This window comes from Somniosus microcephalus, chromosome 18 (genome assembly GCF_052327205.1).
Source record: "Somniosus microcephalus isolate GS21.2 chromosome 18, FLI_Smic_1.0, whole genome shotgun sequence".
NCBI lineage: Eukaryota > Metazoa > Chordata > Chondrichthyes > Squaliformes > Somniosidae > Somniosus > Somniosus microcephalus.
The window spans coordinates 12142922-12431279 of NC_141004.1; the positions used below are offsets into that span (position 1 = coordinate 12142922).

At 49.5% G+C, this 288358-nt stretch overlaps 1 pseudogene; it reads left to right on the forward strand.

The window, feature by feature from the left end:
- The first annotated feature begins 48479 nt into the window (after window positions 1–48479).
- Window positions 48480–218912, forward strand: LOC147105025 (uncharacterized; annotated as a pseudogene).
- The last annotated feature ends 69446 nt before the right edge of the window (window positions 218913–288358 follow it).

Sequence of the window (288358 nt, forward strand, 5' to 3'; positions counted from 1 at the left end):
GGGAAGTATGCGGTGTGCTTCCTGCAAGAAACCCAAACCGTTCCGGGAGATGAAGCCATGTGGCTCCTGGAGTGGCAAGGAGGGGTCAGCATGAGTCACCTCTCCAACAATTCCAGCGGGGTGGCTATCTTGCTGGCCCCGCATTTTCAGCCGGAGAGCTTGGGGGTCAAGGAGCACGTGCCGGGCTGCTTGCTCCAGGTCACTGTTCGCCTGGGGGGCGTGCCGCTCCATCTAGTGAACGTGTACGCCCCTCAGACCGGTGCGCAGCAAGTGCGCTTCTTCGAAGAAGTGTCCGCTCTTCTGGGCTCCGTCGACGTGGGCGAGTGCGTCATCCTCGGGGGGGGATTTTAACTGCACCCTCGAGGCGAGGGACCGTTCGGGTCCCCCGCGAAGCCCAGCGGCGATGGAGAAGTTGAGGGACCTGGTCGGGTCCTTCGACTTGGTGGACGTCTGGCGAAATCTCCACCCCGACTCCAGCGCCTTCACTAGCGTGAGGTCTGGGGGAGGAAGGTCCAGAATCGACTGCCTTTACATTTCCCGGGCGTACGTCTCCTGCGTTCTGGCGGCTTCCATGCGGCCGGTGCCATGTGTAATAATAATAAATAACTTCCGGATGAAGTTATGTGCACATCATTTCCTGTGAACTGTGAACTCTGTGCATACGTCACTTCCTGTGTTTGGACTAGTATAAATACTGAACTGCTCAGTATGGTAAAAGGGCTTCTCCTAGAGGCATGGTGAAGACTGCTCTTGTATATAGTATAATTATAAGTTGCTTAAAGCTCGCTTTAAAGTTCCTTGATGTGTGAGACTCCTTTTTACATCAATTTAAGCAACTTAGTATTTACACTCACAAATACTAGACCTTCGGACAAACTCGGAGTTAAGGATCCAGGGAACCACCCATCATGGAAAACATCCTTAAACCTACTCATCTGGACTTGGACCCAAACGCACCAGCAGCTGGCAGGGTATGGAAGCATTGGTACTGTCCTTTTGAGAATTTTCTTGATGAATGTAAAGCGAATGCTTCTACTAAACTGAGGATACTTATCAACTATGTGACCCCAACAGTGTTTGAATATGTTGATGAATGGGATAATTACGATGAGGTGATCCGGGCACTTAAAAAACTATATGCCAAGACCGCAAATGAGGTCTATGCTAGACATCTACTGGCCACAGCCCGACAAGGGCCAGGGGAATCGATTAACAAATTCCTTCAAGAACTTTGCAGGCTCAGCATAGATTGTAACTTTCAGGCAGCCACGGCTGAGCTGTACCGCGAAGAAATGATTCGTGATGCTTTCATCTGCGGGATTGCCTCTCCATTTATACGCCAGCGTCTACTAGAAAGTAAAACACTTGAGCTACAAAAGGCTTTTGACCTGGCTTGTTCTCTGGATTTGGCAAAGAAAAATGCAGACCTCTATCAGCTGCCCAGACTCGATCTGCTGCTGTAACTGCAACCAGACGATTCAAGTGGCCTCAGGTGAACCCTATCATGGAGGAATCTAATCCTGATGATAATTCTGATGAAGAAGAGAAGGATGACTCCACTTTAGCAGCCTCTTGGCAATCTAGGAAGGAATGCTTCTTTTGTGGAGATTCTTTTCACCCTAGGAAATTCTGCCCTGCTCGCAATGCGATCTGCAGTCATTGCGATAAAAAGGGACACTTTGCAAAAGTTTGCCAATCAAGAGCCTCTACGAGGGCCTATCCAGCTAAGGCCTACCGAACTGCCCCAATTAGGGCCTATCAAGATGCTTCGGCTAGGACCCATCAAGCTTCCTCTCGAGCTCTCTCCCGAAGAAACACACCTAGAGTTTCAGCCACTCTCTGTGCAACCACACCAATTACAGCTGCTTGCCCACAGAACCTGTTTCATGCAGCTACAAAAGTTTCAATTAATGGGCATACCTTAGATGCCTTAATTGACTCAGGAAGTACCGATAGTTTCATTAGAGAACAGATTGTTGCGAAATTGAAACTACATATCTTCCCATCGGACCAGGCAATTGCGATGGCTCAGTCATCACTTAATACCAGAATCTCCGGCTTTTGTATTATTGATATGACACTTAATGGTCGCATGTATCCCTCCACCCGACTTTCGGTGCTCAAGGACTTATGTAGTGATCTCATCCTAGGGCTGGATTTTCAAAAACAGCATAAGAAATTCACCATTGAGTTCGGCGGATCCAAACCTGGACTTACTATTTCTAATATACTGTCTAAATTACCGTTTTGTGCATTATCAGCAGCTTCACTTGATGAACCCTCATTATTTGCCAGTATTCCTCCTCGATGCAAACCAATAATAACGAAATCGCGGTGCTTTAGTCAGGAAGACCAATCTTTTATTGAGGCTGAAATCTCTCGACTTTTAGCAGAGGATATCATCGAACCATGTTCGTCGCCCTGGCGGGCTCAAGTCGTCATCGTCAAGAACACTCTAAAACCTCACAAACAACGACTATGCATTGATTATTCGCAAACCATCAATCAATACACTGACTTGGACACCTACCCATTGCCACGCATTGATGATATGGTTAATAAACTGGCCGAATACAAAGTGTTCTCAACTTACGATTTAAAAAGTGCCTATCATCAGGTACCCTTGAAGGTCTCAGATAAGCAGTACACGGCCTTTGAGGCTAATGGACGGCTGTACCAATTTCGTCGCCTCCCATTAGGGGTTACTAATGGAGTGGCTGTCTTCCAACGGGCAATGGATGGCCTGGTTAAGCAGGAAAACTTAAGGGACACTTTTCCCTATCTTGATAACATTACTATTGCAGGTCACGATCAACAGGAACACGACGCCAACCTCCAAAAATTTCGGGATGCCCTCCATCACCGTAACTTAACTTTGAATGAATCTAAATCTGTTGAGTCACAACCGACCATCAACATCCTTGGCTACTGCGAAGGCAATGGTATCATTAAGCCAGACCCAGAAAGACTTCACCCGCTCCAAGAGCTCCCGTCACCTAAGAATCCGACCTCTTTACGTCGGGCTCTCGGTCTGTTTGCATACTACGCTAAATGGATTCCTCATTTTTCAGACAAAATCCAACCCTTGCTGCATGCTAGATCATTTCCATTGGAAACAGCGGCTGTTGCAGCCTTTAACCTTCTCAAAAAACAGTTGGAGAAAGCAGCTCTTCACTCCATCGATGAGAATCTCCCTTTCATAGTCGAATGTGATGCCTCGGAGGTGGCGATCTCGGCTACTCTAAATCAGGAAGGTCGTCCTGTAGCATTTATGTCCAGGACCTTACAAGGTGCCGAGCTACATTATCCTCCAGTTGAGAAGGAAGCCACAGCCATCATAGAGGCGGTACGGAAGTGGAACCATTTCCTAGCTCGCCAGCACTTTACATTAATCACGGGCCAGCGATCAGTCGCCTTCATGCTCGATAATCGAAAACGAACCAAAATTAAGAATAATAAAATACAGCTTTGGAGGATGGAACTGGCCTCTTTTGGTTACACCATTCACTATCGACCTGGCAAGGAGAATGTGGCCCCGGATACCCTCACACGAGCATTCTGCTCCACTATGTCGTCCTCTACTCTCATAGATGTCCATAATGGATTGTGTCATCCTGGCGTTACGCGCATGCTACATTTCGTACGATCACGGAATCTCCCTTTTTCTACTGGAGATGTAAAGAAAATGTGCTCAGAATGCCGGCTTTGTGCAGAATTAAAACCTCAGTTCTTCCGCCCCTCAGATGGTATGCTCATACACGCAACCCAACCGATGCAACGACTTAGCATCGATTTTAAGGGCCCAGTGCCCTCTTCAACTCTGAACACATATTTGCTCAACATGATTGATGAATATTCACGTTTTCCATTTGCCTTCCCCTGCTCCAATATGCTGGCGTCCACAGTAATCTGCTGCCTTGAACAGGTATTTTCTCTCTGTGGCATGGCGGCTTACATTCACTCGGATCGGGGTCCATCCTTTATGCCAAGGGAACTCAAGGACTACCTCTCAGAACGGGGAATTGCTACAAGCAAAACGACGCCATATCATCCCATCGGAAATGGGCAGGTAGAGAGGTATAACGGTATCATCTGGAGTTCCGTACATCTTGCTTTAAGATCTCGGGGCCTACCAAACCAGCAATGGGAAGCAGTGCTTCCAGATGCATTGCACTCTATACGGTCCCTTCTTTCTACAGCCACAAATACTACACCTCATGAGCGGTTCTTTGGATTCCAGCGTCGCTCATCTTATGGGACATCCCTCCCGTCATGGCTAACTACTCCTGGACCTGTACTACTCTGAAGATACGTTCGGACGTCTAAAAATGACCCTCTCGTAGACGAGGTTGAACTAACCGATGCCAACCCCACCTATGCATACATACGATATCCCAACGGCCGAGAATCTACCGTATCATTACGGGATCTGGCTCCCTGCCCACCAGGACCTAGTGGGACATCGAGTGATGGTATTTTACCAGGAGCCTCTTGGAACCTGCCGGGTACCCCTCTCCAGGATCCTGATCTGACACCAACTAGCTTGGTGCCGGTAGAACCCCGTACTCAAAGTTGCGACCCTCCCAGTACCGCGCACCAAAGTACTGATCCGCCACAGACCAGCTCTGCACCTCCCTCTGAACAGAGACAGACCAACTCTGCACCTATTGGGGCTCGTACACGAAGCCATGATCTCCCCGACCCTTCACAGGGTAATCCAGGCCACACAGACTCTGACCAATGGCCAACAGCATGTAAGCGGACCAGAGACCCTCTACGACGGGAACCCAAACTGGTGCGACTCTTCCTCGTTCGGCGGCTGCGGAATAAAAGGAAGACCACAGCCTTCTAATCTCGCAGGAGGGAAGAATGTAATAATAATATATAACTTCCGGATGAAGTGATGTGCACATCACTTCCTGTGCATACGTCACTTCCTGTGTTTGGACTAGTATAAATACTGAACTGCTCAGTATGGTAAAAGGGCTTCTCCTAGAGGCATGGTGAAGACCACTCTTGTATGTAGTATAATTATAAGTTGCTTAAAGCTTACTTTAAAGTTCCTTGATGTGTGAGACTCCTTTTTACATCAGAGATGTTGTCTTGATGAAGGACAGTCAGGCAAAGAGGAATGAATGGCCTATGGCTATCATTGTCAAGTCCCTTCCCAGCCAGGACGGGAGAGTGAGAAAGGTGGACGTGAGAGTCATCAAAGAAGGAACAACCAAGGTCTTCTCTCGACCTGTCTGAGGTGGTCCTTCTTTTGTCGCCAGAGGACTCCAGTGACAAGTAGAGTTAGGATTACGTGGGGTCATTAACGACCCCAGACGGGGAGTGTTCTGGACTTATTACATGCAGGTAGCACCCTCTAGTGGTAGTTATTGTATAGCAGTGTTATTTGACCACCTTCCTGTCTGCCCCGGAAGTATTATTCCAGGGAGTGTTTGCCGAGTTGTGAAAAAAGCCCACGAGGCAGCCGTTCTCAATCCTCCTCCATCCTTCCTTATATGCTAGGCAAGACGCAATGTCTGTGAGTATCCTTGTTTAGTAACATAACAACCTTGTCGGTATAGCATTTTGACAATACTTTGTCCATAAGAAGTTTATTAGCTGTTAGCTACCGAGGTTTAGCTTCAGTGCTATTCACTTATACAGTTAGTCTATTCTGTTTTCATAAACATGTTTATCTTATATAACATCTAATGTATAGTACTTAGTTCTGTGTACAAAACATACTTTGTTTTTGTTTACAGTTTCACAATTTTATTCAAGTGAAGCTTCAAAACAGCACCCTGCTTCGAGGAGTTATTTGAATGAGTGTTTAGCTGACTGGATAACTGGATAGGAGTTACATCTAGCAAGACCAGTACAATGGTGTTCCCACAATATGGCAGCTGTGTTTTTCTTGGTGATAGAGGTTACAGGGGAGGTAGGTACTATTGAAGTAACCTTGGTGAATTGCTGCAGTGCATCCTGTAAATTGTACATACAACAACCAGTATGCCAGTGCTGAAGGGGTGGCTATTGAGTCCAGTAGCAGGGATACCAATCTACGGTGTTCTGGATGGTGTTAAGCTTGCAGTGTTGTTGGGCTGCACCCATCCAGGCAAGTGGTTGGGTGCATCACATACCTGACAAGTCTTGTAGCTTCTGAAGAGGCTTTGAGGGGTCAAGAGCGGGAACGGTAGCAGAGTGGTTATGTTACTGGACTAGTAATCCAGAGACCTGGACTAATAAACCGGAGTACAAGAGTTCAAATTCCACCATGGCAGCTGGGGAATTTAAATTTAGTTAAATAAATCTGGAATAAAAAGCTCGTATCAGTAATGGTGACCACGTAACTAACGGATTGTTGTAAAAACCCGTTCACTAATGTCCTTTTAGGGTAGGAAATCTGGCATCCCTACCCGGTCTGGCCGGGTATATGTGACTCCAGACCCACAGCAATGTGGCTGACTCTTAACTGCCCTCTGAAATGACCACGCAGCCATTTATGGGCAAAAAATGCTGGCCTTGCTAGCAATGCCCACATCCAGTGAATAAAGAAGTGAGCCACTCAGAGTATCCAGCCTCTGTCCTGCTCAGCTGCTCTTGATGTGAGACTAGAATCTGAACTGGACCAATCATGAGCTCCAAGTTGTTGATAGGTGAGGGACTTGGCAATTCTGGTGCCATTAAATAGGTAAAGGGGAGATGGCTCAGCTCTCATTTTGAAAGGGTAGTTACTTGTCCTAACCCCTTTGGGGTTACCCCAGATCAAGCATATTTCTCAGATGCTCACTTTCAACTAAAGGCTGGAGGTAGCCGAATTCTAAAGACGCTTAACTGGGCCTAAAGGTCTGGGGCAACCAGAGAATGTTACCGTCCTCCAGATAGCACTTTTAATAAGTTTAGCCAGACAGTAACATCCTGGATATTATAAGGGTCCAGAGATCTCCCCTCAGAAAATGTACCTTTTCACCAAAAAGTGTACAGAGATTGGGTTCTTAAGTTTTTGATACAGAAGACTTGAGACAATTCCAAAAATAGAGATTTATTAAAAGAACAGACATGCAATTTACAGTTGGTGAGTCAATCGCAAAGTTAACAGTTCTAAAAAGAGAAAAAATACAAATCTTATTTTTAACAGAGAATCTTACTTTTAAATCTTAGCAAGTTGTTGACCCTGAATAAGTAACCTTGGTGAAGCAGAAGAATGGGTGGCCCTGAATGCGTAACCTTATTAAAACAGAACAATGGTCAACCCTGGATAAATGATCTCGATTAAAACCTCGAGGTAAGGTACATCTGTCCTTTGCACATATATGGTAAACCCCTAATAGCTATTGATGTAGCAGTAAGAATTTCAGTAGGTCAACTAAAAGATGATTAGTGATAATTAACAGAAACCTTATGGAAAACAACTGAAAAAGGGTATAAATATTGGAGTCTCGAATGAGATAATCAGACTCTCTTTAAATCGGGCAAAGCGATTCCCGACTACAGGGGCGGCTCTGTGGTCTTCCACTCTTTTTTGTACCTCGGGGATTGAAGGTAACTGCTATTTGATATTGATGGATATCCTGTATAGAAAAGTTTAAGAACTGTAATACTGTAGCGAAGTTAAGATTTAAAAGTAAGATTCTGGCTGGCATCGACTCATCTCAGTGTAGCTTCAGGCATGAATAGCTATTGGGGTGAAAGTACCAGATGGCTCCCAGGATAGAACCACACTAGAGGTTGAGGAATGCCTCCAACTGAGAAATTCTGGGGTGGAGGAGAGGAGAACATTGGGGATGTCTAGGATATCACAGTTCAACTTTATTCCAACAGTTACTTGGAGTCGAGGCAGTAGCATAGTGGTTATGTCACTAGACTAGCAAGCCAGAGGCCCAGTCAAATGCTCTGAGGATATGGGTTCAAATCCCACCACGGCAGCTGGTGGAATTTAAATTCTGGAATTAAATGTTAATCTTAGTAATAGCAACCATGATACCATTGTCGATTGTTGCAAAAACCCATCTGGTTCACTAATGTCCTTTAGGGAAGGAAATCTGCCGTCCTTACCTGGTCTGGCCTACATGTGACTCCAGACCCACAGCAATGTGGTTGACTCTTAATGCCCTCTGAAGTTGTAAACAATCGCTACGAAAAACAATAAGAATAAAACCTGACGGACCACTCGGCATCGACCTTGGCACCGGAAACGACAACGGCAAACCCAGCCCTGTCGACCCTGCAAAGTCCTCCTTACCAACATCTGGGGGCTTGTGCCAAAATTGGGAGAGCTGTCCCACAGACTAGTCAAGCAACAGCCTGACAGTCATACTCACAGAATCATACCTTTCAGCCAATGTCCCAAACTCCTCCATCACCATCCCTGGGTATGTCCTGTCTCACCGGCAGGACAGACCCACCAGAGGTGGTGGCACCATGGTATACAGTCGGGAGTAGCCCTGGGAGTCCTCAACATTGACTCAGGACCCCATGAGGTCTCATGGCATCAAGTCAAACATGGGCAAGGAAACCTCCTGCTAATTACCACCTACCGCCCTCCCTCAGCTGATGAATCAGTACTCCTTCATGTTGAACACCAATTGGAAGAAGCACTGAGAGTAGCAAGGGCACAAAATGTCCTCTGGGTGGGGGACTTCAATGTCCATCACCAAGAGTGGCTCGGTAGCACCACAACTGACCGAGCTGGCAGAGTCCTAAAGGACATAGCTGCCAGACTGGGTCTGTGACAGGTGGTGAGAGAACCAAGAGGGAAAAACCTACTTGATCTCAACCTCACCAATCTACCTGTTGCAGATGCATCTGTCCATGACAGCATTGGTGGAAGTGACCACCGCACGGTCCTTGTGGAGACGAAGTCCCGCCTTCATGTTGAGGATGCCTTCCACCGTGCTAAATGGGACAGATTTCAAACAGATCTGGCAATTCAAAACTGGGCATCCATGAGGTGCTGTGGGCCATCAGCAGCAGCAGAATTGTATTCAACCACAATCTGTAACCTCATGGCCCAGCATATCCCTCACTCTGCCATTACCATCAAGCCGGGAGATCAACCCTGGCTTAACGAAGAGTGCAGGAGAGCATGCCGGGAACAGCACCAGGCATACCGAAAAATGAGGTGTCAACCTGGTGAGGCTACAACACAGGACTACTTGCATGCCAAACAACGGAAGCAACATGCGATAGACAGAGCTAAGCGATCTCACAACCATCGGATCAAATCAAAGCTCTGCAGTCCTGCCACATCCAGTCGTGAGTGGTGGTGGACAATTAAACAGTTAACAGGAGGAGAAGGCTCCAAAAATATCCCCATCCTCAATGATGGTGGAGCCCAGCACGTGAGTGCAAAAGACAAGGCTGAAGCATTTGCAACTATCTTCAGCCAGAAATGCCGAGTGGATGATCCATCTCTGCCTCCTGAGGTCCCCAGCATCACAGATGCCAGTCTTCAGCACATTCAATTCACTCCACGTGATGTCAAGAAACGGCTAAAGACACTGAATGTTGTCTATGTACCTTTAAGGGAATAACTGGTCTTAGACTGCAGTACCGGCAGTGACCACTCCTGTATAAAAGGCCCTAGCAGTCTTCTGTAGTTTCAGTTTCAAGCTGCCTCTTGTTCAGTAAAGTACCTGTTAAACTGTTCTCCCGAAGTCCGTGTATTATTGAGGCGCAGACTTTACAGTGGCGACGAGTAAGTTCGAACTCACCTGCAGTGTGGCATCATCTCACGGGGATCTCGCCTGAAAGGAAGGTGGTCCTGGAAGGTCGTAGTCTGAGCAACGGGCGTCGACCGAGGGCAACCGCCCAAAGAATTAATCGGTGTTTGGAGCATTGCGGGAGAGACTGTGGTTCCAGCGAATCGTGCTGGTAGCAGGTAGCGCGCTGACCCTTCCGGACTGCGGCGGGCTCAAGCTCGATCGAGCGGCTCTACTAAACGGGCCGCGCAGCGTCGCCGGGAAAAGAAAACAAGAGAGGGTGGAGCGCACAGGGCGCGGTCGGTGCTCAAGAAAAGGACAGTGGAGAGAAACCAAACCGGGGGGGGGGGGGAAGGAAAGCGAGACGCGCCGAAGCTGCGGGTCGCCGCCATTACCCCGTAGAACACTAGGAGCAGCGTGGCAGTAAGGGGAAGAAGCAAAAGCGCGGGAAGCGCCATTTTATCCCGTTGGGGAAGAAGCAAAAAAGCGCGGGAGGCGCCATTTTAAATCGCCCAAGTTGCCGAAAAGTGGCAGTATCACTGCTTTCGACAACGAGGTAGAAGACTGGACCACGTATGTAGAAAGAATCGAAGTGTACTGCAAGGCAAATGAGGTGGCCGATGGAAAGAGGGCGTCGGTATTATTAAATCTGATGGGCGCGAATACGTACGGCCTATTGCGGAATTTAATTACCCCAGCTAAACCAATGGAGAAAAGTTTTGAGGAGATTGTTCATATCTTACAGGAACACCTAAGCCCTACACCACTGCTGATAGCAGAAAGATTCAAGTTCCATAAAAGAAACCAGCACAAAGATGAGAGCAATGCTGACTATCTTACGGAACTACGCAAGTTATCGAAGCACTGCCAGTTCGGAGCAGGACTGGCAGACACCGTACGGGATAAGTTTGTCTGCAGGCTCCAGAGTGAAGGAACCCAGAAATGACTACTTTCAAAAAAGGACCTGACGCTAGAACAGGCTTTCAGCATGGCAGTATCCAACGAAGCAGCGGAAATACAACAGAAACCACAAGAATACAGCGCTAACGAAATGGCGTATGGAGCCGAAAAGTGCTATCGCTGCGGCAGAACAACCCATGAGCAGAAGGACTGCTGGTTTAAAGACAAAATATGCAGGCAATGCGGGAAAATGGGACATATAGCAACAGTCTGCAGGTCGGGAAAGAAGACCAACACGACAAGAACTACTAAGGAACAGTACAGGAAAGTAAAGAAACTGACAGGTAGTAAGTAGTTCAGAAGATCAGGAGCGTGATAAGGACTCCGGGAGCAGGCGACTAAGTTGTTTAAAATTACACAACGTGATCGCAAAAGAAGATCACCGAACCATTTGGGTCACCCTCATGATAGGGTCCCCAGTGAAGATGGAATTGGACATCGGATCAGCCCTAACTGTCATGAATCGACGAGACTATGAGCGGCTATTCTCACACATACCCTTAAAAGACACGTCCATTGTATTGAAGACATACACGGGGCAAAAGGTCTACCCCAGAGGAAGAATAAGGGTGCCATTTGAATATAACGGAAATAAAACACAGAAACCATACATGTATATACGACAAGATGGATGACCACCATTATTGGGACGTGAATGGATCCGAAGACGACAATTGGATTGGCATTCCATTCTGGCACTAACTGTGACTGACAAAAAAGATGATGACGTCGCACCTGGACGTCTGTCACAAATTCTATCTGACGCGGAAGAGGTGTTCCAACAAGGACTTGGGACTCTAAAACCATAAAGATTGAGGATAACGCAACCCCAAAATTTTTCAAGGCCAGACCGGTGCCATACGCGATACGCCCAGCTGTGGAAGCTGAACTGGAGAGTCTGCAGCGTTCGGGGGTGCTGTCTAAGGTGGACTGGAGCGAGTGGGCCACACCCATCATTCCTGTAATGAAGAAAGCAGTGAGCAGCACGCCTGGGGAGCCAAGGAAGGTTCGCATCTGTGGGGACTTCAAGGTGACTGAACCCAGTCCTGCACACAGTACAGTATCCGCGGATAGAAGATATTTTCGCCTCACTATCTGGAGGGAAGCGTTTTACAAAGATTGACCTGGCTCAAGCGTATCTACAAATGGAGGTGGAAGAAGCATCTAGGAAATACCTCACGATAAACACTCACAAAGGCTTTTACCAGTACAATCGACTGGTATTTGGGGTAGCATCGGCCCCGGCTATGTGGCAGAGGGCAATGGAACAAGTCCTGCAAGGGATCCCGGGGACCCAGTGTTATTTGGACGACATCCTGGTTACGGGCGAAAATGACAATGAACACCTTGCCAACCTGGAACAGGTGCTCACAAGATTGCAGGAATATGGGCTACGAGCCAACCGTCCCAAATGCAAGTTCTTCAGGAGACAAATCTCGCATTGTGGCCACATGATTGAAGAGGAGGGGTTGCATAAGTCGCCGGACAAGATTGAGGCTGTAGTCAAGGCTCCAGCACCAGAAAATGTGTCGCAACTGAGGTCGTTCCTTGGATTGGTGAACTACTACAATAAGTTCTTGCCAAATTTATCTACAATTCTGCACCCACTGAACGCCCTCCTTCAAACTGGTGTAACATGGAAATGGAGTGATGAGTGTAAGCGTGCCTTTCAGGAATGTAAATGCCAAATCACTTCAAAAGAAGTATTGGCCCACTACAACCCAACACTACCGATTCGGTTGGCATGTGATGCGACAGCACTGCTCCAATGCCGTAAGGTGTCACACAAATTCCGTGATGGTTCAGAGAGGCCAATAGCCTTTGCATCGCGCTCACTAACCTCAGCCGAGCGCAACTATGCCCAGGTTGACAGGGAGGCCCTCAGCCTGGTGTGGGGGGGGTGAAGAAGTTCAATCACTATCTGCACGGGCAGAAATTCACCCTACTGACTGATCATCAACCCCTGGTCTCAATTTTTAACCCAAAGAAGGGCGTTCCGGTGATGACGGCGCAACGGCTGCAAAGATAGTCACTTTTTCTAGGGGCACATCAGTATGACAGAGTACAAAAGTATGAAACAACATGGAAACGCTGATGGGCTGTCGCGCCTACCGTTGCCTACGGCAGAAGCAGCACCTGCAGTGGACCCGGTGGAGATATTCCATGCGACCATAGTCGAATGTTTGCCTGTTACAAATGCAAGTATTGAGAAGGAAACCCAAAATGACACGACACTCTTTCGGGTCTATGGTTTGACGGTGAAGGGATGGCCAGCATATGGCGACTCACTGTTGCCAGCATTCTCGCCAAGGAGGGAACAGCTGTCAGTGTGCCGGGGAACCTTGATGTGTGGATCCCGAGTGGTAATTCCACCCAAGTTGAGAGATAGAGTACTCAATGAGCTTCACGAGGGTCATCTGGGAGGGGTAAAATGAAGAGCCTAGCCAGGGCGTTTGTATGGTGGCCGGGAATCAATAAAGAAATCGAGGATATGACCAAGAGATGCACAGGATGCCAGAAGGTCCAAAACGCTCCACCACAGGCCCCGCTACATCCATGGGAGTGATCCTCATCTCCATGGCAACGGGTACACGTTGATTTTGCTGGTCCATTTATGGACTCAGAGGCCTAGAAATTCAGTTGGTTGCGCCAGCCGTTAGCGCCTTAAGAGAAGTGAATTTCGGGCGCCATGCATGTAGCGTCCGGGCGCAGCGCGATCTGCACCTCGCCCCAAATTAAGTAGACATTTAGCGCCGGCGCAAAGTCTTAGCGCGCGCAGAAAATGATGTCATATCCTCGTGCAACGCCCTTTGCGCGCCCCGATCCAGAACTTCAGTGGGACCGCCCCATTGTGCGGCCGGCGGCCCGAACGCTTGTTTAGTGGAACGCAACAGAGCCGACGCGGGCCCCGGGGAGCGCAAATTAAAGGGCACTTACCCTGCACTATAAAGGGCAGCCATTTTGCAGCAAACACTCTTGTGCAACGGATTTCTGGAGAGAGACCAAGGAATAGAGCTTTCTGGTTTGGGCCAACACTAGCTCAGGTATTTTTGGCTTCAGGCCAGAGCATTGCAAGTGGCCTCTTGGATATTTGACTGTTTGGCAGCATATTATGGGGGCTGCATGGGGTGCCAACGCTGAGTTTCAGCGTCATGTCCGTAGGGCTCGCAGACGCGGGGTGAGGGGGGCAGCCCTGGCTAGACGCAGAGGGGGCAACAGGCGTCGGCAACATAGGCCTTACCCGGTCAGGGCATACCGCCAGCAGCGCTCCTACCTCAACATGAGTGGCGCGCGATGTGTAAAAAGGCTGAGATTCCGAAAGCAGGTGGTTGCAGAGATCTGCCAGCTGCTTCGCAAAGATCTGCGTCCAAAGCTCAGGAGCAGGACGTCTCTGTCGGTGGAAGCGAAGGTGGCCTTGAACTTCTATGCCACCGGCTCCTTCCAATCCGCTGCTGGGGACATTGCTAACATATCCCAGTTCGCCGTGCATTGCTGCATCCGCCAGGTGACCGATGCCCTTTTCAGAAGGAGACGCCAATTCATCTCCTTCCCCATGGCCCTGGAGAGGCAGCATCAGCGTGCACTGGGATTTGCAAGATTCGCGGCCTTCCCCTTGGTGCAGGGCGCCATTGACTGTACGCATGTGGCTTTGCGGGCACCTGTGGAGCATGCCGAGGATTACCGCAACCGGAAGGGCTACCACTCCCTCAATGTGCAGCTGGTGTGTGACCACAAGCAGCGCATCCTAGCTGTCAATGCCAGCTTTCCAGGCAGCAGCCACGATGCCTTTATCCTGCGGCAGACAACTGTGCGTGACATGTTCGAGGCACAGCCTCCCCCAAGAGGATGGCTTCTCGGGGACAAAGGCTATCCTTTGTGTACCTGGCTCATGACCCCGCTCCGCGCACCCAGGACCCCTGCTGAAGAGGCATACAACGAGAGTCATCAAGCGAGCAGGAACATAATCGAGCAAACAATTGGCATCCTCAAGCAGCGGTTCCGCTGCCTGGATCGTTCCGGCGGATCTCTGCAGTATTCGCCGGACCGAGTCTCCCAATTCGTCGTAGTTTGCTGCATGCTGCACAACCTGACTCTCCGCAGGACTCAGGCACTGCCACCTCACGTTAGAGCACCACCTCAGGAGGAGGAGCAGGAGGAGTACCATCCCAGGAGGGAGCGAGAAGGTCCAAGGGCCGTCCGTCGGCGGCTTATAGAACGTCACTTCTAAGCCCCGTCAGGGAATGCCTTGTGGCCATGAAGGATCATGAACGCAGCCGCTCCGCAAGCCCTCAGCCGGCGAAGGCAACAAACACTTACAACAACAAACATGGACACTCTCTGAATAAAGAGAAATCTTTATTTTAGACAAATGAAACCCCTTCCCACATGAAACCCAGAAACATTCAACGGCCCCAAAAAACAGTACATCAAATGACTCACTCCCACAACCTGGGGAGGAATAACTGAACATTTGGACAAAAATGGCCTTCATCCTCGGCCTTAACCCAAAAAACACCCCCAGAAACAAAACAACCATCCCCAAAAGAAACATAGCCATCGCCATATAAAATAACACTTGGCCACACCGTCTACTTATTGGGCCGCGAGGGCGAGACCTTGTCGAGCCTTTTGGGGCCCCTGCCCGGCCTGCTGCTCCTCCGCAAGCTCTGCCCAGTGGCTGCTGCGAGGCTGGGGGAAGGCTCCTGAGGGTCAGATGTCCTTCCGGCAGATGCCCTTGGGGGGGCGGCCTAGACGGGGTTTGGCCCTCGAGGGGCTGGCTGGTGATTGGCGCAGCTGTGCCTGGCCAACATCATTCGCAGCCGCTTGCCGTTGAGGCTCCACTGGGGGAGTGGCGGTGATGGCTGGAGGAATGTGTGCAAGCTGGCGGATGGGAGGCGCTGGCTGGTGATGTGGCACGCTGGCACTCGCCCGGGCCCGCACTGCAGCATGCGCACCAATCTGCCGAAGGGCAGCCCGCTGTGCTGCTGCAGCGCGGCGGGTGTCCAGGCGATGCCTGGCTGACGCAGCGCGTGTGGCAGCAGTGAGTGCCCCTGTTGCCCTGGTCTGCGACCGCAACAGAGCAGCCACTGTCTGGACGGCATCACTGATCAGCCGGCCACTCGCGGCATGTGAGGCCCCAAACTCGCACACACTGCTAGCCAGGGACTCGGTCGCCTCAGGCATCCGTGCCACTACCCCCATCAGCTCGGTGTGCCGGCGATCCAAATCCTGGGCCATTTGATCGAGGTGGCGTGCCTCCTCTGAGTTGAACGTGCCCGGACTCGCCCGCTGGGGAGCAGGGGGCCGAGCTGCCCGACCCTTGCCACATTGCCGGCGGCGACTGGGCCCAGCAACTGCACTCCCCTCCGATCCTTCCCCCCCTCTGGGGGGGGGGGGAAGGCCGTGGACCAACCGCAGCCCTCCTGGGTTGCTGGACGCCACTGGTCCCAGCAGCTCCACTCCCCTCCGACACTTCCTCCAGGGAAGACGGGTCCACTACTTCGGCATCTGCAGCCGGACCTGAGTGCTGCCCTGATAGTCCGCCTTCCTCTTCCTCCTCCTCCTCCTCTTCGGAGGGGCTGTCACTGGCAGCTTCAGGGAGCTCCTCGTCACCAGCTGAAAGCAGGAAGGCACAAGAGTAGCTTTAGAGTGAGGATAGGGCATCAGCGAGGGAGGCATGACTGGTGGCATTCAGCGCATTGGTCGGACAGTGGCAAAGGAGGTAGATCGGATGCGCAAGTGCGACGAGAGAGGTCCAAAAGGTGATGTCCTTACCATTGTGGCCCAGAAGAGGGTCGGCATCTCCACAGGCGACGGGCCCAATCACCCGGGCTCCCATGAGGCGACTCACGCGCTCCTCCAGGGGAGTGAGCTCCCGGATCGGGGGGCGGCCTCCCCCGGTCTCCTCCTGGTGCCTTCGGTTGTTTGCAAGTTTTGCCTGCAAGAGAAAGGACGGCCTGTAAGTACGGTGTGTAGCCCTGATGTGGTGTGCACTGCCTCCCATGGTGGAATAGCTTGGCCAGTGTGTAGCCCTGATGTGGTGTGCACTGCCTCCCATGGTGTAAAGTGCAGAATGTGCAATTGATGTTCATGACTGTCCCATAGCTGCTGGCTGAGGGCTGGCCATTAGGGCTTTCAGGTCCCTTTGCCCATCATGTCAGGTGTACATGCAAGGATGAGGAGGAGACTGGAAAGGGTACTCACCCTGACAATCCTGGTCAGGTCATTGAACTTCTTCCGGCATTGGACATTGTCCCTGGGGGCATCGCCGGTGGCCGACACCCTGCGGGCGACCTCCCTCCAGGCTTTCCTATAGACGCTGGTGGGAGGCTTCCTGCCAGTGTCCGGGAACAAGATGTGCTGTCTCTTCTCCAAGGCCGTCACCATCACCTTCAAGTCATGGGCTGAGAAGCGCAGGGCACGCTCACGGGCCTTCTGTACTGTTGCCATGGCTCCTTCTGCTCACCAGCAGTGTTCAGGCCTAGCTGGAAGGCTGCAGTGTGCAGGCCGTTGCAGCAGACCAAGTCGACCCTTCCCCCTTTAAGAGCTGCCCAGCGCCACGGTGTCTGCTGTCAATCAAGAAATGACCGCACCTGCGCTGCGCCCGGCCTCGGCGCTATCCCTCAGCACCGCCGGCTTAGCGCCTAAAGATAGTCGTGCATCGCCAGTTTTAGCGCTCCAGCAACCTCTTAGGGCGAAGCTACTGAATATCGGCGAAGTGCCCTCGACTTTGCGCCGGGCGCAAACTTTAGCGCCCGCCCGACTTTACCGCCCCAAAACTGGCTATACTGAATTTCTAGGCCAATGTTTCTAATCGCTGTGGACGCCCATTCGAAATGGCCAGAGGTCATTAAAATGTCCTCCACCACCACGGAGAAAACTATTGCAGTCCTAAGGACCATCTTCGCCAGGAATGGGTTGCCAGAACAGATCTGTTCCGACAATGGCCCACAGTTTGTGTCTGAGGATTTCCGGAGGTTCCTGAAGAATAATGGGGTGAAACATTACACATCTGCCCCGTATCATCCAGCCACAAATGGATTGGCTGAAAGGTTTGTTCAGACCTTCAAAAAGGCCATAAAAGGCAATGTATAATGACGACATACCACTGTAACACAAGGTGGATAACTTCCTGTTTGCTTACCGGAATGCGACACATGCAGTAACCAACCAAACTCCAGCCGTACTGTTTTTCAACCGGAGACTAAGATGTCGCTAGGATTTGCTCAAACTAAACATAAGACGAGATGTGGAGGATAAGCAGTTCCAGCACATAAATGAGAAGCCAACCAGGAGCTTCAAGATAGGGCAACCAGTCTTGGCCCGCGACTACCGAACAGAAAAATGGCAGCCAGGCACGATATGCACACAGCAGGGACCACTAATGTACACAGTGGACGTTGGAGAGAGCATCGTGAGACGCCATGCTGACCAGATTCTAGAGTCACAGGAAGAAGCCAAACCTGTACCACAAGCATGTGCACCTGGTAATGAGCCCGAAGTACAGATTGCGTCTACCTCAGAAGCAGGGGTATTGGAAGCTGACGAACCAACCAATGACAATGAGTCAGAATTGACTCCACCGCCAGAACAGGATACTCGAGAAAGGCGCAATCCAGTCCGGATCAGGAAGCCTCCTCAAAGACTGAACTTATAAATGACTCTCTCAGTTGATGTATATATTAGAGAAAATTGTAATTGTAATTAGTTATTATTTAGTTGTTATATAAATGTTATGTACTGTTTATCTAAAAGGGGAGGCATTGTTGTGTATGTCCCTTTAAGGGAATAACTGGTCTTAGACTGCAGTACCGGCAGTGACCACCCCTGTATAAAAGGCCCTAGCAGGCTTCTGTAGTTTCAGTTTCAAGCTGCCTCTTGTTCAGTAAAGTACCTGTTACCTGTTCTCCCGAAGTCCGTGTATTATTGAGGCGCGGACTTTACACTGGATACTGCAAAGGCTATGGGCCCTGACAACATTCCGGCAATAGTACTGAAGAATTGTGCTCCAGAACTAGCTGCGCCCCTAGCTAATCTGTTCCAGTACAGCTACAACACTGGCATCTACCCGGCAATGTGGAAAATTGCCCAAGTATGTCCTGTCTACAAAAAGCAGGACAAATCCGTCCCATCAGTCTACTCTCAATCATCAGCAAAGTGATGGAAGGTGTCGTCGACAGTGCTATCAAGCAGCACTTACTCAGCAATAACCTGCTAACTGACGCCCAGTTTGGGTTCCGCCAGGGCCACTCAGCTCCTGACCTCATTACAGCCTTGGTCCAAACATGGACAAAAGAGCTGAACAAGAGGCGAGGTGAGAGTGACTGCCCTTGACATCAAGGCAGCATTTGATCGAGTGTGGCATCAAGGGGCCCTAGCAAAACTGAAGTCAATGGGAATCAAGGGGAAAACTCTCCATTGGTTGGAATCATACCTAGCACAAAGGAAGTTGGCTGTGGTTGTTGGAGGTCATTCATCTCAATCACATGACATCACTGCAGGAGTTCCTCAGGGCAGTGTCCTAGGCCCAACCATCTTCAGCTGTTTCATCAATGACCTTCCCTCCATCATAAGGTCAGAAGTGGGGATGTTCGCTGATGATTGCACACTATTCAGCACCATTCGAAACTCGTCAGATACCGACGCAGTCCGTGTCCATATGCAGCAAGACCTGGACAACATTCAGACTTGGGCTGACAAGTGGCAAGTAACATTCACACCACACAAGTGCCAGGCAATGACCATCTCCAACAAGCGAGACTCTAACCATCTCCCCTTGACAGTCAATGGCATTACCATCGCTGAATCCCCCACTATCAACATCCTGGGGGTTACCATTGATCAGAAACTGAACTGGACCAGCCATATGAATACTGTGGCTACAAGAGCAGGCCAGAGGCTGGGAATTCTGTGGCGAGTGGCTCACCTCCTGACTCCCCAAAGCCTTTCCACCATCTACAAGGCACAAGTCAGGAGTGTGATGGAATACTCTCCACTTGCCCGGATGAGTGCAGCTCCAACAACACTCAAGAAGCTCGACACCATTCAGGTTAAAGCAGCCCACTTGATTGGCACTCCATCCACCACCTTCAACATTCACTCCCTCCACCACCGGCACACTGTGGCGGCAGTGTGTACCATCTACAAGGTGCACTGCAGCAACTCGCCAAAGCTCCTTCAACAGCACCTTCCAAACCCGTGACCTCTACCACTTAGAAGGACAAGGGCAGCAGACGCATGGGAACATCACCACCTACAAGCCACACACCATCCTGACTTGGACCTGTATCGCCGTTCCTTCACTGTCGCTGGGCCAAAATCCTGGAACTCCCTTCGTAACGGCATTGTGGGTGTACCTACACCATATGGACTGCAGCGGTTCAAGGCGGCGGCTCACCACCATCTTCTCAAGGGCAATTAGGGATGGGCACTAAATGCAGGCCTAGCCAGCGACGCCCATGTCCCATCAATGAATAAAAAAAAAATTTTTAATTACTCATTATAAAAATGAGCAGAATCATGTTCACTACCGTTATTTGCAAGTAGTCATCAGTCAGTCTCGGCTCTTGGTTCTGAATGTTCCAACTACCTCACACTGCTGTATTCCACCAAGTGTCTCCTGCACCAACCATGTGGCCAATGCGATTTCCTGCATTTAAAATCAAGGAGCATGGTCGCTCCTGGTTTGTCTCTGCTCAGTATGAAATTGTGAAAGATCCTCGTTCACAAAAAAAAATGACCTGGCAAGTTGCGTTGAAGCAACAGAAGATACACAAGCTTATACCCTTTACTTTTCTGATGCTTTGGCTAGTTTAAAAAAAAAAAGAAATCAAGTCAAAAAAAACCTCTCCCATTTGCTGCACTCCATCAATTGCAGATCACAAGGCAACCAAGGCACTGCACCCAGGCAACCACCAAAGCCATTGTGAGCTTTTAATGCAGAGGTCATGCCTTTGGCTGCCGAGGCGCTAAGCTCTGGAATTCCCTCCCTAAACCTCTCCGCCTCTCTCTCCTCCTTCAAGATGCTCCTTAAAACCTCCCTCTTTGACCAAGCTTTTTAACATTTGTCCTAATATCTCCGCATGTGTTGTTTGATAAATCGCTCCGGTGAAGCACCTTGGGATGTTCAATGTGCTGTATAAATGCAAGTTGTTGTTTAGGTCTGAAAGTTCTGAGGAACAGTAGACTGGCTACACCAATCAAGGGCTTCGAGGGGCACTGGGTTTATCTACAGATATACCACACTCAAGTCAGAGATTAGAGGATTTGTTCCAAGCTATTCAGGTGTACTTGGGTATGTGTGGTAATCTGCATGCAATGATATTTTATAGCACAGCGGTAATGCTCATGGTGCCATATCCTGAAGACCGTCAGTCAGGATCAACATTAATTTTTGACCAATTTTAAAATCAAGTATTCGCCCTCCCTGGCAAGGGTATTAAGGGTTATGGAATTAAGGCGAGTAGTTGGAGTGAAGATACAGATCAGCCATCATCAAATTGAATGGCAGAACACGCTTGAGGGGCTGAATGGCCTCCTCCTGTTACTAGAGCAGACATTCTATCTGCCCAGTGCCACAGGAGTACGTACCAAAATACAACATCTTGACTGAATTTTTCCCTTCAAAATGTAGCAAAGCCCTTGAACTTGGCATCTACCCAAACAGCAGAACCAAGATCAGATACTTTGAAAAAGAATGACTGGCATAAGCCACGTGATCATTCTTATAACATTGAGTTTTAGAGTTCTTCACAACAGAGAGAGGATGGAAGGGAGGGAGGTAGGAAACAGGGAGCCAGCTACCAAAGCCTTGCCACCCCCAGAAGACCAGGTGCTCACTCTGTCGACCTCCGACGTAAGGGGTGTTCTATGCTGAGTGAACACACGAAAGGCTGCTGGACCAGATAGCATCCCTGGACGGGTACTCAAGGAATGTGCTGATCAGCTGGCTGATGTCTTCACCGCCATCTTCAATCTGTCATTGGCCCAGGCAGTAGTCCCTACATGCTTCAAGACCGCTACCATTATTCCTGTGCCAAAACAAACGGCTGTGACGTGCCTGAACGACTATCGACCTGTCGCACTCACACCCATCATAATGAAGTGTTGCGAGAGACTGGTCCTGGCTCACATCAAAGCCAGTGTTCCCACCTCTCTTGACCAACACCAGTTTGCCTATCGTGCAAACAGATCAACGGAGGATGCAATCACAACTGCTCTACACTCGGCATTGAATCACTTAGATGGTAAGGAGACCTACATCAGAATGCTGTTCATAGACTACAGCTCCGCATTCAACACTATCGTCCCCAACAAGCTGGCCACCAAACTCTTGGCCTGAACACTTCCCTCTGCAACTGGACCCTGGACTTCCTAACAAACAGACCCCAGTCTGTCAAATTAGGTAACCACACCTCCGCCCCCCCCCGACCCTGAACACAGGGGCCCCACAAGGATGAGTGCTGAGCCCCCCCACCTCTACTCCCTCTTCACCCACGACTGTGTGGCTGTTCATGGTTCCAACACCATCATCAAGTTTGCGGATGATACCACGGTAGTAGGCCAGATCACCAACAACGATGAGTCAGCCTACAGGGAGGAGGTCCAGCATCTCGTGAAGTGGTGCGCCGATAACAACCTGGCCCTTAACATCAAGAAAACCAAAGAAATCATTGTGGACTTCAGGAAGTCTAAAGGCGGAAGTCACACCCCCCCATCCACATCAATGGGGCTGTGGTGGAAAGGGTGGATAGCTTTAAGTTCCTCGGAGTCCACATCACGGAAGACCTCTCCTGGTCCCTCAATACCTCCTCTCTGGTGAAGAAAGCCCAGCAGCGCCTATATTTCCTAAGGAGGCTGAAGGGATGTAACCTGTCACCCCTGATCCTCTCTAACTTTTACCGCTGCACAATAGAGAGCATCCTGACAAATTGTATCACAGTATGGTATGGCAGCTGTAGTTACTATGACCGGAAAGCCCTGCAGCGGGTAGTCAAAACTGCCCAACGCATTACCGGCACCCGGCTACCGACCATAGAGCACATATACCAGAAACGCTGTCTACGGAGTTCACGGTCCATCATCAAAGACCCTACCCACCCCAGCCACAGTCTGTTCACCCTCCTGCCATCTGGGAGACGCTACAGATGCATTCGCACCCGTACAACCAGATTTAGGAACAGCTTCTTTCCCAGGGCTGTCATCCTACTGAACTCCACAAATAAACTCTAAAGCCTGCACATCTGCCAATGCACTTTATTATGGTTATGTTTATGTTAATGTATGTTGAATGTTTAAACGTCTTAATCTAAATGTACACTCTCGGGCGCCGCAAACCTACATTTCGTTGTACTGCACTTGTGCACTAACAATGACAATAAAAGTTGATTTGATTTGATTTTGATTTGAACTTATTTATACTGTTCCTTTCACAACCTCACGACATCCCCAGAGTCTTTTAGTGTCAATGAATTACTTTTGAAGTGCAGTCACTGCTCTTGTGTAGGTAAATGCAGCAGCTAATTTGCACATAGCAAGAACCCACAAACAAATTTGATTTTGGTGGTGTTGGAGGAGGAATAAACACTGGCCACAACACTGGGAGAACTCCAAGTAGGGCCATGGAATCTTACATTCATCTGAACAGACAGATGGAGCCTTGGTTTAACATCTCAAATGCAAGAAAGCACTTTTGACAATGCAACAATCCTCTGATATTGTATTGAAGGTTTAGAGGGGATTTGAGGGGAAATTTCTTCACCCAGAGGGTTGTGGGGGTCTGGAACTCACTGTCTGAAAGGGTGGTAGAGGCAGGAACCCTAACCACATTTTTAAAAGTACTTGGATGTGCAGTTGGGATGCTCTGACCTGCAGGGCTACAGACCAAGAGCTGGGAAGTGGGGTTAGGCTGGATAGCTCTTTGTTGGCCGGCGCGGACACGATGGGCCAAAATGGTTTCCTTCCGTGCTGTAACTTTCTATGAAGCATCAGGGGACACGAAGTGCAATTGGGTGGACTTGAGTCTTTCCAAGACGATGGTCAGTTAGCATGAAGTAGTTTGGGAGAGAGATGCAAAGGATGGTGCTGTAGTGATTGAAGTGCAGCATAACATACACTACACCACTTAAAATGGCAAAATCACACACAAATCATAAGAAATAATCTAATTGGAGTCTGACCATCAGGACCTCTCCAGTCTCATCGGGACCATTTTTTTTTTTAAATATAGAGAGAAAGAAAGAAACTTGCTTACCAATTTTTTTTTCTAAACTGTTGCAAAGGAAGTTTATTAACTTTACCTTGTTTCTAGGTTTTATCAAGTTTGGGTTTGTTAGATGCAATGTCCTGAATCCAAATTAGAGTCCAAGTCAAATTGTTGATTCTCCCTCAGGCATAAGAGCTTGTTGCTTTGTAGTGAAATCCCACGTTTGATTCCAGTTAATACCATTACAAATCAGTTTAGCAAAGACGAGAAAGATTTAAGCCGGGGGGGGGGGTTTAAGAGAAAAGGAGAGACAGAGAGAGACAGACAGAGAGACAGAGAGAGAGAGACAGAGAGACAGAGACAGAGAGAGAGAGACAGAGAGACAGAGACAGACAGAGAGACAGAGAGAGACAGAGAGAGCTAAACCCAGAAAAGAGTCCCCTGAGTCAGCTGCTACGGAAACTAAGTACTCAGCCGGACCCTGACCAGCCCCAGACCAACACAGCCGTCCAAACACCAATCCGAGTGAACCAAATCATTAAAAAATGCAAAGAAACCTACCTGGAACATTGGAACAAAATAACCGAAAGCCAAAGCAGATTAGAATGTTACCGGGCCCTAAAAAGAGAATATAAACTGGCAGACTACCTCACGACCATCAAAGACACAAAACAGAGACAGACCCTCACCAGGTACAGACTAAGCGACCACCAACTGGAAATTGAAAAAGGCAGATACAAGAAATCCTGGCAGCCTAGAGAGAATAGAATATGCGATCAATGTCTGGCTGGCGAGGTTGAAACAGAAATGCATTTCCTCCTAAAATGCGAAAAATTCAACACATCAAGAAACATATTATTCAACAAGCTAAGCCAAACAACCCCAGATTTCAAGGAATTGGATGATCTGTCAAAATTGAGATTAGTCCTAGGAGAAGGAGACAGACCATACCTTGGGGCCAGATATGTAACAACATGTCACAACCTGAGGACTGTTTAAAATTAAGACTGTTTAAAATTAATATTGAACGTACCAAATGAAGTACAAAGACTGTTTAAAATTAATATTGTTTAAAAGTAATATTGTATGTACCCAACAAATGTCAAATCGATTGACACCTACAGAATGTTGGAAAACTGTACCTTTTTGCTATGTAAGCTTTGGCAATATGGTTCTCTGTAAACTTTCATGCCAATAAAGCATTTTAATTGGAATTGGAATTGGAGAGACAGAGAGAGACAGAGCATAGGAAATATTCACACGTACAAGCCAACTGTCAACTTTTCAACTATAGAGTTTTATAGCACAGAAGGCAGCCATTCGGCCCATGACTATGAATTATCCATTTAGTCCCAATTCTCCATACCCTGCTAATTTTTTCTTTTTTCAAATAATTATCCACTTTCCACCACCGTCTCCAGTGGGAATTTCATATCCCAACAATCCTCTGCATAAATCTTCCAACCTCTCCCTTTATTCTCAACCAACTTGTTGACTAGTGGAAGCTGTTTCTCCCCCACCCCCACCCGCTCCCCCCCCACCAATCAGATCTCCTTAGCCTATGAAGGAATAGGCCATATTTCAGAAAATACACCATCCTATAAACAGAATTTGGATATTAATACATGACATACTGGGTTTAACAGTCTGGAAAGCCTCGGCGACACAAACTGTCAATACAGTTTCACGGAGATAATGATCTGTTAACACAAGCTGTAAAAACCACAAGCTTTTGAAATGGGAATTGGTTAAAACACTAAAACAATGGCCCTATTGAAATAGCAGTTTGGTGCTTCCAGAAGGTCTGGCATTTGGGAGAAACACAATGAAATGACCCAAGTAAAGTGTTAAAAACTAACACTTCAAACAGGAACACAGAATATTTAAAAAATGCGTCTTTAGAAAAGTAACATCAAAATGACTAATATAACCAACTAAGATGGCTAGGGAAACAAACTCTAGTTGAAGTGGTTTTGATTTACATATTGTAAAAAGTACCTACAGAACACTTCGAAAATATGACTTCAATAGATACACCAAGCAATTACATTGTGTCACGGGTGTGGGGAGCCACGGGGCCGTGCTCTCCGGGCAAGGTAGGTTCTGGACCCAAGTGCAGAAGCCAGGCTAGAGGCAGGTAGACAATCTTTAAGGTACTTTACTAGAGTCACACATAACTAGATTCATACAAGGAACACAACAACATACATAGAACTCGAGACAAGTTACAAAACGGCTAGTCAAGAATAGGAACTCAGGACAGCTTCCATGAGGCAACCTACTTGTCCATACTGAGCTGGGATAAGCTTACCACAAACGCAACCAGCTTGCCGAGACGAGACTCGAGACAAGCTATCACGAGGGGCTGCCACAGGGGTAACAGGCTTATCAATACAGAGCTCAAGACAAGCGCCAACATGGCAACACGCTAGTCCAGCCCAGCACCTTATCAAGACTAAGAACAACAAGAACACAGACTTAGATACATCTTAAATACAGAGCTCGAGAACCATGGCAGCCAGCTAGTCAAAGCCAGCAGCCACAGAGTGAAGGCTAGTCCCCGGTTAGGACTGAGCACAGAGGGAAGCAACCACAGAACTTATATACCAAGAAAACCAGGTGAAACCCATGAACAGCTAACAGGCCGTTAAGAATTAACACAGGAGGCTAGGAACAATTAACAAAGGGCTAGAAACAAACAAGTGAAGGTGCCATCTAGAGGTTACAGAAGGAACTGACTGGCACCATCACAGGAGTTCATTTGAGAACTTGCTTTCAGAGGAGCAGGTTGTGCTGCTGAGCTGCTGTTCCTGCTGCTGCTGTGAGCAACCCACATTCAACCATCTACAGAGGTGCCTGGAGAGGGAGGAGGAGAGGACAGAGGAGGAGGCCAGCATTCAACTAGAGGCCTTCCAGCACTGCCTCCCATTTGGCCTCCAGCCCGGGAGAGGGAGAGAGGGGAGAGAATACCACTCCACTACAACTTGGAAGGAGGGGAGGAGCTGCTGCATCTTCAATGTCTGCAGGTGGGTGTCTTTGTGCATTCCCCCTAAAGACTTTGCATTCTAGGTGGGGGGAGGAAAGAAGACGGGTCGGAAAGCCTGGCCTGGGTTGGCTGGAGCCTGCCCAGGTGAAGCTTGTTTCCTTCACATCGAGAAGACCTGGTGTGGGCTGAGCCTGGGCTTTTTCCAGCCTACCCAGGCGAAGACATCTTCTCCCCCTGCCCGAAGACCATCTTAAGACTTTGTTTTCCATCGGGGGCGTGCACCCTGCCGACACCCACCCACCGAATAACATCTCGAGTGGGGACCCTGCCTTTGCGGCCCCCCCTCCTTCCCACCCCCCCTCTCTCTCTCTCCTTGTCTTCTCTCTGCCTCTCCAAAAGGCACCTCCTTTCTTAATTACTAATTACCCATTGAGCAGAGGGAAGAAAGGGCCCCCCTCCCAATTAATACCATCAAGGGGAGAGGCGGGCCAGTTAATTTACACTCCCTCTGCTCAGGGGAAGACACCTGCACCAAGGCCATTAACACTTTCAGGCCTGTGACTTTGGGGATCCACCCCATTATGGCATCCACATCTGTGGCGGTGGCGGGGCCGGCGAGAACGTATGCAGCAGTGGCAACTAAAGCCGCGGCTGCTCCCGCTTCTGCTGCCCCGTCGCCGTTCCGCCTGATAACGAAGAAGCATGGGGTGAAGAGCGACACCCACCACAACATGACCATCGAGGCTTGTGTGAAGGCGATGGCTGGGGTTGTCGGCCCTTCAGCCATCCTCGCCGCCTCGAAGATGTATGGGAAGGCTGTGTTCTTCCTGGAGTCCGAGCGGGCGGTGGCTCTGGCCATCGCCCAGGGGCTCACCGTGGGCGGGACCTTCCTGCCGGTGGACCCTCTTGAGGCCACTGCGCAGAGGGTTGTACTATCAAACGTCCCGCCCTTTATCTCCGGTGATCTCCTCCTCCCCCACTTGCTCCAACTTGGGGAGGTGAGGTCGGGGATTTCGCCGATCCCGCTCGGATTCCGGGAGGCCAGCCTTCGCCATGTCTTCTCCTTCCGGCGCCAGGCTTTTGTCCAGCTGGCGCGGGAGGGGGAGACGGACAGGGCCTTTACAGTCCTCCACGAGGGGACCCCATACCGCGTCTTCTGGACGGCGTGCGGTGCCACACCTGTAAGGAGGTGGGGCACGTACGGAAAAACTGCCCCGCCTCCAAGGCCGCCAGGGTGACTGGCGTGGCCGAGGCTGGCGCCGCCGCCGCTCCTCCCCCCGGGTCTAGCCGTGCCCCCCCCCAAACAAATGCTACCGGGGTACGGTCGTCGTCAGAGGTCAACGCCATCCAGGCCTCCGGCGGGGGGGGGGGAGGAGGGGCGTCCGGTCGGGAAGAAGGCGTGGTTGAAAACCAAGAACCGTAGGGCAGGTCCCCCCGTGGAGGGCGTGCCCCATAATATGGAGCCCCTGATGCCCGAGAGCGTCGCCGCGTTAATCGTGGAGTGCGGCGGCGGGGGGGACCTCGTGCCCGAGCCTGTGGCCGCCGAGACGGTAGCGCCAGAACCTGCGGCCGGGCTTGGGCCCGGGGGACCCGAAGAACCCGCTCCACCGGAGGGAGCGGGGGAGGCCTCTGCAGAAATGGAGGTCTCCCTCTACCCCTCCGCACTTAAAAGAAGGCGCGACCCCCTGGATGAGGAGGAGGAAGGTCCCTCCAGTCGGGGGGAGTCGTCGCCCGCCGTGGGTACTGCGCCCCACTCCACCGCTAACACCATCACGTGTGAACGGCAGGGGTCGCCTGTCCCTAGGGAGGCTGAGGCAGAGGTGTCTGCCCAGCTCGTGCCTCCCGGGGATGGGGACGAGACCCTGCCCGTGGGGGGGGTCGCGGAACAACCCGCAGCGGAAATTGATCCCCTATCGGTGGCATTACCCCTCGACGGGTCGGGCGGCTTGGGGTCCGTGTCGGGCGGGCTCGCGGAGGATGAGCTCGCCCAGAGCGGCCCGGAACTTTCCCAGGTGCTGCTCGACTTGGTCGAGGTGTGTACAAAAATTACCCCATCTGCTGGGTCGGAGGCCGGTGGCGTATTAGAGGAGGTCCCTCTGTCTGTGTCTCTGGCGCCGGGCGACCTGGAGGGGATCGGTTTTACATATTCTCCGGTCTCTCCGGCACCTGGGGCGGAGGGGGTCTCCGATCCGCCGCTGTCTTCTGGCCCGGCCCCCCTTGAGGAGCCCAGGGAGGAATCCTCTGCTACCAATCCTGGGGGTGGGATCCGGGCGGAGGCGGGGCCGGCCGTCGCGGCCGAGCCGCTCGATGCGCACTGCGTGGTGGACGGTTCGGCCGCCGGTGGCGACCCCCCGGAGGAGGACGGGGACTCGGTGGTGGGGGCGGAGGAGGACTTGGATTCCATCGCCGATGAGGCGATGGATGACCTCGCGCCCCTCGCCGGGACCCCCCTCATTCTCATTCCCAGTAGGGAACTCCGGGACTTTGTGGCCACGTGCCAGGGTCGCCACAGCACCCGGCGGGCCCTCGACAGATGGTCGGGGCTGGCGCTGCTCATCAGGTCGGCCCGCGTCGCCTTCAAAACCATGGGCGCGGACGCGGGCGTGAGCCCGCCCGAGCTGCGTCAGTTCCGGCTATTCCTCACGGGGCTGCTAAGGGAGTGGCGGTCGACTAGCGGCCGCCCTCCCTTCCCCCGTTAGTCATAAGTAGGGGTTGGTTTATGCTTCTGAAATGAAGATAACCATAGCCAGCCTCAACATCAACGGCAGCAGGAAAGCTAGCCGCAGATTTAATAACTTTTCGGTCCTTCGGGACGGGAAGTATGCGGTGTGCTTCCTGCAAAAAACCCACACCGTTCCGGGAGATGAGGCCACGTGGCTCCTGGAGTGGCAAGGGGGGGTCAGCATGAGTCACCTCTCCAGTGTTTCCAGTGGGGTAGCTATCTTGCTGGCCCCGCATTTTCAGCCGGAGATCTTGGGGGTCAAGGAGCTCGTGCCGGGCCGCTTGCTCCAGGTCACTGTTCGCCTAGGGGGCGTGCCGCTCCATCTAGTGAACGTGTACGCCCCTGGGGCTGGTGCGCAGCAGGCGCGCTTCTTTGAAGAAGTGTCCACTCTTTTGGGCTCCATCGACGCGGGCGAGTGCGTTATCCTCGGGGGGGATTTTAATTGTACCCTCGAGGCGAGGGATCGTACGGGCCCCCTGCCATGCCTGGCGGCGACGGGGAAGTTGAGGGACCTGGTCGGGTCCCTCGACTTGGTGGACGTCTGGCGAAATCTCCATCCCGACTCCAGCGCCTTTCACTTGGGTGAGGTCTGGGGGAGGAGCGTCCAGGATCGACTGCCTCTACATTTCCCGGGCATACGTCTCCTGCGTTCCGGCGGCTTCCATGCGGCCGGTTTTGTGCACGGACCACCACCTGGTGTGGGCGGAGCTCGTTCTGCCGCGCGCACGGGGGGGGGGGGGGTTCGCGTATTGGCACTTTAACAATCTGCTGCTGGAGGACGCACGGTTCCGGGATTCGTTTAGTCGGTTCTGGGCCGGCTGGAGAAGGAAGCGGGGGGGGCTTCCCCTCCTTGAGGCTATGGTGGGATGTGGGCAAGGCTCACATCCATCTCTTCTGTCAGGAGTACGCGAAGGGGTCGACCAAGAGGCGGGAGGCCCGGGTCGGGCAGTTGGAGAAGGAGGTGCTCGACCTGGAGTCCCGTCTCGGTCAAGTCGTCGAGGACCCGGCCCTGCGGCTGGTGTACGAAGAGAAGAAGGGCGCGCTGAAGGACCTGCAGCTCGTCGGGTCCCGAGGCGCGTACGTGAGGTCACGGATCCAGTTCCTGCGGGACCTGGACCGCGGCTCCCCCTTCTTCTACTCGCTGGAAAAAAGACGGGGGGTCCGTAAGCAGCTCTTGGAGCTGCTGGCCGACGACGGATCTCTGGTCTCGGATCCGGAGGGAATCCGCGGGGAGACCCGCGCCTATTACGGGGCTCTGTTCTCTCCGGATCCGTCCAGCGAGGACGCGCGCAGAGTTTTGTGGGAGGACCTGCCGAAGGTCGGCCTGGAGGGCGCCGAAAAATTGGACGCTCCTGAGTTTGGAGGAGCTGTCCGGCGCCCTCCGCCAGCTCTCTAGGGGGAAGTCCCCGGGGCTGGACGGGCTGACCGTGGAGTTCCACAGGGCATCCTGGGGGGCGACTACGTGCGGGTCCTGGGGGAATGTTTGGCGACCGGGGAGATGCCCCTCTCTTGGCGCAGGGCGGTGATTGTCCTGCTGCCTAAGAGGGGTGATCTCCGCCTCCTTAAGAACTGGCGCCCGGTCTCCCTCAGCACGGATTACAAGATCTTTGCCAGGGCCATGTCTGTTCGCCTTGGCACCGTGCTGGCCCACATGATCCACCCCGACCAGTCCTACACGGTCCCGGGCCGGACCATCCATGATAACATCCATCTGGTCCGGGACCTGGTCCACCATTCCCAGAGGGCTGGTCTGTCGGTCGCCTTCCTTTCCCTGGATCAGGAGAAGGCGTTCGACAGGGTGGATCACGAGTATCTTTTCGGGACTCTGCGCGCATTCGGGTTCGGGACGCATTTTGTCGCCCGGATCCGACTTCTGTACGCTGCCGCAGAGTGTCTGATTAAAGTTAACGGGTCCTTGAAGGCGCCCCTTCGCTTCGGGAGGGGGGTGCGTCAGGGATGCCCCATGTCCGGCCAGTTATATGCCATTGGCGTAGAGCCTTTCCTGCGCCTCTTGCGGAAGAGGTTGGCGGGACTGGCTCTGCAAGGACCGGGCGTGGAGGTGGTCCTCTCGGCTTACGCCGATGACGTGCTCCTCACGGTCACGGATCCCGTTGACTTGCGGAGGATGCGGGAATGTCAGCAGATTTACTCGGACGCATCCTCCGCCAGGATCAACTGGGAGAAATGTTCCGGACTCCTGGTCGGTCAGTGGCGGGTGGACTCCCTGCCGGAGGAGTTCCGGCCCTTTGCCTGGAGCACTACGCACCTCCTCTACTTGGGAGTCTACCTCAGCCCTGCCGAGGACGCCTGGCCGGCGAACTGGCAAGAGTTGGAGGCCAAAGTCGCCGCACGCTTAGGACGCTGGACAGGATTGCTCCGAGTGTTGTCCTACAGGGGTCGAGCGATGGTCATAAACCAGCTGGTGGCCGCCATGTTGTGGTACCGGTTCGTCACTTTGATCCCTCCCCCTGCGTTTGTCGCCAAGATACAGAGGAAGCTCGTCGACTTCTTCTGGGACAAAAGGAAGCACTGGGTCTCTGCCACGGTTCTGAGTCTCCCGCTTAGGGAGGGCGGTCAGGCGCTGGTGTGCCTCCGCACCCAGGCTGCGACTTTCCGTCTTCAGACGCTGCAGAGATACCTGTACGTCGAGAATCCTCCGAGATGGTGTGCGCTGGCGACGTATTTTTTCCGCCAGCTGCACGGCCTCAATTACGACATGCAGCTCCTGTTTTTGGAAGTGAGCGGCAGGCATGACAGCCTGCGAGAGCTGCCTGTCTTCTACCAGGAACTACTATGGGTTTGGAACTACGTCGCCTCCAGGCGGAGCTCTCCCCCGTCAGGAATGGCGGCTGTCCTCCGGGAGCCGCTGTTCAGGAATCCGCACCTCCACGTCCGCGAGTTCGGGTGGCTGGCGGAACGCAGGGCTGTGCCTGGCAGGGTGACTAGAGTCGGGGACCTACTCGATGGCGGAGGAGCGGGCTGGATGGCGCCAGAGGAGTTGGCGCGACGCATGTCCTGGGACAACGTCCAGTTCGCGGTCGATGCCATCGGGGCGGTGAAAGCGATGCTGCCCCCCGGTGCCACGAGGTGTATCGAGGCGGCTCGGGCTTGTGGGGCGATCCCGCCTGAGCTTACCCCCGTCCGGACGGAATTCCTTATCGGCGCCCTGCCCCGAAACTCCCCTCGGGGATCGGCGCCTCACAACCTGAGCCGTCTCGAGGAAATACCCTCCGTGGCTTTTCATTCCGCACGGAGGGGTTTCCTGTACGGGCTGCTCCTGCACACCTTCCACTTTGCCATCTTCGCCTGCCGTCCGGACACGCCGTGGCGTGCCGTTTTACCTTCCGACGGAGGCGGAGGTCCCCAATGGGGGGCTCTCTATGCGGGAGTCCTCCCTTGTTCTATTGGGGACTTGGCCTGGAGGGTGTTGCACAGGGCAGTCCCGTGCAATAGATTCTTAAATAGGTTTACGGACTCCCAGACCGCCTGTTTGTTTTGCGGTCTGGAGGAGTCCGTATTTCATGCGTATATTGAGTGTGAGAGGTTGCAGCCCCTCTTCCATTATTTGAAGGAGCTGCTCCTCAAGTTTTGGTTGCACTTCAGTCCCACGCTCCTGATCTATGGTCACCCGGTGCGGAGGGGAGCGGGCAGGTTGGAGGACCTCCTCGTGGGTCTGCTCCTGGGCCTGGCAAAAAAAAACATTAATTGGTCCAGGCAGTGGGCGGTCGAGGGGGTCATCCAGCCAGATTGCCTCCCTCGCTTCCGCGGCCATGTTCGCGCCCGGGTGGCCCTGGAGATGGAGCACGCGGTGTCCGCCGGCGCGCTCAAGCAATTTCGTGACCGGTGGGCGCCACGGGGACTGGAGTGCATAATCGGTTTAAATGACCAAATTTTAATTTGATTGTTGAATTTTTATTTAAAAGTTTACTAGACTTTTAGTTACAGTTTTCTTGTTTAACTTGTTTTTTTTGGTCTTACAAAAAGAGGAACAAACAAGTGAAGGTGCCATCTAGAGGCTACAGAAGGAACTGACTGGCACCCTCACAACCTCATTGCAGACCTTGCTCTCTGTAGAGCAGGTTGTGCTGCTGCTGCTGTGTGGGAGGTGGTGGTCGCCTTGGCCTGGGAGTGGAGGGGAAGGAGTGACCCCAGGCCACCACTACCAGCAACCTACCATCTACATTCAACCATCCTCATCTACCGAGGTGCCTGGGGAGAGAGAAGGAGAGGACAGAGGAGGAGGCCAGCATTACAACTGGAGAGGCCTTCCATCACTGCCTCCCAATTTGGCCTCCAGTCCAGGAGAGGGAGAGGGGGGAGAGGAACACCACTCAGCTCCAACTTGGAAGGAGGGGAGGAGCTGCAACTTTCAACATCTGCAGGTGGGTGTCTTTTGTGCATTCCCCTAAAGACTTTGTATTCTAGGCGGGGGGAGGAAAGAAGACGGGCCGGAAAGCCTGGCCTGGGTTGGCTGGAGCTGCCCAGGTGAAGCTTTTCCCTTACATTGAGAAGACCTGGTGTGGGGCTGAGCCTGGGCTTTCTCCAGCCTACCCAGGCGAAGACATCTTCTCCCCCTGCCCGAAGACCATCTGCCTAAGACTTTGTTTTTCCATCGGGGAGTGCACCCTGCCGACACCCACCCACCGAATACCACCTTGAGTGGGGACCCTGCCTTTGCGGCCCCCCTCCTTCCCACCCACCCCCTCTCTCTTTGCCTCTCTGAAAAGGCACCTCCTTTTAAATCTACTAATTGCCACTTGAGCAGAGGGAAGGAAGGCCCCTCTCCCAATTAATTCCATCAAGGGGAGAGGCGGGCCAGTTACTTTAAACTCCCTCTGCTCAAGGGAAGACTTTTTATCTTACCAAGGCCATTAACACCGTAGGGCCTGTGACTTGGGGTGTGTGTAGCTCTTTAAAGAACCACCCCACTATGGCTTCCACATCTGCAGCGGTGACGGGGCCGGCAAGAACCTATGTGGCGGTGGCGACCAAAGCCACGGCTACTCCCGCTTCTGCTGCTGCCCCGTCGCCGTTCCGACTCATAACAAAGAAGCTTGGGGTGAAGAGCTACACCCACCCCAACATGACCATCGAGGCGTGCGTGAAGGCCATGGCTGGGGTTGTCGGCCCTCCAGCCATACTCGCCACCTCGAAAATGTATGGGAAGGCTGTGTTCTTCCTGGAGTCGGAGCGGGCGGTGGCCCTGGCCATCACCGTGGGCGGGACCTTCCTGCTGGTGGACCCCCTGGAGGCCACCGCGCAAAGGGTCGTATTATCGAACGTCCCGCCCTACATCTCGAGTGAGCTCCTCCTCCCCCACTTGCTCCAACTTGGGGAGGTGAGGTTGGGGATCACGCCGATCCCGCTCGGATTCCGGGAAGCCAGCCTTCGCCATGTCTTCTCCTTCCGGCGCCAGGCCTTCGTTCAGCTGGCGCGGGAGGGGGAGACTGACTGGGCTTTTTCGGTCCTCCACGAGGGGACCCTTCACCGCGTCTTCTGGATGACGGACGGCGTGCGGTGCCACGCCTGCAAGGAGGTGGGGCATATACCGCCGCTCCTCCCCCCGGGTCTGGCCGCGCCCCCCCCAAACAAATACTACCGGGGTGCGGCCGTCGTTGGAGGTCGATGCCATCCAGGCCTCCGGCGAGGGGGAGAAAGTGCGTCTGGTCGGGAAGAGGGCGCGGAAAAATAAACACCGTGGGGTGGGCCCCCCCAGGGAGGGCGTGCCCCTGGATTTGGTGCCCCTGACACCCGAGCGCGTGACCGCGTTAATCAGGGAGGGCGAGAGTGGGAGGGACCTCGTGCCCGAGCCTGTGGCCGCGACCGCCAAGGCGGGAGCGCCGGAACCTGCGGCCGGGCTCGGGCCCAAGGGACCTGAATAGCCTGCTCCACCGGAGGGAGCAGGGGAGGCCCCTGCAGAAATGGAGGTCTCCCCCTATCCCTCCACTTTAAAAAGAAGGCGCGACCCCCAGGAGGAGGGTGGTCCCTCCGGTCAGGGGGAGTCGTCGCCCGCCGCGGGTACTGCGCCCCACCCCACCGCTGTCACCATCATGAGCGATCGGCAGGAGTCGCCTGTCCCTGGGGAGGCTGAGGCAGAGGTGTCTGCCCAGCTCGTGCCTCCCGGGGATGGGGACGAGACCCTGCCCGTGGGGGGGGTCGCGGAACAACCCGCGGACGTAATCGATCCCCTTTCGGTGGCGTTACCCCTCGACGAGTCGGGCGGCCTGGAGTCTGGGTCGGGCGAGCTCGCGGAAGATGAGCTCGCCCAAAGCGGCCCGGACATTTCCCAGGTGCTGCTCGACCTCGTCGAGGATTTTGCAAAAAATACCCCTTCTGCTGGGTCGGAGGCCGGTGGCGCGGTAGCGGAAGGCCCTCTGTCTGTGTCTCTGGCGCCAGGCGACTTGGAGGAGGTCGCTTTTACATATTCTCCAATCTCCCCGGCGCCTGGGGCGGAGGGGGGCTCCGAACCGCCGCCGTCTTCTGGCCCGGCGCCCCTACAGGAGCCCAGGGAGGAATCCTCCGCCACCGATCCTGGGGGTGGGATCCGGGCGGAGGCGGGGCCGGCCGTTGCGGCCGAGCCGTTCACTGCGCTCTGCGTGACGGACGGGTCGGTGGTGGGGGCGGAGGACGACTGGGATTCCATCGCCGATGAGGCGATGGATGACCTCCCGTCCATCGCCGGGACCCCCCTCATTCCCATCGAGGAACTCCGGGACTTTGTGGCCACGTGCCAGGGTCATCACAGGACTCGGGTGGCCCTCGACAGATGGCCGGACCTGGCGCTGCTCATCGGGTCGGCCCGCACCGCCGTCAAAGCCATGGACGCGGGTGCGGGCGTGAGCCCACTCGGGCTGCGTCAGCTCCGGGCCTTCCTCACTGGGCTGCTAAGGGAGTGGTGGTCGACTAGCGGCCGCTCTCCCTTCCCCCATTCGATATAAGTAGAGGTTGATCTATGCTTCTGAGATGAAGATAACCATAGCCAGCCTCAAATTCAACGGCAGCAGGGAAGCTAGCCGCAGATTTAATAACTTTTCGGTCCTTCGGGACGGGAAGTATGCGGTGTGTTTCCTGCAAGAAACTCACACCATTCCGGGAGACGAGGCCACGTGGCTCCTGGAGTGGCAAGGAGGGGTCAGCATGAGTCACCTCTCCAGTGCTTCCAGTGGGGTGGCTATCTTGCTGGCCCCGCATTTTCAGCCGGAGATCTTGGGGGTCAAGGAGCTCGTGCCGGGCCGCTTGCTCCAGGCCACTGTTCGCCTGGGGGGTGTGCCACTCCATCTAGTGAACGTGTACGCCCCTGGGGCCGGTGCGCAGCAAGCGCGCTTCTTTGAAGAAGTCTCCACTCTTCTGGGCTCCATCGACGCGGGCGAGTGCGTCATCCTCGGGGGGGGATTTTAATTGTACCCTCGAGGCAAGGGACCGCACGGGCACCCTGCCATGCCCGGCAGCGATGGAGAAGTTGAGGGACCTGGTCGGGTCGCTCGACTTGGTGGACGTCTGGCGAAATCTCCATCCCGACTCCAGCGCCTTCACTTGCGTGAGGCCTGGGAGAGGAGCGTCCAGAATCGACCGCCTCTACATTTCCCGGGCATACGTCTCCTGCGTTCCGGCGGCTTCCATGCGGCCGGTGCCGTGCACGGACCACCACCTGGTGTGGGCGGAGCTCGTTCCGCTGCGTGCACGGGGGGCGGGTGGGGGGGGGTGGGTCCGCGTATTGGCACTTTAACAACCTGCTGCTGGAGGACGCACGGTTCCGGGATTCGTTTAGTCGGTTCTGGGTCGGCTGGAGAAGGAAGCAGGGGGGCTTCCCCTCCTTGAGGCTATGGTGGGACGTGGGCAAGGCTCACGTCCGTCTCTTCTGTCAGGAGTATGCGAGGAGGTCGACCAAGAGGCGGGAGGCCCGGGTCGGGCGGTTGGAGAAGGAGGTGCTCGACCTGGAATCCCGTCTCGGTCAAGTCGTCGAGGACCCGGCCCTGCGGAAGGTGTACGAAGAGAAGGGCGGCGTGCTGAAGGACCTGCAGCTTGTCGGGTCCCGAGGCGCGTACGTGAGGTCACGGATCCAGTTCCTGCGGGACCTGGACCACGGCTCCCCCCTTCTTCTACTCGCTGGAAAAAAGACGGGGGGTCCGTAAGCAGCTCTTGGGGCTGCTGGCCGACGACGGATCTCTGGTCTCGGATCCGGAGGGAATCCGTGCGGAGACCCACGCTTATTACGGGGCTCTGTTCTCTCCGGATCCGTTCAGCGAGGATGTGCGCAGAGTTTTGTGGGAGGACCTCCCGAAGGTCGGCCTGGAGGACGCCGATAAATTGGACGCTCCTCTGAGTCTGGAGGAGCTGACCGGCGCCCTCCGCCAGCTCTCCAGGGGAAAGTCCCCGGGGCTGGACGGGCTGACCGTGGAGTTCCACAGGGCGTTCTGGGACATCTTGGGGGGGCGACTACGCGCGGGTCCTGGGGGAAAGTTGGGCGACCGGGGAGATGCCCCTCTCTTGGCGCAGGGCGGTGATTGTCCTGCTGCCTAAGAAGGGCGATCTCCGCCTCCTTAAGAACTGGCGCCCGGTCTCCCTCCTCAGCACGGACTACAAAATTTTTGCCAGGGCCATGTCTGCTCGCCTTGGCGCCGTGCTTGCCCACATGATCCACCCTGACCAGTCCTACACGGTCCCGGGCCGGTCTATCCATGACAACGTCCATCTGGTCCGGGACCTGGTCCACCATTCCCAGAGGGCTGGTCTGTCGGTCGCCTTCCTTTCCCTGGATCAGGAGAAGGCATTCGACAGGGTGGATCACAAGTATCTCTTCGGGACCCTGCGTGCTTTCGGGTTCGGGACGCAGGCTGTCGCCCAGATCCGACTTCTGTACGCTGCCGCGGAGTGTCTGATTAAGGTTAACGGGTCCTTGACGGCGCCCCTTCGCTTCGGGAGGGGGGTGCGTCAGGGATGCCCCATGTCCGGCCAGTTATATGCCGTTTGCGTAGAGCCTTTCCTGCGCCTCTTGTGGAAGAGGTTGACGGGACTGGCTCTGCAAGGGCCGGGCATGGAGGTGGTCCTCTCGGCTTACGCCGATGACGTGCTCCTCATGGTCACAGATCCCGCCGACTTGCGGAGGATGCGGGAATGCCAGCAGATTTACACGGACGCATCCTCCGCCGAGATCAACTGGGAGAAATGTTCTGGACTCCTGGTGGGTCAGTGGTGGGTGGACTCCCTGCCGGAGTTCAGGCCCTTCGCCTGGAGCACCACGCACCTCCTCTACTTGGGAGTCTACCTCAGCCCTGCCGAGGACGCATGGCCGGCGAACTGGCAAGAGTTGGAGGCCAAATTCACCACTCGCTTAGGACGCTGGACAGGATTGCTCCGAGTGTTGTCCTACAGGGGTCGAGCGATGGTCATAAACCAACTGGTGGCCGCCATGTTGTGGTACCGGTTCGTCACTTTGATCCCTCCCCCTGCGTTTGTCGCCAAGATACAGAAGAAGCTCGTTGACTTCTTCTGGGACAAAAGGAAGCACTGGGTCTCTGCCGCGGTTCTGAGTCTCCCGCTTAGGGAGGGCGGTTAGGCATTGGTGTGCCTCCGCACCCAGGCTGTGACTTTCCGTCTTCAGACTCTGCAGAGATACCTGTACGTCGAGAATCCTCCGAGTTGGTGTGCGCTGGCGACGTACTTTTTCCGCCAGCTGCACGGCCTCAATTACGACATGCAGCTCCTGTTTTTGGAAGTGGGTGGCAGGCATGACAGCCTGCGGGAGCTGCCTGTCTTCTACCAGGAACTGCTATGGGTTTGGAACTACGCCGCCTCCAGGCGGAGCTCTCCCCCGTCAGGAATGGCGGCTGTCCTTCGGGAGCCGCTGTTCAGGAATCCGCACCTCCACGTCCGTGAGTTCGGGTGGCTGGCGGAACGCAGGGCTGTGCCTGGCAGGGTGACTAGAGCCGGGGACCTACTCGATGCCGGAGGAGCGGGCTGGATGGCGCCAGAGGAGTTGGCACGACGCATGTCCTGGGACAGCGTCCGGCTCGCGGTCAATGCCATCGAGGCGGTGAAAGCGACGCTGCACCCCGGCGCCACGAGGTGTATCGAGGCGGCTCAGGCACGTGGGGCGATCCCGTCCGAGCTTTCCCCCGTTCGGATGGAATTCCTTATCGGCGCCCTGCCCCGAAACCCCCCTCGGGGACCGGCGCCTCACAACTTGAGCCGTCTCGAGGAGATGCCCTCCGTGCCTTTTCATTCCGCACGGAGGGGTTTCCTGTACGGGCTGCTCCTGCACACCTTCCACTTTGTCATCTTCGCCTGCCGTCCGGACACGCCGTGGCGTGCCATTTTGCCTTCCGGCGGAGGCGGAGGTCCCCAATGGAGGGCTCTCTATGCGGGAGTCCTCCCTTGTTCTATTGGGGACTTGGCCTGGAGGGTATTGCACGGAGCATTCCCGTGCAATATATTGTTAAATAGATTCACGGACACCCAGACCGCCTGTTTGTTCTGCGGTCTGGAGGAGTCCGTTTTCCATGTTTATGTTCAATGTGTGAGGTTGCAGCCCCTCTTCCATTATTTGAAGGGGCTGCTCCTTGATCTTTGGTTGCACTTCAGTCCCACGCTCTTGATCTACGGTCACCCGGTGCGGAGGGGAGCGGGCAGGCTGGAGGACTTCCTCGTGGGTCTGCTCCTGGGCCTGGCAAAAAAAGCCATTAATTGGTCCAGGCAGCGGGCGGTCGAGGGGGTCATCCAGCCAGATTGCCTCCCTCTCTTCCACGGCCATGTTCGCGCCCGGGTGGCCCTGGAGATGGAGCACGCGGTGTCCGCCGGTGCGCTCGAGCACTTCCGTGACCGGTGGGCGCCGCGGGGACTGGAGTGCATAATTGGATTAAACGACCAAATTTTAATTTGATTTGTTAAGCTTTATTTAAAGATTTATTAGAGTTTTAGTTACAGTTTATTTGTTCAATTTATTTTGGCCCTACAAAAGAGGAACAAACAAGTGAAGGTGCCATCTAGAGGTTACAGAAAGAACTGACTGGCACCCTCACACATTGGGGTCGATCTTCCCGCAGGTGCGGGGAATTGTCGAGTTCCCCGAATGTCGGGGTTCCCACACGAATCTAAATGGGTCTGCCAGCTGGATGCAATTTTCCCTCAATTGGCCAATTCATTTCCAGCGTGTGGGCACCCTTGCTAATTGACTATTTCCAGTCAAAGCCCCACAGTGTGATGCAATCATTCGTGGTGCTTTTAAAGTTTATAGCAAGCATTGCAACCTCTGCAGGCTTCCCAATGAGCTGTTCAGTATGGCAGAGGAGCCTGCAGCAGCTGTGGCCAGTGCCAGACACCGAGCTGCCGTCAAATTCGACAAGTCGTCACTACAGACATTATTGGATAGTGTTAGGGCCCACAGGGAGGTCCTCTTCCCTAGGTCAGGGAGGAAGAGGCCTCCCACTGAGACCAATGCTGCATGGATTCAGGTGGCAGCAGATGTGAACTCTGAGTCACCAGAAGAACATGGATGCAGTGCAGGAAGCGATTCCATGACCTTCACCGTACAGGAAAAGTATGAAGTTTCCATCACCCTCAACCTGATCCCCATTGCCTTTCCCCATCAGCACTCAGCTTCAGCACTCTCTTCCTCCACATTCCACTTCACAATCACATCCATGCACCCTTACCCATTCCCTCTCTCTATGCTCACATTCACATAACTATTCCACCATGCAGCCCTCACACTGCCTCTCACTCTGATGCTTGGAACACAACCGACAACACACAGGGAGGGCCCTTGGTCTTGCAGCCTTACACCATCTTTGTCTCCTTCTAAGCATCTATGCTATGCAATCTCTACACTCACTCCTGCACTCTCACTCAAACTCCACTTGTCTCCCTCATTGCAGGAAAAGAGAGCTCACAACAATAGAGCGCGAGCCAGGACTGGAGGAGGACCACCCTCAATAGCCCACCTGACCCCCCTGGGAGGAAGGAGTGGAGATCATCGGGGCTGATGTGGCTGCGGAGGCTGGGGAAGGAGAGACAGGGGCAGGCCCGCAAGCTGGTGACAGAATAGTTTTCCATCTCTCATTGAGATAGCATGAGTCGCTGTTATGATTCTGAAGCTACATCATTTGGACTTGAGCATCTGCAAAATCCAATGTGCATGTAGCCTTGGCATCACATCTTAACTCTTTACTCCCCCACAGGACCATCCAGAGCCCCCGTCCCCACTGTCGAGGAGGAAGAGGCAGTGCATCCAGACTCCTCAAAGGAAGCTCCAATGTCCGAGGGCACAGCGTTAGCAGAAGTAAGCGCACGCAGACGCTCGCACCTCGGGGGGACCTTCGGGACATAAGAGTAGAGCAGTGTTGCCACCTGGTGTTTCACAGCTCACAAGTGAGCATCAGCAGATTGTGGAGACAGGGACAGCAGTGGAGAGTCCTCATCTGAGGGTGCAGGACTCTGCCAGCTCAGCTCAGCTGCATGTTGACCCTTTGCCTCTGGGTCCATCCGCAAGAGAAGAGGTGATGGATCTCCATGCACAGATGCAGGAGTCTCTGACAGGTTTTGTCTCCAGGGTCACTGCAAGCGTGGAGCCCATAGTGAACATGACCAGAGCCTTGGTGGAGTCATTGGCGCATGAACGCATCACCACGGAAAGGATGGCTACCTCCGTGGTAAGGCTGGCTGCGGCCGAGGAGAGGAGGGCTGTGGCCATGGAGGAGCTTAGTCACCAGGGAATGGAAAACATGGTGAGTGCTCAGAATAGAATGACGTCTCGAGGAGCGATGAGCAGCTATTGAGCACAGAAACCAGACCTTCATGGAAGTCCTTCAGAGCTGGACTTCCAGTGCAGATATGGGTCCCCATGGCACCCCTGATGTGCAGCAAGGTGCTCTCCAGCGCTGAGGGGGACCTGACCCATGAGAGGGAGGTTGTTGGCACACCTCAATGAAGTGGGGGCTCCGCTCCACGCGCTCACACTTCCATGCCACTGCAGAGCCCTGCCGGAGTCCACACCCAAGTGAGATTGGCGTCTCAACCCCTGCACAGCCGCAGGAGCAGCAGACTGCAGGCGAGCCCTCACAGGCTCGCCACTCCAGAGGACACCTGCCAAAGGTGTCGAGACAGGAGCAGCAGGAAAGTGAGCAAGGGGCCTCCACATCTGCTGAAGCCACAGGGGTACCACTACATAGGAGCACACGCAAGAGAAAATAAAGCACCACTAATTACAAGGGTAGTCACTTGGGTGATAAGTTTGGTATACAGTTTCAATGTCAACAGTATCTTGTGCATTAAAAATCTGATGGCAACTGCTGCAGTTGTGGCGTCTGTCATTTGGCAAATGAGGATTTCACAGAGGCCTTAGGATTACTTGCAGTTGTCAGCAAGCTGGTCAAATAGGTAGAAATGCGCAGGGATTGGCCATTGTCCATGTTCAGGTAAGAAGCAGCGAGGCTATAGTGTTTGATGTACCAGGCTAAGCAAATCTGGACAGGATGAGTGCGTTCCTTGCATTCCGGCCAGCAACGTTCTTGTGTAATGGTGCCACTGGTTGATGGGCCTCTGCAGGATGGTCGTTTTCACCCTCCTCCTCAGCATCATCTTCATCCGAGGCGGGTCTGTGACTTTGATGGCCACTAGTAAAGCGTGTCGACCTGGTGTTCTGGTCTCCAGGTCTTGCTGTAGCATTGCGCAGATGTCAGTCACTACCTCTCGCGAAAGTCAGAGCCAGCTTTGACACTGCTACTCAGTCATGTTGAGGTAGCTGACCATATCTGTAGACCCTGTTTGGGGGGTATCTCCTGTGTCGACGGCCTTCCATGCACTGGCCCCTTCTGGCCTGTGCTGCCTCAGGTGGGTGAGCTGCAGCTTGAGGGGCCGTATGGCCTACTCCTGTTTCTATTTATGTGGGACCTTCTACCATTATCAGTGTGGCTCAACAATGGGTTAAGATTTCTTTATTCTAAAGTCATTCATGACTAAAAGCAAGTGGAAAAGAAACAAGGAATACTGAAGCATGGGGGGGGGGGGGCGTCTTTTAATGCAGTGTTAGCCATGCAGGTACAAATACCTGCAATAGGAATTGGAGTGCATGATGCTGCAAAACAATAAAAAAATAAGCAAAACCTCTGGAATGTACTATGTGGTTAATATTCAATGTAGCAGACCGGTCTCTGTTGGATTCTAAGACCATTGGCATGAATATACATGTGTGTAAATTAGCTCCACTCCAGCGGGGAGCTTAGAGGGGGAAATGGAGCATTGCAGCGAGGAAGATCAAGAACAGCGTTGGTGCAATGAGACAGCCTTGCTTGACCCCGGTCCGTACGTGAATTAGGTCTGTGGTGAAACTGTTGGTCAGGATCACGGCTTGCATGTCGTTGTGAAGCAGGCGGAGGATGGTGACAAACTTGAGGGCAGCCGAATTTGAGGAGGACGCTCGATAATCTCTCATGGTTGACAGTGTCGAAGGCCTTTGTGAGATTAAAGACGGCCATGTACAGTGGTTGGTGCTGTTCCCTGCATTTCAACATATTGACACAGACATCAAGGCCTAGAAATTCAGTTGGGCGCGCCAGCCGTTAGCGCCTTAGGAGGAATAGATCTCGAGCGCTAGGCGCTTAGCGCCCGGGCGCAGCGCGATCTGCGCCTCGCCCCAACTTCAGTAGACATTTAGCGCCGGCGCAAAGTCTTAGCGCGCGCGCCCTGCTGCGCGCGCAGATCATGACGTCATTTCGTCGTGCAACGCCCTTTGTGCGCCCGGAACCGGAACTTCACTTGCGCCGCCCCATTGTGCGCCGGGCGGCCCTAACGACTGTGAAGTGGAACGGTACACAGCCGAGGCGGGCCACGGGGAGCGCAAATTAAAGGGCACTTACCCTGCACTATAAAGGCCAGCCATTTTGCAGCATTCACTCTTGTGCAACGGTTTTTTGGAGAGAGACCAAGGAGGAGAGCTTACTGCTTTGGCCCAACACTAGGACAGGTATTTTTGGCTCAGGCCAGAGCTTAGCAATTATCTTTGCCTTCATTGAGATCTCCGTGTTTGCCAGCATATAATGGGGGCTGCATTGGGTGCCAACGCTGAGTTTCAGCCTTATGCCGGAAGGGCTTACAGACGCTGTGAGAGAGTGGCAGCCCTGGCTAGACGCAGAGGGGGCAACAGGCGTCGCCAAGTGAGGCCTTACCCACCCAGGGTATACCGCCAGCAGTTCTCCTATCTGACCATGTCTGCCGTGCAGTGTGTTAGGAGGCTGCGATTCAGAAGGGAGGTGGTTGCAGACATCTGCCAGCTGCTGCACAGAGATCTGCGTCCACAGCTGATGCGCAGGACGTCTCTGTCGGTGGCAGTGAAGGTGACGGTGGCTCTCAACTTCTATGCCACCGGCTCCTTCCAATCCGCTGCTGGGGACATCGCTAACATCTCCCAGTTCGCCGTGCATTGCTGCATCCACCAGGTGACCAATGCCCTTTTCAGAAGGAGACGTCAATTCATCTCCTTCCCCATGACCCTGGAGGAGCAGCAGCAGCGTGCAGTGGGATTTGCAAGAATAGCGGGCTTCCCCATGGTGCAGGGCGCCATTGACTGCACGCATGTGGCTTTGCGGGCACCTCTGGAGCATGCCGAGGATTACCGCAACTGGAAGGGCTACCATTCCCTTAACGTACAGCTGGTGTGTGACCACAGGCAGCGCATCCTAGCTGTCAATGACCGCTTTCCAGGCAGCAGCCACGATGCCTTTATCCTGCGACAGACAACTGTGGCTGACATGTTCCAGGCACAGCCTCACCCAAGAGGATGGCTTATCGGGGGCAAAGGCTATCCTTTGTGTACCTGGCTCATGACCCCGCTCCGCGCGCCCACGACCCCTGCTGAAGAGGCATACAACAAGAGCCATCAAGCGACTAGGAACATCATAGAACAAACAATCGGGGTCCTCAAGCAATGGTTCCGCTGTCTGGATCGCTCCGGGGGAGCCCTCCAGTATTCGCAGGAGCGAGTCTCCCAATTCGTCGTCGTTTGCTGCATGCTGCACAACCTGGCTATCCGCAGGACTCAGGCACCACCACCTCAGGAGGACGAGGAGTACCAGCCCAGGAGGGAGGCAGAAGGCCCAAGGGCCGCCCATCGGCGGCTTATTGACCGTCACTTCTAGGCCCCCTGTCAGGGAATGGCTTGTGCCAATGAAAGAACATGATTGCAGCCGCTCCACAAACCGTCAGCCGGTTAAGGCAACAAACACTTCAAAGATCAAACATGGACAATGTGAATAAATAAAATGGTTTATTGTACAAACTCAGGGCCCTTCCCACATGAAAACCAAAAACAGACGAAACCCCCAAAAAAAACACACACATGACTCACTCCCACAACCTGGGGAGCATTAACAAAAGATGTAAACAAAAATGGCCTTCATCCTCGGCCTTCACAAAACACACATTCCAGAAAACACAACATTTGGACACACCCTCTACTTAGTGGCCTGCGAGGGCGATGCCTTCTGCAAACTTTGGCGGCCCCTGCACGCCCTGCTGCTCCTCCTCAAAGTGAGGCCATTGGCTGCTGCAAGGCCGGGGGCAGGCTCCTGAGGGGCACATGTCGTGACAGCAGATGCCCTTGGGGGTCGGCCTAGACGAGGTCTGGCCGTCGAGGGGCCGGCTGGTGAATGCTGCAGCTGTGGCTGGCCAACATCAGTCGCTGCAGCAGCTCCTGGCAGCTCCACTGGGGGAGTGGCAGTGGCGGCTGGAGGAATGGGGGCAAGCTGGCGGATGGCAGGCGCTCGCTGGTCGCCTGAGACACTGGCACTCGGCCGGGCCAGCACTGCAGCATGCGCACCAATCTGCCGAGGGACAGACCGCTGTGCTGCTGCAGCGCGCTGGGTGCCCTGGCGATGCCTGGCTGACACAGCGAGTGTGGCAGTGAGTGCCCGTGTTGACCTGTTCAGTGACCGCATCAGAGCACCCAGTGACTGCACGGCACCACTGATCACCTGGCCACTCGCTGCCTGAGCTGCCCCGAATTCCGCCCGACTGGTGGCCTGAGGCCCCGAACTCGGTCACACTCCGAGACAGGGACTCGATGGCCTCAGGCAACCGTGCCACTACCCCCATGAGCTCCGTGTGCCGGCGCTCCGAGTCCGCGGACAAGTCCTCGAGGCGGCGCATCTCCTCGGCGTTGGCCGTCTCCGGACTGGAGGCCGGACTCTCCCTCTGGGGAGAAGGCCGCCGAGCTGGCCGACCCTTCCTGCATTGCTGGACGCCGCTCGGCCCAGGAGCTACCCTCCCCTCCGACACTTCCCCCACGCTCCCCTCCAGGGAAGACGTGTCCCCTACATTGGCATGGGTTGCCGCGGCTGAGGGTTCCCCTGATGGGCCGCCTTCCTCTTGCTCCTCCTCCTCCTCTTCTGAGGGGCTGTCACTGGCAACTTCAGGGACCTCCTCCTCACCATCTGAAAGCAGGAAGGCACAAGAGTAGCTTTAGAGCGAGGAGAGGGCATCAGCGAGGGATGCATGAGTGGTGGCATTCAGCGCATTGGTCGGACAGTGGCAAAGGATGTAGATCTGATGCGCAAGTGGGACGAGAGAGGTCCAAAAGGTGATGTCCTTACCATTGGTGCCCAGAACAGGGTCGGCATCTCCAGATGCAATGGGGCCAATCACCCGGGCACCCATGATGCGCTCCACGTGATGTTGCAGCTCGGTGAGCGGCTGGATCTGGGGTCTGCCTCCCCCGGTCGTAGTCCGGCTCCTTTTATTATTGGCCAGCTTGGCCTGCAAAAGAAAGGACGGCCTCTAAGTACAGTGTGTAGCCCTGATCTTGTGTGCACTGCCTCCCATGGTCGAATAGCCTGGCCAGTGTGTAGCCCTGATCTTGTGTGCACTGCCTCCCATGGTCGAATAGCCTGGCCAGTGTGTTAAGTGCACAATGTGCAATTGATGTTCATGCCAGCCCCATAGCTGCTAATCTTCTCTGTATCGTGCATGAGGGCTGGCCATTAGGGCTTTCAGGTCCCTTTGCCCATAATGTGAGGTGCACATGCAAGGATGAGGAGGACACTGGAAAGGGTACTCACCCTGACAATCCTGGCGAGGTCATTTAGCTTTTTGCGGCATTGGACACCGCTCCTGGGGACCTCGCTGTTGGATGACACCTTGGTGGAGACATGCCTCCAGGCTCTCCGGTAGACGCGGGCCGGCGGCTTCCTGCCATTGTCCGGAAACAAAATATGGCGCCTCTTCTCCACAGCACCAACCAGCACCCTCAGATCAAGCTCTGAGAAGCGCTGCGATCGTTCACGGGCCTTCTCCATGGTTTCAGGCGCTATTTGGGTCCAGCAGCAGTGTTCAGGCCTAGCTGCAGGGCTCCACTATCCAGGGCGTGGCAGCAGACCAAGTCGACCCTTCCCCCTTAAGAGCTGGCCGGCGCCAGGGTGTCTGCTGTCAATCAAGAAATGGCCGCACCTGCGCTGCACCTGGCCTCGGCGCTCTCGCTCAGCACCTCCAGCTTAGCGCCTAAAGAGAGGCGTGCATCGCCAGTTTTAGCGCTCGAGCAAACTCTTAGGGCGAAGCTAATGAATATCGGAGAAGTGGCCTCGAATTTGCGCCAGGCGCAAACTTTAGCGGCCGCCCGACTTTACCGCCCCAAAAGTGGCTGTAATGAATTTCTAGGCCCAAGTTTCTACAGAGATGCAAGAAAGCAGACAAGATCCCGAAAGGACTACAGATCATGAACCCACTCAAGTCGACCTACAACACGGACTACGCTGAGAGACTGCCGTCGTACCTCTCGCACACTCCTCAACCATCTCGTACACCAGCTCTACAGCAGACGCCGCAACCTCGAAACCAAGAGAGTCCATGTTCTCAGCCTGTGCTCAGGACACAGCAGACCAGCTACGAGACACCGCCAAACAGACGAGGCAATGGAACTACGCTGCCTACATGCACACCAAGAACAGGAAGCTTGAGAAACTCTGCATCACCACCAGCAACCAAGCCTCCCCCGGTACCACGGTTGAAACCACAGGGAAGTTCATCATCAACTTGTCCGACTGCACCCTTCAACCAGATGAAATTGAAGTCCTCAGCCGAAGGCTCAATTGCTGCCCCACCAAAATGGACCCCATCGGTCTCGCGGCAGACACAGAGGAATTCATCAGGAGAATGAGGCTCCGGGAATTCTTCCACAAATCCCAAGATGTCAGCAGTGAACCCAATGAGACAATCAATGATCCGGAACAGCAGACAGAGGGATCCGCAGTGCAGCAACTGAAGAAAGAGTCAAACTGGACCCCTCCAGAGGGTCGCTGCCCTAAGCTTGATATGTATACTCAAGCTGTAAGGAGATGCATCAACACCAGATTCATCAGCCGCACTCACAAGACAGTGAGCACAACGCAACACCATCCACGCTCTCAAGACCAACCGCAACATCATCAAACCAGCAGACAAAGGAGGAGCCATCGTCACAGAACAGAACGGACTATTGCAAAGAAGCATACCGACAACCAGGAACATTACAGTTACCCACAGATCCAACCAAAGAACACACCCGCCAACTCAACAGACTTATCAAGACCTTCGATCCAGACCTTCAAAGCATCCTACGCGCTCTCATCCCACATACTCCCCGCATGGGAGACTTCTACTGCCTCCCAAAGATACACAAAGCCAACACACCCGGACATCCTATTGTATCAGGCAACGGAACCCTGTGTGAGAACTTCTCTGGATAAGTCGAGGGCATCCTGAAACCCATCCTACAGGGAACCCCCAGCTTCTGTCGCGACACTACAGCCTTCTTACAGAAACTCAGCACCCACGGATCAGTTGAACCAAGAACACTCCTTGCCATGATGTACGCCTCGGCACTCTACAAGAGTATCCCCCACGATGACAGCATCGCTGCGACAGCCTCAGTACTCAACACCAACAGCCAATCTCCAGATGCCATCCTATAACTCTTCCGCTTCATCCTTGACCACAATGTCTTCACCTTCGACAACCAGTTCTTTACCCAAACACACGGAACAGCCATGGGGACCAAATTTGCACCCCAATACGCCAACATCTCCATGCACAAGTTCGAGCAAGACTTCTTCACTGCACAGGACCTCCAACCAACGCTATACACCAGATACATAGACGACACTTTCTTCCTATGGACCCACGGCGAAGAATGAAAAGACTACACGATAACATCAACAAGTTCCATCCCACCATCAAACTCACAATAGACTATTCCTCAGAATCGGTTTCATTCTTGGACACACGAATCTCCATCAAAGACGGACACCTCAGCACTTCACTCTACCGCAAGCCCACGGACAACCTCACGATGCTCCACTTCTCCAGCTTCCACCCAAACCACATTAAAGAAGCCATCCCCTATGGACAAGCCCTGCGAATACACAGGATCTGCTCAGACGAGGAGGATCGCGATGGACACCTACAGACGCTGAAAGACGCCCTCGTAAGAACGGGATATGATGCTCGACTCGTCGATCGACAGTTCCGACGGGCCACAGCGAAAAATCGCATAGACCTCCTCAGAAGACAAACACGGGACACATCCAGCAGCGTACCCTTCGTCGTCCAGTACTTCCCCAGAGTGGAGAAACTATGCCATGTTCTTCGCCGCCTTCAACATGTCATCGATGACGACGAGCACCTCGCCAAGGCCAGCCCCACGCCTCCACTACTCGCCTTCAAACAGCCGCCTAACCTCAAACAGACCATCGTTCGCAGCAAATTACCCAGCTTTCAGGAGAACAGCGACCACGACACCACACAACCCTGCCACGGCAACCTCTGCAAGACATGCCAGATCATCAACACAGATACCATCATCACACGTGAGGACACCACCCACCAGGTACATGGTACACACTCATGTGACTCGGCCAACATTGTCGACCTCATACGTTGCAGGAAAGGATGCCCCGGAGCATGGTACATCGGCGAGACCATGCAGACACTGCGACAACGGACACCGTACAACAATCGCCAGGCAGGGGTGTTCCCTCCCAGTCGGGGAAATTCAGCCTCCGATCTTCGGGTAAGCATTCTCCAAGGCGGCCTTTGAGACACACGACAATGCAAAATCATCGAGCAGAAACTGATAGCCAAGTTCCGCACCCATGAGGACGGCCTCAACCGGGATCTTGAGTTCATGGCACGCTACTTGTAACCCCACCTGACATAGAGTCATCCAGATGCAGCCGGACCTGTGATTGCCAGCAAAAAAATTCTCTATTATTTTTGTTTGTTTTTTGTTTTTCATACAGACCCCAGTGTGATAAAAATAATAACTTCCGGGAAGTTATGTCATCACTTCCTGTGAACTATGAACTATGAACTGTGTACATACCTCACTTCCTGTTGGACTGGTATAAATACTGGTCTGTTCAGTATTGTAAGAGGCTTCTACCAGAGGCATGGTAAAGACCTCTCTTGTATATAGTGTGTTTATAAGTTACTTAAAGCTTACTTTAAAGTTACTTGATGGTAAGTCTCCTTTTTCTTACATCAATTTAAGTAACTTAATATTTACACTGACAAATACTAGACCTTCAGACAAACTCAGAAGTTAAGGATCCAGGGAACCACCCATCATGGAGAAAATCCTTAGACCTATTCGTCTGGACTTGGACCCGAATACACCAGCAGCTGGCAGGGTATGGAAGCATTGGTATCGTACTTTTGAGAATTTTCTGGATGAATGTAAAGCGGATGCTCCTGCTAAATTGAAGATACTTGTCAATTATGTGACCCCAAAAGTGTTCGAATATGTTGATGAATGGGATAATTACGAAGAGGTGATTCAGGCACTTAAGAAACTGTATGCGAAGACCCCAAATGAGGTCTATGCTAGACATCTACTGGCCACAGCCCGACAAGGGCCAGGGGAATCAATTGACGAATTCCTGCAAGAACGTCGCAGGCTCAGCGTAGATTGTAACTTTCAGGCAGCCTCAGCTGAGCTGTACCGCCAAGAAATGATTCGTGATGCTTTCATCTGCGGGATTGCCTCTCCATTTATACGCCAGCGTCTACTAGAAAGTAAAACACTTGAGCTACAAAAAGCTTTTGACCTAGCTTGTTCACTGGATTTGGCAAAGAGAAATGCAGACCTCTATCAGCTGCCCAGATCTCGATCTGCTGCTGTAGCTGCAACCAGACAATTCAAGCGGTCTCAGGTGAACCCTATCATGGGGGAATCTAATTCTGATAATTCTGATGAAGAGGAGGAGGACGACCCCACTTTAGCAGCCTCTTGGCAATCTAGGAAGGAATGCTTCTTTTGTGGAGATGCTTTTCACCCTAGGAAAACCTGCCCTGCTCGCAATGCAATCTGCAGTTATTGCGGGAAAAAAGGACACTTTGCTAAAGTTTGCCTATCAAGGGCCTCTACGAGGGCCAATCCAGCTAAGGCCTACCGAGCTGCCCCAATTAGGGCCTATCAAGATGCTCCAGCTAGAACCTATCAAGCTTCCTCTCGAGCTCTCTCCCGAAGAAGCACACCGAGAGTTTTAGCCACTCTCTGTGCAACGACACCAATTACAGCTGCTTGCCCACTGAACCTGTCTCATGCAGCCACAAAAATTTCAATTAAAGGGCATACCTTAGATGCCTTAAATTGACTCAGGAAGTACTGATAGTTTCATTAAGGAACAGATTGTTGCGAAATTGAAACTACATGTCTTCCCATCGGACCAGGCAATTGCGATGGCCCAGTCATCACTTAATACCAGAATCTCCGGGTTTGTGTTGTTGATATGACACTTCATGGTCGTATGTATCGCTCCACCCGACTTTCGGTGCTCAAGGACTTGTGTAGTGATCTCCTCTTAGGGCTGGACTTCCAAAAACAGCATAAGAAACTCACCATTGAGTTTGGTGGATCCAAACCCAGACTTACTATTTCTAATATACCGTCTAAATTACCATTTTGTGCATTATCAGCAGCTTCACTTGATGAACCCTCATTATTTGCCAGTATTCCGCCTCAATGCAAACCGATAATAACGAAATCGCGGCGCTTTAATCAGGAAGACCAATCTTATATTGCGGCTGAAATCTCTCGACTTCTAGCAGAGGATATCATTGAACCATGTTCGTCGCCCTGGCGGGCTCAAGTCGTCATTGTCAAGAACCCTCTAAAACCTCACAAACAGCGACTATGCATCGATTATTCGCAAACCATCAATCAATATACCGACTTGGACGCCTACCCATTGCCACGCATTGATGATATGGTTAATAAACTGGCCGAATACAAAGTGTTCTCAACTTACGATTTAAAAAGTGCCTATCATCAGTTACCCTTGAAGGTCTCAGATAAGCAGTACACCGCCTTTGAGGCTAATGGACGGCTGTACCAATTTCGTCACCTCCCATTCGGGGTTACTAATGGAGTGGCTGTCTTTCAACGGGCAATGGATGGCCTGGTTAAGCAGGAAAACCTAAGGGACATTTTTCCCCATCTTGATAACATTACCATTGCAGGTCACGATCAACAGGAACACGACTCCAACCTCCAAAAATTTCGGGATGCCCTCCATCGCCGTAATTTGACCCTGAATGAATCCAAATCTGTTGAGTCGCAACCGACCATCAACATCCTTGGCTACTGCGTAGGCAATGGTATCATTAAGCCAGACCCAGAAAGACTTCGCCCGCTCCAAGAGCTCCCGTCACCTAAGAATCCGGCTTCTTTACGTCGGGCTCTCGGTCTGTTTGCATACTACGCTAAATGGATTCCTCATTTTTCGGACAAAATCCAACCCTTGCTGCATGCTAGATCATTTCCACTGGGAACAGCGGCTGTTGCAGCCTTTAACCTTCTCAAAAAACAGTTGGAGAAAGCGGCTCTTCACTCCATTGATGAGAATCTCCCTTTCGTGGTTGAATGTGATGCCTCGGAGGTGGCGATCTCTGCTACTCTGAATCAGGAAGGTCGTCCTGTAGCATTTATGTCCAGGACCTTACAAGGTGCCGAGCTACATTATCCTCCGGTTGAGAAAGAAGCCACAGCCATCATAGAGGCAGTACGGAAGTGGAACCATTTTCTAGCTCGCCAGCACTTTACATTGATCATGGACCAACGATCAGTCGCCTTCATGCTCGATAATCGAAAACGAACCAAAATTAAGAATAAAATACAACTTTGGAGGATGGAACTGGCCTCTTTTGGTTATACCATTCTCTATCGGCCTGGCAAGGAGAATGTGGCCCCGGACACCCTCACACGGGCATTCTGCTCCACTATGTCATCCTCCACTCTCATGGATGTCCACAATGGTTTGTGTCATCCTGGCGTTACACGCATGTTACATTTCGTACGATCACGGAATCTCCCTTTTTCCACTGGAGATGTAAAGAAAATATGCTCAGAATGCCGGCTTTGTGCGGAATTAAAACCTCAGTTCTTCCGCCCCTCAGATGGTATACTCATACATGCAACCCAACCGATGCAACGACTTAGCATCGATTTTAAGGGCCCAGTGCCCTCTTCAACTCGGAACACATATTTGCTCACCATGATCGACGAATATTCACGTTTTCCGTTTGCCTTCCCCTGCTCCAATATGCTGGCGTCCACAGTAATCTGCTGCCTTGAGCAGGTATTTTCTCTCTGTGGCATGCCGGCTTATATTCACTCAGATCGGGGTCCATCCTTTATGTCAAGGGAACTCAAGGACTACCTCTCAGAACGGGGAATTGCTACAAGCAAAACAACTCCATACCATCCCATCGGAAATGGGCAGGTAGAGAGGTATAACGGTATCATCTGGAATTCCGTACGTCTCGCTTTAAGATCTCGGGGCCTACCAGACCAGCAATGGGAAACAGTGCTTCCAGATGCATTGCACTCTATACGGTCCCTGCTTTCTACAGCCACAAATACTACACCTCATGAGCGGTTCTTTGGATTCCAGCGTCGCTCATCTCATGGGACATCTCTCCAGTCATGGCTAACTACTCCTGGACCTGTATTACTCCGAAGATACGTTCGGACGTCTAAAAATGACCCTCTTGTAGACGAGGTCGAACTAGCCGATGCCAACCCCACCTATGCAAACATACGATATTCCGACGGCCGAGAATCTACCGTATCATTACGGGATCTGGCTCCCTGCCCACTGGGACATCGGGTGATGGCATTTCACCAGGAAACTCTTGGGACCTATCGGGTACCCCTCTCCAGGATCCTGATCGGACACCAACTAGCTTGGTGCCAGTAGAACCCCGTGCTCAAGGTTGCGACCCTCCCAGTACCGCGCATGAAAGTACTGATCCGCCACAGACCAGTCTGCACCTCCCTCTGAACAGAGGCAGTCCGACTTTGAACCTATTGGGGCTCGTACTCGAAGCCATGATCTCCCCGACCCTTCACAGGGCAATCCAGGCCACACAGACTCTGACCAATGGCCAACCGCATGTAAGCGGACCAGCGACCCTCTACGACGGGAATCCAAACGGGTGCGACTCTTCCTTGTTCGGCGGCTGCGGACCAAAAGGTAGACCACAGCCTCCTAATCCTGCAGGAGGGAAGAATGTGATAAAAATAATAACTTCCGAGAAGTTATGTCATCACTTCCTGTGAACTGTGAACTATGAACTGTGTACATACCTCACTTCCTGTTGGACTGGTATAAATACTGGTCTGTTCAGTATTGTAAGAGGCTTCTACCAGAGGCATGGTAAAGACCTCTTGTATATAGTGTGTTTATAAGTTACTTAAAGCTTACTTTAAAGTTACTTGATGGTAAGTCTCCTTTTTCTTACATCACCCAGCATCTGCAACATTTGACCCCTTGTGACCCCACCTCATTGTTCTTTGATGTAATGTTTTCCTGACTGACCTGTTTGGACACCATGCACTGCTGTGATTATCTCTCTGCTAAGGCATGATAAAGGGCAGTTAGAAAGATTACCTGTAATCATCTGGCAGTGTTCTGACTATATATGCTGTGCCTATATGCATCTCTTCCCTTCACCTGATGAAGGAGCAGCGCGCCGAAAGCTTGTAATATCATATAAAGCTGTTGGACTATAACCTGGTGTTGTGTGACTTCTCGCATTTCTCTTGTAATTGATGCGCGGTGAAGAATTTACAAAACAAAATGGGAAACTGTTCAACCTCCATCGCCTCCAGTCCAGATCCAAGGTCGTCCCATCCTCTGTCGTTGAATTACAGTATGCAGACAATGCTTGCGTCTGCGCTCACTCGGAGGTCGAACTCCAAACCATCGGCAACACCTTCACCGAAGCGTACGAGAGTATGAGCCTTACACTAAACATCCGTAAGACAAAGGTCCTCTACCAACCTGCCCGTCACACAGTACTGCCCCCCGATTATCAAAATCCATGACAAAGCCTTGGACAATGTGGACCACTTTCCATACCTCGAGAGCCTACTGTCAACAAGGGCAGACGTCGATGAAGTCCAACACCGCCTTTAATGTGCCAGTGCAGCCTTCGGTTGCCTGAGGAAGAGTGTTTGAAGACCAGGACCTCAAACCCGGCACTAAGCTCATGGTCTACAGTGCAGCAGTGATACCCGCCCTGCTGTATGCCTCAAAGAGATGGACAGTGTACAGCAGGCACCTCAAAGCACTGGAGAGGTACCACCAACTCTGCCTTTGCAAGATCCTGCAAATCCATTGGCAGGGTAGGCACACCGATGTCAGTGTTCTCACTCAAGCCAACATCCCCAGCATCGAAGCTTTGACCACGCTCGATCAGCTCCGATGGACGGGTCACATTATCCGCATGCCTGATACGAGACTCCCACAACAACCGCTCTACTCAGAGCTCCAACACGGCAAGAGAGCCCCAGATGGGCAGAGGAAACACTTCAAGGACACCCTCAAAGCTTCCTTGGAAAAAGTGCAACATCCCCACTGACACCCGAGAATCCCTTGGTCCCAAGACCGAACAAAGTGGAGGAGAAGCATCTGGGAAGGCGCCGAACACAGAGGGCTGGATTTTGCTACGGGGGCGGGTTGGGGTCGTGTTCCCCACACGAATCCTGAACGATGTGGGAAATTGATGCAATTTTGATTTTATAGCCCAATTGATTCCCCACGTGTGGGAACTCCTAGCCGGAGAGCTTTTCAGGTGGGAAGCTCGCCTCCGATGACATCATCACTGCTGCTTCATTTAAGGGCTTCCACAAGCCTTGCTCACTTCAGCAGACTGCCAAGCTTCTGGCCCTGGCAGCTGCTGCTACCATCATCAATCATGGCGACACATCGGAGTAAGGCATCCCCCAGATTGGACGAGGCAGCCCTCCAGGCATTGGTGGAGGGAGCGACAGAGAGCAGGGAGGTGCTATTCCCCTCCTCGGGGAGGAAGAAGCCACCCCAGCAAACCAAGGCTGTGTGGCTGAGGGTGGCAGAGCAGGTGAACGCCAGCTCGAATACCAGCAGAACATGGATCCAGTGTCGGAAACGCTTCCATGACCTTCTGCGCACTGGAAAAGTGAGTATGATGTTCCCATCCCTCTTAATCTGATCCCCATTGCCTTTCCTCACCAGCTCTCAGCTTTACCAATCTCTTCCTCCACATCCCACTTGACACTGACATCCATGCACCCTTTCACACTCCCTATCACTGTCATGCTATGAAAACAACTTACATCACATAGGGAGGGCCCTTGGTCTTGCCATCTCACTCCATCTTTCTCTCCTAAGCATCTATGCCATAGATTCTCTACACTCACTCCTTCATTCTCGCTCAAACTCCACTTGTCTCCCCCATTGCAGGAAAAGAGAGCTCACAGCCGAAGAGAGCAAGCCAGGACAGGGGGAGGGGCAGCCTCCTTAGCCCAGCTGACCCCATGGGAGGAGGCGATCCTGGAGATCGTTGGCATCCAGGACGACACAAGTGGGGGACGGAGAGACCGGTGCAGCAGAGCAAGCTGGTGACAGAAGAGTTTTCCAACTCTCTCAATTGCATTGCATGACTCGCTGATAATGACTTGGAAGCTCTAGCAGATGGACCTCTGATCATCTGCAATAAGCACTGTGCAGGTAACCCTGGCCTCTCATCTCTGACACTTTCCTTTACTCCCCCACAGGACCATCGCAAGCTCCCGTCTCCAGGACGCAGGAGGAGGTTCAGCCTCAGCATCCAGACTCCTCAGAGGAAGCTGCAACCTCTGAGGGTGCAACGTCAGCAGAAGGCAGTGCACCCAGCGTCAGCGCAGACACTCACACCTCGGTAGGACCTTCGGGACATAGAGTAGTGTTGTCACCTGGTGTATCACAGCTCACAAGTGAGCCTCAGATGGTGGAGACAGGGACAGCAGTGGAGAGTCCTAGTCGGAGGGCGCAGCACTCTCCCAGCTCGGCTCAGCTGCATGTCGACCCTCTGCCTCTGGGTCCATCCACAGTATCAGCGGTGATGGCACTCCAGGAAAATATGCAGGAGTCTCTGGCAGGTTTTGTCTCCAGGGTTGCTGCGAGTGTGGAGCGAATGGAGGAGTCCGTCGCTAACATGAGCAGAGCCTTTGTGGAGTCATTGGCGCATCAACGCATTACCACGGAAAGGATAGCAACCTCCGTGGAAAGGCTGGCTACGGCCATGGAGGAGATAAGTCGCGCGAGTGTTGAAAACATGGGGAGTGTTCAGACTAGACTGACATCTCTGGAGGAGCGATGGGCAGCTATTGAACAGAGAAACCAGACCTTCATGGCAGTCCCTCTGAGAAGGACTGCCAGTCCGGACACGGGTCCCCATGGCTCCCCTGATGTGCAGCAAGGTGCTCTCTCGCCACTTGCAAGCGCTGAGGGGGACCTGACCCATGAGAGGGATGATGGTGGCAGAGAACAAGGAGGTGGGGGCTCCTCTCCAAGCGCTCAAACTTCCATGCCACTGACAAGTCCTCGGTCAGAGCCCCACCTGAGTCAGCACCCAAGTGAGATCGGCGTCTCAACCCCTGCACAGCCGCAGGAGCAGCAGACTGTTGCCGAGCCCTTACAGGCTCGCAACCCCAGAGGACGCCCGCCAAAGGTGTCCAGACAGGAGCAGCAAGGAAGTGAGCAAGGGGCCTCCACATCTGCTGATGCCACTGGGGAACCACTACGTAGGAGCACGCGTAAGAGAAAGAAACTGCACAAATAGTCACAAGGGTAGTCACTTGGGTGGAATTTAATGTGTTATGGTTGAAAGCCATCAGAATAATGGTAATAAATCATCTGTTGGCTACTGCTGTAGTTGTGGCGTGTGTCATTTCGCGAATGGGACTTTCACTTTGAGGTCAGTATGGTGGTCGCATCGCTAGAAGTCAGCTGGTTCCTGGCTATTGTCAGTGCTCAGGTAAAAGGATGCGAGGCAATAGTCCCTCATGGGCGAGGCTCAGCAAATCTGCCCAATATGAGCGCGTTCCTTGCATGCCGGCCACCAATGTTCTCGCGCACTGCTGCCGCTGGTTGATGAGCCTCTGCAAGATGTTCGTCTTCGCTCTCCTCCTCCCCCTCCTCATCTGAGGAGGATATGTCAGGAGCCACTTGGTCCTCGGCCATCTGCAAGCCACGACTCTGTGCCATGTTGTGAAGCACACAGCAAACCACAACGATTCTGGAGACCCTGGCTGCTGAGTATTGCAGGGCTCCACCTGATCTATCCAGGCATCTGAAGCGCATCTTCAGCAGACCAATGGTCTGCTCGATCATGGCTCTGGTGGAAAGGTGGCTGGAGTTGTAGTTCTCCTCAGCTGCGTTAGCTGGCCTCCTCAGCGGCGTCAATAGCCACATCCTCAAGGGATAGCCCTTGTCTCCAAGTAGCCATCCGTTAAGTTGGTGTGGCGGACTGAATAGCGGAGGCACAGTAGGCTGGCGCAGTATGAAGGAGTCATGGCAACTGCCAGGGTACTTGGCACAAACATGCAAAATTTCCTTCTTGTGGTCACACACCAGCTGAACATTGAGGGAGTGGAAGCCCTTGCGGTTGACAAAAATACCAGGATTGCGATAGGGAGCCTTAAGGGCCACATGTGTGCAATCAACGATGCCCTGCACCCTTGGAAAGCCTGCAAGATTAGCAAATCCAACCGCTCTCGCCATGACACTTGCTCGATCCTTGGTGAAATGGATGTGATTGTGCGTGATTGGCAAAGAGGGCATCGGTTACCCGCTTGATGCAGGTGTGTGCGGCCGCCTGGGAGATGCCGCTGATGTCTGCCGCTGATCCCTGGAATGAGCCTGAGGCAAAAAAGTTGAGTGCGATGGTGACTTTGACGGCCACTGATAAGGGGTGTCCAGCTGCTCCTCTGGGCTCCAGGTCTTGCTGCAGCATTGCGCAGATGTCAGCCACTATCTCTCGCGAAAGTCGGAGCCGCCTTTGGCACTGCTGCTCAGACATGTTGAGGTAGCTGACCCTGCGTCTGTAGACCCTGTTTGGGGGGTATCTCCTGCGCCGATGGCCTTCCATGCGTTGGCCCCTTCTGGCCTGTGCATCCTCAGGTGGGGCAGCAGCAGCTTGGCGCAACTGTTGTTGCTGCTGCTGTTGGGCGGCCTCATGTAATATCCAGAAGGGCAGGACAAAAATGGCTCCCATGCTTCTGGTAGATGCCTCAGTTGAGGAAGCGCTCAGTGAAGGTGGCGAAAGGGGTTTCCCAGGAGGTCACACTGGAGATGGTTGTCAGGCTGAAAACTTCCAGAGCTGTGGGTATGCCTTCTGAAAGATCCCCCAGACCTGAGAGAGCAAAGTTATGCCACCTGCAATTAAAGCCTGTTCAAATCTGCCATTTAATGGTTGAGCTGCAGCTGCTACTCCGCAAGCCAGTTGTGCTCCCGCCACGTTTCAGATGTGTGTTTCCCACCAGGCGTGTTTCACGTGGGAAAACGATTAAACTTGCAACTGGTTAGGAAATTGGGATTATAGAGCCAATTGAGGGCTTGTTAAGGGCCTTAAGGGCCTATCCCGCCTCCTGGAGGCGGGACGGAGTCGGGACCAGCAGACACGAATTTAGGAAAATTGCGTGGAGGCGGGATGGAGGCGGGTTTGTGCCCGCACGCCAGTTTTGCGATTTTTATCCCCCACACGCCTCCAATCCCGCCTCCCCGGCCCTAGCAAAATCCAGCCCAGAGTCTCTTCGCCGGGAGCAAGCGGAAGCCAAGCGCAGGCAGCGCAATTTGATATAATTTTCGTTTAACACTGCAGTGGGAATATATTTATTTCTTCTTGATCATGTAAGGTTGGTAATGAAACCAAATAGAAGTAGTAGAGGCAGTCCATGGATGGCTCAGTGACTTATCCAGCTAGTACCTAAGCCACAAGGCCAGAAAAAAAAAGTGTCAAGTTTAATCTCTGATCTCAATTAGGGACCATAATTAGTAAACGTGCCAAGAGCTAAAAGGAGGACAAGTTTGGCTATGCTTTTTACTGCAGCTCACTGTCCAATGATCTCTTGCTGGGGAAATAAAAAGCATGTACAATGAGGAAAAGCTATAATGCACCCTGCAGTTAAATAGCCTACAGCCACTCATCATCAAGGTTCATAAATTAAGAACGAACTTGCATTTCTGTAGCGCTTTATGGCCTCAGGATATGCTTTACAGCCAATGAAGTACTTTTGAAATCTAGGCCGCGATTTCCCGAACCTGGATGGGTCAGTGGCGGGCGAGGTCAGTGCCTTCATCCTGCTGCAAGCAAAGATTTTTCCGTAATGGGGCTTGTTCAGCCCGTCCTGTGCGTTACCCAGGCCAATTAAAAAGGAGCTAGGGGGAGTGTTTGCTAGTGCTGTTGGGGAGAGTTTAAACTAAAATGGCAGGGGGTTGGGAACCTGTGCAGGGAGAGAGGAAAGGGAAGCAAGGATAGAAACAAAGGACAGGAAGGAGAAAAGCAAAAGTGGAAGGCAGATAAATCAAGGTTATAAATCAAACCGGGCCACAGTAAATAATAATTCTAAAAGGACTAAGTGTTAAAAAATCAAGCCTGAAGGCTTTAAAGGGCTAGAAATTCGGTATAGCCGCGTTTGGGGCACTAGCCCTGGCGATGCGCAAAGTTTAGCGCCAGGTGCACTTTCGCGCCACCTAGCATGATATTGGGTCGTTGCGCCCCTGAAGGTGATTGCGGCGCTAAATCAGGCGCTGCACGAGACTCCCAAAGCGCTAACCCGGCGGCGCAACCCAATTTCGTGGCGGCGGGGCGCAGCGCAGGTTCTGTCAATAATCACTTACCCAGAGACACACTGGCGCCGGACAGCTGAAAGGGGCAGGTCAATTAGGATCACCAGACACCGCACTTCGTGGCAGGCCTTAAATTCGGCGCTAACTTACCCGAGGCACTCCAGCCTGTCAAGACATGGAGAGGGTGAGGCAGAGGGTGGAGCACTTCACAGATCTGGCACTGGAAGCTTTGGTTGGCGCTGTGGAGCGCCGGCGTGATATTCTGTACCCTGAGGATGGGAGGAGGGCTCCACATGCTGATTACCGGCGAGCTTGGAGGGATGTGTCCACCAGAGTGACCTGCAGAAGCGTGGTGCCCAGGAGTGCAGTTCAATGCAGGAAGAAGTTCAACGACTTCACTCGGGTTGTCAGGGTGAGTGCCTTTTCCACGATCATCATCATCCCTCCATCTGCACCTGACTTTATGGCTAGAGGGTGCCCGAACCCCCAAAGGCCATCTGTCAGCCAGCACCCATGGCCCTTTCAGGAAACACACACGCATATGCTGCTCAGTGCATGATGCAAAGGCTATTCAACCATGGGGGGCAGGTGATGTCTGCTCAGGTTGGCAGACAGGAAGCAAAGAGTTGGAATAAACAGGTCTTTTTCTGAGTAGCAGGCAGTGACTAGTAGGGTACCACAGGAATTGATGCTAGGACCCCAGCTATTCACAAAATAAAAAAAATTATATTAAAAAAATAAATGATCTAGGCGAGGGAACTAGATGTAATATCTCAAAGTCTGCAGATGACACAAAGCTGGGTGGGCATGTGTGCTGTGAGGAGGATGCAGAGAAACTCCAGTATGATTTGGACAAGTTGGGTGATTAAACTGCATTTGCCATGCATCAGCCCAATGTGGATAAATGCGAGTTATCCACTTCGGTGGGAAGAACAGGAAGGCAGATTATCTGAACGGCAATAGATTGGGAAAAGGGGAAGTGCAACAAGACCTGGGTGTCTGTGCACCAGACGCTGAAGCTAAGCATGCAGGTGCAGCAGGCAGTATGTTGGTCTTCATAGCGAGAGGATTAGAGTACAGGAGCAAGGATGTCTTGCTCTAGTTGTACAGGGCCTTGGTGAGACCACATCTTGAGTATTGTGTGCAGTTTTGGTCACCTTATCTGAGGAAGTATGTTCTTGCCATGGAGAGAGTGCAGCGAAGATTCACCAGACTGATACCTGGGATGGCAGGAATGACGTATGAGGAGAGATTGAGTCGATTAAGCTTATATTCGCTAGAGTTTAGAAGAATGAGAGGGGATCTCATTGAAACTTACAAAATTCTAACAGGACTAGACAGACTGGATGCAAGAAGGATGTTCCCGATGGCAGGGGAGTCCAGAACCAGGGGTCACAGTCTAAGGATAAGGGTAAGAAGTCACACAACACCAGGTTATAGTCCAACAGCTTTATTTGAAATCACAAGCTTTCAGAGCGCTGCTCCTTCGTCAGGTGAAGTGGAGAGATGCATAAAAACACAGCTTATATAGTCAGAGAATAATGTCAGATGTTTACAGGTCATCAGGAGAATGAGGCTCCGGGAATTCTTCCACAAATCCCAAGATGTCAGCAGTGAACCCAATGAGACAATCAATGATCCAGACCAGCAGACACAGGGATCCGCAGTGCAGCAACCGAAGTCGTCAAATTGGACCCCTCCGGAGGGTCGCTGCCCGAAGCTTGACATGTATGCTCAAGCTGTCAGGAGATGCATCAACGCCAGATTCATCAGCCGCACTCACAAGACAGTCCAGAATGTCAGCCGAGCACAACGCAACACCATCCACGCTCTCAAGACCAACAGCAACATTGTCATCAAACCAGTAGACAAAGGAGGAGCCATCGTCATACAGAACAGAACGGACGATTGCAAAGAAGCATACCGACAACTGGACAACCAGGAACACTACAGACAGTTACCCGCAGATCCGACCAAAGAATACACCCGCCAACTCAACAGACTGATCAAGACCTTCGATCCAGACCTTCAAAGCATCCTACGCACTCTCATCCCACGTACTCCCCGCGTGGGAGACTTCTACTGCCTCCCAAAGATACACAAAGCCAACACACCCAGACGTCCTATCATATCAGGCAATGGAACCCTGTGTGAGAACCTCTCTGGATACGTCGAGGGCATCCTGAAACCCATCGTACAGGGAACCCCCAGCTTTTGTCGTGACACTACAGACTTCTTACAGAAACTCAGCACCCACGGACCAGTTGAACCAGGGACATTCCTCGCCATGATGGACGTCTCGGCACTCTACACCAGTATCCCCCACGATGACTGCATCGCTGCGACAGCCTCGGTACTCAACACCAACAACAGCCAATCTCCAGATGCCATCCTACAACTCATCCGCTTCATCCTTGACCACAATGTCTTCACCTTCGACAACCAGTTCTTTACCCAAACACACGGAACAGCCATGGGGACCAAATTTGCACCCCAATACACCAACATCTTCATGCACAAGTTCGAGCAAGACTTCTTCGCTGCACAGGACCTCCAACCAACGCTATACACCAGATACATAGACGACATTTTCTTCCTATGGACCCGTGGCAAAGAATCACTGAAAAGACTACACGATAACATCAACAAGTTCCATCCCACCATCAAACTCACCATGGACTACTCCTCAGAATCGGTTTCATTCTTGGACACACGAATCTCCATCAAAGACGGACACCTCAGCACTTCACTACCGCAAGCCCACGGACAACCTCACGATGCTCCAGTTCTCCAGCTTCCACCCAAACCACGTTAAAGAAGCCATCCCCTATGGACAAGCACTGCGAATACACAGGATCTGCTCAGACGAGGAGGAACATGATGGACACCTACAGACGCTGAAAGACGCCCTCGTAAGAACGGGATATGACGCTCGACTTGTCGATCGACAGTTCAGACGGGCCACAGCGAAAAATCGCATAGACCTCCTCAGAAGACAAACACGGGACACAACCAACAGAGTACCCTTCGTCGTCCAGTACTTCCCCAGAGCGGAGAAACTACACCATGTTCTTCGCCGCCTTCAACATGTCATCGATGGTGACGAACACCTCGCTAAGGCCATCCCCATGCCTCCACTACTCGCCTTCAAACAGCCGCCTAACCTCAAACAGACCATCGTTCGCAGCAAATTACCCAGCTTTCAGGAGAACAGCGACCACACCACCACAGCAACCTCTGCAAGACATGCCAGATCATCAACACAGATACCATCATCACACGTGAGGACACCACCCACCAGGTACATGGTACATACTCATGTGACTCGGCCAACGTTGTCTACCTCATACATTGCAAGAAAGGATGCCCTGGAGCATGGTACATTGGCGAGACCATGCCGACAATGGATGAACGGATACCGTGCGACAATCGCCAGGCAGGAGTGTTCCCTCCCAGTCGGGGAACACTTCAGCAGTCAAGGACATTCAGCCTCCGATCTTTGGGTAAACATTCTCCAAGGCGGCCTTCGAGACACACGACAACGCAAAATCGTCGAGCAGAAACTGATAGCCAAGTTCCGCACCCATGAGGACGGCCTCAACCGAGATCTTGGGTTCATGCCACGCTACATGTAACCCCACCTGACGCAGGGTCATCCAGACTCGAGTCGTCGTTGGCTTGTTCTCTCCACACAGATGCGGCCAGACCTGCTGTGATTTCCAGCAAAAAAAATTGTGTGTCTGTTTTTTTGTTTTTTTTATACAGACCCCAGCATCTGCAACATTTGACCCCACCGCCTTGTTCTTTGATGTAATGTTTTCCTGACTGACCTGTTTGGACACCATTTACACCTTTGATTGCTGTGATTATCTCTCTGCTGAGGTGTGATAAATGGCAGTTAGAAAGATTACCTGTAAATATCTGACATTATTTTCTGACTATATAAGCTGTGTTTTTATGCATCTCTCCACTTCACCTGATGAAGGAGCAGCGCTCCGAAAGCTTGTGCTTTCAAATAAAGCTGTTGGACTATAACCTGGTGTTGTGTGATTTCTTACATTTGTCCACCCCAGTCCAACTCCGGCATCTCCACACTAAGGATAAGGGGTAAGCCATTTAGGACAAAGATGAGGAGAAATTTCTTCACCCAGAGAGTGGTGAACCTGTGGAATTCTCTACCACAGAAGGCAGTTGAGGCCAATTCAATAAATATATTCAAGAAGGAGTTGGATATATTTCTTAATAAGGCTAAAGGGATCAAGGGATATGGGGAGAAAGCAGGGACAGGGTATCAGCCATGATCTCATTAAATGGCGGAGCAGGCTCAAGGGGCCGAATGGCCTACTCCTGCTCCTATCTATGTCAGCACCGACAAGTTTGGTGCAGGTGTATTCAAAGGGGCCATGGCCCCATTTGATCTCACTTCTGATTGACAGTTTATTTTGTGTGCAAGATGACTTCAGAGGCAGAGAGCTGCTCCTCGCTTCTGCGACAACTCCCTCCATGTGCTTGTGGAGGGAGTCAGAGCACATATGGGAGGTTCTTCTTCCTTGCCAATGGGTTGAAGAGACCGCTCCAGGGAGACCAAGGCAGCCTGGCTGCAGGTAGCAGCGATGACGACCAGTAGGTCTGTGGTGATGCAGACCTGGGTGCAGTGCCGCAAGTGCTTCAAATGTTCTAAGATCGGGAAAACTGAGTATAAAGCTACAGTTCTTCATGTCGCTCTGCCTCTGATCACATCCCCATCACTCTGCCTTCCTAACCTGCTGTCAAAAAAAAATCGAATTACCCCACCCGACCCGTCACTGAACATGCTTGCTAGCACCCCAGAAAATTCCTTCTGTAGTTACTGTTGTCATGTAGGGGAAAGTTGGATAGAAGTTCCACAACAGGAATGAGCTGAATGACCAGATAATGGGGGAGAAATTCGGTTGGTTGCGCCAGCGATTAGCACCTAGAGGCCAAGTGGGGAGTTAGCCAATTTTTGCCCGTGCGCAGTAAACCCAGCGCCTCTTGCTATATTGAGTGGGTTTTAGCGTCGGCGCTAAATCTTAGCACCCGCTCGCGGGCGCAGGCAGATCATGACGTCATTTCAGTGTGCAATGCCTTTTTGGCGACCTGGACCGGAAATTGAGTGGCGCCCACCTCCGTTCCGCCTGGCGCTAATCGTGACAGCTTGCTGGAACGTTCCCAAGTCCTTCTTGGGCTAGGGGGGCGCTATTTAAAGGGGACTGCACCAGTACAAAAGCGGCAGCCATTTTGGGTGGGCATCTTGCTGGTTGTTGGAGAGAGTTGCTGACCTTCAGTGGGAGAGCGTACTTTTCATTGAGCCAGCGGTGCCTTTGAACCTTCAGCCCTGTCCACAACAGTTTGCTGGTGAGATATCACTGCGTCTTACTTCTTTCACGTTATAATGGGAGCTGCTTTGGAGGGGAACGTCCTGCTGGCTGAACATATGGCAAGGGCACAGAGGCGGAGGGAGAGGGGGCCGGGAATGGCCAGAAGGAGGAGGGGCAATGGACGTCGCCAAATGCGACCGTACGCTGCCAGGGTTTTCAGGCAGCAGGTGTCATACATTGCCATGTCGGAGGAGCAGTGTATGCGAAGGCTCCGATTCAGAAAGGATGTGGTGACTGAGCTGTGCCACCTGCTTGCTGAAGATCTGCAGCCGCGGTTACGGTGCAGGACCTCTGTCGGTGGCCGTCAAAGTCACTGTTGCCCTAAACTTTTGCGCCAGCGGCTCGTTTCAGGCAGCAACTGGGGACATTGCAAATATTTCTCAATTTGCGATGCATTGCTGCATCCGGCAAGTTACAGCTGCCCTATATAGGAGGTGGGAATTAATCACCTTCCCTTTGACCCTGGAGAAGCAGGGGGAGCGCGCACAGGGCTTCGCGGCTATAGCGGACTTCCCCATGGTGCAGGGCGCCATTCATTGCACACACGTGGCTTTGCGGGCGCCATTACAGAATCCCGAAGAGTTCCACAACCGCAAGGGGTTCCACTCCCTCAATGTGCAGCTGGTCTGTGACCACCGGCAGATGATCATCGCGGTCAACGCCCAATTCCCTGGCAGCAGCCACGACGCGTTCATCCTGTGGCAGACCTCAGTGGCTGATCTTTGAGGCCCCAGCTCACCCACTCAGCTGGCTTCTTGGCAACAAGGGCTATCCTCTCTGCCCATGGCTCATGACCCCGCTCCGTTTGCCCAGCACCCCGGCAGAAGAGCATTACAACACCAGCCATCAGGCGACCAGGAACATTGTGGAGCACAGAGTGTGCTCAAGCAGCAGTTCCGTTGTCTCGACCATTCGGGGGGCGCCCTGCAGTACTCGCCGGAGCAAGTGTCGCGCATCGTCGTGGTCTGCTGCATACTCCACAACCTGGCCATCCGACGCACCCAGCCAATGTCAGCCGACCTTGAAGGTCCAGCAGAGCAGGCGGACGAGGAGGAGGAAGAGGAGGAGGGGTCCAGAAACTGGAAGGGCCGTCTGTCAGAGGCTCATAAGGACTCGGTTCTAGGCCCCTCTGACAGAATGCTGGGTGTAATTGGAACAGTGCCCTCTGGTTCACCCAAAGCCTATGAAGGCCACCATGCTTGTAAATAGTCTAGAGTTCCAGTGTAAATAAAACCTTTTCTTTATTTTCCAGAAAGTGCTTCCTTCCAGCATGATAAAGCAATGGCAACAGAAAGCATAACTAACGAACACATCTGTCTGGCAAACCCATGACACTACCCAAAACATGACTAACATTCACAGGTGTAGACGGCCTTGAATTCTATGAATGAGACGTCTCAACAGCTCCCTCTACTCTTTACTCCTTGATGGAGATCTACTTCTCTTATGAGATCGGCCCCTTCCCTCCCTGCACCTCCTCCGTAATTGGACCCCAGTGGCTGCGTCAAGGCTGGGGGACACCTGCTGAGTGTCCGAAAGCGCAGAAGTCCCTGAGGGACAGACTGGACGACCTCTGGGCTTGGAGGGCCTGGATGCTGACTCCTCCAACTGTGCATGGTTGGAAGCAGTCTGTCCTGCAGGTGGTGGCAGCTGCAGTGGAGACGTGCCAGCAGTGGCATCAGGAATGCTTACATCCTGAGAGCGGACACCTGCTCCGTGGTCGGCCGACACACTGGCACTCTAACGGGGCAGCACCGCAGCATGCGCCACAATCGGCTGGCCCACAGATTGATGGCCGGCTGTAGTGCTGCAAGGGCCCCGGGTAATCCTGCCTGATCTAGCTAGGGTGGCAGCAGTCAGTGTTCGCGTGGCCTCAATCTGCGTGTGCAGGAGGCCAGCAAGTGACTGCGTGGCAGCACTGAGCACTTGTGTGGCAGGTGCCAGTGCTTCGGAGAAGCCCTGGCCAGCCCTTTCCACTGCTTTGGAGAAGGCCGGGACAGCCCTTTCCACTGCTTCGGTCAAGCCCTGGACAGACTTTTCCAGGGCTGGCCCGAAGCCCTGAACAGTCCTTTCCATTGCTGCCCCGAAGCCCTGGACAGTCCTTTCCATTGCTGCCCCGAAGCCCTAGACAGTCCTTTCCATTGCTGCCCCAAAGTCCTGCACACTCTTTGCCAGTGTGTTGATGGAGTCAGGCATCCTCCCTACTGCAGCCATCAGCTCAGTGTGCCTGAGCCGAGCCTGGGCGCTCATTTCTGAAAGGCTACGCACCTCCTCTACACTCTGTGCAGCAGTCATCGTGGCCTGCCTCGCCCTCCGGGGAGACGGCCCCCCCGAGCTTCCCTACCCCCCTCGCGTTGCTGCAGCCCGCTGGTTCCTCATCAGAAACAACCCCCCCCCCACTCCAGGGAACTACTATCCCCAGTCTCCAGATGGGCTGGCTCCAGAGGCTGGCACAGATGTTCCGGCTTCCTCCTGCTCGTCGCCTCCGGAGGCAGTGGCACTGGCAGCTTGAGGGCCCGGCTCCCGAGCTGGTGATGCAGCATCTGAAAGCAGGGAGGTTGAAGAGTGGCTTTAACGAAAGGACAGGGTGGCAGCAAGGGATGCAAGATTGCTGCAATGCTATGACATGGGTCCAGAGTGAAAAAGCATGCTGGTGGGGGGGAACAAGTGGAAGGAGACAGCTCAAAAAGGTGAGGACCTTACCATCGCTGTGCACAATGGGGTTGGCAGCTCCAGTGGTGACAGGACCAATCATACGGCCTCCAACAATCTGGTGGACTCTGAGATCCGTGAGAGTCTGGAGTGGAGGACGTCCTCCTCTGGTGCGAAGCTGCTCCTTGCGGTTCCTCGCCAGCTTGGCCTGCAGGAGAAAGGACAGGAAGTGATGAAACATGATGCCCTGAGTTATCATCTCATGCCCCCCATGGTGGAATAGCCCTTACATCATGCCCTGAGTTTAATGTGCATGTGTGTTCCCAGAAAGGGCCATGGGTGCTTGCTGACAGATGGCCAATGAGGCATCGCGCACCCTCTGGCCATAAAGTCAGGTGCAGATGGAGGGATGAAGAAGTTAGCCGAAACACCACTCACCCTCACGACCCGAGTGAGGTCGTTGAATTTCTTCCTGCACTGCACAGGGCTCCTGGTCACCATGCTGTTGGAGTTGACCTTTTGAGAAACTTCCCTCCAAGCTCTTCGGCATTCCTTCTGATTAGGCCTCCTGCCATTGTCGAGGTACAGCACATCTCGTCGGCGCTCCACTGCGCCCACCAATTCATCCAATGCCCCATTGGTAAAGCGCTCCGCTCTCTGCCTCACCCTCTCCATCTTCTCAGTTTGTAACGCCACAGAATGGCCAGCTCCGATTTTGAGGCCTACAAGGCGCAGAGTGTGGCTGCTGATCCCTACTGACCCACCCATTTAAGAGCTGGCCGGCGCCTGAAAGTCTCGCGGTCATCGATTATTGACAGCACCTGCGCTGCGCCCGCGCGCCCCGATAGAGTAGTGCCGCCAGGTTAGCGCCTTAGGAGTCCCGTGTAATGCCTGATTTTGCGCCTCAATCACCTTTAGGGGCGCTGCAACCCAATATCGCGCGAGGTGGCGATAAGTTGCGTCTGGCTATAAAATTTGCGCGGCGCCAATTCTAACGCCCCAAGCGGGGCTATACCCAATTTCTAGGCCAATCTGTCTTAGTGATACTGGTTGAGGGATAAGTGTTGACCAGGACACCTAGAGCACTCTTTCAAATAGTGGCCATGGGATCTTTTACATCCACCCGAGAGGGCAGATGGGGCCTCGGTTGAACGTCTCATCCAAGAGATGGCACCTCTGACAGTGCAGCACTCCGTCAGCACTGAAGTGCCAGTCTAGCTTGTGTGTTCAAGTCTCTGGAGTGGGGCTTGAACCCACGACCTTGGCTCAAGAGGCAAGGGTGCTGCCCACTGAGCCACAGCTGGCACCTTGAATAATAGTTACTTGGGCAAAGGTGATGTCTGAACGGGAGTACACCCATGGATTCACAGCCCGAGCAATGACTCAATGCCTGGAACTGACTGAATTGGCACAAAAATATCTGAGCTACATTGCTGGGGCAGAGTAAAGGGCGCTTGACTAACTGCTATACTCAAACCTGCTTGGTGCAGATACTGGGTGCATGAAATGAGTTTTCCCAGCATTGACATCCTTACCTTGATTGACTTTAAAAACAACAAAAAAATGTTAAGCAGTTGAAATCACCTCCATGCAGACCATGCTCAAGCCTGGGAGTTTGTGCTTTGCTCCGTATCACCCCAGAGTGTCATAGACTGAACCAACAGGGGGGGGGGGGGGGGGGGGGCGGGTAAAATTCATTCTCACCCCTGTCACATGTTACAATACCCCACCCCCTGCACATACAGCCTCAAGACCATGGTACCCACCACCTTTATATTCATCATTGGCTAGGTTGATGTCAACAATGCAAGGGCATACAAATTACTTCTACCGGTCGAGAAAATTTCAAGTCGAGACTTGTTACTCTACCCTCATACAGCAGACTCCTGCATGATACTCCGGGGATTACTCCAGTCATCACAGTGCATATTAATCTCTGCTGGGTGTGTGTCATTAATTACTTTGCAGATTTGCTCTATTAAATGAAAGGCCTCCCTCTCAATTGTACTTAGCTATACAGATATCATAAAATATTGATTAAACAGCAATGAAAACCCAGCTGGATTTTACTCCTCTCCCCGTGTGTGTACAGTTGCCACCTACTGCCAAGTCAACAAGCAATGAGGGGGTGGGGGGGGGGGGGGGGCGCAGAATAAAAAGGTTTGATATTTGCAATGCTGAAGAATTAATTGCAAACTGCAATAGCTAAAATCTGCACAAAAGATAGGAGGTACGAGAAAAACAATTTGCTACCTCAAGGATTTGGAATATTGTAGAAAACTCAAAAACTAGACGGTCCGGTCCAAAACCATTTCATGACCACAGACGTCCCAAAGCACTTTACAGCCAAATGGAAAAGCTTTTTGAAGTGTGGTCACTGTTGTGATGTAGGAAACGCGGCAGCCAATTTGCGCACAGCAAGCTCCCACAAACAGCAATGTGATAATGACCAGATAATCTGTTTTAGTGATATTGATTGAGGGATAAATAAATAGTGGGAGAACTTAACGCAAGCTCAAGGAACAGCACCTCATCTTTCGATTAGGCACTTTACAGCCTTCTGGACTCAGAGTTCAACAATTTCAGACCATAACCTCTGCCCCTACAATTTTTTCCCCCCTTTCACATGGCAGCTGATGATTCTGCCATCGCTATTTACACTTCATCTAGACTCATCTTTTGTTTCTTAACTTGTCCCATTGCCATCTACTTTTGCCATGCACCATCATTGTCACGGGGTGGGGAGCCACGGGGCCGTGTAGGTATGGGGCCATGCTCTCCAGGCAAGGTAGGTTCTGGACTCAAGTGCAGAAACCAGGCTAGAGGCAGGTATACAATCTTTAAGGTACTTTACTAGATTTACACATAACTAGATTCATACAAGGAACACAACAATATACATAGAACTCGAGACAAGTTACAAAACAGCTCGTCAAGAATAGGAACTCAGGACAGCTTCCATGGGGCAACCTACTTGTCCATACTGAACTGGGATAAGCTTACCACAAGCACAACCAGCTTGCCGAGACAAGACTCGAGACAAGCTATCACGAGGGGCTGCCACAGGGGTAACAGGCTTATCAATACAGAGCTCAAGACAAGCGCCAACATGGCAACATGCTAGTCCAGCCCAGCACCTTATCAAGACTAAGAACACAGACTTAGATACATCTTAAATACAGAGCTCGAGAGAACCATGGCAGCCAGCTAGTCAAAGCCAGGAGCCACAGAGCGAAGGCTAGTCCCCGGTTACCCGGTTAGGACTGAGCACAGAGGGAAGCAACCACAGAACTTATATACCAAGAAAACCAGGTGAAACCCATGAACAGCTAACAGGCCGTTAAGAATTAACACAGGAGGCTAGGAACAATTAACAAAGGGCTAGAAACAAAGTGAAGGTGCCATCTAGAGGTTACAGAAGGAACTGACTGGTACCCTCACACAAGCTCAGTCTGTTCCTTGCAGTCAGAGGAGCAGGTTGTGTTGCTCAGCTGCTGCTGCTGTTGTGGGGAGAGAGTGTGTGGTTGCCTTGGCCTGGGTGTGGAGTCATAGAGTCATAGAGTAATACAGCACAGATAGAGGCCCTTCAGCCCATCGTGTCCATGCCGGCCATCAAGCCCTGTCTAATCTAATCCCATATTCCAGCATTTGGCCCGTAGCCTTGTATGCTATGGCATTTCAAATGCTCATCCAAATGCTTCTTAAATGTTGTGAGGGTTTCTGCCTCCACAACCCTTTCAGGCAGTGAGTTCCAGACTCCAACCACCCTCTGGGTGAAAAAGTTCTTTCTCAAATCCCCTCTAAACCTCCCTCCCTTTACCTTGAATCTATGCCCCCTAGTTATTGACCCCTCTACTAAGGGGAAAAGCTCCTCAGCATCCATCCTATCTATGCCCCTCACAATTTTGTACACCTCAATCATGTCCCCCCTCAGCCTCCTCTGCTCCAAGGAAAACAAACCCAATCTGCCCAGTCTCTCTTCATAGCTGAAGCGCTCCAGCCCTGGTAACATCCTGGTGAACCTCCTCTGCACCCTCTCTAACGCGATCACATCTTTCCTGTAGTGTGGCGACCAGAACTGCACACAGTATTCCAGCTGTGGCCTAACCAGTGTTTTATACAGCTCCATCATAACCTCCTTGCTCTTATATTCTATGCCTCGGCTAATGAAGGCAAGTATCCCATATGCCTTTTTTACCACCTTATCCACCTGTTCCGCCGCCTTCAGGGATCTGTGTACCTGCACACCCAGATCCCTCTGACCCTCCGTCTTGCCTAGGGTCTTACCATTCATTGTGTATTCCCTTGCCTTGTTAGACCCCCCAAAGTGCATCACCTCGCACTTTTCCGGGTTAAATTCCATTTGCCACTGTTCCGCCCATCTGACCAACCCATCTATATCGTTCTGCAGACTGAGGCTACCCTCCTCGCTATTTACCACCCTACCAATTTTAGTATCATCCGCGAATTTACTGATCATACCCTTTACATTCATATCCAAGTCATTAATGTAGACCACAAACAGCAAGGGACCCAGCACCGATCCCTGTGGTACCCCACTGGCCACAGGCTTCCAGTCACAAAAACAACCTTCGACCATCACCCTCTGCCTTCTGCCACTAAGCCAGTTTTGTATCCAATGTGCCAAGGCACCCTGGATTCCATGGGCTCTTACCTTCTTGACCAGTCTCCTGTGCGGGACTTTATCGAAGGCCTTACTGAAATCCATGTATACCACATCCACTGCGTTACCCTCATCCACACACCTAGTCACCCCCTCAAAAAATTCAATCAAATTAGTCAGACATGATCTTCCCTTGACAAAGCCATGTTGACTATCCCTGATTAATCCTTGCCTCTCCAAGTGGAGACAAATTTTGTCCCTCAGGATTTTTTCCAGTAATTTTCCTACCACTGATGTTAGGCTCACTGGCCTGTAGTTCCCCGGTTTTTCCCTACTACCCTTCTTGAATAATGGTACTACATTAGCGGTTCTCCAGTCCTCTGGCACATCCCCTGTGGCCAGAGAGGTCCTGAATATATGTGTTAGAGCCCCCGCAATCTCCTCCTTTGCCTCACACAGCAGCCTGGGGTACATTTCATCGGGGCCTGGGGATTTATCCATTTTTAGGCCAGCTAAAACCGCCAATACCTCCTCCCTCTCGATGTTAATATGTTCGAGCATATCACAGTCCCCCCGCCCTATTTCTATGTCTACATCGTCCTTCTCCATAGTGAAAACAGATGCAAAAAATTCATTTAGAACCCCTCCTACATCTTCCGGCTCCACACACAGATTGCCACTTTTGTCCCTAATGGGCCCTATTTTTTCCCTAGTTATCCTTTTACCCTTAATATACTTATAAAACATCTTCGGATTTTCCTTTATTTTGCTCGCCAGTGTTATTTCATGGCCCCTCCTTGATCTCCTAATTTCTTTTTTAAGTATCCCCCTGCACTTTTTGTACTCCTCTAGGGCTTCCTCCGTCTTTAGCCTTTTGTATCTACCAAAAGCCCTCCTTTTTTTCCTAATCCATTCCCGTATATCCCCTGACATCCACGGTTCCCTGTGGTTTTTGGAACCACTCTTGACCTTTATGGGAACATGTTGCCCTTGTATGATCTCAATCTCCCTTCTGAAAGCCTCCCATTGCTCCGATGCGGATTTTCCTACAAGTAGCTGATCCCAGTCCATTTTGGCCAGATCCTGCCTTATCCTATTAAAATCGGCCTTCCCCCAATTTAGAACCTTTATTTCCGGCCCATCCCTGTCCTTTTCCATGACCACCTTAAATCTTACCATATTATGGTCACTATCACCAAAGTGCTCACCTACTAGCACTTTTTCCACTTGGCCGGCCACATTCCCTAGAATTAGGTCCAGTACCGCCCCCTCTCTTGTAGGACTTTCTACATGCTGGCTCAAAAAGCTCTCCTGGATGCACTTTAAGAATTCTACACCCTCTGAGCCTTTCACACTTTGACTATCCCAGTTAATATTGGGGAAGTTGAAATCCCCCATTATTATTACCCTATTATTTGCACATTTCTCTGAGATTTGCCTACATATCTGTTCCTCTATCTCCCCCTGACTGTTTGGAGGCCTATAGTACACTCCCAGCAAAGTGCTTGCCCCCTTTTTGTTTTTAAGCTCCACCCATATGGCCTCATTAGAGGACCCAGCTAATATATCATCCCTCCTTACTGCAGTAATTGACTCCTTAATTAATATTGCGACACCCCCTCCTCTTATACCTCCCCCTCTGTCTCGCCTGAAGATTCTGTACCCCGGAATATTGAGCTGCCAGTCTTGCCCCTCCCTCAACCATGTCTCAGTGATAGCAACAATATCATACTCCCATGTGTTTATCAACACCTTCAGTTCATCCACCTTATTTGCAAGGCTCCTTGCATTAAAATAGATGCCATCCAGCCTTGCCCTTATATATTTGCCCTGCCTACCAAGCTGACTTGTTTTTTCCTCCATAATTGGCAGCACATCCCCCCCTACTTCAGCTCCCCCCTGTATCCCATCCCCCTGCCAAGTTAGTTTAAACCCCCCCCGACAGTGCTAGCAAACCTCCCCGCAAGGATATTTGTCCCGCTCTGGTTCAGGTGCAACCCGTCCGACTTGTACAAGTCCCACCTTTCCCAGAAGCAGGCCCAGTGATCCAGGAAAGTAAAACCCTCCCCCCTACAGTGGAAGGAAGGAGTGACCCCAGGCCACCACCACTACAACCTACCCACACCAACCCATCTACATCATCTACAGAGGTGCCTGGAGAGGAAGGAGTGGAGGACAGAGGAGGAGGCCAGCATTAGAACGGGAGAGGCCTTTTCCAGCACTGCCTCCCAATTCGGCCTCCAGCCCAGGAGAGGGAAGAGAGGGAGAGAGGATACAAACAGCTCCACTTGGAAGGAGGGGAGGAGCTGCAACTCCATCATCTGCAGGTGGGTGTCTCTGTGTATTCCCCCTAAAGACTTTTGCATTCTAGGCGGGGGGAGGAAAAGAAGACGGGCCGAAAGCCTGGCTTGGGTTGGCTGGAGCCTGCCCAGGTGAAGCTTGTTCCTGCGCATCGAGAAGACCTGGTGTGGGCTGACCTTGGGCGTTCTCCAGCCGGCCCAGGCGAAGACATCCTCTCCCCCTGCCCGAAGACCAGCCTATAGCTTAAAGACTTTGCGTGTTACCATCGGGGGAATGCACCCTGCCGACACCCACCCACCGTCTACCATCTTTAAGTGGGGACCCTGCCTTTGCGGCCCCCCCCTCCTTCCCACCCCCCCTCTCTCTCTCTCTTTGTCCTCTCTCTGCCTCTCCAAAAGGCACCTCCCTTCTTCTTATTTATTATTACTAATTGAGCAGAGGGAGGAAAGGGCCCCCTCCCAATTTATACCATCAAGGGGAGAGGTGGCCCAGTACATTTACACTCCCTCTGCTCAGGACTCTCTTACCGAGGCCATTAAAAACCTCCAGGCCTGCGACGAAGTTGGGGTGTGTGTAGCTCTTTTTTAAGAACCACCCCATGATGGCCAGTACTTCTTCGGCGGTGACGGGGCCGGCGATGACTTACGCGGCGGCGGCGGCCAAAGCCACGGCCGCTCCCGCTGCCCCGTCGCCGTTCCGGCTAATGACTAAGAAGCTTGGGGTGAAGAGCTACACCCACCCCAACATGACCATCGAGGCGTGCGTCAAGGCTATGGCTGGGGTTGTCGGCCCTCCGGCCATAGTGGCCACCTCGAAGATGTACGGGAAGGCTGTATTCTTCCTGGAGTCCGAGCGGACGGTGGCCCTGGCCATCGCCAAGGGGCTCACCGTGGGCGGGACCTTCCTGCCGGTGGACCCTCTTGAGGCCACCGTGCAGAGGGTCGTTCTGTCAAACGTCCCGCCCTTTATCGCCGGTGAGCTCCTCCTCCCCCACTTATACCAACTCGGGGAGGTGAGGTCGGGGATTTCTCCGATCCCGCTCGGATTCCGGGAGAGCAGCCTTCGCCATGTCTTCTCCTTCCGGCGCCAGGCCTTTATCCAGCTGGTGCGGGAGGGGGAGACGGACGGGGCCTTTACGGTCCTTCACGAGGGGACCCCGTACCGCGTCTTCTGGACGACGGATGGCGTGCGGTGCCACGCCTGTAAGGAGGTGGGGCACGTTCGGAAAAACTGCCCCGCCTCCAAAGCCACCAGGGTGACTGGCGTGGCCAAGGCTGGCGCCGCCGCCGCTCCTCCCTCCGGGTCTAGCTGTGCCCCCTCCCAAACAAATGCCACCGGGGCGCGGTCGTCGTCGGAGGCCATCGCCATCCAGGCCTCCGGCGGGGGGGAGGAGGGAGGTCCGGTCGGAAAGAAGGCGCGGTACAAGACCAAAAACCGCAGGGTGGGTCCCCCCGTGGAGGGTGTCCCACTTGATTTGGAGCCCCTGATGCCCGAGCGCGTCAATCGCGGAGTGCGGAGGTGAGGGGGACCTCGTGCCCGAGCCCGTGGCCGCGACCGCCGAGGCGGGTACGCTAGAACCTGCGGCCGGGCTCGGGCCCGGGGGACCCAAAGAACTCGCTCCACCGCAGGGAGCAGGGGAGGCCCCTGAAGAAATGGAGGCCTCCCTCTACCCCTCCGCGCTCAAGAGAAGGTGCGACCCCCTGGACGAGGAGCAGGACCGGGAGGAGGAAGGTCCCTCCAGTCGGGGGGAGTCGTCGCCCGCCGCGGATACTGCGCCCCACCCCACCGCTGACACCATCGCTGGCGAACGGCAGGGGTCGCCTGTCCCTGGGGAGGCTGAGGCAGAGGCGTCTGCCCAGTTTGTGCCTCCCGGGGATGGGGACGAGACCCTGCCCGTGGGGGGGGTCGCGGAACAACCCGCGGCGGGGATTGACCCCTTAACGGTGGAATTGCCCCTTGACGGGTCGGGCGGCTTGGGGTCTGGGTCGGGCGAGCTCGCGGAAGATGAGCTCGCCCAGAGCGGCCCGGACTTTTCCCAGGTGCTGCTCGACTTCGTCGAGGTCTGTCAACAATTTACCCCATCTGCTGGGTCGGAGGCCGGTGGCGTAGCAGAGGAGGGCCCTCTGTCTGTGTCTCCGGCGCCGGGCGACTTGGAGGGGGTCGGGTCCACATATTCTCCAGTCTTTCCGGTCTCTCCGGTCGTCCTGGCGCCTGGGGCGGAGGGGGTCTGCGAACCGCTGCCGTCTTCTGGCCCAGCCCCCCTAGAGGAGCCCAGGGAGGAATCCTCCGCTACCGATCCTGGGGGTGGGATCCGGGCGGAGGCGGGGCCGGCCTTTGCGGCCGAGCCGCCCGATGCGCACTGCGTGGTGGACGGTTCGGCCGCCAGTGGCGACCCCCCGGAGGACGGGGACTCGGTGGTAGGGGCGGAGGAGGACTTAGATTCCTTCGCCGATGAGGCGATGGATGACCTCGCGCCCCTCGCCGGGACCCCCCTCATTCTTATTCCCATCAGGGAGCTCCGGGACTTTGTGGCCACGTGCCAGGGTCGCCAAAGCACCCGGCGGGCCCTCGACAGATGGCCGGAGCTGGCGCTGCTCATCGGGTCGGCCCGCGTCGCCTACAAGACCATGGGCGAGGACGCGGGCGTGAGCCCGCTTGAGCTGCGTCAATTCCGGTTGTTTCTCACTGGGCTGCTAAGGAAGTGGCGGTCGACTAGCGGCCGCCCTTCCTTCCCCCGTTAGTGATAAGTAGGGGTTGGTTTATGCTTCTGAAATGAAGATAACCATAGCCAGCCTCAACATCAACGGCAGCAGGGAAGCTAGCCGCAGATTTAATAACTTTTCGGTCCTTCGGGACGGGAAGTATGCGGTGTGCTTCCTGCAAGAAACCCACACCGTTCCGGGAGACGAGGCCACGTGGCTCCTGGAGTGGCAAGGAGGGGGCAACATGAGTCACCTTTCCAGTGTTTCCAGTGGGGTGGCTATCTTGTTGGCCCCGCATTTTCAGCCGGAGATCTTGGGGGTCACGTAGCTCGTGCCGGGCCGCTTGCTCCAGGTCACTGTTCGCCTGGGGGGGCATGCCGCTCCATCTAGTGAACGTGTACACCCCTCAGGCCGGCGCGCTTCTTTGAAGAAGTGTCCACTCTTTTGGGCTCCATCGACGCGGGCGAGTGCGTTATCCTCGGGGGGGATTTTAATTGTACCCTCGAGGCGAGGGACCGCACGGGCGCCCTGCCTTGCCCGGCGGCGACGGAGAAGTTGAGGGACCTGGTCGGGTCCCTCGACTTGGTGGACGTCTGGCGAAATCTCCATCCCGACTCCAGCGCCTTCACTTGCGTGAGGTCTGGGAGAGGAGCGTCCTGGATCGACTGCTTCTACATTTCCCGGGCATACGTCTCCTGCGTTCTGGCGGCTTCCATGCGGCCGGTGCCGTGCACGGATCACCACCTGGTGTGGGCGGAGCTCATTCTGCCGCGCGCGGGGGGGGGTGGGGGGATCCGCATATTGGCACTTTAACAATCTGCTGCTGGAGGACGCACGGTTCCGGGATTCTGGGCCGGCTGGAGAAGGAAACAGGGGGTCTTCCCCTCCTTGAGGCTATGGTGGGATGTGGGCAAGGCTCACATCCGTCTCTTCTGTCAGGAGTACGCGAAGGGGTCGACCAAGAGGCGGGAGGCCCGGGTCGGGCAGTTGGAGAAGGAGGTGCTCGACCTGGAGTCCCGTCTCGGTCAAGTCGTCGAGGATCCGGCCCTGCGGCTGGTGTACGAAAAGAAGAAGGGCGCGCTGAAGGACCTGCAGCTCGTCGGGTCCCGAGGCGCGTACGTGAGGTCGCGGATCCAGTTCCTGCGGGACCTGGACCGCGGCTCCCCCTTCTTCTACTCGCTGGAAAAAAGACGGGGGGTCCGTAAGCAGCTCTTGCAGCTGCTGGCCGACGACGGATCTCTGGTCTCAGATCCGGAGGGAATCCGCGCCTATTACGGGGCTCTGTTCTCTCCAGATCCGTCCAGCGAGGACGCGCGCAGAGTTTTGTGGGAGGACCTGCCGAAGGTCGGCCTGGAGGGCGCCGAAAAATTGGACGCTCCTCTGAGTTTGGAGGAGCTATCCGGCGCCCTCCGCCAGCTCTCTAGGGGGAAGTCCCCGGGGCTGGACGGGCTGACCGTGGAGTTCCACAGGGCGTTCTGGGGCGTCCTGGGGGGGCGACTACGCGCGGGTCCTAGGGGAATGTTTGGCGACCGGGGAGATGCCCCTCTCTTGGTGCAGGGCAGTTATTGTCCTGCTGCCTAAGAGGGGTGATCTCCGCTTCTTTAAAAACTGGCGCCCGGTCTCCCTCCTCAGCACGGACTATAAAATTTTTGCCAGGGCTATGTCTGCTCGCCTAGGCGCCGTGCTGGCCCACATGATCCACCCCGACCAGTCCTACACGGTCCCGGGCCGGACCATCCATGATAACATCCATCTGGTCCAGGACCTGGTCCACCATTCCCAGAGGGCTGGTCTGTCGGTCGCCTTCCTTTCCCTGGATCAGGAGAAGGCGTTCAACAGGGTGGATCATGAGTATCTCTTCGGGACTCTGCGCGCATTCGGGTTCGGGACGCATTTTGTCGCCCGGATCCGACTTCGGTACGCTGCGTGTCTGATTAAAGTTAACGGGTCCTTGACGGCGCCCCTTCGCTTCGGGAGGGGGGTGCGTCAGGGATGCACCATGTCCGGCCAGTTATATGCCGTTTGCGTAGAGCCTTTCCTGCGCCTCTTGCGGAAGAGGTTGATGGGACTGGCTCTGCAAGGGCCAGGCGTGGAGGTGGTCCTCTCGGCTTACGCCGATGACGTGCTCCTCACGGTCATGGATCCCGCTGACTTGCGGAGGATGCGGGAATGCCAGCAGATTTACTCAGACGCATCCTCCGCCAAGATCAACTGGGAGAAATGTTCTGGACTCCTGGTGAGTCAGTGGCGGGTGGACTCCCTGCCGGAGGAGTTCAGGCCCTTCGCCTGGAGCACCACGCACCTCCTCTACTTGGGAGTCTACCTCAGCCCTGCCGAGGACGCCTGGCCGGCGAACTGGCAAGAGTTGGAGGCCAAAGTCACCACTCGCTTAGGACGCTGGACAGGATTGCTCAGAGTGTTGTCCTACAGGGGTCGAGCGATGGTCATAAACCAACTGGTGGCTGCCATGTTGTGGTACTGGTTCGTCACTTTGATCCCTCCCCCTGCGTTTGTCGCCAAGATACAGAAGAAGCTCGTCGACTTCTTCTGGGACAAAAGGAAGCACTGGGTCTCTGCCGCAGTTCTGAGTCTCCCGCTTAGGGAGGGCGGTCAGGCATTGGTGTGCCTCCGCACCCAGGCTGTGACTTTCCGTCTTCAGACGCTGCAGAGATACCTGTATGTCGAGAATCCTCCGAGATGGTGTGCGCTGGCGACGTATTTTTTCCGCCAGCTGCACGGCCTCAATTACGACATGCAGCTCCTGTTTTTGGAAGTGGGCGGCAGGCGTGCCAGCCTGCGGGAGCTGCCTGTCTTCTACCAGGAACTGCTATGGGTTTGGAACTACGTCGCCTCCAGGCAGAGCTCTCCCCCGTCAGGAATGGTGGCTGTCCTCCGGGAGCCGCTGTTCAGGAATCCGCACCTCCACGTCCACGAGTTCGGGTGGCTGGCAGAATGCAGGGCTGTGCCTGGCAGGGTGACTAGAGTCGGGGACCTACTCGATGGCGGAGGAGCGGGCTGGATGGCGCCGGAGGAGTTGGCGCGGCGCATGTCTTGGGACAACGTCCGGCTCGCGGTCGATGCCATCGAGGCGGTGAAAGCGACGCTGCACCCCGGTGCAATGAGGTGTATCGAGGCAGCTCAAGCGCATGGGGTGATCCCGCCCGAGCTTTCCCCCGTTCGGACGGAATTCCTTATCGGCGCCCTGCCCCGAAACCCCCCCTCGGGTACCGGCGCCTCACAACTTGAGCCGTCTCGAGGAGATGCCCTCCGTGCCTTTTCATTCTGCATGGAGGGGTTTCCTGTACAGGCTGCTCCTGCACACCTTCCACTTTCTCATCTTCGCCTGCTGTCCGGACACCCGTTTTGCCTTCCGGCGGAGGTCCCCAATGGAGGGATCTCTATGCGGGAGTCCTCCCTTGCTCTATTGGGGACTTGGCCTGGAGAGTGTTGCACGGAGCAGTCCCGTGCAATATATTGTTAAATAGATTCACGGACACCCAGACCGCCTGTTTGTTCTGCGGTCTGGAGGAGTCCGTGTTTCACGCATATAGTGAGTGTGAGAGGTTGCAGCCCCTCTTTCATTATTTGAAGGGGCTGCTCCTCAAGTTTTGGTTGCACTTCAGTCCCACGCTCTTGATCTACGGTCACCCGGTGCGGAGGGGAGCGGGCAGGTTGGAGGACCTCCTCGTGGGTCTGCTCCTGGGCCTGGCGAAAAAAGCCATCAATTGGTCCAGGCAGCGGGCGGTCGAGGGGGTCATCTGGCCAGATTGCCTCCCTCTCTTCCGTGGCCATGTTCGCACCCGGGTGGCCCTGGAGATGGAGCACGCGGTGTCCACCGGCGCGCTCGAGCACTTCCGTGATCGGTGGGCGCCGCGGGGACTGGAGTGCATAATTGGATTAAACGACCAAATTTTAATTTGATTTGTTAAGCTTTATTTAAAGATTTATTAGAGTTTTAGTTACAGTTTATTTGTTCAATTTATTTTGGTCCCACAAAAAAGAGGAACAAACAAGTGAAGGTGCCATCTAGAGGCTACAGAAGGAACTGACTGGCACCCTCACAATCATCCCTTTTATCTCAATCTCTCCTGCCTTCCATCCTATCACAGACCTTCCCTTTTGTTCTTGCCTCCCCTTCCCCCTGCTTAAAAACCGGTTACAGTACATCCTCAACTTTTTCCAGTTCTGACGAAGGGTCACCGACCTGAAACGCTGGGCTGGATTTTAACTCAGGTGCGGGATGGTGTCATGTTATCCACCCGAATCTAAATGGATGTGGGAGCTTGATGCAATTTTAAACTTAATTGTCCAATTGATTTGTGCGGGAACCCTTGGCAAATGGGTTTTTCCTGACTGAAAGTTGCCTCCGATGACGTCATCATTGCTGCTGCATTTAAGGTCTACAGCAAGCCTTGCTTCTTCTGCAGGCTGCCAAGCTTTCTCCGTTTGGTGAGAGGGACCTTCAACAAGGAAGACAAGCGGGAGGCCCAGATCAGCTCCTCGCTTCGACAAGGTGGCCCTGCAGGCATTGGTGGATGGGGCTAGGGTCAACAGGGAGGTGCTCTTCCCTTCCTCAGGAAAGAAGAGGCCTCCCAAGCAGACTAAGGCAGTGTGGTTGCAGATGGCTGAGGAGGTCAACTCCTTGGGAGTCACACGAAGAATGTGGATTCAGTGCCGGAAAAGATTTCAGGACCTTCAGCGCACTGGAAAAGTGAGTATCAATTTCCCATCACCCTCAATCCGATTCCCATTGCCTTTCCTCTCCAGCACTCCGCAAGTTGCCTACCCCCACAGATGTAAAATCCCTCCGGTCCCTTTTAGGGATCACCGGATATTGCCGGGACCACATTGAGGACTACTATTTAGTAAGTTATATAAGGGTTTTGCCAGTAAAGAAGGGAGTGGCATGGGAATGGTCCCAACATACGGATTCCTTTAACCAGCTAAAATTAGCCTTGACCCAAGCCCCTTCACTACGCAGCCCCGACATGTCAGTTTTTAATCTGGAGACTGCCGCTTGAGAGGCAGGCCTATCAGTGGTATTATTACAGGAACACTCTGGGAAGCTCCAGCCTGTTGGTTACGCTTCTAGGCCTAGAAATTCAGTTGGTTGCGCCAGCGATTAGCGCCTAAAGAGCCCGAGAATTGGGGCGTTACCCAATGTTTGGGCGGGCACAATGAAGATAGCGACACCTCCCACATTGACTATACATTTAACGCCTGCGCTAAGTGTTAGCCCGCGTGCGCAGGCAGATCATGACATCATTTCAGTGTGCAACGCCTTTTAGGCGCCCCTGACCGGATATTCGGTGGCGCCCGAACCTTTGCGCCTAGCGCTATTCGTGACAGTTCGATGGAACGTTACCAGGCCCTTCTCGGAGTCGGGGGGCGCTATTTAAAGGGGACAGCTCTAGTATAAAAGCTGCAGCCACTTGGCCTGTTCATTCTGATCGTTGCTGGAGAGAGTTGGTGAGCTACTGTGGAGCAGATTTTTTTGAATTTAGCCTTAGAATACTTGGGACCTTCAGACCTGTCCAGAGCAGTTGGAGCGCTACACCCAACAGCGTTTTGACCGGCTGGCATCGGAATGGGAGCTGCTTTGGAGGGCCACGTCCTCATGGCCGGACACTCTGAAGGGGCAGAGAGACGGCGGGAGAGGGGGCCGGGATTGGCCAGAAGGAGGAGGGGCAATGGAGGTCGGCCGATCCGAGGGTACGCTGCGAGGGTATTCCGGCAGCAGGTGTCATACCTTGACATGGAGGAAGAGTGTGTGCGAAGGCTCCGATTCGGTAAGGAGGTTGTAACTGAGCTGTGCCACCTGCTTGCCGAGGATCTGCAGCCACGTCTACGGTGCAGGACCTCTGTCGGTGGCCGTTAAAGTGACTGTTGCCCTCAATTTCTATGCCAGCGGATCCTTTCAGTCAGCCACTGGGGACATTGCGAATATCTCAGTTTGCAGTCCATTGTTGCATCCGGCAAGTGACAGCTGCCCTTTATAGAAGGCGGCGTCAATTCATCACCTTCCCTCTGACCCTGGAGAAGCAGGCGGAGCGCGCGCAGGGCTTCGCTGCCATTGCGGACTTCCCCATGGTGCAGGGGGCGATTGAATGCACACACGTGGCTTTGCGGGCACCATTACTGAATGCTGAGGACTTCCGCAACCGCAAGGGGTTCCACTCCCTCAATGTGCAGCTGGTCTGTGACCACCGCCAAATGATCATGGCAGTCAACGCCCAATTCCCAGGGAGCAGCCACGATGCCTTCATCCTGCGGCAGACCTCAGTTTGTGACCTTTGAGGGGCCAGCTCGCCCACGAGGCTGGCTTCTTGGGGACAAGGGCTATCCTCTCTGCCCATGGCTCATGACACCACTCCGTTTGGCCACCACCCCAGCAGAAGAGCTGTACAACAGCAGCCATCAGGCGACCAGGAACATTGTGGAACACACTATTGGTGTGCTCAAACAGCGTTTCCGCTGTCTAGACCATTCGGGGGGAGCCCTGCAGTACTCGCCGGAGCAAGTGGGTCACATCGTCGTCGTCTGCTGCATGCTCCACAACTTGGCGATTCGACGCACCCAGCCAATGCCAGCTGTCCCTCAAGGTCCAGCAGAGCAGGCGGACGAGGACGAGCAGGCAGACGAGAAGGAGGAGGAGGAGCATGCGGACGAGGAGGAGGAAGATGGGAGGGCTCCTGAAAGTGGAGGGGCCATCCGTCAGAGGCTCATCAGGACTCGGTTCGAGGCCCCTCTGGCGGAATGATGGGTGTCATTCGTCCTGCGCACTTCGGATCTTTCAAAGCCTCTGAAGGCCAGCATGACTGTAAATAGTAACATGTACCATTGCAAATTAAAACTTTTCTTTATTGTCAAAAAAGTCCTTCCTTCCAGCATAACATCATGTCAACAGAAACCATAACTAACAAAATAACAGTTAACTCTTCGGCAAAGCCGCAAAACTAAACAAACCATTTCCAACAATCACAACAATCCTTGAATTTGGCCAAAGAAACATCTCAGCACCTCCCTCAACTGCTGGCCCCTTGATGGAGAACAATTCTCTTTCGCGGTTGGCCCCTTCCCTCCCTGCTGCTCCTACGTAATTGAACCCCAGTGGCGGGGTCAAGGCTGGGGGACGCCTGCTGACTGTGTGGAAGCGCAGAAGCCCGAGGGACGGCCTGGACGACCTCTGGTCTTGGAGGGTGCAGATGCAGACTGCTTGATTTGAGCATGGCTGGAAGCAGTGTGCCCTGCAGGTGGTGGCAGCTGCACTGCAGATGTACCAGCGGTGGCATGAGCAATGGTCACCTGCCTCGAGGACACCTGCACCATGGTCAGACGACACACTGGCTCTCTGAGGGGACCGGTTCGGCTCATCCGCCACAAATCGACTGCTCCACTGATTCCTGGCCTTGTATGGTACTGGAAGGGCCCGGGGTGATCCTAGCTGATGCAGATAGGGTGGCTGCAGTGAGAGTTCGCGTTGCCTCAATCTGGGTGTGGACGAGGCCAGCAAGTGACTGTGTGGCAGCAGTGAGGACCTGTGTGGCAGGTGCCAGTGCTTCGGACAAGGCCGGAGCAGTCCGTCCGACTGCCTCGGACAAGGCCGGAGCAGTCCGTCCGACTGCCTCGGACAAGGCCGGAGCAGTCCGTCCCACTGCCTCGGACAAGCCCGGAGCAGTCCGTCCCACTGCCTCGGACAAGCCCGGAGCAGTCCGTCCCACTGCCTCGGACAAGCCCGGAGCAGTCCGTCCCACTGCCTCGGACAAGCCCTGGACAGACATTTCCAGGGATTGTCCGAAGCTCTTAACAGTCCTTTCCATAGCAGCCTCGAAGCCCTGGACAGTCCTCTCCATTGCTGCTCCAAAGTCCAGCACACCCTTTGCCAGTGTTTCTATCGACTGAGGCATCCTCCCCACTGCAGCCATCAGCTCAGTGTGCCTGAGCCGGGCCTGGGTGCTCATTTCAGCCAGGCTACGCACCTCCTCTGCACTCTGTGCAGCAGTCATCACTCCCTGCCTTGCCCTCCGGGGAGCCAGTGGCCGAACTTGACTACCCCCCTCCCGTTGCTGCAGGCCGCTTGTTCCGGCAACTGGCTCATCATCAGAGCACCCCCCCCTCCCCTCCAGGGAACTACTATCCCCAGTGTGCAGATGTGTAGGCTCCCGAGGTTGGAACGGATGCTCCGGCTTCCTCCTGATCCTCGCCTCCGGAGGCACTGGCAGCTTCAGGGTGCAGATCCAGAGTTGGTGATGCAGCATCTGAAAGCAGGGAGGTGGAAGAGTGGCTTTAGCAAAAGGTCAGGTTGGCGGCAAGGCATGGCAGATTGCGGCAAGGCTCTGACATGGCTGCACACTGAGAAAGCATGCTGGCGGGGGGACCAAGTGGAAGGAGACAGCTGAAAAAGGAGAGAGCGCCTTACCATCGCTGTCAACAATGGGGTCGGCAGCTGCAGTGGTAACAGGACCACTCAGACGTCCTCCAAGAATCTGGTGCACTCTCTCCTCGAGATCCGTGAGAGTGACGACTTGTGGAGGCCCACCACCGGTTCGAAGCTGGTCCTTTCGCATCGCCGCCAGCTTGGACTGCAGGGGAAAGAAGGGGAAGTTCTGTAACATGATGCCTTGAGAGATCATCTCATGCCCCCCATGGTGCAAGAGCCCTTACATGATGCCTTGAAAGAGCCCTTACATGATGCCTTGAGTCAAATGTCCATGTGTGTGCCCAGAAAGGGCCATGGGTGCTTGCTGCCAGATGGCCATTGGGGCATCATGGCAACAGGGTGCGCGAAGTCAGGTGCAGATGGAGGGAATCAGAAGTTTGCATAAACACTCACCCTAACGACCCGAGTGAGGATGTTGAATTTCTTCCTGCACTGAACAGGGCTCCTGGTCGCTATGCTGCTGGAGTTGACCCTCTGAAAAACATCCCTCCAAGCTCGGCGGTACTCCTTTTGATTCAGCCTCCTGCCATTGTCAGGATACAGAACATCTCGACGGCGCTCCACTGCGGACACCAACTGGTCCAGAGCCTCAGTGCTGAAGCGCTCTGCTCTCTGTCTCACCTTCTCCATCCTGACCAAGTTTTTTGCGCCAGAGAAGGAAGAGCGCCGATTCGGAGGCCTACAGGGCGTTGAGTGCGGAAGCTGACGCTGACTGACCCACCCCTTTAAGAGCCGGCCGGCGCCTGGAAGTCTCGTGGTTATCGGTAATTGAGATCACCTGCGCTGCGCCCGTCCGCGCTGATATTGGGTAGCGCCGGAAGTTTTGCGCCTTAGGAGGCCCATGCAACGTCTGAATTCGCGCCTCAATCCCCTTTGGGGGGGCGATGCAACCCAATATCGCGCCAGGTGGCGATAAGTTTCATCTGGCTATAAACTTTGCAAAGCGCCAGTTCTAACGCCTCAAGCGGGGCTATACCCAATTTCTAGGCCCTAGAGTTCTGACCACTGTTGAGTTAGCGTTCTCACCCCGTGAGAAAAATTTACTGTGTTTTGGGCTGTGCACAAATTCTCTCCAATCGTCGGACTTAACCCTTTGATTATCCTAGCCACACACACGCCTATTAAAATGCTTATGGATGGTAGCCTTAAAGATGGCTTGGGTCAGTTCACAACGAATAGCCAGATGGACACTACTCCTACAAGGGAGGGATATCAATGTTAAATATCAGCCTAAATTGACGAACTTAGCGCAGAACATGCTGTACTCAGGAGACCCGCACGAATGTAAAATTGTGTCATCAAGTGACCTTGATGGCCCCTTTCAGACAAAATTTTAGGGAGGGGGACGGTGACCAAAAAAATCAAAACCCACATCTATGTGGATGGTTCATCAACTGTGGTTAATGGACAACAATGTACCAGATTTGGGGTGGTAACGATGACTGAGGATGGGAAAGAGAGTTCTAGAACAGACCCCTATAAAATTGGAAGGACATAAAAGGAGCACAAATAGCCGAATTAAATGCCATTGCCTCCGTGGTAATGCACCCCGAATCATTTCCTCCACCGGTGGTAATCCATTTGGACAGTAGTTACACCTGCAACAGTTTGACAGACCTTTTGCCCATTTGGCAAGCCAGAGGTTTTACTTCGGCAGATGGAAAACCAGTAACAACCGGCCCACTCCTCAAGGTTATCTTTGATGCAGCCACCAAGAACAGTATATAATCAAAAAGGTGAAAGCTCATGTAAAAGCTACTCCTCTAGGGAACCAGTTAGCTGATGAGACAGCAAGGCAAGGAGCCATCGACTGCTACCCATGGGACCCACTACCAGGGAGCACAAATATACAACAAAATTCTCTCGGCTGTCAAGGTATCCCCCCAAAACAGTAATAGATCTAAAGGAAAGTCACGGTACAGATCCAGACTTAAAGGCTATTCAGTTGGGAAAACCCTATCCTGACCCCTGCGGTCACCATAGAACAGGTCTAACTTTGCATCAAGGTGTGGTGCTGAAAGAGGGAAAATATGTCGTCCCAAAGATGGAAAGGGCCGAAATAATTTACCAATTCCATGATGTGGGAGGGCACCAGGGAACAGGCAGGACTGTGGCCAGAATAAGGGACGTGTGTTGGTGGCCAGGGATACAACCAGATGTCGAGAAGTACGTCAAGAATTGTTTAATCTGTGCGCAAAATAATCCGGGGAAGTACAAAAACCAGGCCAAGTTGGGACACACTCTACAAGGAAAGGGCCCTTGGACTCAACTCCAGATAGATTACATTAGGCCCATTGCCCATTTGCTCAGGAAGAAATATATCCTGGTAATTGTAGACGTGTTTTCAAAATGGATTGGAGCCTTTCCAACTAACAACAATTCGGCTGCCACCACCGCAAAAATCCTAAATGAAGTGTTCTCCCAATGGGGATTGCCAGAAGGTATCAATTCAGATCAGGGGACCCACTTTGTGGGAAAGGTTATGCAAATGGTCATGCAGTTAGCTGGGGTAAAACAGAAATTCCACGTCCAGTGGAATAGTGGAGAGAATGAACAGAGCCCTAAAAACCATAAGGAAAATGGTCCAACAAAATCACATCTCCTGGAATCGGGCACTCCCTATGTATTAATGGCCATCCATAATACGGTAGCCGCATCCACCGGTTATTCACCACATGAATTAATGACTGGGAGAATTAGGAGAGGTTTTGAAGCCTTCATGGGATTAGACCTAAATGAAATCCAGAAAACCTCCTTGTCCTCCAAGAAATGTCCAATTTGGTAAAACACTTGGAGGTCGCCAAAATGACGGCTGCAGTAAACATGGAAAATAGGCATCAAAAGAGCAAGGCCTACTTTGATGGGAAGGCCCATCCTTGGGAATTAAAGATAGGGGATCAAGAGATGGTCAAGGTCCAAAGGGAAGGAACCTTTTTGAGCCCTAAATACGCCGGACCCTTTAGTATCATGGAAAAAGCTAGCGCCTCAGTGTATAAGATTATGGATGGACAAGGGAAATACCAATGGCACCATATTAATCAGTTAAAACCCTTTGGGAAAATGGGCTCCTTCCACATGCACCATGTCATGTTGGACGCGGGGAGGACAATACTGAAGGCCCAGCCACCGCCGGCCTCCCTGCGCCAGGGGCTCTCGAACCAGCAAACATGAATAGGCCTGGCTCAGACCCAGAAGAGTCAGAGGGGGAAACGGGGTCCAGCACTGAATTGGGATCTGACTCGGACGATCCAACTGGAGACCTTGCCCAGGGATTAGAGGTTGTTTTTGGAATCTCCGAAAGTGGCCCCTCGAACCAAGTCTATAACCTGACCCGTCAACTGGACTAGAAACCATCCTCTACCCCCGCCCAGTCCAAGACGACCCAAACGGTTGCATCGGGTATCAGAAAAGATAGAATTGTAATTAAGAGCAGTTGCTACCCTGATCTTTTTCTTTCTAGGTAACTGATTATTGCACATGGAAATCCCAGTACCCACCCTTCTGGGGTACTGTGGTCTGGTGTTTGGCTGTATCCTCCTCGCCGAGAACTCGGATGTAACTATTACGGCAGACGGACGGAACAGTCAGAACTGTGCCCAAGACAACAATGCAGGTTTTCACGCACCTACCAATGGCAAAAACGAGTGCAAGTGTAGCAGCCAAGGAAAAACCTGCTATGAGACGGCAACAGAACCTCAACTGAACTTTGTGTGTATTGCGTGTACGGGAAAAGAGGTTAAGGCTATAGTATGGATGGCTATGCAGAACACAGGGGGTACCCATAGGGTTCTATCGGGGGCAAATCCTGTTAGTACAATTCATCTCATACTCTAAACCAAGATAGATAAACAACTGTGTTGCAACATAAGCAAGACAAGCACCTCCTTACAGATTATGGTGGGATGTAGCAGCAATTCAACTTTAAGAAACCTAATCAGTAATCCACAGAAGAGCTTAAAACCAACGTGCTCGTGTAAACACCAAGGAAAGCTAGTGGTTCAGGTATTAGACACCTACTACCCCCGAGCCAACCACCCCACTCATTGTTCAGACCACCACCCCGATCCCTACCACCCCGGTTCCAGTTTGGGACTGCCCCGAACACGAGCCAGGACCCAAGGGAGGAGTAATATTAAGAAACACAGCCAAAATTGTTTGATAATATATATGAATTAATACCTATAGTACTGAATATAATCGATGTATAATTGCCCGATTGGTGCCCGGAGGGAACCAAAAGATTGCACCAGGACTTGACTTCGATGTTGCTCAAGGGAGAGATAGGAGGGAAGCAGGGAAATGAAACAAAGACAGCTAGGAAAAGGAGGAAGAGAAGGTTACTGAATGATGCAGGGACAGTCTATGGAGCAGGAATGGCCACTGTAAATGCTCTAGATGTAACTAATTTGAACTCAAGGTTAAAACCTTAACCCAGCAAGTCAAAGCATTATTGGAGGAATTGAATAATAATCAAAGACAAGAGTCACAGGCAGGACAGGAAAGTATAGGGATCCAAACACAACAGGTGAAGGTCTTAGGACATGCACGGACTATTAATCAACTTATTAACACGGCCAAAAAGGCAGTGAACGGAACCCAACAACAAACATTGCATGACATATGGCAATTGGATGCTGGACCAGCTGAGAGAAAACTTAGTGCTGGCAAAACGTGAAGTACCCCCCCACTTGGATCAATACTACTCAAATCCGGGGTCTGAAAGCACAATGTTCCTGCTACTATCAGTGACTGAACTACAGAAACTCAGCAGGGTATGGTTCAACGAGGAATGTACAGGCCCCTGTGGAAGTACTGCTGTAGGGATGGTGATGGGAGTCTCCATGATAGGAGACCAAGAAGGAATGCCATTATTTGAGCTCCAAACCATAGGCACTATACAAAGAGTATGGGTGGCTGTGGCAGGAATGAGGCCATATGCTGTGAAGCAGAACGGCACTCTAGTGGGAACTGCATTAGGACAATGTGCTACTACAGAAAGAACAATAATATGCCCATACAAAATTTACCCGACCCGCACCGCGTGATGAGGATTTAAGGGAAATACGGCCATAAATTGCTCCTTGATCATGGAGAACGCAATTCACTAACCTATCACTCGAAGCGCTATATGGGTGACGGAACATATTGGGCCCGATTTTCTGGATCGTGCGGGAAATTTTCGGGTTCCAACCCGAAAAAAAATGGGTCAGCCAGCTGCATGCAATTTTCCCTCAAGTGGCCAATTAAGTTCCAGCGTGTGGGCAGCCTTGCTAATTGTCCATTTCCAGTCAGAAATCCCCACAGTATGATGTCATCATTCATGGTGCTTTTAAAGTGTCCAGCAAGCTCCTCCACCTCTGCAGGCTTCTCAACCACTCTTGCAGAATGGCTGAGGAGCCTGCACCAGCTGCTGCCAGCGGCAGAGGCCGAGCTGCTGCCAAATTCAACGAGACATCACTGCAGACCTTGGTGGATGGGGTAAGGGCCCACAGGGAGGTCCTCTACCCTCGCTCAGGGAGGAAGAGTCCTCCCAATGAGAGCAGGGCTGCCTGGATGGAGGTGGCTGCAGAGGTCAACTCTCTGGGAGTCACCCATCGCAGCTGGATGCAGTGCAGGAAGCGCTTCCATGACCGTTGCCACATAGGTGTAAGGTTCACAAAATTTCGGCAGCCCCCGAAGATTATTTGATTAAAGAAAACCTGGTTGGAATGTACTTTAAAAACCCAGGACATCAAAGATGGCTGCAGCCAGCCCATGGCAAAAGAGAAAGACAGTCTGTATGAATATGAAAGGAGGATCTCCCAGCACTGGCTGACGAAAGGATTGGATTAAAAAAAAAACAGCTTCTGAGTACTTAAGTACTTGAAGCTGTCGATCAACTGCAGTTAGGAAGTTTCAACATGGAACAAAGGACTTGGTTTACACAAGCCCTCAGCAGTGTTGACTCAAGGACTTAAGTGTTGCTGTCAATCAAGTTGCGGTTGGGCTGTAACCACAGGACAAAGGATTGTTTACACTAGCACTCAAGTACTGTTTACCTAGCACTCAAGAAACCAGCAGGACATTTCGAACTGGGACAGCTCCATTCACAAACCAGTTAAATGAATGGGAAATGCATTATAGCCGCATTCAAACCCATTACGGTCAATGGGGCCAGATCGGTCCTTTTGTGTAACCCAGATACGTCCAGATTTGGGCGCAAAGATAAGGGCTCCCAATGGGGTATAAAGGTAGCCCCTCAGGAAGCCACTCTCTCTCTGCTGCCTCACCTCCGGTATCCTGCCTTCAAGAGGATCGTCACAGCCCGCCCAAAGTGGAATACCCGCAGCTACTTTTGAATTACTGGGGTATCTCTACTTCGGGCGGTGAAAAATCCAAGGCAGACCGCAGGGCACGGAGCAGGTGTTTCAACATCATAGACTGGTGAGCATAAACTTTCTGGCCCATTACAAGGCAACCTAGATAGGTATAAGTGGTGGGAACTATAAGGGAATTTTGTTAAATTGTCATCAGTCAATTTTCCCTCGATGTGTCCGTCCTTTCGCCTCCCCGTTAAGTAAAAGTGTGCTGTATTCATAATTATTTTCACTGTATAGCAATTTATTCTTTATTTCAATAAACATTGGTTTTCTTTGCACCAAACCACTGGTGTCTCCTTGTCTATATCGCTACTGAAATAAGTCCGGCGGTCAGAACCAAAGGGGAAGCGATTCGAACCGCACGGAGCTGGAACAGCTCAGACACACGGCTGACTTACCAGGCAAAAACCCCAAACCAAAACCTATCCCTTACAATGGTGACAGGACCGTCAGCGACAGTATGCGATGTAGCAGACGGTGGCCTGGGTCTGGAGAGAGCAGCACTTATTGGTTTTCTTTTCATCACACCACTGATCTGTTTGTGGTTAGGTACTCGCAAGCTTAGGGAAGTTAAAGCAGAGAGTTGGGATAAGGAAATGGAGATTGAAGAATACCAGGCCAAGATAGAGCGCCTGGTGGACCAGTTTAGTGAGGGCAAAAGCCACACGAGGCACGAGTTAGAGTACGTGAAGTGCCTAGTTACAGAGGCCAAGAGTAATGAGATGAGGGTGCGGGAGGAGAATGCCCGCCTCATACAAGTAGTATGAGAGCAGGAGGAAAAGGTTAGGGAGGTAAAGGCAGCGTATAAGCTGGCCTGCGACCAAGGATTCGAGGAAGCAGATCATGGCCCCTGTAGGGAAAAGATAGAAAGCATGAATATGGCTTTAGAGGGGGCAAAGGGGATGATATGTCTTATCAGCCCGAAGATAGGCCAGTCGGACTTTACCGGCAACCCAAATAGAACAGTCCCACAGGCAACACCCAGAACAAAGTTGGTTAGGGAATCAGAGGTCCCACCTTTCAGGAGCTCTGGCAGCAAGGGGGGAGGTGGAGGATGAGGTGGTAGAGGAAGCACAGCTGGCCCCACTAGATAGGCCAGGACCAGGACCAGTGTACCCCCTCCGACAACAGAGGTACGGTCCGCCCGTTGATGACGATGACCCAGGGGCCATCCAGAATCAGTTTGTGGTGCCGTATGGCACCCAACAGCTCAGGGCCATGGTTAGCCACATCCCCCATGCTCACTAAAAAGGGAGACCCCTCTCTGCACTTCGGGGAGATAGAACAAGCAGCTTTAGTTAATGACTGCGATGACGCAGAGCAAGCTAAAATGCTGCTGTTTTCCCTGGGAGGTGATCTCCTCCAGACCCTATCTGGCGAATGCAAAAGGGGCCAGAAAGAATATGAGGATATGAGGAATGAGATATTGGAGGCCATGGGACTCAATGATGGTAGTCCGTTCGCCCGGGTAGAAAGAACGGTACAGCTCCCAGGGTAGTCCCCGCAGGCATTCGCAGACAGGCTGTGGTCAGTCTACCGGAGCGCATGCCCGGGAATGCCAGGGCAGGCAGCAATGAACCCAGCCCAATTAACTCACTGGCTCCGTTGTCTTATGACAAACAGCCTACCCCAGATCCAAGTCTAGGCCGCGGCTTGGTTTGACCCCCGAAACCCCCAGACCACCGAAGAAGCGGTGATCCGCCGGCTCACAGTAGCATGTAGAAACATGAAGGGTACCGAGACGCACCAACCCAAGGGAAAAGTCCACGAGGTTAAACCTGGGGGCCCGAATAAGAAAGAGTGGCACAGGAGGGGAACCCTCCCTCCCAGACTAAGTTAAACTGTTACGGGTGCGGGAAGGACGGCCATTGGCGCAAGGATTGTAAAAATCCTTGGAAGGACAATAAAGCAAAGAACCCAACAGCCCCAGCCCAAAAGGCAGGGCCAGATATCCCTCCCGCTGCGATCGAGCCAATCGTGGAGTCGATACGATCTCTCCTCCTGGCCAGCCAGGGAAAAATAGCTGCCACCACCGGTGCTGTAGTTCCCTCGGCCCCCTCTGCCGCCCCACAATGACTAGAGCCCGCGCAGCCTGTCTACCTGTGACCCCTCCGGTATGACGGATGGAAGAGACCGCTCGTACAGATGGAGGTAGAGAGGGTTAAAGGGACCTATCTACTGGATATGGGAGCATCATGCACCGTGATCCACGCAGCTAGTCCCACTACCTCACCTCTGTCTAGCGGGGTTCCATACGCCCTATCGGGGTAAGAACGGGCGGGAGTATTCTCCAAGCTGCTCTCAATCCGCCTGGGCACGATCCGGACCAAATGGACGTGCATCCTGGCAAGGTGGGAAGGAGGGAGAGAAGGGGATCCTAGGGGCCGACTTCCTGGTGGGCCACGGGATCCTCGTGGATCTCCGCAAACATTGCCTGTGGGGAGCCAACACGGGTGAAGAGGGAGGTGTAGTGGTCATCCCGGGCAAGGAAGGGAAGGAGACCCTGTGTACTGTGAAGCCTAAAGAAGATTACGACCTCGGGCTCATGGTCGATGGTGTCCCGGGGGAATTTCAGGCAGTCGTGCAGGCTAATCTAGCTGCGTTTGCTACGCATAAACACGACTGCGGGAGGGTCACAGGGTTTGAGGTTAGAGTGGACGGGGGCCCCATGGCCCGGCCCCAGAAGCAGTATAATTTCCCCAAAGAAGCAGAACCCGACATGGAGGCAGCCATGTCTTCTCGAGTACATAAGGGAGTGTTGAGGCCCATAGCCACCCATGTTAACTGTCCGCTTTGGCCGGTCAGAAAACCGGACAATTCATGGAGAGCCACGGTGGACTATCGGGTGCTTAACAGCAATATCCCCGCGTGCGCCCCCAGTGGCCGACCTCATCGGGAGTATTCCAGCATCCGCGACTATGTTCACGGTGCTGGATATTTCAAATGGGTTTTGGTCCATCCTCTTGAGGGAGGACCAGTATAAGTTCGCTTTTACTTTTAAACGGCAGCAGTATACTTGGTTTTCATAACAGCCCCAGCATCTTCCACCAATGTATGGCGGATAGCTTAAAAGGAATTTAGTCAGCCCACCCAGTTGCTTCAGTATGTGGATGACCTGCTCTTGTTTACCGACTCAGTCGGGGAGCATGGCCCGCGACTCGCCGAACTGCTGGAGCTGCTAGAGTAAAGGGTTCAAAGTCAACCCGAAAAAGGTGCAGATCGGTCAGCAGGAAGTTAAATTCCTGGGTCTAACCATCCACACAGGAGAGAGGGCCATAGACAGGGCGAGGAGGGAAGCGGTCCAAGAATTACCGGTCCCGAACTCAGTGAGAGGGGTGAGGTCGTTCCTAGGGTTAATGGGGTGCTGCAGGGACTTCATTGAAAACTATGCAGCCACAGCAGCCCCTCTGCTCCGACTCCTACACAAGGGAGTGGAGTGGTCTTGGGATGAGGGTTGCCAGGCAGCATTTGTCAAGCTCAAGGGAGACTTGCAGACCGCACCAGCCCTAGGAGCCATAGATGGGGGGCAAAGAGTTCTTTCTGGAGGCAGCGGCTAGTGGGGATAGCCTGAGTGCTGTGCTGCTCCAAGAGCGGCATGGTAGGCTAAGGCCCGTGGTTTACTCCTCCAAAGTACTCATTGATGTGGAGAGGAGATACTCAATATGCGAACGGCACCTTTTGGCCATGTATTGGGCTCTGAAAAGATCCTTGATGTTCACAGGCACCTCTCCCATCACCCTCCTCACGCACCATACAACCACCCAGATGCTTCTGGACGGGAGGATTAAAGATGGGACAGTCAGCAGTGCACGCATTTTGCACGCTGGACCACCCGCCTCTCGCAGATGGATCTGAGGGTGAGGGGCCTTTGCGAGCCAAAGCTCGCGGCCAATATGGTATATCTCGGAACAGCCCATCGGTGTTCCATAGAAGGGGTATGGGAGGTGAACATAGATCTCGCGGCCTGAGGGATGTATCCCGGCCCGTAAACCTATGTAGGTGGTTCCAGCATGATACCTGCTGGCGAATGACTCACGGGTTGTGGAGTCTATGACCCAACGGCAAACATTGCCTTGCCAATCAAGCTCCCCGACACCATGAGCGCCCAACAGGCTGAACTGTCCGCGGTGATGTACGTGGTTACCCACCCTGAAATCTTCCCTACCACGTACACTATTTGCTCTGACAGCATGTTCACTTGCAACTCGTGTACGGAATACCTGGCCATCTGGTCCCGTCGCGGGTATACCTCCACCGATGGGATGCCCTTAACAGTAAAGCCCCTGCTGGAGAAAATCCTGGCAGCCGTGGGGGAGGAAGGCGAGGTCTTCATCCACAAAGTGAAGGCCCATTCCTCCACAGAACCCCGCAGCCAGGGTAACCAGCAAGCCAACATGCTGGCCAAGGAGGGTGCTCACACAGGCATTTTCAGGAACCCATGAGTCCGGGCCCGTGGCAGCAGTTAGAGGCAGGGATGGGACACAAGGGAGCTTAGGAGCAGTGTTAGCCCCGGATCTTAAAACGGCCCAAGCCCAGGACCCTGTCCTGAAAATCATTTGCGCAGTAGTGGAGGGCAGGAAGGTAGAAGGTCCTTATGGCGCAGCCCCCCTCTCCATAAGGGAAGGCATGCTGTTCAGAGAAGAACAGTGGGTAGTACCCCAGCAACACCGGAGGGAGTTCCTTCAACTGGCCCATGAGGGGCCGGGAGTGGGACACCCCGGGCCCGAGACCACCTGGCAATGGGTGGAACAGGCGGGGTGGTAGCCAGGACTCCAGGAGGACTCCGCAAGTTCTGTGCTAGCTGTTGTGTGCGCTGCAAATAACCCCGACCCCCACAGGAGGAAGGTACCCATGGGACACGTTAGGAGGGTGGAGGGACCATGGCAGTTGATCCAGATCGACTACAATCGGGCCCCTGCCCACCGCACAGGGAGGCTACAAATACTGCCGCGTCCTGTTTGACGTGTTTTCCAAGTGGGTGGAAGCCTTCCTCTGTAAAACGGCCACAGCATTGGGGACTGCAAGGATCTTGGTACAGGAGATGTTCTCGCGGTGGGGACTACCCCAGTTTGTGGAGTCCAACCAGGGAAGCCACTTCACTGGCCAGGTCATGCAGGGCACCCTCACGCTGCTCAGTATTAAGGGGAAGTGGCACGTAGCCCACAACCCGCAGTCCTCAGGGATTGTGAAGCGCAGAACCGCACCATTAATGAAAAGTTGAGGAAGGAGACAGTGGAGTCACCCCAAAAATGGGCGGAGGCACTGCCTGTAGTCCTCATGGGGATCCGGGCCAGCCAGTCCAAGAGTACAGGGTATTCCCCGCACGAACTCATGACCGGTAGGGTTATGAGGACCCCCACCCATGTCCTAGCCCCAGTCCTTACTGAAGGGCAGCTTCGAGAAATAAATCGGGATAAATTCGCCAGAGAACGCCGAGCACCTAAAACAGATTTATGGGCAGGCAGCAGGTCACATCGGAGTTTGGATGATCAGCCATGATCTCATCGAATGGCGGAGCAGGCTCGAGGGGCTGAATGGCCTACTCCTATCTTCTATGTTTCTATGGAAGCAACATCGGAATAACCGGTTGCTGCTCGAGCCCAGCAAGAGTCATCAGTGGGAGGTAGGGGACCAAGTGATGGTTAGGAACTACAGCCGGGTGGGGTGTTTAGAGCCACTGTACATGGGACCCTATAGTATAGTCGATAGAGCCAGCCCCATGGTTTATGCAGTAAAACTGCCCCGGCGCACAAAATGGTTCCATGTGAATCAATGTAAATTGTTTAAGCCGGAGGCCGGGAAACAGGCAGCTGGGATTGAACCTGAGGTTAGAAATCCTCAGCCTGCAGCGGGTACACTCAGTCTGCACGCGCAGTCACGTGCGTGAAAGGAGCGATTCCCCCTCTCTTATGGGACTCCGGGGTGGAGCCTGAACCAGGTTTTAAACCTGAAGGAGAAGACTCTCAGCCACTGGCAGCCGGTGGCGAGGGATTGCCCGTCCCCAGCCCAGGTTTGGGAAGGGAGGGACCCAAGGGAGAAGGTCCCCAGCCAGCAAGGACTTTGACCCGACGGCACAAGTGAACCGGAAATAGAACCAGAAACTATGATATGACCCAGCTGTCTGGTCCATCGGCCAAAAACTGTAAATTGTGTCATTCCAAATACTCCTCTGTTGTGTATGTACCTTTAAGAGAATAACTGGTCTCAGACTGCAGTACCGGCAGTGACCACCCATGTATAAAAGGCGCTAGTGAGCCTCTGTTTTTAGTTTCACTATGGACTTCCACCTGTAAAGACTTATTTTGTTCACTCCTGCTGTCCGTGTCTCAATTATTCACGGACGTAACATCCTCAAATCTGCTTTTTTTTCATAAAAACGCCACCAGCGACATTCCCTAGGAGGTCTCTTCGGGTTCCCCAGCCCAGGAAAGTATGGTCACCAACTTTCCAGTTGAAGAGGGCGGCCTCCCGAGTCAGGGAGAAGCCAAAAGACAGAGGTCCCCAACCAGCAGCCATAAGTGGCAAGGGACCCGAAGTTGGAATCAGTCCAGCTTCACTGCAGGCAGTAGCCTGCAACAGTCTTAACAGATTAGGCTAGCCGCCCGGAGACGGGCGGCGCTTGTATAAGTTTCATAATATAGGTACAATTAAGTTAGAGTGTTAATTTTAAATTGCAATCGGTAGTTTTAAGTATTGAAGTATAAATTTTAAGTATGGAACTGTTCCAGAGTGTTGTCTATGTGAGCCGAGGTCGCGGGACCCGATCACATTCCCGTGAGCCAGGGAACCTGGCTAGATTTTTTTTTTTTTTTTTTTTTAAGTCTTTTTCAGGGTTTTGAAAAGGTGCATCGTGTCTTTGGCTGCTCGGGCAAAGGAGCACCCCTAGCCCATGATGGAAGGGGTCTGCGGGAGGCAGATGCCCACGAGGGGAGCTGGCCAGGATGACTGGGATCCAATTCAACCCAGTATTCTAGTGAGACCGGCTTCACGTATGGGGAGGCCTCCCTCCAGTACCTGAGGATACGAATCGTCACCCCAAGGAAAAGATGTTTCGGAAATTCTGTAAATTTGACTTTGGTGGTCAATAAGACCAAATTATAACTAATCATGAGTGATGGGGAAGCTCGTTTTCTTCCATTTGTATTTTTAACAAATATGTTTTGGCTTGGTGTTAATCTCATTAAAGATGTTGTATCGTGATAAAGCTCTATGATGTCACAAGTGGTGCAGGGGTGTTGGACCTCCTCCGTGCTTGAGTTATTGTAAATAATGTTTTTCTATCGATAGATGCCTACCGTGCACTGCGATTCTCTGAGTAAGGGGGATGGAGCTGTCGAGGGATCAGAGATAGCTAAGTATAAGGGAAGGGTGTTTGTGGGGGCTCAGAAATTTTTGCTCACCTTTAATAGGATACTGCAATCAAGTTTTAGTATCCAAGGGCAGACTGTAAGGTTCACAAAATTTCAGCACCAGCTGCTGCCAGCGGCAGAGGCCGAGCTGCTGCCAAATTCAACGAGACGTCACTGCAGACCTCGGTGGATGGGGTAAGGGCCCACAGGAAGGTCCTCTACCCTCGCTCAGGGAGGAAGAGTCCTCCCAATGAGAGCAGGGCTGCCTGGATGGAGGTGGCTGCAGAGGTCAACTCTCTGGGAGTCACCCGTCGCAGCTGGATGCAGTGCAGGAAGCGCTTCCATGACCGTTGCCACATAGGTGTAAGGTTCACAAAATTTCGGCAGCCCCCGAAGATTATTTGATTAAAGAAAACCTGGTTGGAATGTACTTTAAAAACCCAGGACATCAAAGATGGCTGCAGCCGGCCCATGGCAAAAGAGAAAGAAAGTCTATGAATATGAAAGGAGGATCTCCCAGCACTGGCTGATGAAAGGATTGGGGGGAAAAAACAGCTTCTGAGTACTTAAGTGCTTGAAGCTGTCTATCAACTGCAGTTAGGAAGTTTCAACATGGAACAAAGGACTTGGTTTACACAAGCCCTCAGCAGTGTTGACTCAAAGACTTAAGTGTTGCTGTCAATCAAGTTGCGGTTGGGCTGTAACCACAGGACAAAGGATTGTTTACACTAGCACTCAAGTACTGTTTACCTAGCACTCAAGAAACCAGCAGGACATTTTGAACTGGGACAGCTCCATTCACAAACCAGTTAAACGAATGGGAAATGCATTATAGCCGCATTCAAACCCATTACGGTCAATGGGGCCAGATCGGTCCTTTTGTGTAACCCAGATACGTCCAGATTTGGGCGCGAAGATAAGGGCTCCCAATGGGGTATAAAGGTAGCCCCTCAGGAAGCCACTCTCTCTCTGCTGCCTCGCCTCCGGTATCCTGCCTTCAAGAGGATCGTCACAGCCCGCCCAAAGTGGAATACCCACAGCTACTTTTGAATTACTGGGGTATCTCTACTTCGGGCGGTGAAAAATCCAAGGCAGACCGCAGGGCACGGAGCAGGCGTTTCAACATCGTAGACTGGTGAGCATAAACTTTCTGGCCCATTACAAGGCAACCTAGATAGGTGTTAAATTGTCATTAGTCAATTTTCCCTCGATGTGTCTGTCTTTTCTCCTCCCCGTTAAGTAAAAGTGTGCTGTATTCATAATTATTTTCACTGTATAGCAATTTATTCTTTATTTCAATAAACATTGGTTTTCTTTGCACCAAACCACTGGTCTCGTCTTGTCTGTATCGCTACTGAAATAAGTCCGGCGGTCAGAACCAAAGGGGAAACGATTCGAACCGCACGGGGCTGGAACAACTCAGACACACGGCTGACTGACCAGGCAAAAACCCCAAACCAAAACCCCCCTTTACGCAGGGAAAGTAAGTACAAAGTTTCCATCACCCTCAACCTGATCCCCATTGCCTTTCCCCAACAGCACTTAGCTTCAGCAATCTCTTCCTCCACATCCCACTTCACAGACACATCCATGCACACTTATCCATTCCGTATCTCTCTGCTCACATTCACATAACTATTCCACCATGCAGCCCTCACACTGATGCTTGGAACACAAGTGACAACACACAGGGAGGGCCCTTGGTCTTGCAGCCTCACAACATCTTTGTCTCCTTCTAAGCATCTATGCTGTGCAATCTCTACACTCACTCCTGCACTCACTTAAACTCCACTTGTCTCTGTTGTTGCAGGAAAAGTGAGCTCACAGTAGGCGAGAGCGTGCGAGGACTGGAGGAGGACCACCCTCATTCGCCCACCTGAGCCCCTGGGAGGAAGCAGCGATCGAGATTGCTGGGGCTGACGTGCCCGTGGATGCTGGGGCAGGAGAGACAGGAGCAAGCCCGCAAGCTGGTGACAGAATAGTTCCCCATCTCTCTTTGACATAGCATGAGTTGCTGATATGATTCTGAAGCCACATCATTTGGACTTATGAGCATATGCCAAATCCAATGTGCAAGTAGCCTTGCCATCACCTCTCTAACTCTTTCCTTTACTCAAATAAGAGATGCTATCCTGAGTAGGTGCACATCAGCCTATGTGTGGAGGAAATTGCTAGAGGAAGGGCAAGGTCTAACGCTCGCCCGCACGTTACAATTGGCCTCACAATGTGAAAACGTCGAGGAGCAGATGTCAGCCATGTCATGTACAGAGAAGGCAGAGACAGATACTGTTCATCGTGTTACACAAAAAAGAGGGTATTATGCGAAAAGCTCGACAGGGAAACCAAAGGGAAATGGCGATAGGAACGAAAGGAAATGTTACATATGTGGACACACAGACCACATGGGCAGAGATCCGAAATGCCCAGCACGCAGACAAACGTGTCATAAGTGCAAGGGAAAGGATCATTTCTCCAAAGTATGCTGCACAAAGAAACACTGAACAATATAGAGAACAAAATGACTTTGCATTTGCCGTTACTGGAAATAACGTGACAGAGAGACTTACCTTGTGGGGGGGGGGGTTAAACCTGAGAATGTTAATTGATTTGGGTGCAACTAGTAATGTGATAGATGAGAATACATGGGAAGGATTAAAGTCGGAACACATTGTCAGTCACATGTCCTAAGACAGAGAAAGTTATTCTCTTATGCTTCTAGCTGACCACTGTCAGTTAAAGGTATATTCACATGTGGGATTACAATAGGTAAGAGAACTGAGCAGGCGGAGTTCATTGTGGTTAAAGGCCATGGAGAGCCGTTGCTAGGAAGGGAGACAGCCATGAAACTGAGTGTTTTAAAAATAGGCACAGATGTCTCAGCTGTGGTAGATGTAAGACAGCTACTAGAACAGCAGTATCCAAAGGTGTTCCAGGGAGTAGGAAGGCTGAACACAAAACAGATCAGTTTGTATATCGACCCACAAGTGAAGCCTGTGGCCCAGCCACTCAGGCGTATACCATTCAACTTAGGGGGGGGCAGTAGAGGCCAAAATAAAACAATTGAGGGACATGGACATTATTGAACCGGTAACTGGTCCCACCCAAGGGTAAATCCTGTGGTTATTGTACCAAAAGCAGTAAGGATGTAAGGTTATGCCTAGACATGAGACGAGCAAACCAGGCAATAGTGAGGGAACGATATCCAATCCCCACCATCGCGGACGGCATTATCGTGCATGCACACGACCAGGAAATGCACAACAGACACCTGCACTGTCATCATGACCAGACTAATGGAAAGTGGGCTGACACTAAACTCAGAAGTACCAATTCAACATGGACCGATTGATTTTCATGGGAATCCTGTTGTCTGAAAAGAGCATCGGACCAACAGCAGAGAGAGTGCGAGCGGTGGCAGAAGCTCGGGAACCAGAGAATGCTACAGAGGTGGAGTTTCTTGGGACTCGTTGGGTACAGTAGCAGATTCATCCCGCAGTTTGCAACGCTATCAGAGCCACTGCGACACCCGATGAGAAAAGACACCATTTAAATTTGGATCACAACAGAGTCAGTCAGGTCAGAGTTGGCCAGAGCTGGCACTTTAGCATATTGATAAGGACGCATCAACCAAGGTGATAGCAGATGCTAGTCCTGTAGGTTTAGGCACAGTACTAGTTCAGGACCAACAGGGACAAGAGGTGCCAATATGTTATGTAAGTTGTAGTTTAACAGACTGAGAGGAAATACTCAGAGGCTTTAGCTCTTGTATGGGCTTGAGAGGCTGCATCCATGTGTATGGCCGAAAATTTAACTTGGTAACTGACCATAAGCCATTACAAGTGATATACGGCCCACACTCTAAATCCTGTGCCCGTATAGAGAGATGGGTACTTAGATTACAGCCGTATGATTTCAAGGTGATACACATTCCAGGTAAGCAAAACATTGCAGACCCACTGTCACAATTGCTGGGGGAAGACAGCAAAACAGGAGAGACATTCTCATGGCTCAGATGAATACGTGAGATTTGTAGCTGTGAGTGCGACACCAAAAGCACTCACTACTAGAGAGGTGGAGGAAGCCTCTGCTACCGACCCAGAGCTGACTGAGGTACTGTGGTGATTATTCTTGTTTTATAAGAAGCATTGTAATTGGTTGCCTGTTTTCCTGCCTTGAGATATATGCTGTAAACTTATTGGTTAGTTGATTCCATGTGACCTGTGGTGGCCATCTTAAATTCAGTTTTCTACAGTTTGGTTGAGACTGGGTGCTCAACATGTACTGCTGGTTTTTTAAGGTTAATAAAGCCTAGCTTTTGAAAGGCAATCTATCCTTTTTTTCAATTTATTAACCTTTTGCTATAATGGAACGATATCTTCGACCAGAACGATTTAATGCTGACCCTAATTCTGCAGGAGTGGATGATCAATGGAAACATTGGTATCGTACATTTAAAAACTTTTTGGGTGTGTTGGATCAGCAATCTCTAAATAAGTTGGATATACTAATCAACTACATTGCTCCGGATGTGTATAAGTATATTTTGGACTGTGAAACTTATGAATTGGCTATTGCTACGTTGAAAATTTTTTTTGTTAAACCCAAAAATGAGGTATTTGCACGTCACCTTTTATCTGCCCGTAGGCAGCAGGCGGGAGAATCCTTGGATGCTTATTTACAAGCACTCCGGCGCCTTGGTGCTAACTGTAATTATAAGGCCGTGTCTGCAGAAGAACATAGGGAAGAGTCGGTATGGGATGCATTTATTAATGGATTACTGTCTAGATCAATTCGTCAGCGGTTATTAGAAAATAAGATCTTGGATCTTAAGAGTGCTTTTGAGCAAGCCTCTACATTGGATTTGGCGCAGAGAAGTTCGGATTCTTATGCTCTTTTTGATCGGCCTGCGACCGTGGTTTCGGCAGTTCTGGATGAAAGGGAGTTACGTGGATTTAATAGGAGTGGTTTGCCAGATTCCGAAACAGTTTCTACTTCGGCAGCTGTTGCCTCTAGGATTCAGAAGTGTTATTTTTGCGGGAACGCCCGGCACCCCCGTCTGAAGTGCCCTGCCCGGGAGGCTGTGTGTAGTAAATGCGGCAAGGGAGGTCATTACGCACATGTTTGCAAATCGGTTGCCTCCTCTGCGACCATTCGGCCTTTAGATAGGGCATTTATTGCATCAGTTTCTGCCGCCTTTTCCCATGGCCTAAACAAAGCTATAGTTATGGCCCAAGTTAATGGGTTAGAAGTGAAGGCCCTTATAGATACGGGCAGTACTGAGAGCTTTACAAGTCTTCAGTTTGTGAGGGAGAAGCGTTTGAAAATTTCGCCCGTTTCCTATCGGGTGTGTATGGCTCAGACGACTCTTACCTCACAAGTAGCTGGTTGTTGCCTTGTGAAATTAATTCTCCTAGGTAATACGTATACTGATATACGCCTATCCGTTCTGCCTAATCTCTGTGCGGACATTTTGATTGGTCATGATGTGCTTCAATTACATGAGTCCCTCAGTCTTTCTTTTGGAGGAACCAAGCCACCTTTGTCTATTTGTGGATTAACTTCTTTATTCATTTCTCCATTATCACTTTTTTCCAATTTGATGCCGGATTGTAAGCCAATTGCTACCAAGTCAAGAAGGTATAGCAGTCAGGATAAAGAATTTATTAATTCTGAAGTTCAACATCTTTTATCGGAAGGAATCATTGAACCTAGTTTTTCGCCCTGGCGGGCACAGGTAGTTGTCACCACTTATGAGAGACATAAGAAGCGAATGGTGATAGACTACTCTCAAACTATTAACAGGTATACTCAATTAGATGCGTACCCCCTGCCTAAGATTGATGAGCTTATCAATAAAGTATCTCAATATAAGGTTTTTAGCACTATTCATCTAAAGAGTGCTTATCATCAGATTCCTATCGCTAAGAGGGACAAACCATATACGGCCTTTGAAGCTGGCGGAAAGCTGTACCAGTTTTGCTGAGTATCATTCGGTGTTACTAACGGTGTCGCCGGTTTTCAACGGGCAATGGATGCTTTTATAAGTGATAATTCTCTCTCTGACACCTTCTCATATTTAGATGACATCACGGTGTGTGGCAAATCAAGGGTGGAACACGATTTTAATCTAGAAAGATTCCTTCAAGTTGCGGAAAAAGTTGGCTTAACTTTCAATAAAGAGAAGTGTATCTTTTCGACCACCAAGGTAAATTTACTGGGGTATATTATCTCGGGAAATAAGATTAAACCAGATCCAGAACGACTGCGACCACTGATAGAATTAGTAGGGCAAGGTAAATCAAAGGCCTTGCAACGAGTTGTTGGACTGTTTTCTTATTATTCTAATTGGATTGCAAACTTCTCGCAGAAGATCCGGCCCCTTATTCGGGTTACGACATATCCTCTATCATGGGAGGCCAGGATGTGTTTTGATAATCTTAAAAAGGATATCCTTGGAGCAGTTGTGCATTCTATTGATGAGCAGGTTCCCTTTGTGATTGAGACGGACGCTTCCGATTTTGCAATTGGGGCTACCCTGAACCAAAATGGAAGACCTGTGGCCTTTTTCTCACGTACTCTGAGCAATAGTGAGCAGAGACATTCATCAATAGAGAAAGAGGCGTACGCAATAGTAGAAGCACTGCGTAAATGGAGACATTATTTATCTGGGCGACATTTTACGTTAGTAACTGACCAAAAATCTGTGTCCTTCATGTTTGATGTCAAACATTTCGGAAAGATTAAGAATGATAAAATAATGAGGTGGAGGATCGAGTTGGCATGCTACCATTTCGATATAGTCTATCATCCGGGGAAGGATAATGTTGCCGCTGATGCGCTGTCGAGGGCTTATTGTTCTGTGCTTCACGGAGATACGCTTATTAATCTTCATAATGCTTTGTGCCATCCTGGTGTTACGAGGATGATACACTTCGTACGCAGTAAGAATTTGCCCTTTTCAGTTGAAGACGTCAAGCGGATGACTTCGTCATGCTCTGTCTGCGCCCGGTGTAAACCGAATTTCTTTAAGCCTCAACGAGCTCATCTTATAAAGGCTACTTCTCCCTTTGAATGCCTGAGCGTTGATTTTAAGGGGCCTCTTCCTTCAACGACTCAGAATCGATATATATTTACTGTTGTGGATGAGTTTTCAAGGTTCCCTTTTGCTTTTCCTTGTGCAGATGTATCAGCTGCTACAGTTATTAAATGTCTGACTCAACTTTTTGTCATCTTTGGGATGCTTGCGTATATCCATTCGGATCAGGGAAGTTCTTTTATGTCTTCCCAGTTGAAGGAATACCTCCAGAGTCAGGGAATTCCTACTAGTAGAACTACCCCGTATAATCCCCAGGGTAATGGACAGTGCGAACGATACAATGGGGTGATCTGGAAGGCAGTTATGTTGGTTTTGACATCCCGGAACCTTAAGAATACACAGTGGGAAATGGTACTGCCTGATGCCCTGCATTCCATTAGATCATTGCTTTCAACGGCTACTAATGTGACCCCCCATGAAAGGCTCTTCAACTATCCGCGGAGATCCACTACGGGATATTCGATACCTTCATGGCTTACTATGCAGGGACCTGTGCTGCTCCGACGCCATGTTAGACTGTCAAAGTATGATCCTTTAGTGGAGGAGGTGGAGCTATTGGAGGCAAATTCCCCAATATGCTCACATTCGATTCCAAGATGGGAAAGAAAGTACAGTTTCAGTTGAAGACTTAGCTCCTTGTGGTGGCCAGCCCTCTCCTGAGGACATTAACAATAGCCATAATTCAGATAATGTTGATGTCGTCACAGATACTACGAACATTTCCAATCCTATTGCAGACACTTACAATTCTCTTAGTCTGCCCCTGATGGATGTTCATGACCCTCCCAGTCTACCTTCTAATGGGACTTCCAATCCGGAAACCGTTGATAATCGGGATATTGATAGCCTCCCTGCAGAAGATATTTCTGTGTCTCCTGGTGTGGGAGGGCAAGGAACTCCACCAAGGCTAAGAAGGTCGACACGAACAAGATATCCGGTCGACCGATTAAAAATGGACTTAAAATAATTAATAATTTAATAGTAAAATTTTAAAATTGTTGAAGGCATTATACATGTATTGCTCTAGTCATAAATAACTAATTGTAAACTGTAAAGGCTACCTAGGTTGAAGTATATTTTAAAAGGAGGGGTGAATGTGGTGATTATTCTTGTTTTAAGAAGCATTGTAATTGGTTGCCTGTTTTCCTGCCTTGAGATATATGCTGTAAACTTATTGGTTAGTTGATTCCATGTGACCTGTGGTGGCCATCTTAAATTCAGTTTTCTACAGTTTGGTTGAGACTGGGTGCTCAACATGTACTGCTGGTTTTTTAAGGTTAATAAAGCCTAGCTTTTGAAAGGCAATCTATCCTTTATTTCAGGTACGAAAGGCAATCACAAACGGACATGGAGAACTGTAAAGCTTATGCAGCAATTGCAAACGAGCTGGGCGTAGTGGGGTACCTAATTCTTCGGGGAACACGCATCGTGCTACCCACAGTGTTACACGCACATGAAGGACACTTGGGAATAGTTGGAACAAAGCAACATCTCCGAACCAAGGTTTGATGGCCTGGCATGGACAAGGCAGCTGAAAAACAGTAAAGCGTGCCACGGCTGTCAGATAGTAGCCAGACCCAACCCACCTGAACCGTTGAGACCAACACCATTACCGGAGGGCCACTGGCAGGATGTAGCTATAGATTTACTGGGACCCTTGCCATCCAACCACTCAATTCTTGTGGTAGTTGATTATATTCGCTACTAATGAATACGACATCATGACCTCCACAACAACAGAGAAGGTTATTGATAGTTTAGAGACAATCTTCAGCCGTCATGGTTTGCCAATCACCTGCAAATCTGATAATGGTCCCCAATTCAGACCTGAATTATTCAAAGAATACTGTGAAAACAACATGATCAAACACCTGAAAACGACAGCAAAATGGGCTCAGGCTAACGGAGAAGTCGAGCACCAGAATGCATCACTGATGGAGAATCAGAATTGCTCAGTTAGAAGGACTAGATTGGAAACGTGAACTTAGAAAATATGTGACTGTGTACAGGAGCATTGACCATGCCATGACAGGAAAGAGCCCGGCAGAGCTGCTCTTTAAATGTAAAATGAGAGGAAAGCTGCCAGACATCAGAGTCGAGCGCAGACATGGAAGTACGTGACCGGGATGCAGAACAAAAAGGCAAGTCCAAACTGTACGCAGATGTACAGCGGAGAACACAATACTCAGGGGAGGTGGAAGTTGGCGACACGGTGCTGGTACGGCAGGACAAAGTGGACAAGTTCACCACTCCTTTTAATGCCACACCACAAAAAGTTTTGAGTAAAACGGAGTCAAGTAGTAGTAGAATCTCCAGACGGAGCACGCTACTCGAGAAACACTACGTTTGTGAAGAAATACAGAACCAATGGACCAAAGGCGACACTCCATGAGCAGGAGGAAACACAAGGAACTGAGGACAGTATAGTAGACCCTGACACACATACCACTGTGACACAGGCAATACCCACTGATACCAACATGTCAGACATACCCAATACAGCCAGACCTCAAAAGGGTTAAAAAAAGACTGTCTGATTAGGTCACAACATAAACTGTGCGAGAACTGCATGGGTGATGTTAAATGTTTAAACCTGGGAATTATTTAGTTATGTGGTAAGACACAAGTTTGTAAAAAAGTTTATAAACCAAATAAGTTATGCAGTGTTATTGTAAGCAACTGTTTGTAAACTGCAAGTCTGTTTCCAAGGAAAAGGGGGATGTCGTGTATTGATTGCGAGTTTGACACCAGTCAATACTTGTGGTAAACCACTGTTATTGTTGTTCACCGTTGTTGTTGTTGTTGTTGCACTGTTGTATCTATGCATGCCTCAGCTGGCTCCGCCCCTGGCTCCACCCACATGCCCAGGTATAAAGGTGACTGCTCTGCAGCCCCCTGCCTTCTTGGAAACCAGTCAACCATGAGAGGCATGCTCTGTTCTTTGTTAATAAAAGCCTTTTAGTTACTCTCCGTCTTTTATGAGTAATTGATAGCGCATCAATTTTATTAACAAAGAACAAAATGTCGGCACCAAACGCTGAGCAGCAGGCGCTGCAGCAAAGGACGGCACCAAATGCTGAGCAGCAGGCGCTGCTGCATGCCCTCAGACCAACATGCCTGGACCTAGACCCTCAAGAGGCGGGTTCGTCTACCAAGTTCGCACAATGGCTGCGTTGCTTCGAAGCTTACCTGGAAGCCTCAGCCGTGACACTAGATGGAAACAAACTAAAAATCCTGGCCTCCAAGGTGGGCCACCAAGTCTACACGCTCATCCAGGACGTGACTACCTACGCGGCGGCTATCGATCTGCTAAAAGGACAATACAAACGCCCGGTAAATACGGTTTATGCCAGACACCTCCTGAGATCCCGCAAACAGCAGTCCGGGGAATTGGTGGAGGCATTCCTACGGGCACTACAGATACTCGGCCGAGCCTGCGATTGTAAAGAGGTATCGGCCGCGACACACACGGAGGGACTTATCCGAGATGCTTTCGTTGCGGGCCTCAAGTCCGACTACTCCCGGCAGAGACTGCTGGAAAAGGGCGAAATCGACCTGAAGAAGGCAGTGTCCCTCGCGCTCTCGCTAGACGCGGCCCACCGGAATATGGACGCATTCTCCCCTAACCGCTCCGCACCGTGGATGCCGCAACCTTGGGTCATGGGACCGCCACCCCCGGCACCAACTGCTGCAGCGATGTCAAAAGGGCCTGAAATGTTACTTTTGTGGCCAGGCAAAACACCCCAGAGCACGCTGCCCGGCGAAAAACGCTACCTGCTCTGGCTGCAGGAAGAAAGGACACTACGTCAGCGCCTGCAAAGGTAAAACCACTAACGCCAGCAGCGCCGCGTGTGAACCGTGGGGGCAGCCATCTTGGACACCTCCAGCCGCGTGGGGATTGGGATCATGGGCGCAGCCATTTTGTCCGCCATCTTGGACGCCTCCAACTCCAATCGCGGGTGACCCAGACTCAACCATCGCCTCGTCTGACGACCAGAGCGACTCGCTCGACCATACGATGGCCTCCGTGACGCTGGACCAATCTCTCCCCCACCAACTGTCCAGGTCCATGATGGACATACTACCTGCCTTTTCGACAGCGGGAGCACGGAGAGCTTCATCCACCCCGTGCGCAGTTACTCTCTCCCAGTCCTGCCAACGCGCCATCGGATCTCTATGGCTTCCAAATCCCATTCAGCAGACGTCGGTGGCTACTGTGTTGTGACCCTTTCAGTAAGGGGCACAGAATACAAAAATTTTAAACTTCTTGTCCTGCCCCATCTCTGCGCTGCCGTTCTATTGGGGTTGGATTTTCAGTGCCACCTTAAAAGTGTCACATTAGCATACGGCGGACCCCTCCCCCCATTCACAGTCCGCAGCCAGCAGCTTTTAAATCGCCCGCCGCGCACCATTTGCAGCCTCTCCACGCTTAAAGTCTCCCCCCCCCCTTGTTCGCTAACCTCACCCGCGACTGTAAGCCCATCGCTACCAAAAGCAGGCGGTACAGTGCCGGGGATAGGAGCTTCATTAAATCCGAAGTAGCAAGACTCCTGAAGGAAGGGATTATTGAGGGTAGCACTAGCCCATGGCGAGCACAAGTGGTGGTAGTGAAGACTGGCGAAAAACAGCGCCTAGTTATTGACTACAGCCAGACGATCAATCGCTACACCCAGTTAGATGCATACCCACTGCCCCGCATATCTGACATGGTCAATCAGATAGCACAATACCGGGTGTTCTCGATGATTGATCTGAAGTCGGCCTACCACCAGCTCCCCATCAGGGCTGAGGACCGCCAGTACACGGCTTTTGAAGCTGACTGTCGTCTCTACCACTTCCTCCGAGTCCCCTTCGGCGTCACCAACAGGGTTTCGGTCTTCCAAAGGGAGATGGACCGAATGGTTGACCAGAACGCGCTGCAGGCCACCTTCCCCTATCTAGACAACGTCACCATCTGCGGCCACGACCAGCAGGACCATGACGTTAACCTAGAGAAATTCCTCCGTACGGCCCAGCGGCTGAATCTAACATACAACAAGGACAAATGTATGTTTCGCACCACGCGCCTCGCCATTCTTGGCTGCGTAGTGGAGAACGGAGTCATCGGCCCCGACCCCGACAAAATGCGCCCCCTTATGGAGCTCCCCCTCCACCACTGCCAAAAAGCACTGAAGAGATGCCTAGGGTTTTTCTTCTTACTATGCAGACAAAGCCAGACCCCTCATCAAGTCCACCTCCTTCCCCCTGACAGCAGAGGCATGTGCAGCCTTCACTCTCAGAGATATTGCGAAGGCCACAATGCACGCAGAGGATGAGTCCATCCCTTTCCAAGTGGAGTGCGACGCATCCGACTTCGCCCTAGCTGCAACCCTTAACCAGGCGGGGAGACCCATGGCCTTTTTCTCAAGGACCCTCCAGGGCCCCGAGATTCGGCACTCCTCTGTTGAAAAAGGAGGCCCAGGCCATTGTGGAAGCGGTGCGACATTGGAGGCATTACCTGGCCGGAAAACGATTTACCCTGCTCACTGACCAGCGTTCAGTAGCTTTTATGTTTAACAATAAGCAGAGGGGCAAAATCAAGAACAAGATCTTGGAGGTGGAGAATTGAACTCTCCACCTACAATTACGATATCTTGTACCGGCCCGGGAAACTCAATGAGCCCCCAGATGCCCTATCACGTGGTACATGCACCAACGCGCAGGTTGATAGACTGCAGACCCTCCACAATGACCTCTGCCACCCGGGGGTCACCAGGTTCTTCCATTTCATCAAATCCCGTAACCTGCCCTACTCCAGGACCATGACCAGGAACTGCCAAATCTGTGCCGAGTGCAAACCGCATTTTTATAGGCCAGACAGAGCAAGCCTGATCAAGGCCACTCGCCCCTTCGAGCGCCTGAGCGTCGATTTTAAAGGGCCCCTCCTCTCCTCTGACCGCAACGTGTACTTCCTCAACATAATTGATGAGTACTCCCGTTTGCCACCCCTTGCCCAGACATGACCAGTACTACGGTCATTAAAGGTCTGAATGACCTTTTCGCCTTCCCTAACTATATCCATAGCGACCGGGGCTCATCCTTTATGAGCGACGAACTCCATCAGTACCTGCTCACGAGAGGTATTGCTACAAGCAGAACCACCAGCTACAACCCCCGGGGGGGAACGGCCAGGTGGAAAGAGAGAACGCGACGGTTTGGAAGGCCGTCCTCTTAAACTTAAAATCTAAGGGCCTTCCGACCTCTCGCTGGCAGGAGGTCCTCCCTGCGGTGCTCCATTCCATTCGGTCACTGCCTTGTACGGCACCAATGCCACCCCCCATGAAAAATTTTTCACTTTCCCCAGGAACTCCACATCGGGGACCTCGCTACCGACATGGCTGAAGTCTCCAGGACCCGTCCTACTGCGGAAGCACGTGAGGTCCCATAAAACGGACCCCCTGGTCGAGAGGGTGAGCCTCCTCCACGCCAACCCCCCAGTATGCTTACGTGGCATACCCGGACGGGCGGGAGGACACAGTCTCCATACGAGACCTCGCACCTTCGGGTGCCCCTGAAACACTACCATTGCCATCCACCACTACCCACAACCCAACCCCTGTAGACGGCATGCCGCAGCCCCAGGACCCGTCATTGACCACCCAACCACTCAATGAGACGCCAGATTCAACGATGGATGCTGCACCATCACCGCCGCCACCACGACGACGATCAGGACGGCATACAAGGCCACCTGATAGACTCACTTACACGAACCTTTAGTACACTTCACCCCGCCGGACTCAATTTTAAACAAGGGGTGAATGTGGTAAACCACTGTTATTGTTGTTCACTGTTGTTGTTGTTGCACACTGTTGTGTGCTCCACCCACATGCCCAGGTATAAAGGTGACTGCTCTGCAGCCCCCTGCCTTCTTGGAAACCAGTCAACCACGAGAGGTATGCTCTGTTCTTTGTTAATAAAAGCCTTTTAGTTACTCCTAACTCTCCGTCTTTTATGAGTAATTGATAGCGCATCAATACGGTAATGTAATGTGCATTGCATTATGGGAATTACCCGGGAAAACAGCAGTCGGCCATTTTACGCAATAAAGTGAACATCGCAGTTATAAGCCGGTCTGCCTGACTGATTTAATTCGACATATCTACATGCTTAATTGAACACATTAAAGCATAGATACAAACAGTTCCCACCGACCATTCCTGCCTGCGGCAGGCGGGACCGAATCGGGTCGCGCTGAAACACGGGTGCGAATGTCGGGCGTCGCAACCCCCTATTTCTGCGATTTTCGGCCCCCGCCTGCCTGAAAACCCACCAGACGGCTGGGAGAAAATCGGGGCCATTGTTTTACCACCACTGAAGCTAGTTACCATTATGGGAATAAGGACTACCCTATCCAAAACCCAACCTTCTGCACGCACCCCCTGTTACCGATGAGAATAGGAAATGAGGAAATTAACTTTGAGGCATGCAACTATTAATCTTAATGTGTCAATAGACCTGAAGAATCGCTTGACAAAATCTCTCAAAAATCATCAACATCCAGCTAGAGGAAGAACGTAACACGAACATTAGATATAAGCTTGATCTTGTTCACGAAATCTACGAAAGGGTGGAAATGAATACCCAGGACATTAACCAAAAGATTAAACAAATCAAAATCAATACTTGGTGGGACGACCTTTGGAATTGGGGCAAAAATGTGAACATACCCCTGGGTGAGGCTTGTGTCCCACCTGACTGACTATGATCATGCTGGTGTTTGTATACCTATGCTTCACTTGGGTAAGCATAAAGACTAGAGAAAAGGCTGAAGGTTCGAGTGGAATCAATGGAAGCATATCAGGCTTTACAAAGGACACCCACCAGATGATGGTAAACAGCCTTATGGTGATCAAATCATTAAGGAATGTGGAAATGGAAGCTATAAGAAAACTGAAATAAGGTGAAGGAATCACCATGTGTAAGGGATAATGGATAAATAATGCAGAGGTTCAGGAATGTTCTAAACAGAGGGCTCATAGGTAACCTCACCTCGTGTCTGACAAGGTCACTACAGACGCCAGTTAAATGAAGACAGACGTAAACTAATCAAAGGAGATGAGCCAGGATGTGGAATAGGGTAAACTAATCATCAGGATGCAGGGACAGTAACAAATGTGTAACCAAAGAGATGGGACAGATTATAGGATAGTACAAGCCAGGAGGAAAAACCCCAGATAGAAAGCAAAGGCCTAGGAGCAACACTCGACAGCAGGGACCTGAGGACAGAAACCCTACGTAGAGGTTTGGACAGGGATTGATCCCCTCGGACCAAGTCAGGGTAATGTCAATATAAGTATAAGTTGTGAGTCTTACATTTTGGAATTGTACTTCAAATAATGATGAACGGTGTATGTTAAGCATTTATTAAAAGATAAATCTTTGTACATGAAATCTGTTGCCTGTATATGTGTTCAGGCCAAAACTTACATTTGAACCCTAAAAGGAAAATTGCGAACCTATTTGTTTGATCTTTCGAACATCTAGCGAAATCTGAACAATTAAGCTGCGAGGCAAGTGTTTGATTGACTAGGCTAAGCAAATCGGCTAAGCAAATCTGGCCAGGATGAGTGCGTTCCTTGCATCCCAGGCAGCAATGTTCTTGCATAATGCTGCTGCTGGTTGATGGTCCTCGGCAGGATGTTCATTTTTGGACTCCTCCTCGGGAGGATATGTGAGGAGCCACTTGGTCCTCAGGAATCTGCAAGCCACGCGGCTGTGCCATGTTGAAGTGCACAGCAAATCACAACAACTCTGGAGACCCTGGCTGCTGAGTACTGCAGGGCTCCACCTGATCTATCCAGGCATCTGAAGCACATCTTCAGCAAAAAAAAAAAATCGATGGTTTGCTCGATTATGGCTCTGGTGGACATGTGGCTGGAGTTTTAGCTCCTCAGCTTCGTTTGATGGGTTCCTCAACGGCATCATTAGCAACGTCTTCAGGGAATAGCCCTCGTCTCCAAGTAGCCACCCGTTATTGATCTGGCGGACTGAATAGCAGAGGCACACTAGACTGGCGCAGTATGAAGGAGGCATGGCAACTGCCAAGGTACTTGGCACAAACATGCAAAATTTTCTTCGTGGTCACACCAGCTGAACGTTAAGGGAGTGGAAGCCTTGCGGTTGACAAAAATACCTGGATTGCAATGGGGTGCCTTAAGGGCCACATGTGTGCTGTCAACGACGTCCTGCACCCTTGGAAAGCCTGCCAGATTAGCTAATCCAACCACTCACACCATGACACTTGCTCGATCCTTGGTGAAATGGATGTGATTGCCCTCGCGCACATCAGCTACCTGCGTTATGCAAGTGTGCGGCCCTAACCCTAGGAGATGCCGCTGATGATCCCTGGAATGAGCCCGAGGCAAAAAAGTTGAGTGTGGTGGTGACTTTGACGACCACTGGTAATGCTTATCCACCTGGTCCTCTGAGCTGCAGGTCCTGTTGTAGCATTGCGCAAATTTCAGTCACTACCTCTCGAAGGTCGGAGCCGTCTTTGGCACTGCTGCTCAGACATGTCGAGGTATCTGACCCTGTGTCTGTAGACCCTGTTTGGGGGGTATCTCCTGCGCCGACAGGCTTCCAGGCACTGGCCCCTTCTGGCCTGTGCAGCTTCAGGTGGGTGAGCAGCAGCCTGGCGCTCCTGTTCCTGATTCTGCTGGTGCTCGAGCTCCTCCAATGCCCAGACGGGAAGGAAATAAATGGCTCCCATGCTTCTGGTATATGCCTCAGTTGAGGAAGTGCTCAGTGAAGGTGGCGAGAGGGGTTGCCCAGGAGGTCACACTGGAGATGGGTGAGGTTCCAACCTTCGACAGGTGTGGTTAAGCCTTCTCAAAGTTGCCCCAGACATGAGACCACTAAGTCCTGCCACCTGCAAATGATGGTTGATCAAATCTCCTCTTTAATGGTTGACCTGCAGTTGATAGTCAGCAATCCAATAGTGCTCCCGCCAGGTTTCACCATTGTGTTTCCCACCAGGCGTGTTTTATGTGGGAAAAGGGTTAAATTCGCAAGGGCCTTTCAAAATAGGATTATAGAGGCCATTTAGTGCTTGTTAAGGGCCTTAACGACCAGTCCCACCTGTTGGATGCGGGACGGAGTCGGGACCATCAGACATGACTGAGTTAAAGTTGCTCAGAGTCGGGAACCAGGCCAGAGAGGGGTCCCGCACGCCAATATTTGCGATTGTAACCCCCCCATGCTTCCAATCCCGCCTCCACGGACCACTGAAAAATCGAGCCTGTTAACTCCGTTTCTCTCGCTCTCTACAGATCAAATCAAACTCAACTCAACTTTAATTGTCCTTGTTAGTGCACAAGTGCAGTACAACAAAATGTAGGCTTGCGGCTCCCGAGAGTGTACATTTAGATGAAGACATTTAAACATTCAACATACATTTGGCTTGTAGTATATTAACATAAACATAACCATAATAAAGTGCATTGGCAGATGTGCAGGCTTTAGAGTTTATTTGTGGAGTTCAGTAGGATGACAGCCCTGGGAAAGAAGCTGTTCCTAAATCTGGTCGTACGGGTGCGAATGCATCTGTAGCGTCTCCCAGATGGCAGGAGGGCGAACAGACTGTGGCTGGGGTGGGTAGGGTCTTTGATGATGGACCGTGACCTCCGTAAACAGCGTTTCTGGTATATGTGCTCTATGGTCGGTAGCCGGGTGCCAGTAATACTGCCTGACCTGGAGTATTTCCAGCATTTTGTGTTTTTATTACCAGGGAGAACTCCCCTGCTCTTCAAAGTAGTGCCATGGAACCCTTTACATCCACCTGAGAGCGCAGACAGGGCCTCAAATTAACATCTCTTCCAAAAGATGGCACCTCCGACAGTGCAGCACTCCCTCAGCACTGGATTGTCAGCCTAGATTTTGTGCTCAAGTCTCTGGTGTGGGGCTTGAACCCACAACCTTCTGACTCGGAGGCTTGGGTACGACACTCTGAGCCACGGCTGACACAGCACTGTACACGCGTGCACACAGAAGCGGTGTTTTATTGATCCTAAATTTTAAAAATGAGAATCTTTATGGAAAATGCAAATTTCAGAACCTGTAGCCAAGAGGAAATGGCAGAATTATGAATAATCTATACACAGTGAGCAGTCTCGCTGAAACAGGATGGATGGGGGCGGGGGCGGAATATACCGCTAATTTTACCGCAAAAAGGGGCAAGCCATAAGTTCTACTGCTGTCAGAACAGAAACACCACCACCACCCCAAAATGTCATTTTTTATGGGGCTAGTATTTGAAAATCCTGCAAGAAATCTTAGTAGCCCAAAATATTAATTTCTCCATGAGTAATTGGGGACTTGTGGTGTGGAGAGTGCAGCATACTTGGGAGCAACTCATGACTTTGGACCTCTGGTTCCCAAAGCTCTCGACCACTGGGGGCTTTCCTCGCCTGATGTCTGGGTCTGTTCGACTCAGAGATTGATCGCTGTGATTAGTCAGCAGCTCCATTATCGTCATATCATAGGACTACCACAATGGTAGAAAGGTGAACGAGATGAACTTTGATCATTTTACATCCAGCAATTCATATGGTCCTATGTCTTTTGCTGAAGCACGTTAACATAAATAATGCACACATATTGCCTCGCTGCCACCTGCCTGCTGCAGGATTTAAGACAATTGATTATTTGAAATTTGAGACACATTATCAGGCATGGGTTGTATAGATAGTGATGTGTAATTCTTGCAAACTTATTAAAAAAAAAAAAAAATATTCTGGTCATTATCACATTGCTGTTTGTGGGATTTTGCTGTGCACAAATTGGCTGCCACATTTCCTACATTAAAACAAAAAACCAAGTGGCTACACTTCAAAAAAGTACTTCATTGGTTGTAAAGTGCTTAGTGATGTCCCGAGGTCATAAAAGGCACGGTATAAATCCAAGTCTTGCTTTCCAGAAAAAAATGGGGATGTTGAAAATTACCAGCCGTTAGTGCACACGGACCGTTAATGATTTCCCATGTGACACTCCAGCAAATGCAGAAAGTTCTCCCCCATATATTCTTACTTTCTGACAAATGATATAAATGCCAAAAAGGTAATGTAAATGGTTCTGCGCATCAGCACAGAAATACTCATGCGCGTGATGCAAGACCATCGGAACAATTTAGAACTCTGAAGTGTGAAGACTTCCTTGAAATTTGAGCATCAACAAATAAATCTTCCTTCAGCATAGGTGGAAAACAGATTTAGCTCCAGGTTATCTTCCAGTGTTGCTGCCGTTATGTGGATATAAAATTTTGAAAAGAAACTATTTATATTTGGATTAATGAGTTTTGTGCTCAGCAAGGAGAGGACCTGCTGGGATTGGCTTCAATTTTGTCCACATCAAGCACTCCCAGGTCAGATATGGCAAAGATTAATAAAAAAAAAGTTACTCTGCTCGGTTATGGCACCTTGATCACAACTTCAAGGGTGCCTTCCTCAGTGTGAAATCCCCCCCCTACTCCTCTCCCCTCCATTTGCCAAGACTGTTATCTGCGCGAGATTGGTTATATTTAGGAGGTTATATTTAGTAGCTTTTCATTCCTTTCTGTTCCAGCGGAGTTCAAACTCAATCCCAGAGCTGAAAAGGACATGGTTCTTACCAGTCTGTCCCAGCTCTTATTTTTGATATTTCCAAGTTGCTGATGGAGACATGTCGCATGCTCCCACCAACTCTACCATGTGCGAAAGGTTCACCAGGCAAAGGCTCATCCAACTGTTGGCCCATATGCAAAGCTGCGATCTGTGTCCAAGTGGGCTTTGATCATAAAACATCTTGGGGTCTTTGGTGAGCACCGTCTGGAATCCCCGCCTCTACCATTTTAAATACCAGTTGAGGTAGGTTAACCATCAAAAAGATTCTTACTGGTGGCACCCCTTCAAGGGAGGACATGGTTTATCATCTCCCTGTGGGGCTTTGACTCCCATGTCAATAACCACCTACTCAAAAATAGGGCCATGTCAACTGCACTGGAGGAACCTGAACTTCCTCGTGATGGGGTGACCCATTATTCCCACCCAGATAGAACATCTACATGAAATATTGTTGAATGATCATCCAGTTTCTCAAAGACTTAGTGGTCCAGGGGTAAGTTAAATGTCATGTTTGGATATCCAACAGGTACTAACCAACAGGTCAGACAGCAATACATCAGGAAGGATATATTGGCCTTGGAGGGGGTGCAGCACTGATTCAGCAGAATGATACCAGGGCTAAAAGGGTTAAATTATGAGGACAGGTTGCACAGACTAGGCTTATACTCTCTTGACTATAGAAGATTAAAAAAGGGTGATCTAACTGAGGTGTTTGATGATGAAGAGTTGATAGGGTAGGGGGAGACTATTTCCTCTGGTGGCATAACCTTAAAATTAGAGCAAGGTTATTGAGGGTTATGGAACCAAGGCAAGTAGATGGAGTTAAGATACAGATCAGCCATGATCTAATTGAGTTGTGTAACAGGCTCAAAGGGCTGAATGGCCTCCTCCCATTCCTATGCTCCCACATTCTATTGCAACCACACAGAAACCAATATCTAATTCAGCGCTGCTTTAGAGAGAGTGTGGCAAGTAATTTAATTTCTCCAACAAGCATTTGTTTGTTCCACAGGCTTACACAGTAATTTCTTTTTCCTCAATGCACAATAAATGAGCCTTTGCAGCTTTAAATTATTGAGTGCATTCCAAGTGAAACAAGGTCTTCAGTCAAATAGAGCAGAATAACAATCATATCTCCACATCATTCAGACTTCAAGGAGAATTCACAGCCTCTCTATTAATCCAGCATGTCCAAATGGCATTAATAAAAAAAAAATGGTGCCTCTGTCCCGTGGAGTTATGAAAAGGACTTTACTGGGCTTAAAATACAGCACTTCACAAACACACACACACTGCAGTCTTGAAGGATAACCTTTCAAGTGCAAGGGAAATAAAACAGGGTAAGTGGACATGGTGAATTGGGAATCAAAATATATTCTAGTCCTACGCAGCCCCCAGGATTCCTGTCACACCCACATACTGCCAGGAGCAGCTCGGGTCCAGCCCGGCTTCATTTATTAATCTTGTAGCCAAACGAGCAGATCTCCTTTAGCATTGCACAAACAACGTGGATTTTATTGATAGTAATACTGCAGAATAAGCAATTCTTCTGCTGGAGTAAGAACAAAAATGTTTAACTTTTTTTTTTAATCCATTCTCAATGTGGGTATCTCTGGCACGACCAGCATTTATTGCCCATTCCCAAGGTGAGCTTTCTTCCAGTGAATTGATACAACTGAGTGGCTTGTTTGGCTAATTAAGGGTCTGGCACAAAGTTCCTTTCTGTTAAGACTAGGAGAGCTTAATTGCTCACAACCAGGGCTTAAAAAAATATTGGTTACTAAGAACTTTGACAACCATGTCAAATGACTGCTACTGTTCTGTTTATACTTTTCTTTAAAGTGTGACATAGAAAATATGGACAGAGGCTGTACACTAGTCAGTTTCTACATTATGCATAGTTGACTTTCTTTTAGTACAAAAAGGACAGGGTTTATTTACAAACAAACCATAGACAGCTTTTCCCTAACTGCTCCCACACTACCACCTAACTTAGCTCCAGGCTTGTACAAGCCTTATACTTAGGCCTCTACCGAGTCATGGAATCTTACAGCACCAGAAGGAGGCCATTCAGCCCATCGTGCCTATGCCGGCTCTTGCAAGAACCATCTAATTAGTCCCACACCCCAGCAATTTTCCCATAATCCTGCAAATTAGTCCACTTCAAATAAGTGTCCAATTGCCTTTTTATAAGTTCCTGTGGAATCAGATTCCCCCAGCCTTTCAGGTAGTGTTCCAGATCACAACAACCCTCTGAAGAAACACCACATTTCCCTTCCAGCTCTTTTGCCAATTATTTTAAGTCGATGGCCTTTGGTTGCTACCCCACTTGCCAGAGGAAATAGTTTCTCCCTGCTGTTTTATCAAAACCCCTCATAATTTTGAACTCCTATTAGGTCTCCTTTTAACCTTCTCTGCTTTAACAGAGAATAATTCCAGCTTCTCCAGTCTTTCCACACAACTGAAGTCCCTCATCCCTGGTATCATCCTGCTAAAGCAGCTCTGGTCCCTTAATCCAGAGCCTTGACATCCTTCCTTCCTAAAGTGTGGTGCCCAGAATTGGACAATACCCCAGCTGAGGCCTAATGAGAGGTTTGTAAAAAGTTACTAATGACCAGTCTAATCAACAGCTTTAACCTGCAACACCCAGCATCAATTGGTGTTTGAAACAGTTCTGCCTGGTATCCTCTCTGCCTAGTAGGGGACATTTCCAGTCTCCAGTTTAACCAGTCCACCTGGCTTCAAGCAACCCTTTGACCCTAACCTCAAACTTCTGGCTTATTCGCCTTCTATACCTTTTAAATAGTGCATTTTGAAAAGTTGATGGCTAACCATCTTGCACCAACCATTTAACAAGAAACAAGCTCTTACCCAAAAACCTATGGGGGTGTGCTTTTTATACCCTTCTGTCACACCCCTCTATTGTAATCTTATCCAATTGCAAGAGAGAGATCTGCATGCCTATTTTCCCTCTAACGATTATCTCAACCAATCAAGGACCCATAGTCTGGAATCTGGAACCTATTTGTGAGGTCAGTTCTCTCGCTAAGGGAGGGGGAATTCTTTTGGTGGTACACCTCAGTTTGTTGCAACTGAGCATGTTTGATAGTGCAAATAATTGAAAAGGAGACTGCGAATGCTGGGAACACTCAGCAGGTCAGTCAGTACCTGTAGAGAGAAAAAGAGAGGGTATAGTTTTGGATGGTATTCTTTCAGAACACAAGACAGAGAGCTGAATGAGCATGTTGTCAGCTGTGGCTCAGTGGGCAGTACCCTCACCTCTAAGCCAGAAGGTTGTGGGTTCAAGTCCCACTCCAGAGATTTGAGCACAAAAGCTAGGCTGTAGTGCTGAGGGCGTGCTGCACTGTCGGAGGTGCCGTCTTTTGGATGAGATGTTAAACCGAGGGCCCCGTCTGCTCTCTCAGGTGGATGTAAAAGATTTTATGGCACTATTTCGAAGAAGAGTAGGGGAATTTTCCCCGGTGTCCTGGCCAATATTTATCACTCCACCAACATCGCAAAAAGGCTATCTGGTCATTATCGCATTGCTGTTTGTGGGAGCTTGCTGTGCGCAAATGGGCTGCCACGTTTCCTACATTACAACAGTGACTACACTCCAAAAAAGTACTTCATTGGCTGTAAAACGTTTTAGGACATCTGGTGGTTGTGAAAGGCGCTATAGAAATGAAACTCTTTCTGTTAATGGAATCAGAAAAAGAGATGGGGAAACACAAGCCAAACATATTGCAGTCACAGGGAGGAAATTAATGGGTGAATTGGCCTCACATCTGCTTATAACAAAATGCTCTGTTGATCTATCTCAAAGCTACAGGGTGATTATGGTAAGAATGCACGGAAACTGGTTCCTCTTTTAAAATGATTTTTGTAAATTGACTGAATTCATGCACCGTTTTAAAACAGACATATTCATAGACTGCTGTGGCATAAAGGAAGATCATTCGGTACTTTTACAACAAACTAAACCAATCATACTTTCGATCGATATGATGTAGTCGGGTCCCAATAAAATAAATGAAGCTTTCAGAGATGTTTGACTCAAGGTGACAACTAGAGATGGGGAAAGTTCAAAAACCCAGAAAAAATACCTCAAAGCCACTAACTTGTTTCACAATTAAAGCTCTGTTGCTGCCAAGTCGAGGCTGTCCAACCTGGTGCCCCCTGCAGAGTCTGTCATAATTTTCCCAATATTGGCATTTTGGTAGCCGCATGATACAGCGACAAGGGAGTTGTTGACTTATCACAGCAATCAATCTCTATCAATGAGTCTACAACAGAGCCAGACATGAGGCGAGGAAAACCCCCAGTGGTGGAGAGCTTTGGAAACCATCTTTAACTCGGTTTTCTTTCAGTCATCTGCCACTTACTTGACCAATTGTATAACATACTTAAGTATGAGGCTCCGCCTTTGTCCTTCTCTCCCTCTTGCAACCTGTCTCGCTTATAGAGTCCATCTCTGCTCTTGGCCCTCCTTGCAATGAATTCCAGCCCCACTATCTCTGTACCGTCAGTCTCTGCTCCCCTCTCCTTAACACCAGATGATCTTTACCCTACACTGCTCTTACCCAGTCAGTATCATTTACCAGCTCTCGACTTTCCATCCCTGGCTCATTTTCCCAGTTTAATAATCTATAGCAGCTGTCGCACTGCTCGTCATCAGACCTGACTGGAGTATTTTTCCAAATGACTTTAATGTGCTCTGTTGATGTCTAGATGGTCTGGCAAGAGAAGGCTTAAATCTTATCACCAGTGAAATTATTTTTTTCCTATTTCCCTCAGCAGAGAGGTCAATAACCAGGGGACGTAGATTTAAAGTAATTGGTCAAAGGATTAGAGAGGATTTGAGGAGAATTTCTTTCACCCAGAGGGTGGTGGGGGTCTGGAACTCACTGCCTGAAAGGGTGGTAGAGGCAGAAATCCTCATCGCATTTAAAAAAGTACTTGGATTTGCACTTGAAGTGCCGTAACCTGCAGGGCTACGGGCCAAGAGCTGGAAAGTGGGATTAGGCTGGATACAAAAGCAAAATACTGCGGATGCTGGAATTCTGAAATAAAAACAGAAAATGCTGGAAATACTCAGCAGGTCAGGCAGCATCTGTGCAGAGAGAAACAGAGTTAACGTTTCAGGTCGATGACGAAGGGCACAGTATCAGGAGGCTGACAATTAAGACTCGATGCAGAGAGAACTCCATGTCCACATCAGCAGATGTGGCGATTATTTGAGAGGGATTATGTCATTGAATTGCATAAAAAGGACACCAGTTTAAAAATATAAGTTCATATGTGCAAGTTTTGTTAAACAATATTTGAAATGTTTTATTCCATTTGTCCCTCTATCAGAAGAACAGTGCTTTAGGCTTACAGTGAACCTGTGCTCAAGCTCAGGTGGGTGCCTCGAGTTAAGCTGACTATTTCTGGCCAATTTCAAAGCTGAAAAAAATCAATATCCAAGCCTACTGGTTTGCCCTTTTCTGAAAGAAAGACTTGCATTTATATAGCGCCTTTCACGACCTCAGGACATCCCAAAGCACTTTACAGCCAATGAAGTGCTTTTGAAGTGTGGTCACTGTTGTAATGTAGGGAAACGCGGCAGCCAATTCGCGCACAGCAAGGTCCCACAAATAGCAATGTGATAATTTCCAGATAATCTGGTTTACTGATGTTGATTGAGGGATAAGTATTTTAAATCTTGAAATTTATGAAAGGGGTTCGATAGGGTAGACGTAGAGAAGATGTTTCCACTTGTGGGGGAGACCCAAACTAGGGGCCATAAATATAAGATACTCACTAATGAATCCAATAGAGAAATCAGGAGAAATTTCTTTACTCAGAGAGTGATGAGAATGTGGAACTTGCTAGCACAGGGAGTAGTTGAGGCGAATGGTATAGAAGCATTTAAGGGGAAGCTAGATAAGCGCAGGGAGAAAGGAATAGCAGGTTATAAGAATTAGGAGCAGGAGTCGGCCATTTGGCCCTTCGAGCCATTCAATGAGATCATGGATGATCTTCTACCTCAACTTCACTTTCCTGCACTCTCCCCATATCACTTGATTCCTTTAATATTCAAAAATCTATTGATCTCTGTCTTGAATATACTCAACGACTGAGCCTCCACAGCCCTCTGGGGTAGAGAATTCCAAAGATTCACCACCCTCTGAGTGAAGAAATTTCTCCTCATCTCAGTCTTAAATAGCCGACCCCTTATTCTGAGACTGTGACCCCGGTTCTAGACTCCCCAGCCAGGGGAAACATCCTCCCTGCATCTACCCTGTCGAGCTCTGTCAGAATTTTGTATATTTCAGTCTGGTGAACCTTCGTTGCACTCCCTCTATGGCAAGTATATCCTTCCTTAAGTAAGGAGACCAAAACTGTACACAATACTCCAGGTGTGGTCTCACCAGGGCCCTATATAATTGCAGTAAGATGTCTTTACTCTTATACTCAAATCCTCTTGTAATGAAGGCCAACATACCATTTATTTTCCTAATTGATGGGGTTCGATGAAGTTATATTGATGGGGTTCAATGAAGAGGGGTGGGAGGAGGCTCGTGTGGAGCATAAACACCGGCATGCACCAGTTGGGCCGAATGGTCTGTTTCTGTGCTATAAATGCTATGTAATGGGCTTTAGCCTGTCCCTTAAAAAAATCTTCTTTTCAGAACAATCAACAGCTAAAACAGCCTCTAAGGTGCTCTCTTTCATTCTGTCCCTGTATGTCGCACGATTATATCTCAATAAAATGAGATTTTCCATAAATCCAAAGAGGAGATATCCGAGAGTGATTATGGTCAGAAGTGGTGTCAGGAGACTGCATTACTCTGTTAATTAGATCTATCTTTTAATTATACTGATGTATCATCCCCAAATCTATCATTTAATTATTCCTATGTATCACCTATTCTATTTCTTTTTATAGATGAACTAATTAAAACGCTAATTTGTCTAGGTTTTTATTCCCCCCCTCTAAGCAGGGCTGGGTTTTAATAGTTCCTCAGTTCAACTCATTTTACAGTGCAAAAAAAAGAGTTACCAAACTTGCAGAGAGGTTGCTGGCAATGCCTCGATAATACTTGTTCTGTCTGTAATTATAAGTGGCTAATAAACAAATGCTCATTAATTGTCACAATTTAAAAAAGAAAATTTCTCAGGATATGGGCATCAGCAACATTTATTGCCCATCCCTAGTTGCCCTTGAGAAGGTGGTGGTGAGTCGCCTTCTTGAACCGCTGCAGTCCGTGCGGTGAAGGTGCTCCCACAGTGCTGTTAGGGAGGGAGTTCCAGGATTTTGACCCAGCAACTTTGAAGGAACGGCCAGGATGGTATGTGACTTGGAGGGGAACTTGGAGGTGGTGGTGTTCCAATGCTCCTGCTGCCCTTGTCCTTTTAGGTGGAAGAGGTTGCGGGTTTGGGAGGTGCGGCTAAAGTAGCCTTGGCGAGTTGCTGCAGTGCATCTTGTAGATGGTACACACTGCAGCCACGGTGCGCCAGTGGTGGAGGGAGTGAATGTTTAAGGTGGTGGATGGGATGCCAATCAGGTGGACTGCTTTGTCCTGGATGGTGTCCAACTTCTTGAGTGTTGCTGCTGTTTCCCGCATCCAGGTATGTGGAGAGTATTCAATACTGGATTGTGGGTTCAAGTCCCACTCCAGGGACTTGAGCACATAAATCTAGGCTGACACTCCCAGTGCAGTGCTGAGGGAGTGCTGCGCTGTCAGAGATGCCTTTTTTCGGATGAGACGTTAAACTGAGGCCCCGTCTGCTCTCTCAGGTGGACGTAAAAGATCCAATGGCACTATTTCGAAGAAGAGCAGGGGGAATTATCCCTGGTGTCCTGGGGCCAATATTTATCCCTCAATCAACATAACAAAAACAGTTTGGTCATTATTACGTTGCTGTTTGTGGGAGCTTGCTGAGCGCAAATTGGCTGCCGCGTTTCCCACATTGCAACGGTGACTACACTCCAAAAAAAGTACTTCATTGGCTGTAAAGCACTTTGGGAGGTCCGGTGGTCGTGAAAGGCGCTATAGAAATGCAAGTCTTCCTTTCTTTTACTGAGATTCGTACAACGGCTCAGACATTTTTGTCAGAAGAAGTGCTCCAGTCAGGTGAATAATTACTAACTAGCAGGGAGGAGCCAAGTGCACAGAAACGTTTTGTAAAATATTCTATTTTAAAATGACAGGGACAGGGAGAGGGAATGGTACTGGAACATAGATTGGCACGGTTATGTAGACCGAAAGAGTCCAGAAAAATCATTGCTCATTTTCATCACGTGTACTTGACATTGCCTTTGTTGTGTAATGACATTATTTGGACAAAGGTTGAATGGCTGGGGTGGCGTCCATGACACAGGAGATTGAACATAGCCTGTAAAAGGAATGGGCGAGATGGGCCGAATGGCCTGTTCTAATTCCACCCTTTCTTACAATTTAACTTGTATCATTCCGATCAGAAAATTATTATTGCGTTGTATGCCCCCAAGAAATAAAGACTTGCATTTATATAGCGCCTTTCACGGCCATCGGATGTCCCAAAGCGCTTTACAGCCAATGAAGTACTTGTTGAAGTGTAGTCACTGTTGTAATGTAGGAAACATGGCAGCCAATTTGCGCACAGCAAGCTCCCACAAACAGCAATGTGATAATGACCAGATAATCTGTTTTAGTGATGTTGATTGAGTGATAAATATTGGCCCCAGGACACCGGGGAGAACTCCAGCATGATCATGCCCAATTATGTGACTTTATAAAGGGTTTGTCTTTGCTTCTAAAGAGAAAGTTTGTATTATCTGGCACCTTTATTGGGCCTCTTAAACATCTCGAAGTACAACTAATTACTTTGGAGTAATTGTTGTCATGCTGGGAAATGTGGCAACACTCCATAAATAGCAGTGAGATAAATGACCAGTTAATCTGTTTTGGTGGTACTGGGAGAGTGAAGGTCAGGTCACCAGGACAATTCCCTGTTCTTTTACATATAGTGCCAATGAATCTTCAATGTCCATTAAAAACAGATTCCCGATTTTAACATCTCACCCAAAGGGCAGAACCTCTTGACAGTGCAGCACTCCCTCCTTGCCGCACTGAAGTGTCAGCCCAGTTTTAAAAATGCTTCAAGGCACTCTTTATTCATAAATTTATATTGATGAGATTACAACACTATCTCGAGATTCTTGTAAAGTTCCCTCTTGATTTTGTTCCTGTATTTCTATGGAAGTTCAGATAAACCTGATTTGCTTTTGTATTTCCACAGTCGCAACTGGATGGCTGGGTCAGATAACTAATCTATATCTACCCCACTGCACTAACCAAAGCAAGAGTCACAATCATTGGGAATTTTATTAGTCATCCAAGTGGCACAATTTTTTTTTTTAAATAACATCGGTAGGTATATCAACTAAAGTAATCAAAGACCAAGAGCAAGTGGCAAGTTGGATTCAAAATTGGCTCAGTGGCAGGAAGCAAAGGTCGACGGATGTTTTTGTGACTGGAAGGCTGTTTCCAGTGGGGTTCCGCAGGGCTTAGTACTGTACTATGTCCCTTGCTTTTTGTGGTATATAGCAATGATTTAAACTTCAGTGTAGGCGGCATGATTAAAAAGTTTGCAGATGATACAAAAATTGGCCGTATGGCTGATGGTGAGGAAGGAAGCTGTAGACTGCAGGAAGATAGCAACGAGCTGGTCAGGTGGGCGAAAAAGTGGAAAATGGAATTCAATCCGGAGAAGCATGAGATAATGATTTTGAAGAGGGCTAACAAGGCAAAGGAATAGACAATACTGAGAAGTATAGAGGGGCCTTGGAGTGCATGTCCACAGATCCATGAAGGTACCTGGACAAGTAGATAAGGTGGTTAAGAAGACATGAGGGATACTTTCCTTTTATAGAAAGAGCCACAATCATTGGGAATTTTATTTGCACCCAAGTAGTCATAGAATTATGGAATGGTTACAGCACAGAAGGAGGCCATTTGGCCTGTCGAGCCTGTGCCGGCTCTCTGCAAGGGCACTTCAGCTAGTCTCACTCCCCCCCCCCAACCCCCACAACAACCCCCACTCCCCCACCCACCCCACCCCGATCCTTTCCCTGTAGCCCTGCAAAAAAAATTCCCTCAGGTACTTATCCAATTCCCTTTTGAAAGCCACAATTGAATCTGCCTCCACCACCCTTTCAGGCAGTGCATTCCAGATCCTAACCACTCACTGTGTAAAAAAGTTTTTCCTCATGTCGACTTTGGTTCTTCTGCCAATCACCTTAAATCTGTGTCCTCTGGTTCTCGACTCTTCCGCCAATGGCAACATTTTCTCTCTGTCTACTCTGTCTAGACCCCTCATGATTTTGAACACTTCTATCAAATCTCCTCTCTGCTCTAAGGAGAAAAATGTTTTGCTTTTTTTAAATAACGTAACGCATAGCTATATCAACTAAAGTAATCAAAGACCAACCACACACTCTAATGGCTGAGTGGATAGAAAGAAAGACTTACATTTATATAGCGCCTTTCACGACCACCGGATGTCTCAAAGTGCTTTACAGCCAATGAAGTACTTTTTTTTGGAGTGTCGACGCTGTTGTAATGCGGGAAACACAGCAGCCAACTTGTGCACAGCAAGCTCCCACAAACAGCAGTGTGATAATGACCAGATAATGTTTTTTAGTGATGTTGGTTGAGGGATAAATATTGGCCCCAGGACACCAGGGATAACTCCCCTACTCTTCTTCGAAATCGTGGCCATGGGATCTTTTAAGTCCACCCGAAAGAGCAGACGGGGCCTCGATTTAACACCTCATCCGAAAGACGGCACCTCCAACAGTGCAGCACTCCCTCAGTATTGCACTGGAGTTTCAGCCTAGCTTTTATGTGCTCAAGTTCCTGGAATGGGACTTGAACCCACAACCTTCTGACTCAGCAGCAAGTGTGCTACTAACTGAGCCACAGCTGACACTGTTCAATTTGATACTGAGGCATACAGAGCAGGAAGTGTTTCAGGTCCATTCCTTGATCTTAGCTGCTCCCCACTAGACATCACTACAGATGTCACAATTGGGTTGGTGGAGGGAGAAGTTAATCAGCCAGAGTTCATGCTACTAATTGCTTTTTAGTAATGGAAAGTTTGTGTGTGGATGTTGGATATTGCCTGCGGACAAGATCAGGCTCAACTGTCACACCATCAGACCCTTCCCTTTCCAAAGATGTGCGGGTTAGGTTGATTGGCATGGTAAAAAATTGGCCCTTAGTGTTAGGGGGGATTAAATATGTGGGGTTACGGGGATAGGGCTTGGGTGGGATGGCTGTCGGTGTAGGGACCGGGTGCTAGGGTTTGGATGATCAGCCATGATCTCGTTGAATGGCGGAGCAGGCTCGAAGGGCCGAATGGCCTACTCCTGCTCCTATCTTCTATGTTTCTATGCTTCTATGTTTCTATGTTTCCCCCCCCCCACCAGCACCACAGACTAATGTCCTACCGAGACTCCCAGGCCATGCATACATTTGGAAGAGGCACTGGAGAATGACCATTGGCCCTGGAATCATACTTCAACACCTTCAGGATAAGAGGGCAAGAAAATGGAAAGGAAAAATACGGGTGAATGCAATTACAGGACGTGTATTCCCTGCAATTGTAGCCTTATACTTGTTATGACTAAAGAACGTAACCCTTGGTGTTTTGCAGAAATGTTTCGCACAGCTTTAATAGTTCTGGATGTTGAGATTTTCATTATTTTAGGCGTTAATAATTTACTAGTGAGTGTACATTTATTTAGGTTATTATAAGGCAGAACACAATCTCCAAGGTTGAAACCACAACACACATCCATTAATCATCTTCTGGCTGAAACTCAGTGTGTTGTTGATGACCCAAGAGAAGAGAAACTGTTTCTTGGAAAACGTAATGTATGGGATTTGAACTTGTTGCACGAGTAAGCTCTTACTCCATGGTTTTGTGGTTATTTCATTTTACCAAACAGTATTGAAATCAGCACACTCCTCCATTTGGTGACCATGGTTGTCATGTGGTGGCCTTCCTACTCTAGATTGGGATTCTACTCATTGGAGTTCAGAAGAATGAGAGGCGATCTTATTGAAACATATAAGATTGTGAAGGGGTTGGATCGGGTGGATGCGGGGAAGATGTTCCAGATGATGGGTGAAACTAGAACTAGGGGGCATAGTCTTAGAATAAGGGGCTGCTCTTTCAAAACTGAGATGAGGAGGAACTACTTCACTCAGAGGGTGGTAGGTCCATGGAATATGCTGCCCCAAAAAGCTGTAGAAGCTACATCATTACATAAATTTAAAACAGAAATAGACAGTTTCCTAGAAGTAAAGGGAATTAAGGGTTACGGGGAGCGGGCAGGAATTTGGACATGAGTCTAGGTTCGGATCGGTCATGGCCCTGTGGGTAGCGGAGCGGGCCCAGGGGCCGTGTAGCCTGATCCTGCTCCTATTTCGTGTGTCTAATTCTGTTAGATTCAGGAGATGGTTCTGTGATAGTGGATTGGCGGTCAGGATCAGATCAGCCATGATCTTATTGAATGGCGGAGCAGGCTCGAGGGGCCGATTGGCCTGCTCCTATTTCTTATGTTCTTATGTTCTTATGTTCACCATGGTAACAGTGCTCCTGTACCCATAGGAGCAACACATGGCTGCTTCACCAGAATGCCTTGTGCCCTCCACTGCTCAATGGTCCTCTCAACCCAATATGTGACTGCTTATGAATTAAATAATGTTCTTAAATAATTTTGAAAAATAAGCCTGAGATGAAATGATAATCCAGAGATTGAGTAGATTGGGCCTTTACTCTCTGGAGTTTAGAAGAATGAGAGGTGATCTCATTGAAACATGAAGGGGATTGACAGGGTAGATGCTGAGAGATTGTTCCCCCTGGCTGGAGAGTCTAGAACTAGGGGGCATAGTCTCGGGATAAGGAGTCGGCCGTTTAGGACTGAGATGAGGAGGAATTTCTTCACTCAGAGGGTTGTGAATCTTTGGAATTCTCTGCCCCAAAGGGCTGTGGTTGCTGAGTCATTGAGTATATTCAAGGCTGAGATCGCTAGATTTTTGGACTCTAGGGGAATCAAAGGATATGGGGATCGGGCGGGAAAGTGGAGTTGAGGTCGAATGGCGGAGCAGGCTCAAGGGGCCACATGGCGGAGCAGGCTCGAGGGGCCGTATGGCCAACTCCTGCTCCTATTTCTTACGTTCTTATGAGCAGGCCATGAAAATCTGCAGGGCTAAGAGCAGGAGTGGGACTAATTGGATAGCTTGTTCAAAGAGCCAACACAGGTATGATGGGCCGAATGGCCTCCTTCTGTGCTGTCTGATTCTTGGAGCTCCTAGTGTGCAGAAGTTGAAGTGCAGAGTTGGCCGATGTCCACACAACCAGGCCGGTGTCTTTTGGATTCACAAAAGCTCTGAGCGTTCCCTTTGGGACGACGGACCAAGTGACCACAAGTTTTGTGAAGTCTAAGTAACAAGAGTCACGATCATGGGCCATGGAACCAATTACACCCACAAAGAGAGTGACGACCAGCTTCACATAGAGATCTTCACCACAGAAAGTGTTTTATTAGCTTGCTGGTTTGACCCCACACCTGTGCCCCAAATGTTTTTATCAACAAGGTAGCTATGCTCCGCCATTTAACCCTGAAGACCCCAATGGCTCCATTAGTGAATCTGCTGTCCAATGTGGAGCTGAGCCATTCAGACCATAGGAACAGGAGGAGGCCATTCAGCCCCTTGAGCCTGTTCCACCATTCAATGAGATCATGGCTGATCTGTATCCTAACTCCATCCACCTGCTCAACATCCTTTTATACCCTTGTCTAGCATAAATCTATCGATCGCAGATTTAAAGTTATTAATTGAGCTGGCATCTTTCTGCGGGAGAGAGTTCCACACTTCTACCACCCTTTGCGAGAAGAAGTGTTTTCTAACATCTCCCCTAAAAGGCCTGGCTCTGATTTTAAGGTTATGCCCCCTTGTCCCAGACTCCCCCACCAGTGGGAAAAGTTTCTCTCGCTCTCGCTCTCTACCCTATCAATTCCTTTCAAAATCCTTAAAACCTGAATCAAATCACCCCTTAACCTTCTATAGTACAGGAATACAAGCCTTAAGGTTCCTGGTTTTTCTGCTAATCTCTCCGTGTTAGGTTTGCTACAATTGGTCACAGCCCCACCTCCCCCCCCCCCCCCAGGATAGGGAACAACAACAACAACAACTTGTATTTATATAGCGCCTTTAACATAGTAAAACGTCCCAAAGTGCTTCAGAGGAGTATTATAAGGCAAAAAATTGACACTGAGCCACGTAAGAAATTAGGGCAGATGACCAAAAGCTTGGTCAAAGAGGTAGGTTTTAAGGAGCATCTTAAAGGAGGAAAGAGAGGTAGCGAGGCGGAGAGGTTTAGGGAGGGAATTCCAGGGCTTAGTACCTAGGCAGCTGAAGGCACGGCCACCAATTGTTGAGTGATTATAATCAGTGATGCTCAAGAGGGCAGAATTAGAGGAGCGCAGATATCTCGGGGTGGGGGGGGGTGGTTGTGGGGCTGGAGGAGATTACAGAGATAGGGAGGGGCGAGGCCATGGAGGGATTTGAAAACAAGGATGACAATTTTGAAATCGAGGCGTTGCTTAACCGGGAGCCATTGTAGGTCAGCGAGCACAGGGGCGAAGGGCGAACGGGACTCGGTGCGAGTTAGGACACGGGGCAGCTGAGTTTTGGATGAGCTCAAGTTTACGTAGGGTGGATTGTGGGAGGTCAGCCAGGAGTGCGTTGGAATAGTCAAGTCTAGAGGTAACAAAGACATGGATGAGGCTTTCAGCAGCAGATGAGCTGAGGCAAGGGCGGAGACGGGCGATGTTACAGAGGTGTAAATAGGTGGTCCTAGTTATGCCACGGATATGTGGTCAGAAGCTCATTTCAGAGTCAATTAGGACACCAAGGTTGCGAACAGTGTGTTTCAGCCTCACAGATGTTAGAGAGAGGGATGGAGTCGGTGGCTAGGGAACGGAGTTCGTGGTGGGGTAAATCAACTTGTTTTCGCATTCTTAATGGCTATTCAGTGCCCCTTGTGTGCGTGCCTGTGTGTGAGCCTGTGCCTGTAAGAGGTGAAGTGAGGGCAGGATCCTGCTCACCAGTCATGCCCCCTACTTCTCAATAGCCTGCCAGCACTTGAGTGAGGTAGTGGAAAGTGTCTAGTACAACAACGCTTTTAGATGGTGCCTTTAACGTAGTAAAGTGCTTCACTGGAGCGTAATCAGAAAACAATTTGACACCGAGCCACGTAAGGAGATATCGGGATAGGTGACCAAAGGCTTGGTCAAAGAGATAGGTTTTAAGGAGCATCTTAAAGGAGGAGAGAGAGGCGGAGAGATTTAGGGAGGGAATTCCAGAGCTTAAGGCCCAGGCAGCTGAAAGCACGGCCACCAATGGTGGAGCGATGACAATCGGGGATGCGCAAGAGGCTAGAATTGGAGGAGCGCAGAGATCTCGACTGGTTGTAGGGCTAGAAGAGGTTACAGAGGTAGGAAGGGGCCCATGGAGCAATTTGAAAGTGAGGATGGGAATTTTAAAAATCGAGTCGTTGCTGGACCGGGAGCCAGGGCACAGGGGGTAATGGGTGAACGGGACTTGGAGTGCGTCGCACAAAACACAACTACCAGCTTTGAATCAGCATTTCAGGAAAAATGGGGAGAAACCCAGAATCATGGAATAACCAAAACTATTGTCCCCTACATCTGCAGCACCTTGATCGAAGACCCCTTTGTGACAGGAGATCTCTTCATTGCGTTGCTATTATCTAGCAGCAGAGTGGAAAGAAGTGTGCGAGAGGCCAGCCAGCCTTTGTTTTCAATGCTGTGCATGTAGCATCAGATTACACCCATCAATTACCGGGACGGATCGAAGCAGGAATCGGCCAGCCCAGCAGACCCTTCGTGCTTTCTCTCCGCTTGTAATCGGTGGAAATATAAACAAGCTGCTAGTTAATTCCGAGCGCAAATGAATGATTCTAATTGCATTGTCAATACTGAGCCGCGAATCCAACTTAATCCAATACACGTGCCTCGTGTTTTTGGTTTACGTGCTATTTTTAAAAAAATTATTAATAAAAAAATAATAGACTGAAAAATCTACTGCTCTATTCCAAGTATCATAATGTAAAGCGATGAGACTCTTGGTCAGAGTAAGCAGAATGACACATCAGCCTGTTCCAAGAGTAATGATCCACAGGCATTGCTGAAGGTCAGATATGATCTTGCAGCCGTGTTGTTAATGGAATCGCATGCCCTCAAGGCTCTATAAATAGACTGTGCAGCCAGATCTCTTGGCACCGTATTTAAAACCATTAGCCTCAAAGGTAAGCAACGGTGATTAAAATCGCTTGGCTACCATTGATTTATTGGCTGCTCGGAAGAGGATAGAAGGGCACATGTTGCTGGAAGGAATGAAAAAAGAAATATTTGCATTTCTACAGCCCCTTTCGCAACCTCACGATGTCCCAAGGCACTTTTAAAAAAAATATTCTTTCATGGCATGTGGGTGTCTGGATATGGGATGATTATTACCCATCCCTAATAGCCCTTGAAAAGGTGGTGGTGAGCCGCCGCCTTGAACCGCAGCAGTCCGTGTGGTAAAAGTGCTCCCACAATGCTGTCAGGGAGGGAGTTCCTGGATTTTGACCCAGCGACGATGAAGGAATGGCCGATATACTTCCAAGTCAGGACGGTGTGTGACTTGGAGGAGAATTTGCAGGTGGTGGTGTTCCCATGCGCCTGCTGCCCGTGTCCTTCTAGGTGGAAGAGGACGCGGGTTTGGGAGGTGCTGCCGAAGAAGCCTTGGAGAGTTGCTGCAGTGCATCTTGTAGATGGTACACACTTCAGCCACGGTGCGCCGGTGGTGGAGGGAGTGAATGTTTAAGGTGGTGAATGGGGTGCCAATTAGTGGGCTGCTTTGTCTTGGATGGTGTTGAGCTTCTTGAGTGTTGTTGGAGCTGCTCTCATCCAGGCAAGTGGAAAGTATTCCATCACACTCCTGACTTGTGCCTTGTAGATGGTGGAAAGGTTTTGGGGAGTCAGGAGGTGAGATACTTGTAAAGTCCGCGCCTCAATAATACACGGACTTCGGGAGAACAGTTTAACAGGTACTTTACTGAACAGGAGGCAGCTTGAAACTGAACCTACAGAAGCCTGCTAGGGCCTTTTATACAGGGGTGGTCACTGCCGGTACTGCAGTCTAAAACCAGTTATTCCCTTAAAGGTACATACACAACAATTCCTCCCCTTTTAGATAAACAGTACATAACATTCATTTAACAACTAAATAATAACTAATTACAATTACAATTTTCTCAGTAATATATACATCAACTGAAATAGTCATTTATAAGTTCAGTCTTTGAGGAGGCTTCCTGATCCGGACTGGATAGCGCCTTTCTCGAGTATCCTGTTCTGGCGGTGGAGTCAATTCTGACTCATTGTCATTGGTTGGTTCGTCAGCTTCCAATACCCCTGCTTCTGAGGTAGACGCAATCTGTACTTCGGGCTCATTACCAGGTGCACATGCTTGTGGTACAGGTTTGGCTTGTTCCTGCGACTCTAGAATCTGGTCAGCATGGCATCTCACGATGCTCTCTCCAATGTCCACTGTGTACATTAGTGGTCCCTGCTGTGTGCATATCGTGCCTGGCTGCCATTTATCTGTTCGGTAGTCGCGGGCCAAGACTGGTTGCCCTATCTTGAAGCTCCTGGTTGGCTTCTCATTTATGTGCTGGAACTGCTTATCCTCAACATCTCGTCTTATGTTTGGTTTGAGCAAATCCAAGCAACATCTTAGTCTCCGGTTGAAAAACAGTACAGCTGGAGTTTGGTTGGTTACTGCATGTGTCGCATTCCGGTAAGCAAACAGGAAGTTATCCAGCTTGTGTTGCAGTGGTATGTCGTCATTATACATTGCCTTTATGGCCTTTTTAAAGGTCTGAACAAACCTCTCAGCCAATCCATTTGTGGCTGGATGATATGGGGCAGATGTGTAATGTTTCACCCCATTATTCTTCAGGAACCTTCGGAAATCCTCAGACACAAACTGTGGGCCATTGTCGGAACAGATCTGTTCTGGCAACCCATTCCTGGCGAAGATGGTCCTTAGGACTGCAATAGTTTTCTCCGTGGTGATGGAGGACATTTTAATGACCTCTGGCCATTTCGAATGGGCGTCCACAGCGATTAGAAACATTGAGTCCATAAATGGACCAGCGAAATCAATGTGTACCCGTTGCCATGGAGATGAGGGCCACTCCCATGGATGTAGTGGGGCCTGTGGTGGAGCGTTTTGGACCTTCTGGCATCCTGTGCATCTCTTGGTCATATCCTCGATTTCTTTATCGATTCCCGGCCACCACACAAACGCCCTGGCTAGGCTCTTCATTTTTACCCCTCCCAGATGACCCTCGTGAAGCTCATTGAGTACTCTATCTCTCAACTTGGGTGGAATTACCACTCGGGATCCACACATCAAGGTTCCCCGGCACACTGACAGCTGTTCCCTCCTTGGCGAGAATGCTGGCAACAGTGAGTCGCCATATGCTGGCCATCCCTTCACCGTCAAATCATAGACCCGAAAGAGTGTCGGGTCATTTTGGGTTTCCTTCTCAATACTTGCGTTTGTAACAGGCAAACATTCGACTATGGTCGCATGGAATATCTCCACCGGGTCCACTGCAGGTGCTGCTTCCGCCGTAGGCAACGGTAGGCGCGACAGCCCATCAGCGTTTCCATGTTGTTTCGTACTTTTGTACTCTGTCATACTGATGTGCCCCTAGAAAAAGTGACTATCTTTGCAGCCGTTGCGCCGTCATCACCGGAACGCCCTTCTTTGGGTTAAAAATTGAGACCAGGTGTTGATGATCAGTCAGTAGGGTGAATTTCTGCCCGTGCAGATAGTGATTGAACTTCTTCACCCCCCACACCAGGCTGAGGGCCTCCCTGTCAATCTGGGCATAGTTACGCTCGGCTGAGGTTAGTGAGCGCGATGCAAAGGCTATTGGCCTCTCTGAACCATCACGGAATTTGTGTGACAGCACTGCTCCAATGCCGTAAGGTGACGCATCACATGCCAACCGAATCGGTAGTGTTGGGTTGTAGTGGGCCAATACTTCTTTTGAAGTGATTTGGCATTTACATTCCTGAAAGGCACGCTTACACTCATCACTCCATTTCCATGTTACACCAGTTTGAAGGAGGGCGTTCAGTGGGTGCAGAATTGTAGATAAATTTGGCAAGAACTTATTGTAGTAGTTCACCAATCCAAGGAACGACCTCAGTTGCGACACATTTTCTGGTGCTGGAGCCTTGACTACAGCCTCAATCTTGTCCGGCGACTTATGCAACCCTTCCTCTTCAATCATGTGGCCACAATGCGAGATTTGTCTCCTGAAGAACTTGCATTTGGGACGGTTGGCTCGTAGCCCATATTCCTGCAATCTCGTGAGCACCTGTTCCAGGTTGGCAAGGTGTTCATTGTCATTTTCGCCCGTAACCAGGATGTCGTCCAAATAACACTGGGCCCCCGGGATCCCTTGCAGGACTTGTTCCATTGCCCTCTGCCACATAGCCGGGGCCGATGCTACCCCAAATACCAGTCGATTGTACTGGTAAAAGCCTTTGTGAGTGTTTATCGTGAGGTATTTCCTAGATGCTTCTGGCGACTCGCTGTTGCCAGCATTCTCGCCAAGGAGGGAACAGCTGTCAGTGTGCCGGTGAACCTTGATGTGTGGATCCCGAGTGGTAATTCCACCCAAGTTGAGAGATAGAGTACTCAATGAGCTTCACGAGGGTCATCTGGGAGGGGTAAAAATGAAGAGCCTAGCCAGGGCGTTTGTGTGGTGGCCGGGAATCGATAAAGAAATCGAGGATATGACCAAGAGATGCACAGGATGCCAGAAGGTCCAAAACGCTCCCTTCCAGGACTTGTTCCATTGCCCTCTGCCACATAGCCGGGGCCGATGCTACCCCAAATACCAGTCGATTGTACTGGTAAAGCCCTTTGTGAGTGTTTATCGTGAGTTATTTCCTAGATGCTTCTTCCACCTCCATTTGTAGATACGCTTGAGCCAGGTCAATCTTTGTAAAACGTTTCCCTCCAGATAGTGAGGCGAAAATATCTTCTATCCGCGGAAGCGGATACTGTACTGTGTGCAGGACTGGGTTCACAGTCACCTTGAAGTCCCCAGAGATGCGAACCTTCCTTGGCTCCCCAGGCGTGCTGCTCAATGCTTTCTTCATTACAGGAACGATGGGTGTGGCCCACTCGCTCCAGTCCACCTTAGACAGCACCCCGAACGCTCCAGACTCTCCAGTTCAGTTTCCACAGCTGGGCGTATCGCGTATGGCACCGGTCTGGCCTTGAAAAATTTTGGGGTTGCGTTATCCTCAATCTTTATGGTTGCCTTTACTCCTTTTAGAGTCCCAAGTCCTTGTTGGAACACCTCTTCCGCGTCAGATAGAATTTGTGACAGACGTCCAGGTGCGATGTCATCATCTTTTTTGTCAGTCACAGTTAGTGCCAGAATGGAATGCCAATCCAATTGTAGTTTTCGGATCCATTCACGTCCCAATAATGGTGGTCCTCTATCTTGTAGTATATACATGTATAGTTTCTGTGTTTCCTTTCCGTTATATTCAACTGGCACCCTTATTTTTCCTCTGGGGTAGACCTTTTGCCCCATGTATGTCTTCAATACAATGGACGTGTCCTTTAAGGGTATGTGTGAGAATAGCCGCTCATATTCTCGTCGATTCATGACAGTTAGGGCTGATCCTGTGTCCAATTCCATCTTCACTGGGGACCCTGCTATCATGAGGGTGACCCAAATGGTTTGGTGATCTTCTTTTGCGATCACGTTGTGTAACTTTAAACAACTTAGTCGCCTGCTCCCGGCGTCCTTATCACTCTCCTGATCTTCTGAACTACTATCTGTCAGTTTCTTTACTTTCCTGTACTGTTCCTTAGTAGTTCTTGTCGTGTTGGCCTTCTTTCCCGACCTGCAGACTCTTGCTATATGTCCCATTTTCCCGCATTGCCTGCATATTTTGTCTTTAAACCAGCAGTCCTTCTGCTCATGGGTTGTTCTGCCGCAGCGATAGCACTTTTCAGCTCCATACGCCATTTCGTTAGCGCTGTATTCTTGTGGTTTCTGTTGTATTTCCGCAGCTCCCCGTGCTGCTGCTTCGTAGGATACTGCCACGCTGAAAGCCTGTTCTAGCGTCAGGTCCTTTTTTGAAAGTAGTCGTTTCTGGGTTCCTTCACTCTGGAGCCCGCAGACAAACTTATCCCGTAAAGTGTCTGCCAGTCCTGCTCCGAACTGGCAGTGCTTTGATAACTTGCGTAGTTCCGTAAGATAGTCAGCATTGCTCTCATCTTTGTGCTGGTTTCTTTTATGGAATTTGAATCTTTCTGCTATCAGCACTGGTGTAGGGCTTAGGTGTTCCTGTAAGATATGAACAATCTCCTCAAAACTTTTCTCCATTGGTTTAGCTGGGGTAATTAAATTCCACAATAGGCTGTACATACTCGCACCCATCAGATTTAATAATACTGACGCCCTCTTTCCATCAGCCACCTCATTTGCCTTGCAGTACACTTCAATTCTTTCTACATACGTGGTCCAGTCTTCTACCTCGTTGTCGAAAGCAGTGATACTGCCACTTTTCGGCATCTTGGGCGATTTAAAATGGCGCCTCCCGCGCTTTTGCTTCTTCCCCAATGGAATAAAATGGCGCCTCCCGCGCTTTTGCTTCTTCCCCAACGGGATAAAATGGCGCCTCCCGCGATTTTGCTTCTTCCCCTTACTGTCACGCTGCTCCTAGCGTTCTACGGGGTAATGGCGGCGACCCGCAGCTTCGGCGCGTCTCGCTTTCCTTCCCCCCCATTTAGTTTCTCTCCGCTGTCCTGCTCTCGAGCACCGACCACGCCCTGTGCGCTCCACCCTCTCTTGTTTTCTTTTCCCGGCGACGCTGCGCGGCCCGATTTGTAGAGCCACTCGATCGAGCTTGAGCCCGCCGCAGTCCAGAAGGGTCAGCGCGCTACCTGCTACCAGCATGATTCGCTGGAACCACAGTCTCTCCCGCAATTCTCCGAACACCAATGGATTTTTTGGGCGGTTGCCCTCGGTCGACGCCCGTTGCTCAGACTACAACCTTCCAGGACCTTCCTTTCTGGCGAGATCCCCGTGAGATGATGCCACACTGCAGGTGAGTTCGAACTTACTCGTCGCCACTGTAATAATACACGGACTTCGGGAGAACAGTTTAACAGGTACTTTACTGAACAGGAGGCAGCTTGAAACTGAAACTACAGAAGCCTGCTAGGGCCTTTTATACAGGGGTGGTCACTGCCGGTACTGCAGTCTAAAACCAGTTATTCCCTTAAAGGTACATACACAACAATACTCACCGCAGAATACCCAACCTCTGACCTGCTCTTGTTGCCACAGTATTTGTGGGGCTGGTCCAGTTAAGTTTCTAGTCAATGGTGACCCCCAGGATGTTGATGGTGGGGGATTCGGCGATGGTAATGCCATTGAATGTCAAGGGGAGGTGGTTAGACTCTCGCTTGTTGGAGATAATTGCCTAGCACTTGTGTGGTACGAATGTTACCTGCCACTTATCAGCCCAAGCCTGAATGTCGTCCAGGTCTTGTTGCATGCGGGCATGGACTGCTTCATTATCTGAGGAGTTGTGAATGGCACTGAACACTGTGCAGTCATCAGCGAACATCCCCATTTCTGACCTTATGTTGCAGGGAAGGTCATTGATGAAGCTGCTGAAGATGGTTGGGCCTAGGATACTGCCCTGAGAAACTCCTGCAGCGATGTCCAGGGGCCCTGATGATTGACCTCCAACCACCACAACCATCTTCCTTTGTGCTAGGTGTTATAAATCTCATCATCATCAAGAAACTACTCATGAAATAACGCTGGCCGGCCAGCTGGTGGCGCCGTCCAAGGAGTATAAATACTCGGGCGTCGGCCCCAGCTTTCCAGGGACATTTTGTAAGACAAGGAACTAGTGAAGTACAACTAGACCTCCATGTTCTGAAACAAGTTGATTAAAGCCTTGCTTTATACTCAAACCAAGTGCATAGTGAGTTTTATTACATCAGTAGCTATGACTCCAGCCAGTGGAGAGTTTTCCACCCGATTCCCATTGACTTCAGTTTTACTAGGGCTCCTTGATGCCACACTCGGTCAAATGCTGGCTTGATGTCGGGAACCGAGTGGTCTTGGCGGAATCCAAACTGGCCATCAGTGAGCAGGTTATTGGTGAGTAAGTGCCACTTGATAGCACTGTCAATGACACCTTCCATCACTCTGCTGATGATTGAGAGTAGACTGATGGGGCGGTAATTGGCCGGGTTGGATTTGTCCTGCTTTTTGTGGACAGGACGTACCTGGGCAGTTTTCCGCATTGTCGGATAGATGCCAGTGTTGTAGCTGTCCTGGAACAGCTTGGCTAGAGGCGTGGCTAGTTCTGGAGCACAAGTCTTCAGCACGATAGCTGAGATGTTGTCGGGGCCCATAGCCTTTGCTGTATTCAGTGCGCTCAGCCATTTCTTGATATCACGTGGAGTGAATCGAATTGGCTGAAGGCTGGCTTCTGTGATGGTGGGGACCTCAGGAGTAGGCCGATGTGGATCATGAAGTACTTCTGTTGTAATGTAGGAAAAGTGGCAGCCAATTTGCACACAGCAAGCTCCCACAAACAGCAATGTGATAATGACCAGATCTAGGCCTAGAAATTCAGTTGCGTTCGCCAGCCGTTAGCGCCATTAGAGGAGTAGATCTCGAGCGCTAGGCACTTAGCGGCCGGGCGCAGAACGATCTGCGCCTACGCCCAACTTCAGTAGACATTTAGCGCCGGCGCAAAGTGTTTGCGCGCGCTCAGCTGCGCGCGCAACTTATGACGTCATTTCGTCGTGCAACGCCGTTTGTGCGCCCCAAACCGGAACTTCAGTGGCACCCGCCCAATGTGGGCGTGGCGCTGTTAAGAACTGTGAAGCGGAACGCAGCAGAGGCCCTGCGGGCTTCGGGGAGCGCTAATTAAAGGGCACTTAGACTGAACTATAAAGGCCAGCCATTTTGCTGCAATGACTTTAGTGCAACGGATTTCTGGACAGAGAACAAGGAAGAGACCTTACTGATTTGGGCCAACATAGGAGAGGTATTTTTGGCTTCTGGCCAGAGCTTGGAAATTTGACTCATTGTGATTTCACTGTTTGCAAGTATATTATGGGGGCTGCATGGGGTTCCAACCCTCAGTTCCAGCATTATGTGCGAAGGGCTCGCAGACGCTGTGTGAGAGGGGCAGCCATGCCTAGACGCAGAGGGGCCATCAGGCGTCGGCAACGTAGGCCTTACCCACTCAGGGAATACCGCCAGCAGGTGTCCTATCTCACCATGACTGCCGCGCAGTGTGTTAAGAGGCTGCGCTTCAGAAGGGAGGTGGTTGCTGTAAAGTCTGTGGGTTGTGCAGTTAATAATGACACAGACTTCAGGAGTAACAAACAAACAGGACTTTACTATTCGAAGGTCAGGGCGAATCTGCCCTATAAATCATGCCACAGCACTTATATACCGGTGTGGTCACCGTCGGTATTACCGTATACAGAAGCCAAACAAGTAGTGCCACACCTAAAATAGTTCTCTTAAAGGTGAACGGTTACATACAATAGTCTCTTAAAGGTAGACGGTTACATACACTACAATCCTCCCTTTTTAGCTTACAACATACGTATTCCCCATTAAACATAACATATATTCAACTTCATGTAAAACAATTTACAGATATAGGGCTAGATTTTCAGTAGCTTGCGCCAGCAGTTAGCGCCTTAAGAGAAGTGATTTCCGGGCGCTATGCGTGTAGCGCCCGGGCGCAGCGCAGTTTGCGCTCCGCCCCAAATTAAGTTGCCCGTTAGCGCCGGCGCAAAGTTTAGCGCCCGCCCGGATGCGCGCGCAGAAAATGACGTCACATCCTCGTGCAACGCCCTTTGGCCGCCCCGATTGCAAACTTCAGTCGGACCGCCCCATTGTGCGGCGGGCGGCCGGAGCGTTTGGAAAAAGGAACGCAACACAACCAGCGCGGGCCCCGGGGGGCGCTAATTAAAGGGAACGTCCTCTCCAGTATAAAGGCCATCCTTTTTTCAGAAAACAGTCTTGTGCAACGCATTTCTGGAGACACAACAAGGAGGATAGCTAACTGGTTTCAAGCAGCAAGAGCCAGGTATTTTTGGACTCAGGCAACAGCGCTGCAAGTGGCCATTTGGAAATTAGAGTGTTTGCCAGGATTTGATGGGGGTTGCATGGGGTGCCAACGCGGAGCTGCAGCTCCATGTCCGTAGGGCTCGCAGACGCATTGTGAGAGGGGCAGCCCTGGCTAGAGGCAGAGGGGGCTACAGGCGTCGGCCACGTAGGCCTTACCCAGTCAGGCTATACCGCCAGCAGCGCTCCTACCTAAACATGAGTGCCGCGCGATGTGTTAAAAGGCTCCGATTCCGAAAGGGGGTGATTGCAGAGATCTGCCACCTGCTTCGCCGAGATCTGCGGCCAAAGCTCAGGTGCAGGACGTCTCTGTCGGTGGAAGTGAAGGTGACAGTGGCATTGAACTTCTATGCCACCGGCTCCTTCCAATACGCTGCTGGGGACATAGCAAACATCTCCCAGTACGGCGCGCATCGCTGCATCCGCCAGGTGACCGAAGCACTGTTCAGAAGGAGAAGCCAATTCATCTCCTTCCCCATGGCCCTGGAGAGCCAGCATCAGCGCGCATTGGGATTTTCCAGACTCGGGGAATTCCCCTTGGTGCAGGGCGCCATTGACTGTACGCATGTGGCTTTGTGGGCCCCTCTGGAGCATGGCGAGCAGTATCGCAACAGGAAGGGCTACCATTCTCTGAATGTGCAGCTGGTCTGTGACCACAAGCAGCGCATCATGGCAGTCAATGCCAGCTTCCCAGGCAGCAGCCACGATGCCTTTATCCTGCGGCAGAGTACTGTGCATGACATGTTCCAGGCACAGCCTCCCCCAAGAGGATGGCTACTCGGGGACAAAGGCTATCCTTTGTGCACCTGGCTCATGACCCCGCTCCGCGCGCCCAGGACCGCTGCTGAAGAGGCCTACAACGAGAGCCATCAAACCACCCGCAACATCATCGAGCTAACTATTGGGGTCCTCAAGCAGCGGTTCCGCTGCCTTGATCGCTCCGGAGGAGCTCTCCAGTATTCGCCAGACCGGGTCTCCCAATTTGTGGTGGTTTGCTGCATGCTACACAACCTGGCTATCCGCAGGACTCAGGCACTGCCACCTGACGTTGGACCAGCACCTCAGGAGGAGGAGCAGGAGGAGCATGAGGAGGAGGAGGAGGAGGAGGAGGAGGAGCAGGAGTACGTTCCCAGGAGGGAGCGACCAGGGCCAAGGGCCGCACGACGCCACCTTATTACACGGTACTTCTAAGCCCCCTGTCAGGGAATGGCCAGGGGCCATGAGGGAAGATGAATGCAGCCGCTCCGCAAGCCCTCAGCCGGCGAAGCCAACAAACACTAAGAAGAACAACCATGGAGACTGCATGAATAAAGATAATTTTTTATTACACAAAAATGAAAAGCCCTTCCCACATGAATCCCCAAAAACAATAAACGGGCCCCACAAAAAGCCCAACAAACGACTCACTCCCACAAACTGGGGAGGAGCCACTCCACCTTTATTGAAACCGGGCCTCAACGTCGGCCTAACGCAAAAAAAAAGCCCTCCAAAAGCACAACCATGGGCAAAATAAAGATGGCCACCGCCATATTAAAGGAAAGCTGGCCACACCCTCTACTGAGTGGCCCGCGAGGGCGAGACCTTGGCCAGCATTTTGCCTCCCCTGCCCTGCCTGCTGCTCCTTCGCAAGCTCTGCCCAGTGGCTGCTGCGAGGCTGGGGGAAGGCGCCTGAGGCTCAGATGCCCTTCCGCCAGATGCCGCTGGGGGGCGGCCTACACGGCGTTTGGGCCTCGAGGGGCCGTCTGCTGAGTGGCGCACCTGAGCCTGGCCACCATCAGCTGCAGCCGCTTGCCGTCGACGCCCCAGAGGGGGAATGGCGGCGACGGATGGCGCAATGTGGGCCAGCTGGCGTCTGGGATGCGCTGGCTGGTGCTGTGGCGCGGTGGCACTCGGCCGGGCCCGCACTGCAGGATCCGCAGCAATCAGCCGACGGCCGGCTTGCTGGGATGGTCCAGCGCGGCGCCTGCCCTGGCGATGCCTGCCTGAGACAGCGCGTGTGGCAGCAGTGAGTGGCCCTGTGGTCCTGGTGTGCGCGCGCATCACATCCGCCAGGGTCTTGATGGCATCAGTTAGCATGCGGCCAGTCGCGGCAGTTGCTGCCCCGAACTCGCGCACACTGGTCGCCAGCGACTCGATGGCCTCAGGCATGTGCCCCACCACGCTCATGAGCTCCGTGTGGCGCCGGTCCGAGTCGTCGGCCATCTGATCGAGCTTCCGCACCTCCTCCGAAGTGAAGGTGTCCGGACTGGAGTCGCGACTCTCCCGCTGGGGAGGAGGGGGCCGAACTAGGGGACCCTTGCCGCGTTGGTGACGGCGAGTGTGCCGAGCAGCAGCACTCCCCTCTGATCCTTCCCCCCTTTGGGGGGAAGGCCGCGGGCCACGCGCACGGCTGCTGGGTGGCTGGACGCCACTGGTCCCAGAAGCTGCATTGCCCTGCGACAGTTCCTCCAGGCACTCGTCCAGTGAGGAGGTGTCAAGCATTTCCTCCTCTCCTGCGGGACGTGACTGTTCCCCCGAAGGTCCGGCTTGCTCCTCCTCCTCCTCCTGGTTGGAGGTGCTGTCACTGGCAGCCTCAGGGTCCTGGTCGTCACCAGCTGAAAGCAGGAATGCACAAGAGTAGCTTCAGAGTGAGGAGACGGCGTCAGCGAGGGAGTTAGGACTGGTGGGATTCAGCGCATTGGTGGGACAGTGGCAAAGGAGGTAGCTCGGATGGGCCAGTGCGACGCGAGAGGGCCAAAAGGCGAGGTCCTTACCATTGCCGGGCAGTGGAGGGTCGGATACACCGCACGCTGTGGGGACAATCACACGGGCTCCCATGAGCACACACACGCGCTCCTCCAGCCGAGTGAGCTTCTGCAGCTTGGCGCGGCCACCCCTGGCACGGGCCTGGCGATTAAACGCTACTTTAGCCTGCAAGAGAAAGGACGGGCTGTAAGTGCGCAGTGAAGCCCTGATGTAGTGTGCACTGCCTCCCATGGTGGAATAGCTTGGACAGAGTGAAGCCCTGATGTAGTGTGCACTGCCTCCCATGGTGGAATAGCTTGGACAGAGTGAAGCCCTGATGTAGTGTGCACTGCCTCCCATGGTGGAATAGCTTGGACAGAGTGAAGCCCTGATGTAGTGTGCACTGCCTCCCATGGTGGAATAGCTTGGACAGAGTGAAGCCCTGATGTACTGTCCACTGCCTCCCATGGTGGAATAGCTTGGCCAAAGTGTAGAGTGCCGAATGGCCATTTGATGCTCATGACTGTCCCAATGCTGCTGGCTGAGGGCTGGCCAAAAGGACTTTCAGGTCCCTTTGCCCATCATGTCAGGTGTACATGCAAGAATGAGGAGGAGACTGGAAAGGCTACTCACCCTCACAATCCTGGTCAGATCGTTGTATTTCTTACGGCATTGTTTGTGGGTCCTGGGGGCCTCGCCGGTGAACGTCACCCTCTGGGCGATCTGCTTCCAGGCTTTGGTGTAGTCGTGGTGGGTTGGATTCCTCCCACTCTCTGGAAACAAGATCTTGCGCCTCACCTCCAGAGCTGTGACCATTATGTCCAGATCACCCTCTGAGAAGCGCAGGGCACGCTGACGGGCCTTCTCTGGCGTTGCCATGGCTCCCTGGGGCTGAGCAGTAGTGTTGAGGCCTCTTTGCAAGGCTGCAGTGTGCAGGGCGTGGCAGCAGACCAATTCGTCCCTTCCCCCTTTAAGAGCTGGTCGGCACCACGGGGTCTGCTGTCAGTGCAAAAATGACCGCACCCGTGCTGCGCCCCGCCTGGGCGCTATCCCTCTGGACCGCCGGCTTAGCGCCTAAAGAGAGTAGTGGAACGCCTCTTTTAGCGCTCCACCAACCTCTTAGGGCGAAGCCACTGAATTCCCGGCAACGGGGCGCTACTTTGGGGCGGGCGCTAACTTCGGGCGGGCGCTAAAGCTAGCGCCCCAAAACTGCCTATACTGAAAATCTAGCCCATAGTCTCTGCGGAAAACAGTTCACAGGTTCAGTCTCTGTGGGAACAGTTCACAGATTCAGTCTCTGGTCTTGACTCGGTCCGAACAACATCTCTGTGGTGTAGCCGGTTCACATTGCTAGCGTGACTCATCCAATAGTCTTTCCCTTGACGTAACAGCTTGAACTTCCGTCCTGCTGAACCAGCAGTGCTGACTTTTACAAACAGCTGGACTGCCTTAGTAATTTTTCCCTACTTTCCCATTAGAAGTGATAATGATTTAGATGGTTATCATCTTCGGCTTCGTCTTTTCCTTTTTTTGCTTCTTGGAGACTCTCGGGGCTCCCTTCTCAGCTGCCAGCTGTAGCGCCACCATCTCCCTATGTTCCTTAGACTTTAAGTGCTTCATCCTGATTTCTGCACTTTGGGAGTTTTCATCACAAGCTGGGCAGACCAAGTCCTCGTAATATTCCGTGTCACTCAACAGGTCATGGTAATATTCGGTGTCATCCTGAGCTAGTCTAGCGAGAGGGCCTGCTACTTCTTCCTTACCCAACTGGACGTTAGCCGACTGTTGTTCCCTCCCTAGACATCTTTCCTGAAGGGACTTCTTCATGCGTTCATAGTCATCCCGCTCTTCCTGGGTTTCCTGCAAATCCTTCACTAAGGACCTCATTTGTGATTTCAATACTTCCCCTTCCATCGGGGATTGATTGATCGGGCTATTCAATCCTTCTACTGGAGCAGCTGTTTCAACATTCTGTTGTTCACATAGACGTGATTCAGCGTACTTTTGGCATCCCAGTAAAATCTGTGTTGCAAACTCAGCTATTTCCATAACTTTTGAGAGCTCCGAACTCCTTCCCTTTGAAGATTGAAGCTCGTGTTCAGATTGTTCCCATTGCAGAGTCTTGTCCCTCAGCATATGAAGGAGTTGGCTGACCGTTAACTCTTCCACGGGAACACTGTGGATCAGAGTCTTCTCCATTTCATCCACCTTTTCCTCCAATGCTTTCACCTTCTTTTCCTCTTGTACTTTGGCTTTCAGCGCTCGGAGAAGTTGCGCCTTGATGCTCTCTAGCTCATGTTCAGGGGCCATTCTTACAGTCTCTGTGTTTCTTACAGTTTCCTTTTCTTCCATTGAAAGGATTCCCAGTTGAATCTGTTCTTCAAGTTGTTGAACCTCGGTCATTGCCGCCTCATATTTGTCTTGGGTTTCCTTCAATATTTTTATGAGTTCTTGGACATCTTGTCTTTCATGTTCTGCCATGTCTTTCACCTCTAATTTCTCATCTATGGATGGAACTTCTACCGATGAGTCTGTCTTGGCCTTGAGCTCATCAAGAATTTCCTGCAGCCTTTGAACTTCTTGCTCATGTTCAACCTTTAGTTGCTCATATGCTTCTACTGAAACTAGCTTTTCGGAGGTTGCCGAGTTAACCCCCTCCAGAATTATAGCCTGGGCCTGTTCATACTGTTCTTTCAACTTCTCACACTCTGCTTGTAAGGAGTCGTAGAGAAGAACTGGAATAAAATCCTGGCTTCCTGAAGATTCCTCTTCATTTGCTTCTTTCGCAATTTTCTGTTGGAGTTCAGCCAAGGCTGCTATGCTATCTGCCTCTCGAAGTCTCACTGCCATCAAATCTTCTTTATTCTTGCAGTCTATCTCAGCCATTTTCCCTTTACTTTCATTTAACTGAGTGAGTAGTCCCTTATTCTGGGCTGAGAGATATTGCACCTTCTCCTGTAGACCATTGCACTCCTTCTCTGCTCGACATAGCTGGTTACTGCTGATTTGGTTCTGTGTTTCAAGTTCCAACATCCTTTGCTTAGCTTCTTTCAGTTTCGCCCCTATAAGCTCCTCTTGCAACATGGCCACATTATTCTCATCAGGTAAAGAAGCGTTTCTCTTTTCTATGTCCAAGATTTTTTTCTGCATCTCTTTAAGTGCACATTGCGATTCAGCTTCTCTTAACCTTGCCTGCACTAGCTCCGTCTCCAATTGCAGGACAAAATCCTCAGTGTAGCGTGGTTTGCCTTTATGCTGTATCTCTAGATCATGCAAATATTCTAACTCCTGAACATCATAAGGGAGATGTGATCGGTAATTGGTCACGATGGCTCTATGGTCGCTCTCTGCTTGAGCCAGCAGGTTCTGTTGTCTTTCCAGACTCTCCCATTCGGTGTCATAGAACTTTTTCATTGTTTTCATCTCTTGTACGAGACGGTAACTCAATTGTTCTAATTGCTGTCGTACTTTGAGATAACGTTGAGTTCGAGCCCGGTGTTCCTCCGTAATGCATATGTCTGTAACTTGAACAGACTCAGAATTCTCTGTCTTTATACACGCCATCGTTTTTCCAACCTTAGTCAGTGAGTTCATGTTAACCTTGTTTTTCATACTTGGGCTGGACTTATCGTCTTCCGGCTCAGAGTCTGAGCTGCTTGTCTGCACCGAGTCCTCACTCGTCATTGCTTGTAGGTAGTGCCATTCCATGTCTATTTTCTTGATCCACTCCCGTCCTAGAAGTGGTGGTCCTCCCTCAGGTAGTACGTATAAGTTCATTCTTGGGTGTTCTTTACCCCTATCTCTCACCTTGACTCTTATCTTTCCCATGGGGTATACTTTATGCCCCGTGTATGTCTGCAATACGAACTTGGTATCTCTTAAGGGTATATGTGAGAATAGCCTGTGGTAATCCCTTCGATTTATGACTGATACAGCTGATCCAGTGTCCAACTCCATTTTCACTTGGACTCCAGCTATTTTTAGCATGACCCAGATAGTTTGTAGGTCAGCTTCCTTACTCACATTATGAATTCTCAGACTACCCAGCTCCTGGCCGTTTGGGTCTGAGTCTGAATTCTGTTCGTCTGAACTCTTCTCAGCCACCTTGTGTACCTTGTTGTACTTTTCCTGTGATGGCTTCCTTTGGTTGTTGGTCTTCTTCCCTGACCGGCATACCTTAGCGATGTGACCCAGTTTGCCACATTTCCTACATTCCTGGTTCTTAAACCAGCATTGGTTCTGATCGTGTGTTGTCTTCCCACAGCGATAGCATTTTGTTATACTCGAGGTAATTTGGTCCACACCGAGTGCCGCTGCCTTTAGCTGCATTTCCGCAGTTCCTTTCGCTGCGGCTTTGTTTGATGCTGCGATAAGGACAGCCTTATCCAGTGGAAGATCGTTCTCTTCGAGTAGTCGCTTTTGCGTCCCTTCCTTGGACAATCCGCATACGAACTTGTCTCGCAGTGCCTCTGTCAGATTCCCTCCGAACTGGCAGTGTTTTGCTAGCCTACGCAGTTCGACCAAGTATTCCGCGTTGCTTTCGTCTTTCCTTTGAGTTCTCGCATAGAATTTGAATCGTTCAGCCAACATCAACGGTGCGGGGTTCAAGTGATCCTTCAGCACTGCTACAATATCATCGAAAGTCTGATCCGCCGGTTTAGCTGGTGAGAGAAGATGCTTCAACAACCCGAATGTTTTCGCACCCATTATGTTAAGTAAGGTTAAAGCTTTTTCATCCTTTGCTATTTTATTAGCCTTACAATGTATCTCAATACGTTCCACGTACGTGGTCCAGTCTTCTATCTCAGAATTAAAATCGTTGATGTCCCCACGCTCCGGCATCTTCCTTTCCTTGGGAACAACACAAGTATTTCTTTAAATTATTATTTTTTTTTTTCTAAGATGGCGGCTTTTCCCGCGAAAATGGCGGTTTCCCGCTCTTTCCTTCTCTCCCCGCCCCTTCAATGGCGGTTTCCCGCGTCTGTCATCTTCTCCGCCTAATGGCGGCTTCCCGCGTTTCTTCCCTGGTGGGAGGGGTACGCTTTCCCCACAGCGGACAGGTTCAGCCGCTGGGCTGGCTCTCGCACAGTTCCCCTTACTCGGCTCTGTCTCTCTCTCCCGCTCGCACGGCTCTACCGGCTCTGAGTACTCCCGTTGGTGGAGAACAGTTCAGCCGCTGGACTGGCTCTTGCGCAGTCTCCCTTGGTCGGCTCTGTTTCTCCCGCACGCTCGGTTCCCATTCGCCTCCCAGCCCTCTCGCAGTCCGGTGCTTCCCTCCCCGGCTGCGGCTGAGTTTCTCTCTTCCCGCGCCTATGCTCCCGGTCTCAGCGCTTCGTGGCTTCGGTCGCTGCCCGGCTTTCCCGCCGATCGCGGTCTGGCTGTCTCACGACGCCGTTGGACCCGACTTTCCGTCCAGCTCCTTTCCCCCTCGACCGTGGTCGAGTGCACAGCCCTTATCCTCCGGATATTCTTTACACTTTCCCTTACTCACAGTCTCCGTGGCCGCCTTGCTTCCTGCTGATCGGCTCACTCCGCACCGTGGCAGAAGGGACAGTCAGTGCCTGTTGCTGATGGAAGCTTTTGTTGCTAAAGTCTTCCTCCTTTCTATTGCTGCAGCCTCGTGTTTTCTCCCAGCAGAACGACGAGGGCGGTTGCCTCTCTTCGACGCTCTTTAGTTGCTTTGGTAGTCTTGCCGCAGGGTACGATCGGACTCGTCGCCACTGTAAAGTCTGTGGGTTGTGCAGTTAATAACGACACAGACTTCAGGAGTAACAAACAAACAGGACTTTACTATTCGAAGGTCAGGGCGAATCTGCCCTATAAATCATGCCACAGCACTTATATACCGGTGTGGTCACCGTCGGTATTACCGTATACAGAAGCCAAACAAGTAGTGCCACACCTAAAATAGTTCTCTTAAAGGTGAACGGTTACATACAATAGTCTCTTAAAGGTAGACGGTTACATACACTACAGTTGCAGAGATCTGCCAGCTGCTTCACAGAGATCTGCGTCCACAGCTGATGTGCAGGACGTCTCTGTCGGTGGAAGTGAAGGTCACGGTGGCTCTGAACTTTTATGCAAGCGGCTCCTTCCAAGCCGCTGCTGGAGACATAGCTAACATCTCCCAGTTCGCCGTGCATCACTGCATCCGGCAGGTCACCGATGCCCTTTTCACAAGGAGACACCAATTCATCTCCTTCCCCATGACCCTAGAGAGGCAGGAGCAGCGTGCAGTCGGATTTGCGAGGATCGCCGACTTCCCCATGGTGCAGGGCGCCATTGACTGCACGCATGTGGCTTTGCGGGCACCTATCGACAATGCCGAGGATTACCGCAACCGGAAGGGCTACCATTCCCTCAATGTACAGCTGGTGTGTGACCACAGGCAGCGCATCCTAGCTGTCAATGCCCGCTTTCCAGGCAGCAGCCACGATGCATTTATCCTGCGCCAGACTACTGTGGCTGACATGTTCCAGGCACAGCCTCCCCCAAGAGGATGGCTTATCGGGGACAAAGGCTATCCTTTGTGTACATGGCTCATGACCCCGTTCCGCGCGCCCAGGACCCCTGCTGAGGAGGCATACAACGAAAGCCATCAAGCCACAAGGAACATCATAGAGCAAACGATTGGCGTCCTCAAGCAACGGTTCCGCTGCCTGGATCACTCCGGCGGATCTCTGCAGTATTCGCCGGATAGAGTCTCCCAGTTCGTCGTCGTTTGCTGCATGCTGCACAACCTGGCTATCCGCAGGACTCGGGCACTGCCACCTCACGTTGGACCACCACCTCAGGAGGACGAGCAGGAGGACCATGAGGAGGAGGAGGAGGAGGAGGAGGAGTACCAGCCCAGGAGGGAGCCACAAGGTCCAAGGGCCGTCCGTCGGCGGCTTATTGAACGACACTTCTAGGCCCCCTGTCAGGGAATGACTTGTGGCAATGAAGGCACATGAATGCAGCCGCTCCGCAAGCCCTCAGCCGGTTAACGCAACAACCACTTCAAACATCACACATGGACAAGCTGAATAAAGAAAAAGCTTTATTGAACAAACTCAGGGCCCTTCCCACATGAAACCCAAAAACACACAACACCCCCAAAAAACAGTCAAAAACATATCTCACTCCCACAACCTGGGGAGGAATAACAAAACTTGTCCATCCAAATGGCCTTCATCCTCGGCCTTACCAAAAGAACCCCCCCCATAGAAAGCACAAGCACCCCCGTATAAAAAAACATTTGCCTTCATCCTCAGCCTTACCAAAAGAACCCCCCCCATAGACAGCACAACCACCCCCATATAAAAAAACATTTGCCAACACACTCGCCCTGTCGGCACACAAAGTAGAGTCCTTGCCCAGCCTTTTCCGGCCCTTGGACGACCTGCTGCTCCGCCTCAACCTGGGCCCTGTGGGTGTTGCAAGGCTGGGGGAAGGCTCCTGAGGGGCACATTGCGTGATGGCAGATGCCCTTGGGGGTCGGCCTAGACGAGCTCTGGCCCTCGAGGGGCCGGCTGCTGACTGCTGCAGCTGTGGCTGGGCAGCATCAGTCTCTCCAGCAGCTCGTCGCAGCTTTGCTGGGGGAGTGGCAGTGGCGGCTGCAGCAATGGGGGCAAGCTGGCTGATGGCAGGCGCTCGCTGGTCGCCAGAGACACTGGCACTCGGCCGGGCTGGCACTGCAGCAAGCGCAGCAATCTGGTGAAGGCCAGACCGCTGTGCTGCAGCAGCGCGGCGGGTGCCCTGGCGATGCATGCGTGACACAGCGAGTGTGGCAGCAGTGAGTGCCCGTACTGCCCTGGTCTGTGCCCGCATCAGACCAGCCAGTGACTGCACGGCACCACTGATCAACTGTCCACTCGCTGCCTGTGCTGCCCTGAAGTCCTCCCGACTCGCGTCCTGTGCTGCCCTGAATTTGGCCCGACTCGCGTCCTGTGATGCCCCGAATTCGGCCCGACTCGCGTCCTGTGATGCCCCGAATTGTGCCCGACTCGCGTCCTGTGATGCCCCGAATTGTTCGAGACCCCTGGCCTGTGCTACCGCGAGTTGTTCGAAACCCCTGGCCTGTGAGGCCCCGAAATCGGACACACTATGAGCCAGGGACTCAATGGCCTCAGGCAACCGTGCCACAACCCCCATGAACTCGGTGTGCCGCCGATCCGAGTCCGCGGACATTTGATCAAGGAGGCGCACCTCCTGGGCGAGGACCGTCTCCGGACTGGAGGCCGGACTCTCCCTCTGGGGAGAAGGCCGCCGAGCTGGCCGACCCTTCCCGCGTGGCTGCACGCCACTGGGCCCAGCAACTACACTCCCCTGCAACACTTCCCCCCTCTGGGGAGAAGGCCGCCGAGCTGCCCGACCCTTCCCGTGTGGCTGCACGCCACTGGGCACAGGAGCTACACTCCCCTGCAACACTTCCCCCCTCTGGGGAGAAGGCCACCGAGCTGCCCGACCCTTCCCGCGTGGCTGGACGCCACTGGGCACAGGAGCTACACTCCCCTGCAACACTTCCCCCCTCTGGGGAGAAGGCAGCCGAGCTGCCCGACCCTTCCCGCGTGGCTGGACGCCACTGGGCACAGGAGCTACACTCCCCTGCAACACTTCCCCCCTCTGGGGAGAAGGCAGCCGAGCTGCCCGACCCTTCCCGCGTGGCTGGACGCCACTGGGCGCAGGAGCTACACTCCCCTGCAACACTTCCCCCCTCTGGGGAGAAGGCAGCCGAGCTGCCCGACCCTTCCCGCTTGGCTGGACGCCACTGGGCACAGGAGCTACACTCCCCTGCAACACTTCCCCCTGGCTCTCCTCCAGGGAACACGTGTCCCCTCCATTGCCATCCCCTGGCGCAGATGAGGGTTCCCCCGATGTGCCACCTTCCTCTTGCTCCTCCTCGTCCTCCTCTTCCAAGGGACTGACACTCGCAGCTTCAGGGACCTCCTCCTCACCAGCTGAAAGCAGGAAGGCACAAGAGTAGCTTTAGAGTGAGGACAGGGCGTCAGCGAGGGAGGCATGAGTGGTGGCATTCTGCGCATTGGTCGGACAGTGGCAAAGGATGTAGATCTGAAGCGCAAGGGGAATGAGAGAGGTCCAAACGGTCATGTCCTTACCATTGGGGCCCAGCACAGGGTCGGCATCTCCAATTGCAACGGGGCCAATCACCCGGGCACCCATGACTCGACCCACGCGCTCCTCCAGGTCACTGAGCTGCTGGAACTGGGCACGGCCTCCCCCGGTGACAGTCCGGCTCTTCAGATTCTGGGCCAGCTTGGCCTGCAAGAGAAAGGACGGCCTCTAAGTACAGTGTGGTGCCCTGTTGTTGTGTGCACTGCCTCCCATGGTCGAATAGCTTGGCCAGTGTGGTGCCCTGTTGCTGTATGCACTGCCTCCCATGGTCGAATAGCTTGGCCAGTGTGGTGCCCTGTTGCTGTATGCACTGCCTCCCATGGTCGAATAGCTTGGCCAGTGTGGTGCCCTGTTGCTGTATGCACTGCCTCCCATGGTCGAATAGCTTGGCCAGTGTGTCAAGTGCAGAAAGTGCAATTGATGTTCATGCCAGTGCCATAGCTGCTGGATGAGGGCTGGCCATTAGGGCTTTGAGGTCCCTTTGCCCATAATGTGAGGTGCACATGCAAGGATGAGGAGGACACTGGAAAGGGTACTCACCCTGACAATCCGAGTGAGGTCGTTAAACTTTTTCCGGCATTGGACACCAGTCCTGGGGACATCGCTGTTGGCTGTGACCCTCTGGGCGATTTCCCTCCAGGCTCTCCTGTACACCCTCTTGGGAGGCTTTTTGCCACTGTCCGGGAACAAGATATGGCTTCTCTTCTCCAAAGCCCTAACTAGCACCTTTAAATCATGGGCAGAGAAGCGCTGCGCTCGCTCACGGGCCCTCTGCATCCTTCCTGGCGCTATTTCTCTCCAGCAGCAGTGTTTAGGCCTAGCTGGAGGGCTGCAGTATCCAGGGCGTGGCAGCAGACCAAGTCGACCCTTCCCCCTTTAAGAGCTGGCCGGCGCCAGGGTGTCTGCTGTCAATCAAAACATGACCGCACCTGCGCTGTGCCCGGCCTCATCAGTCTGCACCGCCGGCTTAGCGCCTAAAGATAGCCGTGCAACGCCAGTTTTAGCGCTCGAGCGAACTCCTTGGCCAAAGCTACTGAATATCGGCGAAGTGGCCTCCACTTTCCGGCGGGCGCAAACTTTAGCGGCTGCCCGGCTTTACTGCCCCAAAAGTGGCTATACTGAATTTCTAGGCCAATCTGTTTTAGTGATGTTGGTTGAGGGATAAATATTGACCCAGGACACCAGGGACAACTCCCCTGCTCTTCTTTGACTAGTGCCATGGGATCTTTTACGTCCATCTGAGAGGGCAGACGGGGCCTCAGTTTAACGTCTCATCCAGAAGACGGCACCTCCGACAGTGCAGCACTCCCTCGGCACTGCACTGGAGTGTCAGCCTAGATTTTGTGCTCAAGTCTCTGGGGTGGGACTTGAACCCACAACCTTCTGACTCAGAGGTGTGGGTGCTACACACTGAGCCATAGCTGACATCCTAATTTGTGGGAGCTGTGAAACGAGCTACGTTTCTACAGGATGTTTAAACCTCGCAGACCTCCATGATTGTTACGCGGAGCAGTCACCATCCATGTAGGGTGCAGCTACAGCAGAACCGGGTGGACAAGTTGAGGTAAAAGATTAGCCATGATCTTATTGAATGGCGGAGCGGGCTCGAGGAGCTGTATGGCCGACTCTTGCTCTTAATTCTTATGTTGGATCATTACTGCCAAGTTAGGATAAGGCGGAGCCTGTCACTGAGGTTCTGAGCTCTGTCTGCTGTGAAGCTGTGTCTCAGAATGGTATGTTTTGCTTTTCAATTGCTGTTAATTGTTTTGTATATTAACCAAAATCCCCATTGAATTGCATCTGGATTCTGTGAATCTCATTCAGCGACTGTCATCCAGGCGTGAAATATTATTGTTTAAAGCAAGATAATGACTGGTATCACTGTGCTTGGAAAGTGACTGGTTCAAAATTGGCTAGAGTTGGCAGATCTAACCTGTGGAGCTTGAGCACACGCTGTCCCCGGCAACTGAGCAGTTGAAGCCCAGGCACCTATGGCCAAGTTACACTTATATTTCTTATTTACCGGCTAGTTTGAAAAGGGTTATTTTTAATAGTGTTCGTCCGGGGCTCAGTGGGTAGCACTCTTGCCTCTGAGTCAGAAGGTCATGGGTTCATAGTCCCACTCCAGAGACTTCTGCACCGGCGCACCATGGCTGCAGTGTGTACCATCTACAAGATGCACTGCAGCAACTCGCCAAGGCTTCTTCGGCAGCACCTCCCAAACCCACGACCTCTACCACCTAGAAAGACAAGGGCGGCAGGCACATGGGAACACCACCACCTCCAAGTCACACACCATCCTGACTTGGAATTATATCACCGTTCCTTCTTCATCGCTGGGTCAAAATCCTGGAACTCCCTCCCAAACAGCACTGTGGGAGTACCTTCACCACACGGACTGCAGCAGTTGAAGAAGGCAGCTCACCACCACCTTCTCGAGGGCAACTAGGGATGGGCAATAAATGCTGGCTTTGCCAGCAATGCCCACATCCCGTAAATGAATTTTTTTTTTTTTAATTTAAATCTAGGCTGACACTGCAGTGCAGTACTGAGGGAGTGCTGCACTGTCAGAGGTGCCGTCTTTCAGATGAGACGTTAAACCAAGGCCCCGTCTGCCCTCTCAGCTGGACGTAAAAGATCCCACGGCCACTATTTCGAAGAAGAGCAGGTGAGGTCTTCCTGGTGCCCTGGCCAATATTTATCCCTCAACCAACGTGACTTAAAAAAAAATTATATGCTCGTTATCACATTGCTGTTTGTGGGATCTTGCTGTGCGCAAATTGGCTGTTGCGTTTCCTACTCCACCCCCACTCCCCACTTACGTTAATATTTTTTTTGTTCATTCATTCACAGGAGGTGGGCATCGACGGTAAGGCCAGCATTTATTGCCAGCTCCTATGTGCCCTCGAGAAGGTGGCGGTGAGCCCTTCAGAGGGAAGTTAAGAATCAACCACATTTCTGTGGGTCTGCAGTCACATGTAGGCTAGACTAGGTAATATCCAGGCCATAGTTACTGATTCTGTTGAATTGCCCCTTGGCCTTTATGATGCCCCTTCTGCAATTTTCTAAATTAAGCAAGTCAGCAGTACAGTCAATGTATTGAGTGCGTAAGTAGCTCACAATGGTGTCTTCATTGACCTTTTTACTGGGCTGGATACGTAGGGTCCAGCCAATCAGACACTGTGATCCAATCCGTGCCAATGATGGGGATTGATTTACTATCAGTGAATCACATTTGTTGAAGAATAAAGCGAGGATTGATTCCAGGACGAGAAGAAAAATAACAAAATACGGACTCCCTTTGAGGAAACTCGACCTACATAGGAACTAAATAAAAGGCAAGAACAAAACGAGCTCAAAGATCAAAGAAGTTTGTGTTGTCCCATTGGAGGGACAGAGAAATGCAATCATGGTTGCACCTTGGAATAGATTAAGGTGTTGCCAAGGCAACAGAGTTGGCATGACATCACTCACAATGCTGCATACAACAGTTCAAGGGTGTTGGCAGAATTCACAAGTCAGGTGCTTCTTTATCAGATCGTTACAGAATCGTTTTCCTATTAAAATTCATAGGCCCAATGCTTTCTTCCTGGGACTTTCTTCTCCCTCAATTGGCTTGTCTTCCAAAATCCAGATCCCCTCCCTACCATAGCCAATGTCCGCTGTGACTCAGTGGGCAGCACTCTCACCTCTGAGTCAGAAGGTTGCGGGTTCAAGTCCCACTCTTGAGCACATAAAGCTAGGCTGACACTCCCAGTGCAGTGCTGAGGGAGTGCTGCACTGTCGGAAGTGCCGTCTTTCGGATGAGACGTTAAACTGAGGCCCTCGTCTGCTCTCTCAGATAGACGTAAAAGATCCCAGGGCACTATTTCGAAGAAGAGCAGGGGAGTTCTCCCCAGCGTCCTGGGCCAATATTTATCCCTCAATCAACATCACTAAAACAGATTATCTGGTCATTATCACGTTGCTGTTTGTGGGAGCTTGCTGTGCGCAAATTGGCTGCCGCGTTTCCTACGTTACAATAGTGACTACACTTCAAAATAGGATGTAAAGCCCTTGGGGATCTCCTGAGGACACAAGAGGTGCTGTATATACTTCAAAATGTACTTAATTGGCTGTAAAGCGCTTTGGGATGTCCTGAGGTCGTGAAAGACGCTATAGAAATGCAAGTCTGTCTTTCTTTCATTTTTTTCTTTTTAGCTTGATTTCTTCCACCCTGAACCTGTTGTCCTACTCCTCCCAAAATCCAGGGGGTGAAATTGGACATAGGCAGGAAAGTAAAACAGGCTGTAACGCATCAGTCTCCTGTTCTACGCATCGCCCGATGTTCCATTGGCTTCAGTACAACTGAATATGGAGCGTGTCCCACAACGATTGGCAAATGCGATTCCACCTGTTTTCCGTGCCTGCCCATGGACAATTTCACCCCCCACCCCAATTTTCTACTTGGCCTGATTTTCTCCCTCATCCTGGGTTCCATATTTTCCCTCTCAGGGTATAATTTTACCCTCTTATTTAAACTATATTCCCTCTCGCTTGGCTAATTTTGCTATCTTTTTGGTTTCAATTTTACTTGCTCCCAAACCCATATATTTTTTCTGTCTCTTGGTCGTATATTCCCACGTCTTGTATTTTCCGCCCTCCTCCTCCTCTTTTGGCTATGGTAATGAGACAGAAAGAAAGACTTTTATTTCTGTAGCGCCTTTCATGACCTCAGGACGTCCCAAAGCGCTTTACAGCCAATTAATTACTTTTGAAGTGTTGTAATGTAAGAAACGCGGCAGCCAATTTGCGCACAGCAAGCTCCCACAAACAGAAATGAGATAATGACCAGATAAGCTGTTCTAGCAATGTTAGTTGAGGGATAAATATTGGCCAGGACACCGGGGATAACTCGTGTGCTCTTCTTCGAATTAGTGCCACGGGATCTTTTGCATCCACCTGAGAGAACAGATGGGGCCTCGGTTTAACGTCTCATCCGAAAGACGGCACCTCTGACAGTACAGCACTCCCTCAGCACTGCACTGGGAGTGTCAGCCTAGATTGTTGTGCTCAAGTCTCTGGAGTGGGACTTGAACCCACAACCTCCTGACTCAACAGTGAGAGTGCTGCCCACTCAGGCACAGCTGTGAGGGGAGGTGAATTAGGACAAACTAATTTTCATTCTACTCTTATTGGCCCTAGAATGGGTCCAGAGGAGGTTTGATCTAACCTCTCCCAGCTGTAACTGGGTGCAAGGAAGTATGCAAGAGTAGCACTAGCTAATTCAGCATCCAATTTTTCCCTCCATTCCTCTATGAGGAAGTGCATTAGCGAACTCCCCTCCCAGATTTCCCAACACCATTGGGGAATGCATCACATGAATAAAGACCTGAATTTCTTTCAGATAGCAGACCAGCCTATTTCCATTTTTATTGTGACCAACCTGCCCATTCTTTAGGAGAGCACTGTACTGAATAATTTGGGTTGAGACCCCCAAAAAACAGTGAAAAATGTATATACCTCAATTATCTGGACTCCTCGGGACCTGCAAGGATGTCTTGTCTGAGATGTTTAGTACATAGTTAACGCAGAAATTAAAAATACTTTATTTTATCTCTCCTTCTCTCCATCCCTCTCCATCTCTCTCTCTCTATCTCTGACAATATCTATCTCTAGCTCTCTATATATCTCTAGCTATCTTTATCTATCTCTCTCTCTCTCTCTGTATCGCCATCTCTCTCTATCTATCTCTCTCCCTCTCTCTCATTCATATATATCTATATATCTGTATCGCCATCTCTCTATCTCTAGCTCTCTATATATCTCGATCTATCTCTCTCTCTCTCTCTCTCTGTATTGCCATCTCTCTCTATCTCTATCTATTTATCTATCATTAGAAACATGATTCCAGAAATGGTTAACGTCTATCCTAACCAAAGAAACAAAACACAGCTCTTATCAATCAGCAGTCGCACCCCGAGATTAGATATCGGAAATTTAGCGATGGAGATCAGCGTACCTCTCTGCTCATGAAAGGAAAAATTTTCCATCAATTATGGACAGAAAATGGAAATGCTAAACTCTGTGCCCGAGATCCCAGTTTGTACTCCCCGCATACAAAGCTCCGCACCATGAACACTAATTTGTAAAAATTATCCCCTGTTGCAGCTAATATTGGTCAATATAAAGTGAAATGCTGTATATTACTGTAAAAGCTTAAAAAAATTGAAAAACATGTTTTTTGTGACACAAATCAGGGACAGTTACTGTCGAGTGTCTGTATCTCCCAAGGGCTGTTAACTCTGAAGTTGAGCTGGAACTCAAAATTCCCCAATAGAATAAAATGAGAAGGCGCGCACTATTTTATTTTAGATTTGATGAGACACTGCAACTTGAAAATGCCTCGGGCAGGAATGGACATGTATGCACCGTGCCTTAGCTACCTGAAGATGTCCTCAATCAAGCACTCGAGCGTGTCCGCATTGAAAATCCAATCACATCTCAACTGAGTGCGATTGGTTCCCAGGTGCCCTTCAACTTTGCTTGAAGGAGAGTTGTACTGGATTGAGGAGACAGTGGGTGGTCTTTATATGATATAATGCTGCAGTCAAGCCTCAGGTCCTTGAGAGGGGGTGGGGGGGAAGGATCAGTACAAAAATTAAACAATATGTGCTTGAACCAGACTGATGGTGGAGTGGAAGGACAGAGACTTGTAATTAAAAATGGACAGACAGCCTTCAGTTGTGAGGCTGAGGCCTTCGCTGAAACTTGAGATTGAAGAAAATGTACTTAGAAGGGCAACAAGCGAGATTTCTAACCTTTCCAGTTCTGACGAAAGGTCGTCGATCTGAAACGTTAACTCTGGTTTCTCTCGCGGTAGATGCTGCCTGGCTTGCTGAGCCATGTTCCCGTTGAGCTGCGTGGCCAGACAGCAGTCGGGAGGTCCCGCGCAGGCCGCTCGCCGGCTTTTAAATGGGGAAAATGGCCGCGCACACGATAATTTGAATGGGCCGCTCACCTATGTTCCCTGTCTTTTTTTTGCCCTGCGCAGCCCCTTTAAGGGGCTGTGAAGGCTGTTCAAAATACCGCGCACGCACAGTTTTTACATTGAAATGACGGCGAGCCGGCTGCATGGGTTCCCTAGAGCGCGGCCGCGCACCTTACGGGGAGCACCGCTGCGCACTCAAAAAAAAAAATTAGCGGGAACTTTGCTGCTGTGTTTTTATTTCTGATTTCCAGCATCCACAGTATTTGGCTTTGTTGTAGAATTCCATCTGTTCTGCTGCCTTCACTTCCTTCTTGAAACAATAATATTTGGGTGACATATTGGAGTTGAGTAAATGAAATTCAAAAACCATAGCAAAAATCAACTCTCAGTAATTAGTGGACAAAATGAACAGCTAATACATAATGCCCTAATTGCTTAAGAACAATGGTTAGTGCAAAACTTCAAGGGTCAGTGTCGCCATCGTAACGTACCTTGCAAGACCCTTGCTAATGTCCATATAAAAAATCGATGTCCTCCCATCATGTTGTGCGTTCACCACGCTTTTTGTCACTGGTGATGAGGATCCTGTGTAGATCCAGCATGTATATGTCACCAGGGATGAGGGGTTACAGTTACAAAGTGAGACTTGTGAAGTTAAGGATTCTTTTCAAATTGGGGGTGGCATGATAAGGGTTCTTCAAACTGTTTCCACTGGCAGGAAGCTCGGCAACCAGAGGACACAGATTTAAGAAAATTGGCAGAAGAACAGGAGAGGTAGATGAGAATTTATTTTACACAGGAGCGAGTTGTTACGATCTGGAACGCACTGCCTGAAAATGAGGCTGAAGCAGATTCAATCGTAACTTTTAGAAGGGAATTGGATAAATGTTTGAACTTGAAACATTTGCAGGGCTGTGGGAAAGAGTAGGGGAGTGGGACTAATTGGTTAGCTCTTTCAAAGAGCTGGCACAGGCAAGTTGGGTCGAATGGCCTCCTCCTTCTGTGCTGTATAATTCGATGGTTTGTTGTCTCAGGATAATGGGTCGGTCATTTGGGACTGAGATGAGGAGGAATTTCTTCACTCAGAGGGTGGTGAACCTTTGGAATTCTCTACCCCAGAGGGCTGTGGAGGCTCAGTCGTTGAGTATATTCAAGGCTGAGATCGATAGATTTTTTGGACTCTAGGGGAATCAAGGGATATGGGGATCGGGTGGAAAAGTGGTGCTGAGGTCGCAGATCAGCCGTGATCTTATTGAATGGCGGGGCAGACTCGAGGGGCCAAATGGCCGACTCCTGCTCCTATTTCTTATGTTCTTATCATTCAAGATTATCAACTGTTACAATAAGGTAAACATTGAGAGATTGTTTCCATCAGCTGGAGAGGTGTATCGAAAGGCATAAATTTGAGATAATAAAACTAAAAAACTTTAAACTAGCTTTGCTCGGAGTGGTTAGAATATGGAATTCTCTGTCGCAAATCATTGTTGAACAGAGTCAATAATGAATCATTTTTTAAATTAGCTAGTTGCTTTATAAAGAGGAAGATTGAGAGTACAAGGAGTGAGCCATAGAGTAGGATCAGACTAAGTGACTCATGGGGATAAACACTGGCACAGGCTTGTTGGGACGAATGGCCTGTTTCTACGCTGTAATATTCTAAGTGTCAGACGCCACATTTCAAAATGTCACATTTTGGCACAGGTGCAAAATAATTTTTTTTTGAAAGGGAAAAATCAGTCATTTCTTGTTTTTTTTTAACCTTGATTGAGTCTACATTGGCTCCCGGTCCGGCAACGCCTCGATTTTTCAAATTCTCATCCTTGTGTTCAAATCCCTCCGTGGCCTCGCTACTCTCTCTTTCTCTCTCTGTAATCTCCTCCAGCCCCACAACCCTCCGAGGTCTCGCGCTGCTCCAGCTCTGGCCTCTTGCACCGAACCGATTTTCACCGGCCCACCATCGGTGGACCGTACCTTCAGCTGCCTGGGCCCTAAGCTCTGGAACTCCCTCCCTAAACCTCTCCACCTCTCTACCTCGCTCTTCTTCTTCAAGATGCTGCTTAAAACCTACCTCTTTGACCAAGCTTTCGGATACCTGTCCTGCTGTGTGGCTCGGTGTCAAATCTTGTCACAAAACACTCCTGTGAAGAGCCTTGGGACGTTTTACTACATTAAGCGTGCTGGATAAATGCAAGTTGTTGTTATTCTTGATAAGGATTCTGGGATTTACGGACAGCTACCTCTCTATAATTAACAAATTGACCTCAGGATGTGACCAATTACAGCAATTAACCCTTTGTGGGGGTTGAATTTCCATGGGGTGTTCACCCATTAGTCCGAAGATCCCCGGAAACCCTGGAGAAACAGAGCAAATGTCCTTTACTCTGGGTTTTCTCAAATTTTCACCAAATTCATGACTATTCTAAGAAACTCCCACCCTCCCCACCCCCCCCCTCCCCACCAATTCAACCCCATCATCTTTAAAGAGACAGGCAAGGTTGCACCTTAGCAGCAGAATAACACACCGTGCATTACATGGTATAATGCTCCTATCATACCATTTATAGCACCTTTCACAACCTCAGGATGTCCCAAAGCGCTTTACAGCCAATGAAGTACTTTCTGAAGTGCAGTCGCTGTTGTAATGTAGGAAAACGCGGCAGCCAATATGCACACAGCAAGCTCCCACAAACAGCAATGAGATAAATGACCAGACCATCTTTTTTTTAAGGTGTTGTTTTGAGGGATAAATATTGGCCCCAGGACCCTGGGGAGAACTCCCCTGCTCCTCTTCCAATAGTGGCTTCCAATAGTCCCAAGGAAAGAGTGTTTTCACCTGACCTGCTGCCAGCAATGCCATGGGAGATCGCTCCTATTGTGTGACAACCTATTGTGTGACATTGGGTGTAACGGCCTTGTACATAATGAGATTGTGACACAAAAAAAGAAACCGCACGCTTGTAATCAGGACCTTGAACCAGCCGTCGCTGTATAAAGTATTCATGGCGGAAAGGAAGCCGAGATCAAACATTCGACAGCAAACTAAAATGGAACAAAATGAAACAATCTCATGAAAGATTAAACAGGAAAAAGAGGGGAAAAAATTAATGTCACTGCATTATTAACCAGGAGGCACATAATTTACGAGATTAGAAGATGATTGGGGTCGAATGTAAAAAGAGTTCTAGGTTGTTCAGTCGTGACAGAAAGAAAATTGAATGAATATCCTTAAAGAGTAAGTAGCATTAAAACAAGGTCACAAAATCTTTTTTTCTTTGCATTATTAACCAAGAAAGCTGAATTTATAATACTCTCCTTGGCTTAATAAAAAATGTATCAACTTGTTGGAAGACGTGTTGTTTATATTTCACCATCATATTTGGATCATTCCCTTCTCAATTTTTTCACGACGCAGTATTGTCCCCACTGCTTAGAACTGGTGCGCTGGCCCGGACATGATTTGCCCGCTATAAGAACATCAGACCACACCTGGCGTACTGTGCACAGTTTTGGTCTCCTTAACTAAGGAAGGATATACTTGCCTTGGAGGCGGTGCAACGAAGGTTCACTAGATTGATTCCTGGGATGAGAGATTGAGTAGAATGGGCCTATACTCTCTGGAGTTTAGAAGAAGGAGAGGTGATCTCATTGAAACATAAGATTCTGAGGGGGACTAACAGGGTAGATGCTGAGAGGTTGTTTCCCCCTGGCTGGAGTGTCTAGAACTAGGGGGCATAGTCTCAGGGTAAGGGGTCGGCCATTTAAGACCGAGATGAGGAGGAATTTCTTCACTCAGAGGGTTGTGAATTTTTGGAATTCTCTACCCCAAATGGCTGTGAATGCTGAGTCTTTGAGTATATTCAAGGCTGAGATCGATAGATTTTTGGACTTGAGGGGAATCAAGGGATATGGGGATCGGGCAGGAAAGTGGAGTTGAGGTCAAAGATCAGCCATGATCTTATTGAATGGCGGAGCGGGCTCGAGGGGCCGTATGGCCGACTCCTGCTCCTAATTCTTATGTACTTATGTTCTTAAGAAATAGGAGCAGGAGTCGGCCATACGGCCCCTCGAGCCTGCTCTGCCATTCAATAAGATCATGGCTGATCATTGACTTCAACTCCACTTTCCCACCCGATCCCCATATCCCTTGATTCCCTTCGAGTCCAAAAAACTATCGATATCTGCCTTGAATATACTCAAAGACTCAGCATTCACAGCCCTCTGGGGTAGAGAATTCCAAAGATTCACAACCCTCTGAGTGAAGAAATGACCTACTCCTGCTCCTATTGCTTATGTTCATAAGCCCGTTGTGTTAGGACAAAGTTTAAAGGGAAACGCAACGGCCACCAACTGGCGGCTGGTGCTGGGCCCAGAGGGTGAGTATTAGAGTGTGAGGGCCTCCCAGTGTTCTCACCCCCAGGTCCATACACCTGGACTTTGCAGCGGGGTCACTGCAACAGGCCTGGCAATGACCTCATGGTGTCTGGCAGCTGAGATCCCACCCGCTGCCAGTTTGAGAGGAGCGCGGGCGTTTTGGCCACAGGGGAAGAGTTGGAAGAGGAGAAACGGCTTCACTCAGAGGGTTGTGAATCTTTGGAATTCTCTACCCCAGAGGGCTGTGGTTGCTCAGTTGTTGAGTATATACAACACTGAGATTGATGCACACTCAGGGAATTAAGGGATACGGGGATAGGGCGAGAAAGTGGAGTTGAGGTCAAAGATCAGCCTTTGGTCTCCTTACCTAAGGAGGGATATACTGTACTTGCCTTAGAGTGAGTCCAACGAAGGTTCACTAGACTGATTCCTGGGATAGGGGCATTGCCCTATGAGGAGATATTGAGTAGACTAGGCCTATGTTCCCTAGAGTTTAGAAGAATGAGAGGTAATCTCATTGAAACATATAAAATTCTTAAAGGGCTTACCAGATGCTGGGAGAATGTCTAGAACCAGGGGTCACAGTCTCAGAACAAGGGGTCGGCCATTTAGGACTGAGATGAGGAGAAATTTCTTCACTCAGAGGGTGGTGAATCTTTGGAATTCTCGACCCCAGAAGGCTGTGGCGGCTCAGTTGTTGAGTATATTCAAAAAAGACTTGCATTTCTATAGCGCCTTTCACGACCACCGGATGTCCAAAAGCGCTTTACAGCCAATGAAGTATTTTTGAAGTGTAGTGACTGTTGTGATGTACGAAACACAGCAGCTAATTCACACACAGCAAGATCCCAATGTGATAATGATAAAATAATCTCTTTTAGTGATGTTGGTTAAGGGATAAATATTGGGCTAGGATTTTTGGGAGAGCGCTTCTTCGAAATAGTGGTCATGGGATCTTTTACCTCCACCTGAGAGGGCAGACAGGGCCTCGGTTTAATGTCTCATCCAAAAGACGGCACCTCCGACAGTGCAGCGCGCCCCTCAGTACTGCACTGGGAGTGTCAGCCTAGATTATGCGCTCAAGTGTTTGGAGAGGAAAGAAGCTAAATGCTATCAGACCATAACTGGATAAATTTATCAAACAGTATCATTATTAATTAATCACACTCAACACTTCATTGATTCATAGCATTTATTCAAGAAGCTTATTTATTGAAGCAGTCAGCTATCGAGTGAACACCTGTTTCTGCCTAAAATAGCCGGAGCCCTTAACTCACTAAGCAGAAACTTTGTAACTGACTCTAATGGAAATGGCAAACGGTTGGAGTTTTTTGGTGCATTTAACCATTGGCCATCTCATGGTGGGGACTCTAGTATGTTTGTGTGTCAGCTGTGGCTCAGTGGGCAGCACTCTCGCCTCTGAGTCAGAAGGTTATGGGTTCAAGTCCCACTCCAGAGACTTGAGCACAAAAATCTAGGCTGACACATCAGTGCAAGTGTCAGAGATGCTGTTTTTCGGATGAGATGTTAAACCGAGGCCCCCATCTGCTCTCTTAGGTGGATGTAGAAGATCCCATGGCCACTATTCAAAGAAGAGCAGGCGAGTTCTCCCCGGTGTTCTGGGGCCAATATTTATCCCACAATCAACATCACTAAAACAGATTGTCTGGTCATTATCACATTGCTGTTTGTGGGAGCTTGCTGTGCGCAAATTGGCTACCGCGTTTCCTACATTACAACAGTGACTACACTTCAAAAAAGTGCTTCATTGGCTGTAAAGTGCTTTTGGACGTCCAGTGGTCGTGAAAGGCGCTATAGAAATGCAAATCTTTCTTTCTTATAAGACTCCAAATCACTGTTGACAATATTAGCTGACAAACCTTTAATTTGTTCATATCACATTTATTTCTTATTCGTTTATGGGATGTGGACGTCGCTGGCAAGGCCGGCATTTATTGCCCATCCTAATTGCCCTTTAGAAGGTGGTGGTGAGCCGCCTTCTTCAACCGCTGCAGTCCGTGTGGTGAAGGTGCTCCCACAGTGCTGTTAGGGAGGGAGTTCCAGGATTTTGACCCAGTGACAATGAAGGATCGGCCGATATATTTCCAAGTCAGGATGGTGTGTGACTTGGAGGGGAACATTCCTCTGTCCACTGTTATAACACAGGTGGCGAATTGTTTATTTTGAAATGTCCTCACTAAGATAATCCCATGAACATATTAAGCATTCATCCACCAATCTCGCCGATGGTAATTTCTGGACCATAGTCGCAATCGCCTGGGAAGTTATCTGGGAAATGTTTCTATTTCCCAGTGTAGTGCCAAGCTATATGGATGAGAAGGACCCCAGCTCTTGGATTCAACTCCCTGTCTGTTCTGAGTTGGCTGTTACAACAGCTGGAGCATTGCAGTGTTCCCGCAGTGCCCCTGGGTTAAGGAGCAGGGAATAATAAGCCAGTGTTCCCGCAGTGCCCCTGGGTTAAGGAGCAGGGAATAATAAGCCAGTGTTCCCGCAGTGCCCCTGGGTTAAGGAGCAGGGAATAATAAGCCAGTGTTCCCGCTCTTCATTGCTATTCAGTGCCTCTGCCTTCCTGGACTGTAACTAAAAGTGGACACTGGATGAGGAGTGGGGTTGCTCTTCTTCGAAAGGGTGCCGTGGAATCTTTTACGACCACCTGAGAGAGCAGATGCGGCCTCAGCCCAATGTCTCATCTGAAAGACGGCACCTCCAACAGTGCAGCACTCCCTCAGTACTGCACTGGAAATGTCAGCCTAGATTATTTGCTCAAGCCCCTGGAGAGGAAAGAAGCTAAACACTATCAAACCGTCACTGTGATGTCCTCAATGGGCAAATTGCTTGCTGAAATTCTCTCTCTAGGCTCGTACATGAAGAGTGGTCACTTCAGCGAGTTGCCCGTTGAAGTGTACCCCAGGGTGAGGTGCCCGTGGAACTGTACCCCAGGGTGAGGTGCCCGTGGAACTGTACCCCAGGGTGAGATATCCATGGAACTGTACCCCAAAATGAGTTAGCACCTTCATAAGAATGAAGAAAATTGAAAACAAGTATTTCCACTCGGGATCATACAATTTGTTTCCTAGGTTTCAAAAGAAAGACTTACATTTCTATAACACCTTTCACAACCTCAGGACATCCCAAAGCACTTTACAGCCAATGAAGTACTTTTTGAAGTGTAGTTGTTGTAATGTAGGAAACATGGCAAAGAATGTGGGCACAGCAAGCTCCCACAAACATCAGTGAGATACATGACCAGATAATCTGTTTTTAGAGATGTTGGTTGAAGGATAAATATTGGCCCCAGGACACCGGGGAGAACTCCCCCCTGCTCTTCTTCAAAATAGTGCCATGGGATCTTTTATGTCCACCTGAGAGAGCAGACAGGGCCTTGGTTTAACGTTTCATCTGAAAGATGCCTTGCTTTGGATGACCCACTGTTAATTCAAAGTCGCTTTGGTGGCATAGTGGTTAGCACTGTTGCCTCACAGCGCCAGGGACCCGGGTTCAAATCCGGCCTCGGGTGACTGTCTGTGTGGAGTTTGCACATTCTCCCCGTGTTTGCGTGGGTTTTCTCCGGGTGCTCTGGTTTCCTCCCACAGTCCAAAGATGTGCGGGTTAGGTTGATTGGCCATGATTAAAAAATTGGCCCTTAGTGTTAAGGGGGATTAAATACGCGGGGTTACGGGGATAGAGCTTGGGTGGGATGGCTGTCGGTGTAGGGACCGGGTGCTCGGGTTTGGATGATCAGCCATGATCTCGTTGAATGACGGAGCAGGCTCGAAGGGCCGAATGGCCTACTCCTGCTCCTATCTTTTATGTTTCTATGCTTCATTCAAATTCCTGGATAAGTGCATTGACTCGCAATAAAAAAAAACCTCCAGTGCTGTTTTAATTCAGTTGCTTAATTTAAATAAATGGATTAACTCCAATGTTTGCAGGCAAGGAATGGCTTCAAATTAACAAGACTAGACTGTGTAGCATAAAAAATAAAAAGATTAGAAGTGTGCTAAAAAGAAAGACTTGCATTTCTATAGCGCCTTTCATGACCACTGGACGTCTCAAAGCACTTTACAGCCAATGAAGTACTTTTTGAAGTGTAGTCACTGTTGTAATGTGGGAAATGTGGTAACCAATTTGCACACAGCAAGGTCCCACAAACAGCAATGTGAGAATGACCAGATAATCTGTTTTTGTTATGTTGGTTGAGGGATAAATATTGGCCCAGGACATGAGGGATAACTCCCCCTACCCTTCTTCGAAATAGTGCCATGGGATCTTTTACGTCCACCTGAGAGAGCAGACGGGGCCTCGGTTTAACGTCTCATCTGAAAGACTGCCCTTTCGACAGTGCAGCACTCCCTCAGCACTGCACTAGGAGTGTCAGCCTAGATTTTTGTGCTCAAGTCCCTGGAGTGGGACATTCGGCCCATCTTTCCTGTGCCGACTCTTTGAAAGAGCTAGCCAATTTCTCCCTGCTCTTTCCCCATAGCCCTGCAAATATTTCTTTTTCATGTATTTATCCAATTCACAACACTGTAAGCAATGACACCGCTTCATCTGCTGAGAGCTGTTTGCTTTCTCTCAATACTATTTTAGTAGATCAGGTGTCAAATGTATTACAGAACTCTTCATGGTTGATGGAGCTACGCTGAATCCAATTTAACAAGGTGACATAGTCATCATGGTTTATATGTGTGTCTGGTGGAGCACACTGATTCAGGTGAGAGATCAATAACATTTGTCTGAGTTGTCTATTTCCCTGTAGGTTAGTGAACCTATTTGCCTATTTCTCTAGTCTTGGGGACATATTCATATGAAGTAGAAGGAGGTAAGTTCGAAGCAGGAAAGGAGCAGCTTTTTAAGCAATTGTATTTCAGGATTTGAACTCAAATGAGATCTTTAATCGAAATTTTGATTCCTCCGTATCTTTAATCTTTTTCTTTATTTTATTTCCTTCTTCCTAGTGTTTTGATTTAATTGCCTCTTAACATATTTCCCAAGACCACCCATTGGGGGGCGATTTTAACTCGACTCGTTCAGCAGAAACCTGGCGGGCGGGCAGTTAAAATCGCTCTGGGCTCTCACCTGTCCGAAAGCCGTCATGATCTCAACGTCTGCAATTTTAACCTGCTCTGCTGAGTGGGCAGCGAGGACAGGCACCCCGGAGCCAACAGGGTCCTTCTTCACACGTGCATGTTGCGGCCCGATGACATCATTGAGACCCGACTGTAATTTTAACTCGGGGTCTGAGCGGGGAATCCGCCCAGAGTTAAAATCAGTGCTAGAGTGATAAACACAGATAGGAAATTGAATAAATCGGGGAGGACATAACATAGCAACATAGAAGATAGGAGCAGGAGTAGGCCATTCGGCCCCTCGAGCCTGTTCCGCCATTTAATGAGATCATGGCTGATCATCCAAATTCAGTACCCTGTGACGTAAGAAACTACTAGGCACTTGGTCTAAGCATTAAACAAAGCTTTAATCAACTGTTTTACAACATGGAGGTCTAGTTGTGTCCTTCACTAGTTCCTGTTAAAAAATGTCCTGAGCAAGCTGGGCCCATGCCCGAGTATTTATACTCTCCCTGGACAGCGCCACCCATAGGCCGCTCAGTATTATTTCATAAGTCTTTCTTTCATGAATGACTGATTCATGTCACCCTGTCCCTGCTTTCTCCCCATATCTCTTGATCCCTTTAGCCTTAAGAAATATATCTAACTCCTTCTTGAATATATTTAATGAATTGGCCTCAACTGCCTTCTGTGGTAGAGAATTCCACTGGTTCACCACTCTCTGGGTGAAGAAATTCCCCTCATCTCAGTCCTAAATGACTTACCCGAATTAAAACACCGAAGAAATGGAACGTCACAATGACTTCCTTCTACAGTCACACGGAAGAGGTGCAGGCCGTGCCAACTGAGCCAAGGCCAACGGTCCCTTTGAGCCGCGTGGCTGTCTCACGGGTCCATGCAGCCGGTGATCCGGTTCACAATGTAAAAGAAAACTGCGCGTACGTGGAAGCTTGATCAGGCCACGCGGCCCCAAAAAAAAATTAGGGGGAACGTAATCTGAAATGAGCTGATCTGCTCCAGTGAGAGGCCATTTGGATTCCATAGTAATTATAGAACTGATGCCACCAAATGAAGTCAGGAAGCAAAAACGGAGACCGAGATAGAGGAAGTAAAGACAATCATCAGCAGTATCTTTGCTCAATAGCCCCAGTCGAACTTGAGGCATTCAGCGGCATTATAAAAAAAGGCAGCCTGAGAAGATTGGTCTCAAATTTTTGAAATTTCAGGCAAAGCTGAAGCGAAGAATTCTAATTGATAATTAGAAAACAATTATGGTAGAAATGGACAATGCTATTGAATTGAAAGACAGCTTGGAGGAGTCCTGGGCCAAAGCAACACCTCGGACCAAAAAGAACCTCGCATAAAAATTTAGAATAAAAACAATAGCTGGCGCAATACGGACTGGTCTTGGGAACAGAGGCAGGGCTCACAACCCTGAGCAGGATCCAACATCAGTGTAGCTACCATAACAGACCCATATATTGTGCTCACTTCCCAGGAGCTCACATCAGATAAGCCCCAATTCTGTGAACAAAAACCATCAGGGGACTCCATTACTTCCCATCGCCAATAATAGGAACAGGAGGAGGCTATTCAGCCCCTCGAGCCTGTTCCGCAACTCAATTAGATCATGGCTGATCTGAATCTTAACTCCATCTACCTGCCTTGGTTCCATAACCCTTAATACTCCTGCCTAACAAAAATCTATCAATCTCAGCTTTGAAATTTTCAATTGACCCTCCAGCCTCAACAGCTTTTTGGGGGGGGAAGAGATTTTCAGATTTCCGCCCCGCTTTGTGTGAAGAGGTGCTTGCTGACATCACCCCTGAATGGCCGGGCTTTTCATTTTAAGGTTATGCCCCCTTGTTCTGGACTCTCTCACCAGAGGAAATAGTTTCTCTCCATCTACCCTATCAACTCCTTTTGATCATCTTAAACACCTCATTAATCTTAAATCTTCTATCCTACAATCCTCAGATAATGAAGCAGTCCATGCCCGCATTCAACAAGACCCGGATAACATTCAGACTTGGGCTGATAAGTGGCAGGTAACATTCGTGCCACACAAGTGCCAGGCAATGACTATCTCCAACAAGCGAGAGTCTAACCACCAATCCTTGACATTCAACGGCATTACCATTGCCGAATCCCCCACCATCAACATCCTGGGGATCACCATTGACCAGAAACTTAACTGGGCCAGCCACGTAAATACTGTGGCAACAACAGCAGGTCAGAGGCTGGGAATTCTGCAGCGAGTGTCTCACCTCCTGACTCCCCAAAGCCTTTCCACCATCGACAAGGCACAAGTCAGGAGTGTGATGGAATACTCTCCACTTGCCTGGATGAGTGCAGCTCCAACAACACTCAAGAAGCTCGACACCATCCAAGGCAAAGCAGCCCGCCTGATTGGCACCCCATCCACCCCCTTATACATTCACTCCCTCCACCACCGGCGCACCGTGGCTGCAGTGTGTACCATCTACAAGATGCACTGCAGCAACTCACCAAGGCTTCTTCGGCAGCACCTCCAAAACCTGCGACCTCTACCACCTAGAAGGACAAGGGTAGCAGGCGCACGGGAACACCACCACCTCCAAGTTCCCCTCCAAGTCACACACCATCCTGACATGGAAGTATATCGGCCGTTCCTTCATCGTCGCTGGGTCAAAATCCAGGAACTCCCTCCCTAACAACACTGTGGGGGCACCTTCACCACACGGACTGCAGCAGTTCAAGAAGGTGGCTCACCACCACCGTCTCAAGGGGCAATTAGGGATTGGCAATAAATGCTGGCCTTGCCAGTGACGCCCACACCCCAACGAATAAGAAGAAAACCTCAGCAGCATAGACACTTTGCCTTAAATCATCCTGATACGCCAATCCCTGACGCAGAGACAAAGGACAATTTGAACCGAACCAACAGACCCAATAAGAATAGCCACTGAGGGAGGGTCTGATCCTGAAGGAAAGGATGTTCAAATTGTAACGAGATGCTCTTAAAATCTCCCAAAAAGAAATGTTCCCGGGGCCGATTTTAACCCTACTCGGTCAGCAGAAATCTGGCGGGCGGGCGGGCAGTTAAAATCGCCCTGGCTCTCACCTGTCCAAAAGCCGCCATGATCGCAACATCTGCAATTTTAACCTGCTCTCCTGAGCGGGCAGCAAGGACACACGCCCGGAGCCAACGGGGTCCTTCTTTACATAGGCATGTTGTGGCCCGATGACATCATGGAGACCCGACTGTAATTTTAACTCAGGCCTGAGCGGGGAATCCACTGGAACCAACTAAACCAATTTTGGTTATTAGAGACTCCATTCTCTCCAAGACAAGAGGTTGCCCACGCCCAATCATGCAAACTGACAACTTTCCAGGAGAGAAACTCTGGCCATGCCACAGCAATCCTGGGCAAATCTGGATCCACGTCTAGAAACAACAGCACAAAATGGTGCTCTTCAGCGACATCCATAATGGAACACAGACTGTAATTAAACAGCTGCAGTTATCACCAAAAGTGGCAGAAATTCAATTCCCAAACTAATTTGAGTGATTCACTTCCGCAAAGGGAAAAAAGACACCAATCCAGGAGTTGAACTAACACATTAAAACAAAACAATAGCTGTCGGGTCCCTCAGGGTGAGCCCTGAAAACATGCATTGGACAGAAAACACAGAATATATCATTCTAATCCATCTGGATGAACTTTGATATGTTGATAAAGTAGGGTGGGAGGAGTCTTGTGTGGAGCATAAACCACAGCGTGGACCTGTCTGACCGAATGGCCTGTTTCTGTGCTATAAATACTATACAAGGCATTGACCCAAGAAAATTGGCACCTAAATCTAGCGAAAAAACATCACGAATGTTCTTCAGCTCTTCGCCCTCACAGAAGCACAGGGAAAGGCTTTTAAGCCAAGGCTTCCCATTTGTACCCACCTCAAGACACTGTAAAGAACATCTTCATCAGGACATAAAACAAGTTTAACAGAAAAATAAAACTGACAGGTTACTTCCCGTAGACAAATGACCATTCTTGTTGGCAGCAGAATGGACCCACCCCCCACCCCCCAAAAAAATAACCAAGTTATCAACTTTCATCAAAAGGAACACTATCAGAAATAGAAAAGAAAAATCCCACATCAAAACAAAAGGCATAACCTTAATAGGAACAAAAGAAAAGCACTGAGGGAACTAAGAAATCATCCAGATACCATCATAAACCCAGCAGATAAGGCCCGAAGCAGAGTTATTACAGATGGACTGCAATACCCTTTGGAAGCATGTAGACAACTTAATAATACAAACCGTTATGCCAACTTAACAAAAATCAATATGTGAGGAAACGCGCAGGGAAACTGAAAACATATTAAAGCAACTAAAGCAATCTAAACGTATTAAAGTGTGTCAGCTGTGGCTCAGTGGGCAGCACTCTTGCCTCTGAGTCAGAAGGTTGTGGGTTCATAGTCCCACTTCAGAGACTTAAGCACATAATCTAGGCTGACACTCCCAGTGCAGTACTGAGAGAGTGCTGCACTGTCGGAGGGGCCGTCTTTCGGATGAGACATTAAACCGAGGCCCCGTCTGCTCTCTCAGGTGGATGGAAAAGACCCCACGGCACTATTTCGAAGAAGAGCTGGGGAGTTCTCCCCGGTGTCCTGGGCCAATATTTATCCCTCAAATCAACATCACAAAAAACAGATTATCTGGTCATTATCGCATTGCTGTTTGTGGGAGCTTACTGTGCACAAACTGGCTGCTGCGTTTCCTACATTACAACAGTGACTACACTTCAAAATTTGGCTGTAAAGCGCTTTGGGACATCCAGTGGTCATGAAAGGCGCTACAGAAATGCAAGTCTTTCTTTCTTAATCAAAAACAGTCTGAATACGCAGGGAGGGAACGACCGTAACCCAGGAAATTCTGTGCACGCCTCAAAATTTCACCAACATCCAGACCTGGTGGACAGCACCAGAAGATAATAGGACAACCTATTGTAGTAGATCTACAATTGGTGCCCAGATGTAAAGTGCCATTGGGCATTGGTTGCCCATTGTAGCAATTGCCCGATTTTTAATTTCCGTTGATTTTCTATTGAAATGAAAATTGGGCAGTTTCTATAACGGGCGGTCGATGCCCAACGCCAATTTTACACCCGCAAAATGGGCATCTTCTCCATCGTGTCAAGACAGTGGTGAGGAATCCTAAAGACTGGCCAAATTCATTGACTTGTTGCTGAAACCTTCATCACAGTAACAACCTGGCTGTATCAAGGACACTTAGGGCTGGATTTTGATTGAGGAGGCGTGTAGGAGGCGAGACTACAACTTTTGGGGTTGTAGTCCCGCCTCCATCAAGTTGTGGCCAACCCACGCGATTTTAACTTGATTGACCTTGTTGAGCCCACCCAGTGGGCTCAGCAGGCCAATTAAGGGCCACCCGGCAACAGGTGACGTCACAGATTGATATTTCATCTGTCAAAAGCTTTTGACAGATGAAATATCAGCATTTGACAGCTATTTGAAGCTGTCAAACACTGACAACCTGTAATCCAAGTTAATTCCTTCCTCTCAGGCTGATTTAGAGATCTCTCCAGAACAGAAAGCTGAATGCTGCAGATTTTGACAGCTCGCGGCCATTCTGCTTTCTGTGCCGGTGAGATGAGGGACTCCCAAGACCTGAAGGAAGGAAGGCTGTAAAGGTAAGTAAATGTAAGTAAAAGTTCTTTAAACACTTTACACACACCAAACACACTTACCTCTGAACTCATGCACCCATAACTCACCTGAACACTGGACATCCTGAACCCTCCAAGCCCTTCAGCCCGACGGCCCGCCTTGCTACCTTGCCGTGGTTTGGAGCCGTCGGGAATCCCGCACTTCAGCAATAAAAATGGGGATTAGACTAAAAACTGCTTGTTAACAGGCAGTTAATTGGCACTAATCCCCTTCCCGCCTCGGGGAGGCGGCTCCCAGTACAGGTTGGGTATCCGCCTCCTTTGAAACTGGCATGGAGGCGGGTTGGGGGTGGGATGGGTTCGTGCCCCCCGATTTCGAGTTTTTAACCCCCCACATGCCTCCAATCCCGCCTCCATGGCCCAATGGAAATCCTGCACTTAGTATTTCACAGAAATAGTAAACTAACCAGTCAAACCTTCTAATACAATGGGCATCATAAACCTGTACACAAATATAAAACCAGACATACTCGCAGTTATAAACCTGCTCAGAAAGTGCCTCCAGTCTAATAGACCAGATACGGCCATCAGACATCTATTACATCTGGGACTGACAGAGAAAATGATTTTCAATTCAAGGTTGAATTCTACCTTCAAATTAAAGGTACAGCCATGAGCTAAAATGTTTCCCCAGGCTCTTCAAATACATACATGGCAAACTGGCAAATTAGTGTCTTTGAAAAGAGCCCCAAATTTCCCATGTGTTATTATAAATACTTGGGTGATGTATGGGGAGTTTGTACACGTACAAAAACAGAATTATTGGAACTTGTCAACAGCCTCAACAACCACCCATCCATTAAATTAGAAGCTACAATGCGCAGGGAACACATCAATCTCATCAACACAAGGGAAGAACAGACATGGGGGAAAAATTCAGTATCGCCCCGTTTGGGGCGCCATTATCGGCCGTGCGCAAAGTTTAGCGCCTGGCACTAATTATCGCCTCCGACGGCAAACTTGGCTTTTATCGCCCCTGGCGGTGATTGGAGCTCTAAATCAGGCGCTTCACACCTGTCTTAAGGCGCAAAGGCCGAGGAGCGAGGCGCTACCTCAGAGCGCTGGCGAAGCAAGGAAGGGCAAATCAAAATGAACCTGCAAAGTGCTGCTCAGTACTCAAAACTCCTTCACACAGCATTGAATCTCTCCAGAAGTCTCTCTCTCTCTCTCTCTCTCAGAATGCGTGGTGCAAAAATGTCACCGACAATAAAAGGCAGGAAGCGGTCGCCTTTAAATAGCGCTCCCCCAGTCCCTTCGTGACTGCAAAACGCTCCCCTCAACCTGTCGTTGCTAGCGGCAGGCGGTAAGGCAGGGGGCACCACTCAGTATCCGGTCCGGGGCGCTAACAGGGCGTTGCGCACTTGACTGACATCACAATCTGCCGGCGCAGGAGATCGTGGCGGTAGTATTTAGCGCCGCCGCAAAATGTCTAGTTAATTTCGCAAGCAGCACAAACATCGCTGCGCCCAGGCGCTAGTTGCTTTGCGCCCCAATTGGCGCCCTCTTAAGGCGCTAACGAGAGGCGCAAACAACTGAATTTTTCCCCCATAAACTCTAAAGGCCTAACTCTGTCCTAAGGTTCCTTCAGGTCAAACCCTAAGCTCTGACACAGGTTGTGACCCTAAACCTGAAAGCCCTGAAACCTAAGCCCAAATCTCCCACACCCAACCCGTTAAACCTAACTCCTTACCCTGTCCCGGAACATGTTTCTAACCCCGACTCCTAGGGGTAGAATCTAGTTCCAATAGGGGCTAGACTAACCCCCAACGCTCACACCGACCCCCGCCTTTCGGCCAATAACCCAAACATAGTGAGCCGTAATCCTAGGAGAACCAAGACTGACCCCACACATCATAACCCCAGTTAGGATTAAAACAACCAGATATTGGCAAGAACAAAACTGGACAAGAAAGAATAAAAAAAGGTGAGCCAAACTGAAGTAGCACGACCCAATGGAAAGAAGAAAGACTTGCATTTATATAGCATTTTCCACGACCTCAGGACACCGCAAAGCACTTTACAGCCAGTGAAGTACCTTTGAAGTGTAGTCACTGTGGTAACGTAGGAAATGCAGCAGCCAATTTGCGCACAGCAAGCTCCCGCAAAGAGCAATGAGATAATGACCAGATAATCTGTTTTAGCGATGCTTGTTGAAGGGTAAATATTGGTTGGGACACCGGGAGAAATAATGCCATGGGATTGTTTACATCCACCTGAGAGGGCAGATGGGACTTCGGTTTAACGTCATATCTGAAAGACGGCACCTCCGGCAATGCAGCGCTCCCTCAGTACTGCACTGGAGTGTCGGCCTAAATTTTGTGCTCAAGTATCTGGAGGGGGGCTTGAACCCACAACCTTCTGACTCAGAGGTGAGAGTGTGACCCACTGAGCCACAGCTGACACCTCAATGTAACAGAAACTCCAACAATGGATGAGAACTGGAACTCAAGAAGGGACAACTACCCTCCTGCCCAAACCTCCTAACTTAACGTCAATCACAACCCAATCTTCTCAAATACCAGTTAAATTTCAATCCTAACACGAATCCTAAGACAATTTAATTTCCCCACTTTGCACTCCCGACCGGGAGCCGAGATCACCGAAAGCACATGCTGTGAATTACCGTGGGTACTGCGCATCATTTTCTGACCATTCATTCTTTGAAATGGTCGGAAAATATCGTGCCACATGTGTTCCAGAATTTCCAATATGTGCTTTCGTTGGGCAAGGTTCCACGTTGGGAGCGCAAAGTCAGACAATTGCATCTCAAGCCTCATCTCAAAGTCAAGACCAGAACTAATCCATTTTTTTCCAACTCTAGTACTAACATCAACTATTACTTGAGTAACAACATTGACTTTAACATCAATACCCAACTGAAACTAACATCAATACCCAACTGAAACCTAACAACAGCCCCACTGCTAACTTCAGTGCCAATTCCAAAACTAAGTCTAACCCTAATTTAGTGCCCATTCTAACTCCAACCATCACCAGTGACTATCACACCAGCCCAACTGCCACAATATCAAGTGAGATTTTCCTACTCTTCCATTTAGTGATTAATTTTATTTCATTTTGAGCCACTGTTTAGGTATTTCCTAAAACATTTCATGACGTTAAAGCGTTCCAATGTGAAATAAGATTTAGATGGTGAGATAACATCCTTATTATAGATCGGAATAGATTATCATAGAAATTTACAGCAATGAAGGAGGCCATTCGGCCCATCTTGTCCAATGCCGGCCGACAAAGAGCTATCCAGCCTAATCCCACTTTCCAGCACTTGGTCCGTAGCCCTGTCGGTTACGGCACTTCAAGTGCATATCCAAGTACTTTTTAACTGTGATCAGGGTTTCTGCCTCTACCACCCTTTCAGGCAGTGAGTTCCAGACCCCCACCACCCTCTGGGTGAAAACATTTCTCCTCAAATCCCCCCTAAACCTCCGACCAATTACTATAAATCTATGCCCCCTGGTTATTGACCCTTCTGCTAAGGGAAATAGGTCCTTCCTATCCACTCGATTTAGGCCCCTCATAATTTTATACACCTTATTATCTAGGCCGACAATTCAACGTAGTACAAAGGAAGTGGCGCATTGTCAGAGGTATTGTTTTTAAATGAGACATTAAACTGAAGCACAATTCAGTTTAATACATAGGTGGCTTTTTATATAATACAGTATATAAAATAAAAACAGAAAATGCTGGAAATACTCAGCAGATCAGGCAGCATCTGTGGAGAGAGAAATAGAGTTAACGTTTCAGGTTGATGACCCTTCGTCAGAACTCATCGACCTGAAACGTTAACTCTGTTTCTCTCTCCACAGATCCTGCCTGACCTGCTGAGTATTTCCAGCATTTTCTGTTTAAATTTCAGATTTCCCGCATCTGCAGTATTTTGCTTTTGTGTGTGTGTGTGTGTGTGTATATATATATATATATATATATATATATAATATCTAGATATTATATATATATATAATCTCATAGCTCACTGTGTCCTGGCCAAAATTTCTCCCTCAACTAACATGAGAAAAACCAAATTAACTGGCTATTTACTCATTTGCTATTTGTGGGCCATTGATGTGTGCAAATTGACAGCCGTGTTTGGCTACGTAACAGGAGTAACTACACTTCAAAAGTAATGCATTGCTTGTAAGATGCTTTGGGATGTCCTGAGGATGTGAAAGGCGCTGAATAAATGCACGCTTGTTCTTTCTATTACTGTAACTGTGAGTATTTATGGCAGTTGCCTCACACGTCTAACCCCGCTGTATAGAATTGGAGCAGTGAGAGTATTTTATCTCGTTGGACAGCAGCCAAAAATTATTTTTGTTTTGTATCTTTGCAGGGAGTCACTGAGCTACAACTTGCCACTATCTCTCTCGACTCACTTCCTAAATAAATCATTTCCAAGTCTAAGGCAAACCTGTGAACCTAAATCTTTCTAAGGGGCTTTTAAGGATGTTGGTCAGCTGTATCTGGAGACAGGCATACAGACATAAAGGAAGGATTCATCAAGAGAAGGGTGCTTGGGCCCATCAATCATGCTTCTTCTCCCCATGCAGCTGTACTGTTCTAGAGCTTCCTCAACCTATTTCTTACCATGGGAAGATGAACCTCTGTGTACATCGGAACATAGGAACAAGAGGAGGCCATTCAGCCCCACGAGCCTGTTCTGCCATTCAATTAGATCACGGCTGATCTGTATCTTAACTCCATCTACCCGCCTTGGTTCTGTAACCCTTAATACCCTTGCCTAACAAAAATCTATCAATCTCAGTTTGGAAATGTTTAATTGATCTCCAGCATCAACAGCTTTTTGGGGAGAGAGTTCCAGATTTCCACCACCCTTTGTGTGAAGAGGTGTTTCCTGACATCATACCTGAACAGCCTGGCTCTAATTTTAAGGTTCTTCCCCCTTGTTCTGGACTCCCCCCACCAGAGGAAATAGTTTCTCTCTCTCATTACCCTATCAGCTCCTCTAATCATCTTAAATAGCTCAGTTACATCATCCCTTAATTTATACTTGAGCGAATACAAGCCCAGTCTATACAATTTGCCCTCATAATTTCTTACTGTAACCAAAAGGAAGTAAAACAAAAAGCCCAGGAGATCAAACTACATTATTCAACAGTGACCAATTGCATCTCACAGATGACATCGCCATGGTCCCCACGGACTGAAACCACTGTTTTTGATGGAGCGTTTAACCATCGCTAGCTTCATACTGTATCGCCCTGGATCAGTTGGTAGTATTCTTGTCTCTCAGTCAGAAGGTTATGGTTTCAAAGCCACACTCACACATAACGTAGACTGACAGTCTGATGCAATTCTGAGGGAGTGATGAGATGTTAAATGGTGGCACCATTTGAAAGGAGTAATAGAACCGCTGGTATTCAAAAACAACAACAACAACTTGCATTTATGTAGCACCTTTAACATAGTAAAACGTCTCTAGCTGCTTCACAGGAGCGTTATCAAAAAAAAATTGACACCGAGCTGCATAAGGAGATATTAGGGTAGATGACCAAAAGCTTGGTCAAAAAGGTAGGTTATAAGGAGCGCCTTAAAGGAGGAGAGAGAGGTAGAGAGGCGAAGAGGTTTAGGGAGGGAATTCCAGAGCTTAGGACCTTGGCAGCTGAAGGCACGGCCGCCAATGGTTGAGCGATTAAAATCAGGGATGCGCAAGAGGGCAGAATTGGAGGAGCGCAGATATCTCGGGGGTGGGGGTGGGGGGCGTGGGTGCGGGGTTGTGGAGCTGGAGGAGATTACAGAGATAGAAACATAGAAGATAGGAGCAGGAGTAGGCCATTCGGCCCCTCGAGCCTGCTCCGCCATTCAGTGAGATCATGGCTGATCATCCAAATTCAGTACCCTGTCCCTGCCTTCTCCCCATATCCCTTGATCCCTTTAGCCTTAAGAAATATATCCAACTCTTTCTTGAATATATTTAATGAACTGGCCTCCACCGCCCTCTGTGGCAGAGAATTCCACAGGTTCACCACTCTCTGGGTGAAGAAATTCCTCCTCATTTCAGTCCTAAATGGCTTACCCCTTATCCTTAGACTATGACCCCTGGTTCTGGATATGAAGGGATGAGGCCATGGAGGGGTTGGAAAACAAGGATGAGAATTTTAAGATCGAGGCATTGCCGGACCGGGAGCCAATGTATGTCAGCAAGCACAGGGTGAGGGTGAACGGGACTTGGTACGAGTTAGGATGAAGAGGAGCAGGGAAGGGAGTTCTCCCAGTGTCCTGGGTAATTGTCCTCTGAGATGATAAACTGTTCAGACGGATATTACAGACCGCATGACAGTATTTAAAGAGTGGGTAGGGGCCCTACCTGTACATTCTTGACTCAACTACCATTCTTTAAAAAAAATACATGAACTGATTATTCATCTCAGTCCTGTTTGAATGATCTTGCCATGAAAATTGGCTGTCACACTCCCTGATGTAACAAGAGTGGCTGCACTTCAAAGTAATTCTTTATGCGTGAAGAGCTTTTGGGACATTTCTGAGATGTGATAAGGAACTATATAAATGTAAGTTATTTCTTTCTTCGTCTTGCAAGCTTCGATTCTGTTCTTCATCAGATAACCAAACATGCCATTAATTACTTGTACAGACAGCCAATGCTACATGAGAACAAATTTCAGATGGCATCATAAGGATTTAAAGTACTCTTGTATAGAATCATAGAACAGTCAAACAGGTAGGTTTTAAGGAGCATCTTAAAGAGAGGTAGCGAGGCAGAGAGGTTTTAGGCAGGGAATTCCAGAGTTTAGGGCCCAGACAACAGAAGGCACGGCCACCAAAGGTTGAGCGATTATAATCAGGGATGCTAAAGAGGGCAGAATTAGAGGAGTGCAGATATCTCGGGGGGTTGTGGGGCTGGAGGAGATTACAGAGAGAGAAAGAGGCGAGGCCATGGAGGGATTTGAAAACAAGGATGAGAATTTTGAAATCGAGGCGCTGCTTAACCGGGAGCCAATGTAGGTCAGCGAGCACAGGGGTGATGGGCAAATTTTTTTCCCCTTCAAGTATTTATCCAATTCTCTTTTGAAGGCCACCATTGAATCTGTTTCCACCGCCCTATCGGGCAATCCTAACCACTCGTTGGAAAAAAATGTTTTTCCTCTTGTCGCTTCTGGTTCTTTAGCCAATCTCCTTAAATCTGTGCCCTCTGGTTATCGACCCTTCAGCCACTAGAAACAGTTTCTCTTTATTTACTCGATCTAAACCTTTAATGATTTGAAACACCTCTATCAAATCTCCTCTTAGCCTTCTCTGCTCCAAGGAGAACAACCCCAGCTTCTCCAGTCTATCCACATATCTGTAATCTCTCATAGAAACATAGAAGATAGGAGCAGGAGTAGACCATTCGGCCCCTCGAGCCTGTTCCGCCATTTAATGAGATCATGGCTGATCATCCAAATTCAGTACTCTGTCCCTGCTTTCTCCCCATGTCCCTTGATCCCTTTAGCCTTAAGAAATATATCTAACTCCTTCTTGAATATATTTAATGAATTGGCCTCAACTGCCTTCTGTGGCAGAGAATTCCACAGGTTCACCACTCTCTGGGTGAAGAAATTCCTCCTCATCTCAGTCCTAAATGGCTTACCCCTTATCCTTAGACTGTGACCCCTGGTTCTGGACTCCCCCGCCATCGGGAACATCCTTCCTGCATCTAGTCTGTCTAGTCCTGTTAGAATTTTATAAGTTTCAATGAGATCCCCTCTCGACCCAATCTCTCCTCAAACGTCATTCCTGCCATCCCAGGTATCAGCCTGGTGAATCTTCGCTGAACTCCTTCCATGGCAAGAACATCCTTCCTCAGATAAGGCGACCAAAACTGCACACAATACTCAAGATGTGGTCTCACCAAGGCCCTGTACAATTGCAGCAAGACATTTTTGTTCCTGTACTCAAACCCTCTCGCTGCGAAGGCCAACATACCATTTGTCTTCTTAACCGCCTGCTGCACCTGCATGCTTACCTTCAGCGACTGGTGCACAAGGACACCCAGGTCTCGTTGCACTTCCCCTTCTCCCAATCTATTGCCATTCAGATAATAATCTGCCTTCCTGTTTTTGCCACCAAAGTGGATAACCTCACATTTATCCGTGTTATATTGCATCTGCCATGCTTCTGCACAATCACCCAACCTGTCCAAATCATCCTGGAGTTCCTCAGCATCCTCCTCACAGCACACATGCCCACCCAGCTTTGTGTCGTCTGCAAATTTGGAGATATTACATCTAGTCCCCTCGTCTAGATCATTAATATATATTGTGAATAGCTGGGGTCAAAGGGGGAGAAATTCAGAACCTTAGTACCTCCGGGGGGCGCTAACGAGGCGTTAATGGCTTTGCGACTGGGCGCGGCGATAGTACCGACGCCCCCGAAATTGAGGGGGAGGTTTGTGGCAGTGGTAACCACGAGCGCCACGATCTCCTGCACCCGCAGGTCGTGACGTCATCCGGCTGCGCAGCCCCCCGGCTCAGAAATTCACTCTCTCCCTCTGCCTGAGCACCTGCCGTTAGCAACAACAGGTAGAGGAGGCGGTCTGCAGTCGGAGAAGCGCAGGAGGAACGCGATATATATTTTTCAGGATTTCAAAAATTAGCGCCCCAAACGGGGCGATACCAAATTTCTCCCCCAAAGTATTTACAGCACAGAAACAGGCCATTTGGCCCATCTGGTCCATGCCGGTGTTTATGCTCCACATGAGCCTCCTCCCACCCTTCTTCATCTCACCCCATAAACATATTCTTCTATTCCTGTCTCCCTCATGATTATCTAGCTTCCCCTTGAATGCATCTGTGCTACTCCCAGTGGTAGTGAGTTCCACATTCTAACCTTTCCAACCCGTGTTCAGCTACCAATATACACGTACAATACATATCACTCAATACAGACGAGCTGCTGGATTTCCAACCCCACCCCATTGGTAAGCTGCCTGTGAGTGTTGGTTTAAACGCTCACCGATCTTTGCAAAAGGCCGTTAAATTGGCTCAGGCCTCTTGCCGAGGACATTGGGCAGACGGCGAGACCACTCAACCCACCCCCGGCCGGGAGTCCGCCGGAAGTTAAAATCGGCCCTGCAGTTCTTTTAGGTGAACTGTTCAACCAAGCCCTCCATAAGATGTGAAGGATCCTGTAACACCTGTTCGAAGAAGAGCAGGGGAGGTCTCCCAATGTCTTGGCCAACATTCATTCCTCAACCAACACCACCAAAAACAGATGAACTGATCATCCTTCTCGTATCTCAGTTTGTGGATCTTGCTGCACGCACGTTGCTGCAAAACAACAGGGACTGCACTTCAAAAAGTAATTAATTGGTTGAGAAGCACTTTGGGACGCGATGAGGTATTACATAAACACAGCTTCTTTTATTTGGAGATTAATGATATTTCAAGTTCCCTTAATATATTAGCTACTCTCAATGATTTGAAGTCCCATTGGGCTAGGTAATTGCAATTGTTATCCCTTAACAAGACTTCCCTTTAGTTCAGGATCAAGATATATTAGAGAAGTTCTCCTAGTGTGGTTTGGAGATCATCACTGGACAGACTGTTCCCATGGTAACACAGGGGGACATATTCCCACCAAAAGGTTCTCTCAGCCCCACCAAGAGAGAGATTTTGTCGCCACTGACCTCTCTGTGTGTGTGAGGTGCCTCGGGGAATGTATTATATGAAAGGACTCATTAATTTCTTCACTATTGTATCAGATGTGAGTTACTGGGAGTGAGTGGATCCAACAGACTTGGACGAAATTTATGAAGCAATTGCCCAAGGGCATGATCATTAGTCTTAAATTACGTCGGCCTCCCACACAAGAATAGGCTATTTCTTATGTGTCAGTGTAATGACGGATTGGAAGGTAGTGAGGGAAGAATTGGGTCAGTAGCCAATTTACCTGTGATGTGCAATACCTGGCCTGGGTATTACAATATTCTGACGATACTGCCACAATGTTTTCAACTTTGTTTTTCTGTCTTAAGCAGTGCATTACGTTTTCGGTTGAGCAATTGGATGGTGCACTATCGCTCGATGACTATATAGTCCTGTCACCTGTAATATCACGCTTTCCCTTCACTAGATCCAGAGTCTAAACACACGGGCGATGTGGTGCCCATGAGGGATTTTTGTCGTCAACTTGGAGGCATTGTTTTGAATGCACTTCTCACTTTAGTGTCTCATGTAGAATTGCTATATTATCTGATGCTCATTAACATATAGTTGATAAGGTTGTTTACATAAGAACGTAAGAAGTAAGAGCAGGATTAGGCCATATGGCCCCTCGAGCCTGCTCCGCCATTCAATAAGATCATGGCTGATCTTCTACCTCAACTCCACTTTCCTGCCCGATCACCATATCCCTCCATTCCCCTAGTGCCCAAAAATCTATCGATCTCAGTCTTGAATATATTCAACGACTGATCATCCCAAGCCCTCTGGGGTAGAGAATTCCAAAGATTCACAACCCTCTGGGTGAAGACATTTCTCCTCATCTCAGTCCTAAATGGCCAACCCCTTATCCTGAGACTGTGACCCCTGGTTCTAGACTCTCCAGCCAGGGGAAACATAAAAACATAGAAGATAGGAGCAGGAGTAGGCCATTCGGCCCCTCGAGCCTGCTCCGCCATTTAATGAGATCATGGCTGATCATCCAAATTCAGTACCCTGTCCCTGCTTTCTCCCCATATCCCTTGATCCCTTTAACCTTAAGAAATATATCTAACTCCTTCTTGAATATATAAACAACCTCTTAGCATCTACCTTGTCAATCCCTGTAAGAATTTTACAAAAGCATTCGTAATCCTTGGCTTTATAAATAGAATTCAAAAGCAAGGACGTTATGCTCAAAACCTTTATAAATCACTGATGAGGCTGCCGCTGGAGTATTGTGTCCAATTCTGGGCACCACACCTTTGGGAATGATGTTAACCAATTAACCAATGTTCTCTCTCTTTTGTTGGGTGCGTGGCCCCTTTAAAGGGCTGCGTGGCCCATTCACAGTTTCGAGCGTCCGCAAAACTTAACATCGAAAAAGCCGTTCCCGAGCTGCGCGGGACCTGCAGAGAGCTGCGTGGGATCGGCAGAGAGCTGCGCGACCACGCAGCTTATAGGGAACGTTGATGTCAAGGCCTTGGAGAGGGCGCAGAGGAGATTTATTAGAATGGTTCCACATAACCGAAGTCCCTCATCTCACACACACACTCTCTGACACACTCTCTCTCACACTCACTCACACACACACACTCTCTGACACACTCTCTCTCACACACTCACTCACACACACACTCTCATTCTCACACACACACTCTCACATACACAATCTCTCTCAAATTCAAATTCAAATTCAAATCGCTTTATTGGCATGATAAGGTACATCTTATGTTGCCAAAGCATCATAATACATTTATGGTTGAACACATAAACGCAGTTCTATTCATACAGTGTATAAACAGGTATATCCCTGAGTGTATAAATATACAATCGCATTATTTATATATACTCTTTTCTTAGTTTACTGGTTGTCCCTCTGTTCATGGCAAGCTGTAACATAGTGTGCTGCCAGGGTTACACAGCTTCTCTCCTCCCCCAGTAGGTATGGGAGTTTTTGGTTGTCATTCAGATTTCTGAATTCAGGGCATATTTGTGAGAATTTTTGGTAGAAATTCTCCCTGATGCCCTGATATTTTCCACAGGCTGTGAGGAAGTGCATCTCTGTCTCCACTACTCCCTGACTGCAGTGAGAGCATATCCTGTCTTCTCTTGGCAGCCTGGTCTGCCTGTGTCTGCCTTTTTCGATCGCTAGGCTATGTTCGCTAAGTCTGTACCTTGTCAAGGTTCTTCTCAGTTTGTTATCCTTTACCATGGTCAGGTAATCAGCTATGTTGTATTGTCTGTTTAGGGCCAAGTAGCAATTGAGTTTGCTTTGGGTTTTTGTTGTTTCTGCCCAATATGTCAGATATTTTTCCTTTTGCTTAGCGACGATTGTGTTGGGTCGAATTCTTTGTGTTACCCTGTCACTGTCCTGGGGCTGGTTATTGTTAGTATTGTTAGTAGTTACTTCACTGAGTCCCAGGATTAGTTGACTGAGGGTATTCTTCTTTATGGTCAGCTCTTGGCATTTCAGGGCGTCGTAGCGATAGCATTGGGGGTTGCTCATTTGTAGGTGATTCCAAAATTTGGTGGCTCTTTTTTGGATAGTGATTATTAATGGATATTGGCCTAGTTCCGCCCTGCATGCATTGTTTACTGTTTTCCTTTGAGTCCGGAGGATACTTTTACAGAATTCTGCATGTAGGATCTCAATTGGGTGTTTGTCCCATTTTGCAAATTCTCTCTAACACACTCTCTCTCACACACACTCACTCTCGCACTCTTTCACTCTCTCACACACATTCTCTCACACTCTCACATACACACTCACTCATTCTCACACACACACACTCTCTGACACTCTCTCTCACACACTCACTCACACACACTCTCTCTCACACACTCACTCACACACACACTCTCATTCTCACACACACACTCTCACATACACAATCTCTCTCTCTAACACACACTCTCTCTCACACACTCACTCTCGCACTCTTTCACTCTCTCACACACATTCTCTCACACTCTCACATACACACTCACTCATTCTCACACACACACTCTCACATACACAATCTCTCTCTCTAACACACTCTCTCTCACACACACTTACTCCAGGGATGAGGGACTTCGGTTATGTGGATAGACTGGAGAAGCTGGGATTGTTCTCCTTAGAGCAGAGAAGGTTAAGGAGAGATTTGATAGAGGTGTCCAAAATTATGAGGGGTTTTGATTGAGTTTCCAGTGACAGATGGGTCGGTAACCAGAGGAGACAGATTTAAGGTGATTGGCAAAAGAACCAGAGGTGAGATGCAAACTTTTTAACTCGGCGAGTTGTTGTGATCTGGAATGCGCTGCCTGAAAGGGCGGTGGAAGCAGAGTCAATAGTGACTTTCAAACAGGAATTGACTATGGGGGAAAGAGTGGGGGACACTGCGACTAACTGGAGAGCTCTTTCAAAGAGCAGCACAGGCACAATGGGCCAAATAGCCTCCTTCTGTGCGGAAAGATTCTATGATATAAAATCAGAAGGAACCACGTTGGTGACGGAGCATTGAACTGTGCCGGTCAGATCATAAGATCACAAGTTTGGATCCTAATTTATGCTGAATTAGCTGATCTTGAATTGGCAGCAACAGGTGGCGTACTACGATCGGCAGGGATACCCCTGAGCTAGGGGACAGGCCAGGCAGGTTTATCACTGCTGATCACTATCCAGAGTGGCAAATGTGGGGAATGAGGATCGGAAATGGGTGTGGATGTGATGTCCTCCATTGTCAAATAGTCTGTCAATATTGATGCCTGCACTCGCACTTTGATGATGACAATGTGTTGTCTATTGTAATACCATCCTTTCACTCCATAGTGGGAATATTCAGCAGCTCCAAGACTGATTAGGTTTTATTTCAACTTGTATCTCATTCTCACTGTTTCTCTCTCTCTCTCTCTCTCACACACACCCACTCTCTCACACTCACTCACACACACACTTTCTCTCTCACACACACTCTCTCTGACACATACTCACACACCCACTCTCATTCTCACGCACACACTCTCACATACACAATCTCTCTCTCTAACACACTCTCTCTCACACACTCAATCTCACACACTCTTCCTCTCACACTCCCTCTCACACTCTCTCATGCACACACTCTCGCACTCTCTCACACTCTCTCACACTCCTCTCACACTCTCACACACAAACACTCTCATTCTCACACACTTTCTCTCTCACACACTCACACACTCTCTCTCTCTCACACACTCTCTCTGACACATACTCACACACACTCACACACCCACTCTCATTCTCACACACACTCTCACATACACAATCTCTCTCTCTAACACACTCTCTCTCTCACACACTCAATCTCACACACTCTTCCTCTCACACACTCTCTCACACTCTGCCTCTCACACTCTCACACACTCACACACACACTCTCTCTCATGCACACACACCCTCTCTCACACACACATTCTCTCACACACACACTCTCAGTTTTGATCATCTTTCGGTGTCAATGAGCCCGTCAAATCTTGACACGATGGAAATGTATCATGTTGAACAAAAGATCACTATAAAAGTCTTCCTTTGAAATACGCGGGGAAAGAAATATCCTGCGGAGGATAGGTGGAGGAAGGCTTTTGATAATTTACTTGTGTCTACATCGCTGCTGATTTATTTAGCCTCCTGATCTTCAGGCATAATGTTCAAATCCTTGTAATCTGCCGAGATCTACATTATATACATTTGCTGAATATTACCTTCTTAATGTAACATGCTACACAATGAAACACCATTACTGTGACACAATTCTAAGTATAGTACGACACACTGATCAGTTTGATATAACTGTGGCTGCAGCATGTGCTTCTTTGCAGCATGTGGGTAATGCATGAGTAGATTGGGTTTATACTCACTGGAGTTTAGAAGAATGAGAGGTGATCTCATTCAAACATATCCTATTCTGAGGGGGATTGACAGGGTAGATGCTGAGAGGCTGTTTCCCCCTGGCTGGAGAGTCTAGAACTAGGGGGCATAGTCTCAGGATAAGGGGTCGGCCATTTAGGACTGAGATGAGGAGAAATTTCTTCACTCAGAGGGTGGTGAATCTTTGGAATTCTCTACCCCAGAGGGCTGTGGAGGCTCAGTCGTTGAGTATATTCAAGACCGAGATCGATAGATTTGTAGATTCTAGAGTAATCAAGGGATATGGGGATCGGGCAGGAAAGTGGATTTGCGGTAGAATATCAGCCATGACTTTATTGAATGGCAGAGCAGGCTCAAGGGGCCGAATGGCCGACTCCTGCTCCTAATTCTTACGTTCAGTAGTGTAATTGTTACTGAACTAGTAATCCAGAGGCCAGAACAAATAATCCAGAGAATAAGAATTCCAGTCCCAGCATGACCGGTTGAGATTTTGACTCTTCCCAGCATTTTCTGTTTTTATTTCAGATTTCCAGCACCCGCAGTGTTTTGCTTTTGTGCGGTTGACTCTTAGCTGGACTCGAAAGTGGCCGAGCAAGTCACTCCATTGCATCAAACTGCTACAAAGAATAACACTTTCACCACACAGTTCAAGAAGAAGACTCGGGAAGGGGAAAAAACGCCAGCCTTGCCAATAATGTCCCCATCCCGAGAATTACAGAGAATTCGACCCAACCGGTCCGTGCCGGTGTTTATGCTCCACATGAGCCTCCTCCCACCCTACTTCACCTCACTCTATCAGCATCTCCTTCTATTCCTTTCTCCCTCATGTGTTTATCCAGCTTCCCCTTAAATGCATCTCTGCTATTCGCCTCAACCACTCCCTGTGGTAGCGAGTTCCACATTCTCACCACTCTCTGGGTAAAGAAGTTAAAAGGGTAAAGGGTCTTGCATTGGCTGGGAATCTAGCCCTCCGCTCCCGCATGCCTGTCTTACCTCTAGACTTGATTATTTCAACACAATCCCGGCCGGCCTTCCACGTTCTACCCTCCGTAAACTTGAGCTCATTCAAAGCTCATTCAAAACTCTGCCGCCCGTGTCTTAACTCCACCAAGTCCCGTTCAACCATCACCCCTGCGCTCGCTCACCTACATTGGCTTCGGGTTGAGTAACACCTCAATTTTAAATTTCTTATCCTTGTTTTCAAATCCCTCCATGGCCTCAACCCCTCCCTCCCTATCTCTGTAATCTCCTCCAGCCCCACAACCACCACCCCCCCCACCCCAAGATATCTGCACTCCTCTAATTCTGGCCTCTTGAGCATCCCTGATTTTCACTGCTCCACCATTGGTGGCCGTGCCTTCAGCTGCCAAGGCCCGAAGCTCTGGAATTCCCTCCCGAAACCTCTCCACCTCTCTCTCTTTCTCTCGCTCTCTTTCTCTCTCTCGCCTCCTTTAATACGCTCCTTAAAATCTAACTCTTTGATCAAGCTTTTGATCATCTGTCCTAATATCTCCTTATGCGGCTCAGTGTGAAATTTTGTTTGATAATCGCTCCTGTGAAGCGCCTTGGGATGTTTTACTATTTTAAAGATGCTGTATAAATACAAGTTGTTGTTGTTGTTGTTGTTGCATGACGGGCGTGAATTCTACCCCTGAACCGCCAACACTGGCACTAGTGCATGACTTCAACGGGTTGAGGCAGAGACTGTCCAAAGTAACCTGGGCAAATCTGTTAATGGGTAAAATGACACAAGATCAGTGGGAGATGCTTAAAAAAGAATTTAACATGATATACAGAACCAGTTTATACCCCTGAGAGGCAAGAGCTCTACTCGCCAAAAAAAAACAGCCATGGACAACTAAAGAGGTAAGGGACAGCATAGAACTAAAAGAAAAAGCATACAAAAATGCAAAAAAATAGCACAGATCCTGGCGAATTGGAAAGATATAAAGAACAGCAAAGGGTCACAAAACAGAAGTAGGAGCTACAAAAAGGGAGTATGAAAAGAAACTTGCAAGGGATATCAAAATCAACACAAAGAATTTTTATAGTTACATTAGGAAAAAGAGGGTGGTCAGGAGCAATGTTGGCCCTTAAAAACTGAAAGGGGTGATATTGTCAATGACGATGGGGAAATGGCGAACGTGTTGAATAATTACTTAGCGTCAGTATTTACAGTAGAAGAGGATAGCATGCCGGAAATCCCAAAGAAACTAATATTGAATCGGGGACAGGGATTAAATAAAATTAACGTATGTAAAATAACAGTAATAAAGAAAATAATGGCACTAAAGAGTGACAAATCCCCAGGACCAGATGGTTTCCATCCCAGGGTTTTAAAGGAAGTGGGTGAGCACATTGCAGATGCCTTAACTATAACCTACCAAAGTTCTCTAGATTCAGGGACCGTCCCTTTAGATTGGAAAATTGCACATGTCGCTCCGCTTTTTAAGAATGGCGAGAGAGTTATAGACCAGTTAGTCTAACATCTGTTGTGGGAAAATTGCTACAGTCTATAATTAAGGATAGGGTGACTGAACACCTCAAATTTTCAGTTGATCAGAAAGAGCCAGCATGGATTTGTGAAAGGGTAGGTCATGCCTGACAAACCTGATTGAATTTTTTGAAGCGGTGACTAAAGTAGTGGGCATGGGAATGTCTATCGATGTTATTTATATGGACTTTCAGAAGGCATTTGATAAAGTCCCACATAAGACACTGTTATTTAAGGTAGACATCCACGGAATTGAGAGCAGATTATTGACCTGGTTAGGAAGTTGGCTGAGCAGCAGGAGACAGAGAGTAGGGATAATGGGCAGGTACTCTAATTAGCAGGAGGTGACTAGTGGTGTCCCGCAGGGATCTGTGTTGGGGCCTCAACTATTCACAGTATTTATTAATGATGATGGCATAGAAAGTCATATCCAAATTTGCCTGACACAAAGATATGCGGCATTGTAGGCAGTGCAGGTGAAAGCATAAAATTACAAAGGGATATTGATAGATTAATAGATTAAGTGAGTGGGCAAAACTGTGGCAAATGGATTTCAATGTAAGCAAATGTGAGGTCGTCCACTTTGGACCTAAAAAGGATAGAACAGGATATTTTCTAAATGGTGAAAAGCTAAAAACAGTGGATGTCCAAAGAGACTTGGGGGTCCAGGTACATAGATCATTAAAATGTCATGAACAGGTACAGAAAATAATCAAAAAGGCTAATGGAATGCTGACCTTTATATCTAAAGGACTAGAGAGAAGGGGGCAGAAGTTATGCTGCAGCTGTACAAAACCCTGGTTAGACCACACCTGGAGCACTGTGAGCAGTTCTGGGCACCACACCTTAGGAAGGATATATTGGCCTTGGAGGGAGTGCAGCGTAGGTTTACCAGAATGATACCCGGACTCCAAGAGTTAAGTTACGAGGAGAGATTACACAAATTAGGGTTGTATTCCCTAGAATATAGAAGGTTAAGGGGTGATCTGATCGAAGTTTTCAGGATATTAAGGGGAACAGATAGGGTAGATAAAGAGAAACTATTTCTGCTGGTTGGGGAATCTAGGACTAGGGGGCATAGTCTAAAAATTAGAGCCAGACCTTTCAGGAGTGAAATTAGGAAACACTTCTGCACACAAAGGGTGTTGTGGAGTATTTTAAACCAACACTCGAGACAAGGTTTTCAGATCGATAGTCAAGTTGTCTTTATTACACCGTGCCAGGAGAATTCTCCAAATTGTTACAGCAAACACTATATTTTTATACATTAAAATACGCATGGCAGGCTCATGCACAATTCATTCCTGAAACCTGATTGGATCTTGGCCCGCATGCATCTTCACGGATTGGTTACATGTCCTAAGGTAAACATGTGTAAGCTGCCTCCTCAATCGTTCACTCAAACTGCTAAACGCTGATTAAAAGATAACTTGGAATGCAACCCAGATGATAAAGGCAGTTGAAATGCTAAACATCCTGTCTCCACTTAATTGTTTTTAGTCTTCAAAGGTCAGCTACTTGACCACATCTTTATGGATGTGGTCTTTCATGTTAGCACCTGTCTTTCTTACACCATTCAGTGAAACTGCCAGCGATGTCATTTTAACTCTTTCCCCACTTCAATCCCCCCTTTTGGTACTTGGCCCCTGCCCAAGTTAAACCACATGTATAAGCATCGCTGTGCCTCCTGCCCCATGCGGTGATTAGTCGCTGGTTTCGGGAGGCCCTGCATAACCATCATGTTTAGAGCAAACTTGTGTTTTCCAGCTCTTTCTGACTCGCTTTAGCTCTTTGTTTGGTCCATTTCTTTTTACAAGCGGTGCATGCTGCTATTCCCCATCCTATAGCCATGACTAACTGTACTATCACTAATATATATGAGAAATGATGCGGATCCATGGGTGTATGTTGACATTCATTCCCCAATCCCACAGCTTCTCATACCACGGAACTTCTTGTAGCTCTACCTCTATGACCTTTTCAAATTCCCCAAGATTCCTTTGCAACACCATGTATTGTTTCACCACCTTACTTAAATCCTCTTTCATTTTTTGCAGATCCTCTTGCAGGCTGGGTATTGGGACCCCTACCGGATCTTCATAATTGACCAACTCGTCCCTTAGATTATCTGACACATTTAGTTTTATCTCCTCTCTTGAATGTACATACACCAATCTGGTGTGTCCAATTGTCACAGGGGTCTTTGGCGTAAAGCAGAAGTTGGGCATTGTTATTGTACACACAAGGTTACTATATTGGTACTCAGTCTCTGTGGTGGCTATACAATACTCCCCTTCTCCCCAATATCCCGAGCGGGTGTGATGGTGGTCAACATGTGATAATTCCAACAAACACCCCTCTGTCTTATTATAGCCACACTCATCCTTAGGGCCTTCTCCTACCGGATGTGGGCATATCATAAGCGTGCCTTTCCTGTGGCATCCGTTTAGGGAGAATGCTCTCATAGTACCATTCTTCCTGATGGCATAGGTATCAATAGGATAGTATTGGAGGTATGTCTCACCCCTCACTATGCCTATGTTTATTACCTGGTACTGTGGGTATGGAGTCGTGTCTAGTCCCACCACTGGTATCAGGAGTACCATGCCTATCATTGCTGTCATTTTTGCTTTACATTTTACTCTGGTCATCCCTTTGAGGGTGCAAGCACTCAAAGGGCCTGGATTCTGGCTCAGGCCATGAGCTGTGTGCTGTTAATCCAGTCTGGTACCTCGCCTCGCTGTATCTGTGCCAGATTATGTTTCAACTGTCTGGTAATCCATTGGCCATAGGCATGACACAAGCCTCGCCCTACACCGTCTTTTGCCTGTTCCTCATCTCTATGGTTTAGTTTGTTGATAATGCTAGCATGGTCCTCTATAACCTTGATTCCCTCGAGTAATTTCCTTATCGTATGTTCTCCTAACTCTGATCCTTGTTGAACCAAACCAGTTTCATTCTCTAAAATCTGTTATATTACCCCTTGTAGTCGTTCCACGCTACTCTGGACTCCTTGTATGTCTAGGGCATCAATGAATGATGACCCCGTGTTTATTCCCGTGAGTATATTGGTTCCTAAGCTCCTCTTAATCCTTTGGTGGAATGCAGCATGTCCCCTGAAACTACTGGCCCCTGTCACATCAGCAGCTTGGTTAATTACATTCTTTATCATATATGCATACTGATGTAAAAAAAACTACTGAGCACTTGGTTTGACTATAAAACAAGGCTTTAATCAACTGTTTCACACCATGAGATTCTAGTTACATCACGAGTTCCTGGTTACAGAAACATCCTGAGCAAGCTGGGCCCACGCCTGAGTATTTATACTCCTTGGACGGCGCCACCAGCTGGCTGCTCAGTGTTACTTCATGAGTCCTGATAAGATTCATGACACATACAATTAATTCTCTAGTTTTGTTAAACCTCTCACAATATCCTGGCCATTGTAACATGGTTAAGTTCCTTAGCACCAGTACAATTTCGTGACTCACGTTATCATACAATTGTTCTCCATCGGTAAATAATACTAGTCCATTCATAGGTCCAGGTTTCATATCTGGACATTGTAGCATCCTCGGTTCGCTTGTCTCTTCTTTCTGTGTATTGGGAGCCGTGGATGAGACTCCGAATGTGATTGTTCCATTAAAACATGGTGCTTCTTCATCATGTACTTGTCATGTAATGTGGGATGTCCCTTCACTTATTTCGTGATGCATACAATTCCCAGCAGTAATCCCACCTTCATGGTGAAGTTTCCCTGTAAATTAAGCAGAAGCCTGGTCATCACCAGATGTTAGTTCATCTCTGGTGTTTATTCCATTGCTCCTGTGGGATTTAAGATCAGATGGGTTATTGTTGTACCATTTTAGTTGGGTCCAATGTTTCCATCTCCCTTTTCCCTCATATCTATGCATGCACACGTATCGCTGGTCATGATAACCTCAAATGGTTCGGTCCATCTATGTGAGAATCCTGATCTCCCTGGCGATATTTTAACAAATACCTGCTCGCCCAATTTGTGTAGGGGTTCCGAGGCCCCCTGCTTTTGTGTATTTTTATCTCTGATGTCTTGTTGTTCTTTAACTTCTTGTTTGCGCTCCTTCAATTGATTATCCAATGTTTGTACATATTTCCTAATTTTATATTTTAAGGTCCTAGTCCCTCGCTACCAGATACTATTCCTTCTGGCAGATGCATGGCTCATCCAGTCATGAGTTCATATGGTGTCAGTCCAGTCACCCTGTTTGGGGTGGTGGCTCTCCGCCTCATCAGGGTACACAGAAGGACATCCACCCATCCCTGTCCGGTTTCGGCTATGGTCTTGCTTAAGGCTGTTTTCAGGGTTCTGTTCATTCGCTCTACCATGCCTGAGCTTTGCAGATGATCGGGGATGTGAAACTTCTGTCTTACTCCCAGTAGCTTACAAGCTTCTTTCATTACCTTTCCAGTAAAGTGGGTACCTTGATCTGAATCTATTTGCAACGGGACCCCCCATCTCGGTATCACGTCGTATGCAAATATTCGGGCCACAGTCTGAGCACTACAGTCTCTGGTGGGGAATGCTTCCACCCACCTTGTAAACTGGTCTATGATCACTAGGCAGTATTTCTTCCCTCTGCTGTTATTCTACCTACTGCTATTGGTGTAGGCATCTCTGTGTCCGCTGCTGCTCTTGCTGCCTAATCAGCTAACATATTTCCTTTTTGTTGCTCGCTCACTATCTTGCGGTGTGCCTTTATTTTAATCACTGCTACCTCTTCTGCTCCTTTTACCGCTTCTACTAGGTCTCTCACTACCTCCTCATGCTGTATGTGTCCTCCTCCGGAGGTTACATATCCTTTCCTATTCCACGCTGTCATATAATCATGCACTACTGTGACGGAATAAGCCATATTTCAAGAGATACACCATAATATGAACAGAATTCTGATATTTATTAATACACGATATACTGGGTTTAAAAATAAAAAACCTCGGCAACACAAGCTGTGTCAAAACAGGCTTCTGAGATGGGATGGTTTGAAAACACAAGCTGTAAAAACCACACAGGCTTTTGAAATGGGAATTGATTGTTAATGCTAATACAAAGGACCTATTGAAATAGCAGTTTGGCGCTTCCAAAAGGTCTGGAGTTTGGGAGAAACACAATGGAATGACCCAAGTAAAGTGTTAAGAACTAACACGTGAAACAGAAACACAGAATATTAAAAAACCACGTGCCTTTGTAAAAGTAACATCAAATAAGGCAGGAAACACAATTAAATATGCAACCAATTGAGATAGCTAGAAAACAAGCAAACACCCTGGTTAAAGTGGTTTTGATTTACATGTAGTAAATATGATACCTTTGAAGATATGACTTCAGTAGATGCTCCAAGCAATTACATTGTTTTTGTGTTGCACTTGGATCACCATGGAGTCACAACGTCTGCTAATAACTAGTTAAGGTGGTTTTAGAATTGAATGGAAAATCTTCGATAAGAATGACATCAAATAAATACTACTGTCATATTGTTTTTATGATAATTATTGAACACCTAAAGGTAGAGACATAATTATGCATACAGCAGCTAAATTGACAGTAAGAATAGAAAGAATTCAACAGAGAGAATGAATAAGATAATTACCTTACATCAGCAGAAAACTTCAAAGAATAAACCACTAAAAAAGAGTATATAAGATAGGATTTTCAAATGGGAAAACAGAAGTCGCAGGAAACGGGCAAGCGATTCTCGGCTTCAGAACCACTCTGTAAGCCTACAACTTTGAGTCTCGGATAATCAAGGTATTTGATTTTGGTGGATATTCTGGATTAAGAATAAGTAGAAGTGTGGAAATGTAATGAAGTTAAGATTTGAGAATAAGGATCTCCGATAAGAAATGTAAGCTATTTGTATTTTGAATTGTTAATGTTGCGACTGACTCAACAGCTGTTAAATGAATGTCGGCTCTTAAATAAATCTATATATTTTTAGAATTGTCTCACAGAGTATTTCTGTATGAATCTCGTGAACCCAATTTCTGTGCACTCTTTTGTAAGGAGTTGCAGAATTCTGGGGGATATTCCGGACCCTCATAATATCCGGAAGGTTACAGTCTAGTTAAACTTATTAAAAGTGCTATCCGGAGGATGGTAACATCTTCACGACGTTCTTTTCCTTTAGGGAGAGATAGTCTGAACCTTTAGACCCAATTAAGTGTCTTATAGAATTTGGCTATCTTTAACTTTAGTTGAAGGTGAACGTCTGGGGAATATGCCTGATCTGGGGTAGCCCGAAAAGGGCTAGGACTTATAATTATCCCTTCACTACCCCAAACGCATATCTACTGTCTGTGTATATATTTACTCGTTTTCCTTTTGCCAATTTCAATGCTTCCGTGAGAGCCACTAGTTCTGCTACTTGCGCTGAGGTTCCTCCTTCAAGCCCTCACTTTGCGACTGTTTCTCCGTTCTCGGATACTACTGCCCAATTGGTGTGTGGCTCCTCATTTATATATTTGCGAGATCGGTCTACATAAAAGGTGTTTTCGGGATTTTCAAGGGGCGATTCTGATACGGTTCCTCTGACCTCTTCTTCGATTACTAACTGACACTCGTGTGCCTCACCCTCTGATAGAGTCGACCCCGCAGAGGGAATGCTATGTTCCCTTATAATCTGGACTGATCTGTCCTTGGGTATCAATACTGCAATGTAATTTATTCCCTCTGGGAGGGGGAGGAGGAGGCTTGTTCCAGCCGGTGTATTCTTAACGGCCCTGTCAATGGGACAGAAAATAATCCGAGCAATGATTTATACTACCTGAAGGGAGACTTAATGCCGATTTGTAGTTTCCAAATAATTTATCACTTGGCCCTCTGAGATACAGATCCAGCAGACAGCAACAACTTCCTCTTTTCTTACTTTAACTAAAGCCTAATTAGTCCCTTCAAATGGCTCATTGAGTTAATGCACCAGCCAGCACAGGCACGATGGGCTGAATGGCCTCCTCCTGTGCTGCCTCATTTTATGATTTTATGTGGTGCGACACTAAGCCACGGTGGGCACCTAGTTAGCGCTGAGTTAGCTCTCACCCAGAGTGGCTGTAGACTTCTCCTGTTCGCTACCACCAACCCGTGCTGGAGCTAACGTCTCTGCTTTAGCTCCAAGGAGAATGTAAACTCTGCTGCCCGTGTCCTAACTCGCACCAGGTCCCGTTCACACATCACCCCTGTGCTCGCTGAACTACATTGGCACCCGGTCCACCAACGCCTCGATTTTAAAATTCTCATCCTCGCATTCAAATCCCTCCACAGCCCTGCCCCTCCCAATCTCTGTAACATCCTCCAGCCCTGTAACCCTCCAAGATCTCTGCGTTCCTCCAAATCTGGTCTCCTGTGCATACCCTAATTAATTGGCGCCCCACCATTGGCAACTGTGCCTTCAGCTGCTTAGGCCCTAAGCTCTGGAATTTCCTCCCCAAACCTCTTTTCCTTTGCACCTCTCTCCTCCTTTGAGACACTATTTAAAACCTACCTCTTCGACTAGTCGTTTGGTCACCTGTCCTAAATTTTTTTAATTCATTTATGGGATGTGAGCGTCGCTGGCAAGGCCGGCATTTATTGCCCATCCCTAATTGCCCTTTGAGAAGGTGGTGGTGAGCCGCCTTCTTGAACTGCTGCAGTCCGTGTGGTGAAGGTGCTCCCACAGTGCTGTTAGGGAGGGAGTTGCAGGATTTTGACCCAGCGACGATAAAGAAACAGCGATATATTTCCAAGTCAGGATGGTGTGTGACTTGGAGGGGAACTTGGAGGTGGTGGTGTTCCCATGTGCCTGCTGCCCTTGTCCTTCTAGGTGGAAGAGATCACGGGATTGGGAGGTGCTGTCGAAAAAGCCTTGGCGAGTTGCTGCAGTGCATCTCGTAGATAACAAGGATATCTCCTTGTTTGGCTTGGTGTCAATTTTGTCTGATTATATACTCCTGTGAAGGAAATTTTGGGAGTTTCGAACAATTTGGAGCCAAGTCATAGGAACAGGACGAGGCCATTCAGCCACACGAGCCTGTTCTGCCATTTAGTTCGATCACGGCTGATCCGTATTTTAACTCCATCTACCCGCCTTGATTCTGTGACCCTTAATACCCTCGCCTAACAAAAATCTATCAATCTCAGTTTTGAAATTTTAATTGACCCCCAGCCTCAACAGCTCTTTGGGGGAGAGAGTTCCAGATTTCCACTCCCCTTTGTGTGAAGAAGTGCTTCCTGACATCACCCCTGAACGGCCTGGCTCTAATTTTAAGGTTCTGCCCCCTTGTTTGGAACTCCCCCCACCAGAGGAAATAGTTTCTCTCTATCTACCCTTAAAGGGACCAAGATAAGCGAGGCAGCTGGGTTAGACTGAATGATTTCCTCTTGCTATTGTAATTGAAATTGAACACTAGGCTTGCCAAATAATCCTGGATCTATATGTTTGCAAAAGGTCCATCTAAAACAGCAGACACAGTGAACATCTTCAGAATGATGCCTTGCCCTCTCTCGAGCAAGGGTCACAGGGAGGCTAAACCAATAAGTAACCTCTTCTTTGATGTTTTTTTTACAAGCCCCAGGGATATTTGCTTTGTGTGCCAGCTGACATATCAGTTGCGATGTAGATTCCCAGATAGGAGAAGGCAATCGAGCAGACTTCAAGCCCAGCTTCACTGATCCGCAAAAGGACCTGGTTGTGGGAATGTTCGAGAGTGCGGAGTTCTTCCAATCTTAGAAACATAGAAACATAGAAGATAGGAGCAGGAGTAGGCCATTCGGCCCCTCGAGCCTGCTCCGCCATCCAAATTCAGTACCCGGTCCCTGCCTTCTCCCCATATCCCTTGATCCCTTTAGCCTTAAGAAATATATCTAACTCCTTCTTGAATATATTTAATGGGCCAGTAATTCCGGTCCCAACGCGTGAGTACGGACGGGGTACTCACGCGTGGGCCCGTTGGAAGTGCCGGATTTCAGCATGCACAGCGCATGCGCGGGAAACCGGCATTTCCTCCAAGGGGTTCAGAGCTTTATTGTTTTTAAGGACTTTACAGTAAGGTAAGTTTATTTTTAGACCCGATTTCTTAAAAATTTGATTAATTGTTTAAAATAGTTTTTTAAAGTTATTTATAGTTTATTTAATTATTGGGATGTTTTTAAAAATTTTATTTAAAGTTAAACTAGTCTTTTGGGCACCTGTACTTTTCATGAGTTTGACAGTTCTTACTATCAAACTCATGAATGAAGTTTCCCCTCCCCTGATTGGCTGCACAGTGCTCACCTGATCCCAGCCGGCACATCGCACTAACTACGCCGCTGGATCAGGCAAGCACAGCGCGCCGACAGCTGAACCGGGCCAGTGACAGGAATTCCAAGCAGGCCCAGGCTTCAGATGTCGGCACGCCGGGTGAGTGCACATCGGGGGCTTGCACGCGCGGCAAGCACCCGAACCTAATTTCTGGGCCAATGAATTGGCCTCAACTGCCTTCTGTGGCAGAGAATTCCACAGGTTCACCACTCTCTGGGTGAAGAAATTCCTCCTCATCTCTGCCCTAAATGGCTTACCCCTTATCCTTAGACTGTGACCCCTGATTCTGGACTTCCCCGCCATCGGGAACATCTTTCCTGTCTAGTCCTGTTAGAATTTTATAAGTTTCAATGAGATTGTCAATCTTGCTGACAATTTGCAATCGGCTTATTAGCCAGCGCTTAAACAAACTTATTGATCACCCAGGTTTGATTGGCCACGTCTGTCCATATTCGCTGTCTATAGTCAGCAGGACAGCGCTGTCTTAATGAATGGGAAGCCGTGCAAATATCTTTCCTGTTCCATTGCGGTTTCTCCCTATTTCTTCTGCTCATCTAGGTCAGAGATGTTATGTACCGGAGAATGGAAAGGGCAGCCAGCGACCTTATCAAGTACAGTTTGCTCCTCCCAACTCTAAGTTGCTTGATTCAAAATCTGCTCGCCCTGAATTCCCGCCGTTACCTGCTATTTATGTTGAGTGTCCTCAACCCCATCCCGCAGTGTGCTACCCGCCACCACCTCAGCACAACCCCAGCCCGGCATGAGGTTGAAAAGGCCATCTGATAACTGAAGAACAACAAGGCCTCAGGAGCAGATGGAATCCCTGCCGAGGCACTAAAGCATGGCGGAGAAGCACTACTGGCGCGAATTCATGACCTCATTTCTCTTATCTGGAAGGAGGAGAGCATGCCAGGGGATCTCAGAGGCGGCGTAATTGTGACCATCTTCAAGAAAGGTGACAAGTCTGATTGCGGTAATTACAGAGGAGTTTCTCTGCTGTCTGCCACAGGAAAAGTCATTGCAAGAATCCTCCTCAATCGCCTTCTCCCAGTGGCCGAAGAGCTCCTCCCAGAGTCGCAATGCGGATTCCACGCACTAAGGGGCACAATGGACATGATCTTCACCGCATGTCAATTACAAGAGAAATGCAGGGAAAAGCACCAACTGCTGTACATGGCGTTCTTTGATCTCACAAAGGCCTTCAACACTGTCAACCGTGAGGGATTATGGAGTGTCCACCTCAAATTCGGCTGCCCTCAAAAGTTTGTCACCATCCTCCGCCTGCTTCACGACAACATGCAAGACATGATCCTGACCAACACTTCCACCACTGACCCAATTCAGGTATGAACCGGGGTCAAGCAAGGTTGTGTCATCGCACCAATGCTCTTCTCGATCTTCCTGGCTGCAATGCTCCATCTCATCCTCAGTAAGCTCCCCGCTGGAGTGGAGCTAATTTACAGAACAAACGGGAAACTGTTCAACCTCCATCGCCTCCAGTCCAGATCCAAGGTCGTCCCGTCCTCTGTCGTTGAATTACAGTATGCAGACGACGCTTGCGTCTGCGCACACTCAGAGGTCGAACTCCAAACCATCGTCAACATCTTCACCGAAGCGTACGAGAGCATGGGCCTTAGACTAAACATCCGTAAGACAAAGGTCCTCTACCAACCTGCCCCCACCGCACAGTACTGCCCCCCGATTATCAAAATCCACAACAAGGCCTTGGACAACGTGGACCACTTTCCATACCTCGGGAGCCTACTGTCAACAAGGGCAGACGTCGATGACGAAGTCCAACACCGCCTTCAGTGTGCCAGTGCAGCCTTCGGTCGCCTGAGGAAGAGAGTGTTTGAAGACCAGGACCTCAAACCCGGCACCAAGCTCATGGTCTACAGAGCAGCAGTGATACCCGCCCTGCTGTATGCCTCAGAGACATGGACCATGTACAGCAGGCACCTCAAAGCATTGGAGAGGTACCACCAACGCTGCCTCTGCAAGATCCTGCAAATCCATTGGCAGGATAGGCGCACCAACGTCAGTGTTCTCGCTCAGGCCAACATCCCCAGCATCGAAGCTTTGACCACGCTCAATCAGCTCCGACGGACGGGTCACATCGTCCGCATGCCCGATACGAGACTCCCAAAACAAGCGCTCTACTCGGAGCTCCAATGCGGCAAGAGAGCCCCAGGTGGGCAGAGGAAACGTTTCAAGGACACCCTCAAAGCCTCCTTGAAAAAGTGCAACATCCCCACCGACACCTGGGAATCCCTGGCCCAAGACCGCACAAAGTGGAGGAGAAGCATCCGGGAAGGCGCCGAACACCTTGAGTCTCTTCGGTGGGAGCAAGCAGAAGCCAAGTGCAAGCAGCGCACGGCAACCCAAGCACCCCACCCACCCGCCCCTTCAACCACCGTCTGCCCCACCTGTGACAGAGGCTGTAGGTCCCGCATTGGACTCATCAGTCACCTGAGAACTCATTCTTAATGTGGAAGCAAGTCATCCTTGGTTCTGAGGGACTGCCTAAGAAGGAAGAAGAAGATGTTGCTTAATTCAAATTCTTTGCGCAAACCCCATCACAAATAGAATCTACACTCTCAGGTCAGGTACAGCGCAGTTCGACGTAAAGTTCAGTCCCAGTGATAAACATTAGCCCAACCTTAAAACCCACTCAGGACTGCATGAACGCGATATTTTTCCAGTTCTCACAGCCAGCCAGCCTGTGGCCCCGCTGAGTGAGATTGAGGGCAGTTTGTATCGTGGGCCTGAATTGAAACTGTCCAATCTCATTTCATGCAGCCCCCATTCATATAGCCAGCGGGCGGTCTCATTGCTGGAATAACAACAGAAAATGCTGGAAATACCCAGCAGGCCAGGCAGCATCCGTGGAGAGAGAAACAGAGTTAACGTTTCAGGTCTGGGACCCTTCATCAGAACTGGAAAAAGCTGGAGATTTAACAGATATTAAGCAGGTGCAGAGACGGGTGGGGGGGGGGGAAGGTGGTGGTTATGAGGGGAGGAAGGAATCGAAAGAACATACTGTACTTTTGTAAGAGGCGGGAAAGATAAAATGTTGCAGATGGGAATGGCAAAATCATACAGCATGAAAAATGGGGCCAGGGGTTATAGTTTGAAATTGTTGAACTCAATGTTGAGCCCAGAAGGCTGTAAAGTACCTAATCGAAAGACGAGGTGCTGTTCCTCGAGCTTACGTTGAGCTACATTGGAACAATGCAATAGGCCGAGGACAGAGAGATCAGAGTGGGAGTGGAGCGGAGAATTAAAGTGACAGGTGACTGGAAGCTCAGGGTCCCCCTTACGGACTGAACGGAGGTGTTCCGCAAAGCGGTCACCCAATCTGCGTTTGGTCTCCCCAGTGTAGAGGAGACCACATCGTGAGCAGCGAATACAGTATACTAAATTGCAAAAAGTACAAGTAAATCGCTGTTTCACCTGGAAGGGGTGTTTGGGGCCCTGGACAGTGGGAAGGGAGGAGGTAAAAGGGCATGTGTTGCATCTCCTGCACTTGCACGGGAAGGTGCTGGGTGAAGTGGAAGGGGTGTTAGGGGTGATTCAGGAGTGGACCAGGGTGTCGTAGGGGGAGCGGTTCCTTCGGGATGCTGAAAGGGGAGGTGAGGGGAAGATGTGTTTGGTGGTGGGACCACGTTGGAGGTGGCAGAAATGGCGGAGGATGATCCGTTGAATGTGGAGGCTGGTGGGGTGAAAGGTGAGGACAAGGGGAACCCTATTGTGGTTCTGGGAGGGAGGGGAAGGGGTGAGAGCAGAAGTGTGGGAAATAGAACTAACACGGTCAAGGGCCGTGTCAACCACGGTAGAGGGGAATCCTCGGTTGAGGAAAAAGGAAGACATGTCGGAAGCACTAGTGTGGAAGGTGGAATCGTCAGAGCAGATGCGGCGGAGATGGAGAAACTGGGAGAATGGAATAGAGTCCTTACAGGAAGCGGGGTGGGAAGAAGTGTAGTCCAGGTAGCTGTGGGAGTCAGTGGGCTTATAGTGGATGTTTGTCGAAAGCCGATCGCCAGAAATGGAGATGGGGAAGTCAAGAAAGGGAAGGGAAGAGTCGGAGATGGACCATGTGAAGGTGAGGGAAGGGTGGAAATTGGAAGTAAAATGAATGAACTTATCTAGTTCAGGGCGAGAGCAGGAAACGGCACCGATACAGTCAGCCAATTTGCGCACAGCACGCTCCCACAAACAGCAATGTGATAATGACCAGATCATCTGTTTTTGTTATGTTGATTGAGGGATAAATATTGGTCAGGACGCCAGGGAGAACTCCGCTGCTCTTCTTCGAAATAGTGCCATGGGATCTTTTATGTCCACCCGAGAGAGCAGATGGTGCCTCGGTTTAACGTCTCATCCAAAAGATGGCACCACCGACAGTGCAGCACTCCCTCAGTACTGCACTGGGAGCGTCAGACAAGATTTTTTGTGCTCATGTGTCTGGAGTGGAGCCTTGAACCCACAACACGGTGGCATAGTGGTTAGCACTGTTGCCTCACAGCGCCAGGGACCCGGGTTCGAATCCGGCCTTGGGCGACTGTCTGTGTGGAGTTTGCACATTCTCCCCGTGTTTGCGTGGGTTTTCTCCGGGTGCTCCGGTTTCCTCCCACAGTCCAAAGATGTGCAGGTTAGGTTGATTGGCTATGATAAATTGACCCTTAGTGTTAGGGGGATTAAATACGTGGGGTTACGGGGATCGGGTGGGATATGTGTCGGTGCAGGCTCGATGGGCCGAAATGGCCTCTATCTGCACTGTGGGGTTTCTGTGAATCTGTGAAAGCGTGCTGCCCACTGAGCCACGGCTGGCACTGTCATCTGAACATCTCTCCCGGTGCAGTCCTGCTCTGTCAGAGCTTAGTGCCAGTGCAAGGGATGGAAGACGAGGCTTTCACTTAAATGTTGGTGATGGGGGCACTCAGCGCCCAGAAGGTTCCCCCATTAGACGTAAACGTCCTGGAGGAGATGGGTGGCAACTTGCCAAAATTCACCCACCTTTTCGGTCTTCAGCCTTCCCCCATGATTCCTCCCCACCACCACCCTTACAAGCTCTCTGGTCATTGGGTTTCAAGGGGCAGACCGCAGCACCTTGTCACCTTGTCTTTTGGGTTGCCCAAAAATGGGGCACTGGGGAAAGAGGAGGCGAGAGGTCAAGGGTCAGAAAAATCTACCCTCAGATCTTTGATGACATCATCACCTCTTCCACCAACAGCTGTATTAATACTGAAGCAAATGGATCCCCAACAAATCTTTCTATTTGTGACATGAAAACCATTCGAGACACGGAGACAATTTTAACCCCACTCGCTCAGCAGAAACCTGGCGGGCGGGCAGTTAAAATCGCTCCAGGCTCTCACCTGTCCGAAAGCCGCCATGATCGCAACATCTGCAATTTTAATCTGCTCTCCTGAGTGGGCAGCGAGGACAGGCACCCCGGAGTCCAACAGGGTCCTTCTTTACACGTGCATGTTGCGGCCCGATGACATCATGGAGACCCGACTGTAATTTTAACTCGGGCCTGAGCGGGGAGTCCACCCGGAGTTAAAATCTGGGGATTCTTTGGAGAATATTCAGTTAAAATCTGGGGATTCTTAGGAGAATATTCAGAGACCTTGTGTTTATAGCTGGGGGGGCTGCATTTAACGGATCGCGGGTCAGAGAATTGGGAGTAAAATATTGTAAAAGAAAGACTTGCATTCGTATAGCGCCTTTCACGACCACCAGACGTCCCAAATCACTTTACAGCCAATGAAGTACTTTTGATGTGCAGTCACTGTTGTAATGTGGGAAACGCGGCAGCCAATTTGCGCACAGCAAGCTCCCACAAACAGCAATGTGATAATGACCAGATCATCTGTTTTTTGTTATGTTGGCTGAGGGATAAATATTGGCCAGGACACCAGAGATAACTCCCCTGCTCTTCTTCAAAATAGTGCCACGGGATTTTTTACGTCCACCTGAGAGAGCAGTTGGGGCCTCGGTTTAACGTCTCATCCCAAAGACGCCACCTTTGACAGTGCAGCACTCGCACAGCACTGCACTGGGAGTGTCAGCCGAGCTTTACGTGTTCAAGTCTCTGGAGTGGGACTTGAACCCACAACCTTCGTGACTCAGAGGCGAGTGTGCTACCCACTGAGCCACGGCTGATTCTGGTACCCACCCAATCGCCCCCTCTTTTCTGATAGCCGCCCACCCCGCCCCCCTCTCTTGAGAGGCCTACTAGTGGCCCGAAATTCAAATGGTCTTTGCCGCTGTGAGTCTGGTGTAAATGCGGCCCGAGGTCCAATGTCGGGCGGGCCTCGGGCCGACCCATTCCAGTGCAGGGATCGATCCCAATACAAGTTTTCCCACTTGTGAGGCTTCACTGGTATAATTTTCAGTCAGAACTGTCCTTGTGAATACAAAAACTTGAAAGAAAAGAAAGGATACGAGGGGAAAGAGAAAAGAGATGAATCCGAACCACACAAGGGCACCCGTGTGGGGAATGAGTTCCCAGGAAACAAGACAGTAAATCAGTCAATGACAAAAGCAGATGTTGACTTATCATTCCTCATTTAAACTGACGTGACTCAGCAGCAAGATTGAAAACATGAAATCAGCCCAGGTTGGTTGGTTTCTATGGTCATTACTCAGACTAGATGACATGAATCTTGTCATTCATGTGGAAATGACTTATGAAATGATACTGGGCGGCCTGCTGGTGGCGCTGTCCAGGGAGAGTATAAATACTCGGGCACGGGCCCAGCTTGCTCAGGACATTCTTTAACAGGAACTAGTGAAGGACACAACTAGATCTCCATGTTGAAAAACAGTTGATTAAAGCCTTGTTTAATACTTAGACCAAGTGCCTCGTAGTTTTCTTACGTCACTATACACAATGGTTTTTTTTTTGATGGCTTGAATTCTGCAGTCTTTCGCTCTCCGATGGTGCAGTGAGCTCCAGCGAGATATCAGATTCGAACCCAGCTCTGTGCTGAGTTAGACTGATCTCAGTTTCATTAGATTGATCCCTGGGATGAGAGGGTTGCCCTATGAGGAGAGATTGAGTAGATTGGGTCGATACTCTCTGGAGTTTAGAAGAATGAGAGGTGAGCTCATTGAAACTTATAAGATTCTGAGGGGGACTGACAGGGTAGATGCTGAGAGGTTGTTTCCCCTGGCTGGAGAGTCTAGAACTAGGGGGCATAGCCTCAGGATAAGGGGTCAGCCATTTAAGACCGAGATGAGGAGGAATTTCTTCACTCAAAAGGTTGTGAATCTTTGGAATTCTCTACCCCAGAGGGTTGTGGATGCTCAGTCGTTGAGTATATTCAAGGCTGAGATCCAGTTCGGACCAGCGGGAGCAGTGAGTCGGAGCCCGGTATAAAAACCGGAGAGAGGCGAGGCCCGAGACCAGTTCGGACCAGCGGGAGCAGTGAGTCAGAGCCCGGTATAAAAACCGGAGAGAGGCAAGGCCCGAGACCAGTTCGGACCAGCGGGAGCAGTGAGTCGGAGCCCGGTATAAAAACCGGAGAGAGGCGAGGCCCGACCAAATCAACAGCAGAGGAGAGAGGTAAAAAGTAATCAGAGTGTGACGTCACCAGGGAGCAGGTAAGTGATTGGTTGGTGAGTATTTCTCTTTTTTAAACTTTAACTCTGTAGTTTATAGTTACTAGGGTCTTTTCTGGTGTAGCAGGGACTGTTGGTAGACTATACAAGCGCCTTAGAGATATTTTTAATTGGTGATAGTAAATTAATTTAAATTAAGTAAAGGGAAGGTCATGCCAGGTGAGCCCAGCCCCGTGATATGCTCCTCTTGCTCTATGTGGGAATTCAGGGACCCCGGTGCCCCTGATGACCACGTGTGCCAGAGGTGCATCCATCTGCAGCTACTAGCAGACCGCATTGAGGCGCTGGAGCTGCGGGTGGATGGGTTGTTGAGCATTCACGATGCTGAGAGGGTCGTGGATAGCACGTTTAGTGAGTTGGTCACACCGCAGGGAAGGGCTGCACAGGAAGACAGGAAATGGGTGACCACCAGGCGGAGCAATAGAAGCAGGCAGGTAGTGCAGGAGACCCCTGTGACCATTCCCCTCTCAAACAAGTATACCGCTTTGGATATTGTTGAGGGGGATGACTCACCAGGGGAAGGCAGCAGCAGCCAACTTCCTGGCACTGGGGGTGCTCCTGCTGCCCAGGAAGGGGGGAAAAAGAGTGGGAGAGCAATAGTGGTAGGGGATTCTATAGTGAGGGGAACAGATAGGCGTTTCTGTGGCCGTAGACGTGAATCCAGGATGGTTTGTTGCCTCCCTGGTGCCAGGGTCAAGGATATCACTGAGCGGCTGCAGGGCATTCTGGAGGGGGAGGGTGAACAGCCAGAGTTCGTGGTCCACATTGGTACCAACGACATAGGTAAAAAGAGGGATGAGGTCCTGCAGCAAGAATTTAGGGAGCTAGGTGAAGGATTAAAGAGCAGGACCTCAAAGGTTGTAATCTCTGGATTACTCCCGGTGCCACGTGCTAGTGGGTATAGGAATAGGAAGATAGAACAGATGAATGCGTGGCTAAAGGGATGGTGCAGGGGGGAGGGCTTTAGTTTCCTGGATCACTGGGTCTGCTTCTGGGAAAGGTGGGACTTGCACAAGTCGGACGGTTTACACCTGAACCAGAGGGGAACCAATATCCTTGCGGGGAGGTTTGCTAGCACTGCTGGGGGGGGTTTAAACTAACTTGGCAGGGGAATGGGGTACAGAGTGGAGCTATAGTAGGGGGTGATTTACAGCCAAATACAGAGGAAAAAACAAGTCAGCTGGGAAGGCAGAGCAAATATGTGAAGGCAAAAGGGAATATGACAGGGCTGGAAGGCATTTATTTTAATGCAAGGAGTCTTGCAAATAAGGTGGATGAACTGAAGTTGTTGTTGAGCACATGGGAGTACGATATTGTTGCTATCACGGAGACATGGTTGAGGGAGGGTCAGGACTGGCAGCTCAATATTCCGGGGTATAGAATCTTCAGGCGAGACAGAGGGGGGTGTAAATGGGGAGGGGATGTTGCAATATTAATTAAGGAGTCAATTACTGCTGTAAGGAGGGATGATATATTAGCGGGTTCCTCTAATGAGGCCATATGGGTAGAACTTAAAAACAAAAAGGGGGCAAGCACTTTGCTGGGAGTGTACTATAGGCCCCCAAACAGTCAGGGGGAGATAGAGGAACAGATATGTAGGCAAATCTCAGAGAAGTGTGAAAATAATAGGGTAATAATAGTGGGGGATTTCAACTTCCCCAATATAAATTGGGATAGTCAGAGTGTGAAAGGCTTAGAGGGTGCAGAATTCTTAAAGTGCATCCAGGAGAGCTTTTTGAGCCAACATGTAGAAAGTCCTACAAGAGAGGGGGCGGTACTGGACCTAATTCTGGGGAATGTAGCCGGGCAAGTGGTGGAAGTATCAGTAGGAGAGCATTTTGGCGACAGTGACCATAATTCGGTGAGATTTAAGGTGAGATTTAAGGTGGTCATGGAAAAAGACAAAGACGGCCCGGAAATAAGGGTTCTAAATTGGGGGAAGGCCGATTTTAATATGATAAGGCAGGATCTGGCCAAAGTGGACTGGGAGCAGCTACTTATAGGAAAATCCACATCAAAACAGTGGGAGACTTTCAGAAGGGAAATAGAGAGAGTACAACGCCAACATGTTCCTGTAAAGGTCAAGGGTGGGACCAACAAGCAAAGGGAACCTTGGATGACAAGAGATATACAAAAATGCATTAGAAATAAAAGGGGGGCTTTTGGCAGTTACAAAAGACTAAAGACGGAAGAAGCCCTAGAGGAGTATAAAAAGTGCAGGGGCATATTAAAAAAGAAATTAGGAGGGCGAGGAGGGGCCATGAAATAACACTGGCGAGCAAAATAAAGGAAAATCCTAAGATGTTTTATAAGTATATTAAGGGCAAGAGGATAACCAGGGAAAGGGTAGGGCCCATTAGGGACCAAAGTGGCAATCTGTGTGTAGAGCCAGATGATGTAGGCGGGGTTTTAAATGAATTTTTTGCATCTGTGTTCACTATGGAGAAAGACGATGCAGACATAGAAATCGGGCAAGGGGACTGTGACATACTTGAACATATTAGCATCGAGAGGGAGGAGGTGCTAGCGGTTTTAGCAGGCCAAAAAGTGGATAAATCCCCAGGCCCGGACGAGACGTATCCCAGGCTGCTGTGGGAGGCAAAGGAGGAGATCGCAGGGGCTCTGACACAAATTTTCAGAACCTCTCTGGCCACAGGGGATGTACCAGAGGACTGGAGAACAGCTAATGTAGTACCATTATACAAGAAGGGTAGCAGGGATAAACCAGGGAATTACAGGCCAGTGAGCCTAACATCTGTGGTAGGGAAATTATTGGAAAAAATTCTGAGGGACAAAATTAGTCTCCACTTGGAGAGGCAAGGATTAATCGGGGATAGTCAGCATGGCTTTGTCAAGGGTAAATCATGTCTGACAAATCTGATTGAATTTTTCGAGGGGGTGACTAGGGGGGTGGATGAGGGAAATGCTGTGGATGTGGTTTACATGGACTTCAGTAAAGCTTTTGACAAAGTCCCGCATAGGAGACTGGTCAAGAAGGTAAGAGCCCATGGGATCCAGGGTGCCTTGGCGCGTTGGATCCTAAACTGGCTGAGTGGCAGGAGGCAGAGGGTGATGGTCGAAGGTTGCTTTTGTGACTGGAAGCCTGTGTCCAGTGGGGTACCTCAGGGATCGGTGCTGGGTCCCTTGTTGTTTGTGATCTACATAAATGATTTGGATGAGAATGTAAAAGGTATGATCAGTAAGTTCGCAGATGACACGAAAATTGGTGGGGTGGTAAATTGCGAGGAGGAAAGCCTCAGGCTACAGGACGATATAAACGGGTTGGTCAGATGGGCGGAAAAGTGGCAAATGGAATTTAACCCTGAAAAGTGCGAGGTGATGCATTTTGGACGGACAAATAAGGCAAGGGAATACACAATGAGTGGTAGGACCCTAGGAAGTATAGAGGGTCAGAGGGACCTTGGTGTACATGTGCATAGATCCCTGAAGGCAGCGGAACAGGTAGATAAGGTGGTTAAAAAGGCATATGGGATACTTGCCTTCATTAGCCGAGGCATAGAATATAAGAGCAGGGAGGTTATGATGGAGCTGCACAAAACGCTGGTGAGGCCACAGCTGGAGTACTGTGTGCAGTTCTGGTCGCCTCACTATAGGAAGGATGTGATTGCTTTGGAGAGGGTGCAGAGAAGATTCACCAGGATGTTACCTGGGATGGAGCGCCTCAGCTATGAAGAAAGACTAAACAGGCTGGGGTTGTTTTCCTTGGAGCAAAGAAGGCTGAGGGGGGACCTGATTGAGGTGTACAAAATGATGAGGGGCATAGGTAGGGTAGACAAAGAGGAACTTTTCCCCTTAGTAGGGGGGTCAATAACAAGGGGGCATAGATTCAGGGTAAGGGGCAGGAGATTTAGAGGGGATTTGAGGAGGAACTTTTTCACCCAGAGGGTGGTTGGAATGTGGAACTCACTGCCTAAAAGGGTGGTAGAGGCAGGAACCCTCACAACATTCAAGAAGCTTTTGGATGAGCACTTGAAATGCCATTGCATACAAGGCTATGGACCAAATGCTGGAAAATGGGATTAGACTGGACAGGGATGGATGGGCGGCGCAGACACGATGGGCCGAAGGGCCTCTTTCTGTGCTGTAAAACTCTATGACTCTATGACTCTATGATAGATTTTTGGACTCTAGGGGAATCAAGGGATATGGGGATCAGGCAGGAAAGTGGAGTTGAGGTTGACGATCAGCCATGATCTTAGTGAATGGCGGAGCAGGCTCGAATGGCCGTATGGCCCACTCCTGCTCTTAATTCTCATGTTTTTGTGTTTTGATGTTTAGGTGGAGCCAAGGCAGGTGTTTGCTACAACTGGCCTGAGTTAGGAAATGGTAAACTGGCCCTAGTTCTTGCCTCTGATCACTATCCTGTTCAACCCTGCTGCTGTTTATGTTGTGTGTGTGTGTGTGTGTGTGTGTGTGTGTGTTGTGTGTGTGTGTGTGAATGGGCTCAGCAGTCATTACCGTCCATGTTTGTCAGCCGTGACTTAGTTGGTAGCACTCCCGCCTCTGAGTCAGAAGGTTGTGGGTTCAATGGCGAATAGGTCAACGTCCTCCGCACTTTCATCGCCGTGTCAAGCATTGCCTAATACAAAAAGAAAATACTGCAGATGCTGGCAATCTGAAATAAAAACAGAAAATGCTGAAGAAACTCAGCGGGTCAGGCAGCATCTGTGAAGAGAGAAACAGAGTTAACGTTTCAGGTCGATGACCTTTCCTCAGAACTGGAAAAAAGCAGGAAGTGGAACAGATTTTTAAGCGAGTGCAGGGGCTGGGAGAGGGGGGAGGGGATGAAAGAACAAAAGGGAAGGTCTGTGATAGGATAGAAGGCGGAAGAGGTTAAGAGACATTGAGAGATATTCAAGGCGAGAGGAGATGGTAATGGGGCAGGTTAAGAAACAAAGGATGGCTCTAGATGAAGTGTAAATTGTGCTGGCAGAGTGAAAGACAGCTGCCCTGTGGGAGAGAAGACGAAAGGTCATCGACCTGAAACGTTAACTCTGTCTCTCTCTTCACAGATGCTGCCTGACCTGCTGCGTTTTTCTCCAGCATTTTCTGTTTTTATTTCAAGCATTGCCTAGTCAGATACACACAGAATCAGTGTGGCCAGAGAGGGTGCAGAAGTGCAACAGTTATGTTGCTGGGCTAGTAATCCAGAAGCCTGGGCTAGTATCCAGAGAACGTGAGTCCAAATCCCACCATGGCATGTTAGAGAGTTTGAATTCAGTTTTTAAGAAAAATAAATCTGGAATAAAAAGTGACCAGGAAGTTGTTAGAGAGGGTGTCATAAAAACCTCCCAACTGTTTTACTAATGACCCTTTAGGGAAGGAAACCTGCCGTCCTTACCCGGTCTGGTCTATATGTGACTCCAGTCTCACACCGAGGTGCTTGGCGCTTAACTGCCCCTCTGAAGTGGCCGAGTGAGCCATTGAGTTGCAGAAGGACAACGAGGGATGGACAATCAACGCTGGCCTTGCCAATGATGACCGCGTCCCGAGAGTGAAATAAAAAATTAAAGAAACCACACAGCCTCGGGCATAAACCAGTCTGCTCGCTTAAAAAACCCCAAATTCAGAAAAGCACCTCCAACCAGTGTTTCATGGCCGTTTCTCACGGCAGGAATTAATGAGGTCTTTCTGAGCATGACGGCGAGTTTGGCCAAATTAAGTAGGGGGGGGTGGGGTTTGTTGTTGTGTTGTTGTGGGCTCACACCCATTAGGATCAGGGCTGGCCCGTGCCCCCACCCAACACTGGGTCGTTTCCTTTATCCTATCTGTTTGGGCGAGGTTCAAGGCCAGATCCTAAGGATGAACGGGGCTCTGAGCTGGCCTAGGCTGCCACTGTAGTACCCCATATAAAGGGAATACAATCGGAGCACCATCACACCTGCCACGGCCTGCACCGAGGACGTAGATAGAAAGGAACTGTTCCCCTTAGTAGAGGGGTCAATAACCAGGGGGCATAGTTTCAAGGTAAGAGGCAGGAGGTTTAGAGAGGATTTGAGGAAAAACTTTTTTCACCCAGAGGGTGGTTGGAATCTGGAACTCACTGCCTGAAAGGGTGGTAGAGGCAGGAACCCTCACAACATTCAAGAAGCATTTAGATGAGCACTTGAAACGCCATAGCATACAAGGCTATGGGCCAAGTGCTGGAAAATGGGATTAGAATAGACAGGGCTTTGTAAAGTCTGTGGGTTGTTTAGTTAATTAATACACAGACTACCAGAGTAACTTAAAACAGGACTTTACTATTCGAAGGTCAGGGCGAATCTGCCCAATAAATCCTGACACAGCACTTATATACCGGTGTGGTCACCGTCGGTATTACAGTATACAGAAGCCAACAAAGTAGTGCAACACCTAAAGTAGTTCTCTTAAAGGTGGACGGTTACATACAATAGTTCTCTTAAAGGTAGACGGGTACATACACTACAATCCTCCCTTTTTAGCTTACAACATACTGATTCCCCATTAAACATACATTATAACACATATACAACTTGATGCAAGACAGTTCACAGATTCAGTCTCTCTGGAGGTTTCCGGACTCTGTCCGGATAACGCCTCGGTGGTGTCGTAACTCCCGGCGGGGTAGCAGGTGCTTCTGGCAAGGTCGATTCGGCTTGAAGGACAGTGTCAGGTTCATCTGATTCCAATGTTACCAGATCGGAGGTAGGTGTTCTGGGTATCTCTGTCTCAACATTAACCGTGTAAGGTGGTGGAGTAGATTGGCCATTTGTGGCTGACCCTATGATCTGGTCAACATGGCGCCTTATTATACTGTCCCCAATGTCCACCGTATACATCAACGGCCCTAGCCTTTTTCCAATAGTTCCAGGCTGCCATTTCTCGGTACGGTAGTCCCGGGCCAAAACTTGTTGACCTATCTGAAAAGACCTAGTTGGCCTTTCATTCATGCCCTGGAATTGCCGGTTCTCTACGTCCCTTCTGACGTTTGGCTTAAGCAAATCCAGCCGGCATCTTAGTCGTCTATTAAAAAACATCATGGCGGGAGTTTGATTTGTGACCGCATGTGTTGCATTCCTGTACGCCAACAAGAAGCTATCCACCTTATGTTGTAAGTTAATGGCTTCATTACCCATGGCCTTTATGGCCTTCTTGAAGGTCTGGACAAACCTTTCAGCCAATCCATTGGAGGCGGGATGGTATGGGGCTGACGTGTAGTGCTTAACCCCATTGCTCTTTAAGAATTTCTTGAATTCTTCGGACACAAATTGCGGTCCATTATCAGAACAGATCTGTTCCGGCAGCCCATTCCTAGCAAACATGGTCCTTAACACTGTGATGGTTTTTTCCGTGGTGGTGGTGGACATCTTTATTACCTCCGGCCACTTGGAGTGTGCATCCACCGCTATTAGAAACATTGAGTCCATAAATGGACCAGCAAAGTCGATGTGTACCCTTTGCCAAGGAGATGAGGGCCACTCCCATGGATGCAGAGGAGCCTGTGGTGGCGCGTTTTGGACCTTCTGGCATCCTAGACAGCTCTTAGTGATTTCTTCGATGTCCCCATCAATGCCTGGCCACCACACAAACGCTCTTGCTAGGTCCTTCATTTTCACTCCACCCAGATGTCCCTCGTGCAGCTCCTTTAACACCTTCTGTTGAAGTTTGGGTGGAATCATCACTCTAGATCCACACATCAGGGTTCCTCGACACACTGACAGCTGTTCTTTTCTCTGCGAAAATGCTGGCAGTGTTGGTTCGCCCTGTGCTGGCCATCCCTTCACCGTTAAATCATAGACTCGTGAGAGAGTCGGGTCATTTCTTGTTTCGTTTTCGATCATCGAATTTGTTACTGGTAGACATTCCACTATGGATGAGTGGAACATCTCTACCGGGTCCACTGTAGTCGCTTCTTCTACTATCGGCAATGGCAAACGCGATAACCCATCAGCATTTCCATGCTGTTTGGACCTTTTGTATTCGATGTCATATTGGTGTGCCCCAAGTAACACGGACCACCTCTGTAACCTTTGCGCTGTCATGGTGGAAACGGCCTTGTTAGGGTTGAATATGGACACCAACGGCTGGTGGTCTGTCAGTAATGTGAACTTCTTGCCCTGCAGGTAATGATTGAATTTCTTTACACCCCACACAAGGCTGAGGGCCTCCCTATCTATTTGAGCATAATTTCGCTCCGCGGAGGTCAATGATCGGGACGCGAATGCCACTGGCCTTTCCGAGCCATTTGGTAACTTGTGTGAAAGTACTGCTCCAATTCCATAGGGGGAAGCATCACAAGCTAGACGAAGAGGTAACGTTGGGTTGAAATGAGCCAACACTTCTTCAGAGGTAATCAACGCCTTGCTTCTGCGAAAGGCCTTTTTACATTCCTCACTCCACTTCCATGGTACTTCTTTCCGCAACAGAGCATTCAGCGGATGCAGCACCGTGGATAGATTCGGCAGAAACTTGTGATAATAATTAATCAACCCCAAGAATGATCTTAACTGTGATACGTTTTCCAGAGCGGGGGCCTTCACGACAGCTTCTATCTTGTCAGGTGACTTGTGCAGCCCCTCTCGGTCAATGACATGACCGCAGTACGAGATCCGTTTTTGGAAGAACTCACATTTCTTGCGATTAACTCGAAGGCCATATTCCTTCAACCTAGTGAGCACCAGTTTCAAATTTGTGAGGTGTTCTTCCTCGTCTTCTCCCGTAATCAGGATATCGTCCAAGTAACACTGCGTGCCTGGAATTCCTTGTAATACCTGCTCCATGGCCCTCTGCCAAATTGCCGGAGCCGAAGCTACCCCAAAAACCAGTCTATTATAACGATACAAGCCTCTGTGTGTGTTGATGGTGAGGTACTGACGCGACTCTTCCTCGACTTCCATTTGTAAGTATGCCTGTGCCAGGTCTATCTTGGTGAAGTGTTTCCCTCCAGCCAACGAAGCAAAGATATCTTCAATCCGCGGAAGCGGGTATTGTACCGTGTGAAGCACCGGATTCACTGTGATCTTGAAGTCTCCGCAGATGCGGACCTTCCCCGGTCCCCCTGGCTTGTTACTTGGTGAAGACTTCATGACGGGAACAATGGGCGTGGCCCACTCACTCCAGTCCACTTTTGACAGTACCCCTGATCGTTCAAGTTCTTCCAGTTCTGCCTCAACAGCAGGTCGTATCGCGTAAGGTACCGATCTGGCTTTGAAAAATTTTGGGCTTGCATGTTCTGCAATCTTAACCTTTGCTTTAATTCCTCACAGTGTTCCCAGTCCTTGCTGGAATACCTCTTTAGCTTCGTCCAATATTCTGGACAACCGTTCAGGTTTGACATCTTCCTTTCCGGAATCTACCGTCATGGTGTTTAGTGAATGCCAGTCTATCTTTATTTTCCTGATCCACTCCCGTCCCAGAAGTGGTGGACCTCCCTCAGGCAACACATACAGGTCCATCCTTTGGTGATCTTTGTCCTTGTATCTCACCTTGACTTCTGTCTTTCCGATGGGGTATACTTTGTGCCCCGTGTATGTCTGCAATACTAGTTCTGTATCCCGTAGGGGAATATGCTTGAATAACTTTTTATAATCATGCTTATTCATGACCGTCAACGCCGATCCGGTGTCCACTTCCACTTTCACTTGGACTTTTGCAATCTGTAGTGTGATCCAGATAGCTTGTCGGTCAGCTTCATTACTCACATTGTGAATTCTCAGACTATCCAGTTCCTTGCAGTTGGAGTGTGAGTCCGAATTCTGTTCTTCCGGACTCTTCCTAGTCACCTCATGTACCTTTCTGTACCTCTTTTGTGGTGACTCATTATTGTTGGTCTTCTTTCCTGACCGGCATACCTTAGCTATGTGACCGAGCTTGCCACATTTCCTACATTCCTGGTTTTTAAACCAGCATTGGTTCTGGTCGTGTGTTGTCTTCCCACAATGATAGCATTTCGTTGTACCCGAAGTAATTTGCTGCACACTGAGTGCCGCTGCCTTTAGCTGCATTTCCGCCGTTCCTTTCGCTGCGGCTTCGTTCGATGCAGCAATAAGGACAGCCTTATCAAGTGTAAGATCGTTCTCTTCGAGCAGTCGTTTTTGTGTTTCTTCCTTTGACATTCCGCACACGAATTTGTCTCTGAGTGCCTCTGCCAGATTTTCCCTAAACTGACAGTGTTTCGCTAGCCTACGCAGTTCAATCAGGTACTCCGCGTTGCTTTCCTCTTTCCGTTGCGTTCTCGCGTAAAATTTGGATCGTTCCACTAACATCAGTGGTGTGGGGTTAAAATGATCCTTCAGGACAGCAACAATATCATCGAAAGTCTGATCCGCCGGTTTAGCTGGTGCTAGTAGATGCTTCAAGAGCCCGTATGTCTTCGCGCCCATCGAGTTTAGCAAGGTTATAGCTTTGTCATCTTCTTCTATTTTATTGGCCTTACCATACGCATCTCAATGCGTTCCACATACGTGGCCCAGTCTTCTACCTCGGAATTAAAATCGTTGATGTTACCACGCTTAGGCATCTTCCTCTCTTCCTGATAACACCACGGATTATTTCTTTAAATTTTCTTTTTTTTTTCAAGATGGCGGTTCCCGCGAAAATGGCGGTTTCCCGCGATTATCTTCTCTCCCCGCCCACTTCAATGGTGGTTCCCCGCTTCTGTCTTCTTCTCCACCTAATGGCGGCTTCCCGCGTTTCTTCCCCTGGCGGGAGGGGTACACTTTCCCCACGGGCGACGGCCGCTGGCTTTCAGGTTCACAGCCTGCGCGTCGGCTTCAGTGCTTTCCCTTTTCTCGGCAGGGCAACCGGCGCTGGGTACACCCCGTTGACGGCGAACAGTTTCAGCCGCTGGCTGGCTCTCGCTCGGTTCCCCTTGCTCGGGCTCTGTCTCTCTCCCGCTCGCTCGGCTCTACCGGCGCTGGGTACACCCCGTTGACGGCAAACAGTTTCAGCCGCTGGACTGGCTCTCGCTCAGTTCCCCTTGCTCGGGCTCTGTCTCTCTCCCGCTCGCTCGGCTCTACCGGCGCTGGGTACACCCCGTTGACGGCGAACAGTTTCAGCCGCTGGACTGGCTCTCGCTCAGTCTCCCTTGGTCGGCTCTGCCTCTCCCGCTCGCTCGGCTCCCAATCGCGCCTCCCAGCCCTCTCGCAGTCCGGTGCTTCCCTCCCCGGCTGCGGCTGAGTTTTTATATCTTCCCGCACCTACGCTCCCGGTCGCAGCGCTTCGTGGCTTCGGTCGCTGCCCGGCCTTTTTCACCGGTCGCGGTCTCGCTGTCTCACGACGCCGTTGCGTCCCCAGCCTGTCTGTACCACGGCTTCCTTGCTCCACGCTGCCCCAGTCTCAGCGCCTCTGGGCCCGACTTCTGTCCGGCTCCTTTCCCCCTCGACCGTGGTCGAGTGCACCGCCCTTATCCTCCGGTTATTCTTTTTACTTTTCCCTTACTCACAGTCACCGTGGCCGGCTTGCTTCTCGTGCTGATCGGCTCACTCCTCACCGTGGCAGAAGGGACAGTCAGTGCCTGTTGCTGATGGAAGTCTTTGTCTCTGAATTCTTCCTCCTTTCCAGCTCTGCAGACTCGAGTTTTCTCCCAGCAGAATGACGAGGGCGGTTGCCTCTTCTCGACGCTCGTTAACTGCTTCGGAAGTATTGTTGCCGCAGGGTACGATCGGACTCGTCGCCACTGTAAAGTCTGTGGGTTGTTTAGTTAATTAATACACAGACTACCAGAGTAACTTAAAACAGGACTTTACTATTCGAAGGTCAGGGCGAATCTGCCCAATAAATCCTGACACAGCACTTATATACCGGTGTGGTCACCGTCGGTATTACAGTATACAGAAGCCAACAAAGTAGTGCAACACCTAAAGTAGTTCTCTTAAAGGTGGACGGTTACATACAATAGTTCTCTTAAAGGTAGACGGGTACATACACTACAGGCTTGATGGCCGGCGCGGACACGATAGGCCAAAGGGCCTCTTTCTGTGCTGTATAACTCCAGGACTCTATCAGTGGTCAATCGGAAAAGCCAATGTTGATGGATTTTTTTTAGCTGCAGAAGATTTTTAAATTGCTGAAGATTTGGGGGGTTTTTTCCCAGATGTTTTCACATTTAATTGATTGCAATAACACAAAGTACTTGCATTTTCAGCCTGAACATTGCAACCTAAGAATCTGTCTGAAGAAATCCACTCCTGCCTTTGCTCCCTGATCAGCCATGCTCAAGGTTGTGCCATATGGTACTGAATTTTGCATTAGGAAATAATAACACACAGCAGGGAGGACGCTGGTGGAGGTGTCCCGACAGGTTTGATACTGCCTGTAACACTGGCTCCAGGCAGTAAGACATCTGCAAATCCCCACGTCAAACCATTGGCATCCATTCAGCACACTCCGAGCACCAGCTGATTGTTATCGGTGTCAATGCCGTTCCCGCTTCATGAAAGGAGCCCTCCCTTATATATCCCACATTCACTCAGCAAACACCAAGTTGCCTATTTATTTTATTTTTCTTCCAGTTTTCGCCCGTACCCCTCCTCCTCTGAAGGGTACAGACTGGTGTGTACAAATCCTTGAAGGTGGCAGGACAGGTTAACAAAGCAGTTGGAGCTCAATCAGCCGTGGCTCAGTGGGCAGCGCTCTCGCCTCTAAGTCAGAAGGTTGTGGGTTCAAGTCCCAGTCCAGGGACTTGAGCACATAAAACTAGGCTGACGCTCCAGTGCAGTGCTGAGGGAGCATTGCACTGTCGGAGGTGTCGTCTTTTGGATGAGATGTTAAACCGAGGCCACGTCTGCTCTCAGGTGGACGTAAAAGAAACCACAGGACTATTTCGATGAAGAGCAGGGGAGTTATCCCTGGGGTCCTGGCCAATATTTATCCCTCAACCAACATAACAAAAAACAGATTATCTGGTCATTATCACATTGCTGTTTGTGGGACCTTGCTGTGCACAAATTGGCTGCCGCATTTCCCACATTACAACAGTGACTCCACTGCAGAAAGTACTTCATTGACTGTAAAGCGCTTTGAGATGTCCAGTGGTCGTGAAAGGCGCTATATAAATGCAAGTCTTTCTTTCAGTCAATAAAGCACATGGGATCCTGGGTTTTATAAATAGAGGAATAGCGTACAAAAGCCAGAAAACTATGCTAAACCTTTATAAAACACTAGTTCGGCCCCAGCTGGAGTATTGTGTCCAATTCTGGTCACCGCACTTTAGGGAGGACATGAAGGCTTTGGAGAGGGAGCAGAAGAGATTTACTAGAATGGTTCCAGTGATGAGGGATTACAGTTACATGGATAGACTGGAGAAGCTGGGGTTGTTCTCCTTTGGCGCAGAGAAGGCTGAGAGAAGATTTGATAGAGGTGTTCAAAATCATGAAGTTTAGATAGAGTAAATAAAGAGAAACTGTTTCCGATGGCTGAAGGGTCAATAACCAGAGGGCACAGATAGAAGGTGATTGGCAAAAGAACCAGAGGCGACACGAGGGAAAACCTTTTTACGCAACGAGTGGTTAGGATTTGGAATGCACTGCCTGATAGGGTGGTGGGTACAGATTTAATAGTAGCCTTCAAAAGGGCATTGGATAAATACATAAAGGAGAAAAAATTGCAGAGATATGGGGAAAGAGCGGGGGAGTGGGACTGACTGGATTGCTCTTCGAAAGAGCCGGCGCAGACTCGATGGGCCGAATGGCCTCCTTCTGTGCTGTACTAGAATTCCATGATTCTATGATAGTGCTGGGATACGGTTCCATGGAGGATGCCCGTACGGTGCTTTGTAGTGGCTGCGCTTCATGTGTGATCACAGAAAGTAGCCTTCACTTGGCTTTTCATCCGTGGGGAGCGGCATCATCTGGGAACGGTAGCATATTGGTTATGTTACTGGACTAGTAATCCAGAAACCTGGACTAATGATCCGGAGACATGAGTTCAGATCTCACAATGGCAGCTGGGGAATTTAAATTCAGTTCGTTAAATAAATCTGGAATAAAAAGCTAATATCAGTAGTGGGGGCTTTGAAACTACTGGATTGTCGTAAAAACCCATCTGGTTCACTGATGTCCTTTCGGGAAGGAAATCTGCCGTCCTTACCCAGTCTGGCCTGTATGTAGCTGGCCATGTCTTCAGCTGCCTGGGCCCTAAGCTCTGGAATTCCCTCCCTAACCCTCTCCGCCTCTCTTTGCCCCTCCAAGACGCTTTTAACATAGTAAAACATCCCAAGGCACGTCACAGGAGCATGAATCAGACAAAATTGACCCAAAGCCACGCTAGGAGATATTACGACAGGTGATCAAAATCTGGGTCAAAGAGGAAAGTCTTAAGGAGGGTCTTAAAGGAGGAGAGAGAGGTAGAGAGGTGGATGATTTTAGGGAGGGAATTCCAGAGCTTGGAGTCTAGACAGCTGAAGGCACGGCCACCAATGGTGGAGCAATGAAAATCGGGGATGCGCGGGAGGCCAGAATTGGAGGAATGCAGTATTCTCACAGGGATGTAGGGCTGGAGGATCTTACAGAGATAGGAAGGGGCAAGGCCATGAAAGGATTTGAAAACAAGAATTGTGATTGTCTGGCCTCTTGCACATCCCCGATTTTCATCACTCCACACTGTCTAGGCTCCCAGTTCTGGAAAAGGATCTGGAACGCACTGTCTGATAGGGTGGCAGAAACAGATTCAATAGCAGCTTTCAAAGGGGAATTGGAGCAATACTTTCTGTATACTATGCTGTACTATTCTATGATTCTACAAAGGATGAGAATTTTAAATTCGAGGTGTTGCTGGATGGGGAGCCAACCTTGGAACACCATGAGTTGGAAGTGTATATAAACCACCACCCATTCCCTGTTAACAAGTCCGTGGGTACACACAGCAATCTGGCCTGCTGTTTGAATGTTAGGAAACCAAGGGTAAAGGTCAAGGCCCATATTAAGTGTAATGATCAATAACATGTCATTCTATAGTGGACACTAGGTGGAGCCGTAGAGCTGTGTAGAGCTGTATATATATAAGACTACACTACCCAGCTGTATGTATATTAAGACTACATTACCCATGAGGCACTAGGCTACCCACAAGGCAGCAGTCAAGATGGATGCCTCTACAGATACTGTACCTAGTCCACATGTGCTCAATAAAAGTGTCTAGCAAAAGCTAGCTGTGTTCATAATAAGAATGTCTATTTATTAATGAACATCGCCAAGGTTGAAAGGTCAGGTGAGGTAAATCAGGGTCTGGTGATTAGGTGACGGCAAGCAAAGGTTTTAACAGCCTGAAGACTGCAAGGGAGGAAGTTAATTTGCATCTGGTATCAATAGAGCTCTCATTATTTCCAGCTGATTGGCACCAAAAACAAACAAACTGTCGACGGCGAACCGGGGATTGTATTTGAAAGGCAATTACCGCCAACCTCAGGAGGTAGGTGTGCAGCAGGCAGAACAGAAACAAATCACCACACTCAGACACTCAGACGTCTCTCCGCTCTGCTCCCTGATGTCTGCGACACTTCCTTCTGGATCCAGTGTTAACCCAATTTCCGTTTTGCTGTCTTGTGAAATGGGATGGGGGGGGGTCACTCGAACTCCTCAAACAGTGTAAACATTTACATTAGCCAGCATAGCGAAGTGACAGATTCATTAACAAATCTAAAAGCCAGCTCAGCCAATGAGTTTCCTCTCCATTATCGTTCCTGTAAGACTCATCTGATGTGTGTGTCCAAAACAATGGTCACAAGTATATAACTTGTATCGAACCTTGGTGAGACCACACTTGGAGCACGGTGCACAGTTCTGGTTGTCATGTTATAAAAAGAATACAGAGGCAGTGGAGAAGGTGCAAAAAAGATTTACAAGGATGACACCAGAACTGACAGGTTATATCCATGAATAAAGATTCAATAGGCCTCCCCACCCACCTTTCCCTGCCCCTGTACTTGCTTAAAATCTGTTATATCTCTAACTTTTTCCAGTTCTGACGAAAGGTCATCGACCTGAAACATTGGCACAGAAATTCGGGTCCCCATGGGTGAGTATGCGCTGGGTACTCACGCGTAGACCCAACAGAAGTGCCGGTTTCATGCATGCACTGTGCATGCACGGGAAACCGGAACTTCCATTCCCTTAAAGGAAGGGGTTCACAGGTCGAACGCGTGCGCCGGAGAGGCAGCGCGTGTGCGCCTGGAACTTCCATTTTTTTTGCAGGTTTTTCCGGGAGGGTAAGTCTCCAGGAGTTACACTTTTAAAAAGCAGTCGCAAGGCCTGCTTTTAACAAGGTAAGTGATGAATTAAGTAAAATTAAAACATTTTTTCCACAGGTTTATTATTTTTAAATACTTTAAAGAAAGGTAAGTTTATTTTTAGCCCTGTTAGAAACTGTAATTATAGTAATCTGGGATGTTATGATTAAGGTTATCCACCAGGTGGTGCTGTAGCCAATGCTGCTGCTAAGGTCAGAGGTTTGCTTCCTGTTAAGGTTAGAGGTTTGCTTCCTGTCAAGGTCAGCAAAGGTGGAATGCCAGGATGCAGGCATGATGTTTGTTACTCTGTTTGTTTAATAAAATACTCATACTAGCTCCAAGATATCGCCTCTTCGAGTTCTTGTTCCACTACATGGATTTATCACATTTGGCGACGAGGTAAAAAGGTCGCCATGTTATAAAAAGAATACAGAGGCAGTGGAGAAAGTGCCTCTGCCAGGACTTTTAAATGACAAAATCACGAGCTGAAATTAGCTACCAGTTGGAAGAGAGCATGGCTGCCACGGTAGGAACGGTTTCCGCTTTTGATAGTCAAGCACAAACCTGGGAGGAATACTGTGAACTGTTGGGTTATTTTCAAAGCAAATGAAATAAATGATGCTGGAAAAAGGAAAGCCATTCTGCTTAGTTCAGTGGGAAGCCAGACCTACAATTTGATGAGGAATCTGCTCAGTCCTGAAAAGCCTGGAGACAAATCATTTGTTGAATTAGTGGCTTTGCTAAAAGAACATTTCAACCCTAAGCCTAATGAGATTGTACAGCGGTTCAAGTTTAATTCAAGGAACAGGAAAGAGGAAGAGAGCGTAATGGACTATGTAGCGGTGTTGCGTAAATTAGCACAAGATTGCAATTATGGGAACAACCTGAAGGAAATGCCGCGAGATAGGCTAGTTTGCGGAATTATGGACAACCGAATGCAGCGTAGATTATTATCCGAGACTGGGCTTACTTATGAAAAAGCATTGGAACTTGCTCAAGCCATAGAGACAGCGAACCGAGATGTAAAAGAAATACAGGGTTCAGACAAGGCTAATGCTATGCAAGTTTCAGGTCAGGTTGTTGTGCACAAGTTGAACATGCGTCAGAAACCACAACGTGAGCATGTGAAGGCATGTTATAGATGCAAGGGCGATCACCTGGCAAGTGAATGCCGGTTTCTGGAGGAAAAGTGCTACAAGTGTGGGAAACAAGGACACATAAAATGAGCTTGCAGGGCAAAATCACCTGTGAAGGAATCCAAACCAAAAGGGGAGGACAGCAAAACCAAGGGAGAGAAGTGAAAAAACATGGAGCACACCACATCAGCGGGGAAGCTGAGGAAGACGAGGACATGTTCATAATGTATAGCATGTTAGAAAACATTCCAAAAGTGGCTCCTATCACATTACAACTGACAGTAAATGACTCTAAGGTGAACTTTGAAGTGGATACAGGGTGCAGCGTGACCATAATAAACAAGGCAGAGTACTCAAAATTGTGGAACCGTGCAAAAGTTCCAGAGTTAAAGCCTTGCTCCCTGCATCTTAAAACATATACAGGTGAACGAGTAGCAACATTAGGTACAGCTAATGTAACTGTGCAACACAGGGACACAGTGGAACAGCTACCTGTAGTTATAGTATCGGGTACCGGACCAAACCTGTTAGGTCGGGGCTGGATAAAAGAACTTAAATTAGACTGGGGAGCAGTACATCAAATAGATGCGGGCAAACAGTTGACTTTGCAAGAAGTGTTGAGTGAACATGAGAATGTGTTCAAGGAGGAACTTGACACATTTAATGGCCCCCCAGCTAAGATTTATGTAGACAAGGAGGCACCGCCAAGGTTTTTTAAACAACGACCTGTGCCTTAAGCCATGAAGCCAAAGGTAGAGGCTGAGCTTTACCGTCTATTGAGAGAGAACATACTGGAGCCAGTGAAATGTTCGGAATGGGCAGCTCCCATAGTACCTGTTTTGAAACCGGACAATTCGGTATGACTCTGTGGAGATTAAAATTGACAGTCAATCGGGTGTCCAAACTAGAGCAGTATCCAATTCCCAAAACATAGGATCTCTTTGCAAACCTGGCTGGAGGAAAGAAATTCACAAAGTTGGATATGAGTCATGCCTACTTGCAGATTACACTGGATGACGAATCAAAGAAGTATGTCACCATAAATACACACAAGGGCTTGTTTACATATAACCGCTTACCGTTTGGTGTCTCATCTAGCCCAGCTATCTTCCAGAGGAAAATCGAAGGTGTACTGCAAGGGACTCCACATGTTTCCATCTATCTGGATGACATTCTGGTGACGGGAAGAACCGACCAGGAGCATCTGAGCACTCTGAGAGAGGTACTACAGAGATTGGAGAGGGCAGGGTTCCGGCTCAAGAGGAGTAAGTGCACTTTCCTGGGGAATGAGGCGGTGTTCCTGGGACACAGAGTGGACATCACCGGGCTCCATCCACTCAAGGAGATGGTACAAGCACTGCAGGATGCCCCTGCTCCTACAAATGTGGCTGAGTTAAAAGCTTACCTGGGACTGCTGAATTATTATAACAGGTTTTTACCAAACTTGTCAACTGTGTTAGCACCTCTTCACAAACTACTGCGCAAGGAGACACAGTGGCAGTGGGGAGAGGAGCAGGGGGTTTCATTTGAACAGTCCAAGAAACTGATGCTGTCGTCGGATGTGCTGGTTCACTACAATGCAGAGAAAGACATCATTCTCTCTTGTGATGCTTCACCTTACGGGGTGGGGGCAGTTCTTTCACACTGCATGGAAGATGGAACTGAAAGACCAATAGGGTTTATCTCCCGAACTCTAACACCAGCGGAAAAAACTTCCCAGTTAGACAAAGAAGGGTTAGCAGTAATGTTTGGGTTACAGAGGTTCCACAAGTACATATATGGCAGGAAGTTCACCATATGCACCGATCATAAACCTCTTCTCTCTCTTTTCAATGCAGCTCCAGAGAACAGAGTTTTGATGTTGGAGGACACTGACATGGCACTTGTGACTGCAGAGCAAGTAAGAACATGGACAGGTAAAGATCCAGTAATGTCCAGAGTTCGAGAATATGTGGTGAGGGGATGGCCACAGCATCCGGAAGGGGCTGACTTTACACCCTACAGTGTCAGGAAAACAGAGCTGAGTGTGCAGGATGGTTGCGTGTTGTGGGGAGCACGAGTGATTATTCCACAGCCAGCACGACAGTCTATCCTAGAGCAACTACATCAGTGTCATCCTGGGGTCTCGAGTATGAAAGCCTTGGCTAGGAGTTACTTGTGGTGGCCAAAGCTAGATGAGGAGATAGAAAATCTAGTCAAGACATGCAGCACTTGTCAGGAACACCGGAAGGCACCAGCAGCGGCTCCTCTCCACCTCTGGGAGTGGCCGGATAAACCATGGAGAAGATTGCACTTAGATTATGCGGGTCCATTCATGGGGAAGATGTTCCTCATAATCATTGATGCACATTCCAAATGGATGGATGTTTATCCTGTAAATTCTGCTTCCGCCACTATTACTATAGATTGCCTGCATCGGAGCTTCAGTAATCAAGGGCTACCGGAGATCGTGGTGAGTGACAATGCCACTTGTTTTGTGAGTACAGAGACAAAAGAGTTCTTGAGAAAAAATGGCATAGTGCAGGTGACCTTGGCTCCATATCATCTGTCCTCGAATGGACTTGCGGAGAGAGCCATACAAACATTTAAGGAGATGATGAAAAAAAGTGCAGAAGGGAGTTTAGCAGCCAAAGTGTCACGGGTTCTGTTCAGCTACAGAATAACACTTCAATCCACCACAGGACTCTCTCCTGCTGAGATGTTATTAGGTCGTAGACTACGCTCCACTCTTGACCTTGTCCACCCAGACCTAAAAGGGAAAATGGAAAACAGACAAAAAAAACAAAAAGAGAACCATGACAAAAGAACAAAGAGCCGAAGTTTTGGAGAAGGAGATGCGGTCCTTACCAGGAATTTCAGTTATGGACCAAAGTGGATTCCTGGCTTCATAGACTCAATGACAGGTCCAGTATCATACAAGGTCATGTTGGGAGATGGTAGGGTAGTACGCAGACATGTAGATCATATACTTCCCGGACAAGGGGAAATTGAAATGAAGGTTCCAGATGCAATGACTGAAGACAGGGTTGCCCCCAGTTATCCAAGTGCATCTGTGGTGCCACCCCCAGGGACAGAGACAATTCCACAGGAACCTATTCGTAAAGAGGAAACCATCGTTGAAGAGTCAGATACTCTGAGCACTGCTCAGGAGCAGCTGGTGGCTTCACCACAAACAAACAGGGACTTTACTGTTAGACATTCACAAAGGGCTCACAAGCCACCAGAGAGATTGATACTGAACTGTTAGATTCATCAAGTATGGAACATGATGAATGGAGACTCCTTATGTGACCCTCAGGAATGTTTGTCTGTTGAGAAATTCATACTGAAATCTTAAGGAGGAGGGATATAGTAATCTGGGATGTTATGATTAAGGTTATCCACCAGGTGGTGCTGTAGCCAATGCTGCTGCTAAGGTCAGAGGTTTGCTTCCTGTCAAGGTCAGCAAAGGTAGAATGCCAGGATGCAGGCATGATGTTTGTTACTCTGTTTGTTTAATAAAATACTCGTACTAGTTCCAAGATATCGCCTCTTCGAGTTCTTGTTCCACTACATGGATTTATCACAGTAATTAATTTTTTCAAATATTAAAATTATCGTTTAAAATAGTTATTTTATGTAATTTATAGTTATTTTAAAAATGTGATTTAAAAAAAAAATTATTTGAAGTTTTAGTTATGTTTTGAGGCTGATTTGTGAGCCTCCACAGCCTTCTGGGAGAATTCCAAAGATTCACCACCCTCTGAGTGAAGAAATTTCTCATAATCTCAGCCCTAAATGGCCGACCCTTATTCTGAGACTGTGACCCCTGCTTCTAGACTTCCCAGCCAGGGGAAACATCCTCCCTGCATCTACCCTGTCAAGCCCTGTAAGAAGTTTGCATGTTTCAATGAGATCACCTCTTATTCTTCTAAACTCTGGAGAATATAGGCCTCGTCTACTCAATCTCTCCTCATAGGACAATCCCCCCATCCCAGGAATCAGTCTGGTGAACCTTCGTTGCACTCCCTCTATGGCAAGTGTATCCTTCCTTAGGTAAGGAGACGAAAACTGTACACAATACTCCAGGTGTGGTCTCACCAGGGCCTTACATAATTGCAGTAAGACAGCTTGGGAGAGAAATTCGGTAGCGCCCCGTTTGGGGCGCAATTATCGGCCGGGTGCAAAGTTTAGCGGCTGGCGCTAATTATCGCTTCCGACTGCAAACTTGGCTTCTATCGCCCTTGGAGGTGATTGGAGCACTAAATCAGGCGCTACACACCTCTCTTAAGGCGCTAACACTGAGGAGCGAGGCGTTACCTCAGAGCGCTGGCAAAGCTCAGGTGATGTCAGTCAGCAATGGAACACAGACACACTGGTGCCGGCCAGTTCTTAAAGGGGAGGGTCGATCTTGCTCTCCATCCACACCCTGCTCATTGCAGCCTTGAATCTCGGTCTGGAGAGACCTGTACATCAAATCTGCTGGAAAGAACAATGCAGAGGCCCAGGGAAAGAGCTCAGAGTGCAGCCCCCATAGACTCTTCTAAATCGATGCAAGGAAGGTCAAATCAAAATAAACCTGCAAAGTGCTGCTCAGTACCCAAAACTCCTTCACACAGCGTTGAATCTCTCCAGAAGTCTCTCTCTCTCAGAATGCGTGGTGCAAAAATGTCACCGACTAAAAAAGTCAGGAAGCGGTCACCTTTAAATAGCGCTCCCCCTAGTCCCTTCCCGACTGCAAAACGTTTCCCTCAACCTGTCGTTGCTAGCGGCATGCGGTAAGGCAGGGGGCGCCACTCAATATCCGGTACGGGGCGCTACCGGGGCGTTGCACTCTCGTCTGACGTCACGATCTGTGGGCGCAGTAGATCATGGTGGTAGTGTTTAACGCTGCTGCAAAATGTCATCAATTTCGTGAGCGCCGCAAACATGGCCGCGCCCGGGCGCTAGTTGCTTTGCGCCCCATTAGAGCACTAACGGGAGATGCAAAGCAACCAAATTTTTCCCCCCTTTACTCTTACACTCAAATCCTCTTGTAATAAAGGCCAACATTGTAAAGTCCGTGCCTCAATAATACACGGACTTCGGGAGAACAGTTTAACAGGCAACGTCAGACTGAAATACAGAAGCCTGCTAGGGCCTTTTATACAGGGGTGGTCACTGCCGGTACTGCAGTCTAAAACCAGTTATTCCCTTAAAGGTACATAGACAACAATTCCTCCCCCTTTAGATAAACAGTACATAACATTCATTTAACAACTAAATAATAACTAATTACAATTACAATTTTCTCGGTACTATATACATCAACTGAAATAATCATTTATAAGTTCAGTCTTTGAGGAGGCTTCCTGATCCTGACTGGATAGCGCCTTTCTCGCGTATCCTGTTCTTGCGGTGGAGTCGATTCTGGCTCATTGTCACTGGTTGGTTCATCAGCTTCCAATACCACTGCTTCTGAGGTAGATGCAATCTGTTCTTCGGGCTCATTACCAGGTGCACATGCTTGTGATATAGGTTTGGCTTGTTCCTGTGACTCTAGAATCTGGTCAGCATGGCGTCTCATGATGCTCTCGCCAACGTCCACTGTGTACATTAGGGGTCCCTACTGTGTGCATATCGTTCCTGGCTGCCATTTTTCTGTTCGGTAGTTGCGGGCCAAGACTGGTTGCCCTATCTTGAAGCTCCTGGTTGGCTTCTCATTTATGTGCTGGAACTGCTTATCCTCAACATCTCGTCTTATGTTTGGTTTGAGCAAATCCAAGCGACATCTTAGCCTTCGGTTGAAAAATAGTACTGCTGGAGTTTGGTTGGTTACTGCATGTGTCGCATTCCGGTAAGCAAACAAGAAATTATCCACCTTGTGTTGTAGTGGTATGTCATCATTATACATTGCCTTTATGGTCTTTTTAAAGGTCTGAACAAACCTCTCAGCCAATCCATTTGTGGCTGGATGATATGGGGCAGATGTGTAATGTTTCACCCCATTATTCTTCAGGAACCTTCGGAAATCCTCAGACACAAACTGTGGGCCATTGTCGGAACAGATCTGTTCTGGCAACCCATTCCTGGCGAAGATGGTCCTTAGGACTGCAATAGTTTTCTCCGTGGTGATGGAGGACATTTTAATGACCTCTGGCCATTTCGAATGGGCGTCCACAGCGATTAGAAACATTGAGTCCATAAATGGACCAGCGAAATCAATGTGTACCCGTTGCCATGGAGATGAGGGCCACTCCCATGGATGTAGTGGGGCCTGTGGTGGAGCGTTTTGGACCTTCTGGCATCCTGTGCATCTCTTGGTCATATCCTCGATTTCTTTATCGATTCCCGGCCACCACACAAATGCCCTGGCTAGGCTCTTCATTTTTACCCCTCCCAGATGACCCTCGTGAAGCTCATTGAGTACTCTATCTCTCAACTTGGGTGGAATTACCACTCGGGATCCACACATCAAGGTTCCCCGGCACACTGACAGCTGTTCCCTCCTTGGCGAGAATGCTGGCAACAGTGAGTCGCCATATGCTGGCCATCCCTTCACCGTCAAATCATAGACCCGAGAGAGTGTCGGGTCATTTCGGGTTTCCTTCTCAATACTTGCATTTGTAGCAGGCAAACATTCGACTATGGTCGCATGGAATATCTCCACAGGGTCCACTGCAGGTGCTTCTTCCACCGTAGGCAACGGTAGGCGCGACAGCCCATCAGCGTTTCCATGCTGTTTCATACCCTTGTACTCTATGTCGTACTGATGTGCCCCTAGAAAAAGTGACCATCTTTGCAGCCGTTGCGCCGTCATCACCAGAACGCCCTTCTTTGGGTTAAAAATGGAGACCAGGGGCTGATGATCAGTCAGTAGGGTGAATTTCTGCCCGTGCAGATAGTGATTGAACTTCTTCACCCCCCACACCAGGCTGAGGGCCTCCCTGTCAATCTGGGCGTAGTTACGCTCGGCTGAGGTTAGCAAGCGCGATGCAAAGGCTATTGGCCTCTCTGAACCATCACGGAATTTGTGTGATAGCACCGCTCCAATGCCGTAAGGTGACGCATCACATGCCAACCGAATCGGTAGTGTTGCGTTGTAGTGGGCCAATACTTCTTTTGAAGTGATTAGGCATTTACATTCCTGAAAGGCACGCTTTCACTCATCACTCCATTTCCATGTTACTCCAGTTTGTAGCAGGGCGTTCAGTGGGTGCGGAATTGTAGATAAATTCGGCAAGAACTTATGGTAGTAGTTCACCAACCCGAGGAACGACCTTAGTTGCGACACATTTTCCAGTGCTGGAGCCTTGACTACAGCCTCAATCTTGTTCGGCGACTTATGCAACCCTTCCTCATCAATCATGTGGCCACAATACGAGATTTGTCTCCTGAAGAACTCACATTTGGGGCGGTTGGCTCGTAGCCCATATTCCTGTAATCTCGTGAGCACCTGCTCCAGGTTGGCAAGGTGTTCACTGTCATTTTCGCCTGTAACTAGGATGTCGTCTAAATAACACTGGGTCCCCGGAATCCTTTGCAGGACTTGTTCCATTGCCCTCTGCCAAATAGCCGGGGCTGATGCTACCCCGAATACCAGTCGATTGTACTGGTAAAGGCCTTTGTGAGTGTTTATCGTTAGGTATTTTCTAGATGCTTCTTCCACCTCCGTTTGTAGATACGCTTGGGCCAGATCAATCTTTGTAAAACGTTTCCCTCCAGATAGTGAGGTGAAAATATCTTCTATCCGCGGAAGTGGATATTGTACTGTGTGCAGGTCTGGGTTCACAGTCACCTTGAAGTCCCCACAGATGCGAACTTTCTTCAGCTCCCCAGGCATGCTGCTCAATGCTTTCTTCATTACAGGAACGATGGGTGTGGCCCACTTGCTCCAGTCCACCTTGGACAGCACACCTGAACGTTCCAGACTCTCCAGTTCAGCTTCAACGGCTGGGCCGATCGCGTATGGCCTTAAAACATTTTGGGTTTGCGTTATCTTCAATCTTTATGGTTGCCTTTACTCCTTTTAGAGTCCCAAGTCCTTGTTGGAACACCTCTTCCACGTCAGATAGAATTTGTGACAGACGTCCAGGTGCGACGTCATCATCCTTTTTGTCAGTCACAGTTAGTGCCTGAATGGAATGCCAATCCAATTGTCGTCTTCGGATCCATTCACGTCCCAATAATGGTGGTCCTCCATCTCGTAGTATATACACATATAGTTTCTGCGTTTCCTTGCCATTATATTTAACTGGCACCCTTATTTTTCCTCTGGGGTAAACCTTTTGCCCCGTGTATGTCTTCAATACAATGGACGTTGTGGGGGACTACGGTCTCCCGCGTAAAGAAATAGGCAACACAGCGAGCTACAAGAAATAGGTCTTTACTCCAACTCTCACAATACAGTACTGAATTCGTGAAGCCCGCGAACCTGTGATGACTCACGGATTGGTCACCTGCTGGAACCTGATTGGTTTTCCTTCTATCAGCAGCAGGCAAGTCTGAATGTGCCTTATTCCTCTCAGCTTGCAACTGTCTTGCGGGGGGAGGGGAATACAGCAGTTAAAAGGGGATTATACAGGTTTATCTACATACACACAGTGTTTCCCCCAATGTTGCAACGCCACATACGCCCCCCCCAGAATCCTCGTTAACTGTAAAAGTCAGTCTCTGCGGAGGTTTGACCAAGCGGCCGTAGCGGCTGTAGTAGCCATCTGGCGTGTGAGGAGGGCTGTCTGGGAGGTTGGCCGGTTGGTTCGTCGGCTGGGCTGGCGGCTGGTCTGCCGGTGGGCTGGCTGGACGGGCTGCCGGCGAAAGTGGGGCGGCGGCCGGAAAGTAAGGTTCTGGCGTGTCTTGGTCCTCTTGTGGGGCCACCGCCAACGCGGGAGGTCTGCCCCGCCGTGGGGGAAGAGCCGGCCGAAACGGGAAGCTAAGGTCCAGGTGCGCTGGTTTGAGGCGGTCTACTGAAATAAGGTCCGGCTTCCCGCCGACATCGATAAGAAAAGCTTTGTCCCCCGCCTCCAATACTGGGAAGGGGCCAGTGTATGGTGCCTGCAGCGGGCCTCTGTGCGCGTCCCGACGCACGAAGACGAACTCCGCATGTCGTAAGTCTCGAGGCACGTAGGATGGCTGCGGGCCGTGTTGCGAAGTGGACACTGGACGGAATTGCTGGGCCGCGTCCTGGTGCAGGGAAAGCTGTCTGGCGGCCGACCACGGCTCCGTTGTCAGGGGGAGGAAGTCACCTGGTACTCTGAACGGTTCGCCGTAGACCACCTCGGCCGCAGAGGCGCGGAGGTCCTCTTTGGGCGTGGTACGCAATCCCAGGAGAACCCAGGGTAGTTTGTCGATCCAGCTGGTATCGACCAGGCTGGCGCGGAGAGAGGCTTTCAAAGAACGATGAAAGCGCTCGCAGAGCCCATTGGCCTGCGGGTGGTAGGCTGTTGTCCTGTGCAACTTGGTGCCAAGGCCGGCGATGATGGCATTCCACAAGTGGGAGGTGAACTGGGGGCCTCTGTCCGAGGATATGTCGGTCGGCACGCCGAACCGGGCCACCCATGTCGAGACGAATGCTCGCGCGATGTTGGTCGTGGTGGTGGAGGCGAGGGGAACCACCTCAGGCCATTTGGTGGTGCGGTCGACGATCGTGAGCAGGTGTGTAAAACCGTGCGACAGCGGCAAGGGGCCTACCAGATCGACGTGGACGTGGTCGAAACGCCTCTCGGGCACCGGGAAACACTCCAATGGCACCTTGGTGTGCTGCTGGACCTTAGCGCACTGACACGGCACGCATGTGTTGGTCCAGTCTCTCACATCCTTGTGGAGTCCAGGCCAGACGAACTTGGCGGACATAAGTTTCTGAGACGCACGCATCCCTGGATGTGAGAGGCCGTGGATGATGTTGAAAACTCGCTTGCGCCAGGCGGATGGAACGACCGGCCTAGGCGAAGGGACTGAGACGTCGCACAGGAGGGTTGTGCCAGCTGCGTGGAAGTGGATATTGGCCAGGGTGAGACTGGTAGTTGACGTCCTGAGGGCCTGGATCTCCGCATCGGCAGCCTGGTCTCTCGCCATGCTGGCGTAGTCGACGCCCAGGTGCACTGCGTGGAGCGAGGGTCTTGAGAGACAGTTGGCCACCAAATTATCCTTGCCGGCGACGTGGCGGATATCCGTGATGAACTCCGAGATGAAGCTGAGTTGGCGCTGTTGGCGCGCGGACCAGGGTTCGGTTACTTTGGCCATGGCGAAAGTGAGCGGCTTGTGGTCCACGAATGCGGTGAATGGCCGGCCTTCCAGAAGGAAACGGAAGTGCCGGATTGCCAAGAACAGGGCCAGGAGCTCTCTGTCGAAAGTGCTGTAAGCCTGCTCGTTCTGCGCAGCCGTCGGCTGAAAAATGCCAGTGGCTGCCACGCGCCTTCGACCCACTGTTGCTGGACGGCGCCGACGGCGTAATCCGAGGCGTCTGTGGTGAGGGCGGTCTTGGTGCCCGGGATGGGTTGGGCCAGTAGTGTGGCGTTGGCCAAGGCGCTTTTGGTCTGGTGGAAGGCTGTCGCCATCTCGCTGGACCAGGTGAGTTGCTCTTTGCCCGTTTTGCCCCTGGTGGCTTCGTAGAGGGGGCGCATGAGTGCGGCGGCCTTGGGCACGAACCGATGATAGAAATTGACCATCCCCAAAAATTCCTGCAGCGTCTTAACCGAGGTGGGCTGGGGAAAGTCCGCCACCGCCTGCACCTTGGAAGGTAGGGGAATGGCTCCCCTTGGCGAGATTCTGTGGCCGAGAAAGTCAATTTGGGCTGCTCCGAACTGGCATTTGGCTGGGTTGACGATTAGCCCGTGTTGGCTGAGGCGCTGGAAAAGGGAGCGCAAATGCGCGATGTGCTCGGCCTTGCTGGTACTGGCCACGAGGATATCGTCCAGGTAGATGAACAGGAAGCTCAGGTCCCGTAGGACGGAGTCCATGAGCCGTTGGAAGGCCTGTGCGGCGTTCTTAAGCCCGAAAGGCATGCGCAGGAACTCGAACAGTCCGAAGGGGGTGATGACCGCCGTCTTCTGGACGTCTGCGTGGTGGATGGGGACCTGATGGTAGCCGCGAATCAGGTCGACCTTGGAAAAGACGGACTTTCCTGCTAGGTGTGCCGAGAAGTCTTGGATGTGCGGAATGGGGTATCTATCGGGCGTGGTGGCATCGTTGAACCGTCTGTAGTTGCCGCAGGGGCGCCAGCCACCGCCCGGCTTGGGCACAATATGGAGGGGGGATGACCAAGGGCTGTTCGAGCGGCGGATGATGCCCCGTTTTTCCATCGTGGCGAATTCTTCCTTGGCCACAGCCATCTTGGCTGGGTCCAGGCGTCTGGCTCGAGCGAACACTGGTGGTCCCGTAGTGGCGATGTGGTGCTCGACCCCATGCTTGGCTGCCGCGGCTGAGAAGGTCGGTTGTGTGAGCCTCGGGAAATCTGCGAGTAGGCGGGCGTAGTCGTCATGCGCCGGGGCGGAGCAGGACCCGACGAGGGCCGGGCTGTTGCTCTGCTGGCAGGCCAGTGAAGCGAAAGTTGCTGCATCGATCAGGCGCCTGTCGCGGACGTCGACCAGGAGTCCGTGGGCGCAAAGAAAATTGGCGCCCAGCAAAAGATGTGCCACCGAGGCCGTCACAAAATCCCGCGTAAATTGCTGGCCGTTGAAACAAACCTCGGCCCGTCGCTTTCCGAAAGTAGCGATGGCTGCGCCATTTGCCGCCACGAGGGGTGGGCCACTGCGGCCTGCCTGGATGTCGAGCTGGGAGGCAGGAATTGTGCTGCATTGGGCTCCGGTGTCGCAAAGGAATCTGCGCCCTGAAAGAGAGTCGGTTATGTACAGCAGTTTACCTGCGGTGCCAATGGCCATCGTGGCGGTGGGGGTGCAGTCAAGCGGGCCTAGGCGGCGGCGCGGGGCTGGTGCGTTGGGCCGGGCGGCCATCTTGGTTTGATCAAAAGAGCAGGGTGCTCTGCAGCGTTGGGCCTTGTGGCCGAAACGCGCGTGGTAGTAGCATAGTTCTGCGGCCTGGCGTGGCGGCGCGCGCTCGGTGGTGTCGGGGAGCCTCGCGGCTGCACAGCCGAGTTGGGTGACGGCGAAAACTTTGTCCGCAGCGGCTGCCAGTTGTACACAGTCCGTGATCGGGGACCCCGCGAGGGCAGTCTGTACCTGCTGAGGAAGCAGGCTGAGGAAAAGGGCCCGAAACAAAAAGCACTGCGGTTCAGAGCCCAGGAGCGCAAGCATCCGGCTCATCAACTGGGTCGGGGTAGAATCACCGAGGCCTGGTAGTGAGAGAAGCCTGCGGGCCCTCTCCTCCTTGGACAGGCCGTAAGCCTGCAGCAAGCGGCCCTTAATGGTTGAGTACTTGCCGGTCTGTGGTGGGTTCCCCAGCAGGTCGAGAACTTCGGCGGCGGTAGAGCTTGCTAGTGCTGAGACTACGTGGAGGTACCTTTCTTCATCGTCTTGAACCCTGCGAAGGGTGAATTGGGCCTCCGAGTGCGCGAACCAAGCTGGTGCTTGGTGTTCCCAGAAGATGGGGAGCTTCAAAGACACGGCGCCGGCCGACATCAAGCTGCTGCTGGTTGCCATCAGGTCGTTGCTGGCCTCTGTAGGGCTGCGTGAGTCGGGGGCTTCGGCCGCTGACATTCGGGGTCACCAATGTGGGGGACTACGGTCTCCCGCGTAAAGAAATAGGCAACACAGCGAGCTACAAGAAATAGGTCTTTACTCCAACTCTCACAATACAGTACTGAATTCGTGAAGCCCGCGAACCTGTGATGACTCACGGATTGGTCACCTGCTGGAACCTGATTGGTTTTCCTTCTATCAGCAGCAGGCAAGTCTGAACGTGCAGCACGGTGGCATAGTGGTTAGCACTGTTGCCTCACAGCGCCAGGGACCCTGGTTCAAATCCGGCCTTGGTCTCCCCGTGTTTGCGTGGGTTTCCTCCGGGTGCTCCAGTTTCCTCCCACAGTCCAAAGATGTGCGGGTTAGGTTGATTGGCCATGATAAAAATTGGCCTTTAGTGTTAGGGGGGATTAAATACGTGGGGTTACGGGGTTACGGGGATAGGGCTTGGGTGGGATGGCTGTCGGTGTAGGGACTGGGTGCTAGGGTTTGGATGATCAACCATGATCTCTTTGAATGGTGGAGCAGGCTCGAAGGGCCGAATGGCCTACTCCTGCTCCTATCTTCTATGTTTCTATGTTTATTCCTCTCAGCTTGCAACTGTCTTGCAGGGGGAGGGGAATACAGCAGTTAAAAGGGGATTATACAGGTTTATCTACATACACACAGTGTTTCCCCCAATGTGGCAATGCCACAACGTGTCCTTTAAGGGTATGTGTGAGAATAGCCACTCATAGTCTCGTCGATTCATGACAGTTAGGGCTGATCCTGTGTCCAATTCCATCTTTACTGGGGACCCTGCTATCATGAGGGTGACCCAAATGGTTCGGTGATCCTCCTTTGCGATCACGTTGTGTAACTTTAGACAACTTAGTCTCCTGCTCCCGGAGCCCTTATCACTCTCCTGATCTTCCGAACTACTGTCTGTCAGTTTCTTTACTTTCCTGTACTGTTCTTTAGTAGTTCTTGTCGTGCTGGTTTTCTTTCCCGACCTGCAGACTCTTGCTATATGTCCCATTTTTCTGCATTGCCTGCATACTTTGTCCTTAAACCAGCAGTCCTTCTGCTCAAGGGTTGTTCTGCCGCAGCGATAGCACTTTTCTGCTCCATACGCCATTTCATTAGCGCTGTATTCTTGTGGTTTCTGTTGTATTTCTACAGCTCCCCGTGCTGCTGCTTCGTAGGATACTGCCACGCTGAAAGCCTGTTCTAGCGTCAGGTCCTTTTTCGAAAGTAAACTGGAAAAACTGGAAAGTACTGAAGTACAAAGGGATCTGGGGGTCCTGGTGCACGAAACTCAAAAGGTTAGTATGCAGGTGCAGCAAGTGATTAAGAAGGCCAATGGAATGTTGGCTTTCATTGCTAGGGGGATAGAATATAAAAATAGGGAGGTATTGCTTCAGTTGTACAAGGTATTGGTGAGACCGCACCTGGAATACTGCATACAGTTTTGGTGTCCATACTTAAGAAAAGACATACTTGCTCTCGAGTCAGTACAAAGAAGGTTCACTCGGTTAATCCCGGGGATGAGGGGATGGACATATGAGGAGAGGTTGAGTAGATTGGGACTCTACTCATTGGAGTTCAGAAGAATGAGAGGCGATCTTATTGAAACATATAAGATTGTGAAGGGGTTGGATCGGGTGGATGCGGGGAGGATGTTCCCGATGATGGGTGAAACTAGAACTAGGGGGCATAGTCTTAGAATAAGGGGCTGCTCTTTCAAAACTGAGATGAGGAGGAACTACTTCACTCAGAGGGTGGTAGGTCCATGGAATAAAACAGAAATAGACAGTTTCCTAGAAGTAAAGGGAATAAAGCGTTATGGGGAGCGGGCAGGAATTTGGACATGAGTCTAGGTTCGGACCGGTCATGGCCCTGTGGGTAGTGGAGCGGGCCCAGGGGCCGTGTAGCCTGATCCTGCTCCTATTTCGTGTGTCTAATTCTGTTAGATTCAGGAGATGGTTCTGTGATAGTAGATTGGCGGTTAGGATCAGATCAGCCATGATCTTATTGAATGGCGGAGCAGGCTCGAGGGGCCGATTGGCCTACTCCTGCTCCTATTTCTTATGCTCTTATGTTCTTATGTAGTCGTTTCTGGGTTCCTTCACTCTGGAGCCCGCAGACAAACTTATCCTGTAAGGTGTCTGCCAGTCCTGCTCCGAACTGTCAGTGCTTCGATAACTTGCGTAGTTCCGTAAGATAGTCAGCATTGCTCTCATCTTTGTGCTGGTTTCTTTTATGGAACTTGAATCTTTCTGCTATCAGCAGTGGTGTAGGGCTTAGGTGTTCCTGTAAGATATGAACAATCTCCTCAAAACTTTTCTCCATTGGTTTAGCTGGGGTAATTAAATTCCGCAATAAGCCGTACGTACTCGCACCCATCAGATTTAATAATACCGACGCCCTCTTTCCATCAGCCACCTCATTTGCCTTGCAGTACACTTCAATTCTTTCCACATACGTGGTCCAGTCTTCTACCTCGTTGTCGAAAGCAGTGATACTGCCACTTTTCGGCATCTTGGGTGATTTAAAATGGCGCCTCCCGCGCTTTTGCTTCTTCCCCAATGGAATAAAATGGCGCCTCCCGCGCTTTTGCTTCTTCCCCAACGGGATAAAATGGCGCCTCCCGCGCTTTTGCTTCTTCCCCTTGCTGCCACGCTGCTCCTAGCGTTCTACAGGATAATGGCGGTGACTGGCGGCTTCGGCGCGTCTCGCTTTCCTTCCCCCCGTTTATTTTCTCTCCGCTGCCCTGTTCTTGAGCACCAACCGCGCCCTGTGCGCTCCACCCTCTCTCTCTCTTGTTTTCTTTTCCCGGCGACGCTGCGCGGCCCGTTTTGTAGAGCCGCTCGATCGAGCTTGAGCCCGCCGCAGTCCGGAAGGGTCAGCGCGCTACCTGCTACCAGCACGATTTGCTGGAACACCTTAACTGGGGAGCCAAGCACAGCTCTCCACAGTCTCTCCCGCAATTCTCCGAACACCGATGAATTCTTTGGGCGGTTGCCCGCGGTCGACGCCCATTGCTCAGACTACGACCTCCAAGAACCCTCCTCTCAGGGCGAGATCCCCGTGAGATGATGCCACACTGCAGGTGAGTTCGAACTTACTCGTCGCCACTGTAAAGTCCGCGCCTCAATAATACACGGACTTCGGGAGAACAGTTTAACAGGTACCTTACTGAACAGGAGGCAACGTCAGACTGAAATACAGAAGCCTGCTAGGGCCTTTTATACAGGGGTGGTCACTGCCGGTACTGCAGTCTAAAACCAGTTATTCCCTTAAAGGTACATACACAACAAACATACCATTTGCTTTCCTAATTACTTGCTGTACCTGCATGTTAACTTTCAGTGATTTGGTTACAAGGACACCCACGTCGCTCTGAACACCAACATTTCTCAATCTCTCATCATTTAAAAATTACTCTGCTTTTCTATATTTCCTGTGAATAACTTCATATTTCTGCACAATATATTCCATTTGTCAGCCGTGGCTCAGTGGGCAGCACACTTGCCTCTGAGTCAGAAGGTTGTGGGTTCAAGTCCCACTCCAGAGATTAAGCACAAAAATCTAGCTGACACTCCAGCGCAGTGCTGAGGGAGCGCTGCACTGTCGGAGGTGCCGTCTTTCGGATGAGATGTTAAACCGAGGCCCGGTCTGCTCTCTCAGGTGGACGTAAAAGATCCCACAGGACTATTTTAAAGAAGAGCAGGGGAGTTCTCCCCGGTGTCCCTCAACCAACATCACTAAAAACAGATTATCTGGTCATTATCACATTGCTGTTAGTGGGAGCTTGCTGTGTGCAAATTGGCTGCTGCGTTTTCCACATTACAACAGTGACTCCATTTCAAAAAGTACTTCATTGACTGTAAAGCGCTTTGAGATGTCTGGTGGTCGTAAAAGGCGCTATATAAATGCAAGTCTTTCTTTGCCATGTTCTTGCCCACTCACTTAACCTGTCTATATCCCCTTGAAGCCTCTTTGCATCCTCCTCACAACTTACATTCCCACCTAGCTTTGTATCATCAGCAAACTTGGATATGTTACATTTGGTCCCCTCATCCAAATCATTGATATAGATTGTGAATAGCTGAGGCCCAAGCACTGATCCTTGCGGTACCCCACTAGTTACAGCCTGCCAACCAGAAAATGACTCGTTTATTCCTACTCTCTGTTTTCTGTCCATTAACCAATCCTCATTCCATGCTAGTATATTACCCCCAATCCCATGAGCACTAATTTTGTTTAATAACCTCTTGTGTGGCATCTTATCGAATGCCTTCTGAAAATTCAAATACACCACTGGTTCCCCCTTATCTATTCTGCTAGTTACAACCTCAAAAAAACCCAACAAATTTGTCAAACATGACTTCCCTTGCATAAATCCGTGTTGACTCTGCCCAATCCTATTATTATTTTCTAAGTGCCTGTTACCACGTCCTTAATAATAGATTCTAGCATTTTCCCTACTACTAATGTCAGACTAACTGGTCTGGAGTTCCCCATTTTCTCACTCCCTCCTTTCATAAATAGTGGGTTTATGTTTGCTACCTTCAAATCCATGGGAACCATTCTAGAATCAATGGAATTTTGGAAGATGACAACCAATGCATCCACTATCTCTACAGCCAACTCTTTCAAAACCCTAGGATATAGGCCATAAGAACATAAGAAGTAGGAACAGGAGTCAGCCATTTGGCCCCTCGAGCCTGCTCCGTCATTCAATAAGACCATGGCTGATATGATCTTGGCCTCAACTCCACTTTTCTGCCTGTTCCCCATAACCCTTGACTACCCTGTCGTTCAAACATCTGTCTGTCTCAGCCTTGAATATATTCAATGGCTCAACCTCCACAGCTCTCTGGGGCAGAGAATTCCAAAGATTCACGACCCTCTGAGAGAAGAAATTCCTCCTCATCTCCATCTTAAATGGGTGACCCCTTATTCTAAAATTATGCCCCCTAGTTCTAGATTTCCCCACGTGGTGAAACATCCACTCAGCATCTACCCTGTCAAGCCCCCTCAGAATCTTATATGTTTCAATACAATCACCTCTCATTCTTCTAAACTCCAATGAGTATAGGCCCAACCTGCTCAACCTTTCCTCATAAGACAACCCCTTCATCCCAGGAATCAACCCAGTGAACCTTCTCTGAACTGCCTCTAATGCAAGTATATCCCTCCTTAAATAAGGAGACAAAAACTGTACGCAGTACTCCAGGTGTGGTCTCACCAATGCCTTGTACAGTTATAGCAAGACTTCCCTACTTTTATACTCCATCCCCCTTGCAATAAAGGGCAACATCCATTTGTCTTCCTAATTACTTGCTGCACCTGCATGCTAACTTTTTGGGCTGGATTTTCATTGAGGAGTCGAGTAGGAGGCGGGACTACAACTTTCGGGGTTGTAGTCCCGCCTCCATCAAGTTCTAGCTAACCCATGTGATTTTGACTTGATTGACCTTGTTGAGCCCACCCAGTGGGCTCAGCAGGCCAATTGAGGGCCACCTGGCAACAGGTGACGTCACAGATTGATATTTCATCTGTCAAGAGCTTTTGACAGATGAAATATCAGCGCTCGACATCTGTTTGAAGCTGTCAAACACTGACAATCTGTACTCTATGTTAATTCCTTCCTGTCAGGATGATTTAGAGATCTCCCCGGAACAAAAAGCTGAATGCTGGAACTTTTGACAGATCGTGGCCATTCTGCTTTCTGTGCTGGTGAGATGAGGGACTCCCGAGACCTGAAGTAAGGAAGGCTATAAAGGTATGTAAATATAAGTACAACTTCTTTAAACACTTTAAACACACCAAACACACTTACCTCTGCACTCATGCACCAATCACTCACCTGAACACCAGACATCTCGACCCCTCCAAGCCCTTCATCCCGACGGCCCGCCTCGCTAACTTGGCGCGGTTTGCAGCCGTCGGGAATCCCACATTTCAACAATGAAAATAGGGATTAGGCTAAAAACTGCCTGTTAACTACCTGGTAACAGGCAGTTAATTGGCACTAATCCCCTTCCCACCTCGGGGAGGCGGGTCCCTGTGCGGGTCGGGTACCCGCCTCCTTTGAAACTGGCATGGAGGCAGGTTGGGGGCGGGATGGGTTCGTGCCTCCCACACACCTCCAATCCTGCCTCCACAGCCCAATGAAAGTCCTGCCCCTTGTGTTTCATGTATGAGGACACCCAGATCCCTCTGTACTGCAGCATTTTGTAATCTCTCTCCATTTAAATAATATTTTGCTTTATTATTATTATTACCAAAGTGGATAACCTCACATTTTCCTACATTATACTCCATCTGCCAAATTTTTGCCCACTCACTTAACCTATCTATATCCCTTTGCAGACTCTGTGTCCTCCTCACAACTTGCTTTCCCACCTATCTTTGTATCGTCAGAAAATTTGGCCACATCCTTTCATCCAAGTCATTCATGTAGATTGTAAATAGTTGAGGCCCTAGCACTGATCCCTATGGCACCCCACTAGTTACAGTTTGCCGACCTGAAAATGACCCATTAATCCCGAAACTCTGCTTTCTGTTATGTAGTCAATCCTCTATCCATGCTAATATATTGCCCCTAACACCATGAGCTCTTACCTTGTGGAGTAACCTTTTATGTGGCACCTTATCGAATGGCTTCTGGAAATCCAAATATGCTACATCTACTGGTTCCCCTTTATCCACCCTGCTTGTTACATCCTCAAAGAACTCTTGTAAATTTGTCAAACACGATTTCCCTTTCATAAAACCATGTTGACTCTGCTTGATTGTATTATGATTTTCTAAATGCCCTGCTACCACTTCCTTAATAATGGATTCCAGCATTTTCTCAATGACAGATGTTAGGCTAACTGGCCTATAGTTTCCTGCTTTCTGTCTCCCTCCTTTCTTGAATAGTGGTGTTACATTTTGCGGTTTTCTAATCTGCTGGGACCTTTCCAGAGTCTAGGGGATTTTGGAAGATTACAACCAATGCATCCATTATCTCTGCAGCCACTTCTTTTGAGACCCTAGGATGCAGGCCATCAGGTCCAGGGAACGTGTCAGCCTTTAGTCCCATTAGTTTGCAGAGTACTTTTTCTCTAGTGTCCATCACTCCTGTGCTCGCTGACCAACATTGGCTCCCGGTTAAGCAGTGCCTCGATTTCAAAATTCTCATCCTTGTTTTCAAATCCCTCCATGGCCTCGCCCCTTCCTATCTCTGTGATTTCTTTCAGCCCCACAACTTCCCAAGATATCTGCGCTCCTCTAATTCTGCCCTCTTGAGCATCCCTGATTATAATTGCTCAACCATTGGCGGCCGTGGCTTCTGTTGCCTAGGCCCTAAGCTCTGAAATTCTCTGCCTAAACCTCTCCACCTCGCTACCTCTCTTTCCTTCCTTAAGACGCTTTTGGCCACCTGCCCTAATTTCTCCTTATGTGGCTCGGTGTCAAATTTTTTATCTTATAATACTCCTGTGAAGTGCCTTGGGATGTTTTACTACATTAAAGGTGCTATATAAGTTTTTGTTGTTGTTGTTGTAGTGATAGTGATTGTTTTAAGTTCCTCCCTCCCTTTTGCCCCTTCATTTTCCACTATTATTTGAATGTTTTTAGTGTCTTCTACCGTTAAGACAGATAAAAAATATTTTATTTCATTTCCTTGTTTCCCATTATTAATTCCCCAGACGCATCCTCTAAGGGACCAACATTTACTTTAGCTACTCTCTTCCTTTTTATATACTTGTAGAAGTTCTTACTGTCCGTTTTTATATTTCTTGCTAGATTACTCTCTATCTATTTTCTCCCTTTTTATTATTTTTTTAGTCATCCTTTGCAAGTTTCTAAAAATTTCCCAGTCTTCTAGCCTACCACTAATCTTTGCAACATTGTCTGCCTTTTCTTTCAATTTGATACCATCCTTAACTTCCTTAGTTAGCCACGGATGGTTCATCCTTCTCATAGGGTCTTTCTTTCTCACTGGAATATATCTTTGTTGAGAGTTATGAAATATCTCCTTTAAAGTCTGCCACTGCTTATCTACTGTCTTACCTTTTAATCTATTTTCCCAGTTCACTTTAGCCAACTCTGCCTTCATACCCTTGTAATTGCCTTTATTTAAGTTTAAGACACTCGGTTCAGACCCAAGTTTCTCACCCTCAAACTGAATTTGAAATTCTATCATGCTATGATCACTCTTCCCTAGAGGATCCTTTACTATGAGATCATTAATTAATCCTGTCTCATTACACATTACCAGATCTAAAATAGTCTGTTCCCTGGTTGGTTCCATTATGATTGTTCTAAGAAACTGTCCTGAATACACTCTATGAACTTATCTTCAAGGCTACCTTTGCCAATTTGATTGTTCAAATCTACATGAAGATTAAAATCACCCACGATTATTGCAGTACCTTTTTTACTAGTCCCCATTATTTCTTGATTTATACTCTGTCCCACAGTGTAGCTACTGTTAGGGGGCCTCTAGACTACTCCCACCAGTGACCTCTTCCCCTTAATATTTCTTATCTCCACCCAAACTGATTCTTACGAGCCAAGATCATTTCTCACTACTGTACTGATCTTATCATTTATTAAGAGAGCTAACCCACCTCCTTTTCCTTTCTGCCTATTCTTTTGAAATGTCAAATACCCCTGAATATTCAGTTCCCAGCCTTGGTCACCTTGCAGCCACGTCTCTGTAATGGCTATTAGATCATACCCATTTATTTCTATTTGTGCCGTCTATTCATCTATCTTGTTACGAATGCTGCGTGCATTCCGATAAAGAGCCTTTAATTTTGTCTTTTTACCATTTTTCCCTTCTCTGATCCTATTTGCTGGTGCACTCTTATGCTTGCATGTTCTGTCCATTTGTGTCACACTCTGGTAATCATTACCCCTATTGCTACCCTGCACTATTGCCTTGTCCTTTCTCTTTAACATTCTAAGTTTCCCCTCACCTGAACCCTCCCTCCCACTATTTAGTTTAAAGCCCTATCTACAGCCCTAGTTATTCGATTCACCAGGACACTGGTCCCAGCATGGTTCAAGTGAAGCCCGTCCCAACGGAACAGCTCCCTCTTTCCCCAGTACTGGTGCCAGTGCCCCATGAATCAAAACCCATTTCTCCCACACCAATCCTTGAGCCACGCATTCAACTCTCTGCTTTTATTGGCCCTATGCCAATTTGCTCATGGCTCAGGTAGTAATCTAGAGATTATTACCTTTGTGGTTCTGCTTTTTAATTTAGCCCCTAGCTGCACACACTCCTTCAGCAGAACTTCTTTCTTAGTCCTACCTATGTCGTTGGTGCCTACATGGACCACGACAACTGGATCTTTCCCCTCCCACTCCAAGTTCCTCTCCAGCCCCGAAGAGATGTCCTTAACCCTGGCACCGGGGCAGGTAACACAGCCTTCGGGACACATGCCCTCGGCTGCAGAGAACAGTATCTATACCACTACTATATTCCTTTTTGCTCCCCCAACTTGAATGGCTCCCTGTACCACGGTGCTGTGGTCAGTTTTCGCATCCTCCCTGCAGTCCCTGCTCTCATCCACACAGGCTGCAAGAACCTCGTACCTGTTGGACAAGTGCAAGGGCTGAGGCTCCTCCAATACTACCTTCTGGATCCCCATACCTGCCTCACTCGTAGTCACACCCTCCTGACCCTGACCACGGACCAAATCGGAAGTATTTTACCTAAAAGGTGTGACTGCCTCCTGGAACAAAGTGTCCAGGTAACTTTCTCCCTCCCTGATGTATCGCAGTGTCCGAAGCTCAGACTCCAGCTCATCAACTCTGAGCCAAAGCTCCCCGAGCAGATGTGGCTGCTGCGGATCACACTGGGGTCCAGCAGCTCCCACATGCTGCAACTGCAACACATCATCTGCCTTGCCATTTCTATTGTATTTTATTTAACTAAATAGGTTTTCAAGTTTTGGAATGCTCAATTGTTTATTAAGTTTTTAATCTAGGTAATAACCTTGTTTAATTTATTAAATTTAGTTATATACTTTAGGTCTTTACTGTAACTTCGCCCACAGTCCTTATTTAACCCTAGTTGTTTATATGTATCAAGCAGCACCTCTTACCCCACCGCACAAAATTCCCTCACTCACCAAATTCCAGAGTTCAGGACTCTGTAGAACTGGACTCCGTGCTACTTACCTCCGTGCGTTAGCAAAAGCCTCTTGTTTTATACCAGCAGACATTCCAACCCCCGGAGTCAGCCCCTGCTGACAGTAATTACCAGGTAGCCAGTTCCAGCTAGCCAGCTAATTAACTCTGCAACTGCCACTAGCAGGCCGCTTGTTTACCACTGTGAAAGAAACTACAAGTTAAGGTTAAAGTTGAGTTAAATGCTAAATGTTAAAAGCAAAACTTTACTAAGTTTTAGAAAGAGATCAACCCTTAAAATTCCCTCACACACCAAATTCCTGAGTTTGGTACTCTGTAGAAGCAGTACTCCATAGAACTGGACTCTTTGCTACTTATCATCAGGTCCAGGGGATTTATTGGCTTTCAGTCCCATTAATTTCTCCAGTACTATTTTTTTTACTAATACTAATTTCTTTCCATTCCTCATTCTCACTAGACCCTTGGTTCTCCACTATTTCCGGGAGATTTTTTGCATCTTCTTCCGTGAAGACAAACACAAAGTATTTGTTTAATTTCTCTGCCATTTCCTTCTTCCCAATTATAATTTCTCCTGTCTCAGCCTGTAAGGGACCCATGTTTACTTTTGCTAATCTTTTCCTTTTTACATAGCTATATAGAAGCTTTTACAGTCTGTGTTTATGTCTCTCGCTAGTTTACTCTCATGTTCTATTTTCCCTTTCTTTATCAATTTCTTGATCTTCCTTTGCTGAATTCTAAAATCCTCCCAATCCTCAGGCTTACTATTCTTTTTGGCAACATTATAAGGCTCTTCCTTTAATCTAATACTATCTTTAATTTCTCTTGTTAGCCTTGGTTGGACCATGTTTCCTGTGGTGTTTTTATTCCTTAAGGGAATGTATATTCATTGTGAATTATGAATTATTTCTTTAAATGTTTGCCATTGTTTTTCTACTGTTATATCTTTTAATCTAGTTTCCCAACCTACCTTAGCCAACTTGCCTCTCATACCTAAGTAATTTGCTTTGTTCAGCTTTAGGACCCTAATTTCAGACTTAACCAAATCACTCTCAAACTCAGCATAAAATTCTATCATATTATGATCACTGCTCCCCACAGGCTCCTTCACCACAATGTTATTAATTAACCCTGTTTCATTGCACAGTACTAGATCTAAAATAACCAATTCCGTCGTAGGTTCCTTGACATACTGATCTAGAAAACTACCTTGAATGCATTCCATGAACTCTTCCTCTGCACTATTTCTGCAAATTTGGTATGCCCAGTCTATATGAAGGTTAGAGTCCCCCATGATTACTGTACTACCCTTGTTACATGCATCTCTAATTTCCTGATTTATACTCTGCCTGACACTACAATCATTTATAGACTACTCCCACTAGTGTTTTCTGCCCCTTGTTGTTTCTTAGCTCCGCCCAAACTGATTCTACATTTTGTTTTTCCAAGTGAGATGAAGAGGGGTGGGAGGAGGCTCGTGTGGAGCATAAACACCGACATAGACCTGTTGGGTCGAATTGCCTGTTTCTGTGTCATAAATACTTTTGTAATACTTTGTAAATATATTGCATTCGCTAGAATTATGTTGAGTCTACAGCACGGAAACGGGTCATTTGGCCCAACAGAAGGCTGAGGAGTAACCTGATCAAGGTCTTCAAGATTATGAAAGGGCTTTGATAGGGTAGACCTAGAGAAGATGTTTCCACTTGTGGGTGGGACCAGAACTAGCAGCCATAAATAAGAACATAAGAATAAGCAATAGGAGCAGGAGTCGGCCATTTGGCCCCCTTGAGCCTGCTCCGCCATTCAATAAGATCATGGCTGATCTGATCTTGGCCTCAACTCCACTTTCCCACCCGCTCCCAAAACCCCTGGACTCCCCTGTAGCTCAAATACCTGTCTATCCCAGCCTTGAATATATTCAATGACTCCGCCTCCACAGCTCTCTGGGGTAGAGAATTCCAAAGATTCACGACCCTCTGAGAGAAGAAATTCCTCCTCATCTCCGTTTTAAATGGGCGACCCCTTATTCTGAAACTATGCCCCCTAGTTTTAGATTCCCCCACGAGGGGAAACATCCTCTCTGCATCTACCCTGTCCCAGCCCCCGCAGAATCTTATATGTCTCATTCTTCTAAACTCCAATGAGTAAGGCCCAACCTGCTCAACCTTTCTTAAACATAAGAACATAAGAAATAGGAGCAGGAGTAGGCCAATCGGCCCCTCGAGCCTGCTCCACCATTCAATAAGATCATGGCTGATCTGATCCTAACCTCAAATCTTCTATCACTCTCCATCCCACCCGAACCCATGTGATCTCCCAGGAGAGGCGAAAAACCAGATAAAAAACCCAATGGCCAATTTGGGAGAAAACATCTGGGAAATTCCTCTCCGACCCATCTAGGCGATCGAAACTCTTCCAGGAGATCACTCTGTCCCTATATTTTCCACAGTACTTACCTTCTGTAAAGGGGATCTCCACCCCAGCCAGGAACAGGAATAAAACCATCTCCTGAAATCTAACACAGAATTAGAACACAAGAAGTAGGAGCAGAACCAGGCTACACGGCCCCTGGGCCCGCTCCGCTACCCACAGGGCCATGACCATTCCGAACCTAGACTCATGTCCAATTTCCTGCCCGCTCCCCGTAACCCTTAATTCCTTTTACTTCTAGGAAACTATCTATTTCTGTTTTAAATTTATTTAATGATGTAGCTTCCACAGCTTTCTGGGGCAGCAAATTCCACAAACCTACCACCCTCTGAGTGAAGAAGTTTCTCCTCATCTCAGTTTTGAAAGAGCAGCCCCTTATTTTAAGATTATGCCCCCTAGTTCTAGTTTCACCCATCATTGGGAACATCCTCACCGCATCCACCCGATCAAGCCCCTTCACAATCTTATATGTTTCAATAAGATCGCCTCTCATTCTTCTGAACTCCAATGAGTAGAGTCCCAATCTACTCAACCTCTCCTCATATGACCACCCCCTCATCCCCGGGATTAACCGAGTGAACCTTCTTTGTGCTGACTCGAGAGCAAGTATGTCTTTTCTTAAGTATGGACACCAAAACTGTATGCAGTATTCCAGGTGCGGTCTCACCAATACCTTGTATAACTGCAGCAATACCTCCCTGTTTTTATATTCTATCCCCCTAGCAATAAAAGCCAACATTCCATTGGCCTTCTTGATCACTTGCTGCACCTGCATACTAACTTTTTGAGTTTTGTGCACCAGGACCCCCAGATCCCTTTGTACTACAGTACTTTCCAGTTTCTTGCCATTAAGATAATAACTTGCTCTATGATTTTTCCTGCCAATGTGCATAACCTCACACTTTCCAGTATTGTATTCCATCTGCCAAATCTCTGCCCACTTACTTAGCCTGTCTATGTCCCTTTGCAGGTTTTTTATGTCCTCCTCACTCACTACTTTCCCTCCCATCTTTGTATCATCTGCAAACTTTGATATGTTACACTCGGTCCCCTCCTCCAAATCGTTAATATAGATTGTAAAGAGTTGGGGACCCAGCACTGACCCCTGCAGAACACCACTAGTTACTGATTGCCAGTCTGAGAATGAACCATTTATCCCAACTCTCTGCTTTCTGTTAGAGAGCCAATCCTCCACCCACGCCAGAATATTACCCCCAATCCCGTGATTTTTTATCTTGAGCAATAATCTTTTGTGTGGCACCTTGTCAAATGCCTTTTGGAAGTCTAAATACACAACGTCCACTGGTTCTCCTTTATCCACCCTGTATGTTACTTCCTCAAAGAACTCAAGCAAATTTGTCAAACATGACTTCCCCTTCATGAAACCATGCTGAGTTTGTCCTATTATATTATGTTTATCCAAATGTCCCGTTACTGTCTCCTTAATAATGGACTCTAACATTTTACCAACCACAGATGTTAGGCTAACAGGTCTATAGTTTCCAGTCTTCTGCCTACTACCCTTTTTAAATAAGCGTGTTACATTAGCAGTTTTCCAATCTGCCGGGACCTTTGCTGAGTCCAGGGAGTTTTGGAAAATTATTACCAATGCATCCACAATCCCTACCGCCACTTCCCTCAAGACCCTAGGAGGTAAGCCATCAGGTCCAGGGGATTTATCCGGCTTAAGTCCCATTATTTTACCAAGTACCACTTCCTTAGTGATTTTAATCGTATTTAGCTCCTCTCTCCCTAGAGCCCCCTGTTTGTCCAGTGTTGGGATATTCTTAGTGTCCTCTACCGTAAAGACTGATACAAAATATTTGTTCAGCGTTTTTGCCATCTCCATGTTTCCCACCATTAATTTCCCGGTCTCATCCTCTAAGGGACCAACATTTACTTTAGCCACCCTTTTTCTTTTTATATAACTATAGAAACTTTTGCTATCTGTTTTTATATTTTTTGTTAATTTACTTTCATAATCTATCTTCCCTTTCTTAATCAATCTTTTAGTTATTTTTTGCTGTCTTTTAAAGACTTCCCAATCTTCTATCCTCCCACTAGATTTGGCTACCTTATATGCCCTTGTTTTTAGTTGGATACTATCCTTAATTACTTTACTTAGCCATGGATGGCTACCTTTTCTTTTACACCCATTTTTCCTCAGTGGAATATATATTTTTTGGAAGTTGTAAAATAACTCCTTAAATGTACACCACTGATCATGTACCGTCTTACCCTTTAATCTATTTTCCCAGTCCACTCTAACCAATTCCGCTCTCATACCTTCATCGTCTCCTTTATTCAAGCTCGGCACGCTTGTTTGAGATCCAACCTTCTCACCCTCTACTTGAATATGGAATTCAACCATGTTATGGTCACTCATTCCAAGGGGATCCTTTACTAGGACATTTTTAATTAATCCTGTCTCATTACACAGGACCAAATCTAAGGTTGCTTGCCCCCTGGTCGGTTCAGTTACATACTGCTCAAGAAACCCATCCCTAATACACTCAATGAACTCATCCTCAAGGCTGCTCTGCCCAATTTGATTTGTCCAGTTAATATGATAGTTAAAATCCCCCATAATTATAGCTGTTCCCTTATTACAAGCCTCAACTATTTCCTGATTAATACTCCGTCCAACAGAGTTGCAACTGTTCAGAGGCCTATACACTACGCCCACTAGTGCTTTTTTCCCCTGATTATTCCTTATCTCTACCCAAACTGTTTCACTATCCTGCTCCTTTGACCCAATATCATTTCTCTGTATTATAGTGATTCCTTCCTTTATTAACATAGCCACCCCACCTCCCCTCCCTTCCTGCCTGTCCTTCCTGATTGTTAAATAACCTGGTATGTTTAATTCCCAGTCATGGTCACCCTGCAGCCATGTTTCTGTAATGGCCACAAGATCATACCCATATGTAGTTATTTGTGCCGTTAACTCATTCATTTTGTTACGAATGCTACATGCATTCAGATAAAGAACTTTCAAATATGTTTTGTGACACTTAGTTCCTGTTTTTTCCCCTTTTACTACTTTACCTTTTACTCCATACCTTCTGTCCCTTCCTGACATGTTCTGTTTTTTAATTTCCCCACTGCTACCTAAGTCTATGACCTTCTCTGTTGTCATTTCTGTTATTTGCTCTCTAGAAACCTCCCCCCCACTAATTAGTTTAAAGCCCTCTCTACAGCCCTAGTTATATGATTCGCCAGAACTCTAGTCCCAGCACTGGCCAAGTGGAGTCCGTCCCAATGGATCAGCTCCCTCCTGTCCTAGTACTGGTGCCAGTGTCCCAAGAAGCAAAACCCATTTCTCCCACACCAGTCTTTGAGCCACGCATTTAACTCTTTAATTTTATTTATCCTAGTGAAATTTGCTCGTGGCTCAGGTAATAATCCAGAGATTATTACACTTGAGGTTCTGTTTTTTAATTTGACCCCTAGCTGCTCATACTCCTTTAACAGAACCTTCTTCCTTGTCCTATCTACGTCATTTGTACCAACATGGACCACGACAACTGGATCCTCCCCCTCCCACTCCAAGTTTCTTTCCAGCCCAGAAGAGATGTCCTTAACCCTGGCACCAGGCAGGCAACACAGCCTTCGGGACTCCCGCTCTTGACTGCAGAGAACCCTATCTATCCCCCTAATGATACTATCCCCTACCACTACAACATTTCTTTTTACTCCCTCCACTTGAATGGCCCCCTGTACCACGGTGCTGTTGCCAGGTTGCTCATCCTCCCTGCAGTCCCCGCTCCCGCCCTCACAGGGAGTAAGAACCTCGATTCTGCTTGACAAGAGCAAGGGCTGCGGCTCCTTCAACACTACATCCTGGATCCCTGTACCTTCCTCACTCATAGTCACACCATCCTGTCCCTGACCACGGACTACATCTGCAGTAATTAATTTAATAGGTGTGACCACCTCCTGAAACATAGAGTCCAGGAACTTCTCCCCCTCCCTGATGTGTCGCAGTGTCTGAAGCTCGGTCTCAAGCTCTTTAACATGGAGCTTGAGTTCCTCTAGCAGCAAACATTTATCGCAAATGTAATCACCGTGAGCCTCAATGGGGTCCACCAGCTCCCACATGTCGCAACAGTGACACATCACCTGTTCACCCATATCTGTGTAATTAATTAAATTTCTTATTATTAGTTATGAAGACCCTCTGCCCCGATATAGACGATAATATTACACCACTATTTAATAGGACTTACCAACTTAAAGTTATAGAAGAGAAGGAAGAGAACCTACCAACCAGTTGATCACCAACCTCCCTCGTGGAAGCTGCCTGGGGGACCTGTCCGGTTGAATTGTCTCGCTGCTCTGCATCCGCAGTGTTGGATTAGCCTGAGAGAGGGAAGCAAAACAGTGCAAAAAGCACCCCCTCACCTCCCACTTGCCCGAACTCTCCCACTTACCAAACTCTACTTATACTCAATGCAACCGCACTCAGCGCTACCGCACTAAGCCCACCCCTTTTTATACCTGGATTCTACTTCCGGGTTAAACTCCGCAACAGCTTAATTTACTCTAAAAAATTAAACTTACTTCAAATAATTCACTTTTTTACTCACTAAAATTCAGTAAATGCACTTAAAAGACTTTTTCTGCCACTTACCAAAGTCTGCTTAAACTCAATGCGATTGCACTTCATAAGACAACCCCTTCATCTAAGGAATTAACCTAGTGAACCTTGTCTGAACTGTCTCCAATACAAGTATATCCCTCCTCAAATTAGGAAACCAAAACTGTATGCAGTACTCCAGGTGCGGTCTCACCAACGCCCTGTGCAGTTTAGGAAGACCTCCCTACTTTTATACTCCATCCCCTTTGCAATAAAGGCCAACATTCCATTTGCCTTCCTAATTACTTGCTGTGCCTGCATGCTAACTTGTGTTTCATATACGAGGACCCCTAGATCCCTCTGCACCGCAGCATTATGTAGTCTCTCTCCATTTAAATAATAATTTGCTTTTTTATTTTTCCTATCAAAGTGGATAACCTCACATTTTAAGGGCTAAAACTTCGGTTTGAGGCGCCAAGCTCGCCTGGGCGCCGGAATTACCGCTGCGCGCGGAGCCACTTGCGCCATCGGGATATTCAGTTTCAGCGCCCCAAATGGAAGCCGGCCGCTAAACAAGGCTTTAGGCGCCCCGCTTGGTGCGCTGAAACTGAATTTCGGCGCGCAAAGTGCCGCAGCGCCACCCGCTGCGGCACGGCAGGCTGCGGTACTGCAGGCCTTCCTCCCACTGTTAAGGGGGAGGTGCCTGCAACAGCGCAATCCCCGCTCACGAGTGCCGGCAAATGAGCCCGGCACCAAGGAGAAGTGCCGGGCTCTCGGGAAACAGCCGGCAATGCCGCGGGGGGGGTGGTGTAGGAGGCCGGGGACGGAGGTGCGGGCAGGCGGCCGCCGAAAAACCGGCCGGCCGCACCTCCACCTTAACTCGCCCCACTACCGGCACAGGTAGGCCCCGTGTACCGGTCGCTGTTTGCGGCCGGCGCGGAAGAGGCGGCTGCGACCTAATATGGCGCTCGGGCGGTAGCGGGGCACTGCGCACACCGATGACATCATCGGTGGCGGCGCAGCGCTACAGGCTAACGCCGCCATTAGTGCCCCGCTAAATATCGCGGTGGTTGTGGCCAGTGGCGCTAAAGCCTCTGAGTGGCCTCTTTGGGCGCAAACTGGTGGCGCAAGCAACTGAATTTCTAGGCCTATATGTTTCAATAAGATTACCTCTCATTCTTCTGAACTCCAATGAGTATAGGACCAATCTGCTCAACCTTTCTTCATTAGACAGTCACTTAATATAAGATAGTCACTAATAAATCCAATAAGGAATTCAGGAGAAACTTTTTGAGTATCCCATTGGCTGACTACCATTCATGGTTACCATAGCAACTGTTGTATTGCCTTGTTTAATGTATCTTGGTTCCATTCTGGTTCCACTCCATTTAATTGGACCATCTGATTCGATATTTATGCTCCACATGAGGTGATGATGTTAGTGGCTGAGTTTCAAACACTTAGTTATGACTTTCCTCTGTCCACCATTTTATTTCAAAGGGGTTAAGCAACGCCTCGATTTCAAAATTCTCAACCTTGTTTTCAAATCCCTCTCTGGCCTCACCCCTCCCTATCTCTGTAATCTCCTCCAGCCCACAACCACCCCCCCCCCGCGAGATATCTGCGCTCCTCTAATTCTGCCCTCTTGAGGGTCCCTGATTATAATCGCTCAACCATCGGTGGCCGTGCCTTCTGTTGCCTGGGCCCTAAGCTCTGGAATTCCCTCCCTAAACCTCTCCGCCTCATTACCTCTCTTTCCTCCTATAAGACGCTCCTTAAAACCTACCTCTTTGACCAAGTTTTTGGTCACCTGCCCTAATTTATCCTTATGTGGATCGGTATCAAACTTTTTGTCTTAAAATACTCCTGTGCAGCACCTTGGGACGTTTTACTACGTTAAAGGTGCTAAGTAAATAAAAGTTGTTTTGAAGTTGTTGTTGGTTAGCGTCTCTGCTAAGACGGCATATGAACATGGTAAGCTCTTGTCCAACTGTTACCTTTTTTGATCACACTATCTAAACACGCAGACATTTTAAAATTTGTTCTCATGGTGTGGGCATTGCTGGCAAGTGCGGCATTTCTTGCCCACCCCTAGTTGTCCTAGGCGGTTTGATACAACTGACTGGCTTGCTTGGCCACTTCAGAGCTGCAGCCAAGAGTCAACCACGTTGGTGTGGGACTGGAGTGACCTATAGGCCCAGACCGGGTAAGGACGGCAGGTTTCCTTCCCTAAAGGACATGAGTGAACCGGTTGGGATTTTAACAAATATCCGACAGCTTCATGGTCACTGTACCCAGTAAAAAAAAATTTGGGTGCGCAGCCCATTCACAGTTTCGCACACGCGGGAAATTTAACATTGAGAAAGCCAGTGCTGGACAGTGCGGGTCCAGCAGAGAGCTGCACGTACTATTCCCTACCGTAGATACAGGGTAAATTGCTTCCCCATAATAAGCAGGGAAATAAAATCCACTATCACTTCACTTCACTAGGACAGAGGAAGTCATGGATGAGAGAAGCACAGTTGTTCCATGGAAGCTCATGTTTCTGGTACATTAACTCTTCCACGGAGCGTCTGATAAATAATTGTATTTTGAGTGTCTCAGTGTTTTCACCTCTATTAACTTGCTTGGTAGATTAATCCAAACATTCATCACATTTGACTGGGAAAGAGTTTTTTGTTCCAAAACGCGACGGTCACCTTCTCAGTCTTGGCCAGTCACCTCAAAGAACTAAGATGAACAGGCTGGGTCTCTTTTCTGTTGAAAAATGAATGGCTGAAGGCTGACCTTCAGGTCTTTAAAATAATGACAAATTTTGATAGAGTAGACACAGCGAGAATGTTTCCACTTGTGGGGAAGAGCAAAACTAGAGGCCATCAATATAAGATAGTCACCAGGAAATCCAGAAGGGAATTCAGAAGAAACTTCTTTACCCAGAGAGTGGTGAGAATGTGGAGCTCCCTCTCACAGGGAGTGAATAGTAGAGATGCATTTAAGGGGAGGCTGGACAAGCATGTGAGGGAGAAGGGAATAGAGGGATATGCTGATAAATTTAGATGAGGAAAGATGGGAGGGGGCTCGAGTGGGGCATAAACGTCGGCATGGACTGGTTGGGCTTACGGATGTTTAGTGTAAGGCCCATGCTCTCGTACGCTTCGGTGAAGGTGTTGACGATGGTTTGGATTTCGACCTCCGAGTGTGCGCAGATGCAAGCGTCATCTGCATACTGTAATTCGATGACAGAGGATGGGATGATCTTGGATCTGGACTGGAGGTGACGGAGGTTGAACAGTTTCACATTTGTTCTGCAGATTAGCTCCACTCTAGTGGGGAGCTTACTGAGGGTGAGATGGAGCATTGCAGCAAGGAAGATCGAGAAGAGCTTTGCTCCAATGACACAGCCTTGCTTGACCCCGGTCCGTATGTGAATTGGGTCTGTGGTGGATCCGTTGGTCAGGATCACGGCTTGCATGTCATCGTGAAGCAGGCGGAGGATGGTGACAAATTTTTAAGGGCAGCAGAATTTGAGGAGGACACTCCATAATCCCTCACGGTTGACAGTGTCGAAGGCCTTTATGAGGTCAAAGAAGACCATGTACAGTGGTTGCTGCTGTTCCCTGCATTTCTCTTGAAGTTGACGTGCGGTGAAGATCATGTCTATTGTGCCCCTTGGTGGGCAGAATCTGCAATGCGACTCTGGGAGGAGCTCTTCAGCCACTGGGAGAAGGCAATTGAGGAGGATTCTTGTGATGACTTTCCCTGTGGCAGACAGCAGGGAAACTCCTCTGTAATTACCGCAATCGGACTTGTCACCTTTCTTGAAGATGGTCTCTGAGATCTCCTGTCATGCTCTCCTCCTTCCAATAAGAGAAATGAGTTCATGTATTCGCGCCAATAGTGCTTCTCCACCATGCTTTAGTGCCTCGGCGGGGATTCCATCTGTTCCGGAGGCATTTCTATAGCACTTTTCACAAACTCCGGATGTCCCAAAGCACTTCACAGCCAATGCAGTACTTTTGAAGTGTAGTCACTGCTGTAATTCAGGCAAAGGTGGCAACGGACTTGCGCAATTGTATCAGCCAAATATACCAGGAGAACTGCCCTGCTTCGAATAGCGCCATGGGAGCCTTTGCATCCACCTGAGAGGGCAGGCAGGGCCTTGGTTTAACATTGCATGTGAAAGACGGCATCTCCGGCAGTATCAGCCTAGATTAAGTCTCTAGAGCAGGACTTGAACCCACAACCTTCTAACTTAAAGGCAATAGTGCTACCACTAAGCAAGGCTGACACCTTGAGGAGACTGTAAATAGAGGAGCCTATCATCATCAACAACAACAACAACGTGTATTTATATAGCGCCTTTAACGTTGTAAAATGTCCCAAGGCGCTGCACAGCAGTATGTAAGACAAAAAATTTGACACCGAGCCACGTAAGGATAAATTGGGGCAGGTGACCAAAAGCTTGGTCAAAGAGGTAGGTTTTAAGGAGCGTCTTAAAGGAGGAAAGAGAGGTAGAGAGGCGGAGAGGTTTAGGCAGGGAGTTCCAGAGATTAGGGCCTAGGCAACAGAAGACACGGCCACCAATGGTTGAGCGATTATAATCAGGGATGCTGAAGAGGGCAGAATTAGAGGAACGCAGATATCTCAGGGTGGTTGTGGGGCTGAAGGAGATTACAGAGATAGGGAGGGGGCGAGGCCATGGAGGGATTTGAAAACAAGGATGAGAATTTTGAAATCGAGGCGCTGCTTAACCGGGAGCCAATGTAGGTCAGCGAGCACAGGGGTGAAGGGTGAACGGGCCTTGGTGTGAGTTAGGACAAGGGCAGCCGAGTTTTGGATGACCCCAAGCTTATGTAGGGTAGAATGTGGGAGGCCAGCCAGCAGTGCGTTGGAATAGTCAAGTCTAGAGGTAGCAAAGGCATGGATGAGGGTTTCAGCAGTGGATGAGCTGAGGCAGGGGCGGAGACGGGTGACGTTACGGAGGTGGAAATAGGCGGTCTTAGTTATGTTGTGGATATGTGGTCGGAAGCTCATTTCAGGGTCAAATATGACACTAAGGTTGCGAACAGTGTGGTTCAGCCTCAGACAGATGTTAGGGAGAGGGATGGAGTCAGTGGCTAGGGAACGGAGTTTGTGGCGGGGACCGAAAACAATGGCTTCGGTCTTCCCAATGTTTAATTGGAGAAAATTTTTGCTCATCCAGAACTGTATGTCGGACAAGCAGTCTGACAATTTAGAGACCGTGGAGGGGTCGAGAGAAGAGGTAGTGAGGTAGAGCTAGGTGTCGTCAGCGTACATGTGGAAACTGATGCTGTGTTTGTGGATGATGTCGCCAAGGGGCAACATGTAGATGAGAAATAGGAGGAGGCCAAGGATAGATCCTTGGGGGACATCAGAGGTAACGATGCGGGAGCGGGAAGAGAAGCTGTTGCAGGTGATTCTCTGGCTACGATTAGATAGATAAGAATGGAACCAGGCGACTGCAGTCCCACCCAGCTGGACGACTCTGGTGGCGAGGCGTTGCAGAAGGATGGAGTGGTCAACCGTGTCAAAGGCTGCAGACAAGTCAAGAAGGACGAGGAGGGATAGTTTATCTTTGTCACAGTCACAAAGGATGTTAATTGTGACTTTGGTGATAGCCGTTTCGGTACTGTGGCAGGGGCGGAAACCTGATTGGAGGATTCAAACGTGGAATTGCAGGAAAGATGGGCATGGATTTGGGAGGCGACAACACGTTCAAGGACTTTGGAGTGGAAAGGGAGGCTGGAGATGGGGCGGTGGTTTGCAAGAACGGAGGGATCAAGGGTTGATTTTTGAGGAGAGGGGTGATGATGGCAGATTTGAGGGAGAGGGGGGCAGTACTTGAGGAGAGAGAACTTTTAACAATGTCAGCTAACATGGGAGCCAGAAAAGGAAGTTGGGTGGTCAGCAGTTTGGTGGGAATAGGGTCGAGGGAGCAGGAAGTGGGTCTCATGGACAAGATGAGCGTGGAGAGGCCATGAGGGGAGATCGGAGAGAAACTGGAGAAAGATGTGAGTTCAGGGCTTGGGCAGGGGGCACCTTAGAGGAAGTTTGGCCCAATGGGCTAGGGGCAGGAAGGGAAGTGGCAGAGGCAGCTGAACGGATGGTCTCAATCTTAGAGACAAAGAAGTCCATGAGCTCCTCACACTTGTTGTCGGAGGTGAGGGTGGAGGAGACAGGGGAGAGGGGTTTAAGAAGACGGTTAGCAGTAGAGAATAGGAGCCGGGGATTATCTTTGCATTCCAGAATGATTCTGGAATAGTGAGCAATTTTGGCAGACGAGAGCAGGACCCGATAATGCTTTATGTGGTCCAGCCAGATCTGGCGGTGAATGGCTAAACCAGTTTTCCGCCATAGCCATTCTAGTCTGCGTCCCTTGGACTTAAGGGAGCGAAGATTAGGGCCGTACCAGGGGGAGTGGCCAGGGTGAGAGAGTAATTGTTTTAATAGGGACAATGGCATCAAAGGTGGTGGTGAGGGTGTGGTTGAGCAGATCGGTAGCTGCAGAAATGTCATGGTGAATGGAGGGTCAAAGGCTGGACAGTTGGGATTTCATAAATGCAGTTGTAAGGGAGTTGGGAGAGAGTTTTTTCCAGGGGCGGACACAGAAGGAAGTAGGGTTGGGGCGGTGGAAGGGGGATGTGGGTGGAGAGCGATACGAGGAAATGGTCAGAGATGGCCTTATTTGCAATTGACACGATGGAAGTAGCGAGGCCACGAGAGATGGTAAGGTCGAGGGTGGTGGCCGTGAATATGGGTTGGGGAGTTTACATGGAGGGAGAGATTAAGGGAGGATAGGAAGCTAGTGAACTCGGAGGAGCGAGAACATGATGAATTTAGATGGAGGTTGAAATCACTGAGGATGCGAAGTCGTTCGGTGCAGAGACTGAGGGAGGAGAACCATCAGTCGAGGTTTTGTTTGCCAGAGGGCGGTATCTCATCGACTGCATTTCCAAAAACATCTTTTTGGATGAACAAGCACACACACAGTCTTGGATTACTAAACCTATTGCTGTAACACTAACTTCTAAACTCTTCTAAAATAATATACAGAAGCAAGTGCTGAGATTGTGTGTTGAAATGTAGAGTCCTGACATTTTTTGTTACCTTGAGACCTGTCGTTGACTTGTTCTTGAATAATTGATGCTATCTGTGTGTTTACCAGATTGTACAATAGAATGGCTGAACTTCTACCATCCCACATATGATGAGGGATCACTCCCTTCGCCCAACCATTGGCGGCCGTGCCTTCAGCTGCCTAGGTCCTATGCCTTTGTGTCTTTTTTGCTTTTTCTTTCAATTTAACAGAGTCTACGTTCTTTCAACTCTGGCCTCCTTTGTATCCCCGATTTCCATCGCTCCACCATTGGTGGTCGTGCCTTTGGATGTCTAGCCCCTAAGCTCTGGAATTCCCTCCCTAAACCTCTCTTTCCTCATTTAAGACCCCTCCTTAAAAACCTGCCTCTTTGACCAGGCTTTGGGTCACCTGCTCTAATATCTCCTTATGTGGCTCGGTGTCAACTTTTGTCTGATAATCGCTCCTGTGAAGCGCCTTGGGACATTTTCCTACGTTAAAGGCGCTGGATAAATGCAGTTTGGTGTTGAGGGAGTGGGATTCGAGAGGCAGCTAAACATGGAGGAGGAAACCAACATGAGACCATGGTCCTTAAGGTGGGCATAGATATTGGTTTTTAAGTCGAAAATGTGCAGGAAAGCAACATTAAGTTGCCATTAATTCCGATTCAGCAAGATCGTTGTATCTGCTTCCTATTCAGGTTCTTGAATCGGTTGCCAAGATGTTTCTTGCCAGGACGGCAGCCTGGGTTCAGTGGTAGCACTTCATCTCTAAGTCCCACCCCATACGTTTGAGCCACATGGTCTAGGCTGACACTCCGGTGCAGTCCTGAGGGAGCGCTGCACTGTCGGAGTTGCTGTATTTCAAAAAAGAAAAATAAACTGAGACTGAGCGTCTGCACTCTCGGGCGGTGAATAAAAGTTGCCGTTTAAAGATAAGGGGTAAGCCATTTAGGACTGAGATGAGGAGGAATTTCTTCACCCAGAGAGTGGTGAACCTGTGGAATTCTCTACCACAGGAGGCAGTTGAGGCCAATTCATTAAATATATTCAAGAAGGAGTTAGATATATTTCTTAAGGCTAAAGGGATCAAGGGATATGGGGAGAAAGCAGGGACAGGGTACTGAATTTGGATGATCAGCCATGATCGCATTGAATGGCGCAGCAGGCTCGAGGGGCCGAATGGCCTACTCCTGCTCCTATCTTCTATGTTTCTATGTTTCCCACAAAGGGCCGAGGAAATCTGGGACTCTTCTCCCCAAAAGGCTGTGGAGTCAATGAAATGTACAAGACTGAGATTGATAGATTTCTGAAATAAAAACATTAAATGCTGGAGATACTCAGCAGGTCAGGCAGCATCTGTGAAGAGAGAAACAGAGTTAACGTTTCAGGTTGATGACCTTTTCGTCAAAACTGGAGAAGAGCAGAACTTCTTCAAGGTGGGCGTTCCAGGAAGAGAGGTGGCAGTGAATTAAACACTAATACAAAAAGAAAATACTGCAGATGCTGGAAATCTGAAATAAAAACAGAAAATGCTGGAAATAGATTTCTGTTGGGTAAGGTCATCAAGGGGCATGGATCAAATGCGGGTAAATGCAGTTGAGGTGCAGATCAGCCAGCCACAATCTGGCGGAATGGCGGAACAGGCTTGAGGGGGAGGAATGGCCTACTCCTGAAGAAGTTCTCCCCCGGTGTCCTTGTCAATATTTATCCCTCAACCAACATCACTAAAAAAACAGATTATCTGGTCATGATCGCATTGCTGTTTGTGGGAGCTTGCTGTGCGCAAATTGGCTGCCGCGTTCCCTACATTACAACAGTGACTACACTTCAAAAAAGTACTTAATTGGTTGTAAAGTACTTTGGGGACATCCTGAGGTCATGAAAGGCGCTATAGAAATTCAAATCTTTTTACACTTCAAGAAAGTAATTCATTGGCTGGGAAGCACTATGAGGATGTAAAATAAGCCATATGAATGAAATAACAACAGAAAATGCTGGAAAAACTCAGCAGGCCAGGCAACATGCGTGGAAAGAGAAATAGAGTCGACGTTTCGGGTCGAAACCCTTCGTCAGGACTGAGAGAAAAGGCAGGAAATGAAACAAAAGGCAGTTTGGGGGCTGGGAAATGGGGGAGGGGATGAAAGAAGAGACATTAAGAGATATTCAAGGTGAGACGAGATGGTAATAGGACAGGTAAAGAGACAAAAGATGGCTCTAGATGAAGTGTGAAATGCGCTGGCAGCGTGAGAGACAGTTGCCATGTGGGAGAGAGTGAAAAAAGGAAAACGCACAAACCAAAAGGGTGGATAAAAAATATATAAATATTTTTGAATGAAAGCTCTTTTGTCTTTCTTTGTACTTTGATAGACTGAGCCCCCGTAGTCAGTTACCTCACTGTCCTTTTGAAGGACTTTGAACCAGGCCCAGACTGATGGGGAGGACTCTGCTCGATGGATGTAAAATCTAGAAAAAGCTGGAAACACTCAGCGGGTCGGGCAGCATCTGTGGAGAGAGAAAGACAGAGTTAACGTTTCAGGTCGATGACCCTTCGCCAGAAATGATCAGATGAAACGTTAACTCTGTTTCTCTCTCCACAGATGCTGCCTGACCCGCTGAGTATTTCCAGCATTTTTCTGTTTTCAGATTTCCAACACCCGCAGTATTTTGCTTCTGTATTAGTGTAAAATCTAAAATGAGTCCAAACAGACTCAACCAACAGGAACTCGATAGATGTTTTATTTTCTGTAGTGTATGTAACCGTTCCACCTTTAAGAGAACTATTTTAAGGGTTGCACTACTTTATCTTGGCTGCTGTATACTGTAATACCGGTGGTGACCACACCGGTATATAAGTGCTGTGTAATGATTTATTGGGCAGTTCCGCCCTGACCTTCAACTAGTAAAGACCTGTTAAAAGTTACTCTTGTGATCTGTGTAGTAATTCTCCTTATAACACACAGACTTAACAGTGGCGACGAGTACGATCTTACCCTGCGGCAGAGATACATCCAAGGCAGTTTAACGGGCGTCGAGAGGAGGCATCCGCCCTCATCATTCTGCTGAGAAAAGACTCGGGTCTGCAGAGCAAAGGAAGAATTCTGACACGAAGCCTTCCATCAGCAACAGGCAGTGATCATCCCTTCTATCACGGTGGTGGGTAAGCCGATCAGCGACGAGCAGCAAGTCGGCCACGTTGACTGTGAGTAGGGGAGAAAATAACAAAAAAAAACGGAGGATATAAGGGCGGAGAACTCGACCACGGCCGGGGAAAAGAGCCAGACAGAAGTCGGGGCCAGCGGCGCTGAGACTGGGGCAGCGTAAGGCACGGAAGCCGCGGTGAATGCAAACACAGCCGGTGCGAAAGACCGGGCTGCAAGCGGGCTGGGAGACACAACAGCGTCGAGAGAGAGCTCGACCGCGACCGGTGAAAAAGGCTGGGCAGCTACCGAGGCCGCGAGGCGCAGCGACCGGGTCAGCGTAAGGCGCGGGAGAAAATTTTAAAAAACACGGAGAACTCAGCCGCAGCCGGGGGGAAAGGACCGGACTGCAAGAGGAGCTGGGAGGCACGATTTGAAAACCGCTGGGGGAGGGCGAACGCAGCAATACGGCAATCGCCATTACAGCCAGCGGGGGAGAAAGGCAAACGCGGGAAGCCGCCATTTTCGGAGGCGGGGGAAGAAGACAAGCGCGGGAAACCGCCATTTTGTAAAAAAAAAAATAATAATAATTCTTTTGTTTCTCAAGAAGATCGCGAGGATGCCTAAGCGTGGTAACATCAACGATTTCGATCCCGATGTTGAAGATTGGGCCACGTATGTAGAACGCATAGAGATATATTGTAAGGCAAATAAAATATCAGATGAAGATAAAGCACTAACCTTACTAAACTCAATGGGTGCGAAGACATACGGGCTATTGAAGCATCTTCTATCACCAGCTAAACCGGCGGATCAGACTTTCGCTAAAATTGTTGCTGTCCTGAAGAATCATTTGAACCCCACACCGCTGATGTTAGCGGAACGATTTAAATTTTATGCGAGAACGCAACTGAAAGAGGAAAGCAACGCGGAGTATTTAATTGAACTGCGTAAGCTAGCGAAATACTGCCAGTTTGGGGAAAGCCTGACAGAGACACTGAGAGACAAATTCATGTGTAGGTTGTCGAAAGAAGGAACACAAAAGCGGCTACTTGAAGCGAATGATCTTACACTTGATAAGGCTGTCACTATTGCAGCATCGCACGAAGCCGCAGCGAGAGGCACTGCGGAAATGCAGCTGAAGGCAGCGGTACTCAGCGTAGATCAAATGGCTTTGGGTACAACGAAATGTTATCGTTGTGGAAAGACAACACACAATCAGAACCAATGCTGGTTTAAAAACCAGGAATGTAGAAAATGTGGCAAGCTTGGTCACACAGCTAAAGTATGCCGGTCAGGAAAGAAGACCAGCAACAAAAAGTCACCACAGGAAAAGTGCAGAAAGGTACATAAGGTGGCTGAGAAGAGTTCGGATGAACAGAATTCGGATTCAGACTCCAACAGCAAGGAACTGGGTAGTCTGAGAATTCACAACGTGAGTAAGGAAGCTGACCGACAAACTATCTGGGTCACACCGCAGATAGCAGGAGTCCAAGTGAAGATGGAATTGGACACCGGATCGGCGTTGACGGTCATGAATAAGCAAGATTACAAAAAGTTATTCAAACATATTCCCCTACGGGATACGGAGATAGTATTGCAGACATACACGGGGCAAAAAGTATACCCCATCGGAAAGATAAAAGTCAAGGTGATACACAAGGGCAAAGAACACCAAGGAATGGACTTATATGTACTACCTGAGGGACGGGAGTGGATCAGAAAAATAAATATGGACTGGCACTCCCTAAACGCAATAACGGTAGATTCCGGAAAAAAAGATGTCAAACCTGAACGATTGTCCAGAATATTGGATGAGGCTAAAGAGGTGTTCCAACAGGGACTGGGAACACTGAGAGGAATTAAGGCAAAAATCAAGATTGCAGAACATGCAAACCCAAAATTTTTCAAAGCCAGACCGGTACCGTATGCGATACGACCTGCTGTGGAAGCTGAGCTGGAAGTGCTGGAACGTTCAGGAGTACTGTCTAAGGTGGACTGGAGTGAGTGGGCCACGCCCATTGTTCCCGTCATGAAGCGTTCATCGAGTAACAAGCCAGGGGAACCGGGGAAGGTCCGCATCTGTGGAGACTTCAAGATCACAGTTAATCCGGTGCTTCACACGGTGCAATATCCGCTTCCGCGGATTGAGGATATCTTTGCTTCATTGTCTGGCGGGAAACGCTTCACCAAGATAGACCTGGCGCAAGCGTACTTACAGATGGAAGTTGAGGAAGAGTCGCGCCAGTATCTCACAATCAGCACGCACAGAGGCTTGTATCGATATAATAGACTGGTTTTTGGAGTGGCTTCGGCTCCGGCAATTTGGCAGAGGGCCATGGAGCAGGTATTACAGGGAATTCCAAGCACTCAATGTTACTTGGACTATATCCTGATTACAGGAGATGACGATGAGGAACACCTTGCAAATTTGAAACTGGTGCTCACCAGGTTGAAGGAATATGGCCTTCGAGTTAATCACCAGAAATGTGAGTTCTTTCAGAAACGGATCTCGTACTGTGGTCATGTCATTGACCAGGAGGGGAAGCACAAGTCACCTGACAAGATCGAAGCTGTTGTGAAGGCTCCCGCTCCGGAAAATGTATCCCAGTTGAGATCATTCCTAGGGTTGATTAACTATTACCATAAGTTTCTGCCAAATCTATCCACGGTGCTGCACCCGCTGAATGCTCTTTTGCAGAAAGAAGTACCATGGAAGTGGAGTGAGGACTGTAAGAAGGCCTTTCGCAAAAGCAAGACATTGATAACCTCAGAGGAAGTGTTGGCTCACTTCAACCCGACGCTACCTATTCGTTTAGCTTGTGATGCTTCTCCGTATGGTATTGGAGCAGTACTCTCACACAAGTTGCCAAATGGCTCGGAAAGGCCAGTCGCATTTGCATCCAGATCATTGACCTCCGCTGAGCGCAACTATGCTCAGATAGATAGGGAGGCTCTCAGCCTGGTGTGGGGAGTAAAGAAGTTTAATCATTACCTGCAGGGCCAGAAGTTTACACTGCTGACAGACCACCAGCCGTTGGTATCCATATTCAACCCTAAAAAGGGCGTTTCCATTATGACAGCGCAAAGACTACAGAGGGCGCCCCCCGCCCTCCCTCCCCTCCCTCTCCCCCCCTTTCCCCCCCCGCCTTCCCCCCTTCCCCCCCTGCCCTCCCTTCCCCCCCTGCCCTCCCTTCCCCCCCTCCCTCCCTTCCTCCCCCCCGCCCTCCCTTCCCCGCCCTCCCCCTCCCTCCCTTCCCCACCCTCCCCCTCCCTCCCCCCCGCCCTCCCTTCCCCTCCCCCCTGCCCTCCCTTCCCCCCCGCCCTCCCTTCCTTTCCCTCCCCTCCCCCCCGCCCTCCCTTCCCCTCCCCCTGCCCTCCCTTCCCCCCATCCTCCCTTCCTCCCCCCTCCCCCCCCTCCCTTCCCCGCCCTCCCCCTCCCCTCCCCCCCGCCCTCCCTTCCCCGCCCTCCCCCTCCCCTCCCCCCCTCCCTCCCTCCCCTCCCCCTCCCTCCCCTCCCTCCCTCCCCTCCCCCTCCCTCCCCCTCCCTCCCCTCCCTCTCCCCCTCCCCTCCCTCTCTTCCCCCCAATCGCTCTCTCTCTTCCCCCCAGTCGCTCTCTCTCTTCCCCCCAGTCGCTCTCTCTTCCCCCCAGTCGCTCTCTCTCTCTCTTCCAACAACAACATTCCCTCGAAAAAGCCTCGGCACCGCCGGGCACTTCAGCTAGTATGACATAGAATACAAAGGATCAAAACAGCATGGGAATGCTGACGGTTTATCACGCCTACCGTTGCCAACGGTAGAAGAGGCGCCTACAGTGGACCCAGTGGAGATGTTCCACTCAACCATAGTGGAATGTCTACCAGTAACAAATTCTACGATCGAAAAGGAAACAAGAAATGACCCGACTCTCTCACGAGTCTACGATTTAACGGTGAAGGGATGGCCAGCACATGGCGAACCACTGTTGCCAGCATTTTCGCAAAGAAGAGAACAGCTGTCAGTGTGCCGAGGAACTTTGATGTGTGGATCCAGAGTGGTGATTCCACCCAAACTCCAGCATAAAGTGCTAAAGGAGCTTCACGAGGGGCATCTGGGTGGAGTGAAAATGAAGAACCTAGCCAGAGCGTTCGTGTGGTGGCCAGGTATCGATGGAGACATCGAAGAAATGACCAAGAGCTGTCTAGGATGCCAGAAGGTTCAAAACGCCCCACCACTAGCTCCTCTGCATCCATGGGAGTGGCCCTCATCTCCATGGCAAAGGGTACACATCGACTTTGCTGGTCCAGTTATGGACTCAATGGCCTAGAAATTCAGTTGCGTTTGCGCCCAATTAGGGGCGAAAGAGTGGGTTGCGCCGGAAGTTGCGTCGCGCCCGAAATTAGGTGGGCCCTAACATCGGCGTTAGCCGGTAGCGCTGCACCAGCACCGATGACGTCATCGGTGTGCGCAGTGCCCCGGTACCACCCGAAACCACGCCGATCCCCATCTTCAGTAGCGGCCGCCTCTTCCATGGCGGGCGCTAACAACATCGGGAGACCAGGTCCTTACTGCAGCCTTAGCGGCGCAAGTTAAGGTGGAGGTGCGGGGCGGCCGCTTTTTCGGCGGCCGCCTGCCCGCACCTCCTTCCCCGGCCTCCTCCACCGCCCCCCCGCGGCATTGCCGGCTGGTTTCCGTGGAGCCCGGCACTTCTCCGTTGTGCCGGGCTCTTTTGCCGGCACTTGCAATCGGGGCTCCGGCCGTTGCAGGCACCTCCCCCTTAAGAGAAGGGGGAGGCCTGCAGTACAGCAGCCTGCCGCACCGCATCGGGTGGCGCAGCGGGACCGGCAGCGCTGAAATTCACTTTCAGCGCCCCAAGCGGGGCGGCCAAACCCTGGAACAGCGCCCGGTTCCGCTTTGGGGCGCTGAAAGTGAATATGGGGCGGGCACAACTGGCTCCGCGGCGGGCGCAAAATTTACGGCGCAAACGAGCTGGCGGGGCTATACCCAATTTCTAGGCCAATGTACTTAATCGCGGTGGATGCACACTCCAAGTGGCCGGAGGTAATAAAGATGTCCTCCACCACCACGGAAAAAACCATCACAGTATTAAGGACCATATTTGCCAGGAATGGGCTGCCGGAACAGATCTGTTCTGATAATGGACCGCAATTTGTGTCCGAAGAATTCAGGAAGTTCTTAAAAAACAATGGGGTTAAGCAGTACACATCCGCCCCATACCATCCCGCCACCAATGGATTAGCTGAAAGGTTTGTCCAGACCTTCAAGAAGGCCATAAAGGCCATGGGTAATGAAGACATAAATCTACAACATAAGGTAGACAACTTCTTGTTGGCGTACAGGAATGCAACACATGCGGTCACAAACCAAACTCCCGCCATGATGTTTTTCAATAGAAGACTAAGATGCCGGCTGGATTTGATCAAGCCAAACATCAGAAGGGACGTAGAGAACCGGCAATTTCAAGGCATGAATGAAAGGCCAACTAGAACCTTCCAGATAGGTCAACAAGTTTTGGCCCGGGACTACCGTACCGAGAAATGACAGCCTGGAACTATTTGCACACGACTAGGACCGCTGATGTATACCGTGGACATTGGTGGAAGCATAATAAGGCGCCATGCTGACCAGATCATAGCGTCATCCGAAAAGGGACAACCTACACCACAGCTCTATACGCCTAATGATGAAGCAGAGATACCCATAGTATCTACCTCCGATCCGGTGATACTGGAACCAGATGAACCCGACACTGACATTCAAGCCGAATCGACCTTGCCAAAAGAACCTACTACACCACCGAAAACTACTACACCACCGAGGCGTTATCCGGACCGAGTCAGGAAGCCTCCAGAGAGACTGAATCTGTGAACTGTTTTTACATGAAGTTGTGTATATATGTTATGAGGTTATGTTTAATGGGAATATATACTGTTAACCTAAAAAGGGAGGATTGTAGTGTATGTAACCGTTCCACCTTTAAGAGAACTATTTTAAGGGTTGCACTACTTTATCTTGGCTGCTGTATACTGTAATACCGGTGGTGACCACACCGGTATATAAGTGCTGTGTAATGATTTATTGGGCAGTTCCGCCCTGACCTTCAACTAGTAAAGACCTGTTAAAAGTTACTCTTGTGGTCTGTGTAGTAATTCTCCTTATAACACACAGACTTAACATTTTCTACCCCTGTTTCCATTTCTGTTCAGTTCTCAATTATTCACTTAAGGGGACTTGACTATCAATAATTCTTGGTGTGAGTGAGCCTTCTCACAACTCTTTCTCACTGAGAGGAGGCAGTTATTGATGGTTTCCTTGGCGCACTGCACTAGTTACACTGACATGCTGTGGAGTGGGTCAGAAGAAGTTGCAGAATATCACAGTTCCTCCCATGCTGAGTTCCAAACATTGTCCTGGTCCCCCTCGGGGGAGGCATTGAACAGGGGCAAGTTGCTTTCCATGGGGATGAGAGAGAGAGCGAATCCAAGCGGGAGTGAATTAATAGAAACCACCGATGGGAAAATACATAAAAATAATGGCCCAGAAATTCGGGTCGGGGGCTTCCCGCGGGTGCAAGCCCCCTGACCTGCAATTACCTAGCGCGCCAGCCGTTGTGCTGTGGGGGCCGCGTGGGATTCTGATCCTGGGCCTCCTCCAACTGTCGGCGAACAGTTAGTTCGAAGCGTCCCCTGGGATCACGTGGGCCATGGAGAGCCAATGGTAGCAGGGAAATGCCCATTCATAAAATTGACAGGAAGAGCTGTCAAAACTATAAATACTATAAGCCCCAAAACATCACTAAAACTTCAAATACATTTTTTTTTAAATCACATTTTTAAAATAACTATAAATTACATCAAATAACTATTTTAAACAATAATTTAAATTTTTGAAAAAATTAATTACATTTTCTAACGGGGCTAAAAATAAACTTACCTTTCTTTTAAATATTTAAAAATAATAAACCTGTGGAAAAAATGTTTTAATTTTACTTAATTCACCACTTACCTTGTTAAAAGCAGGCCTTGCGCCTGCTTTTTAAAAGTGTAGCTCCTAGAGACTTACCCTCCCGGAGAAAGCTGCAAAAAAACGTAAGTTCCAGGCGTACGCGCTGCCTCTCCGGCGCATGCGTTCGACCTGTGAACCCCTTCCTTTAAGGGAACGGAAGTTCCGGTTTCCCGCGCATGCATGAAACCGGCACTTTCGTTGGGCCTACGGGTGAGTACCCAGCGCGTACTCACCCATGGAGACCCGAATTTCTGGGCCAGTAAAGGAAAAAATACTTGCATTTCTATAGCACCTTTCTCGGCCTCAGGACGTCCCAAAGCGCTTCACAGCCAATGAAGTACTTTTTGAAGTATAGTCACTGTTGTAATGTAGGAAACGCGGCAGTCAATTTGTGCACAGCAAGCTCCCGCAAACAGCAATGTGATAATGACCAGATCACCTGTTTCTTTGCGATGTTGGTTGAGGAATAAAATATTGGCCCCCGGGACACCTGTGGAGAACTACTCCCCTGCTCTTCTTAGAAATAGTGGCGTGGGATCTATTACGTTTATGCTTTTTTTTTAAAAAAACACAGTAGATATGATTTTGCCGCTGAACACTGACTTCATTTCAACAGTTCTTCGCACATTAGAAAATAGATTTCTGAGCACGTGAAAGGACAGCCCCACCCCACAATAACAAGTAAAAAATCTTAATGGGAAGCAAGGCGTTGCCTAGCAATTGTTGCTAGGGAACAGAAAGGGTGCTCCTGCCACACACAGTGAGAGAGAGAGAGAGACACACAGAGATTTCTGTGTCAGCAAATAGCGACCAGAGTGAACTTTCAATCTTTCTGGTAAATGCAGGGGGGGAGGTGCAATATCTGATCACTTCTGCTTTCTATAGAAACAGCTATTAATTTTTCTTTTGTTTCGATTTCATTTTGCTTCTCTCAGCCCACCACATTCCTGCGGGTTCCTTTCCCGAAACGATGGCAGGGTTTAATGCCGTGTTGTTTTGGGTTTTTTTTTTTGCATTCGCCGCCTGCATTCATTCCTTAGTAAATCGTTCTGTCCTCCTGCATTTCTTGAATGAGATTTATCCCGACAGTTAATGTGCGGTTTAATGGGGTCTGTGATTTGCAGCCAGGGCTCGGCAGATGCTGGCGTTGAGTGGCACAGCTGCCATAGGCAGGCCATTCGAAGAGCCGTCTTATCTGTTGCCTCGACGATAGCAAAATACTGCGGATGCTGGAAATCCGAAATAACAGCAGAAAACACTGGAAAAACTCAGCAGGCCAGGGCGGCATCCATGGAGAGAGAAACGGAGTTAACGTTTCAGGTCGATGACCTTTCATCAGAACTGAGAAAAAAGCAGGAAATGGAACAGATTTTTAAGCAAGTGTAGGGGCTGGGAAAGGGGGGAGGGGATGAAAGAACAAAAGGGGTCAAGGAATATGGGGAGAAAGCAGGGACAAGGCACTGAGTTTGGATGATCAGCCATGATCTCATTGAATGGCGGAGCAGGCTCGAGGGGCCGAATAGCCTACTCCTGCTCCTGTCATCTATGTTTCTGTGGAAGGTCTGTGATAGGATAGAAGGCAGGAGAGGTTAAGAGACATTAAGAGATATTCAAGGCGAGAGGAGATGGTAATGGGGCAGGTTAAGAAACAAAGGATGGCTCTAGATGAAGTGTAAATTGCGCTGGCAGAATGGAAGACAGCTGCCATGTGGTAGAGAAGAACAGACACAAACAAAAGTGTGGATAAAAAATATATATAGGATAGGGGCCGAGGTTATGATCTGAAATTGATTTGTAATATTGCTTGGGTAAGCTCAGAGGTTGTAAGTTATAAAGTTTTGGGATTTCTGACGGTTGCCACAGAGGATCTTGGTGTAATTTATTTTAAATATGTTGCTAACTTAAATGTAGCCCTCAATCAGTAAACCTCAAAGAACAGCAGAACTGGGGAAATGTAGAATAGGATTCAGATGAAGAGTCTGAAAAAGAGTGTTTTAGTCACTTAAACTCAGTTTAGAGGTTGCAGTGTACATTCCTTCCTAGTGAGGTGGAGTTGGTTCTATCCATGTAAGCCCATCTGTTGCCTCATTGTCTTGCCTGATTGGTGTGGCCTGAATGACAAGACCCTTCCTTAACCCTTTCCTGCCATTTAAACCGGCCCCGTTGCACTGCGGAGTCTATCCGTTTCAAAGTGCCAAGTCTTGAAAGGTTTGTCTTTTGATAATGGCTGTCGCCATTCTGCACTCAACACAAAGCAATAATCATATTAATTATATCAACGATAATACGCGGGTTTAACATCCGCTGTACACATATTTTAATCCACTGATTAACACATCCACCAAAATTCAGGCTGGCATTCTTTTAATACATCCTCGCATTGAAATTCACCCGCAGAGAAAATTAAAACCAGCTGTATTTAGATTCGTCTCATTTCTAATTCTTTTATAACACTGTCCTGGTAAATTTGACTGAATCTAAAAGTGACCAAATGTGCCGACAAGCTTTGAGGGCAAGAGCCTGCTTGGCAAAAACATTTGGGGAGGGGGGGCAAACAAGGGCACAAATCAACTAGCGCCCGGGCGTGGCACCGCTATCGCCTCCCACAAAATTCACCAGGAGGTTAGCTGCAACACTAACCGTTTGCACCACGTGGCGCTGCTGTCATCGCCGTGCGCAGCGCCCTGGTTGTAATATTGGGTGGCGCCCCCCGACTTACCGCCGGACGCAATGTCCGCCGGGGTCAGGGGGGACCTACCTGCGGCCGGGGCGGCGCTAGTTAAAGAGGAGGTGACAGGCGGCCATTTTTGTAGTTGGCCACCTGCCAGCACCTGCGCCCTGTTGCTGTCCCCGGCCCCCGTGAAGCTCCCCCCACGACTTTGTTTGTTTGTCAGCACTCCCGATCCCTAGTGGCCTAGCTGGGCACCGGGACGCGCTGCGCCAGGCCCCTCCCCTTTAATAAGGGGAGGAAGGCCTGCAGTACCGCGGTGCGATGTGCCTCAGTGCCACCTCGCAGCGCCCCAAGAGGGACGCGGAGCGCTTCCAGTGGCGCCCCGCCTCCCCCTCGGGGCGCTACCTGGGAAAATTGGCCGTGGGGGGGGGCGCTAACTTTTTCGGGGCGCTAAAAGTAGCGTGCCCAACGAAGGTAGCACCCAATTTTTACCCCTTGTAAAATAAGTGATGTGTTGGTACTGTTCCTTCAAAAGATGAGATCTTGAAAAATTCTGTGAGAACCACGAGTCAACAACCCTGCAGATGTGGAAAAACAACGACTCTCTCCAATCCTTGGATGTCTGGCCTTGGTTAACTAAGTGTCAAAACAGATAGAAACATAGAAGGTGGGAGCAGGAGTAGGCCATTTGGCCCCTCGAGCCCACTCCACCATTTAATGAGATCATGGCTGAAGGAGAGAGAGAAAAAAACAACGTTAATCACACAGTTTGAAACGTGAATGCTGGGGGCGAGTTGCCAAGTTTTGGGGTATAAGTGATATTGGACACTGACATTCGGGGCTATAGTCGATGGTGATTGGTCGGTTGCCAGTTAAAGTTAGTCATACATTGAGTCATCGTTGAATCGACCTCTCACCTGGTGAATAGTTTGTATGTGCTTTTGCTTATAATCACCTGAGCTTAAAGTCAATGATTTTAGATGCTTGCTTGTGATAAGTACATGAATTGAGTACAGTTTGTATTGTGGTAATTACTTGTAACCTCTTGCTGATTTTTAAGTAAAAAAAGTTTCAAAGATTCATTGGGTTTTGTGTTGTCTGTTCCACGGGCCTGAACTCTATAAATTGTCAGACAATCGTAACGTCTTACATTTGACACTTCACATTTGAAAAAAATTGTCTAGCAAAGAAGATTAAAATAGCACAGAAATGGAAGAGACCATTTGGGGAATGAGGAAGGGAAGGAAGGAAGGAGCATTTATATTTCACATCCTCAGGACGTCCCAAAGTGCTTCACAGCCAACAATGTACTTTTTAAAGTGTAGTTATTGTTGTAATGTAGGGAAATACGGCAGCCAATTTGTGCACAGCAAGCTCCCACAAACAGCAGTGAAAGATATGTGCTTTTTGTGATGTTGGTTGAGGGACAAATATTGGCCGGGACACTTGGGGAGAACGCCCCTGCTCTTCTTCCAATAGTGCCATGGGATCTTTTACGTCCACCTGAGAGAGCAGACAGGGCCTCGGTTTAACATCTCATCCGAAAGACGGCACCTCCGACAATTGAGCACTCCCTCAGCACTGCACTGGGAGTGTCAGCCTAGATTTTGTGCTCAGGTCTCTGGAGTGGGGCTTGAATCCACGCCCTTCTGACTCCGAGACAAGAGAACCACCCACTGAACCACAGCTGACGTCATGGACTCTACCTCATAGGATCATAGAATAGTACAGCACGGAAGGAGGTTGCTCGGCCCATCGAGCCGGCTCTTTCGAAGAGCAATCCAGTCAGTCCCACTCCCCCCGCTCTTCCCCCCATATCCCTGCTATTTTTTCTCCTTCAAGTATTTATCCAATTCCCTTTTGAAGGCTCCTATTGAATCTGTATCCACCGCCCTATCAGGCAGCGCATTCCAAATCCTAACCACTCGTTGCGTAAAAACGTTTTCCCTCCTGTCGCCTCTGGTTCTTTTGCCAATCACCTTAAATCTGTGCCCTCTGGTTATCGACCCTTCAGCCATCAGAAACAGTTTTTCTTTATTTACTCTATCTTAACTCGTCATGAATTTAAATATCTCTATCCAATTTCCTCTTAGCCTTCTCTGCTCCAAGGAGAACAACCCCAGCTCCTCCAGTCTATCCACATAACTGTATTATATTCTGTTGAATCTCCTGAGTTAATGTTCTAGAAAATACTCCCCTGAGCCTCAAAGATAATCTAGAAAGGCTGCAGAATATTCATCTACCCGCCGATCACGAGCACCCAATCCTGGCCCATGCCCTCTGGGGATTAAACTCTTTCTTCCCCCTCCTCTTCCTTCCCTCCCCAATCAGCCCCAGTAGCACAGGGACTCTCGAGGTGAAGGCTGTGAGTGCAAGGGAGTTTAAAATAGGCAGGTTAATGACTGCGTTCATGCAGCAGAGAAAATCATTTTGTTTAACCGCCATAGCCAATACACTAAAATATCACAGAAGTAATTAGGCCGCTCAGTAATGTGACAGTTTTCTCACCAGTGTCGGCATCAATCACTGCCAGGTCAGTTTATGCCTTGGTTAGTTGCAGAAGGGATAGTTTAACTTTACACTACTCGCCAAGGCTCCTTCAGCAGCACCTCCCAAACCCACGATCTCCACCACCTAGAAGGACAAGGGCAGCAGGTGCATGAGAACACCACCACCTCCAAGTCACACACACCATCCTGAATTAGAAATATATCGGCCGTTCCTTCATCGTCGCTGGGTCAAAATCCTGGAACTCCCTCCCTAACGACACTGTTGGGGGTACCTTCACCACACGGGACTACAGCGGTTCAAGACGGCGGCTCACCACCACCTTCTCGAGAGCAGTTAGGGATGGGCAATAAATGCCGGCCTTGCCAGTGACACCCACATCCCGTGAATGAATAAATAAAAACTGCGGCAATCCCTCGGAGGGTGTACAGCAGTACAGAACTCTCCTGTTGCAAGGGGACCTGCACGTCACTTGGGAGGGCGGAGGATCAAGTAAACCATGCATTAATTGCACTGAGGTGACATCATGCAGCACTCTTGCATTGTCGCAATGCATCTTAACACAAATTATATCACTGAGAAGCAAAAGAAAATATGTTTTTGCATGGAAACAGCATTCCCTCAAACACGGGAGCAGTTCCCTGCACATGGTGTACATTACAACAGTGACTCAAAACATCTCAAAAGTAATTCACTGGGTGCAAAGCGCTGTGGGACGTCCTGAGGTCATGAATGGTGCTATATAAATGCAAGTTGTTGTTGTTGTTGTTGAGGGACACTCTGAAATACAATCACAGAATCTTGCAGCACACAAGTAGGCCATTTGGCCCATCGTGCCTGTACCGGCTCTTTGAAAGAGCTGTCCAATTAGTCCCACTCCCCCCCACCCCACCCCCCCCCGGCTCTTTCCCCGTAACCCCTGCAAATGCTCCAAATACGGGCAGCCCCTGTGTAACTGGTGTGCAGGGTTAGTGTGTTTGCATCCAATTCCTGCATGCGCTATTACAGCAAAGTTGTTAACCTGTTTGTTTTAAACGACCATTAAAGCAGCACACACAGGAGAGCTGGTTGGGAATTTTAATCGGGATTTAAATGTGCAGTGTGCCAGTTTGGAGACCAGCCATTTCTGCATAGTCAGGCGGGAAAAGCAGCAACAGGAACGGCGATTCAGTTAAATTTACAGATCCTGTTGCTTCACATGTCTTGAAAACAGGCTTTTTTAACATTAGCAAACAAATCCTTGAAACGTTCCCTTTTCTGCCACTGTAATAAAGGATAAAGAGGCACTGGAGTAGGTACAATTATTTCTTTTGCAAGAATGATCCCAGAACTGGGATATTACAACTATCGAGACAGACTGAACCGGCTGGGACTCTTTAGCAAAGAGAAGGCAGAGGGCTGACCTAATCGAGGCCTTTAAGTTTATGAAGGGATTTGATTGGGTAGACATAGAGAAGGTGTCCCTACCGTAGAATGATAGAATGATGCAGCACAGAAGGAGGCCATTCGGCCCGTCCTGCCTGTGCCGGTTCTTTGAAAGATTCTCTCCAATTAGTTCCAGTCCAGCTTTTTCCCATAGTCCTGCAATTAGTCCTCTTCAAATACGTGTCCAATTGCTTTTCAAAAGTGCCGCTGGAATCTGCTTCCACCACCCTATCAGGTATTGCGTTCCAGATCTTAACAATCCTCCTGTGAAGAAGTTTCTTCTCATTTCCCCTCCAGTTCTTTTGCCAGTTATTTTAAATCTCTGACCTCTGGTAACCGACCCACTTGCCAGAGGAAATAGTTTCTCCCTACTCGCTCTATCAAAACCCTTCATGATTTTGAACACCTCTATTAAATCTCCCCTTAACCTTCTGTGCTCTGAGGAGAAGAACCCCAGCTTCTCCAGTCTCTCCACATATCTGAACTCCCTCACCATCACAGATGCTAGTCTTTAGCCGGTTTGATTCACTCCACGTGATAGCAAGAAACGGCTGAGTGCACTGGACACAGCAAAGGCCACGATGTTCTGTTAACATAGAAATATAGAAACATAGAAGATAGGAGCAGGAGTAGGCCATTCGGCCCCTCGAGCCTGCTCCGCCATTCAATGCGATCATGGCTGATCATCCAAATTCAGTACCCTGCCCCTGCCTTCTCCCCATATCCCTTGATCCCTTTAGCCTTAAGAAATATATCCAACTCCTTCTTGAATATATTTAATGAATTGGCCTCAACCGCCTTCTGTGGTAGAGAATTCCACAGGTTCACCACTCTCTGGGTGAAGAAATTCCTCCTCATCTCTGTCCTAAATGGCCTACCCCTTATCCTTAGACTGTGACCCCTGGTTCTGGACTCCCCGACCATCGGGAACATCCTTCCTGCATCTAGTCTGTCCAGTCCTGTTAGAATTTCATAAGTTTCAATGAGATCCCCTCTCATTCTTCTAAACTCCAGCGAGTACAAGCCCAATCGACCCAATCTCTCCTCATACGTCATTCCTGCCATCCCAGGTATCAGCCTGGTGAATCTTCGCTGCACTCCCTCCATGGCAAGAACATCCTTATCAATCCTCATAACTCCAAGTATGAGATTACGCCTGATGCTACAGTACCCTACGCACTCGATGGGTCTCAGTGGAGTCCACATTAGGTGGAGGTGCTGGAGATTCTACGATTCATGGAGGTATTTTTGCGCCTCTGGGTCTAAATGTGGCATGGAAAAAGACCGTAACAAGGGCATGAGGGGAATAGACGGCAAGATATGATGCAGTCTGCGGACTTTTAACGATAGAACTAAAGGATCTCATTAGAAGAGCACCCTGGGTGGACAATGCATCCTCCAACAGGACCAGCATTGCACGTCTCTCCCAGTTATTAAGTATTACAACTGCAGTATCATGTGATGTAATATCATGTGATAACTAACACCCCATGATTTTACTTTTTAGCCCGATAGTGTCATGTTGTGATATGCCTGCTTCGTTCTGTTCTCACACCAGCTATTTTTATTTCCCAGTTTACTCCCCTTCTCTCCATTGGTGTGCAGGCCCATGGACACTGGCTGCTCCAGTGTCGTGACCAAGTCTCCGTTCTTCTCCTGCGAGCCAGGACTGTGCCTGCCGGCGTGCTGTTCTGCTAATGGAGGCACCACGCGCCAATCCCATTCTGTTCTTGATGAATGTCCACACCTTCTAGCACAAGGCATTGTGTAGTGATCAGGGGCAGGACTGCTAGATGATTTCCACCACTCCCCACACACTGCACACCCACCCCGCAGCCCCGCCCCCCCCCGCATCCCTAATCCTATACCCAGTCTAAGGCACTGAGATGAAATGTATTGTTCCTGTTGCCACCCCAGCTGAACGGAAACCCTACAGGTTTGTATTGCTCAGTGGGCAGTGCCATGGTGGGGAGGAGGGAGAAACAAGACCTGTCCAAATTGTCTTTTAGATGTGATCTCATTTAAATGTATAAAACTCTTAAGGGCCTTGACGGGTAGATGCTGAGAGGCTGGAGAGTCAAGAACCAGGGGTCACAGTCTCAGGATAATGGGTCGGCCATTTAGGACTGAGATGAGGAGAAATTTCTTCACTCAGAGGGTGGTGAACCTGTGGAATTCTCTACCCCAGAGGGCTGTGGAGGCTCAGTCGTTGAGTATATTCAAGACAGAGTTCAATAGATATTTGGATACTAAGGGAACCAAGGGATATGGGGATAGTACGGGAAGGTGGAGTTGAGGTAGAAGTTCAGCCATGATCTTATTGAATGGCGGAGCAGGCTCAAGGGGCCGTATGGCCGACTCCTGCTCCTAATTCTTATGTTCTTATGTAAGCCTGTGTATTCCAGATCATCATAACTCGCTAAGTAAAACCATTTCTCCTCCTCTCCCCTCTTGTTCTTTTGCCAATTATGTTGGAATGAAAATTACTTGAAAGGTGTGGAATTGTAACATAAAACTGCAATCAGATGAATGTTGTCACAGTAATAAAGATACAGGTTTTCCACTGAGCTATAAACAATCCCTTTTGCTCGTGGTATTCCCAAATTTGGAGCTCACTTCCCAAATCCAATGTTAGATCCACTTCATAATCCATTATGAGCTTTATTCCCAACCCCTGTGCTAGTTCCACTTGCAGTTCCAATCTCAGCTCCATGACCAGTGGCATTCCTGTTCCCCAACACCGTGTCCAATGTTGGGTCTACTCCCGACCCCATTCCCAACGTCATTCCCACTCCAATCCCAGCTCCAATACTAGATCTTCTCCCAGCTCCAATGTGCCCAATGTTGGGTCTACT